The sequence below is a fragment of the Plutella xylostella genome, chromosome 12, assembly GCF_932276165.1.
Source record: "Plutella xylostella chromosome 12, ilPluXylo3.1, whole genome shotgun sequence".
Taxonomy (NCBI): domain Eukaryota; kingdom Metazoa; phylum Arthropoda; class Insecta; order Lepidoptera; family Plutellidae; genus Plutella; species Plutella xylostella.
The window spans coordinates 9541160-9829517 of NC_063992.1; the positions used below are offsets into that span (position 1 = coordinate 9541160).

The window sequence follows — 288358 nt, forward strand, 5'->3', positions numbered from 1 at the left end:
TATTATACGTACCGAGAGTCCTGGGTTCAATCTGCGGCCGCGGCTAATATTTTTTCAAAGGACAAAATTTTATATCCTGTTTATTTGTGTAATGTGAGAAGTAGTCATAACCAACCTACCTTTCAAGCGTGGAAATTATATCGATAGCCCCCGCCGGTCTTGAAGATGTCTTGCACTAGATTATTTACGGAAACGTATGTTACCATTCATTATAATAAAAATATGATACAAAGTACTGAAATTACTATATTAGACCGTTAAGTCCCTATTTATTGGAAGGTCGAGAGATAAACCGCAGCTTAACCTATGACATGTCATTTCGCCTTAATTAATAAACGATAATACTATTGACGTCAATTTATCACGACCAATGATATAATTCGATGCATGATTGTAGAACAGAGATATTGCATGTTTGTAAGATAGTCATCTGGTGGGATGCGGTTAGAACGGACTAGTGTTTTTCATATACTAATGTGTTTTTGCTATAAATAAGTAAACAGCACGTGTTACCCCCTTATTCATAGAGAAGTTAAAGAACGTTTTAACTAATAAACTGTTTTGTCCCTCTCCGACAAAGTACAATTTGTTCTTTGACAGAGAGGGACAAAACAGTTTATTAGTTAAAACGTATTGTATCTTTTCTATGAATAACGGGGATAGATTGTAGGTAGGTAGTTGGTTAGAAAACATTGGAAAATCAATGAATGAACGTAACATAAGGACGGTGGTTTAGTTCGGAATATATATACCTACTTATAAGTATTAAATAAATAAGCAATAAGCGGTTTAAAACAAAACTGTAAGTTTGGAAATCTTCTTCTATCGTGTAAAATGCACTAAGCTAACTTCCTCCAGTGTTTTGCTACTCTTATTGCGAGATCATTGGCCTTCATCAGGTCTCCTTGACTGCATTTTGGGGCATTAGGACACTCTATAAGGTGTGGCGTTGTCTGGAGGCTTCCGCAACTGCATAGAGTGCTGGCATTGGCTGGGAGCATATCCCATCGCCTTAAATTGTCCTTCGTCCGGGCAACGCCAGCCCGGAGGCGGTTTAGAGTTTTCCATACAGACCACTCTTCACCCCCTCCAGCAGGCAGCTCCTCGGCTGGCTGGACAAACTGACGCAAGTGGGAAGTATCGGCTCTCCAGCGGCTCAACCTGAACTCCTGCGCTGTTTCGTTAGTCAACGGTTCGGTTGTGACGAAGCTTCTGCGTGATTGGTGGTGGTGATGGTGCTATTCCAGCGAGCAGGTATAGCTTATCAGTCGGAGTTGGTTTTAAGCAGCCTGTAACCAGCCGACAGGTCTCATTAAGCGCGATGTCCACCTTCCCAGCGTGAGCCGAGTTGTTCCATACTGGGCATGCGTATTCTGCCGCGGAGTAACTTAAGGCTAGGGCTGAGGTTCGTAGGACATGCGGGTGAGCCCCCCAAGTTCTACCGGTCAGGCGACGAAGAATGTTGTTTCTTGCGGCCACTTTCATCTTTGTGTTGGTGCAATGGGCTTTGTAGGTCAAGGATCGATCTAAGGTAATGCCAAGGTATTTAGGGTTCGGGCAGTTCTCGAGCCATTGACTCTCCCATTGCACGTGAAGTGGGCGCGTCGCCTCGCAATTTTTCAGGTGAAAAGCACATAGCTTCGTCTTGCTGGGGTTAGGACGCAATTGGTTGGCCTCATAGTAGGCAGACAGCTCCGCCAGTGCAGATGTCAACCCCTGCTCTACACTCTCGAAGGTCTTGCGCTGACATGCCAATGCGAGGTCATCTGCGAACAGTATATGCTTCATACCTGAGATAATCGGCTGGTCGTTGGTGTAGATGTTAAATAAAAGAGGGGCCAGAACGCTACCTTGTGGTAGCCCATTTTTTTGACGTCGCCATCTACTGTCCTTTCCCTGATGAGTTACGTAAAACCTTCGATTACTCAGCATCTGGGTGGATTTCAACAAGTCCTAAAAAATCTTCATTTCCGTGGACTTTTTTATCTTAAGGTTTTTTATATTAGAAAAACGCTTTTATTAAAGTTTTTGTTCATGTTAGTGTTCTTACTAAATGGGTAGCAGTAAGTAGCAGTAAGTAAGTTAAAAACTTAACGAGATACGGATGATTAAAAATTTCGTGCCACGGCGATGAATCATGCGTTCACGGCAATGAAACAAGCGTCCACGGCAATGAAACAAAGGCCCACGGCAATGAAACAAACTTCCACGGCAATGAAAGAACTGTATACAATGGAAATAAAAGAATCAATCCACTGCATTTTTTAAAAAGACTGTGAGGGAAACGCAAACTTAGACAGGACGTATGTATGGCAGAAATATTTGGATAGATATTGGAACGAAAGAAAGAACGACAGTATGTATAAAAATAAGAATATAGTATGGAATTCTCTAAGTAGCATTGTGGGGTCCGTATTGCGACGTATGAAAGAAAATGTTTCATTTCACACTAATAACGTTCACAAACCTTGATCATAAACCTTACCTATAACATCTATATTTTCATAAGGTATAATATCCAATTTTTATACTGTTCATTTTATGTATCATAGTATATTTTAATTGGTATAATAATATTATGAAATGTACATGTTATCATCATCAGCCTATAATCATCCAATGCTGGACATAGGCCTCTCCCAAGGAGCGGCACAACACTCGGTCCTCGGTCTTCCGAATCCAGCCACTAACGGCTACCTGCCTAAGCTTGCATATTTTGACAGCTATGTTGGTAACCTTAGTCCTCTGACGTATAACCTCTTTTCTGATACCATCCATAAGAGAAACCCTAAGCATAGCTCTCTCCATAGCACGCTGAGTGACTTTAAATCGGTGGACCAGTCGCACCATCAGTGTCCACGTCCCTGCACCATATTTCATAACTGGCAGGGCGCAATGGTTGAAGACTGTTGGATGCGCCTTTCAGCCTCCTTGTCGAAGTTGCTTCTGCCTAGCCGAATAGTCTGCCTCCGGTAGTCATATTATTGCACAACATCGATAGTTGTCTCACGAACGATCACCGGCTCCGGTTTTATGTGAACATTCTACATGACTTTTGTCTTGCCCAAGTACATACGGAGGCCTACACGTTGCAAGCAGCATAAGGCCACTTAGCATCCAGCTGAGTTCCTGCAGAGATGTATGTTCTATTATATTCTATTCTACTATCTGTGGGAGGTGTAAGTACCTGCACCTGGCTCTCTCGAATGGGACCTTTGTGCAATGTGAATATTCTATTCCAAGGTCTAAGCTGCCTTTCTAAGCTTGGACCATTTCCCACCACGCTGGTCCACAGGGGGTGGCTGGGTTCACATATTATCTAGATGTGCTAAATCTATAGGTAGATATGCAGGATTCGTCACGATGTTTTCCTTCACCGTAAAAGCGATAGTATACATTGTATTTAAATTCAAAGGAACACATTGGTACATATCAGCGCCGGAATTCGCACCCGCATCACTGGCGTGGGAAGCGGGCGCTTACCCGACTGAGCTACCACCGATCTTATTTATACATAACGTTCATTATTTATTTATTTATTTATTTATTTATTTATATAAGGCACATCAACAGTACATGTTACAATACACTTATAAAATACAATACATTATAATTGATTCGATTGTTATTATTAATGTAATATTATATATTTCGTTTTTATACATCTCGATACGCATCCGTCTTAATGCACTGCAAAAAGAGGTAATTTGACTAGTCCTGTAGTTAATATGTCAGTGATCGGTATTAACTGTATTACAGGTAAAAGATGGTAAAGATAATATGTTACTTTGCCTAATCATACATACCACGGCGATGAAAACATAAGTCACGGAAATGAATAACCTGGCCACGGAAATGAATAACCTAACCACGGCAATGAATACAAATTATTTTACAGGACATGGCAATGAAATTTTTTTCATTGCTGTGGCTTTTTTTTCATTGCCATAGCAAATATTGGCCACGGAAGCCACGGAAATGAAAGCATGGCGATGAAAACCAAGGCATTAAATATAAATAACTAAAAAAGTATTAATTATTCGAAGAAATAAACACTTTATAAGTTAAATATTTTCAAAAAGCTTTCTTTTGAATGCTTACTCTAGAAGACAAACTTAATTTTATAAAAGTTATATCTATTCACGGCAATGAAAGAAAAAATGTCCAGTCCCCAAAATTTTTACTGATTTTCACTATAGCGCAAAAACGCGGGCACCGATATGTACCTCCTTCCACGTCGAGCAGTTAGGCGTCACTTGTAAGAAACGATTAGCGCACTGAGGGGGGCACCCAAGTTCATAGGTAAAACAATATCCTTGATCATGTTTAGGACACGGCGATGAACAGAAGTTCTGGGACACATGAATTTTCACTTACCGTTCGTTATATTCTTTATATATTTCAATAAATGTATTCCGTGACAATACTTTAACTATTAATGTATCAAATGAAACTAAGTTTAACTATCAATACTCAATATTTTTTCATCAATGAAGAATAATACAAAACGTGGTGACGTGGGGACAGACACGGCAATGAAAGATTTGGAGGTTTAATATTTTTTTTTAAAATATCCATTAATCCTATTAATAAAATATTGCTAATAGTGCTACACATAGATAACTATTTCACTTAACCGGAAAAAAATATTAGAAAATTATAACTTGTTTTTTTAGTACCGATTTCATTGATGCCACGCAATTTTTGGCTGCGGGAAATTCACCCATCTGTTCTATGACACGAGTGAGGTGGTAGTCTTTAGTCAGGTTGTAGATTTTTGTGATCAAGCGGCGATGGCTGACTGTGTAGTATGCTGCCGACAGGTCCACGAGAGCAACCCCTGTGACTTTACCTTCCTCGTAACCGTCTTCTATGTACTGGGTTAATGATAACGCCTGACTTGTACACGAGTTTGGAAATAATATAATGACTTAAGTTTTTTTTACAATACCTAAGAACTTACAATATATTCTGTTCTGGATAGTTCTTATCATTCGACCCATAAATTGTGTTAGTCGTTTCCCGAACATTTGGCTGGGAAACCTGTTCAGTTCGGTTGTAATCAGAAAGATAGGCCCCACGGCTGCGCCTTGACATATTCACTCAGCATTGTTGAACCTAATGATAAAGAGACACTAAACGATAAATAGCCGTTGCTATTACTATTAATATTGCACAGATAAATATTTAAGTAAATTATTGTTACTTATAAACGATACTTTCACCAGCTTCTGGTAAAAGAAAAGCTTCTGGTAAAATTTTAAATCTATAGAAGTAAAAAAAACTAAGACTAAGTACAAAATAGATGGAATCCCCTGAAAGTGGATCAAAAAAAAAAAAAAAAAAATCAAAAATGTATTTATTGTTACAAACAAATCATTAACAAAAATGGCAAGGGCCCTTGTACTAGGTGGTAACCTGTATTACTAGGTACCCCGCTCTTTCACCACGACAATAATTATTTTAAAAGTAGCAGTATATTAAAACAAACACTGTACGCTATTAATTTAAGTTTTAGAATTGTAGGTATATATATTATTATAACTATCCGAGTTGGTTAGTAGTGTAAAGTGTGTGTGTGTGCGTGTGTGCGTGTGTGTGTGTGTGTGTGTGTGTGTGTGTGTGTATGTGTGTGTGGTGTGTATGTGACAATGGGCTAACATTTTAATTAACAAGATTCTCTGTTTCCTTATAGCTAAATTTTAACAATAGATTAGGTAACTTTCTTTTAATTTCGTTAATAGTCAAATGGATGGAACTTGAGTCAAAGGAACAGAAGAAGTGGTAAATGTTGTGGAAGATAAAATCTGAGTCGTTCATACTTCGATCCACTACATGCCTAAAAACCTTTGGTTTTTAACAGTGTGGTACCTCTACTTTTAAATTTCCTTGAGCCTGATAGGAATGGCTTAGTGCACTTTCCTTTCTGTAAAATTGCTATGATATTTAAGATCAATCAGAGACACATGCACACTGAACACAAATGAACATTTACGGTTATTGCTAATGTATCCCTGGCTGGGCTGGTTATTCATGATCAGCCTTTAATCGCCCACTGCTGGACACAGGCCTGTATGAGTTTGGTTTGTCATTTTGAGAGAAAAGTAAATATTTTTGCAGCCCAGCAGTGTATACCTAATTATTGTATAAGTACCTTTTGAGTTTGATAGTCTTGATAGTATCTGTGAATAGAATATTATCTAAGTAGCTATATTCTCTTTTGTTATGTAGGTATGTATTATTTCTCCAATATAGTCTCGCATCCGCAGAATCGGTTGGCAGTCGGCGATCGGTTAGTAAATAAGAAAAAATCAGGTAGTTTTTAAAATTTAATAATCAAACTAAGTACCTTAGCAATTTTACAATTTGTAAAAAATATATTCATATTATTGATAATATCACCATAATTATTACGTAGTCTAGATTATAGTATTGCCTTTATATTTTGAAAATGGATTACTTGATATACTTAGCTACAACTTTTTATTGTAAGTATTTTTTTGTCAAGTACTTATAAAATATCAAAAAGTAACTTTACTTATTAATCTTGCAATTATGCTTATTAGCTTAATCGTAATGTCGAAACTTGTAAAAAACAATTTATACCATTTTCTTACAAATTATCTTAAATCTCTACATATTAAACTAGAAAAAAATAAATAACATACACTTGAGCAACTTAGACTTACCAACACAAATTTGTGTGTACATTTTTCTCTCATAAGAGAAGTATTTAAAAAATATATAAATAAAACTAACGGATAGACTTTACTTTTCATTACAAATATTCCTACCAACTTATGACATAAGTTTTATCCCGATTAATAAAGTCATGATAGCTCCCAGATAAATGATAAAGTATCTAGTTACGAAGAACGCACATTTGTAATTATATTTTTTACACAATTTGTGAACTATCCCCTTGTTCGAGGAAACGTTCCGGTATGGCCAGTACAATATCGAGTTCCTATAAATAATTAAGCACTATGAAAATGTATCCTACTCCTATTCAACGTCTTTTGGCAAGTACATCATAGCAAGAAAATTTGGAACAATATCACAGAAAATATGCAATTCCTTGATCTCACAAACGTTAATACCTAAAAGCCCTTATCCATAATAAATTTAATCTCACCCTGGTGTTTACTAATAATTTGGTAAACTAGATACACATTTCACACCCGATAGATATCGTTAAAGTATAGGAATGTCAATGTTTTTTAATTTGTCTGGGCAAACTTTACCGATTATCACATTAAACCTGTAACTACTTAACTTGCTATGTATTATACCTAAGTGGACTAATTAGTTTCCTCTTCTTATTCTGAGGTTCTATCGCACGGCGTTTAGTTTCCACTTGAGCAGAAGGAAGGCCGCTACCCTCAGAATAACGACAGTGATAGTCAGAGCCATGATGTCGAACCAAAACATGTCGGGAGACATCGCCACCTCCGCTAGGAACTTGGCAGGATACCTGAAAAGTTTAAATTACGTATTAAACCATCGTAAGCCAACAAATTATAAACAGAAATTGTTTCGCGATAAGTCAAATTAAACAAACATCTATAATTTATTGCTGTTTAATAACAAAATAATGGAAAAGTTCGTAATGGTTTATCAAGGTTAAATAAACACAAACTATGTAACTGTAAAGTGCTAATATATAGTCGTCAAAAACTCCTTTATTTTTCATCAATCATCATGAACCAACCCGCACTAGGCCAGCGTGGTGGACTAGGCCTAAAACCCTTCTTCATTCATTGGAAGGAGACCCGTGCCCCAGCAGTGGGGATGTGCCGTGATGATGATCATGAACATTTTTAAAGAGAATCTAGCAGTCCGCTATCAAACCTTAGACCACTCCATATTAATTTTTGAATGGTATTTCTCTAGTCTACCTAAAAGTTAAAAGTTTACCTGTAATGGCAGTATTTCTCCTCATTGCAGTCGAGCGTGGGCCGGTTCCTCCCGTAGATGGCGCCGATGTACCCTTCCAGTCCGTACCTCAGGTACGATATGTACGACCCCCAGTACAGGTAGGGAGGGAGGTCCCGGAGCGTCACCCCGAACCCGGCGAACATCATCATCGGCACTGATAGCGTGGGGCCGAGGAACGTGCCGTTCTGGAATAAATAGATTTGTTAGTTTTGAATGAAGATAGATGCAGCTGAAAGCTGAAAGGGAAAAGTTTGAGGATGAAAATGATCTTTGCACGCCGGTGACAACGCGAGCGCTTGACAGGCGATTCTCAGTTGCTCGCTGACTTCCCTGGCTACGTCGGACGTATAAATTAAATTACAAGGTTGATACGTCACTTTCGTAGGCTCCACTTGCGTCATATAAGTTAGAGGTATACATTGAGTATGAAAGGTCTGGAGACGAAATAGGCAGACGTTCCCCTCTGGCGGGGTGGTAGGCCAGAAAGGCCCACCGATTTATAAAAACTAGTTGCAGTCTCAATTTTCACTAGACTCCAGTCTGGCGAAAGACAGTCTGGAAAAAAATAAGTATGGAACGCGTACGAAAAATAATGGCGAGCACCGCTCACAAAGTACTTTTTACGCTATCATAGACATCTTTGGCTTTTGTCATCTGTCAGTGTCAGTCAGTCAATCGTTTAGTTTGAAAAATAATTTTAAATCATAAATAAATTAAGATTTAACAGTTATTTATATATTATTATTACTGTGGATAAGTGCAGTGTTTGTGTGGAGGTACCTAACTATTAGTGTTGCTTGATATTATTGATAATAATTATGTTTTATAAAACTTGTGAAATATGTGGTTTAAGAGCCGCTAGCCGGTCGTATAGATGGCCAAAAGAGAATTTTCATGGCCAAATTTCCACTGGATGAGGAAAGGTAAGCTACAATTAAAGGCTAAAGCATAGGATTTAGATTATTTATATGTATAAAAAGTTAAAGTCTAATAAAATAACTGGAGGGTCAGCACAACCAACAATAGTGCATGAATGTTTTTTTATCGATATCGATATTTTTATTTATCATTAGTACGCACAGCTCATCAACCAGAACAACTTTTGTCTACTAGTTTTGGAAATTAGCGAAAATCAAATTCGGATCTCCATACAAAAATTACCAGTGACTTTTATTATATTTACTTAAATAATATTTAATTGTTTAATAATAATTATTAAAATGTTGTTTGCAGATGTAAACAGTGGGTTAAGATGACCGGTAAGGAGGATCTGGTTTATGTGCCTATTGAAAAGCTACATCAACTTAAACGAATTTGTGTCAATCATTTTCTACCACAACATTTTAAGAACACAATTGAAAAAAAAAAACAATTCCATGTGTGGGACTTACTGCAGACACTTTATTTTATAATAAATAAATATAATTATATTTTTCCACTTTTATTTTATTTCAACATTATATCATAGCACTTACGTCAACGGAAAATCTCGAGTTTATTTTAACGTTTGTAACATAACGTTGAACCGAGACTTAACGTTGGTGTCATTGTGTATGTGTAACACTGAAATCCTATTGTGTAAAACTGAAATTAAAGTAATACATACACTCGCACTTTTTTTTTTTACTAGTTATCGATAAAAAATATCCATAAGAAGCACATCACTATTTCAGCGGGGCTATGTTGGCAGTTTTGTACGTCATAATTTTTGTTTTGTTGGTACCCTCTGTTAGTACGCGTGAATAAAAAAAAATAATACAAGTATTTTTTTCTTTTTTTTCCCTTGTACTCCCATCTCTTAAAACGTAGTGTTCTTTTCTCTATGCTAGACTCAATCTAGTTGGCAAAGCGTTCGTTTCATAGAAAATGATTTGTTTACATACTAAAATGACAGCTTCAATTCATAGAATATTCGGATTCCGGATTTGATCACAGATTTGGTCATAGTTTATTGTTATTAGCTGTTTCCTAGCAACCAATATCAAAAAAATGCAATAGTGATGTACCGGTATGTATATATGTATTAATCGACTAAAAATGTCATAGTTGGGAAGCGTCCGTAGTCGAATTGGCTTCAGTAATCGTAACTGATCACTGAGGTTAAGCAACAACTGACACGGTCAGCCATTGGTAGGTACAGCATGAGTTACCGATTTCAAATGGTTCTTTTCTGGACGCTTCCGTGCTTCGGACGGGACGTTAAGCCGTGGGTCCCGGTTGCTGCTTCGGCAGCAGTCGTTAAGCCTAGTCAGAGGCCGCCCGAAGGGGCAGCTTGAAAGCATCTGACCGTCGGGTTGCCCACTTACTCGACAACTTCAGTGCATTGTACTCATTCAACGCATTCAAAACGGCGATACGGCTCGCGACCTATCACGTGAGTATAAATGTACAGTGAAAAGCGGGTGACTTCGTTTATTCATCATTCATAATTAAATTTAACTAAGTATAGGTACCTAATTAATTTGAAATTAGTATTTCTAACCCATGTTCTCGAATTCATCGATAACACTTATCGATAATTGTTACATCCATTGGCAAGAAAAATGAAGACACTGTGTTCATTATTAAATGTCACTTCACGTAACACTTATTTCTGGGAATTAAAACTCATAATGATATGTCCCATGAGACATAATCATGGTAAACGGTTAAATTTCCCCCCGCAAAAAATGGCAGACTTTTTTGTATCAAGAAAGATCGCTATGACGCTTCCCGAGGGTAGGTACACCCGAGTCCGCGTTGTTCTATGGAGGTATATAATACAGTTTTGTAAATTGTCAAACTCGCAAACCATCAATGACTGAAGGAACGAATAGGCGGTCTATGGTTGGGAAAAAAGGATGTATAGTATAAGCTACATATGAAGCTGACTGTATAAATACTCACGACAACATTGAAAGCAGCCCCAATCATGAGGCCGAAGCTCTGCGCCACTAGCACGGTGTAGATGGAGATGGCGAAGAACTGCGAGAAGCGGACCACGTCCAGCGGCTGAGAGGACATCGTGTACACGATCACGCTGAATACGGCGCACGAGACAAACTGGAACGAAAGAAAACATTTAATTGAAACACTGACAACAAAAAAAAATTGAAAATGATACAAAAATAACGCCAAAATACACAAAATAATACAATACAAAACAAAGTAAATAGAAACAAATAAAGGTTGCTGTCCAGAGCGTCAGAAAGGAACGCACATATTCAAGAGTTTTGAAAATAGAATCTCATCTATTCAAAGTAAAATTTTACAATTATTTCTTGTTTGTCTACGACTGAGTCACGACAATCTTTAAAGGATATCTGCTAAATTGCTGTTAAATTAAGCACCAATAGTGGCCGGGCTAAAGTTTAAATTTAAAATCAGATCAAACACACATACTTTTTCTCTTCCATTCTACATACTATTCCAAGTACTTACCGAGATTGGAAGATCCACTAATGTTATTGATATGTAATAAGATCCCAACGAATACCATCTGTTGAAGTGTTCTTTGGATAAAATCGACATCTCTGATGGAACTGTAAGGAGAGAAAATACTCATTTATTAATTAATCTGACTACCATTGAAAGGAATATCGAAGGCAATGGCACCAGGTAGACAGAAAATTAAGAAATTACACACAAATTCAAAAACATGGACATAAACACTATAACATTTAAAATAACTTAAAATATAGGCACAGAGAAAGAGCTAAATAACTCACAAGTCAATATAGTCAGCATCATAGGCGACATCATGTGATGCATCAGGATAGCGAACAGAAGGTTGTAGTTCTCCAGCACCCGGGAGCCCTCGTTGCCGGCGTTGATGAAGAGGCTCCCCAGCATGATGCCCACAACCACGTTCACCATCAGACGCAGGTGGGTCATAGTCTGTAAGTGACAGATTTTGAATTAGCAAAATTATTGAACATCGTCGCTTAGCAAACAACAACGCGTAACGTAAGTGATTTTTGCCTTCTTTACAATATAATTGTATGGGTCTAAGCGCGTTTAAAATCTGCATCTAATGGAATTCAAATTAATGTTAAAACCGCTAATTTTCGACGTGCGCGGTTTTGTTTGCTAAGCGATGGTATGAGGATACTAAGTATGTAAAATAGATAAAAATATAATATTATCTACACATTTACTTACAGCATCACGTTTTGCTTTTAAGAATCCTCGTTTAATAAGTACTTTGGTTTGATTTGACTGTGGCGTTTCCTCTTCCCCGTGGTCACCGTCTTGTTCTTTGAGGAAGCTCAGAGGATATTCTTTCCGTAGCGCTTCCATGTTGGGTATGTCAGTATCGTCGAACCAGTCTAATGCCTTGCCGTTTTCTGCTTTGTTTGTTAGCACTTGAATTTTGTCTTCGCCATACTCTCCACATGCCAATTCGATCACTGAAATTGTATAATCATTATGAGATTTAGTAGCGTTCATTAATGGTACATAAACTGTATATAATGTATTTGCAGAGGGTGGCCCTTATTGTTCTATGTTTTCGCAATTTGCAAGTATAAAATTTAGGTATGTAGAAGATATTAGTATTTTAATGAAATTTTTGATCTACACAATTTATTAAGACCTCAAGTAAACAATAAATTACCGTAATCAGCAGGGTTATGATAAATGGGACACGGCACTCCAGCGAGCTCCAAGTACGGCACCAGGTTGGCCGTGGAGCCCTGGTAGAGGCACTGGCCTGCTGCCAGGATGTACACGTGGTCGAAGAGTGCGAACAGCGACGCTGAGGGCTGGTGCACCGTGCACACGATCGTGCGGCCCTGGTGCGCCAGCCGTCGGCAGAGCTGCACCACTGACGCGCAGGATGAACTGTCCAGACCTCTGGAATTTAGAGAAAAAATAATATTAAGGTAAGTACCCAACCAAAATAAACAGGGATTCAGAGATGTTTCTGTACTGGGTTAATCTACTGACTTGATTTTTACATATTGGGTCTTTTATTTCACTTTGCGAGTTTAAGACTACGTGTCGAGCCTTTTTCTACTACTCTACTTTCTATACTACTCTAAAATGCTTTTTAATCGGAGGTTTGTTTGTTGAAAATCAGACAGCCAGCCCACTGTTATGTATACGCACATACGCATTTTCATCCCGAACTTTCAACCGACTTAAATTATCCATCCATTGGATTCCCTAAACTGGGATGAAAGGGAGACTCACGTGGTGGGCTCATCAAGGAACATGATGAGGGGGTTGTTGATGAGCTCCAGTGCGATGGACAGCCGCTTCCTCTGTCCCCCAGACAGCTGCGAGGCGCGCGTGTTCATGTGCTCGTACAGACCCAGGTTCGTGAGGATCTCTTCCGTCTGGAAACAGATGCAGAAGTGTTAGAACTGTAACTTTTAGAAAATATAAGTGGATGAAATGTCTATCTTGTTCTTGTGCACAAACGACAATCGGCAATACTTGCAGATCTGGTAACCCCGCCATAATTCTTGCTATTTTTGTTGTTATACGTCCTCATCTCCTCCTCCATGGACAAATCTTCTCAAAAGCCTCTTCCCTGGACGTCAGGATTGGTATCCATATCGATGGAAAAACCTTATTAAAACCTTCTATCTCTGCTCTGACGTCAGTATTAGTAATCATATTTGAGGGCATACGTACAATCTCGCCCTTCTCGTAGACGTCCTGCGAGGTGGGCAGCTTGAGGTCGGCGGCCAGCGCCATGTTCTCGCCCACCGTGAGCAGCCCCTGCAGCCGGTCATCCTGCTGGATGTAGCACGACATCTTCTTAAACCGCTCTGGAAACATTATTACTATTAAACCCGGAGACCTCTTGCGATGACATAATGGGGAGACCCACGACAGGGTTCAGACAAAGCAGCAGTTTGCACAGCAAATGAACGTGTACATAGGCGAACTTAATGCTAACATCATTTTCTTCCCGATAAACATTAATCAATGGACAAAATAGATATGATATTAGTCGTCGTGAGAGCGTCGTAGTATGTGATGAACACATAATACCTATATACACTCGCGAGCAATGAAAGCTTGGGATGAACAAATTGGGTTTTTATCAACTCATAGACGATGGTTGTATTATATGTAGAACCTCGGAAAAATTTATAAGTAGGTAGCCAATTTCGATTAAAGTACGCTTGTTGACTGATATTGATGCATTTTATTATCTACCGATTTTATAGACTGGAACCTTAAAACCCCCATAAATACATTTTACTCAGGAGATCGTTGGTAGATTAATTTTCCAAGTAAGGAGCGATACAAATAGCACTTGTTTATCTGTTGGCTACTTTATATCACGTTAACCGTGAACTCTACGCTGAAGGAAAAACAATCCTACATATACGAATGAACACTTATAATTATAACAACATACTAAGTGTAATAATAGCAGGGGTGAAGAGATTTGTCTTATAACTACATATTGTAACAACCACGTAATAACGTCAATTGTACTAGATATATCGGTTCATTGCATAAATCAATAAAATTAATTATTACACTCACAATGCAAGTGAATATGTCATTTTGTATATAATCAAATATTAATCTTATTTCAATTTTGTATTTTGAACCTTTACAATCAAGTGTATAAGTACCTAAATGACCGCTGTAATTCATTTATTATCTAATCAAAGTTCTGTATTCACATTGGCTTGTCGATACCATCTACCTATAACATTACTCATAATATCTAGTTCATATATGTTTTGCACAACCCGGATCTCTATTATCAATTTATCGTGAATGCTACTGACTGCATTTAATATTAAATTACTGCATACTGTTTAATCTTCTTCTTAGTTTGTCGGTGAATAAAAAACACATGAGATGGGCTAGGATCTGTCACCGTGATGAAAGGATTAGCCAGTCAGATTTGCCACGTAACTTTTTACTGGGAAGCTCTACAGAGGTAGGCAGGGGCCTCAACGGCTATACTTTGTCAGTTCCTGACATATGCCCGGATATGATGTGACTAATTATATGGGCATAATAATTATTGAACCATATTATGGTTCAAAGGTACCAAGGACGGAAACATTAGAGATCAACTCACCGCCATTTTCTATACATCTATACATATTTTGTCTACATGTAAAACACCTTGAAATAGAAGCGTGAAAGTTCCTTATCATCCGTTTGTTAAATTACCTCGCTAATGCGAGTACAGATAATGATTTAATATCGGAAGTGTAAAAAACCCTGTTAGCCTTGACACGTATCCAGTTAGTCGACTTATACGGTAGTAAACTATATGGTGCTGATCGACTACTGTTATGTGTTATTGCGTAGGTAAGGTAGGTACATGTAGGTCCACCTATAATTATTATAGAAGCGTAACTACTTAATTGTAGTAACATGTGAAGTATTAGGTGAAATTGGCAGGAGTACTAAGTAATCTAAGTATATTCAATGGAATTCACGTCCCTACATTGGGCCAACAGTCTTATCCATAGACACAGTTTTTACCCGACTGCCGAAGGAGGAGGGTAATGTTTTTCGATTGTATGTTTGTATGTATGTATGTATGTATGTATGTATGTATGTTTGTCTGTTTCTTTGTTCCCTATACTTTCCATTAACATTGGGGCTTGTTTTCATCTTTTTAGCGTGCAGTCGGGTTTTTTGTTTGTTTATAATTATATGTTTTATGAATATTTTAGTGTTAGGTATAAGTAGTTTTAAATTTAAGCAGCCAATAGTCTATAGTCTACAATAAGTAATTAAGCTGTGACAGAAATTAACAACCCCATTTTATTCCGTCTATCTCGACGACTTACTCATGTTCCTCCCTCGTCCATTAATGTAGACGGCACCGCCGACGCCGGTGATCCTGTACCCGGACAGCACGTCCAGCAGCGTGGACTTGCCGGCGCCCGAGGGACCCATGATGGCCACCAGCTGCCGCGGCCGCAGCCGCCCGTTCACCCCGTGCAGGATCTGCTTGTAGCCTGGAGACGGGAGAATAATAATTTATTAATGTTATTGAACAAAAATTACAAATTATACCGTGGTCCACCAACCCGCACTATGCCAGCTTGGTGGACTGGGCCTTAAACCTTTCCTTCTTTGGAAGGGGACCTGATTAGTCGTGATGACAGTGATATAACTCAATAGGCGGCCTACAAAAGCTATAGCTTCCAGGCAACCTTTGGTACAAATGAGGAAGGTGTACAAATAAAGGTTAGGTTAGGCTCAGCAAAAAACTGGGATGATGACGGTGGATGCACAGTTTGAATGGGATATCACATTGTTGTGGGCAACGTCTGCGGGCTTGGTGATGAAAGGATTAGTCAGATAGACATGTTAGTTCCTTACTGCCCAGGGTGCGTCGGACATAAATAGGTTGCACGTTGTAGTTGTAGCTGGATTAGGGCTTGTTATTATGGTGAATAGATGTTAGATGCCAAGCTAGATGAATTATTAAGGTAGTTAAAAGGATAAGTCACTCGGGATTACCCGTTTTCTTATAGTGTGATATATAAATATGTAGAATCACACTAGCATGTACAAGGGGTATCTTTACAGGAATCACTAGGATTGATGGCTCGTCAGCTATGCTACAGTTCACCCAGAATTTTAGGGTAGGTCTTCCGCAAACATGTTTCATCATCAATCCGACACCGTAACTACTACTATGGTGTAACATGGTCGACATTTGCTAACTCCTAGATCGATGTTGTGTTTGACCTATTGAAGTTATTTGCGATAGTGCCGTTTCCGCGGTGGTAGAAACGACCCTGTCACATGATAACCTTTGCTGACGTCATAACGTTGTGATAGCGGTGAGAAATACTAGTCTTAATTGCCCCGTAAGACGATCTAAAATGCAACGAAATGGTGTAGTTTTATGTGCTGTTGACTCTGTAGGCGAATAATCACTTGTCTCATTAAAGTGTCATTATAACTATCTATTCATGATCTATTTGCTTGTTCGGTGCTGTCGGTGCATTGTGGCTATGCTACTTGAATGTTTTCGGGAATTCGCTTTATTCAGGGCCAATCAGCGATACCTGAGCAGTTACTACTGGGAGAAACAGTCTCTATTCACCATTCAAGTAGGTCTAGCGAGTGTCATTTGTTTCGAATTCCCTTACTTCGATAGTCTTTTATTTCTTTGTCGAACCCTGTAGGTACCTATGTCCATAACGTGATGGCGTAATCGGATTTCATACTCATAACAAATACCATTTATTAACTTTAATGATCAAAGTAAATATTGCTGTAATTAAGTTTATTGATATGTTAATTGTAACACAATAAATAAGGGTAATCAAAAATTATCAAGATCTACGCAGTAACAAAACAATTAGAAATATTCTTACGTTCTGAATAAATAATTATGTAAGAAGGTAAAGGTATATAGTACTGATTATGCCTAATTCAAAGGTTAGCCTCATATAAGAAGGAAAAATATATAAATTTTATTCTTAAGTATAAGTAACGTAATTGTGTAATTTATTTGCATTTTAGCTGAAAGACAATTTATTGTTGATTGAAAGCAACAAATTGGTATTTTAATCAACAGCGACCCACATTATGTGCTTGCAATAGATAATGACTACTAAGTAGATACATAAATGTATTACAAAACATTTATTTTGTTGACAAAAATTTAGCTTAGTAAGTAAATAATACATAGTATATTACATACAGTGTCCCATATTTGGATTAACTAATCAACTAATTTTAAATACTTTTATTGCTCAGATTACTCAAGCATCCAGTAATAATATAAAATGACGTGGACTCATCATCTTACGACGACCGAATGGTGTAGCTTCTGACTGTGACTGCTATGTCGAAGGTCCCGGGTTCGATTGCAGGCACGGGCAAATTGTTTAAATATTTGTTCTTGGGTGTTATGTGTTAATATTCATTATATCTGTATAGATATCAGCTGTCCGATCCGATACCAATATTACAGGATCTGCCTAGGTTGGGGTCGACTGAGGGTCCACTGTTGGACATAGGCCTTTCTCAACACCTTGCTCATCCAGCTATGCCTTATTTACAGTTGTGCTTTAGTTAAAACAAAAGACAGTGGTCTCACAGAACACAATATTACGGCAGCGTCTTTGTGTCGGAGTCACGTGCACCGGTGTTAATGGACCACATCAACATTTACTCACTCATTTCTTTGTGAAGGTAAAATATTTTATTCCGTGACTCATTTATTTTATAAAGATAATAATAAATATATATTTTGATGTTGTAGTCGACTGATCTCTTTAAAATAAAAACTTATCTATACTTGAAGTACCTGTTCCGAATACCTATGTGAATCGAAATTAATAGTGACATCAAAATTAGAGTTTCACTATGCTTTTTAAGCAATAGTTATCCACATTATTAAAGTGCATAGGATAGTCTTTGATGAAATCGCTCATTTCACGCGTGTTAGCAATAATTAATAGTTACTAAGTGGAATTAAACTTATTAGATTAGTTGGATAACCGCAAGATAAGAGCTGGGTACAAAGACGGACTGTGTGTTTGTTGATAACAATAATGTGTACAGTTAGCAAAAAAGATATGTAGGCCTTCCAACATCCAAGTCTTCTGACGGGTTGGCCGTGATATGAGAAAAAAATATATTAAATTTAATTTAGAGGAGTTCATGTATCGCCGATAAATTAATTAGCTTCATCTATATTTTTATGTTTTATCTTTTCTTAGTTACAACGGTTGTCTGGAAGAGATTCGCTTTTAGCGATAAGACCGCCATTTGTACATTTCTGTTATTTAAGTTAGATTTAAGTTTTTTTATGGTGTGCAAATAAAGTTTATTGTAATTATTGTATCTTCCACTAATGAATCTAAGGATGATACTGTTTGCACTTGGGTGGCATAAATATATCTTGTGCTGACACTGCTGACTGTACCTCGGTATAATTATGTACCTACAAATGTCTCTCACACTAAAGATAAGGATGTGTTGTTTTAAGTTGGCAGTGAGTCCGCTATTTACACGCTTCATTTGATCTTTGTAAGTAAATTATGTACTGTTTCAGCTAGTTATAGTTTTGCAACCTTTTTGCAACTGACGAAATTAAGTACCTTCCTATATTTTTCCTGTTCTCATCTAGTCGGTGACAAATGCAAGAGCTAGATTATAATATAGGGTTTATCACCTCTATGCTCCTTTTGTGGTATCCATTGTTTGGTGTATAGATGGCGGAGACCCTGTATGTATTAATTTGATGTAGTTGCGAGTTTAATGTTCTTCTTCAGTATACCGTATAACTTTACTGGACTATCCCTGTCTTTCGGTCATCCACTGATAAAAAATCTACTAATCTTATACAATAAATTGTAATAATACGCATTTAGGTACAGATGATTCTATAGCTATAAGTATATTGGTATATTACTTACAAATGGTATTGTAAAGCATAATTAATTAAAATTTAATAATGAATCAATATTTATTTTCGGAGAAAGTCGTGCATATAACATTTTCGCGAATACAGGAAAAGATACCACCCAAAGTGAGATAAAGGCCGAGTGACCGAGTTTCGAACAATCATCGTCTGTACAATGAACTTACACCGACATCAATTGTGACGTCACACCGTTGTTACCAAAATAAATGGTTCACACAAAGACAGGCCAAAGTTCAACAAAAATGTAGTGTGGCTTATTGTCACAAGCACACGCAATACCATCTGAGCACTGAGAATAGAATTGTGGAATAGATCATAGAATACTTTCAATCGATTCACAAATGAGGTGAATCATCGGTCATATATTAGGTACTAGCTGTTCCCGCGAGCTTGGCTTCGCCTAAAAAGATTTCCCGTGGAAATTCCGGGATAAAAAGTAACCTAAGTTCTTTTTCGGGGTCTAGACCATATGTATACCCAATTTCATTCAAATCCGTTCTGTAGTTTTGGCGTGAAAGAGTAACAGAGAGACAGACAGACACAGTTACTCTCGCATTTATAATATTAATAATATAGTTAGGACTAGGAAAGGATGTGTCAAAGAACGTTTAATGTTGTATGTTGGGGAAGCTGAGAGTTGGCGGGCCCTCAAGCCCGCTGGACCAACATCTAATAGTGGTTGGATAAAAAAGGCCTCGATACAACTAAATTAGAATATAATTTATTTTTTTATGACGGCGATTTGTTCTTGAAAGGAGCCTCGTCGAGTGACGTATCACCTGCTCCTTCTATGGTGCACCCTGGGCAGTCAACTCAGCTACTGACGCTAATCTCACTGGCCAATAATGACACCACTGTGACAAACCCAAGGTAATGTATATCTGTAGTGTGTGTCATCGATCCCTTAAGAGAAGATATTTATGAGATGACCGTTGGAAGTGGCAATAGTTTTGAATTTTCCGGACCTAGGTATGTAACACATTATTATTACATGACTTATCAATGTTATTGTACATTCCAATATTCTGTGCAAGCGACCACAAATTATAGACAATGCTTTCTACATTAAGTATATAGGGCGCGCTTTATACCTACTAATCCATTTATCTTTTCTACAGCAAGGACACATTGCAACAGATTGTAAATTTCGAACGGCTCTATAACTTATTTTGAAATATCAAAAAGATAACTAAAACTAGATTACGCAGATATACATAATTATAGGTAATTTCTTATTATAAACCTAGTTTTAGGAACTCTCTTTATCATTTTGTCTGTATTTTTGTTTTTGTCTCATCTTAAATTTTTTTGTTCTTGTTGTTTTGTATATGTATTTCCTTAAATCTGTATTATTCTTTTTGTTGATGTTGCTCTGTCTATGTGTTTCGAATAAACGTATCTTTATCTGTATCATTTATTTCAATTTATTTAAGCGCATAGCGGTAACGTTACAGAACAAAAAGTCATAAAGTCACAGTCATAATAATTTTAATAGTCACAAAGTACAAGGATCGTAAGGTACTTTTCAGGCGAATGCAGTGAATATTAAGTACCTCTGCAATAATTAGACAGTTTCTCTAATACCTGGTATGGTAAGCCACCGGATGGGTACAATTAACGTAATTGTTAAAGCCATACCATAATAATCCATAAAAATATGGTCTTACCACAAAAGGTAAACGCGTCTTTAGCTGCGTACACACCGGGCCAACGAACGCCCAACGAACGCCAACGGTTATCCCAACGATGGATATTAACATACATAATACAGGGCAGATTGCAGAAACGAAGGCCAACGAAAAACGTTCGTTGGCGTTCGTTGGCCCGGTGTGTACGCGGCTTTTGCCACAGGCTAGTACAATAACGAGCTATGAAAAAGATCCACTCACAAAATGCCGTCACCAAATGGCCTCAACATTATTGCATGTACTATGGATCTTGTTATCTGAAAATAAATGTTTTATTATTATTATTATTAGGGCTAGCCTTTTACGCTAGCTTTTTCTCGCGAGTGTATTTGATAGCGCCAAGCACGAGCTGTTGAAAAAGGTGTCTCGCCAAAGGAGAAAACAAAAAATCCATTATCAAGGCACGATCAATGGAACCGTTGCAAAATAATTCTCCGCCAGAGTGGTACCTCAGTTCAGTTCACCGTTGTCATCTCGTGATGGCGTGAATCATGGGCGTCGAGTGACTGGGACAAAGTCCAAGTGGAAATGAAAATGGCTGTGCAGTTTTACTGAAACGAGTTCATAATTACTGGCTGGGAGTTCCTTGAGCCTTGAGCCTTTACGCATGTCGAGTCTTGTAACGTCTTCTTATGGAAATTCAACCAATTTCCGAGTACGTTAACGTTATTAACGGGTTGTAGCTGATTATAGCCTCCTCAGTGTGATGAAATAGGGACTAGTGCTGGAGGACAGCCATGCTTTTTCCGATATGTACCTAGGATTTAATAGCTGTATCATTATGTCATTGCCCTAAAGACTATTCTTCAGAACTGAGTAAGATCTCGTAACTGATTTAATTTCAAAAAGTATTGTTTATCACAACGAACGCAAGAAATATGAGTGGGTTTTAATAAGTTTCCAAATAAATTGAGTTAGAAGCTGAACTGTTTACTAACTGCGTGGTTACTAATAAACGCAATTTGATATGGTTGTAGCTGATAGTGTTATTGCTAGTTGCTACCTAAACATATACTACCTAGTAAGTAGGTACTAGTATCAACAACTAGATAAACAACAAGATCAAATTCCACACTGTGCTAACAATTACTCATCTAATGAACATGGGAAATATTTTACAGTGGATTCGTAATTTAATAGCACTTCATATTATACTTTTGATTATTAAGTACCTACATGGTTCGAGTATGTTATATTGTTTAAAACACTTTGAACTTTAAAAATTTTCAATTACCTACCAGCCAAAAAATATTCATACTGAATCTTAAAGTAAAAACGTATCTGCTACTAAACTTTCTCCCAAAATATAACGAAATATACCTACCTATACCAAATAAAATACTTATAAGAGATCGTAGGGTAGACCACCCGCCCACTCGCTCGCCTGTCAAATCTGAACCAACTTGTATGGATTAGAATCATTTGACTTATGTTTGACAGTCGAGCGACGCTGCTTATGCATTGTATTGCTAATGTGTATCTGGTAGTAAGGCAGCTAATAACGAAGGCAGCCATTGATCTCGTTGCCCTAGCGCCTCGGTGCAGGCCCCTGCGGAGTTTGAACCCTGTCCTAGTGCTCGATCGAGCGGAATCCGGTTTCTGATCCTTGACCACCGTGTGTCATACAACTCATACACTGGAAGGTTACTCCAGCTATGCAAAAAAATACGAATGGGCGCCGAAACCCGGACACACACGGACATTAGGTCATATATTAACACATAAATAGTTTGTTTATTTGTTATTAAAAATAATATCTTCAGGGCTCTACCTTGTTCAAACTTTTGAAAATTATGAAATTTTAAGCTTTGCGCTGAAATAAACCTGTAAACCTGAAACAACGTAGTGGCGTGGGCCCACAGAGGATGGCCAAATAACGCTCCAATACTTAGCTTTTCATAAGATAGAATGACCCCCTGCCACACGCAACTTAGCACGTGTCGGTTTTAAATTACGTACCTACATAGTATCATTATTAATTAATAACTAGGGCTTAGAGCATTGTCACCATTGAACCAATGATTATTGTAGTACTACATTGTTAGTATATGTATACGTATATCATATTCGACTAAAATTGTTCCGAAAGTGGTAGATAATATATGTATGTAAGTACTAGCTGTTCCCGCGAGCTTCGCTTCGCCTTTAAAAGTTTTCCCGCGGGAATTCCGGGATAAAAAGGATCCTACGTTCTTTCTCAGGGTCTAGACCATCTGTATACCAAATTTCATTCAAATCCATTCAGTAGTTTTGGCTTGAAAGAGTAACAGACAGACAGACAGACAGTTACTTTCGTATTTATAATATTAGTTAGGATTAGGATGTATAGTAAGCTAAAGCTTGTAGTTCTGAAAATATCTTTGCAGTTTGAAATATCTTTTACTAGGTATGCATTTTCTTTTCAATCTCTACTAACTAAAACTAAGTTCATTTTCCTTATTCTGAATATCTAAGTTTAATCCTTACCTAATGTTCTAGTGAAGAATCTATGTATGCTAGTTTGTTATCTAGTGTTAGCTAAGTTGATCAGAGGTCAGATATGCAGTGACGTAAATAAGGTTACCGAGTTCGATATAATAATTGAACATTAAATCTTGCATTCGCGTGATATGCAGCGGTTTGCACGTTTTCTGCAATAGTTATGAGTTATGTTATGACCGTTGTGATGTGACACTAAGGGCTGATTTTTCAATAGTCAGATAAGTGCTATCTGAGGAATAAAATTGTTGTTGTCACATATGAATGTTTGTTTTAGACAGTGACCGCAACAATTTTATTCTTCAGATAACACTTATCTGACCATTGAAAAATCAGCCCTAAAGAGGATTTAAACTATTACTTAGTCTAGCAGGCTAATCATGAGTTAATCTTAGTCAGTCTTATAAAGTACCTATATACTTACACGTAAAAAAGTTGTCGCCGTGGTAAACCGAATGCATAAGTCAAAAACCGTGTCATACTCACGTTTGATATACAGGCTCAAACAAAGCTGTTAAGAATGACCCCTTGTCAGTTTTGCGACACCCTGTATAGTCATGTGAGGTGCAAGCCGGCTCAAGACTTGCTTGCCTCCGTTCTTCTTATTTCAAAAACCAAGGGCCCTTTTCTAACTGAGAGTTAACCATAAAATTAAGTTGACTTAAAACTTTTGACACCCAGTAGATATTTGCTATCGGGGTAGATTGAAGTGCATTGCTGCACCCAATCCAGAGTTATGTCAGTCATTTAATAGTAGAATTATAAGTACTTCTTTCTTGATTACTTCGCCGTAAAAATAAGTAATAAACAGATTTAACTCTTATCTTACGTCGTTATTTGAAGTTAATTGTGTTTTTAAATTATAACACTTTTTAATTACAATACAGATAACTTTAATAGTAAAAGAAGTGATACTAATGTTTGTAAATATACCACAACCATACAATACAATACAATACCCAACCCATATAAGCTCACTATCGAACATTAAAATGCTCAACTTGTGGCCTAAATTTTACACCTTTGATTGTAAAATAAAGCATTTCAGTTATCACTTTTCATATTTGTTTCAAAAATATTATAAATGCTAACATAACATAACGGTGAAATGGGAAAATTCATTACATCCTCTTGTTTCATCATTATCATCAGCCTATGTCAACCCACTGCATGGTATAGGCCTCCTCCTCTTGTTTCATATTTTACATTAATTGCCAGCATCAAGGACCATGATCATGACTAGCAGTATGTGGTGTGTAAATAAAATCTTTGACGTAAATCTCCTATTAATAATAAATTTTTCTATTGAACTTGAACATTGATACTTGAGTCAAGGTCTTGCGATCCTTGCTACGAACCGCGGTAAAAACATAATTAAAAGTTGAATAACTCAGCAAATGTTGTTCACGTTTCAATAATCCTATTACTAACAAACCAGATATTCTAATAAAAACTACTTTGAGTATAGTCTATTTTATTTATCAGTATGTTTCTTACACACAGCACGTAATATGTAACTAATTTACTGCAGGACATGGGCCTTCTCCGATACTGGAGGATTATTGCTATAATTTCCAATCTCCAGAGAAAAATATTCTGTCTTTAAACAAATACCTGCCTCGGCCGGGGATCTAACTCAGGACCTTCGGCATAGCATATTAAAACATAAATCAAAACCCTTTTTTTAAACTTAATGTCCCATACCTACTAGGTTTTGAAATGGTACAGCCGCAGGACCCCACAAGGAAGCGCCTCATTGTTCCAATCCAATGGCGGAAGTGTGGACCCAGCTTTATAATATCTGACAGTGAATGGTTTCTTTTAAACGCGAGGGGATCGCCGAATACGGACGAGTTTTTGTTATGTCGCTGTAAATACGATAAGTACTACTCGTCCGAATTAACTGTGCACCTGACTGACAAAAGCCAGAGCTCATATTAACTAGCTTTGGCGTACCCAGCTTGACCCCTGGTTCTCGTTGGCCAGGTGCACAGTTAATTTGCAAGAGTAGTACCTATAACTTCAATGGCCCATATATGGAAAGATTCAAGTGAGTAACCATAGATAATCGGAATGATTGAAGCATGCAAAAAGCTAATGACGGGGTTGGATTTTGTAAATGAGCAATTCTTCCTTATTGTGATTGTTAGCGCATTGAAAAATGATGTCAGTATCTATTCAGGGTGTTATCAGTATATTTAAATGAGTGATGCGTGAAGAAGACGACTTTCTTTTATACAGGTGAAATTTTATCATTGGATTTCTGATCAGCAGCTCCATGCAGAGAACAACGTGGACTCTCTATGTAACACCCCATATACGGAACTACTCTCGTTATAAGTACTCTTTTGGGACGATATTTGTTTTGTTAATATAATTATTATCACCAGAATAACGATGATATATTTACAAAAAAAATATAGTCACACAAGAGTACTTATACCTATAACCCATAGAACAACGCGGACTCGATGCCTATAACCCTTCAGATTTTCCAGTTTGTGACAGTGATGGAAATGGTTAAAAAATTTATACATAATACCTACTACAGTATTTATAAGTAATTCAGTATTTATAAGTAAGTAACTAATAGGTTGATGGGTAGATTTTGAGAATGAGTTTAAAACAATATTTATGTGTAATGTGTGTTTGCGTGATTGTATGTTTGTCAATCACATTATCTGACACTGTTGTATGGGAAACAAACTTCGATCGAATGTTTAATTAGAATAATTAGGTTATGTACGATAAGTTGTTCTCTATTTATGTTAGATATAATTATGCCTACGAGAGTTCCTTGATGTTTATAAAAGGTGTTGCAAAAGTTGTAAAGTAAGGCGAAAAGAAATGAGTCAGAGGGTCATTTTGAACAACTGTACCTACTGCGACTTTTTGTTTGTGAAACCATATATATTTTTATTATTTAAATATTGTTGGTATCTTTCGATTCTTGCTTGATGGTGACAAAGGCTAGAACTAGACTAGGCTTTGTCACCTCGATGAAGGACTGTCCAGTCCCATTCAGATAAGCCTGGCGGCGCCGTACGTATACAGAATGTTGTAAATTTTGTAAAGTATACCGAAAGGGGATTACCCCGGGTGTTCCTCCTGAAATTCATACGTAGGTATAAGGTATAGGAGGTTCCGTTAGTTGGTGACGTGATTGCCCTTGTTCTTTTAGCAACAAGGATTACGATTGCTCGCATCTCACTGATAAACCGCCAATCTTATCATTTTATCACTTTGAGGGTTAAGGTTTGTATTTCAAATGTTTATCTTTACTGGAAATATATACCTATATGTAAATATATACTTAAATGCATATTTTTTTGTAACCAATATAAAATTATTTCAATCTATGGTCATAGTTGGAGAAGGACTGTTATAGGTACTCGTCGTACCTAATAATAATATGTTCTAAACTAAAGCGGTGAGCACAAATTTTATGTAGTATCTGCATAATTTTATTACTGAAAGTACAATATTGTATACTGTGAGTGGAGACCGCGACTAGGCAAATGTAGTGTGGGACGCCCTCCGGCTAGATGGGGTGAAACCTGGGAAAGGTGGCTGGTTATGATTTTATGCGAAAAGCTATAGATCGCATCCAGTGGCGTGCTTTAGGAGAGGCCGACGTCCAGCAGTGGACTGCTATAGGCTGATGATGAATATTGTATACTGACAGAGGAAAATAAACTAATGCTTAGTATTCAAATAACAATGAAATTATCAAGTTATACAAGGTACAAATGTACACATTTACTAAACTTCAACTATTTAGACATCATTCATTATCTATTGTTTTTGACCTTTTCAAGTGGTGCCACAAGTCGTGAAACTTCAGAATTATTTGTAATTTATGCTAATATCTCACTTGAAATGGTGAAATTACTATTAGTATGACGACCCTAAAGAGTCTTTTTTATGGCAGAACCCGTCAAAATTTGGACATAGGCCTCTTTCAAAAAGCTTTGAAACCTAAATACGAACTGTTTATCAAAGTTTGCTCCACTTTGTCCTTCAAAGGAAGATGAGGAAGGCCTCATCCAGCCACTACCATGCAGGTATGACATATGATATGATATGATATGATATATCAGCAGTCTACAGCGGCCAGGCCGCCCAACGACTTAAATATTTAAATAGAAACACAGGACTATTTACTCATTAGTCAGTCATTAGTGAGTCTTATTACTAAATCACCGGCTTTGCCACTGTATCGATGTACTGAAGATTGTATTGTTGTTTAATTTATTTTTAACGCTTAGCATTGTTTACATTATCATACCATGTATCTTTTGTTATTGTGTTGTTGTTAACATCTTCTTATACTAACTAGATCTGTCGAATTTCTTACGCTTTTTAGAACATGCTGGGCCAAACCGATATATTTTATTTCTCGATTTCGTACCGTAGGTTTCGAATTTTGTCTATGATTTACTAGGTACATTCGTTTGTTTCTTACATGTCGATTGATAACATTTTAGCGAATGCAGTAACAGTAATAAGTAGTCTAGGCTAGTATATCTGGCTTTTGTTACACATATTTTGAAAACATCGAGGTGCTGTGACACATACGCGACTTCGGAAAAGCCCTTTGTGTCAACCTCACAAAAACCCTTCGCACCCTTCACCTTAATTTTACAAAAGAAAACAAAACTGACCTTTGTTGATGCCGAGCTTCACGGTGCAGGTGACATTAGTGAAGTTCATGTCCACAGGTCCCCGGGAGGGCACCCGGGCGAGGGACTGCGCGGGGGTGGAGGAGGGCGGCGCGGGGGGCGTGGCGGACCCCGAGCCCCCGTCCTGGCTGGCCGGGGCATCCTGGCTGCGGTACTGCACCGCGTCCTTGTCCAGCACTTGTACTCCGGCGAGCATCATGGCGGCGCGTGCGCACGGCCGGGCGGAGCGCGGGAGAATGCCGCTTCAGCTATCAGTCTTTGTCCTACAGTAACTCAACCGCGCCCGCGCAGTCAATTTCTCACCTTATCTTTACTCACCATTAAGAACGGATTCCTTTGGAGTAAGGTTTGTTTGTGGTTGTTGATGAATGACTATTTGTATGCGTAAATAATTGCATCGTTATATTAACAGATTAAAATTGAAATAAATGTGGTAAGTAACGTGCTGACGTAGGCACGTTTACGAGCGAATAATGTAAACTGTTTAACAAGGAAGTTTTGATGACACTTTAAAACAATGGCTTTGTTGCCAAATGGAGGATAAAGATAGTGAAGGAGATGGTTTTATCGCACCGAGTTTGCAATTATTTTCTTGGAGTCCGTGACAGATAAGATAACAGATAAGTACTAGAGTTTGACCAGGATTTGTCACCGTGGTGGAAGGGATTCGTCACTAAGATCAATTATCAGCTGCTGACCACTGACTGTAGGGACCAGGGTACGCTGTTTATAATGTCTTATTTATAAGGTCACTCAGGGAAGCATCCTAAACATAGAATAATACTTATCATGGACTCGAGAGTACCACCATTCTCAATGACCTAAGTTGTCAGTCAGTAAAGCCAAAACATTCGGCGGCAAAAAAAACAGACTTTTCCAATTACCAGGGTGATGCTAAAAGTTTGTACTCGTCTAAATACCTTTTATTTTAATGGTTAACCGACGCGAAGTCCTTTATTGTATATTGATTTAATATTTTTTTATTAAATTATAATAATTATGATATTGAGTCGTCGCGACCTATGAACTTCTTTCGGATTCAATTACCCACTTCGAAATAAATTCTCAGTCACAGAAACAAAACGTGTGAAAATCGACAAACCGGGTTTAGCAGAAGGAACGTTAGCAATTTTTTTTGTTGTAGTCATATTTCCTAATTTTTTAAAAAAAAATTTAAATAATTTTTTTTTTCAATAAATTAATATAATTGTTACTTTTCCTCACAAACTTATTGGTGATGGTTACATTATGTTTAGTAAAACCACATTCCAGAAAAAAAATAACATTCATACCGTATTCTTCATAATTGCGAAGGTTTAGTACCTGAGGTAAAATGACGAGGATTAGGACATCCTAATCACAGCGATGCCGCATCGTGTTCGTGTCACCTTGCTAGAGTTTCATGTCTGAGGTTAGGTTAGGACTAGATACAAGAACTAAATGTTATGAAATAGGCTCAGAATTTTAGTATCAACAAAACATGTAAAACAACAGTCTGGTGCGTACATTAACAACAATATTAACTGATATTTATACAGAGTCTTGTAAAAGTGGTAGAGTAAATGAAAGGACTCTCAATCAGCTCATGAAACTGCAAACATATTGGAAATTGTAAAAAAAAACAAAAATACTTACTTCAATGGTACTACATTATTAAGGCAATTTTTTATGGGTAGCGTGGTCAGTTCATGTCATACTAGTTACCCATAATTAAATCATGACTCATGTTTTGCCCCAATAGGGTGTATTAAAAATGCATGTACAATGTACATTTGCTGTAAAAGCACCATCTAGTTGTAAATACTGCCACTATTTAATCGATACTGTATGTTGTTTTTAAAATCAAATAGAATAGGTATTGTAAGTTAACGGTTACGTCTTTCTTCACTAGATGCCGCTACTTTGTGCAATTAACTACAATAAAGTAAGATGTTTTATTAAGATCTTGAAATATTTTAATCATAAAAGCTTTTCAAGAAGCGAAGTGGTACAGGATCAAATAATGTCTACCTCTGGAAGAATATTTGTGTAGGCTGAAGCCACTTCTACCAGGAACTGGAAGGCGCATCCAACTGCATAAGGGAAGTGCCTAGACAAAATTGAATACTCCTCAGCCATTCCTCAAAGTCTGAAGGGAAAAAAAGTCTTTCACCTGTTCAGAAATTATGGATGCTGACTGACGGTTAGACTAGTTCTCGGGTTAGCTGCACTATGGGAGAGGACTATGCCCAGCAGCTCACGATGACAGGCTGATGATGATGATGATAGAAGTATGGGGAAGTACCCTTCTATGCTGTAATATCACCAATACGATTAAGGTCTTCCCTGCTACCGTACGGTGATAATGATAAAGAAAAAAATATATTTGTGAATAGAATGGATCCCACTAGCTGAATCGTATTTTAATTTTCCAACTATTCCATAAAAGTCATCGTTGACTATCGATGGCATTTACTATGCGGTATTGTATTCTTACATCACTGCAAGAAGTACCCATCTCTCTACTAATTGCTAAAATATGCAGTTAGGCGCACTGAGCAGGGTATTTACCTATTTAACTTTATTATCTGGTTATCTCAAAATATAACCTTACAGCTTGAACTTTATGACGGGTTCGGATTTATCTTAATTCATGCAAGGCAGTGTTTTAGGAATCTTGGCTACTCTTGTAAGCATTACCAATAACAACAATAAGATTCATTGTTTTTGTTCTCACAGTAACTTGACGTTTAATCAAGAAGTATCTTGTGTCGGTAATAGAATAAAATCGTTTTTTGTAGACGAAAAAGTCACGTTAGGACATAATGAGTGGAAAAATTGTTCCTAATGTAAAGAAGGTCGCACTCAGAAAAGTGGTTGATCAAATATTGGCTTCTATGTCTCAAGAGGATCGACTGCGTCAGTCTAAAGTTATTGGGGACAAAGTAAGTAAAAAATATACTTTACATACGTGGATCAAATACCCACACATAATTTACATAATTACGTGCTCGCAGTTCAGTTTTAGTTAATAATATTCCATGTAATTGATATAGTACACTGTGTACCAATATTGTAGATGTAAACATGTAGATACCTAACTACTTACCTGATTCTCAGTTCCATATTATGAGAATGTAATTTTCAACTGACAAGTTAAATTACTCCCTCACTCTCTTGCATACTTAACTAACAAAACAACTTCTTACAACATTTTACAGATACTGAGCCATCCGAAATACAAGGAAGCCAAACGAATTGCTCTTTTCTTAAGTCTACCTTCAGAGGTAAACACTGAGCCGATTCTTCGTGACATTCTGTCTCGTGGGGACGCCGCCTTCGTTCCCCAGTACTCTAAGGGGAAGATGAGGATGTTGAGAGTACTACCGGGTGACCTGGAAGCCATGCCTGAGACCAGCTGGGGTATCAAACAACACGCGAAGGACGTAGTGAGAGAAGACGCCCTTGATAACGGTAACAGCGCCTGGCCGTTTTAGTTTACCAATAGCTTTTGAATGGACAATTGCTGTATTTTTCATTGAAGGCGCTTTCAAATTGCTTCTCAGCATGAAAACAATAAGTACTTACGAACCTTCTATCCATTCCAGGCGGTCTAGATCTAGTCATAGCTCCAGGAGCAGCCTTCACCGCTGCCGGGTGGCGCCTCGGCCACGGGGGGGGCTACTACGACCGCTACTTGGCTGAGCTGAAGAGGCGTCACGCGGAGGGGTCTGGTGCGTTCGTTGACCCCTACATCCTGGCTGTGGGGTTCAAGCAGCAACTGTTTGAAGAAGTGCCTGTGGACGCACAGGATGTGAAGGTGGATGAGGTGGTTACTGCTGACTAATGAATAAGTGAAAAAATATGTTTATCAGATTATGTATTTTTTTAATTAAAAATATTTTGTAAATTTAGTTTTTTTTCCTTTTGTCACATTATAAGTAAGTTAGTTCACAATCATGTTTCTATTTTATTTGCATTATCCTCTTAGTTCTCAAGTAATACTTAACGAAAAAGACTAACTTGCTGAAAACTTTGTTTACATAATAATGATTCAAGTGGGTTTTAGTAGAAATTTACATTTAAGTAAATAATTAGGCACACCGCACCAGGCACTTATACATAAACCTACTCTTATGTATGCACAATTTTTTATTTGAGTGCTCATCTATTATTTAATGTAGGTATAACTACCTCGTAGGTAGAATACTAGCTCGCATAAAAAGGTTACATCATTCTATACACTGTTTTCAGAATTTCCAGATTCGAGAATTTCGTATGCAATATACCAGAATTTCGCATGCAATATTCCACGTAGAAAAGAGTTAAACGCGCGGTCGCTACAAACTCGTAGCACGAGTTGCTACGAGATTTAGGACACGCTCGTAATATAATGATGTGCTGTTTATCATCACCTACGCTCTAAAAGTTAGTGAGAATAGCTTTCTTGCACGTAGAATGCGAAAGAATGCTTGCATGATGATGAATTTCAAGTAAAAGCCTTCTTAAACACAGCAGCTGATGATATTCAGCTATTATTTACCTTGTAATGAAGGTGAGGAAAACCTTTCGTCGTCGATATACGCATAATGTCTGATCCAGACTCACGCTGAGAAGTCTCGGCGAGAGGTTTGTCGAGACTTGTCGCAATCTCGGTGAACCATCCACACTCTCGGTGTGGTCTCACTTGTATTCTTGAAATCCCTTTGTCTCGGCCAAAAGACCGACACCTATCGGAGAACACCCGAGCGAGAGAACGTTTAAAGAAAGCATTTTTTTGTTTTTCATGTTTTACTCTTAATTTCCTCGCATTCATAATGGAAAAGTATTACCTCGTGAAACCCCTTTATTTAGACTAAATAAGTTTTTACCTTTTGGGTAACAAAATGTACTATAAGTACGGTATTTTGACCCTATCATATCTAAACAAAAAGGGGGTACATACAAGTATTAACTTATATTTTTATGACCTTTCCTCAGGGATGAAACGTCTGTGATTTATAAGTATTTTACCAAATGTCATATTGGACACGGACTGATTGTGGTTTTTTGAAGCATCATCACTATTTTTTAAAGTATGATGAAGGTGCAATATTGTTACTATTGCCTGGAGATTCTGATGATGATGATGGGGATTAAAATATGATCAAATTGATCAATTAAAGAGTAGAAGACCGATTACTTTATAAGTTGTATATTATAGTCTCCATTTTATTTAATTACAAAAAGAGAGGAAAAAGAGAAATAACTCGTTTAATTCCTGATGACTTGAAATTAAATATAAATAGCTGGCTAAGTGGTTATCCTTAGAGAACCGGCCGACAGATTCATGATTCAAACGCAAAACGCAACGCAATAAACAGGCGTTAAGAGCACGTTGGACCTTTCCATCTCTGGTTCCGTATTCGAAATATTTTTTATATGTATAGTCAGCTGCATAAGTAGCTATACATTTTTGTACCTAGTCAATCTGAAACCGCCTATCAGTTCATTGAAATATTGACGGTTCGTCAGTTTGACAAGGTACAGAAGTGTATAGATACTTATGCAGCTGACCGTACTAACATGGTATAATTTGATCTTGAGCGTCCCGAAGGTAATTCAATTTCAACGATCATACTGAGTAACTTGAAATTATGCAAACATTGTGATATTAAATAGCAAAAAAATAACTGTTTCTTTGACGACCGAATGGCGTAGTGGTTAGTGACCCTGAGCCGATGGTCCCGGGTTCGATTCCCGGCTGGGGCAGATAGGTATTTGTTTAAACACAGATATTTGTTCTCGGGTCTTGGATGTGCCCGTAAAATGGCAATAGCCCCGCCCCCTATTACATTGGGACTAACATAACACTCTGGCGAAAAGTGGGTGCAGCAATGCACCTCTGCCTACCCCGCAAGGGAGTACATTAGTACAAGGCGTGAGTGCGTGTTTTTTTTGTTTTTTAAGTAAGTTTCGTACCTTCCTGATTTTATACTGAGAAATGTTTTGAATTTCAGTACAACTGAGTGTATACTAATGAAAATTGGACATGGTATCCATTTGTGAACTTTGGGAATTAGACGACTGATAAAAGTGACAAATGAATAAGTATAAAAGTAACTGATGGACTTTTATATTCATTTTTCGTCTTCCCCTTTTGCGTAGCGTGTCGGCGACAAACAAGGGCTGCTCTTGGGTTCGTCACCTTGTGTGGGTGAAAGGATTAGTCAGACGTATAAGGTACAGTTGATATACATACGTCACTCGGGGAAGCTACTTTCGTGCACAACTTTAATATCTACAAGGCAGCTTTTTTTTTTTTTTTTTAAGATTTTATTATCACTCCACAGACTTTATGTCCGTGCCTTTTTGAGAGATCAATATATTGTGAGAGTTTGGTTGTTTTTTATCTTCATCTTTTAACTACTCACTACTCAATGTGGAAGCTTATTATATATATATTTTATCTATATATATATATATATATATATATATATATTATTAATAAAAAAAATTTTTTTTGCACTCCTGGAGGAAAATACAAGGCAGCTTTAATATCTACATATTCCACCACCACCAAAAATCACCATTTAAGAAAAAAGGTTATTGTTTTGTTATCGCAATTTCAGAGTTTGTCTCTCAGTAGAGGTTAGTAGGTTACTGAGTAGTGAGTACCTACCTATGTGTCGGTGACATTTTGTTTTTTTTTTACTGACACAAAAAGTAGAAATTCGTGTGTTTTACGCCAATTTATGTAGCGATGAACTTATCAAACCCCTTATAAGTGCTATGAATAGGCTCATAGTAAGAATATAAACTTAATGAAGTAGTCATTAGATGACAATCAAGTACAATGTTAATTAATAAATAATAATAATTAGCAAAGTGCAGTTTAATAGCTGACAAATGCTAATAATTTTAATTGCCTGAGATTTTATAACGAAAGCAAGGGTAAAACTAACCACAATATAAAAAATAAAAAATGTACATAACAGTAAGAAATATGTTTTTGATAAGTCTGTGTTGTTTGTCTCGTGTGAAATATAAATGTTTTCGATTAGGACAAATGAAAACCTCTCATTCTGTATGCTGTATTTTACGGTAAATCCTAAGATTTAAGAGTAAGTTGACAGGAGTTGGCGAAGTTATTTAAGACATAAACAGTACTCTTAAATCTTAGTATTTACCGTAGTTCGAGCTTTTGCAGTAACATAATAATAATAATATATGTATAGGTACTACTTTCATTAGAATATTTTTCCAATTTTTTGTTTCACAAATAGACCCAAGAGATGGCGCGCTAATCTAGCAGGATAACATCTGTTCTATTTAAATTTATAAAATCCTTCGGTCTGGATGAGTGAGAGTATCCTCCTGTAACTGGCACGGATTGTTCTTTATATGAGGTATAAGCAAAGTTTGTATGGGATAACGTGATTCATATACGTCCAATCGACTTACTTATTTGTATGAAAATTCTTTATCATAATTTATGGATATTGTGTTTTGTATTATAGTGAAATGAATAGCTTAGCGGGGTTAAAAGGGGGAGGAAATTGATGTTAAATATTTTTATGAGTAATTGAGGCACCGATTGCAGCTTGAGGTTTTTATCACCGAAAACCTTTGCTATAGCACTCTATAGACTACTTTAGCATTATCAATTTTTTTTTAATTTTTCTTGAAATAAATAGGTACTTCAAAAGTTTTACAGCTCGAGGATCAAGTTACCTCTTGTGGGTTGTAGGTTACCAAGTGGATAAATCACAAAAGTTAACTTGAAACTTTTCTGAAATATTATCCTGCTCTAGACGTAAACATCGGACGAGAGGGATATCGCAAGGTAAAAATGAAGGAACTAGCATTTTAGTGTCAAATTCTATACATTTAAACCATTGAAAACCGTTAGCCACGTTAACCATTAAAACAAGTTAGCGATAGGGGGCCTGGTCACAAGTTTTTAACTATATTGAGTGTTGTACCGTTGTAACTAGTACCTACCTCAACTGTCCTCAACCAACGACGCCGACGTAAATAAAGACTGTAAGTTCAAGTTCAGGATAAGCATTCATTATTTAGTCATTGCTCAGGTATTTCGGGTAGTCATTTAAATACTCAACCATTAATTAGGTTATCAAAAATGTATACTTATTAAAACTATAGCTAAGTAAGTACGTAGGTACATGTATCATATTTATCTTTATGTTTATACTCGTACTGTATGTGAGTTTGCGAACAGCTAAAGCAACTACGTGGGTAGAACAGTTGTAAGGTTGCCGTAAAGTACTCAATTAATTAACAACTAGTGCGATTGACGAAATATTGAAGCTATCCAAAGCGACACAATGTTTGACTGTTTGTGAAGTGTTGAACTCAAACAGTGTGAACTTGGGGATTGCGGATCAAATTAAATTAAAATGAATGAGTGTCGGTCCGGCGCGGCGGCGTGCGGGGCGCGAGTTCCGCAGTCGCCATCAGTCCTCGGTCGGCAGCTGGCTCGCCCGCTCCCCGGCACCGCTAGCCGCGCGAACGTGCACTCTTACCACAACAATCAATCGAAACGCCATTTAAATAATAATAAAAAATCGATGATAGTGCGCCCTTGGAATTGAAGTGATGCTATAAAAAGTTGTGAACTAAAAGTGTATAAAAATGGCGAGTGCTCTGGCGATGCTGCAGGGGCTGAGGCAGAAGGTGAAGGGGAATGAGTACCAGGACTGCAGGACGCTGCAGGTGGACATGCCGGCGCCCAGCTCAGTGGACGTCGCCTTCGACAACCTCACCTTCAAAGTCTCCGTGGGGTTCAGGACCAAAAGTAAGTAACTGTCGTGACGATGTGCGATGTCTTGCGGGTAAAGTTGAGGTGTGAGTGAAAATATAGATTATTCAGGTCTAGACGTTTAGATAAGACCCGGAAGTCGATGAATTCAAAATTTCGATTTCAAATTTTATAAATCGCAGCTCTCCAAAATTTGCAAATTACGGAGAGAAAATTGACGATTCATTAAAATTTTGTCTTTTTGCCGTAATAACTTTTTTCAATCAGCAATAAACAAGGATTGTGAACCACCTTCTTTATGCGTTATAAGTTATTTGTTAGGTTTTTAAATGCCTAATTCAGTTTTCGCAAGTAAGCACGTTTTTTATAGCAAACAATGCTTTGTAAAATAACGTTTCTTGTATTGAGACGTCACCTTAAATTAAATCAGGAAACAGCAGAATTTATAACAAGATATCTTGAGTCAAGATCTTACCCTACACATCAGGTTATTCAAGTTGGGGTGATCAAAAACCAGAATAGAAGTAGGTAGGTATGTATTTTCCTAGCTGAAGATAACATTTAGATAAAATGTACTAATTACATTAAATACCTAGTTCTGATAAAATGCGTTTCGCAATTTGCGTTCGGAATTATCTTTTTTCATCTGTAGGATTTACTGATCAGTATTTATTATTATGTATTTATATTTTCTTGATTAGATAATAAATGAATTTTTCATGAAATTTTGGGTGCAATTGGTGCAATGCCCTTGGCCGACAATTAAAAGTTTTAGCATTAATTTAAAACATTAAGATAAAATTACACATTTATAAAGGTCAAAAGGCCCGTGTTGTGATATGAATCGGAGCTACATCGAGCAGCATTTTATAAAAGTTTTTATTGACGTTTTGTTATCATTTAAAAACTGGTGAAGTGCTACATTTATTTGTATATGTAATGGAAAAATTGGATCAATGAAATGGTAAATTACCAATATTTTGAAGATATCAATAGCAATTAAAATAGTAGGTACAGATTCATTTATTAAACTAGATATATCAATGAAACAAAATGTAAACATTGGAACATAAGTCATTGGAATTTTTTACCTCCGTGCGTTGGACTATAGACGTTTATGTGTGTGGGGTTAAAAGATGACTGTGCGTGTCTGTTTGTCTGTCAATAGCAGAAAAACAAACAGCTACCGCCTGTGTTGGTTCTGTTACATGCAAACCAGTCGAACAATCTAGGTTGCCAATGTCACAGTACGGGAAAGCTGCAAATCCGTTATTTATGATACATCCACAAGAAAGATAAAATTTGTGAAAGGCATTAAAAGATAAAATATACAACAATTTAGTATCAGCGTTGAAAGTCACGTGTTTTGCATTTGCACAACGTGGACTTATTTACAAAAACTGTTTTTCAACACTTTTAATTGCATGCGAGTCAGTGTGTGGTAAAACATATTTGAAATCGATTACACCGAATGTCATAACCACAAGTTAAACATCTCACCCAACTGTATCAGCGTACCTACTCAAATTGATATTCAAAAGTGGGCTTCTCGAGATGCAAAATAATAAAATTAAATTTCGGTTTATTGATCAAACATTCAAAATTGTTTTTATTACAATTTTGAAGTTGATATTCTAAAATACAATAGGTGGCCTCACCGCTAAAAGATAATGTCTTCCAGGCAACTTTTGTGTAATGGATGACTAAAATAAATTGATGTAGGTATAGATATAGATCATCAGTCATAAAAACCTACATTTCGGACCAAGAATCCAGGTAGCATTGTCATTCTTTGAGGAGTTTCTTTCCTCCTTATATGACAGGGCCTTTGTGAAATGGTGGTAGAGTAATATTATGATAATGGACAAATAATTGTAAAATTTTACGTCCAATAAAGTGATATTCTATTCTATTGACCCCGACTGTACACCTTGATATGAGTCGTTAGAAAAGTACGCAATTAAATGCGAATCGAATATTCTAACTTGAAATTAAATTATAGGTATACCTACTACGTAGTACACAATACTTGAAATCTTATTACAGGTGAATTTCGAAAACAATACCTACATATAAACTCAGGAACATAAGAAAGCTGATAGCCAATAACAATAAAACCTAGTTAGGTACAACAGGCGACTGAATGGCGTAGTGGTTAGTGACCCTGACTACTGAGCCAAAGGTCCCGGGTTCGATCCCCGACTAGGGCAGACACAGATTGTTATATTCTTTAAACACAGATATTTGTTCTCGGGTCTTGGATGTGCCCGTAAAATGGCAATAGGCCCGCTCTCTATTTCATTGGGACTAACATAACTCTGGTGAAAAGTGGGTACAGCAATGCTCCTCTGCCTACCCCGCAAGAGAGTACAAGGTGTGAGTGTTAAATATGTGTTATAATATTAGGTAAAACTTGCGTTAAATTGAAATGACTTTTAACAATTTTTACCTTGATGACATGCCAATAAAATTTAATAGGTGATTTCCCTTTGCCAAGCAAAATCCTTTATTTGTAGATTGATGTAAATTCACTGCACCCAGAAATAAGACCTGTATTTGTTTTGTAGGTATATAATTGTATTATGTACATATACATAAATAATATAACTATGTTTTGTCTGTATTCTTATGAACTTTTCAGTTCATTATACATATTATTTGTTGCGATACTTTGGTTTTAAATTTTTGCATTAGATTTTTTTTGTAGCGATTCTGAATAAGTACTTAAGTACACAAATATTTCTAAATGCATCTTATGTGTGTTATATTTAAAGAAACATTTTGTGTAATCATTAATAAATTCTACTAACAAAATTTTCAACAAATGACGGAGGTCATTTTTAGCACTGATTGTCGTCAACAGTTCCAATGACGATGACGTAATGACGAATATATCGGAAGCATTTTCGTAGATTTTATTGTAATATAATACAACTTTATTTTTATATACTGATTAACATTATAAAAATCGTAAACACGAGTGTTGTGATAAGATAAACCACATGTTTGGTTATCGAATCAGTGTAATATTATTATCTGATCCAATATTTAAAAATATGCGTAAGTACATAAATATAACGTTACACCTATTTATATACCTACTCGTAGTACACAATACTTTTAATGGTCCTACTGCAACATTGCCATAATAGTATTTGCATGTTAGAAATTAAATAAATAAAATTAAACTGAAAACTTTCTTTACGAAACATAATCTTCAGTGAAAGTTCTTCAGGAACCTTAAAAGGTTGACGAAAATTGGACAGCCTTAAAATTCAAATTACGCCATTGACTATTTTAACATTCAAAAAGGGCCAAATACATGATATATTTACCTACCAATAAATAAAAACCCATTTTCCGAAAATCTCTTGTATCCGGTAATTTAACTAATTGTTTATCATTGTACTGTGTTTCAAAATACAATTTATTAATTTATTACATGAGTTGCGCTGTTCATCATACGATACAATTGTATTTAAAAGTAATGACAATCACTGTCACACAAAGTATACATAGTTTGGTCACGTACACCTCACCCATTAGTCTAAATGATACTCATTGAATACATTAGGGTACCTAATTGATAACAATAAGGTGATCAATTACATTTCTCGTTAAGTCGTTTGAATATGCATTTTTCTTACCGCAATCAAAATGGTGATTGAATTTAATAATCATCTTCCAATTTCTCTAACATATTTGACTGTACGGTAGATTTTTATATACGAAAGTAGGGCAGATTTTTTTAATAGTTAGTCCCAAGAATCACTTTTATAACGTCGTAGACGTTTTGGGAAATGACATCAATAAATATTTTTTTTAACAACTTGTTAAAATCCAAATTTTATCATTTATTATAATCGGTCTCTTCTATTCAATTGTTTAAAAGTTCATGTTCAATTCATCGCAGTCGGCTCAAAATAGCGAATGTTGTTCGTGCATTTCGCTCCACATTAGAATCTATCTGCCGCGCATACCGGGCACGCTTCCATCGCTCTCAATACGCTGCAACTCAAATTATATCACTCTTATCAACATTTTGCTAAAAGGTCATTGTCCCGGCAGACAACTTTAGCAATACTGTGCGATTCTAGCCATAGCACGCAACAAAAATGCAACAAAAAACGTTCCCAGTGACACAATACACATTAGGTACAATGAAATGCTTACCTTGACTCAACAATGCTGGTCATTTGTCGACGTCATTGGATTAATTAGGCCGATTGCGTCTTCGCAAAAGCAATTTTTAGCAAGGTAGGTAGGTACTATCAGTTTTTAAATATAAATGACTACTTGCATGTAGTAACTAGGTACTTAGGTATATAAAAAAATATATTTGTATTTGTACACAAAAATTAGGCTACAGTTTTCAGATGCATCGCTCGATTGACATGCGTTTCACCCAGACGACTTTTAGGGTATTTGTGTAGTTAGAACTATATTAATGGTTATTTATTGCGTCAACATCTTCTATTCTAAAGTTAAATAAAACGTATTACTGTCCAATGTCTGCAATAGGTAAATAAATCATGTTACTTGATATAAAAAAACCGGCCAAGTGCGAGTCGGGCTCGCGCACAAAGGGTTCCGTAGCAGCAAATCAAAATTACAGTTAAATCAACCTATCTCAAAAACTATAAGAGATACTTTGATCAAACCAAAAATCGTTGAAAGAGTTAATTAGCATGCATCACCTCTATTTTTTTTAGAATTTTATACCCCGTAGTTATAAAAATAGAGGGGGGGGGACATACTTTTTACGACTTTGAGAGCTGATATCTCAAAAACCGTTCACTTTAAGAAAAATGTTTTTTACAAAACTTTATATCATTTTAAAAGACCTTTCCATTGATACCCCACACGGGTATGTACATCGAAAAAAAAAATTTCATCCCTCAGTTACATGTATGGGGGGCCCCACCCCCAATTCTTTTTTTTACTATTTAGTGTCATATTTTAGTAGCGGTTCATACAACACATATTCCCATCAAATTTCATCACTGTAGTACTTATAGTTTCCGAGTAAATCGGCTGTGACAGACGGACAGACGGACAGACGGACAGACGGACATGACGAAACTATAAGGGTTCCGTTTTTGCCATTTTGGCTACGGAACCCTAAAAAGATCAATTTTGATGAATTTTTCTTTTTCCAATCGAGCAAAACCACCTAAACCTGTATAACTAAGTCGTAATTTGGAATATCCAGTACTCATTAAGAACCCAAATTTAAGAGTAAGAGTTCAAAGTTGCTCAGAACTCTGTAGTCTGTATGATCATCACTACATGACTCACTGTATTCACCGCTAACGCTAGTAACCTACGACTACGACCCTAGGTACATGCAGGTGGGTTGAACAATTTTGTGACAGCTGAAAGGTATTTTTTGGCAGAAAAACCCATATTGTGTAAGTCCTACCGTTATAGGATTTTACGTAGTACCTATTAATTCAGGTCAGGTGAAGCTTTGTTGTTTTTTGTTATTCTTTCAAGACTTCATGTGGTTTCTTTGTCTTTTGTGTTGTCTGTCTGTATGTGACATGCGGGAGTCAATGCACTCGGTGCCATAAACAGGTTCTCGGATGACCGTGGCGAAATGTGGTGGAGGGTCACTCCACCTTGCCATAAACCGACCGATCGAGAGCACTGTCGTGACGTGACACGTTTAAGTGTCCCCGCAGACGGGGCACCGGACACAAACCACAAAACGCCACCACTAGCACATTTCCTGTAATTTTCGTTCATATTATATGGACTCGCCGCACACGGTTGACGCCGGTAGCGGCCACACGCTTCAAATCGTTTCCATACAAAAGCTTCTCGTGGCGGCGTTTGTGGCTGTGGCCGGTGGCCCGTGTGCGGCGACACTAATACAACAAGATAGAGTCGTGGTTAGCGCAGCAGTGCTCCAAAACTTCGTTTTCTCAATTTAAATTCAAATAAATTTAATTTCGTTAGCTAGTGTGTCCCTTCTGGTGCAAAGGAAGAAGGTATGCAAAAAAATATCTACAAACATTCAGACTACCACCAGTACCTACAAACACTGTATTTCGAGTTACGTATGAGTGTACTTAATTAATAATGTTTTAGTAGGCTTTTAGTATAGATAATTTTATATAAATAACAACGGATTCTATAATATTACACACGTACTAATAACCTGCGTAAACAAGAAAACTATTCTCTAATTGACTTGTTTACTAGCTAACTACATATGAGTCAGGTACGCTAGAAAGAATGCTCTATCTACTATAATACCAATTAGGTACTAAGGCATATAGCCGCGTACCAGGGATTCTTTCTAGTTCTAACAAAGATAATTTGAACTTGAATTATAATGTTTGTATCTCATTTCATTCCCTACCTCAGGAGTACTTAGGATCACAGATTCAGACAAGACTACTGGATGAAATAATAAAAAAAACACAAAATAATATAAATATGATAAAGTTACAAATAAGTACTTAATTAGAATTTAACTACAAAACATTAATAGGGTCCGAGTGACAATAAAGCTTAATTTGAAGTACCTATCTAAATATAATAATTATGAACTGAACAAAATACTAATAAAATTTATAAAAACTGATTTTATGCTCTAATAGAAAAGTATAAAATAAAAACATAAGTAAGTGCCTATTCTATTATCTGTGGGGGTGTCAGTACCTGCACCTGGCTCTCTCAAATGGAACCTTTGTGCATATCCCCAAGGTCTAAACTGCCTTCCTAAGCTTGGACCATTTCCCACCACGCTGGTCCACTGCGGGTTGGTGGGTCACATCTTCACATATCTAGATGTGCTAAATCTAGATATGCAGGTTTCCTCACGATGTTTTCCTTCACCGTAAGAGCGATGGTATACATTGTACTTAAATTCAGAAAAGAACTCATTGGTACATGTCAGCGCCGGGATTCGAACCCGCATCTCTGGCGTAAGAAGCGGGCGCTTATGCGACTGAGCTACCACCGCTCTTATAAGTAAGTACCTATCATAGTATGGGTAAGCGTGATTTTGTTTACACCTCTTTATTTATGTAATTCATCGATAAATTAATTCTTTATCTTAGGAAGTAATACCTACCCATTAAGTACCTAAGGCTGGCATACTTACTATAATTTTGATAGATTTTTTTATCTTTTTAAGAGGATTAGTATTACCTACCTGCTTTTAATCCGATAAGTCATTAAATTACAATGAAATTTTCCACACATAAGATTTTACTATTATACTTACACATTATTTTGAACATTACGTACTTACTTAATAATTAATAGAACAATGAAATGTTATTATGCCTTCTAAGTAGTGAATAGCAACAAGAAATAATTAACTTTATATTTTTTATCCTAATAAGAATATTATATTTATAAAAAAGGCAAGCTCGTAAGATGGAGAAATTTAAATATGGTAGCGTGTATTGATTAAATAAGGATTATGAATAGCTAAGTATTTAGACGAGTACTTTATGTAAATCTGTACCTAATATTATAAATTCTTTATTGCACATAAAACAATATTGTACAAAGGCGAACTTAATGCTACTAGGCATTCTCTACCAGTTAACCTTTGGTGATGTCGAGAAAGTGATTTGTAGTGCGATAGGCTGAGAGGAGAGAAGTTTATAAATATAAAAATCAAGACACAGAGATAAACCTATTAAAAGTTATGCTTACCTAATTATACCTAGCCTAGACAAACGGTTGTTTAAAGATAAAAAATCAGACTTCATGTCACAAAGTTATCAATAGTGTATATACCTATAATCATTATTCAATAGTGATTTATCATCGAGCCTGACCTTATAAGGGCAACCATAATCATTCTAACTATTGAATTTCAATATCGTATAGGTAGATACAATATATAGCTGGAAACAATATAATATAAAAAAAAGATAAAGATAAATAGTGCATGGAATAGTGGATTAAAAATATTATAACCGAATATATACCTACTAGTAGATTTATTATCAGGGGTTAATTAAATTTATTAATATTTGTAGGCATAATATCACGTGATGTTACGGTAATGAAAACATCGGATCATACAGAATATCTAGATTTAGCACATTTTTTTGAATTAATCAACCCCACTATCCGTAATACCAGACAGTTACAAATCCTCTCTATCTTCCAGTATACAGGGTGTTGCAAAAAGGGTATACTAAGCCGAAAGGGGGTGGCTAAACTTTTGTTCTACGAGTTTAAGAAATTCGCGAAAAAAAAAAGTTCTCCATATTAAAAAAGTCACGTGACCAACAAAGTTTCTATGGAAAAAAATAGGCTTAGTATACCCTTTTTGCAACACCAAGATTTGCATAATTCGATTAAAAGTATCCGGCTACAAAAATGCATGCGAAATATATCTACTACATACTATTGCATTTCACTGCTGTAGTACACAAATGCACTATTATACCTATTCTCGTGGATTATACTCACTTTGAACTTCATGCGCATTTCAGTGTAATCGATACACTGATAACTACCTCGTGACTCGAGCTAAATCGATCTTATTTATACTCACTTCATAACATAAAAGTCTTCTTGTTATTAAGTTTATTGAACGTGTGTACAGTCAAACTATAAAGTCCTGACATCAGAGAGTGCGATTTTGCTAAGACTTTTTATGATCATCAGTTATTTACTTACTTTTACATACATTTAAAAAATAAAATACTGATTGACTATGGATTTTTAACGGATTTGTCCTTAAATAAATATAACAGACCGATTAACTACGATCTTAAACAATTAGTTAGCATCCACTTCCGTTTTCACGACTTTATAGTTGGATTGTACACTGTTTTTTGTTGTTGTGTATTGTTGCGTCTTAACCGTATTATGTTATTAGTGTGTATTATGTTAGGTGTGAAATTAAACTGAAGATAAGCGGATTAATTTGAAATTCAGGCGGGAGCGATGGCCATTTTATATCAACCTGTGCAGCGATCACAGGATTCGATACTATTTTCGAATCCACACAAACATATGGAAAAAACAAGTGTCGCTTTTGGAACTGACAAATTTGCCTTACATTTTTGACAGTGATAGTTGACAAAAATGTTCTTTTTCCATATTATGTTTGTGTATCCTGTGATCATGCTTCTGAAAATGATTTCTATCAGGCTTGCTACAGTAATATTAGTTTCAGTGAGGTATATTTGAGATCTTATGAAATTTGAAAGTCGTCGTCGCATTAAAAATAAAACTGCAGCATAATACATATAACGCTAGTGCATTATTGCACTTATGCACGCATTCAACCTTAACCCAGTTCTTCATAAAATAACGTAAGTATGTAGGCTTCCTTGCAATATAATGTGAAAGACACAATACGAGATATCTTCATATAAATGCACATGAGAGCTGTATCCACAACTGCCCACGCATAAAAACTATTTTAGTCACTTGTTTTCTTTGAAAAAAAAGGTAAATGTTGATTACCTTAAATTTTTGATACTTATACTATCTTTTCAAGGCCACGATTTATCTTTATTTGTGTTAATAAAGGGCAAATTTGCAAAATACAGATACTCTGTGGAATACATTATTGTTTCTGTCATTGTCTATTTGCCATAATTAAAAGGGATATAATTAAAATAATTAAAACAGGGACCGCAACAAAAATGATTCAAACTGAATAATACAATTAATGAAACTGTTATAATTAATGAAAGTAATAAACATTGCAGAATCTAAATTTTTTACTTTTACTTTGAGATCCACGAAAGAAGTTCCTACGAGTGGCCCTGTTTTAATTATTTTAATTATATCCCTTTTAATTATGGCAAATAGTCAACTGTATCTTTAATACGAGTCCGATCTCACGGTGACAATTCCTAGTCCACTTTGGTGTGTGTCACCAAACGCCATGCAGAAATTTATACACTTATGCCTATGGTATATTTATTGACATGATCGGCGTAAAAATGCCGGAACGGTGGTTCGCCTCTGTTTTATCGACTGCACCACCAAAGTGACGGCTAACAAAAACAAAATATTGAATCAACGAATAACAGCACAGTATCGTGTTTGTGACATTGATAGCAGAATTCACTTAGCGGACACGTGACTACTAATTAACATAGTATTCAATTAATCTTTGAGCTTCAACGTTAAATTATCATCGGTAAGGCCAGCATAAAGATAAGGGACTGTGATACACGTTTCTGTTTCAAACTGTACTTGTAAACTTTTTTTATTTTGTTTACATAGATTAGTTTATCCTGCTAACTGTACTTGGATGTATGTTAGATTTTAAATTGCTATGAAAAGATAAAGCATATAATTATAACGCCCATTGGGTACTTTTATTTCGCATTTCGCACCAATTCTTTTGAATATCACCGTCAGAGTGTGGATTCTTGCATTTGTATTTTGTATTTATTTACCTAATCAAAATAATCTTTAAAAACTAATATTTACAATATCAGCCAAACAACTGAACTGTTATCGGCTGGTAATACTCCCATTTATATTACACTAAACAAGCACCTACTTAAGTTATAATACATGCATATAATAGCAACTTATGTAGGCAATTACAATTTTGTTTACTTACGTTTAAGTAAAAATGCCATTGGTCAGTAAACGTATTCGCCATTTCTCCGGTTAGCACTCGGATAGCGCGTATATCGTTAGATAAATATGGACAAGGTAGAGTGTCAGTGCAAAACCGTTCTCGAAAATTAATAACACCGCACTTCTACAGGGTGTTGCAAAAATGGTATAATGGTATCTTAGCTCGAAACTGAAATCAGAATTTCAAAATTCGCGATAAAAAAAATTAATTTTCCATAGTAAAAAGTCACGTGACCAACAAAGTTTCTATGGAAAATTAAAATTTTTTTTCGCGAATTTTGAAATTCTGATTTCAGTTTCGGGCTTAGATATACCATGCTGCACATGTAGGTTTCGGCTTAGTATACCCTTTTTGCAACACCCTGTATAACTAAGCTCTTATTTTGAATTAGTTCGGTTTGAAGATTTGTGACTTTATTCTTGGTTGTCATTATAACGGTTTCACTGTAAACAAAATGCGGACAGCTTGGCTTTGTTTTTGTATGTGATATACCATCTTGTTTGTATATTGATAATCTAAGCCGGTTAGCGTTTGAATGTCTAGTCCAAGCTGCTCCATGTCGTAAGTCTGAATCGTTAATACTCCTTTTGGTTTTCTTATTAACTTGAAAGGGAAAACTCGTTTGTGGTTGCAAAAATTCAACTTGACTGTGTTGAAACTTAGGTCCTGAGCAATTCATTTTACAACGACAAAAACCTGCTCTGTCCTTCGGGTTCCGTAGGATTTTTAATAAAACCGCTCACATGTAGAAACCAAAAACAAGAAAGTCTACTCAAATCAGTGCAATATTTTTAGGATCATTGCCGTGTGCAGGCAAAGTAAGTAACAAACAAGTATTCAGCTGTTATCATTTTAAAAAAACTTAACTTCTTACAATATTCAAGAATTCGATATTAAAATTTGCATGATGTATGTATGTATAAAAATATTTTTTTTGACAAAGCGATTAAAACACTAAATTGTAAGTAAGTATCTGTCTTTATTTGTAAACAGACATTATAAAGGTACCATTGTACCATTGTATTAATAATAGGTACCGTACGTACTAATAGGTATGTATGAAAAATAATAACACCTTGTAGTTTCCAGTGCGGAACACTACGCAAAGAAACGGATATACTAATTTGTGTATTTTATAACATTGGCATTAGTTTAGTAATCTTTGATTAGTGCTCGCAACTACGCTTTGACTTTCGACACTTCAGAAATAAAGAACCTAACATTTTAAATTACTTAACTGAAGGTAGGAAAACCTTGTGAATTATTAATACTTAGTAAAATCACACATGTGCACTTCCACCTGCCATTGACGTTCCATAAGTAGCTGGAACCTTTTCATTGCTCGTGAGTGTACTAACTGATAGGTCAGGATAGGATCTAACAGTTTTACAATATAAATTTAAACGTAACGTACGCAACAATAATTTCTTATGTTATACTTATCAGCTTTACGTGGCGTGTTCCATCTCCAGCGGATTCTTTGTCAGTTCACGAATGATCACCCTCTTTTGGCTTACTTGCCGAACCTTACCCTTTTTGCAACAACCTGTGTAACTTTTGAGCCTGAAGTTCAAAGTTCAATGAACCAAAGGAATTGAAAGATGTATTTAATTATTTGTTAACCCTAGAGTGCTCGCGCTATGAGCATTTTGCCGCCCTCAGCAATGAATGTTTATTATTTTGTGAACTATGCACTCCTCAAGGTCCAGCGCCTATGTAGCTGATTTCTCGGTCTTCTGCTACATGTTACGTAAATTTGGAGAAATTCAGTGCACAGGTTACGGCAGGACGAGAGAATTGAAGTGAGTGTGTCGCACGCGGCGGCAAAATGCTCACCGCGCGAGCACTCGCGTCAGTAAAATTTTAGTTATTTTTTTTACAATTGTTATGAAATATTGTTAGTTTTTCAGTGTTTTTGGTAATATAATGTAGGTATGTATCTATTTCAGTTTACATTCGATTAACGATATAGCTTTGTTAATTTACTAACGAGTTAATTTTACGAAGAATTTACCTGGAAAAAATAGCTCTGCCCATAACTACACCACGTATAACAATAAAATCTCACATATGGACAGTACATAAGTGTTTTTTATTGGTCCGGTGGTACAAGTCTCCCGTTTTGTACCACCGGACCAACATAAAACACCCTAAAGAAGAGAGGGTACATGCATATAACTATGTCCATATAAGAAAAATAGTAGGTCAAAAAAGGGTGCAATACATGTAGAAAGTTACTGTGCAACGATCACTTTGTGTTCATGTTTCAGGACTGTGTTGCTGAAATAAATGCTGTAGATGACGATAACGTCTAATTTTTTTAAATAATTTTGAGTTTTGTTGATTTTGTGTGGTTTAAGACAAATTTATACCTAAAAGATCAGATTTTTTACCAAAGCATGAACGATAGCTCATATAATGGACAATTATAGTATAAAATCTATAAATATTACTTTTTCTAATACCATATGATTAATTTTATTAAAATTATATACATTTATAAGTTTTCGTAATTATTAAGTGTCCAAAAAATACATTTTAATATGGGCGGCAAAATGCCGCCACGCGATCACTCGCGTCACAAAAAAAGGCGCGACTACTCTAGGGTTAAACAATCTGTATTTTTCTTGACGTCTGATAACTTGATAGGTGGGAAGGTAATTATAAATTAATCCGACCTTCGTCAGACACTGTTTTTTGTTTCCTATAAAAATACGTGAATATTCCCTTAATTGTACGAATAAACCTTGATCTTTCGTTATGTGTATCTTCCGCAATAGTAATTTTTATAGTGATTTTATGTAAGTAGGTATATTTTATTTTTTTTCGAAAATGTTAGTAGGTACTTTCTATAATATAGGGTGTTAATGCTAAGTGCATGTTCTACGAGTATTAGTTTTAATAGCGCAAATTATTATTTTTTAAATCCAGGGTATTAATAAGTTTTTGGTACTTGGATGTACCTATCCGAAAGATAAAAAAAAATACTAAACTTTTTTTACCAACCGGAAGGTAACGTCAATCGGATACTTATAAATAAATAACATGTTTGTAAATTTGACAAAATCCGTCAGGATGTCGTCGCAGTAAAAAAACCATATTGACCTTGCTCAACGAGATAACATTTTTATTGGCATTTTATGATATCTATTATTGAAGAGTTTGAAGACTAAACATTTAGGAAGCTGGTCGAAAATATAAACTTCGACTTTACGGATTTTATATATTGAATACGAGAAACTGATTGTGTTGAATATAGGATAGAACGGGGACTAATAATTAACGCCTAAAATAATCTTACCCAATCGTACCCTACCTATACAGGAGTGGTTTTATCAGTAGACTTCTTAAAGCCAGGTCAATGCTCTCCTCATTATGAGAGAACTGTAAATACTCGAAATAAAAGTTTGTCTGGTAGAGATTGCTTTAAGCAATAAATCCGCCTTTTTTGTACTATTTTATATAAAAGTTGTGAATTTACAATTCACAACATGTTGTCATTAATGGTGCAAAATAAAGAGTATTCTATTCTATAAGAGCTTAAAATTAAAATGGAAGGCATTCAGCCGATTCCACGATCATCTGGGGCAACGAAATCTGACATAGAATTGTCACTATCGGAGAGGTTTAGTACCAATTTCTCCATAGGTTATCTAACCGACCAGGGATTGGTTATCAATTCTACGTCATCTCCATATAAAATTCTTCACAGATGTGTCAAAAGTCAACCACTAATACCTGGTTATGCTCTAACCGACTATGGAGAAATTGGCACTTAGTCGCTTTGCCTCGGATTGTACATTGATTTAAGGAGACCTGAGTTCAGCTGAATGTGTTTATCGTAAAAAATCATAATATTCGGGGAAAAATATATGATTATGTATATTATTAACATGAGAATGTTTGAAGTATAATGTGACTCATCTCTCTCTCTCTCTCTCTCAGCCCTCTGTAGTCCACTGTTGGACATAGGCCTCTCCTAACGATGTGACTCATAATAGCCATAAATCATTATATGAAAATAAATTATTATAATGATAGTAATTTTGTCACTGCTACTACTCGCTGTTATTTCCGCTCTATTAAGACTATAATAGCGATGATTTCCATAATTATACTTAATTGCATTTTTAAAATTGAACTAACTATAACCTACATATATATTATAACCTACATAATTATAATGCATAAATAACAGGTAAATAACATATAAGTCAAGAAAAAATAAACTTTGTCATGTTAACTACGTGTCTATCTCATCTCAACTAGCCTGTACCTATGTACTATAGGTTATAATATGTATACCTACTTCAGTTAATATTTTTTAATTCGTCCGGTTAAAGGCCTTTAACCTTTTGTCAAGGTAATCTGTCAATCACAATGCATTTTGTTGATGTATAATTATTAATTATAAATTATGCTCACGCCTGTTGTATGTGAAAACAGGAAACTGTACTGGAAGTTGGGACTTCCCAAGTTCAAGGGTCATTTCAAGATAGGAGGATGGGTAAGGTAAGGATTGGGTGAATGGAAAGTTTCAGATATTGTGATTTGTTTTCAGATAATTTGTTAGCATAGATATTTGTTGTTGTAGATTATAAACTAGATTAGATTGGTAATTTTAAAAAAATACTTTAATAAACCTAAGCCGTTATTAAAGGTAACATGTGACGTTACCGCAGAAAGTTACGAAATATGTTACTGTAACTTTACTAATTAATACGATATTAAACAGGGTGTTGCAAAAAGGGTATACTGAGCCGAAACCTACATGTGCAGCATGTTATATATCTAAGCCCGAAACTGAAATCAGAATTTGAAAATTCGCGAAAATAAAATATCATTTTCCATAGAAACTTTGTTGGTCACGTGACTTTTTTACTATGGAATATATTTTTTCGCGAATTTCCTAATTCTGATTTCAGTTTCGGGCTTAGATATATAACATGCTGCACATGTAAAATTCGGCTTAGTATACCAATTTTGCAACAACCTGTATACTATATTTTTTAAATAAATAAGCTGAACCCCGAAACTTTAAACAAATCCATTTAATAAGTACTTTTTATTATTGTCTTTATTGAAAAATTAATAAATGTATCCCTCCCCTCATAGATGTACCTAAGTACCTGAAAACAGAATCAGAGGAGACATTTGGCTGCTCCTGAAGATTAGGGGGTACAGTACCCGCTTAAAATAAATATATTTAAGTGTAAATCAACTATAATTATAAAAAATGTATAAAAAAACCTAGACAAACAGCTTCCATCCATTTATATTTCAGGCCTGTACTTACCTACATATTATTATCATTGTAGGTAGTTAGCATACTGTTCTAATTTTAAACAAAGACATTAACATTTAGTGATTTTCCGTGAACTTGCCCGACCAGTCCGATGAATTTTAAATTCTAAAGGACAAAACTATAGCAGGAACTTGCAGCAATGTCCACGGTGGGCAGGGAGAAGTAAATCACAAAGTTTTTTTTTACGCTGCTAGGATAAAAAAGGAAAATGTGTAAGGCTGTGCTACTGCAGTTTTATTTTCTGTAAGTACAGTCTCGGGCTTAAACCTTTTCAAGCTATATTATGTACTTTTGAGTGGGTTCAAGTTTCAGTGATATTGACTTTCCATATATGATTTATTAGATAAAAACTCATCAATAAATAAAGGAAATATCAATACTTTTTAACAAATAATAATAAATAAATAAAATAATAATAATAATTCTTTATTTCGGATATCAAGATCCATATAAAAATGTTGTTCAGTATGACATATAATTATTATTATTATTAAATTCTTTATTGCACAAAGTAAATTGCTACAAAGGCGAACTTAATGCTAGCAGCATTTTCTACCAATTAACCTTTGGTGATGTTGAAAAAGTGATTGGTAGTGCTTAAGGCTTTGAAGAAAGAAGATGGTTTATATTGAGTGCTTAACCGAAATATTAATATCTTAATATATACCTATCTATACAATATAAATATACACATGATACCTAAATAAATACATTACATACATACATAAATACATACATAAAATTACTATCATCATCATCACACAGATAGGGATCAGTTAGGCAGAATGTTCTGCTCTTGGAGGTAGTGGAGACGAACTTTAGATTTAAAAAGATCTATAGACTTAGTTTGTCTTATATCCAGTGGTAACTTGTTCCACAAGCGAACCGCTGTCACAGTAAAAGAATCAGAATACCCTGCCGCATTATGCTCTGGGGTACGAAAGAGAAGATTGCGACTTGACCGTTGAGGACGGTCAGAAAAGTCGAAGAACGTGAAGCGTTCTGTTAGGTAGGATGGGGCACTAGCATTGTAGACTATATTATGAACGAGAGATAGAATATGAGCATTCCTTCGGTGACGGATATTGAGCCACTTGAGTTTGTTACGAAAATCAGAGACATGATCATACTTACGCAGGCCAAAAATATAGCGAATGCATAAGTTGAGCAGACGGTTATAATGTATAACTTACCTTTGGTGAGTTCACTGATAGAGAGACCCTAAATCTTTACCTTTGTACTAAAATGCGTTGAAAGCCGATAAATTAGATCGAGTCATGTAAGGAAACGCCATAATTAAAAAACAGTTGCGGCAGTAATTTAGTTCAATGGAGGAGGTTGTTAATAGCAGTATAGAGAAGGACAACACAATCAATAATGACTTGTCTCGTTGACATGTGAAGTGTCGCGTCGTTTGATTTAGATTGGTGTTCGGAAAACATTGCGAGGAAACTGGCACATCTAGATTCCCGGAAGGCTGTGTTTTCACTCTTTCTTTCAACGAAGTAGGTATTTTTTTTAAAAGAACATGTGAAATTAAATTTTGGCACCGCCTTGGCTTGCCTAGTAAACTATGAATGTGGTATAAATGAAAATGATAATTATAAATATGGTTCAAAAAAGTGGCGTAACACGTGTGTTGTGTAGCTATTATTCTACAAATTATATGCAAGTCAAGCACAGTGTGTGATAGTTTGAGTACACTGTGAAAAATTACGCCAAAAAATATTATTTTTACAAAATATCTGTACAGGTGATAATAAAAAACGTAAAAAAAAAACTATTTCTAACACTTCTATCTGCGATATTTTGCGAAGTCGGCTATTAAAGTTCTAAATAGCAGGTACTTAACTAGTCATGCACTGTACTTCAATTATACTCGAGATTTATTATGTGAGAGCAGTTAATAATTATTGAACTCCATACACGTTATACAACAAGTTAATTTATAGCTTCAACTCAACTGTAGGTACATAATTAACTTATTTAATGGTGCACCTAGCTAATGAATCTAACACTTAATGAAAAAAGAAAATGAATATTTTCCGCGGTTTAATCCCACTTGTTGGATAATTAACTATGGTAAGTAAGCAAAAGTAAGCTAAAATAGCTTAAACAGTATTTACAATATACCTTTCATATTTCATACTTATTTCAGTATTTTTTATATTTTTATACTTTTTCAGTCTTGGGAAACTGTGACGTGATTGTAATGTCCTTAAGTACCTATATGAATAAAATTAGCTTCGCAAGAAAAACATAAAAATTATCAGTTATCGGCACGAGTACATACAAAGTATTGACAATTTAGTTCACTGCTTAGACTAATTTGGTGAGGAGTAAATATAATATAGGCTTCTTCCTTATGGCCTTTGCCCAGCAGTGGGACACTACCCAGGCTACATAAAAAAAAGGCTTCTTCCGCGATATTACTGTTATCTGTCCGTGGATTCTGGAATAAAATGTGATGTTTTAATTGAATGTGATGTAAATTTCCCGTAGTACATGTGCTACATTACAAAAAAATGTTTTGGCGTGAAACACTCACATTTACTAACTTTCGACTATTAGTAACAAGATTATTTGAAAAACGTAATTCTACTAATTTTAAATAAGTAAGTATATAAATAATCACATAATAACTCCAACTACTCTAAGCACAAGCCTTTTATAGAAAACTGCAAGGTTATCGACGGGGATCGCAACTGCGGCCCAATTAACAGCGAACACAGTGTGCTGGTAATGACTCCTCGTTTCTAGTTCAATGTCCAAGATCAACGCTCGAGTGTAGCGCGGAGGTTGCACAGCTGTACACTGTGGACTGTCGGCTATAGAAACAAGTAATTGAATCGTGCAGATGCGGTACAGAAAAGAAACTGACCTAATAGCAAGTTTGTCGGGCCGGGTAGCTATTATTGAACTAAACACTCAGTCCATCCTTTGCCAAAGTGAAGAGCAAATTGTCTAACGCAATTAAGAGTGTGTCTCCGAAATGATAAAAAAATAATTATTATTATTAACTCGCACATTAGAATTTTGAAAAAAACTGATTGACAGTGCGATTAGCTGAGGCGAATCAGTGTTTAGGGCACCTGTATTGTATACACCAGAACTTATTATATTTTACTTGAAATATTTTTCTTCACTTTCAGTCTCCTGAAAAACACAACGCTGAAGGATACATTTCAAATGCAAATATTTCTCATATCGTTCTTTATACCGTTTACTTACATATTTAGTGGAGTGTACTGTATATACATAGACAGGTATTGTATAACGGATGTCGGCCGCGCGAAACGGGTTGTACTGTTGGGGACTTAGAGATTCAATACAAGTAATCTATACCATAGTATGCGCAAGTACAATATATACTGAGTATACATATACATACAGGATATTGAAAATGTGAATAGTAACCCAAAAATCGTGTCTGCAACACGAGGTGAACGACAAAGTTTGTATAGTTAAAGTAATGTTTTATTTATTACCGAATTGAAAAATGAAAATGAAAATGAAAATGAAAAATGAAAATGAAAAAATGTTTATTTAGCCAAAATATTTACACAGGTTATCTTAATAAATGTTATGGATATAATACAGTTATAAATTATAAAAGTTATTTTAATTTATACAATACACAAGTACAATTTCTCCAACTTCTTGAAGAATATTATAATACGCACTTGGTATAGTAGGTACCTGGCATGTATTGTAAGTATAGGCACTATTCCGCCACTGTATCTTAGAAAACACGACTGGTGTTGGTATACAAAACGGTATGGCATATACAATTTATACATACATATACAGATAGATAGGTACACATACAACATATCTTTGCAATTATGCCTGTTACTTGACTAGTTTAGGTACAAGACTAGAACTCAATTCACAGATAAATATATCTGGATATATTTATGCTTTAGTTCAATCCCATGGTTTAGGCATTCTGGACATTAAATCAAAGCCCAAGCCTTTGACTGAGTAATTTTGATCAATTCTAGGAAATATCTAAAAACACTAAAAATACTGGTTGGCACTCATACATTTTCTCAAAACTACATAGTGTTTATACTGATTTGTGCCTTCTATGTACAGACCTTCTCGTTAGAGAAGTACTTACCAATATTCCTTCTTCTTCTTCTTCGATCCCGCTACTCCTCTGAGGAGTCTGGGGCTGACACCAGGCGCTTCCATCCTTCTCTGTCGTGGGCCAGCAAGTTGAGCTCTGGCCACGACTTCGTTGGTACAGACAAATCCTAATTCACCGCTGATAGTTTTGTCACCCACTGCGGAACGTGCTCCTGCTTTTACTCTTCCCCATTATGAATTAGCGTAGCCGTAAAATGAAGTTGTACGAATACAAACCCATAGATGGAAATGAAATCGATTGCTATCATGCTTTTACAGTAAAGTTAGTTAAAAAAAAAAAAACACGTACTCACGCCTTGCACTAATGTACTCCCTTGCGGGGTAGGCAGAGGTGCATTGCTGCACCCACTTTTCGCCAGAGTGTTATGTTAGTCCCAATGTAATAGGGGGCGGGCCTATTGCCATTTTACGGGCACATCCAAGACCCGAGAACAAATATCTGTGTTTAAACAAATATCTGCCCCAGCCGGGAATCGAACCCGGGACCATCGGCTCAGTAGTCAGGGTCACTAACCACTACGCCATTCGGTCGTCTTAAATAGAAATGATTAAAAAGTGCGATGCCAGGGTTGGTACAGGGCAAATTTAATGCTTCTTCTTCTTGGCGTCCTATGACCCCCCCGTGGGGCAAAGGGCAGACACAACGGTTCTCCATCTCTGTCTGTCGACGGCAGCGAGCTTCACCTCGGACCACGTCATCTCCGCGTCCTGCATCTCCGCATCGATTGAACGGCGCCATGTTTGTTTAGGGCGGCCTCGCTTACGCTTGCCCTGCGGATTCCAGTCAAGAGCCTGTCTTGGAATGTGATTTTGGTCTCTACGCAGGGTATGGCCGATCCAACTCCATTTGTGCCGTTTTATTTGCAAACCAACAGGATCTTCGTGGCATCTCTTCCAGAGGTCTACATTCGATATCGTGTTGGGCCAGAAGATCTTCAGGATCTGTCGGAGGCAGCGGTTGATGAATACTTGAAGCTTCTGTGTTAGGGTCTTCGTAGTCTTCCAGGTTTCGCATCCGTATAGCAGTACAGATTTCACGTTGGTGTTGAATATTTTGAGTTTCACTCTACGAGAGAGGTGTTTTGACTGCCATACGGAGCGCAGACACGCAAATGCGCCTTTAGCCTTGTCGATACGGGAGCTGACATCTAAATCAGTGCCACCATCGCCTGCCACAACGCTACCTAGGTAAGTGAACCGTGATACCATCTCCACTTCTTCGGTTCCTACGAGAATCGCGTTATCTTCGTGGTCGCCGGTTCTTAGGTATTTGGTCTTTCCGACATTAATTTTTAGGCCAGCTTTGGCAGACTCCGATTTAAGCACGTCTAGCCTGTTCTGAATGTCAGATTGATGGTTGCTCAGGAGACATAGATCATCCGCATAATCCAGGTCTTGCAGATTACCAACTGGTTCCCAATCTATGCCTTGGTGGACTTGTTCATTGACGCGCAGCATTATCCCATCAACCCAAGTAACATTTCATTCGAGCTTGGGTTGTAAGAAATGCCTTTAGGTTTTATAAGGGTTGTGAAAAGGTTAATGCTTTGCTATCTGGTCATATTGAGTACTTGGGAATGATTAATAAGTCCTAAAACCAATTGTTTATTAATACAACCTTGGAGCTGCTGATAAGAGTTTAAATTAACGTTATTTTAACTTGTGTTTCAAGAGCATATAGTTCTAGGATCTTATAGTTGTCGTAGACTCCTGATTAAGTTCTAGAAAAGCTAGCATTTATGCTAAAGTGAGAGCTTAAGGTTAAATTTTTAACCTCGATACAACTATACAGTTATGGAATGTTGAAATCACTTATAAGTAATTTTTAAAACCTATCTTAAACCTTTAGGCTGATGAGAGTTGTCTAGGCAAACAAATTAGGACTACTTGGTGAAAACCAAAAGCATTAAGCACTGGCTATGAGCTAAAGGCATGATTTAAGTCTTTCAAGAATATTTTAAAGCTTTAGAGGCATCCTCAAAATATGTTTAATGCTTTTAAGTAATTTCTTAACGGCCGCCATATTTTTTCACTGAAATTTAAAATAAAAACTTAGCAAAAAGATACATTTTAATTAATTAGGGGAAAATTCAGTAGCGTGTGCTATATAATTCCAAATATATGTTTTTTTATATAGACAGTTCTTTTATTTCTAATATAACTTTAGACCAAACATAAAATTTTATCTATTTTTTTAATTAAAATATCTTCAAATTTATTATTTACAAAAGGCCCGTTACGTATACAGAACTATTATCCTAAAGTATCACGATAAAGTGCTAGTCGCACAAGTTTTTCATATTTCCTGACTTCAGCCTCACTACTTACTGTATTTTTTATTAATACAACACTTACTAGCTAGCCATTTTGAATCTTGGAAAGTGTCAGGTAATGGCGCCATTTATTATAATTATTATAAAATCTTACACAGAAACATTTTAAAACCCGAGAGTCCTGGAAACGCATTACAAATATCCATCAAATATGTTTCAAGTTATAGTGGAGTTACATCCAAGACTAATTTAGAACTTAAAAGCTGTCTTCCAAGGTTATGTTAACGTTATAATAAGGTTGTGAAGGTAATATTTAGGTTCTGTGTAATTAGATCAAAAGGTTCTGGGTTTGAGCTATAGGTTTTGCTGTAGCTCTCAGAAAGGTTCTAAAACGTGGGCCCTTTTTGCACTCAGGAGGTTAATATAAGGTTAATATAACGTTATTGAGCCTTCTAAGACTTACGAGTTGATTTCCATACAAAGGTTCTAGAACCTTTTCAAAACCTTTCTAAAACCAAAAATGTTACTTGGGAAGGACAACGAGGAAAAGCAAAGGTGACAGAAGACAACCTTGTCGCACTCCCGCAGAAACCTCTATTGGATCTGATATGAGGCCATCGTGACAGACTCTACACGAGTAGTTATGGTACATGGCCTTCACCAGATTAATTATTTTGGTGGGGACACCAACTTCTTCCAGGCGGCTCCAGATGGCGGACCAATGCAATGTGTCAAACGCTTTTTCAAAATCGACGAACAGCGCGTGGATTTCATTTTGGAATTCCGAGGCTTGTTCGAGGATAATACGCAGCGTATTGATTTGGTCCGTACATGATCTTCCTGGTCTGAATCCTGCTTGTTCGTTACGGATGAGTGGCTCCACCGCTTTTGAAAGGCGGTCCAAGATAATTTTACTGAGGACTTTTGAGGGGATTGGTAAAAGTGTTATTCCTCTCCAATTGCAGCACTTGCTTAGGTCACCTTTTTTCGGTACTGTTATTAAAAGTCCAGTTCGCCATTCTTCAGGGATAAGTTCTTGATCCCAGATATCAGACAGCAGAGGGGTAAGCATGTTTACTGCAGATGAAATGTCTGATTTCAGCATTTCTGAAGCTATTAAGTCAGAACCGGGTGCTTTTCCGTCTTTGAGTGTCCTGATCGCGCTATGGATCTCGGTAGCTGAGGGTGGGTCTGTGCTTATATCCAGTTTATTTGATGCTATTGAGGTTTTTTGACATATTCAAAAAATAAAGACTAATGTGCAAAAATCAAACGCCATGAATGCAATGGAAAAATTGTGTCATTATCATTGATAATTTGCCATGACCGTGACTAACAGAAAAATAATAACATGCCTCTCCTAATATACTCCCATCTAACTAATAACTAGTAATTTATTTAACCGTGAAGGAAAATTCAAGTGTCCTGCTAGTAAGAGGATGTATTTACGACATTGTATCTGTACTGCATTGTCGGCATGAGCCATGCTTAAATATTAAAGATCGATATCGTACTGTGATTGGTGGAAATATTTGAGCCACTCGGGTTTCACACCTCGGAGGACGTCGTGTTAAGCAGAACTTAAGTATGGCATGCTGAGTGTGTTAGGCTGAATTATCCGGGGGGACTGAACCATCGGGGTTCCATCAGAGATATGCTATAGACCTGCGATGATGAAAAAGAAATTAGTTTTCAACAGTACTATGGTAAGTACAATGTTGTAGACCAGTTAATAAAATATTATTGGTGCATATGAAACAAATCAGACTCGTGGAGGATACACTTGAATCCTCATTGTTTTATGGCGGAATGTGACAATTGAAGTCAGTAACAGGAAGATAGTTTATCGTGGCTATCGCGCGCCCGTGCTGAGCTCACAGGTCGGTACATAGTGTACCGGTTTGTTCATTATCCGAGGTTAAATCAATTAGAGACCCGTCCGATTTAAATTGTATAATTTTAAATGTACAGGTAGTTAGAATACCTACACGTGATACGGAAACTAAAATCCGAGTACCTTCGTATGTATGTAAGTATAATAATTTATATTTAATTAAACTAGGTTTAATAATAATGACATTATAATTTGCCACTCGGATTCCTTTGTAATGAAACACTGCATTTCGGGACTGACAAAAAAAACAATTATAATTTTTGAATTTCAGTGGCAAATTATGTATGACAGCTGGTCTCAACAATTATTCAACAAATGTCTCCTAATATTATCTGGATTCTGGATAAATATGGAATATATAATAATAATAATAATATCGATCGGTAAAAAACACGTTTATGTTGAAAAATTGCATTTCATTCATTAAAATTAGAAAAACAACAGCTTAAACAATTGATAAGAATTACAAAAGTAGGAAATAGAAAACGAACCATTTCGTTGTAGAAGCCTATTCCATGGTATATTTATGATAACATCTTGCCACTTCTGCCAGTAAGTACCTTATCAAGAATAAACGGGAAAAAGTATCCTTCCCTACCTTTTTTTACTCGATAAATAGAATAATTTTCCTCCGTATCACCGTTTATTGTCGCTGGCAACCTCGTCTCACGTCAGTCATTGCAATGATAACCAACAATTATATTGAACAATGCATTCATTAGTTTCATAATCGTAAATTAAGTACTTTGTTAAAGCATGTACTTTTTTCACACGATTCTAAAGGCAGTGACAAAGCTTGTCTTGTCTTGACTTTTTAACCGACTCTTTAAAAAGGAAAAGGCTCTCAATATACCCGTAAATTAAGTAACTAACGATAAACCATTAAAAAGTATTACTAACAAAACCGTATGGAATTATTGGTGAAAATAAATGATTTAAGTATTATTATTCGTCTCTACCTATGTGTTTTTAGAAAAAACGCTATTGTAAATATTTTATATGATATTTTTTTTCAATTTGCGGCGCTTGTTAGCCTTATGTATTTTTTTTTTTATCAGATTGGAGATATGGCAACGATGTGCTAATTACACGAGAAATGAGGAACGATTATTGTGATCGTATGTCTATATATTGATAAATAATACTAAAACGAAAACTCAAAAACTTATTTACTTACATAGTACTTATTCGAGTAGAGTGTTCCAATTCCTATCACATCCTACAGAACACTTGGGAGGCCTCTTAGTGTAGTATGTAATAGGTATATAATATACCTGAAGAGATGCACAAAATAATAGCCGCACAAAGCTCGCGGGCAAAGATAGTATCTAATATTTTAATTTATTTACTTATGTCCTTGAGAATCACATAATGCATAAAATTAGCCATTTATTTACCTACTCTATTATATGTCATTTATGAACACTGTTGCAATAAAGTTCATTAGCACTTGCTCAATTGCTATTATAATAGCAAGTTAGTAAAATAATATTTTGTTGCATTGCATTACCGGAAATCTGTTCTGGGAATATTAAGTAAACTTTAGTACTATTGCTATGTTATTCATGGACTTCACATTTCAGTGCGATAATGACAATACTGACAATGAGCACCATGATAATAACCATATGTCAAATTCACAAGATGGTGTATAAATGGTTGTTGTCGTAAACTCAGGTACGCTAAGGGGTGGCGAGCATCCAATACCAGCATTAGCTAACTATTGCATTTCAAATCTCTATGGTTCAATATACGGGATTGATAAGTCGATGCATTCCTTTAAGGGTCTGCAAGGGGTAATCGAGGGTTGGCATTGTCATAGAATTATGTAGTAAACGATGCTCTACAACCTTGAAAAAAATCACACAGGTAGCCGAAGAGTCTAGCTAGGTGCTGAATGATTCGAATTCAAGTAAATGATTATGGATAACTGTAAATAAAATTCAGAATATGACGAAAAACCAGAAAATCACACTCCCGTATTGTAACAACTTTGTCGTAATTATTAAGAATTTTCATATGATTTTTATCATATTATAAAGTTAAAGGCTTGGACTAGGCGCTAAATACCTTGTTTTTTAATAAACACACACTTATTTTGTGTAAATTAATCCCAAACTTGAGCAATTTTTTTCCCTCAAATCTTCATACAAATATCTATGGCGGCTTTCTGTGTTATAAAATCATAAACACAAGTGACGTTTGACTCAGTTGGCCGCTGGCCTCCAAAGAAGGGTCACGTCGGTTTAGGCAGCACTGACAGCTCGCGATCTTATCGTGTACAGATACAAAATCACTGCACATTGGTTGTCATTGCACTTTTTCAACTTTTATGACACCAACATAATTTGATTTGAAATTGAGGAAGCATAATTCTTCCAGTATATTCAATACATTAAATTAAATTAGATAGTGTGCAATATTCTCGTGACATTACAGTCTCGTAAAGGTCTGATGGCAGGAATATAGCGAATGGATCTAAGTGATGACAATACGCACGAACATTAGGTTAGGGATCAAAAATACAGTCTCTTGGTGCTGGTTGAGGTATGGTCTCGTGAGGATCTGATGAGGGCAGTAACACGGTGGTGGCTCAATTTTATTTCAAAGATGTTAATAGCTAAAAGCATCGAGTTTAGGCTATTAAGTATGTTTTTCAGAGAGAGAGAAAGAGATTTTATTTTTCCTCTGGATGTGTTAGGTTTACTGGGTTTACTAAGTTCATTCTGTTAATGGCATCAAGTTGTTATGTGTTCATAAGTAATTATTATTTATTGACAAAATGATGTTGGTTCTCCACGAAAATGTAAAAATAAAAATAAAATAAATAAAAATAAATTCGTAACGTAAAATTGTCAATGACGGAATTTCTTCTATAGACAGTAGCCTAGACAGTAGATTTGAAGATAAAGATACATTTATTCGACACATAGACAGCAACAACAAAAAAAATACAGATTTAAAGAAAAGAAACACATACTTATACAAAACAACAAAGAAAAAAAAGGAGTCCTTCGTCAAGTCGCGCGCCTTAGAGTCGCGCGCCACGCGAGTTGGCATCTTCTGTTTTTTTATATCGTCAACTCGCGAGCCCATGTAAAGTACGGTCAGATGCAAACGAATTGAAACTAAAAAATATAGTTAAATATTGTCTCCCTGGCTGTTTAGCATAAGAAGGTACCGACTAGACAGTCGCCATTAAAGAAGATGCTTTGATTTCGGGATAAAGATACAATAAAGCCTCTGTTGGAAGTGCGGAATAAGGCAAAAGGGGATGTGACCTATGACGCATGATACCCAAGTTTGCTATCTCTCTCATGCCGTGCGCAAATTTTACCTGCCATAGCTATGTCCTTGTTTTTGTTGCAAAAACCGTCTTTAAAACTACATTGTTTTAGTGATGTCGTTTTAGTGTTACTCCTAATTCGAAGCAGAGATGTACAGTGCATTACTTACAGCGCAAAAATATTGAAATGTGGCAGTTTTTACTGTTTTTTATGTATTGTGGGGGTAAGCCTATAATAAATTAACTTTACTATATTACCAAGTCTACTTTGCCGTAATATAAACACAGTGTTACGTTTTCGTTGTGTTACCGTTACATTAAATATCGAATTAGCACTAAAATTTAAAACAAATTTCGTTTATTTCATTGGTCAAAGAGACAGACCTAACTGTAAGAATTACTTCCAGGAAGTTCATCGCAAGCAGGTCCATTTAGTAATAAAATTGCACATGAAATCATAACATCCCAGCAAGGAAAGTCGGTACTGCTTCGTGCAGGTTATAAATATAACAAAGACCGAACAAATAAAAATGGTTGGTGTTCGCAGAGAACAGTTTGCCAAGCGAGATTAATTACTGATTTTATTTTAAAGTAAAGTCCTATAAAATACCCTATACATTTTAAGTAGTTACCTTAAGCATAATAAATTATTACTTTTGTGGTTGACTCTACATATTTTCACAGTCGAGCGAGTTGACGACAAAAAAAGTAGGTTAATACGGGAGGGGCAACTTGCGCGTTGCGCGCGAGTCTAAGGCGCGCGACTTGACGAATGACTCAAAAAAAGGATACACATCAAAATAACTGGAAAAAATATAAGCCCCAATTTACTTGTGTGGGACAGGGAGTACCATAATATTTTTTTTGGGGTACTCCCCATCTATGCGAAATATCAGCTTGATATCTTTACCCGTTTCTGAGAAAAAGGGCGGTGACAGACAGTCAGTCAGACAGACGGACAAAGAGATCCTATAACGGTTGCTTTTTTTCTTTTGACGTTCGAAACCCTAAAATTAAGTAAAAATATTATGCTGCTACCAAAAAATGTACTTAAAGGTATTGAAAAAGCGGTATACAGGGTTATTGGTAAGTAGACCTGATCCTTTCAGGAGGTGATAGAGGAAGGCATTTCCAGTCGATTATACCCTATAATGCATTATCCGAAACTTAACCATTTCTAAGATATTTAATATTTAAAGATTTTTTGAATTTTTGCCAAAATTTCATGTTTAAAACCGAAAATAAAAAAACTAGCCATATTTCAATACTTTTTTTGTTTGTTTTGAATTAGTAACATCTTAATAAACTTATTAAAATGATCAAATGTGCATTATTTGACTTAAATTAGACACAATACCTCAAAATAGATAAGCATGTTTAAAAATATTCAAAACCTAAAAATAAATAAGTTAAATTAAAAAAGAATTTCATACGACAATTTTTTGTGCACTTCAGCTTAAAAACATTGTCAACTTATAAGCTTTCAAATGAGATATTTCAATATCAAATCGATTTAGGTATCACCAAGATATGGCCAAAACAATCAGAAAAGGTGGACAAAATTCAACAGAAAAACTAACAAAATTAGCGCAATTTAAAGGTAAAAAGTGTGATAGTTTTCAGTCCTGTTCACTTTAGTATGGAAACCCCTGTTGAGTTTTCTTGACAAGTCCCAATGTTAATGGAAAGTATCGTAGGCGGGGACCAGCAGAGGGTTCACCATTTAGCTGAATGTTACTTAGAAAACGGCCTTGAGTGGCGGTCAAGTTGTTCCCCGCCTGCGATACTTTCCATTAACATTGGGACTTGTTTTCATGTTTTTAGCGTACAGTCGGGTTTTTCGTTTGTTTATAATTGTATTTTTTTATTTGTAACTTTTTAGTTGTTTTTATTTTATGAAATTTTACGTCAGTAGTTCATGATCATTTTTTATTTCAATAATTTTGGTGTTGTTATTTAAATACCTTCAATATGCATATTTTTGTAATGTGAAAATCAAGCCCTTTCATTTGATACCTTACACGGCAAAGTTGAATTATTATTTTTTCGATCATCACGTTATGTCCTCTAGAGGGCGCTATGTACATTTTAATGGAACGTCACATAGCCTATAACCATCGCGCCATCAATACGCTTCTAACAATACCTCATACATCAAAATAGAAACTTTGTTGGACATGTGACTTTTTACCATGGAAAACGAATATTTTTTTTCGCGAATTTGCCAATCTCGTAGAACAAAAGTTGTCCAGAATGACTCCTTGAGTCATCCCCTTTTGGCTTAGTATAGCCCTTTTGCGACACTATGTTTGCTTTGTCGTCGGGGTTCAGTTGGCTGGAGGATGCCCGAAACTTATTATCTACACTTTAATACTTGTAGTTACCTTTCTACAAGTAAATACCACATTTGTTTGAGAAAGCTAATCGGGTTCCGAGTATAGAGTAAAGTGGCACCCCTATTAATTTCTACTCTTTCCTGGTGCCTACCAGTGTAAGTAAGAATTATACTTACTTACCCTAAAATCACCCAAAATGTACTTGAACATAATTGTCAATAACGTTGGCGAGTAAAAGTTTATCGACCCACTGTGCAAACTTACATGTGTGCGTGTCACTGCGTGTGCTGTGTGAAGAGCATTGAAAACCCAAAATTGGCGCGGCACGTCACCCTGTACGGGCCCTTAAATGGATTATAAAGGAAGACATTTCCGGTCGATTGAACCCTGTAATGCCTTATGCGAAACTTTTTTGTTTGCTATAAGTATTATGACACCGAATGTACAAGTCAAATGATTGACACCGAGTGTACTGATGACAAATGACTCTATTGTGCACATGTGTCATGGACGTGAGTAACCGCAATTTTAATTTCTATCGCACAATGGTTAAAGTATAATTTGTGTTTGGGAAACCACAAACAAGTATGTACCGACATCATGACACATTTATATGTAGTGTATCTCTGGCTAGTTTGGTCTCGGATGGCCCTGGGTGAGAATTCCTCAAATTTTATTATTATTATTAAATTCGGCAAGCAATGAAAAATAGTAACTAGGCACCTAAATGAAGTATAGTTTTTAATGATTAGTATCATTCTGTATGTATTTTATGAGTATCAGTTCCTTTCTTAACAGTCACGAGGACAAAAAACAATAAAATAATTAAAATAAGCCTTTTTTATTTAAAAGGTTTGCCAGAGTAATAATTCTGGCATTTTCAAGTCAAACGATTACAAGTCTACGCTTGAGATACGAAGAGTTTGCACTATATATATGTATAAGTACTTAATATAATGGTAGGTAGAGTCGGAGGTACCTAGTTCTAATTTATAAGGAAATTTGTTGAAGTAATTGTCATGTTTGTGTAATAAAGATTTAAATAAATTAATTAATAATTCACGAGTTACCTTCTTCAAGGCATCTATTATTAAAAGTGCCAGGATGTTCTTCAAATTTTTATTTCTCATTGTGAGAATTGTACCTAGACAAATATTTACTGTTGTGTGACTAACTCAGCGATATACCTTATTAGGTACATTTAAAATTAAAGTAAAAAAGACAGACCTTAAATACGGAAAAACCCAGTTTTATTCGATGAAATTCTATGGTAAAAACACATTTGAAATTTGCCAAATGTGACCTACCTACCTACTATAAACTAGCTATAACAGTATCGGCCACCACCTGTTATGTCTAGTTTCCCACACATTCATGGTTGGCTATTTTATCGGATCAATATTCAAATTTAATGTAGTTAATTTAACATTTGTTATGAGATGAGGATTAACAACAATAACATCTGAGTCAAGTTCAATGTTATCTTGTTTGCATTATCACCCGGTTTGTATGTTTGTGCCTATCGGTAGTGGGCGGACTATAAGCGGTAATTGGAAAAAGAAAGTGTTCGTCTTTCTACCTCTACATGAAAAGGTTCCTATTGATGTCTATAGGTATATAGATAGTTATAGCATAGCAGTCATCACTTAAGATATCGTTTAGATGTAGATTCCTATTTCGGGACGTAATTTTTGTGCCAAAAAGTTTGAAGTTTTGATCCAGGATCTGAGCGATTCTATTGAGAACAGTGGACGGCCTTGGTCATCTTTATCAGCCAAATTTTATTGGAACACTATTACCACACTAACACGATGACCCTTCTGCCCCACATCAGGGGGTCACTCTGTACTGACGAAAAACAAACGACCGAGAGCTGTATGCAATCGGCACTTTTAATACAACGAGATAGTCATTGTTTGCGCAGTAGCGCTCCGAAACTTTGTTTTTCGTCATATAGAGTGACCCCCAGTGCATCATACGATCGAGACGGCTCAAGAAATTAAGTACACACTTAATTATAGCGAATGTCATGATTAGTTGGAATCAGAAGTGTATTTTGAAACACTTAAATAAAATTAACTAGTAAAATATGGGTTTTCCACATAGATATAAAATAGAAATAAATGCTCTCTTTTATTATTTCCTAGTTCAGAGCAGTATTTCATCTACCTTTAGCATTAAGAGTTGACCTATTGTTAAAATACTACCTATAGTTATCTGAATAAATATTATTCTTATTCTTATTCTTATATTCATATCTTAAATCATAAATATAAGGTAGATCCTTGAAGAAAAAATGTTAGTTGTATAATCTGCTGGTGTTCCAGTTGAAATAAATAAATAAATAAGAAAACAGTTGGGCATTTATGAAACACACACAATTTCGCATTGCTAAATATGTAACGTTGCCATAAAAAACAACAAGTAGGTAGGTACTTAAGGTTCCTGCGAAATAGTATATTCTCAACGTATACATGTGACGAAGTTTTGTTTGCCTTCTTTACAAATAAGGTTAAGTACCAGATGGTATCGTCACGTACACTCGTTATGCGCAATTTAACAAGTACACTGATCTCGAGATTAGACAAAAGGTCGCAATTTGCGAGAAAAATTAAATGAGGCGTCATGGAAAATTCACTAGATTATACTCAAACAAGATTCATTTAAATAATTTGATATAATTTTTGCATCCACGTGGATTATGGAAATGTAAGGTAACCTATTATAATAGGATAAGTAATAGACAGAAACCGTAGCTCATACATGCACAACTCAAAATCACAAAAGTCGTTCTGTTAATAATTAGAAATATATCCTACAGTTGCAGAGTTGCAAGAAAATAATTTATCTGACTGATTATTTTATGCTCTAATAAACCCAATGAAAACAAAATAAATAATAAATTTGTACCTAGTTCTCGGACGTAAAATTTTACTTTGCAATTCATGACAGTTTACTAGCACTTTTATACCAATACGCTTCAAAATCATCGTCTCTCATATTAAGAACTATGCATATTTTATTGCCTCTTCAGTCTACTTCCATTTTTGACCACTGGAATAGCACAGGAACACCTGTTACTTCTAGTATAGGTTTGATAGTTTTTTTAAAACACAATCTATTTAATGGGTGTTTAAATCAATATTAGACACATTTTTAGGCGTTTGGTAGCAAACTGACAGCATTTAGCATGTGTCTAAGTTTTAATAGTAAGAATCTCAAAAATTATCTTGCAGAAACTATAATGAACCTTTTGACAAATAAAGAAAACCAAATCGTTTTTTGCTATCGTAAATTTCAAAACCCCAACTAGAGGCTCAGCAGAATTTACCATTCAGTTACGTTTAGAAACAAATCCACGAATGACTACTCGACTAGTGGGCAAACTGCGGAACGACATTGCGGATTTGTAAACACAGGATAGTCTGTAATTTTATTGTAATGACCTATGTACTGGCTATGTGCTCATTTTAAAGTACGTTCGACAGTAGTCAGATATGTGGACATCCTATATCCGGTGGTTTCTGCATATTATTATACTGGCCAATGCTAGTGGGAGAGGAATGCGGTGGTAATATAATGGTGTAAAATTACATACTGCAAATATTACAAAATGTCGAAACCAAATGACTTTAATTTTTAAAAACATTAAGGTAATTTTTGAATCGATCAGAATATTTTCGTTTTTGGTTGGTAATTTTCTGATGCGCTGATATTTTAGTTAAGGAGTATTTCGGTATTACTGTCGCTGAGTGTACAGTGAAAGAGTACATAATAAAAATGAATGCAATAGAGCCTTCAAGTTAACTTCGCCGTGTTCTACGACTTTTGAAAATGATAGAAAAGAAATTCATCTAATCAGGGTATCCATAGTAACAGTTTCTTTCAAGAAACTTTTATATTGTGAATTTCGCAATGTGATAGAACAAAAGTTTGGTAGAATGGCCCCCTTTGGCACTCCGTATTAGTTAACAAACAATTCCAACTTTGCATCACCAAGTTTCACACTTGAACCACCAACTAATTACCATTACTAATTCTTAAATTCTTTTCCTTTGCAGCTTCAAAGACAATCTTGAAGGGTGTGTCAGGGCTGTTCAAGTCGGGCCAGCTGACGGCCATCATGGGCCCGTCAGGGGCCGGCAAGTCCTCCCTGATGAATGCACTCACAGGATTTTCGTAAGTTTTTTTAAAACTTTAATGTTAAAAACACGAATTGGCAAGCTGAGCGTGGGGCACCCTGCGGCTCTCTGGACCTTAGACAATTACAAGGACAATAACAATAGGTAAAATCAAAAAATCAAAATCAAAATAATTTATTTGTGAGTCACAGGTTAGGTTAGGATGGATTACAGTATATTATATAATTTCTCCGTGCTCAGCCAACATGGCGTACAAATATTTCAAATTAAGTACATTAAACATGCAAAAACTAAAGATAACACATTCATGTTGTATAAGTACCTACATTTAGTTATATTAATTGGGACTTACTGTGTATCGGATAGGAATTCATTGACGCTGTAATAAGTCTTGTCTAATAAATAGTTTTTAAGTTTGGTTTTAAACATTTGGATGTCCTGTGCGTTTCTAATGTCCTTTGGTAGTTTATTGAAAATAGAGGGTGCCATCCCAAAAACATTTTTACTAAAAAGTGCGGTATTGTGTTTAGGAGTGCTTATCTTATTACCGTAACGTAAGCTTCTAAAGTGCCCGAAAATATTAAAGTTTAATTTGACAAATACAGCCATTTCGAAAATATATATAGAGGGCAATGTTAATATTTTAAATTTTTTAAACAAAGGTTTGCAAGTATCTCTGCTGCAAACTTTCGCAATTGCACGAATACATCTTTTTTGGGCTTTAAAAACTGTTTCCTTGTTTGTTGCATTACCCCAAAATATAATTCCATAACGTAGTATGGAATCCACGTAACCTTTATAGGCAGTAATTACTACATTTTCACTAACTACTTTGGACAAATTGTAAAGTGCATATGAGAATTTGCTTAGTTTAGTACATATGTGATCGAGCTGAGCTTGCCATGTAATTTTTTTGTCAATGTAAAGTCCTAGAAATTTAGTCACGTCAGTTTCATCAATTTTATGGTCATTGTATTTTATGTCAATAGAATTATTATAGATTGTTGTTCAAATGTCATTATTTTAGTTTTATCCAGATTTATTAAAAGATTATTGTTACTAAGCCAATTTATTATGTTCTTCAGTGTTGTATTTATTTCTGTTTCAAAATTTGAATCTGTGTTATCTTTAAATAACACTGTGCTGTCATCAGCGAATAGAACCATGGGGTGATCTGTGACTTGAGGTAGGTCATTTATATAGATAAGAAATAGTAACGGCCCCAATACACTTCCCTGCGGAACGCCAAATCGGTTTTCCTTATCATTTGAGAAGTAAGCTATGTCAGTTTTCGAGTTTAGGCATATTCTGTCAATTCGTGTTTTTTGCTTTCTATTAGTCAGGTATGATTTAATAAGATTTTTTGCCGTACCTCTGATTCCATATTTTTCCAATTTATTTAGTAGTATGTCATGGTTCACGTAGTCAAAAGCTTTTGTTAGATCCATGTAAAGGGCTGTTACATGAATACGCTTATCCATGCTATTTAATATTGTGGCTAAAAATTCATATATTGCCATATTTATAGACTTGTTTTGCCTGAATCCCATTTGCATTGGAGAGAAAATTTTATACTTCTCCATGTAACAGTTTAAACGTTGATATACTACTTTTTCAAAAATTTTAGACAAAATTGGTATCAATGCTATGGGCCTATAATAATTCATATTTTCCCTGTCGGTTCTCTTAAATAGTGGTATAATAATAGATGTTTTAAGTGCATCGGGATATGTCCCTTTATCGATACAGAGATTTATAATGTGGCTTAATATTGGTGCAATAATAGGAGCAACCCGCTTTATTACATCAGTAGTTATTTCATCATAGCCTGTACTTTTTGTATTTTTCAATGAATATATAATTTTGAGAATTTCATCTGGAGTTGTGGGATTTATAAAAAAGGAGTTAGAATTATTATTACTAGTCTTAAATTTATTTGCTTCCTTAGAATTAGTATTAATGTCAGTTTGTGAAATTTGATCTATAAAAAAATTATTGAAAGATTGGGATATGTCGTGTGGGTCAGTAAGTATTTGTCCATTATTATTAATTTTGTAAATATATTCCTTTATATGACTTGACTTAGATTTATTAATGACATTCCATGTAGCCTTGCATTTGTTGTCAAATAATTATTTTGTGACTTTTGGGTTAGTTTTACAATTAATTTTAGTCTGTTACTATACTCTTGGAATTTTATTTTTGACTCTTTAGAGCGGCATTTTCTATACTTCCAAAGAAGCTCTCGTTTTCTCTTAGAGCATTTTTTCAAGCCTTTTGATAACCATTTTGGTTTCTGGCATACTGAGTATTTTACCTTTATTTTTGGGAAACATAAGAAATATAAAAGTTTGAACATATCATAGAATTGTTGAAATGCTTCGTTAGCATTATTTAGTATATAAATTTCATTAAAGATAATAGAATTTAAATAAGATTCAAATTTTAATAAATTTTCCTTACTGTAGTCTCTTTTAACTATATACCAATTATTAAGTGTATATGATTTCTTTACTGGACATGTAAGAATTTGCGCACAGTGATCGGATAGAGCTAGTTCAATAACTTCGCTTTTGCTTCCCCGTATATTATGAAACATGTTATCTAAGCAGGTTCCGCTAGCTAGGCGGGTAGGTTGATTTATCTCTATTCTTAGATTGTAACTTTGTAAAATATGTTTGAACGTATCTGTAATCTTATTTTTATTTAGCATATCGATATTAAAATCCCCGCATAAGATTACTTTTTTATTACTGTTTTGGCAAAGATTGTGCAACATATCATTCAGCTTCTTAAAGAATGACGTATATGCTGTTACTGTATATTTAGTTATTCTATAAACACACACAATGATAATTTTGTGTTCTATAAGTTCGATTGCACAACATTCTATGACATCATCCAAGCTAAATTTAGCTACGTCTACAATTTTTGATTTATGCTTAGCATTAACAAGTATGCACGCTCCTCCATGGCGAGATTTTCTAGAGAAAACTGAAGCTAGTGTGTAATTGGGTACATTTAATACAGTGTAGTCATCTTCAATCATATTATGTTCTGTAATGCATATGACATCCAAGTGTTTACCGCTATTAGCTAATTCATCAATGTGTATAGTTAACTCATCCGATTTACCAATAAGTCCGTCAATATTTTGATGAAGTATATTGACTTGATTATATACGAAAAAAGTCTTTGCTACATTGTGGTTTTGTAAATTCATTTAGATCGTCAGAATAATAAAATTGATAAATGTCATTGGTTGCTTGCAATATATCCTTAAAAACTACCTGCATTCCTATGTCGTAAATTTTTCCAGAATATTTATTATACATGTCAATATTATACGATAGGTTTGCATTGGGATCCATAAGAAATACATGTCTGTTCGATAATACATCTAAATACATTAAGTTATTAAATGTTTCTACTCTCCAGTTGTACATCAATTTATGTTCTCCATATTTATACGTCGGGAGACATATTAAAATGTTAGTGTTCTTAATGGATTGTGTAACCTCTCTCAGGTGTAAGACCAATTCGAAGTAGTTATTCGTGGTCGCAAACTCTTCCTCTCCAAGTAGAATAATACATATGTCTTTTAACGTAAGATTTTTTATTTCGTCTTGTTCCAATTTCTCAAGAAGACCTCTTGTCCCGAGATTAGGATAGAGAAGGTGAGTTAATCTTAAGTTGGAAGGGTATGTTTCTTCAGCTATTTCCATTATTTTATTATGTTTATTGCTACTTAATATAACCATTTTACTCGGAATTGGTTTGGTTTGGATCGGTTTAGGTTTAGCTATATTTTTCCCTTTACTTTTTTTCGCACTTGCCGGGATTGTTTCTGCGGTGCATTTATCTTCTCCTTTCTTGCTAGGCTTTACTATATTTTTCCCTTTACTTTTTTTCAAACTTGCCGGGCTTGTTTTTGTTGCGCATTTTTCCTCTCCTTTCTTAATAACTGTTGTATCAATCATAGGAGTCAAATTTAATTTAGGAGTAATTTCCGATTTTTTTGTTAGTTTTTTCTTCGGAGTAACTAGGTCATTTTTGAGACTGTTCGCAACTTTTTTATATATATTGTTCTCTTTCTGTAAAATTTCGATATTACTTTTAAGTTCAGAGTTTTCTAAGTTTAGATTTGTAATTTCCTCGTGTGCTGCTTTTAAATCACGATTGAGATGTTCAATTTGCAATTTTAAGTCCTTGACAATTTCTGGTATGTGTGGATATCCTTGGTCCAGCAGTGGACGATTGGGGTTGATAAATAAATGCTGTCTCATTCCAACCAGCAATGGATTAGCTTTGATATTACTGCAACTGAGCATATTATGGCGCATTACATAGAGTATTATTCATATGATAATCCATGTGTGAAAACTCTTATCATTGTGATGACCTCATTATATTTACATTTTAGCGTAATATTTTATATCCTTAGACCAGCTGAAGTGAGCAAATAAAGTAAACAAAGCAACCAGACAGCTTTATTAAAATGCAAACATGTTGATTTTTATTTAAAAAAACCTCGGTAATTGTTATTATATGCAGAGCGGTGCTAATTTAGATACAGAAAAATAATTAAATATACTTAGCTTTATTCTAGAAACTGGAGAAAAACCGGCCAAGTGCGAGTCGGGCTCGCGCACAAAGGGTTCCGTAGCAGCAAATCAAAATTACAGTTAAATCAACCTATCTCAAAAACTATAAGAGATAGGTACTTTGATCAAACCAAAAATCGTTGAAAGAGTTAATTAGCATGCATCACCTCTATTTTTTTTAGAATTTTATACCCCGTAGTTATAAAAATAGAGGGGGGGGGACATACTTTTTACGACTTTGAGAGCTGATATCTCAAAAACCGTTCACTTTAAGAAAAATGTTTTTTAAAAAACTTTATATCATTTTAAAAGACCTTTCCATTGATACCCCACACGGGTATGTACATCGAAAAAAAAATTTCATCCCTCAGTTACATGTATGGGGGGCCCCACCCCCAATTCTTTTTTTTACTATTTAGTGTCATATTTTTGTAGCGGTTCATACAACACATATTCCCATCAAATTTCATCACTGTAGTACTTATAGTTTCCGAGTAAATCGGCTGTGACAGACGGACAGACGGACAGACGGACAGACGGACATGACGAAACTATAAGGGTTCCGTTTTTGCCATTTTGGCTACGGAACCCTAAAAACTTGATTTCTGTAGGTAGGTTTTTGTTTTGGCGTTGTCATTTACACCTAAATTCCTCGATGATTTTTTAAATGACAAAACATAATGATACCTACCATAATGAGCCTACCACGTTTGTGCAGTGTCCTTGTCGTATCCACACACAAAAAATGCGACAGTTGGAATCTGACAATACGCATTTTCCAGAACGGCCGGCGTGACCGGCACAATCCGCGCGGGCGACAGCGTGTGCGAGCTGTCGGACACTCGCAACGCTCTCAGCTCCCTCAAGGCCTACATGAAGAAGTCCTGCTACATCCTGCAGGACGACCGACTGAACCCACTCTTCACTGTCGGCGAGCTGATGAAGTTCGCCGCGGATCTCAAGCTCGGCGAGACGCTCACCGAAAAGTATAAGACTACTGTGGTAAGTGTGGAGTTTAGTGAACAAATTAAGAAATAGCTAAGAGTTTATTTTTATTGAGATTGAAAATTATCTATAATACACTCAAGAGCAAAGACTCAGTTCCACTTAACATATTTTTTTAATTAATCATCATCATCAATCAGTAGAGTAATTTGGTACATTACTGGAACTTTTTCATTGCCTGCCCTGCGGATAGTTGAGTGAATGATGGACGGGTCATTAACTCATTAAAATATTATTATTTTAAGGTTTTTTGAGTACCTTAAATTAAGATCCACTGAAAAGTCCATTAGGTCCGGCTTGCTCCAGTCTTGATCTTTGGCCTTAGTGTCAAGGAACTTTGCTGTTTCAAATTTGATGTAATTATTTTTTTGTTTCGTCGTGGACTGATGGCATATTGTGGTTTACAATCCCATGATTTAATAAACATGATTTTATTTTTAGAGAATATTATTTAATTATGTTTGTTTAAGTTTTTCATGTTCTTTATCAAAATTACGTACTAGGTACTTAAGTATTGTTATTTTATCATGTTACCGAATTCAATGTCATCTTTATTGTTATATGGAACAACGAGATCTGATTTTATTGTTATGTTCAAATAACCAAGCGTGAAGAATATGAACTCTGTGTTGACATTTTCATAATAGAAATCCCATGTTGATGACCCTTTCCATGCACCAAAGCTTACGATCGTAATCCCCGATAACACATTCTAAGACAGACAATAAGTAAGAGCTTGTACGCAAAATTGCGTTGCGAAGTCGCATCGTAAAAACCTGCGACAGAAATCAAGCAACCCTGAAAAAAGAAATCAGCCCTGAAAAACAGTCGCAAATTTTTGCGATGCGACGTCGCAACGCAGTTTTGTTTGTGTACAAGCCCTAAGACAAGAGTGCATACTAAACCCAATGTTACAATGATATGTTTTCCATCAGATACGAGAGGTGCTGGACACCCTCGGGCTGGGCGGCACGGAGGGCACTCGCTGCGGGAACCTGTCGGGGGGGCAGCGCAAGCGGCTGTCCATCGCCGTGGAGCTCATCGACAACCCACCCGTCATCTTCCTCGATGAGCCTACCACGTGAGCAGCTTGTTTGTTTGCTTTATTTGACTCTTGAGATGCTCGAGTTGTTTTTATGCGTCATGTATGTAGTTATGGTTTGTAATGTTATGATAGTGATTACAAAACTAAATGTACAGTTGTACAGTGTACATGCATGTCTCCCATCCCAAGTGGCAGACTGAGCCCATAGACCATCGAGTACTGAGAGCATTAACTTGGAATTCCTATTATATTCCTCATTCCTCCTAAAAATTACAAAGATTTTAATAGAGTGTTTTTGTTTACAGGGGTCTAGATAGTTTAACGTCAAGCCAGTGTATAGACATGCTGAAGAATCTTGCCAGGAACGGGCGGACAGTTGTCTGCACAATCCACCAGCCGTCGGCATCGATCTACGCGTTGTTCGACCAAGTGTACATCCTGGCTGAGGGCCTGTGCATTTACAACGGCTCCAGCGACAACACTGTGCCATACCTGGCCTCGGTCGGGCTTCAGTGCCCAGTGTACCACAACCCTGCCGATTATAGTAAGATTCTGACATTTTTAAAAGCTAACTTTTTAAAAATCTATAACGAAGAGAGAGTAGTTAATATTATAACGATCAACAAAAAATTGAAAAAAAATCGTGATGATGATAAGAGTGAAGAACGGTAATTGATTAATAAAATAGAAATGTTTATTGAAAGAGTTAACGTTGTTAAGACGTGTATTATGGACGTAGAAAAAACCTACCTATTTGGAAAATAGTCTACATAATATTATAGGTACATAAACATATAAGTTTACGTAGTAAGTATGTCTAGAGTGTCTGGATTGGATTCAAAAAATCAATCCGTTTATGAATTTTAAGTCTCTTCATGAATTTATTCTTACACATTCGACTTTAAGTATGCACAATTTAAGATCTTTGTCGACAAAATAAAAACCAGTCAAATAAAAGTTTATTCCATATGTCCTTAAAAGGCGAAGGTTTTGCGCCCAAACATTATAGGAAGTCGTAATAATGTTATAAGTGTCCAATAAAGTTTTAATATTTTATCCTCCACATTAATTGATAAAACCTGTCGGATTCAAGACAAATATTTATTTGTTATATTCATATTTTTTATATTTAATTGTTTTATTATCCTTAAATTTTCAAATTATGTTTTGATAATTATAATTATAACACACAAGTTCACACAACCAAAGCAAGTTCATGCATTCAATTTCAATGAAATTGATAACAACAATGTATTAGATTTCTTCTAAAATTCCTTTTTTTTCAGTTCTAGAGGTGGCGAACGGGGAATACGGGAACTTCACGGAAACTCTGGCCAAAGCCTCGGCCAGCCAAGACAACACCCTGAAGACCATCGCACCAGCCATCAACGCCAACAGCAAGACCGACAACAAAGTAGAAGGGTTTCCTTGTGGGAAGACCACCATAGTCATCAGCCCACCTGACGAATTCTACAAGTTCCGAGTATTATTCAAAAGATGCCTCATTCAGCAGTATCGGGATTGGGTGAGTCTATATTTTTATTGAACCAAACTAATATGCAGAGAGGAACATTATAACATTTATAACTGACCTTCCCGAAAGCAGATCTACCAGCTTTTTTAAAGATTTAGTGAAAGGAGGTAAGTATTCGATCGAAAGATGAGAAACTTAAGAAGCATAAAAGCTAAAAAGCATAAATAAACCATAATAACACTCTGTTACTGTTAGTAGAAATGGTAATAAAACATTTGAATCCAAGATCATGACCAATAAGGTATTTGTATTAAAATTTATAACTACCATAAAAATAGTCAATGATAATCATAAACTCAGTCTCGGGTATAATGGTAATGAATAAAAAAAAACCGGCCAAGTGCGAGTCGGGCTCGCGCACAAAGGGTTCCGTAGCAGCAAAATTACAGTTAAATCAACCTATCTCAAAAACTATAAGAGATACTTTGATCAAACCAAAAATCGTTGAAAGAGTTAATTAGCATGCATCACCTCTATTTTTTTTAGAATTTTATACCCCGTAGTTATAAAAATAGAGGGGGGGGGACATACTTTTTACGACTTTGAGAGCTGATATCTCAAAAACCGTTCACTTTAAGAAAAATGTTTTTTAGAAAACTTTATATCATTTTAAAAGACCTTTCCATTGATACCCCACACGGGTATGTACATCGAAAAAAAAAATTTCATCCCTCAGTTACATGTATGGGGGGCCCCACCCCCAATTCTTTTTTTTACTATTTAGTGTCATATTTTTGTAGCGGTTCATACAACACATATTCCCATCAAATTTCATCACTGTAGTACTTATAGTTTCCGAGTAAATTGGCTGTGACAGACGGACAGACGGACAGACGGACAGACGGACATGACGAAACTATAAGGGTTCCGTTTTTGCCATTTTGGCTACGGAACCCTAAAAACTGGCCAAGTGCGTTCAAACTCGCGCACGAAAGGTTCCATACGACTAGAGTCTGATACTCCAAAGCGCGACTTGAGAAAGCGCGGGAAGTTTAGAAAGTCTTATGTGGTATCATCGTCTATTGAAAATAGGTGTAGTGTAAAAATGATTTTGATACTTAGGGCCACTTGCACAAACATTTAAATCTAGATTTAGTGTCAAAAGTCGATTTAAGAAACGTCAATCCATATAAAATTTGACACTAAATCGAGATTTAACACTAAATCTAGATTTAGTATGTTGGTGCAAGTGGTCCTTAGTATTTTTTATCAAATTTAAAACAAAACTTCTAGGTCGGAGTCGGAGTTATCCTGGTTCCAGTCTATCTGTAAAATTATACTGTAGGTAGTTCTTAAATATTTTAAGCCAGACAGACAGAAGGCGAACGACAAAGTGATTGTAAAAGGGTTCCTATTCCTTTTGTAGTACGGAACCCTAATTAATTGTTGACATTTGATTTACAAGTACCTGTACTCGTACATCAAGTTACTAAGTTCTTGACTATAAATACACTCGTTAAAATAACAAGAACAATAATTATTGTAATTTCATAAATGGACATGTTCTCTGTTAAGCGAATCGGGAAGGCATCACTTATATTTATTAAAGTAAATATATGCAAATGTCGTGATATGTTTATTTACCTTTTAGGTTTGAGTAGGTACATACTTTATATTAGGTAGGTGAGTATGTATAGGTATTATTTTAACGTTATACTTACATAGTAGAAGTGCGAAAGTATGCAATATTGACGATTTAGCAAACAAGCTAGATTTGAAGCAAACTCATTATAACTTATTAGTAACGTTATCAGTTCATAACTTATGGAGTTTTCACAGAAAAATGAATATGGTTCCTAGTTCAAATTTATTAGACAAATTATATTTTTTTTTATTAAAACGGTAATTAATTAAAAAAATATCTCTGGTTTAAATATAAAAGTAATATTATTTTATTTCAGTTATTTTAAATACAAATTTTACATCTACAGAAGAACCAAACAAAACTTTACAATAAAAACTAACCTAACTCAACCCACAAATCAAAGGTCTGACGTTTTTTTATGAGTTTGACCTAACCTTCATTAGTGGGTACGGGTTTATGATTCTAACTACTCACGGGAAATTGAATCTAATTATTCACTTATTATTAGATTATGTCATAATAAGTTAAACATGATACTTTTTTAAGTTAAGTGATTTTACCTCGACGGAGCAGCAAAAAAGCTACTTCATAACAGTACCTAGCGCTAATACTTAAAAAAACGCGCATATTCAATTTTTTGTTAGGTCTTGCTGGATAGTCTCACTTAGCTCCCAACATGTTTTTTAGTTTGCAAAGGTCGATGCTCTTCAGGTCTTTTTATTATGTTCTTATCTATCAAAACTTCCATGCCACGACTACAAATACTAGATTTCGTTGTCATGTTGTCATCCATCCACAGACTGCGCACTGTTAGATTTAGATTATGGAGTTTTCTTGACGAATCAAAAATTGCAAAAATTCCTACTTCATGTTTAGTGCAGAGGTGCTCATCATCATGAGCCATAAATTCCTCTCTTAGTTCTCGACGTTTTTAGATCCTCGATGGAATTCCAACATACCTATAGATACTAATCATTTGCTTATTAAGCTTACTCAAAATTATATTATTATGCATTTATTTGGGCTCAATGGTCAGGTTTTCGATTTTTTGCTTTTTGTATAAAACTTGTTTGATTCGAGGTATTAGGTGGGTAACTCAAAATTTAATTACATATCTACTCTCAAATAACCTTGGAATTTCAAACTTGATTTTGACAGGTTTTCCTGTATAAAACCTGAAGTATTTACAAAAAATATATAAATGCGTATAAGTATGACAATATTCTTTTTTTTGCTGTTCTGAGCCCAACTGGCTATGGAAGGCCAACAGGGTGGAACGTTGCACTTTAAAAACGATACAAAACCAAAATTTGTAAGACGCACGGTCACACGTGTGATGCTGTGTTGATGCTTTCTTCAGTTACAGAAACTTCAATGTAGTACTTAGAAAATTGTATCTACCTATTTATTAATTCGAATACGTAGCCTGGAATCTTGCAACTCTATTTTGCTACGTGCGTTCTGGAGAGTTTACTTACAACACGGATTCCACATACATACAGCCAGGACATATTCTACTGCGCAGAGCATGAGCGTACTCCAAGACTGGAGGGTTCTTTACTTTTTATCTCTTTATATTCAAGGTTGTAAAACATCGCTCTTAGCGATAGGACCACTCATTGTTCCTAGTTTATAATTTATAAGATCCAGTAATCGTCATCGTCATTATTTATCCATCGTCTTCTGTTTTCGATGTTCATTTGTTTATTTGCTACTGTCTTCTGTTTTCCGAGCAGTTGAGAATAGTTTACGTGATGTTCATTTGTTTATTATCATCTGTTTCTCCCGCTCTTCTGTTTTTCCAGCAGTTTAAAGTAGTTTCCGTGACGTTCACTTGTTTATAAGCATCTGTTCCTCCTGCAGACGGGTTCATTTGTTTACTAGCATCTCCTTCCTCTTTGTTTTCCAGCAGCTCAGAATAGATTCCGTGATGTTCATTTGTTTACTAGCATCTGTTTCTCCGTTTTAACCAAAGTACTCTGTGGTTTCTCCCTCAGACGGTGACGCACCTGAAGGTGATCCTGCACGTGTTCATCGGCGTGACGCTGGGCCTGCTGTTCCAGGACGCGGGCCACGACGGCTCCAAGACCGTCAACAACCTGGGCTACCTCATCATCTGCTCCGCCTACCTGTGCTACACGTCGCTCATGCCGGCCGTGCTGAGGTGTAAGTTGCAATACATTGACGCAATCATGGAAGTAGAAAAACTTCCATGGACCCAATCTTCAATGTTATAAATACAATTTAGCGCTTACGGAGACTTCTCTTGTGACGTATCACTGTTCCTTATACAAGCTTTAATAAGCTGCTGTACGTGGTGTAAGGTTGGCTAGTCAGATTAGCGTTAGTCACTAATTGGCCAGGGACTGGTTACTTTACTTAATTATAGTCCTGTTACTCCCCTGTGGAGCTTGGGGCTACATAGGTATATTCTTCACCACGCTTCCCTATCTTGAGCCGCCTCCTTCACTTGGGCCCACGATAGAACTGCTCTCTTCATTCACGCCTCCAGATCTGTACGGGTCTACCTGGTCTCTTTCCGAACTCGAAAGAAACTTGAGCATGGTTACAGTCCTTCCTTCTCACTCGGGTTAATAGTTATTATTCTATGCCAGGGTGCGTCGGAAACTAGGAACAGTGATACGTCACTCGAGAAGTCTCGTTAAGTGCACTCTAGTTAATTATTTATAAACAATGTCATAATTGTTGAAGTTATTATTATAGTACTTAACTTAATTAGTCTATTGTTACTCTTTAGTCCCTTGAACAGCATGTTAGGAATACGGGTTAATCTGGTAAAAGATATTACATTATTAAAGTAAACAGTTAGTAAGAAGGTTATGGGCTCAATAATAATTGTATTAGACTTCAATAATATTCACATCTTCTTACAAATCTAAAAAAAAATTAGACGATAATATCGGCATACTTCTTTGTTCGTTCACGGGGCTCAGTAACTTCAATATTGGATTGGAATTTTTTAATAAACAATGGCATTAAATAATTTTCACGTTTCATTTTCAGTTCCCCAAGAGTTGCCGGTGATAAAGAAGGAGAATTTCAACAACTGGTACAACCTGAAGACGTACTACCTGGCCGTGCTCGTCACCGGCATCCCCATGCAGGTAACTACTGCTATTTAGCTATCTTGCTTCATAATAATGTTCACAATATACAATTACATACATTATACAAATGCACGTTCGTTGTAAACCTTGTTTGTCTACCAGTAGTAGAACGCGAGCTCGTGATCGCCTGGTTGACAGAAGAAAAAAAGGCGATCCCTTTACGTTACGCTTGTTCGGTATGTGCTGAGACCCTAGAGGAGCCAGTTGGCCGCCGACGGCATGAGGTGGCAACAGACGATGAAACTACAGATTTTACATTACATTTGACTGAGAGTGACAGAGACACGTCACTGGCTAAAATACAAATCGTGATACTTGCGTTCTTTCTATGCTTAAATAAACACTGGAACTATAATACTTACCTAAACCATTACGGAGTGACCATTTTAGGTACAACGAAACCCCAAAAAACAGGCCACTATAGAAATACAAAGCACATACCGTATCCTTGATGAGAGATTGCATAATATAACAAAACCCATACGTAATCTAGTTGCAAAGAACTAGTTTGTTGGGATTAAGCCAATTCTCACCTTTTCCTTGTCTACTTACCATAGCAACATAACGTATGTTAGCAAGTCAATGAACTTTAATTTATTAATATTTTTTGGTCCGTAAAAGCTATTAATCATGTTTTTAAGCATACAGTTTGGATGGTTTGAGTTAAAGTAGTGTTGTGAAGTTTTTTGTATAATCGGGTCACACCGTTAATGACTTAATACGAACGAGAGATAGTGCTTTACTTTACTAAATAGTAAAGAAGGCTCAATAATAATAAGATAATATATTATGCTGACCTAATTTAATATTCCCCGAATCCGTAGGTAATATTAAATGGAAATCACATGACGTAGATAAAAGTTTTAAGGTGTTTTAGGAACTTGATATTAAGTTATGTGTTTTATAAACCTGTTCTATATTTATAGTTTAACCTATTTGTAGAAGTTTGTGAACTTAGGCATTTATCATTCGATTTTTTATATCCTGTTGACAACCATATTTAATAAATTATTTTCACTGAAAAGGGAAAAATCAAAAGACAAGGAAAATGCTTACTTATTGAATGGTATAAAAACCTCGTCGTTTTGAGGAAAACTATACGTGCTATTAACCATTGTCCATTATACAATTAATCATTTGTTTTACTGTCATGTAACTGTCAAACAATGCGTTACTTGTCAATCTTAGGTCAGGTTTTCTATGACCCACCTACTTGATTACCTATTGAAGATAATTATTTTTTTGTTAAAATGTATCTTTAGAAATGATATCTATAATTTAGCACTTCTATTGTTTTCAAGTCGAAGTAATTGGACCGTGTGAAAATAAGTCTACTTAGCTCTTATTATTAGCTATTGCTATATTTATACGGTGACCCTAGCCATTCCTCTGAACAGCTGCTTTAAGTAGCTAACTTTAGTTGTGTCAGTTCCAATATAAATAATTGATTGAATAAAGTTTGTGAGCCGAAAGGGAGGTACAAAATCATCCAAAAGTCGTAAAACAACAGTTACCTAGTCAGAATTACCCCGAATACCCCCTCAAACACTTCTATCCTTAGATTTGGTACAGTTTTGTGTACTATTTTATATTCATTTTTAAATAGTTTTTTAGAAGGTACTTATAGCTCTGTGAGTTCTGTGACATTTGACTTTCAATAATCTATCACGACTTTACGAGTGCTTGTTTGTCTTCTACTTCCTAACCCGTCACCACTTCCATCCCCAGATCTGGTACAGCTTCGTATACTCCGTCCCGAGCTACGTGCTGACAGGTCAGCCGCTGGAGCTCAGTCGTTTCGCCATGTTCGTGCTGGTCCTGGCAGCCGTGACGGTGCTCGCTGACGCCATCGGCAACGTCATCGGCACCCTGGTTAACCCTATTGTAAGTGTTGCTGTTGGGTTGCACTGGTACCCTGGTTGACCCTATTGGAAGATTTGTTCTAGGGTTGACAAAGTTTTGATGAAGAATTCTAGGCGTTGTGGAATTTATAAAATTACTACATATAAATACACGTCTTATCGTTGAAATTATGTAGAATAAATTGGGTCAAGAATATATGAAGACTGAATTTCACACTAAAATACCTAAATCACATTAGATAAATTCTTGTGAATGAATGGTGTAAGAAATACTATGTGTGTGTGAACATATCAAGACTTAGGAAAGTGATTGACGTGGTTTTCTGTTGAACCAATCATTTTTAGAACTTGAAACGAAGGTTTTACCCAATTCAAAATTATTCCTGTACTACAAAAATAATTAAATAGTTTATGACGTGTCTTTCTAATGGTATTTGTCAGAATTAACGCATTTAATAGCGTTAAAAATATATTTAACCAAGTCTTTGTGGTAACCCTGATCCAGTACTTGTCTAAGCCCTAATCCGATTCTAACCTCACCACCTTCGCTTCCAGAATGAAACGTTCATCTAAAAACTTCTAGTTACGGCACCGTAGCTAAGTGAAGCGGTAGTGAAGCTGCTTCCGAAGCTTGGGGCCGCGGGTTCGAATCCCGCCCAGGACAAAACATCTGTGTGATGAACATTTGTGTTTGCCTTGTTTCTGGTTGTCATTAAATTTATCTATTGTCCGAAATCCATATCACAGGTCCTGCGTAGTTTGGGGTCGGATGGCCGTGTGTGAGATGTCCCCACATTTTTTTTTTAAACTGTAAATTTCTTCTTCCAGAACGGCACGTTCATCGGCGCCATCACGACGTGCGCCATGATCGTGTTCGCCGGCTTCCTAGTGCTGCTCTCACACATGAACCAGGTAATATTATTATTACTTTACTACTTATAGTCCTGTTACTCCCCTGTGAACCAGGTTATAAAGATAAATGTATTTTTTGTAATAAAAAATATTTTTTTTGGCTCACTTGAAAAGTTGCGTTTTTTGAGTTACACCGATTGTCACCGGACCCACAGAAATAGTGTACTCTTTATTGCACAGAAACAGAAAATAAATAGTACAATCGGCGGCCTTTTTATTGTAATGTCAAAATGTGCAAGCTGAAGTGGCAGTGGGCTGGTCATATCTGCCGAAAAACCAACAACCGCTAGGGTAGACAAGTTCTTGAGTGGAGACCACGAACAGGCAATCGCTGCGTGGGACGCCCTCCTGCCCGCTGGACCTACGACCTTAGGCCGGTAGTGGCTGGATGAGGAATGCCTGAGGAGTAGGACTGAGTGTTGCGGGAACTTGGGAGAGGCCTATGTCCAGCAGTGGATGATTCTTGGCTGACGATGAAGATAAATAATACTTATAACCTCCATAGTTATTAATAATCAAAAACTTACCCATATAAATAATACCACAGGTGATGCGCACGGTGTCGTACGTGTCGTTCATGCGGTACAGCTTCGAGGCGCTGGTGCTGTCGCTGTACGCCTTCGGACGCAAGCCGCTCGAGTGCCCCGACGACAAGGAGTACTGTCACTTGTTGTGAGTACTTTGTTTATTTATTTATTAGCTTATTTGCGAGCTTTGCTTCGAATTAAAAATAAATTTGTGTTAATCTAGTGTGTCAGCCATACTTACCAAATTTCATTTAAATCGGTTCAGCCGTTTTGACGTGAAGAAGTAACAAACATACACGCATGCATACATATGCTCTCATACTCACAAACTTTCGCCTTTATAATATTAGTAGGATTTAATCCTTCATTGATACTATTCCGAAGGCAGAAATTCTAACCCTGTCAAAATTTTTGTGGCAAAAATTACATTTACGGGAAACCCATAGATTCGAACATTAAGGTTCTGACAGATCTAAAATTACAATTTGTGCCTTCAGACATCATTGTACACATATAATCATAAGTGTGCAAGAGAATTTATATTTGCACGACAGCTCTCGTTTGATCTTTTTGCGTCAGTATAAACTAACCCTTCAGGTTTGAAACGGATATGATCGTTAATAATGTTTGGCTAGGTTTGGCGTATTTACATACGCATAAGCACACAGACAAAACTAATATTATCCAAATACCAAAAGTAGGTATTAGGTACATTACGTGATTAAACGATTTGTCATCCGGTAGCTGCTTAACTAGTTTTTTGGTACATTATTCAGCATTTATTTATAATATTTACCGATTTACTCCGAGACAACAAAGCACTAGACTCATAAAAACAAGAGTCAGCTTTTAATGCGTCAATTTGTCAATCAAATATTGACACACGCAGATAATCTAAACATTTTAGGCTATTTTAGAAGTATTAAAAAAACATGTATGGAAAGATGATATTGTAATTTTTATTTTTATTTTAAGAATTATTATTTACATAGACACATTTATAAATTCACATTCGCATGTAGTTGTTTGTTGTAGACATTTCCTGGCAATAAGCGAAGATTTTTTGGAATGCTTTTTTCAGATAGCTTTTTTGTCACTGAGTTTCTGAGTAACCTTCATCTTAAGAGAGCCATTTACTGTTTCAGGTACCCGACTTCCATCATCAAAGAGTTCAGTTTCAAGTACGACAACTACTGGCATGACGTCATCATCCTCTTGATAGAAGTGGTCATTGTGAGGATCATCGCATACTTCACCTTAAGTAGAAACGTCAAGAAGTCTTCGTAATCACTAGAGCTCAATTTGTATTTCGTAAGTTATTTAATACGTTTGTGGAGTGGCTCATAATTTGTGAGCGGAGGGCCTAAACTTCGCAGTTACTGAGTGTGGACGGAGCGTGGCCCAGACTATCCAGGTTTAGAGTAGGTTGAGGATTACGTTATGGTAGGAATGAGTATGAAGGTGTAATGTGGCATGGTAATAGTCTAGTTTTTGAAAAAAAGAGATCCAGCTGCCTTTTTGGTTTTTGGGTACCCGCTTCTGTGAGTAAATTTCACATTATACACCTTCAGAAAATTTTACAAATAGGTAGGATTCTGAATGTATTTGAAAAATTTACTCAGTTTATTGGCAAGCCAAAGGTATCAAGTTGTTATTGTTAGTGGACTTGAGCAGTCACAAAGTTAGTCAAAGCAAAGAAAAGAGGATACTTTTAGGGAAATTGGAGATACTAAGACATGAAGGTATACCTATAAACAGTGATAAGGTTTAGTATTAAGTTTAAAATATAGTAGAGTTATTTTATGAAGGTAGTTTTTAATAAGATGGAATGAAAGTACTTACGTTTTAAATGAAAATCAGTACTTAGTTATTACAAAAAAGTGCGCTAGCTGTACATTTCTTAATTGGAGCCTTGTTGAGGTGTTTTTTTTTGTTTTTCGCTCATATTAATGGCAGGCCGATGTGAGTGATCGTGAAATACACAGGTTTCTGCGGCCCACACTTTACCTACAGAATTTTCTGAGTTGCCATTGTTTTTAGGAGTATTTATATATTTTTTTCAAGCGTAAAGTATAATGTCAACCCTGATTCGCCTATTTTATTACCTACTTAAATACTATTAATAAAATCCTCAAATCTTTTGAGAATTATAGCATCTACTTGATATTACAAGTTCTGCCAATTCATGTTGTGCTTCAAATAGGTACTTAATTTAATAAGTTTTAATTTTTGATTCTTGCCGATTTATAATTATGAAGGTTTTAAGTATATTGCTGTAAGTTTGAGTTTCCAATTTAATTTTAATTTAGTGATTCCAGTGCTATTTGGTAAGGTAATCTTACTTCAATACAATATCTTATTTTAACTGCCAACACACATTGCTACACAGAGTAGATATTTAGATTGAGAGTACAAGACATTGACAGTAAATTTTATACAAATTGATATTTCTTGCTTGCTTGTAGTTATAGTGAAAGTGAACTTTAAGTTCATAAATCTGTTTCTGAATCATTAACTTATAACGAGTTCCCGTTTTATTAATAATAATATTCAATTACTTTATTAGAAAAAGAGATTCATCCATGACACAAAGTCAAGATGTTGCCGTATCGTGCCTTTCAACTTAAGACTTTGAATAATTTACCTCTCTAAAGTATCGTATAGGGCGTAGGTTACATCTTATTATTATTTATAGATTTTATACTAAACATTTTTACTTTCGGTAAGCACTATGTTTTCACAGAAAATGCCAAGATTGCCACAAACACTTTGATAGGTAATGCTTCTTTTAGTAAACTTTAATGAATACTTCATATATTCCCCTGTTGAATAGTGTTGTAACTAATTACTACGTGAAACAGTCATCAGAGCCCCTAAAAGGTTTTTACAATTTACGAAAAAGTTTTTTTTTTTGGTTTTTCTTCTATTGTCTGTCAAAAGTTTCATGATAGTTACTGCTAGAGGCGCCGCTTTGTATGCGAGAAAACGGAAACTTTTATATTTTTCGACAAACTATAAAATCTGTACTAGATGTACAGGCCCTTAATAAAGTACTTACTTAACTTTCGTTCTTTCAATTTGTATTCAGAATCAGAACTCAGTTAATTCAAAATGTTCTAGGTACTTTCTAATAGAAAAAGTGGTTTATTAAAAAAAACAGATATCTGGATTGGTCTATCCACTCTTATTGTCCGCATAATGTTAACACTCCTATTAATATTTATGTAAAGTAGGTATATTTTTCATGAATTAATTTTTTCAAGACCACTGAGCTTATTCATGTTTTCAATTTTGTCTGTGATATAAAATATTTTTGTAATATCTAGATAGAAGGAGCTAGTTTCACGAATGATTTTCTGAAAAATATTTCAAATATACTTAATAATAATATTATATAAATAACATACTTACTTTACTGTTCTTGGAAAGTAGGTAGGTAATAGGTAAAGTATATCTAGTTTAAGCACCTTTATTATAAAAATACTTGACCTTTTTTAACATTAATGTGTAAATTTTATTTATTTTGGATTTATGGTAGTCTTAAGAAACGTTGTAAAACAAAATTAAAGTTTCTGATGAATATATTTTGTTTTGTTTACATTTTTAAAAATATTTATTTATGACTGAGTAAATAATAGTAACTTGTTATATTATAGAACCTTAACCCTAACTTGGCTCTTTTCAATTTCATAGAAATTTCTTTCTATTGTCAAAGTAGGAAAGTCAATTCGAAGTTACTTTAGCCATATTCTATTCTCTGTGGGGGTGTAAGTACCTACACTTGGCTCTCTCGAATGGAACCTTTGTGCATATCCCTAAGGTCTAAACTGCCTTCCTAAGCTTGGACCATTTCCCACCACGCTGGTCCAATGCTCACCCGACTGAGCTACCACCGCTCCTACTTTAGCCATAAAAATCAAACAGTTTCCCATGGTATTTCAAAATATTTACCTGTTTATGAGGACTCACACTGTATAAATAATCAATTTTAAATTGCACTGTAGCATCATTAGCTTACAAAAATATGTTTCACCTACATTAGATAGTTATGCTACCATTAATAGCATCAGCAGCCAATATAATATAATCATCTACTGCTCCTGGATCTAGGCCTATCCTTAGGAGCTCCACAACCCGTCAACCGTCTTCGGCCATCTTCATGCAACAACCGACTACCTAAACCTAAACCCTTTTAGCCATAAAGGGTTATGGTTTTTTTGCAGATATCACTTTTTAAATAAGCTTTAACAGGTTTATTTCATACATAAGTTACTTTCTAAAAAGTTTCAAATATTCCAGCAAGATGGCGTTACTTGTTACTTGTATCATGGAATATTTTTATAGGCTGGCTCCGCTTGCTCTACCGTGGGCTGTCATGAGTGATTGTGATTGATTAAGTGGTTAATCCACGTTTAATTAGACAGATCATGTCAGATATAAAACAATAGTATTTAGAGCAGCAAAATGGTGATGAGCCTCCGTTTCTTTACTAACCTTAAAGATCTGGTGAATCTTGGTGATTATTTATACAGAAACCGGATTCTCAGATACTAGGTACTCGATAAAAATTGTATTTTTACGAATAAAAGCCGGTCGCGTCATTCAGAAATTCACGCGAACTTTCGAATGTAATAATTGGGTCAAAATCAAATTATGGTACTTACGTCATTAGGTTCATGGTAGGTAGTTAGTAACTTAGTAATAACGGGTATGTTGAACTTGTGTATAAAATTCATTCATGTAAGCCACAGGTAGGTAATAAAAATATTTTTGCAGCTTCAGTCGGAAATATCTCAAGATAAACGCTGCCGATGTCGTTAAGCAAGTTTGCACAAACTTTGTAAACTGAAAACCTTGAAGAGTTATTGGTACTGATGTTTGAGTTATGGACTTATGATTATGCAGAAGTAAAATTCAATGAAGAGGGGAAATAATACAAGAGTAAAGTTCGGTAATAATTTAATACGTCATAAATAAATTATTAACATAACCAATTATGAATGTCATAATTGATTCTTTCAATAAATAATAGAATAAGTTAAGAATTTTACACTAAAAGCTAAGTTACAAACTAGTACTTTTGGCAACTAATATTCTGTACAGGAAGGACAAGAAAGGATCAACTGTTTAGCCTTTGCAACAATCATAAATAGTAATAACACAATAATAAAAGTAAAATTTAGAAATGTTTTTAACATCATGTGAGTCACATTTGAGAAAATCTACCTAATAAACATGAACTTAAGTCCTGCTCAGTAAGTAAGTCGAGCACAACGCCGTTATTATTATCATCTGTCATACTTAAGTTGAGCTTAACGTGACGTCAGTTTTGAAACCAGTTAAAGTACCTGCTAGTGAGTGTAATAAAATATAAGTTCATTACGTGTACCTATTTATAAGCATTCCTATAATTATTGGATTTCACTTTAGTCGGCTTAAGTCGGGTATCATAGAAATTGCACCACTTTATATCGCTTCATATCATAACATTAGGTATCCTAAGTGAAAGGCTATTTATGGCCTTAGAAAATAAATGATTTTTCACAGCGCAGTATAAAGTTTCTCAAGTAATTTATAGTGTTAAGTCCCTGGATATCAGAGGTACGGTTAGCAATAAAATCAGAGTCCACAGATTTTCACTTTCGAAAGGAAAGGTAAAATTCTTACAAAACAGTTCAAAGTAGGTCTCAAGCCTCGCAGCATTTTTCGTATAAAATATCCATTAATGAATTTAAATATATTAGACATGTTTCTCCCGACAGTTTTACAAAACCCATCAAATTACATTTATGTTATAGTTAAGATCTATATCTCTAGTCTCTACCTACGCGCCTACAGAAACTAGCTCACTCAACCATTAATCTTTATTGATTATAACGTTGCATTTTTATATCGCAATATACGAACTTAACTATTCGCTTGAGAACCAAAATGCTACTGGTGAAAGTACCTACAGCTTTAACCAAAATGTTAGCACCGACAGTCTTAGCGTTAGCTAAGTTTACTGTTACTGGAACTGTCACTTTTAATTGTATTTTTTGTCACAAGAAAGCTACACGACCACAACCACTATTTTGTTGCCAATAAATGGAGCACGGCCCTTATTCTGGATAGCGGAGTTCTGTTATTTATTCTTCGCCAGTTCCGTCAACAAGAACCGTTTTAAAAAACGAATCAAGTTGTACGTTGTCAATAGTGTTAGGTACTCTTTTTTCTGTTCGGAGCAGCAAAGCGTGCTCATGGCCTTGCTCGTTCAGTTACTAGTTATTATTACTCTGTGGTTCAGTTTATCAGAATTAGGCGCCTCTGGTCAGATTGAATGCATTACCTGCAGTCGGCGACTTTCACGCCGCGCGTGCGTCTCGCCTCAATAAAGACCACCGCCGACCGCCACACTTTTTCTCCACATACTAATTATTGAATGATAACAACCAGATATTCGATATGTTTCTGGAATTCGAATGCTAGCTCTGCGTTATATAAAAACAAGCTTATGCAATGTAACGCGTTTCAAATGTTACACGCGATCCGTGACAGATCGATACACAAATTGCAAAGCCTAAAAGCGACCGAGAGATCGCTCTCTCATTCATCATAGAAAACCAATTATTTGTACAGTGATTCATTTCGTTTTAGCACGCGATGTTCATAATTGCTCTACAAATTAGATATTTTACTTTATCTTGTCCTACCTTACTTATAAAGATACTAAAAATAATGTCGACTAGTTAACATATGCGCCATATTCTTCCATGCCGTTGTTGTTGTATCCGTAGTGGACGCTGGCGATGTCCTCTCGTTCTCTTCCCTTCACGGAGTTGTGGTTTTTGAAAGCGTTGAGGATGACGAGGCTGAGGGCCAGCTTGCCCACCATCAGGGACTTGAACAGCATGAACTTGAGCATGCCCAGGAACATGGGGATGATGGCCGACTGGATCAGGAACGGCATGATGAACATCGGCAGGATCCGCTGCAGCAACTTCTTCTGCTTGCCTCGCCCTGGAATTTGAAAAGGGTAATTATTGAGGTTTCTTAACGGGGTGCAAAACCAGAGTGACGTGTCAACTGTAATTTTATACATCCGTCGCATCATAGGTGGTCAGCGACTGACGCTATACTATACACCACGGTGACAAATCCTAAATCAGGTCTAATGTTTTTCACTGACACGCTAAGAAGAAGAAGGTTTTGTAACTGTCTGAGAGGAATTAAGCGGTTTGGACAGACACGAAATGAAAGTTGAATTACAAAACAGAAACTAAACAGCAATCAATTTAATTCAACGATGTTATTTTTTTCCCTATAGCTTCTTCATTAGGCGTTTTATGCTTAGAATGACCTAAAAAATGTATACAATCAGTCATAATCCATTTTGGATGATTAAAGTTTATGACGACATAAAATCATGCTACGAGTATGTTACACAATTGCCACCAACACCATACAACTGCTAAAAACGAACTATCAGACGTTGCACTTAAAATGAGAGAAAGTGTCATTGGGAGATGATGGTGATGCATAAATAAGGGATGATGAAGTAGAGCACTTCAGTAAACATTGTTGAGTGCATTTTGATTGGTAGGTAGATACACAAGTTTCCACTATGCTGGTGGTAATAAAACGCACAGTAATTAAAAAGACATTAAACTAACAACATCGCTGCATGATATCAATTTCATCAATTGCTTTCTTTTACGATGCACGGCTGTGTTATTAAATAGATTAATTTTGTTGATGTTGTTAATCGCATGTATATTAAAATAGATTACTCACCTACCTACTTGTTTTCTATAAATAATTATACTGTTTTATGCGTGAAAGGGTCCTTTTGAGTCTGCATACTTAAATAAATACTAGCTAAACTTACGGTACTTAATTGTCAACCACTAGCAAAGGGTAGTCTTACGAATGCCTAAATTAGCGTCAGTCAGTCCATGCATCGAAGCTCTATGGCCAAAACATACATACATATGTAATTATGTACATACGCACACATACACACGTCAAAATGTTAACAACCGCTCTCTTTTAGTTCGGCAAAATACGTTTTGAACATAATGTAGGTAAATAATAAAACCATTCAATCCATTGTCAGCCCGTATAATGCGTATTTATCAACATACAATGCTTCATCCCGTAACTGCATACACCGATGTTTTTATTTCATTCAATCAAGAATGTATATACTACGAAATTATCATTTTATTAGTAAATTCTATTTTATCAGCTTTATGACCGGTGTGTTAATTGACCTGCATTCAGGCTGTTCACTGAAAGAGTTCACCCTTTGAGCCTTCGGGTTCCCAAATGATGGATGGAATTTTTAATAGCTATTGCATTCGGGCTCAAAAATCACAAAGCGTGTGTAACCATAGAGGGTATTGTATGTACCTATCCATTACTTAGTTACTACGTGTAACTTTGAAACGTCCCCACAATTAACCGGCATAATTATCGTACATTATATACGTATGCACATGAATTATGTAAACATACAGGGTGATCGCTTACGGGGCCAAGCGAAGCCCCGTTTGAGTAGACACGCGTGAGTTACTTCAATGCACTAATAAATAACCTTAGAGACATTTTTGAAAGTAAGTGTAAGCAATCTCGGAATAAAATCGAGTAACTTCAGCAGTCACGTGTAATTTAAATTTTGCTCAGTGAAAGCCCAGAATTATCATCCAAGTAATGATAATCAGGACTATTTTTTATTGGTTATATAACTATAATAATTATAGTAATAAGTGATTTAAACTTAGTAAGTAGCGAGTTAAATTGTTTCACACTTAAGTGACAAAGTATTCTATAAACAAATTTTGATTCATGAATATGGCCTTACTATGAAAATCACTAGGTAAACAGAAAAAGGCTAGTTTAATGACGCCGCGCCGTCAGCAATATTGAATTTGTTAGTGGAACTATATTATTGCTCGTGAGTGAATTTGAAAATCACTGATGCAATAATTGTTATCAAATCCGCGTTTAAAACCACAATATTAATTAAATTAAGTACGCTTTAGAAAAAAAATAAAAATAAAAAAAAAACACGCACTCACGCCTTGTACTAATGTACTCCCTTGCGGGGTAGGCAGAGGTGCATTGCTGCACCCACTTTTCGCTAGAGTGTATGTTAGTCCCAATGTAATACGGGGCGGGCCTATTGCCATTTTACGGGCACATCCAAGACCCGAGAACAAATATCTGTGTTTAAACAAATATCTGCCCCGGCCGGGAATCGAACCCGGGACCATCGGCTCAGTAGTCAGGGTCACTAACCACTACGCCATTCGGTCGTACGCTTTAGACTCTCGTCAAAGCTACGCGGGACGCAGCGACAACGACAGTTTTAATCCTAACTATGCTAATCCTAACTATCCTAATCCTAACTTCCTAACTAATATTATAAATGCGAAAGTAACTGTGTCTGTCTGTCTGTCTGTCTGTTACTCTTTCACGGTAAAACTACTGAATGTATTTGAATGAAATTTGGTATACAGACGGTCTAGACCCTGGGAAAGAACATAGGCTACTTTTTATCCCGGAATTCCCACGGGAAATCTTTTTAAGGCAAAGCGAAGCGAGCGGGAACAGCTATAGTGAATAATATTTTTATCGAGACCCGAGACATGGTGGTCACCGTAGTTCGGTCTCGTACAGAGTATGGAGCGGGCTTAATATTCATGAAAAGAGCCACCCCTAGTGACGTATCAACTGGTCGTTGCACCCTGGGCACGCAGCGCCTGAAACTAATCTGACCGACCAATCTTTTCACCTATGATAAACTCAAGCCTATCTTGTGTTTGTCACCTACACGATGAGAACATGCGGTGCCTATATTGAAATAAAATAGCTTTTTTTATGGCCCTATTATTTTGAAAACTGATAGAACGTTAAATGGAACCGCTGGGAAGATTTATGCAAAACAAAGTCAAAAACTTTCCATCTAAGCTAAGACGAATGGCAGTTTTTTTTAAATAATGAATTTTTAATTTTATAGCTTGCAAAATTGCTACTTAGCTGAGGTTGGTAGGTTATTCTGCAATGCGAATTTAAATTTCATGCTATAATTACATAATTATTACTTACTTTAAAATCTAAAAATAACTTTTAAGCCTGAGGTTAGATTTCACAGTTTTACGGTTAATATAAACCTGTCTTTCAGAGATGGGTAGACTATGGGTCTTAAGTTCCCAAATCACTTTATTAGATACATTCAGAACATGACATAATATTAATTAACAAAACAAAAGCGAACTCACCCTCGTCATGGTCCTTGTTCAGTTCGACTCCGAACGACAGCAGTTTCCCGGTAGCGTTGCTCTCTTTCGGCACTTCGACGTAAAATCCTTCTTGGAGGTGTAACTTTTTCGGTTTGCTCCCAACGTGTTCCAATTTCGAATCCACCGTTTCCGGCGAAGCGGCCGCGAGCGCGGCGAACATGGCGAGGCACAAGACAGTTGCGCGGGCATCCATTCTGGCGTTCACTAAACAAATGCACAGGTGTGCGGCCTTTCTGATGCCGCAACTGGATTAACTGGTGTAGCTATCAGTGGTGGTACCGGCCCGGCACAATGTTGCCACTCGATTATTCGCCATTGCGGTTTTTGGCAGTGAACAGACAAGGACGGAGGACGCTTGACGATGCGGCTGAAGTCACGTCATTGAATCAGCGCGTTTTGGACTCGTGTTGTTGATCCGCGTATTTTGTTTTTAACTCTTTTGCTTTGTTCGTGACGGTCCATTAACAGATGGCAAAGAGTAGATGTCCATCCATCATCTGATGAAGAGCTATGATACTTAGCTCGGATGATGAGTGGTTTAGTACAATTGTACACAGTGAAATGAATGGAATGACGCAGAATAGTTAAATTGTCGGTTATGTTGTCACTCTACGTCTACCTTCACAAGTTTGCGTAAACCAAAAGTTTTCTTTTTAGTAATGAATATCGGTTCATGAGCATTTCTAATGAATTTAAAATAAGGTTGACCCTGCTTGAGAAATAAGCACTAGGACTTTTTCATACTTTGAAATTCCATATAAGAACCTGAAATCGCATATTGCACCACAGTGGGCGCCATCGCATCGCCACCTTAGACATATCGACATAATTATTTAATTTAGGCAAAACGTTTAAAAAAAAACTATCTAATTTCCTATTAATAAACAAAAAAGACACACAAAACATTTTATAGTATTGGCACTATGTGTGAAAAATTAGCGCTGTATGATTTTCTTAACAACATAATTTGTGTCTATCTGAATAACATCATTTATGTAGAGCGGCGACCACTGTATAATAGATAGGGACTCCTCCCACACATGGCCATTTGTTAAATGTAAGTGAAACTTTGTATCCCACGGTAAGAAAATCTTGCAACGTAGATCTTATGTAGTGTTAGGTAATATAAAACGTGCGAATTAACTTCACTAAAGAGGCGACAAAGTTGCACTTTCGCCATTCAGTTGAAACAAAAGTGAAACTGATTATATTCGTCATTATTTATTTCACTATTTGAGAAGTAGAAAATGAAGAAAAAGAGACTATGGCTAGTTATAGTTGCCCCAATGGAATCATTTTATTGGAATAAAGAAAGATTTTGTAAAAAGGATCATTTTATTAGTAAATATTGTGGAAATACAATCTTGAAATCATAAAAAACATATTTTTATGATTTCAAAATGTATTGATACTCTTCACAATAATTTTCTGTAGCTGAAACGGATGATGATATGATAAATTTCCTGCCCCATGTGTTTTCCGCTCTCTACTTACTGAGTGGAATTTTACATTTTATCGATATTCTTGTTAGCAGGTGAATCCACCCTGTATGATTATTATGTAATATCACACACACACGCACTCACGCCTTGTACTAATGTACTCCCTTGCGGGGTAGGCAGAGGTGCATTGCTGCACCCACTTTTCGCCAGAGTGTTATGTTAGTCCCAATGTAATAGGGGGCGGGCCTATTGCCATTTTACGGGCAATATCATCATCTCCATATCACAGAGCTTAATATTAAGAGGGATGATTAAAGAAGCCAAAGGAATGTAACTAATTGGAATTTGTTATCAAACTATTTTGGAATAATACAGGCATCTATTTGAGGATTACAATTTTAGTCTTTTGTTTTTGGAAATTTCTAAGTTTCATCAATAAAACTCAAATAGAATTTTGACGAGCCCTAAGGTCACTGGAATTTTGTAAATAAGACTGGTAATTTTAAGTTTTCAGCAATTTCGGCACTGGAATTGTTTTGAATCTTTTAGTAGGACATTGGTAGAACTGTAACGATATTTACGTAAAAACTATACGGATAAATGCCTGTTTTTTGAAGCATTAGAGAAAAATTATCTTATCCAATATTAAATTAACATAAAACGACCAAACGAATACATCCATACATTATTTATTACGTATAATTATATTACCTAACAATAACTTTCTTACGCACAGACATCCATAGATTAGCGATTAATAAGGAACCAGTTAGAAATCGCAGTTCACTTTTCCCGTGACCCGCATCTAGGAGCCTTGATCTTACGGAACTAAACCTAGCTATACGTTTAGCAGTACACGGTACAGTCAGCAATAAGAGAACTGTCCACCCCCAGCGTATACACTTTCATGTGAAAAAAATTAAGGGTGGGTTGCACCATTTAACTTTAACTATTACAAACGTCAAATCTCTTGGCGATACAGATCAATCTTCAAGAGATTTGACGTCTGTAATAGTTAAAGTTAAATGGTGCAACCCACCCTAAGAGTAAGAGTTAGCTTAAAACCCGATCTGAACCTGACCTTGTGAGGAGGCATATTAGGTCAGTAATTCAGTATCAAAATGGTTTATAGTGGGGGTAATATCTCGTTGACTGTACACGATATACCTACCTGCTATAACTACATAGGTATTTTTGAATGGACCACAGAATGAAAATGTTGCAGAAACGACGACGGTATAATTAATCCGCTATCGAGTAGTACCTATTTAATGTTGCGAATGTTACGATGGACACCTTGATTGGATAAATCTATTAATTTTAGCATGTCAGTGACACACAAGCACGTCTGCGTCAGCTAAGTGCTATGTCCTGAAGCGTGAGCACTGAAACTTTCTCCTGCCATAGTTAAATAATTTGGAGCACGCCTATAAATCAATGCTTCGTCATTTTGGAAAAATTATATGCACGTTTTTCTTATTTGAAGAAAAGTTTCATGAAAAAATGTATACGGTAGCTTAGTTTCCTTACTTCACTATCACTACACTGTAAGCAACAGCGCGCATCAGGCATCCTTTCACCAGAGATGCCAAGAAGCCTGCTTTTTAAACTGGTTTAAATGTGTTACATATACGACCTTTATGTAATATACTTAAGAAAATAATATGTGAGCTAACTTCCTCCTGAAGTTATAAAAAAGGAAGTACGGACTATGTTTACTTATTTACTTATTAAGTAATTAGGATCTGAGGACTGCGGAATTAATTTATAACGGATAAAAACAAACGTATTTCAGAAGCAAAAAGAAAGCTACAGTTTACTAACACCAAAAATATTACTTCAACAACAACAAAATATTGCGTGATTATTTTTTTGTGTGTCCATTGTATAAAAAAGTAAATAAATATCAGCTTATTTTTTCAATAAGTCATGCATGAGCTTTTGTTTGGGGTGGTCGCTTTTATAATAAACTCGAATTATACATCAATATACGGATACTTTACAATAGTAACAGTATAGATAGCCGATTAAGTTAGGGAATGTAACGTATTAGTAAAGTGATAAAAACATTCTAACCCTAATTTGGCGTAAAGTTAGAATGGGCTTAAATTACTTAAATTGGTTTTACCTACGTATTTTCACCATTCCCATAACCGCCTAAGCCTTACATGTGGTAGTTAAACATTTAAATATCTGCCATTAAATTTGAATCCCGTCCTACTATAATGTCATAATTTATAGTTAGTGCTTCCAACTGAGTACTTAGGATTTTACTGCCTCAATTATATGTACCTATATTATACTGTAATGTATAGCTGCAGACGCAATCCTAACTTCCTAACTAATATTATAAATGCGAAAGTAACTGTGTCTGTCTGTCTGTCTGTCTGTCTGTTACTCTTTCACGCCAAAACTACTGAACGGATTTGAATGAAATTTGGTATACATACGGTCTAGACCATGGAAAAGAACATAGGCTACTTTTTATCCCGGAATTCCCATGGGAAAACTTTTTAAGGCGAAGCGAAGCGCGCGGGAACAGCTAGTAATGTCTCGTCTACAGAAAAACAGTGCAAAAGAAATGTCTCGTCAAATATCACTCCACATCAACCACTGAGCTCTTATTTTAAATTATCTCAATTAATAGATTTACCCCCTTATTCATAAGTTACTGGACGGAACAAATTGTTCTTTAACATTAACAAATTGTTCTTTGACAGAGAGTGACAAAACGGTTCAATAACTAAAGCGTCCAGTAACTTTTTTTTTGAATAAGGGGGTTATATTGTAACTATTCCTTGGTACAATGGTTGTCATTAGGTTGAACTTGAAGCGACCTATCAGTAAACAAAAATGCGGAGAGTTTTTAGCTTTGTTTTTGATACTATATCTAGTTTGTATATCGTTAATCTAAGCGTTACACTAATCCGATTCGCCCCAGTATACTATACCTATAGGATAATGCTGTGTTGTGTTCATGTTCGTTCCATTTTGCACATTTATGCGCTATCTATATCCAATCCATTCGTATGTATTACCAAGTACTTACGAGGAAAGCGTTTAAAGCTGCGTACAGACCGGTCCAACGAACGCCCAACGAATATTTATCATACATAATACAGGGCAGACTGCAGCAACGAAGATCAACGAAACCCGTTCGTTGGCGTTCGTTTGGCCGGTCTGTACGCAGCTTAAAGCGAAGAGAAGCTCGCGGCAATTTAATATAGCCTGTTGTTTACGCTGAGAGTAATTGAACCCCATCTTATAAACACTATTGTGTGCGTTGCTCAAGCTAAGCGGGGTATAGCTAGTTTTCAGTAAACTAGAGTGTAGTTTACTGAAAACTGTAGCCATAAAAAAAGTTTTAAAGGGTATTCAGAGCGGTATTTGGCAGTTTTATATAATACTCGTACATTTTAATTTATGGATTTACTGTACGGTCTTTAGTAGCTTCATATTTTTTTTCTTGTCAAAACTCAAAAAAACATTGAGGTTCATAAAAAATATGAGCATTACAGATAGTAATAATTTGTACTTAGGTAGTTAGGTACTAACACTGGCGTAATCGTCTTAGTAATCTATAATCGGATCCGATTTATTTGCACAAGATTTGAATTTGTCACGATTCGTAATCATTTATGTAAACCGATTCTGTCTGTCTTGAGCATCGCTGTACAGTCAGCAAAAGAGATATGTTGTATTATTATTGCTTAAATTTATCTTCATACTAGGTAATTCAAATTCAAATTCAATCTTTATTGACAAAAAGGGGCCGTCTATTAATCACGTGAGGCTCAAAGGGGGGGGTGAGGGGGCACCGAAAATCTCACGAAACATGAAGAGAGGGGAGGGAGGGGTCTCGTTAGACATCACGTGTACTAATTACGTGTAAAATGTAAAATTTTGTCACGTCACGTGTAAAATTTTGAACGGCTAAAAAATTTGAACGATTTAATTTTTCTAGTCAAAAATAGCCTTTACATAGACTTCCAAAAAGATACATGTGATCCAAGGGGGGAGGGGAGGGGTGGTGAGAAAAACGACCTCACGTGATTAATGCACGGCCCCTAAGGTGTTAAAATAAGGGGGAGGGCACAGGAGGACACGGTACATATGTCGCAGGCATCTGGCTTAATCTCCTTTTTTGATTGAACCACTAGCCCGTTCATTGGATGGCGCTATTCAGTTGTATGACTAAAGGACAACTCGTCAAGTCGTTGATTGTAACGTTTGTAACGTTCGACGTCTTGACTGAACGTCATTCAGCGAAGTCGTTGAATGGTATATAGTATAGCAACTTTGTAATGTCTGGTTAGGGTGTAAACAATAACAATAAAAGTACCTTCATATTGTTGTTCATAATTATCCAGTTCTGTCACAATTTTTTTGAAACTATCCGCCCGCGGCGTAATAATAGATAATCCATGTGGTCACACTATTTTAACACAAATAACGCAGTTTCAAGCTAATTTATTTGCAAAAAACTAACAATATAGGTGCTTTTTGTATCAGCTGTTTGCTGTTAGACGCCATATTTGTTTTATTCACCACCTGACTGATTTTAAGTCAGCTAACTAGTTGGACGTTTTGTGACGCTTGTACAATCAACGTTCGGCCTAGTCATACAATTGAGTAGCGCCATCCAATGAACGAGCTAGCGGTTCAATCAAAAAGAAGATTCAACCAGATGCCTGCGACACATATACAAGCTTTTTAAAATTATTATTGTAAACGTATTTTACATCTCCACCAACATTGACGTTTCAAATTAAAGTGTCACCGTAAACATAATATGCAATAATAATAAAATTATGCACTTATATTTTTTGTTGACTGTAGAATTGTAGATACTTAAAAGTTGAATCAAATTTATTTGAGCTTGTTGGGCATATTATTATTTAATTCACTTTATTGTCATTTAGTTAGTGAATTATTCATTCTTCGAGTAAACCAATCTCCAAAATAAGTAACTCAATCCTGTCTTAAGTGCCTACTGAAGGATTAAATTGTTATGACTATACATTTCTTAAATTGACTTATTTCTTTTATAGAAAATCAACCACAAAATAGGTAAAGAATATAGGTACCAAGGTACCTACTATGATTTTTTTCTATCTCATCATCATAAATAGGCAGTTCATATTGTATTAGATAATGTAATTTTATTAATATTACCTAACATCCTATATTGAAAAGAAAGTCCAGTTCTTTTGCATTTTTGGACTGCTTTACAGAACCAGTTGTAGTACGTACCTACCTCTTTAGTATCATTCTATAGGAACAAGTTTGCTTTTGGTTGCTCAACAAGATTGTGACGTAAAATTCAAAATAAATAAAATGTTTGGCTTGTTCAGCGAGAAAAATCCTGAAATCGCAGGGAGACAGATTCTATTCGTCGTCGTATATATTTTTTACTAACTACGCCATAATTATATTAATTATTGCTAAACACGATGGCGTTCAAAGCAAAAAAAAATCGCTACTTAGTCCATTACAAAAAATATGATAAATTTCCACCCTGTCGGTACCTCTACCTATAGTCATATAGACAATAAAAATATACTTTATAAATAGATGGCCTTTACGCGTTATTACGCCTATTTTAAGCGTGTACATAAGTAAAAGTAACTGACGGAACTGTAAAAGTTTAAAATAAAATAATTAACTGGCCGTGAAAGTTAAACGGGTTATAAACTATGTGATGGCACGCAGACACACAACGTGCTCAGTGTTTAATATATTTATTTTTCATGCATAATTTAGTTCAATTTTTAATACTAAATTTTATTTTGTGTGCATAGTGAATAAATATAGCTTTTTGACATTCTCTTTGTTCATAATCTGGAAGCCTTGTTACCTAGGGGAAATGTTCAATGTTTTCTTTAAACAAATGTAATGTTTTGCAAATAATGTCCCAAATTTTATTTTCCATAATATACAACAGTTTCATATATATAAAATCTTTTGCTTTGTTATGCGGTAAGCTGCACAGTGGTAAAACACAATGTCCACAAAAAAGGCACCTGAATGATTCTGTCACAAATAATTTACATACGAGTAAATACGTAAATCAATCAAATCATAAAGAAGCCTTTTCAACCGAGCTTACCATTAAATACAAAAAAAAAACTTAAAACTTAACCTAAGTAGGGGAGACCGGGGACAAAAGTAACAGTTTGTAGTTTCTGTCTGATTTCTCGTTATTAATAACATTTACGATAAAATAAATATAGTCACATAAAACTTTCGTATATAGTCTACAAATATCCATTATTACTTTACTTAATGCATCGCGAATTTTAGCAATTTTAAAGCCTCAAAAAAAAAAGGGAAATCGTTACTTTCGACCCCATCGGCAGGGCGAAAGTAACAAGGCATGGGTCGAAAGTAACAACCCATAAATTCTGCCCAATGTTATAAATACGATTCAAAATAAAGAACAAAAAAATCAATCAAATTATTTAGTTAAGAAAACTTCTTAAAAAACTATCAAAACTAAAAAAAACTTATAACTTATTGACAAAACTAAAAAAAAACTTCTTAAGATAAACTTTAAATGAGATCCATCATTTAAACTGACTAACTGATAAGAAGTTGTTTTATTTGTGCTATAATATACAATATTATGGCACAAATATCCAATCAAAACAACAAAAAATAAAAATTTACAATGTGATATGGCAAACTTACCAAAGTAACATGTTACTTTTGTCCTGCCGCGAGCTGTTACTTTTGTACCCATCCCCATTTTTGAAATATCAGGTGACATAACTTTAAAACAGCACGTGTTATTCGAACACAATTTATATGATGCTAGAGACAATCTTATAATGAATCAATGAGCAAATAGTCATATGATTCTTGGCATATTAATTCTACGTAAACACTAAATGAATAAACACCAAAAAACTTACTTTTGGTGTGTAAAATCACGAAATGCTCACTAACACAAACTTGCACCGCGGCTCGGGTGCGAAAAATGATAGCATGCGCGGGGGGCAGTGCAAGCTGTCAACCAACGGTCGCGAGCGACGTTTCGGCTATTGGGGAAGTCTACAGAGTCTTTGATACTTTCGACCCGCTGTTACTTTTGTCCCCGGTCTCCCCTACTCAATAATTTAATAATCTAAACTATACGAATAAATGCATTTGATTGACTAGCGCATCGACCTATCACCATGCTTTAGACCTAGTTTCACCTTAGTCTGTTTGATCATTAACACCCCTGTTATATAGTTAAGTGTCATCTAATCCCTTGTTTTAATGTAACAGAGTATGGTGAAACTCGGCCTTAGTCGGTGATGACGGCGTCGTTGTCGGACCTGCCCCACGGGGAGAGCAGCGGGCCCGGGGCCGGCCAGGGCGCCGCCACGGCTGGGGCTGGCAGGAACTCGGCACGGGGGTGGAACACCAGGGGCGCTGGCGCCGGCGCTACGGCGAACAGCCTGGATACTGCCTGTGGAATAATGATAAAAAATACTGTAACTTTCAATTTGGTCGAAACATGAATCGAATACATCAAAAAAGTATTTTCTAAATCGGTCCGTAACTGGCAAAGATATTGGTGGGCATAGGTACATAAAAATAATAATATAGGTAGACGATTGATGATCTCCTCCTTTTTTCGAAGTCGGTTAAAAAGACGAACGTGAATTCCTTGACAATTTGAAATTACGTGCATAAAAAACCTATCTGAGCCGGAATCTTATTGTAGATTTAGTATTAAGTATGTTACTTTATTGATTAAAAAACTAAAATATTATTAAGTACGTATTTATTAAAAAATTATACAATTGGAATAATATACCGGGTGGCTTTATCTCTATATTCTTATCAATTTATTCCAGGCAACCTTCTACTTTAGCGAGAAACGTCAAAGGAGCGCGATGCGAATATCTCCCTACCTTTGTGCCGTTTCTCGCGTAGAGTCATTTAAGAGATGAGATTCGGCCCGGCTACAAAACGTGTATGTATGCAGTGATTCTACACACCAACTGAAAGTCACAGAGTGAGCTATTCCATAACCATATAGGTATACTTGGAATCACTCTGAAAGATTGCACACGGAACCAGAGCACCAACACTACCAATGGAACTCTTCCTGCCATTGATACGAAGTAAGCTTAAGTGGTGGTGCACTCTCTGACACATGTCCTAGAACTACTAACCGAAAGTGTAAAAGTATTCTCGAGTTATGATTTATTTATAAATCCTTGGTTGTGCACGAAAAGAGCCTTCACGAGGCGTATCAACTGATCCGACAGACGACCGTTCCCGCTCCACGGGTCCGTTATCGAATAGATAAACGTCACTACATCGCGTATAATACGGCGCTATGATTGGTGGAACCAGAATTAAACGAGTTTATCGACATCGATGATGGACCCGTGCTACGAGGCCTGACTGGCTAATGTTTTCACCAGTCTATCGTGTGTCTTTGACATGCTACGAAGAATAAGAAAATCGCATGTTTGAAAGTTCCCAAAAAAGGAAACTTATGAAACGGGATATCGAATTACCCTTTTAAAATCCAAATCTACCTCATTCTAAACCAACTGTTGGATTAATAATAATAGTTAGATATGTTATGATAGCAAATGCGCTCGTCAACATCACTGAAAACCACAATTAGCATTGGTTCAGTATTTCACGGAACATTCCACATATAAATTAGGTATGTTTAGGTTTTAGATGAAAATGTTTGCAATATGCACTAGTTTACCAATTTGTCCAAACATTCAATAGAAATACAGATATAGATCAACGATTAATTGATCTCCCAAAGATTAATTGAGGCGTAAATCAAATACAGTGGCTCGCATCAATAAGTATCGCAATTTAAAATTCCAACAAATTGCTTCTGCATAATAACTTAGTGCGTCATGTGATTCAAGCTTTCAGCTCACAATAACACTTTTTCAATTTACTCACAAACTCACAATATACATTACCTAAACACCGTTAAAAATCCTTGACAAAGATTTGCATGACTTCAGTACGGGTCGATTATGATAAAATATGGCTAAGAACATATGGGGTAACGTTACCTCTGACCAATAAAAAACAAATAGAAAATTGATTCTGTTGTTTACTACTGCAAACAGATTCACACACACAGAAACACAGCCGCGTTAAACTTACCATCTTTTTGTTGGGTTCTCTTCTTGGTTTACGTCAATATTTTTACAAACTGCTCTACATTCGGTCGTCGTTGTTTCTAAACTTAATTATTATAATGAACGGCCCATCAATCTTCAAGAAAATAATAATATCATAAGAAATTAATTGTTTCAGTTAATCCAGTAACTATTAAACAAAAATTTCCAGATGTTTCCATTTAAGTAAATAATGTTAATAGCTTTTAGAAAGTTAGAAGTAAAAAAAAATCATCACGAAAACGTTAAAGAAACCACAGAGAACAAAATGTGCGTGATAGCTGATCGCATTATTATGTAAGTAACGAGGTATATTATATGTATTTTACTATCCATATATACATTGCTCATGTGTTGATTGATAAGATGATAACATACTAGCACCCATGATAGCTTTATTTAACTGCTATTTATTTACGGCTGCGGAATAAATGATTTAATGTGTTTATTATTGTGCGTTTTCTACATATAAATTATTTATAATAATTACTTATATTATAATGAACGCAAAAAATAGCAAGACAGATAATTCAACGAAACTACGATGATATTTCTCATAAAAATGCGCTATTGACTAAAAATAAATGCCAAATACAACATAAGTTTTGGATTTGCTTTGTAGTTTACATTTCGTTTTAATTCGTACTACAATCGAGTACAATATTAGCAATGTGAATATAAGTAATTGGCTTGCTTTCGATTTCATCCTTGTTCAGTACCTGTTTACCAGTAGGTACCATACGAAATCTACATTGCTTAGTTCTGCAACATAATTACTAAATAAATCATATTCGCATGTTCTCGACTGTACGAATCAGGAATACGAAGAATCCAGAATATCGATGTGGAATCGCTGTAGCCTGTAACTGATGGAATCCAAACATGCGGGAATTTTAGCCGACTGGTCTAGTGCCTATTATGGAAGTATACAATAATACAATATCAATAATAAATATCATTTTCTCGCTATCAATTATGAGAACTAAAATCTGATAGAAACCTGTTGAACAGTGCTGATCCTCCTTAACAATAGATACCCTCTATAGATAAGACATCATAGCAGGGGGTCACTCTATATGGCGAAAAACAAAGTTTTGGAGCGCCGATTAGGTAAGTCTTATATTCTGATTTCACTCGTTAGTTCGATAGTATACAGGGTGTTGCAAAATTGGTATACTAAGCCGAAACCTACATGTGCAGCATGGTATATCTAAGCCCGAAACTGAAATCAGAATTTGGAAATTCGCGAAAAAAAAAATTAATTTTCTATAGTAAAAAGTCACGTGACCAACAAAGTTTCTATGGAAAATGATATTTTTTTTTCGCGAATTTTCAAATTCTGGTTTCAGTTTCAGGCTTATATATACCATGCTATATGTAGGTATGTTATAATAATGTGTAGTTTATTACACAGTATTAAGCATAAAATATAATTATGTAGGTATTAGGTCCTCTACTGGATATACATACTATCATGTTGCAGAGAGCGTTTAAAGTAGTTTAAACGCCATGTTATATCCTCAACCTTCCTCATCCAACCACAGTGTCTGTGTATCGGTACGGCAAGTGTGGGCTGGAGGGCGTCCCACACGCTTCACGCCTGTTCGCGGTACATTAATATTTAAATTAATTCCCCACATCGTATCGGATGCGAGCGTGCTTCGGTTGGTTACAAGATATCCACGTTATTTTAAAACGGACTAGATGGAGTGTCAGTGCAAAAGAAACGTCTCGACTAATTACAATCTACTTCTACCACTGAGCTCTTATTTTGAACTAGCTGTTCCCGCGCGCTTCGCTTCGCCTTAAAAAGTTTTCCCGTGGGAATTCCGGGATAAAAAGTAGCCTATGTTCTGTCCCAGGGTCTAGACCGTATGTATACCAAATTTCATTCAAATCCGTTCAGTAGTTTTGGCGTGAAAGAGTAACAGACAGACAGACAGACAGACAGACAGACAGACAGACACAGTTACTTTCGCATTTAAAATATTATATAGTTAGGATTAGTTCGGTTAGAAAAATTGTGACTTTATTTATTGGTAGATGGTAGGTACAATGGTTGTCATTACGTTGAACTTAAAACGGTTTGACAGAGGGTCTAGTACAGGTTTGTTAGATTGTCGGAAACTATACAAGTTTACGTTTTCTCGCATACAAAGTGGCGCCTCTAGCGGAAACTATCGTGTAACTTTTGACAGAAATGTTTGCAGATGACAGAAGAAAACGTAAACTTTTATAGTTTTCAAAACGTACAGGAAACGAAATGCGAACAGTTTTTTTGCTTTGGTTATTGTATGTGGCATACCATCTTGTTCGTGTATTTAATCTACGCAAGATATACTATGTATTTAAATACAGATGGTAGATGTAGAAATATGTAAAAAGTTTCCGTAATGGCTCCTTTCGATTTCACTCTGAGCGCCGTGAGCGGTGCTATTTTTTATTATTTTCATACTTCGTTCTTTTTTAACTGTTGAGTAAAGTTAACATAAATCAATATCGTGCTAGAATAAAACTCCTAAGTACTTACATACATATGTATAAGTAGTAATTTATAAGGCATTGTTAGCTAAAAAGTTCCACTTAGATAATTGATTAAGAAGTCCATTAAAACAATAACATTACAAATCCTCGCACCTGATTAAAGTTAAGTTTGGTAATAGTTTTGCATTAAAAAGAGGCCACCGGACCCAAAACCTTAATTTTCATAATATCTCAAAAATGTATGGCCAGTCTTGTTTCACAGCATAAAAAACGTTCCTACCTTTACAACTATATTTTCCAAGAAAAGTTGAATCGGTGGGATGTGAACTGAGGCTTTCGGAACTAAAATCCACCACTGGTCACTAGAAAATCCGGTTCAGATAACGTGTGGTGTTACTAGTGCATGTCGTTGTTGTCTGACAAATCAAATATCCATCAGAGCAGATCAGAGCTACTCACAAAATGTCTCATGCCAATTTGATGGACAGAACCAGAGCGTATCAATTTAATAATAATAATGTCTCAACACAGTTACTGACTTGATAGAGCACTCTACATCATAATATATGATGATAGCAACTCCAAAAGCCTAATACAATACAGGTAAGGAGTTTTCTTCTTCGCGTAATTTGGCCCACTGCGGCCAATATCATTGCGATCAGCCATCTGAGGCAGTAGATGTTATAATCCTCAAGTGTGCGTATTCCTAATGCAAATATGCCCGCTGGACCGACGTCCTTAGGCAGGTAGGCGGTAGTGGCTTGATAAGGAAGGCCGAGGACCAAGTGTTGTGGCGCTTGGGAGAGGCCTATGATTATTGGCCGATGATGAGGGTAGTAGTAATATGGGCTATGAAGAAGTGGTTCATACCTGGCTGACGGCCACAATGAGCAGCATGACCCCGATGGCCAGGTTCTTCACGGAGATGACGGCCAGCGCCATGAGGAGCGTGGAGATGACCCCCAGAGTGAACATCACCGGCAGGAAGATGAAGGAGAGCCGCTTGAGCGCGTTGTGCCCGAACGTACGGCCGACGACGGCAACGCTCGACTCTGGAACATTAGAAAGAAAGAAAGAAAGATAATAAGTACATTTATTTTGAACACATATAATTATTTATTACAAGCAGTTCCCGCGCGCTTCGCTTCGCCTTAAAAAGTTTTCCCGTGGGAATACAGGGATAAAAAGCCTAGCCTATATGTTGATCCAGGGTGTCAGCTAACTCCACACCAAATTTCGTTAAAATCGGTTCAGCCATTTTGACATGAAGAAGTATCAAACATACACTCACTCACAAATTTTCGTTTCTATAATATTATTAGTGGGATTTATTCACTAATAAAGTACGGTCTAATAATATTATAAACAGGAAAGATTTTTGTTTGTTAACCTTACTTTTTATCCCGGAAAGTACCTAAGTATGTTAAAATTAAAACACAATCCCAAGAGCTTGGAGGGTGCTGTTGCAAATTCTCCTGAAAGTCACTAGAGTCACGTTTGCTGGTCACAAAACCACTTTAGCAACGCCCCGTCTAACTTAAAAGAATAATATTATTTTATATTAAGGGTGGCTTGCACAACAAAGTTAATCAAAATTAAATCTATGACCTCTTGCTCTGACATTATAGTGTCAGAGCAAGAGAAAAACTATTTAATTTTGATTAACTTTGTTATGCAAGCCACCCTAAGTGTAATACTTGTTTTAGCACATAACAGGAGTAAATTTAAATCAACTAAAGTTAATACAGTCACGGGCAATGAAAAGGTTCCACTGAGAAAAACACTGAATTACTCCTAAACGGAAAAGCTAGCTTTATGACGCCTTCTGCATCATTGAAGTACATTTAACAGAGAATCAGGATATTACCAACTAAAAAAAAAATATTAATCAAATTTTTAATGAAATGTTTGAAAAAATGTTTGGTGTCGGCTTTTTGTGAGTGGAACTATTTCATTGCCGTGAGTGTAACTATCTAAATACTTGTGTAAAATAACAAATCCGCACTATTATTATTCCCGCTAATGTTTCTAATAATATAAAATTACATTACTTCGTTAATGATCGTAATTGTCATTCAAATCGAACATAGAATTTGATATCCAATTAGCAGGACTTCCTATCCCGTTTTATGTTTCGAATTACTGGCCTTATTTGTGGCAGGATTTGTATAAAATAAATTATTTTAAGTAAATAAAATACCTACCTAAATTTGCATGGTTGTGGCTAGATGAGGCTCGGCGAGGATGATCAAGTATTGTATTGTAATATAAGGGCCCAATAGCCCAGCAATGAATGATATTAGATGATGAAATTTATGATAAGAAAATTGTAAGTATATTTATTCTATTCCAACTTTTATGATTCAAGTTTTTGGTCAATAAATAGAAAAAATAAAAATAATAATAATAATAATAATATGTGGGGACATCTTCACACACGGCCATCCGACCCCAAGCTAGGCAGAGCCTGTGTTATGGGTATCGGACAGCTGATATATCTACACAAATACATAGATAGATACATATTAATTATAAATATCAACACCCAAGACCCGAGTACAAATATTTGTCTTTGAACAAATATCTGCCCCAGCCGGGAATCGAACCCGGGACCTTCGGCGTAGCAGTCAGGGCCACTAACCACTACGCCATTCGACCGTCATATATGTTTATGGCTTTAATTTGAATGCCGTTTATTAACAACCATAGTAGTATGGCGTAATTAAGCGAAAAATTAATTAAGTAGTTCATTAGATATTATATGTATGTGACATTAATAATTGCATTCGGCCAAACAATAACGTTAACCATATTATATTACGAGCATAAATAAATAATCAATTTACTGGCCCAAAAACTAATTATTCCGATAGAAAGAAGCGGGCTCTTCTTGCCTTGTCCATAATGTATTTATTACTTGTCTTGTAACCATTTTTACCCTCTTATTTATGTACTATTGTTTTATTCGGTATCAAGCCCAGGGACGCTGTTATTTCGGAAGCTATTTCGAAATTCATGAAAATGAGTTTTGGGCGCCGCAGGGACCTCTGTATATCGGACCTATGACTCTACGGCATATTTGTATTTGTGAACTGAACATTGGAATCATCGAGTAGGAAAATTATTCATAAAACTACGACACATTACAGGAATGACAATATTAGCTAGAGCCCATTTCAATAATTAGCAACCGTGTTGAAAGAAGTCAATTATGGGATGAGCGAGGAGCAAGTCCATAGGATCCCTATCCCTACCCACTCGTGAGCAACAAAGTTGAAAGAGCTTTTCAGAAAATCCCAAAACAACGAACCATCGCTTCCAAAATCCCTGCTCTCGACACTGCCACACTTCACCAGCGCCACAAACGCGGCCACATACAGCACTGTAAACACCAAATTACACATTTTTAAATTAAAAATCGAATTTATTATTTTTTAATTACGATCCACCGTGTCGCCTGCCAGGATATGACTGATGGGCTGGTGGCGTGACAGCCTGGATATAAACTGTCCTGAGGAAGACAATAGGCGGTGAGACCAAACGATTGACGAAAAGAAAGTGGTCAGGATAACGTGACTGCAGGTAGAAACGTATGCCCTGGTTAATTGACACTGTATAAGGACTAATGTTGGACAGTGTCTCCCTGGCGGCACAGTGTGAACAACTGCAGTGGCGGAAGTGTCACACATAGCGCACTCAAGTTGAAGCCAATAATTGAAAACCCAAAACAGAGGTTGACAAATACTTGGGGAAAAATAAGTCAGGCTCTGGAGAGAAACTGTAAAGTTAATCAAAGTTACGAGTAATTAAAGGACAAAAAATAGAGTCTGCTATTCTTTCATGCTCAAATAGAGTTTAGATTTTCATACCTTGGAAACTACCATAGTCTATCCTACGAAACCACAGTTTTTGCTTTAATTTAAATTCTCTTTCTATACTATTTCTATACTACATTACAATACCGACTTATGTATTGGCAAGCTTCTACACTGTCCTTTCTATTGATTAAAGTCTAGTCTGGTGTGCATAAATCTATTCCTGAGCTATGGCGAAAGTCCCGCTACCAAATGTAGCCACCCCGGCCTTTCCACGAGAACTAATGGTTTATAATGAGCATGCTATCGGGTTAGCGAAAATATACAATACTTACCTTCATAATTTGAAACATAAACGAATGTAATAATATAGGTACCTACCTATCTAATAAAAAAACTGAATAAAATAAACTTACGGGCATTGAAAAAGTTCCACCTACCACTGTCGTTGCATATTATTCTATCTATTCTATTCTCTGGGGGGTATGGTGTCTTTTCGTTGCTCGTGAGTAGTTGTGTCGTGAGTGTATAATATATTCATGTACATATTTGAAAGGTTATTTATTATATAACTTTATTATAGTACGACTACTGACTGACTGCATTTTCAATTTTCAAAACATGATACATTGAAATATAATTTATTTCACCATAACATTCAGTCTCCATAGTTCTATTCACGTTTCAACGATCAACATAAACATCATTGCGCTGAATGACTAGAATTCTTTGATTGAATTAATAAGCCAATGGAGGCATTAACTGAATTTCAGCGTTGGCCAAACAATATATTGGCTGAAAGCTCGGGCTCGAATTTAATTAAGGCAGGTACGTATACATTATTTACAAAGTTTATTATTTATTAATATTGTGTTCAACGACCGAATGGTACTTACATCAGTGCTTTAAATATTATGCAGTATTGGAGCCCTGTCCACTCGGTATGACATCTATACTCGTACAAGGAACAGGGCCTTACGATAAGTCTAGTAAGTAATATAGATAATGGTAATATAATTATGTCAATTTCCGTTTTAATCAGCCGTTACTCGTTGTAATCCTATTACATACGCTGTCTATTGATAGATAGATAGATAGAATATTCTTTATTTGTACACACACACATAAAAGAAACTTACATAACTTAAATACTATAAACTATGTACAAAAATGGCGGTCTTATCGCTTAAAGCGATTTTTTCAAGACAACCTTAGGGTGGAAGGATATTTTGATTAAAGAGGGGTCAATGTGTACTAAAGAAAATTAAAGGAAAAATTAAAATAATTATTTAGTTATTATTATTATATAAGTCCCTACAAACTAAGTCTTTAAACTTACATGTATTTATACTTATATACCTAAAATAATGATATATATTTTATGTATTTAGGAAGTTATTTGAAGTCCAAGGACGTACTGTCGATGTCGTGGCGGTCCTTGGGAGAGACCTACATAATTATCAAAATCACATGAAATAAAAAGTTCGACCTGCCATTGACGTTCAATAATTATGTCACTAGAACTTTTTCATTTGCTCTTGAGTGAATTATGTCTAGTAGTGGTCGGCTCATGATCATGATGATATTTATGAGTATAATTTTATACAGTACAAGTTCACGCTACGCCACGCTCCAGATTGATAAAGCTGTATGGGGTACACTACAGAATTTCGAATAACTTTTTTACGAATATGAAAATAACGATTTTCATAATTACGAATTTCATAGTTCCGAATAATTCACAATCCCGAATTTTAAGTTTCCGAATAGCGAAAATCACGAATAGTATAATAAACGAAATTTCATACCACAGATTAATTAAAATGACGAAAGTCATATTTCCGAATATTATTATTTCGATGTTTCAAAAGTGCGATTATTTATTATATCGAATTGTTAAAATTACGAATTCCGAATTTTTAATATTCCGAAAATACAAATTCCCGAATGTTTTTAGTGAACAAGAAATAGTCATATATTAGGAATTGTACGAGTATGGTTATTAACAGCATAATCCGTATACAAACAATATTTTTTAAGCTGTATTATATGAAACGCTCCGCTCCGCTTCGCTGCGCTCCGCTTTGTTTTTCGATATCTATGTGCACCTAACACGCTCCTCCTCGCTTTGCTCGTCGTCGCACCTATCTTTAGGTTTGGGTCCTAAGCTTTTTAAGGTTAACCACCGTAAAAATCCGAGCAATTGTATTATATTATATTTATATTATATTGGCTTTGTTCTGTAACTTAACAACAAATACAACAAATATTTTACTGTATAACAAAAATTTTACTCTATATTTGAAACGCTCCGCTCCGCTTCGCTGCGCTCCGCTTTGTTTTTCGATATCTATGTGCACCTAACACGCTCCTCCTCGCTTTGCTCGTCGTCGCACCTATCTTTAGGTTTGGGTCCTAAACTTTTTAAGGTTAACCACTGTAAAAATCCGACCAATTGTATTATATTATATTTATATTATATTGGCTTTGTTCTGTAACTTAACAACAAATACTACAAATATTTTACTGTATAACAAAAATTTTACTCTATATTTGAAACGCTCCGCTCCGCTTCGCTGCGCTCCGCTTTGTTTTTCGATATCTATGTGCACCTAACACGCTCCTCCTCGCTTTGCTCGTCGTCGCACCTATCTTTTGGTTTTGGTTCTGAAGTTTTAAAGACGTTTATGTATTTTTGTCAAATGTAATCAATTTAGTAAAATTAATAATGAAATTATCTTAATTTAAATTAATAATGTAATAAAAATAGAGTAAGTACTGATATTAATTGGTTAAATTAATAAATAATGTATACTTAGTTATAGAAATGTAATCAATTTAGTAAAGTTAATAATTAATAATGCATCATAGTGAATTTAATATAATTGATAAAATTTTGATATAGAATGTTAAATTGTAAAATGTAAAACTATATAAAATTAATAATTAAGTCACTTTAGTTTGGAAATAAATGGCATATTATATGATGAATTTTTGTCAAAATCACGAATTATCATATTTCCGATCGGGATTTTAATTTTTCGTGATTTTAATAAATAGGTATTTTATTTTTCGTATATTAAAGTATTCGTATTTTTTAACGTTCGTATATTTAACAATCGTAATAACAATATTCGTGATTATAATATTCGAAATTATAATTATCGTAATTTTTATAATTCGATATTTTAAAAAATCGGTATTGCAATATTTCGTAAATTACATATTCGGTGTTATCAAATTCGGAAAAAAGTTTTTCGGAATATTTGGGTGTTCCCAGCTGTATGTGCAATTAGTAGTCACATCGTGTAAGGAGAAATTCGTTCACGTCGCGTCAGACGTGACTACCGTCGTCTTCCTCACGTCGCGTCGCGTCGGTCAATGTCGCCTACTGCGGGGTCACTCTATTTAACGAAAAACTAAGATTCTATTGTATTCTGAGAGGAGGCGAAGTTCCTGTACGTGGCTCTCTCGAGTGGAACCTTTGTACATATCCCCTTGATTTCAGCTCATCCAGCCTATAGCTCCCGAGAAAACTGGAGGATGTTGTAATAGCTGAGTGAGATAGGCGAAAAACTAAGATTCGGAGCGATGCTGCGCGAGCTACGACTCTATCGCGTTGTATTAAACGTGCCGATAGCACGAAAGCTCTCGTTCGTTCGTTTTTCGTCAGTATAGATAACCCTCCTGTGACACCGGTCCAGTGGAATAAGAACGTTTCCTGTTCACGATTTGTGTGTCTTTTTATTTGGAAAACGAAATTTCCGCTACACAATAAGACTCATTATTGTTAGTGAATTAAGCATCGGATTGGAAATGAAAGTTTCTACTAATAGTAAGCACAAATACCTTTTATCTATACTTAGATATTTAAAACTACACAACGGACTTTGATGCCGCTTTTTAATTGATAGAGTAATTTAGGAGTACCGTTTAATTAATACTACGAATTTAACGCGTGTGAATTCGCGGACAAAAGCTATTTCAAATTAAAACATTCACGGCACTCAGAACCTTCAACAAAAGTTCTCATTTTCAAGTCTTATGTTGCAAAAGCATATAGTAATATTAGTAAGAAATCCGAATAGGGGTGACTGACTATTCCTCTTTTGCACTACCCTGTATTATTATTTTCCGTCACCGCTAGCCTCAAATCCGTTAGAATTGTATGTAAATAAGCGTGTGTATATTTCGTGTAAACAACGCATTATCCGCAGCTACTCCGCTCCGTTAAAACCGTAATATTTCCCCTATTTACTTACTCGAAACAAACACAGCATAATTCTCATTCATTATAATATCATGATGCGACAAAGATGAAAAGTAATTATGTAAGTACATGTAGGTATTATCATTGTTTTGATTGTGTAACGTTCATAGAAGAAAGCTTATTATTCTACATCTACAATGTTGTGGGAAAATTATAGTCAACTAGCTGTTCCCGCGCGCTTCGCTTCGCCTTAAAAAGTTTTCCCGTGGGAATTCCGGGATAAAAAGTAGCCTATGTTCTTTCCCAGGGTCTAGACCGTATGTATACCAAATTTCATTCAAATCCGTTCAGTAGTTTTGGTGTGAAAGAGTAACAGACAGACAGACAGACACAGTTACTTTCGCATTTATAATATTAGTTAGGATTAGTTAGGATTAGGATTTAATTTGCATAAATTAAAACAGTAATATTTTTTGCTGGTTCGTTTTTTCTGCGAAAACCAATGTCTAATGATCAGGAGTACATAGTGTGGGATTTTATCAGTGACATGCCGTGGCCAGGTAATTCCTGGTTATACTCAGTAACTTTCATTTTGGGACCAACTCTAGAATCATGAAATACTTGACGACCGAATGGCGTAGTGGTTAGTGACCTGACTACTGAGCCGATGGTCCCGGGTTCGATTCCCGGCTGGGGCAGATATTTGTTTAAAGACAGATATTTGTACTCGGGTCTTGGGTGTTGATATTTATATTTAGTATCTATCTATCTATGTATTTGTGTAGATATATCAGCTGTCCGACACCCATAACACAGGTTCTGCCTAGCTTGGGGTCGGATGGCCGTGTGTGAGATGTCCCCACATATTTATTTATTATTTATTTATTTATTTATTTACTTATGAGTCTATACGAGTCAGACTTGCACTTGGCCGGTTTTTAGGGTTCCGTAGTGCAGAAAATTAACAATAAACGGAACCTTCATGCTATGGATTCATTGATACTAAAATGGCTACACAAATACAAAAAGATTTGCATTCAACAAAGACGACCAATAAAAACAAAAGCCAAACTAAAAAAAACAAAAGACAAACCTATACAAATTCTGTACCCGTGCAAGCGATTTACGTAAGAACATTCTAACGCATTAGACGCTACAATTCTAATAGGCATCGCATCTCGGTCGCACGCGGGTACGGATACGTCAGCTTTCGATCGCGCGTGCCCTACCATAGCGCGTGAGGCGCGCAGTGCGCCGGCGGCGCGGGCAGTAGCACGTCAGCAATGCTCGCGTTGGTCGCGCTCGCCGCCTGCACCGGCCTCGCGCATGCGCACGACAACTCCTCGAGTTTCTCCCGCGACGCGCTCGACCGCACACTTTCTTTCGTGTTCGGCGAGCAGGACGCAAGATGGCGGCGCGCCGCGTCCTGCGCCCGCGCACTTGGACCCGCCAAATGTTTGAACGCGTTCAGCGTTTGGCGCGCGGATAATGCTGTGGAGGCGTACAAGAGCTACGGGGGGTACCGGGGGGCGGTGGTGGATGAGCTGGCTAAGTTCCCGTGGGAGGAGTACGCGAACGTGACGGAGGAGGCGCTGGGGGAGGACCTGTCGGAGGCAGCAGCCCGGCTGCTGCAGCTGCGGCCGCTGCGCACCAGCCTGCTGCCCGGGTACCGCCTGCAGCTCAATGTGAAGAATGACGCACTCAACGTCGATGTTTACAAAAGTAAGAGACAAATTATTTGATATAGGAAACAGCTAGGAAGAAAATTGTGTCACGAAAGAAATGCACACTGAAAAGCCTTTGAATCACATTTTGATAAATATTTGTGAAATATTATGTACATTGTAATTGATTGTAATGTTTTATTATTGTATTTGAAAGTCAAAAAACATCAACTTTATGTTTATACACTATAGAAAAAAACCTACACTTTTAAAAAAAAATGCTTATAGGTACGATACGAATGCAATAGCATACACAATATGACTAAACTCAACTGAAACACAGTCTCGTAATATGTTATTCCAACTCAGACTTCCCATTGTTCGGTGGATGTTGAAGCTTTGTGAAGCAAAACTTTAACATATTGCACAGATGGATCCTCTTAGTCCATTCTGTGGGTCTAATCTGTCTGTTTTATCCACATTGTACATACCTAGCGACCTATTCATTTTCTCATTCAATCCTTTAGAATGTAATTTTACACATTTTCGTTTGTTAAATAGGATTGAAAGAGGAAAGGATTTCCGTGTGGATAAAACAGACAGATTAGACCCTCTGTTTTAGAGGGTTACCCCCTTATTCATAGAAAAGTTACAATACGTTTTAACTAATAAACTGTTTTGTCCCTTTCTGTCAAAGAACAAATTGTTCTTTGTCGGAGAGGGACAAAACAGTTTATTAGTTAAAACGTTTTGTAACTTCTCTATGAATAAGGGGGCTAGTCTATATTGACGAAAAACGAACGAACGAGAGTTGTGTCGTGCAATCGGAACGTTTAATACAACAAGATAGAGTCGTGGCTCGCGCAGCAGCGCTCCAAAATAGTTTTTCATAATATAGAGTGACCCTTCTGTTTGGCGTTCACGCTCGTTTGGTTCATGAAAGCTACAAGATTGTATACCTATGTAAATCCATAAACGGTTACACACAGTCGGATTTAATCCGAAATCGAATTGATGAATTCTCGTCAATAGGCTCACATGTTGCAGAACCAAATCTGTTTCGCAAAGAGATAGTAGAGTAGTAGGTAGATAGAGTTTCATACTGTATGTTGACTGGCATATCAAATTAATTTTATAAGCTGATACCGTTTAGTTAGTATCGTATCGTGTTTAACACTGGCGAAGTCAAACGTAGTGTGAATAATTTCACATAAGTACTTAATTAAGTTCGATTAATAAGTATATTATTCTGCAACAGTTTATCAGTAGGTACTCCTCATAGGTAGGTTCTATTTTTTATTACATCGGGTTGGTATGGATCTTTAAATTCACATGTCACATATAGTCATACGATAAGTATAAAAAACATGACAATTAATGTACTTACCTAAATGTCAAAATTAAAATAATTTAGATCAGTATTAAAATAATAAAGAACGACCCTTAAAACTTTACAACTGTAGCCATTTTAAAGTAGGTACAATTCTAAACTAAAAACTTCGTTGCACTGCAAGACCCTGGTACACGGATTATACTATTTAAACTTGTAACACCCCTCTTATTTGGTCTGAGTTTAAGCACGTATGGTCATTATTATATGACGTGAGTCGAAGCCTCAACTTTCGCTGAAGTGAACTTGAAGTGAAGAGCCGGTTCTTTTTGTTCTTTGTCGTTACGCTTTTGACCGATTTTAATCTTCGCCGACGGTTTTAGTATTGTGAATTTTACTGTGAATTGGCGGCTTATTGATATCATCTCGATCCATGCTTTGGCTAAGCAATAAATCGATTGTTAATCCTTATTTTATCAGTACCTACAGTACCAGTATTACATGTATCAACAAATTACGTTAGTGTAAAAGAGAGAAAGTTTTAAAATGCTACGAATAAAAATAAAAAAATCTTAAAACCGAGCGATTAATCTGATGAAATTATAGTGAAACAAATATATTTTAGATCTTCGCAAGTTCCCCAAAATGACAATTTTATTCTCAAGTGGAGATCATCATACAAATAAAAGGTGTAATACTTAGTTCACAAAGCGTTCTTGCTATCCCAGGTTCGATTCCAGGCGGACAAATTGTTACATTTTGCCTCTAAGCTCTGTAAAGACATATGGCAAATGTCTCTTGATAAAAAAATAACAATTAAATCAGGTAGAGTGTTAATTTTCAGAACCATGCAATCAAAACTGTGTCCGTCAAAATCCTTATTACTTACGTTGAAGTTTTCCTCCAACTGAAAATAAACCACACCTTCACCTCAATTCCAGATGACGAGGAGGTCGAAGCTCGCGGAACTATGAAAAAACTCCGTAAGAAGTTCTACGCCATCGTCCCGCTGCTGCTGATCCCGGGGCTGGTGATGTCGGCCGTGCTGCCCTTCGTGCTGCCAGCGCTCAAGATGAGCGTGCTCGGCGCCGGCATGCTCAACCAGATGGCGCTCACCGGCGCCATCTTCACCCTCCTACGCAACAACGCCTTCAGCGACTACTACGAGAAAAAGGTCATCTACGTAAACAAAGGCTACCAGAACGAGAAGAAGCACCGCCCTGTGCACATTGAGGAGGAGATACACTCTCATACTGTTGATGACGGGTTCTATGAGGAAGACGGGGCGTGGCACCACGGCCCTGAGATCACAGAGTATGCTGCGTCACACGACTTCCCGGTCGTGGCCGAGCCCCCGGCCAATGCTGATTGGATCAATCAGTACTACGGGGGCGAGGGGTTCAGCCATATTGAAAACCATCCCGTAGATAGGGAGTACGATACCAAAAGGAAAAGAAAGACGAAGCTCAGGTCTGCGTATCGCGACTAGGATATGTAGCTATTTATTGTTGCATGGACATGAAGAGAAGAGAACAACGAACGGAGCTGTGTGTGCTGATACTCAAGCAAAATAGTAAGCTTGGTACAGCAATACTGAAAACATGGACGATACGCAAAAATATACCAAACGCATTATCCTGTATGTTGTGCATTATGCAGAGGTACAGTTTCATTGAGAGCACTCCGTTCGTTGTCTTTTCTACTTAAGTTATTTAGAGTAGGTAATTTAATTTATTTGTCTCGTCTTGCCAGACTTTATTTATTGACTACTTTTAAGGAATTTGTAAATAAATATTTTAAAAAGAATTTATGAGCATATTAGCTGTGTTCAGTGATTTTTTTTACAGATCATCGACCGACTCGTGTTCGCGCCCTTTGTTGGAAAGTCCTAAAGTTTTAATATGAAAATAAGTATAAGTATTAGGTACCTACTTATTGATATTTGCAGCATCTAGTGGCCTTGAAAATAGTGTACAATCACTAATTAATTTATTAGCAAATTAGTTTCTCTTATAGGATAGGTAATGAGAGCTTAAAATGCTGAAGTCACACCCAGTTTGTTAGACTAGTTACTAATTATTATTCTGTGGTTAGACTACCTATACAAGTACCTACACAGGATGGAAATTCATGGTCCAAAACTCCAAACCGAGGCTGATAAGGACACTGTGTAATTAATTGTTCTATAGTATGTGCCTGTACCGCCATAAACAAAATAATCGCTTTTCAAAAAGCAACCAGGGACTTACCAACGTCGCAATAAAACAGATATGTTCAGAATTTGTACAAAACCTTATATTTTTCTAAAACTTAAGTAATAACTATTTTATAAAATTAAAAATATCTACTACTTATTCATTATAAAATTTTATGGTTACGTTTTTATTTTCACCATGTGGGGAAGACTTTATTCACAACACAATTAACAATTACAATTAAGATAAAATGATCAAAAATAAATTAAGTAAGTACCCAATAACCGAAGTTACCATATACAAGTATGCTTATATGTATATATAGGCAGGTATTTTTCTATTACCTAGGTATTGGTAGTAAATTACATAATCAGAAATGATGTTCGGTACTACAAGGTGTACCGTTGCTTAAATAATGTAGACAAGACACTTTTAAAAAAATATACATATATTATTAAGTATATATTAAGTATATTATGTAGAGTAATGGAAAAAAATTAACAATCTATCAAATCTTAATATACATATTAATCAGCAATAACTTCATCAATCAAATTTTCTTACGTTGTAGTCTTCAAAGTGAGTAGCCGCGAGTGTATTTGATTCTCTTCTTCTGCCCATCGAATATTTGAGTCCGCATTAAATTAAGAGTTCCCGGAATACACCATATTTGAAGATTAAATTACCCCATAAATTATTCCCTTTTTCAGTTAATACCTGTAATAGCGCTCAGGTTTCATGTTTAAGTGGGCATTTATTCTTAAATTTACCCCGTATTTTATGTAATATATACAATTTATATAAAAATTTATTAAACAATGTTGGTCAGGTAATTGCTACATGCGGTTCGTTCAAAATACAAGTTTGAAAATGGTCAATAAAGTTTTAATAGTAATACTATGATGTTACGTTACTAGAGCACTACACTTTCTCGATACCCAATTAGGTAAGTATGTATTCGACGAAATGAACAATGTATGGAAGTTAGACACTTACAAATAATAATTAAGTATACTTAACGGGTTTGCATACATCTATTAATGTTGAACTGCATAGACGAAATTAGTACTGCAAATCGGGTAATTTTTATAAGATTACAAAGTGCAGTCAAGTGACTGTGATCTATATGTATGTATGGATGTATGGTTATGACCACGTTATGACAATGAAATACATCTATGAATCTGCGATTTTTAAAGTGTCAGCTTTCTGAACATATTGGCCGTGTAGGCAAAATAATATAAAGTATAGGCAAAACCTACCAAATAATTCCTCACACAAACTTCACTGGATCTCACAAACCGCTACAACATTTCCATTCGCACCATACATTCACAACAATCTATTTAAACGCCTACAAAGTGGAATTTCACCAAACGCTAACGTATTTAGTCGCCGCCGGTCAAACGTCCATCAGTACAAAATGTATTAAAAATTTGATTTCAATACAACTTTAAATACTTTAGGGCTGATTTTTCAATAGCGCAGTTATCTGAGGAATGATTCTGATGCTGCTGCGTCTGAATGTTTGTATTAGACAGTGACAATTTATTCCTCAGTAAACATTTATCTGACTGTTGAAAAATCAGACCAGTCTTTCGTAAAAGTATCCATCGACGTTTGACACGAGACACAGATGTAACATTCGGTGAAAGGCCACCTAAAATCTGTACCAAAATCAGTCGGATTTCTTATGCGATATTTCGACGAACTGCCTGTCCTCAACCGTCATGTCCTGGTCGTCCCATCCCCAGATGGGGTTGTCCGGGTGGTGATGTTCCTCGGAGTGGGAGGCCTGCTGGCTGGTGGGGTGGGTTCCGTCGCCGGTCCGGTTCACTCGCCTCCGGATCATGTCTTCTGAGACTGTCTTCAGGTCGTACGCCCAACCTGGGGATGAATGGGAAATGTGTTGATCAAAGTGGTTTTGAAGGAAAGGTAATCGGTAGCTGGGAGTTGGCTGGCCATTAAAAAGCGACGGCTTTGACCCAAGTAGCCAAGTAATCCGAAGCTGTGTAGTCTACACAGTGTAGGTGGTGTGCCTTGCGGAATACGTATAGCAGGTTCACATATCTGATGGTGGCAACTTGATGGTTAAGGTTGATCGAAAGCGATCGTAATACCGATTAGGTACTTTCTAGATGTAGGTAATAGTAATACTAATATATTTATTGCAACTATGTAACAACCATCAAATAAGGTATAAATTATTTAGCTGTTTAATATAAGGAGGAACATAAGTATTTTACGCATAATACGAGTACAGTTCCAGAAACATTTTGTTACTTGTCTCAGTTTAAATGTAATTTTGTTACTCAGTACTCAGTACTTTATAGCCTACATGAGATGTTGATGTTTGTGTATACAAATAAACTAAGTCTCGTCTCAACTGTATGCTGCTTGCCTGCTGTTCACGTCATAACCGGCATACGAGCGTAGTCGACGACGATGCCACCGCAATCTCAAGCTGGGTCCACAATTGTAGCATTTGCGTGTATCATGTCATATCATATACAGGGTGTTGCAAAAGTGGTATAGTAATACTAAATAGTTTACTCGCAAGTTGCACCCAGACTGACGATAATGTAATACGGTGGGACAAGAAATGTAGCGTACAGTATGGTAGTTTCACAGTTGTTGCATTTCCGTGTATAAAATTTCAGGGTTTAGATTTTTTTAACGGTTACGTTTAACGTTTACGTTTAAAAAAAATCTAAACCCTGAAATTTAATACACGGAAATGCAACAAATGTGAAACTACCTTAGTGTACGCTACATTTCATAGCTCACCGTATATTACATTATCGTCAGTCTGGTTGCAACGGGCAACTTAACTTTGCAGCTTATTTGTCTCTCAATTGTACCTACTCATGGCTCTACTTTCATTTGTCATGAACTCATGAATTTAACATTTAGAAAATTCCAGAAGGCTATTTAGAGGTTTATATGTATTTTTTGAAGAGTAAAGCACATCATAACTTAATATACCTTAGTAACACCTAATAATTTAAAGCTGATAGTAAGATTATCTTAGAATATGGCATGTAAGTAGATACAATTTAAAAGATAAAAGGTATAAATTGTATTTTAATTTCTTTCTCGGAATCTAAGAGGTATTTTGTTTGGTTTTCAGCATGAGTTGCTCTGACTCAAAAGATAATCGCATCTTCATAAAATGCTTTTTAAACTGAAACAAGAAGCTACAAAGATTATCTTTGTGCTAAGATAACTTTCTTAGGCACTTTTTCTCGTATGATTTTTATTGCTGGATATTTTTTATATTTTTTAATAAGTAGGTTGGTACATTATAATATGTAGACAAAAGTTTGTGAGTGACGTGTGTTACTCTATCACAGAAAAATAAAAGATTTTTTATAAGTCCTTAGATATTCTCGTTGGATTTGTAATTTATAATAATTTATATTGCAGAGGTAGGGAGAATTATGTAAACCATCAATGCATTATATTCATTAACTATATTCTGACAATCGCTCTCAGCACAAGCTTGCTTGTGTTGGAGTCCACCATCCCGCCTGGGACCGCGTGGGAACTAGGCCTAAACCATTCTTTCATTGGAAGGAGACCCGTGCTGATGGGTTGCGAATGTTGTGATGATGTTGATTGTATACGTACCATATTTAGCGGCAATATCGATGACGGCGGTGGACAGGTTGGTGCTGTAGTTGCCCAATTCCGCCGCTTTGTAGTCCCACGGGAACACGTGGTGGTAGTTGTGCCAGCCCTCGCCCATAGCCAGGATGCCCACCGTCTTGTTGTCTGTTGCTCCGATGTATCTGGGAATGAGGTTTTATGATGGATTAGGGGTGAGGAAATCAAGACTATACAATCGTCGTGCCTCGCATTTCAATATACTCTTATGGAAGGTCAAACGGAGGTAGGTATATGACGTATATGACGTTGAGATGCGACGAGTGCTTGAGTACGCGCGAAACGTCAACACGTCGCGATTATCTCGCATGTGGAGTGAGAGAAAGAGATACAGGTTGTTAAAAAAAGGGTATAGTAAGCCTGAAGAAAAGCTTTCTAAATAACTTTAAAAAATCAACGATTTTTTAAATTTCGTTTTGTTAACTGTTTCGCTTGGTCACGAGATCATAGAATAGAATAGAATAGAATAGAATACTCTTTATTTTGCACCATTAAAGAAAATATTACAATTCACAACTTATATATAAAATAGCACAAAAAAGGCGGCCTTATTGCTTAAAGCAATCTCTACCAGACAACCTTTGGATGGAAGAGACAATTTTAACATAATTAATCATTTCATAATTGATCATTTTAGCTATGAGAAGATTTTTTCTTGATATTCCTAAAGTCGCAAAAAGGACATCGGCCATCATCTAATTCTTTACATTTTCCATTGTTTTGAATTAAAAAAAACTACAGATTATTAAATCTGGATGGTAACACTATGGTTTAAAAGTATTTTGGTTTATGTTAGCGTCTTTAAAAAAGCGGGGCAAATTGCCATACATAACGTCCAATGTTACTTGTTTATAATGGCAGAATCACCCCCATTCGGCTTAGTAGGTACACCCTACTTTGAAACATTCTCTAGATAGAAGACAACCAAAAAAATAACCGAGTACTTTTATTTTAAATTCGTTGATATGAGGAAAGTCATAAAAGAAAACAGTAAATATGCTTTCAAATTTACTGGAGTAATAAAGAATTCAACAGCATTCTTTCCTTATTTATGAAAGAGTTTCCTAAATAATTCGAATTTCCTCTTTCCTACTACCAGCACCTAAAGATATTAAACGGAGCGTATTTAGACTGGCAATCCGTACCTACCTATTATCATGTCAAATGTTTTTTTGGATGTATATACTTAATACTTAACCTAACTATCAAGTAAACTTTGCTCAGAAAGTCTCTCTAAAGTTTCTATGGATATTTTGAGTATGGTTTTTAGCGGGAATTTGGACATTCTGAATTTATTTTCGGACACACGTAGGTTTTGGCTTAGTATACCCTTTTTGCAACATCCTGTATAATCTATGCCAAGTCACAAATAAACAACAACAACTTACTTATCATACGGCCGGTTGCCGTAAATATGCGCAGCGGAGTTGACGAGCCAGGTGAAGTTGAGCGACATGGTGTACCGCCAGATGGACGCCACGTACCACGAGGTCCAGGGGTCCTCGCCCCACAGGTACACCGGCAGGCACGCCGGGATGATGAAGCAGAGCACTGGCATCACCACCAGGTAGGTTCTGGGGAGGTGGAACGAATTAAGGATAGTAATAGAGACTTTTGAAGAGGCATTACTGGATCATCATCATATTCACTACCCATCACTGCTGGGGCATGGGCCGCACGGGTCTCCTTCCAATGAAGAAAGGGTTTTAGGCCTAGTCCACCACGCTGGCCTAGTGCGGGTTGGTGGACTCCAATACAAGCAAGCTTGTGCTAAGAGAGTTGTCGGGTAAGTGGATAGATACTTTAAATTAAGTCTATGTATATAAGATAAACAAGGAAAGGACATTGATTATTGACAGGCATTGAAGTAGGTACACTTTTATTTTTTGGTCCTTTTAGGGCAGAGTGGTCCACTGGGCCGCGGAAGTGTGACGGTTGCCATTGACACGAAAAGAAGAAGAAGGGCAGAATTTAAACGGGGATACATCTTGGGTTATGAGATTTATATAAAGTGAGACTCACTTCTTCTGCAGCATAACAATGGGGTCCTTCTCCAGATCGGACATATCTATAGAGGCTCCTTTCTCGAACACGTCCTTGTGTTTGCGCACCATCAGCCAGCCGATGTGCGAGAAGAAGAACCCCCGCTTCGCGTTGTGAGGATCGGCGTCTGTTTCTGTGAACTTGTGGTGGACTCTGGAAGGGGGGGGCAGTGGGTGAAATAACATTGATACATGCATATGCTCACGACTGTAATCCCCAAAGGGGCGTAGATAAAGGTCACTATATCGCAATTCCAGATAAATAAGGCGCTGTGGTGTAACGAGTTTATCGCCGTCGATAACGAACCCGTGTAGCGGCCGCAGGAAGTTTTTTGAAGGAAGGTCGTTGATAATTATGCTACCTATATACTCTGAAGTCAGCTTATAATAATTGATTGATGGCTTAGCTAACACAATACGAGTAAATTGATTAATGACTTAGCTAGACCGTAAGACAAACTTTTCTTTAAATTAATAAAAAAAATGGACCATAGAGGTAGTTTCTTAATTCATGAAAGTGAAAATAATAGGCAACAGTTTGAAATATGGGTAGTATAATAATTATAGTACGTAAACGTAGGTATTACTATGTAAAGAGATCTAGGTAACAACTATGAATATTTTTTTTTATAGTGGACTAGACTTCAATGCTAAACTGATATTAGTACCTAGGTGAAAGTGAAAGGTCTAAGTGATTTTAATTATATTTATCTAAAATGAAAGTTTGCAAATGTAATGAGCAATAAATTTAATTGAGTTGCACTTGCACATCTCTGCATTAAAATAACATTAGACTTATATAATATTTTCTATCGTTAAACATTTTCTAAATTTCTCTTTTGCCAATGAATCTAATGCTCATAGTCATAAAGCTCGCAAATTATGAATTCTGTGCTGCCTTACGAATCACATTGCATTTATAAATATATCATGAAAGTAAAGGCTAACCTGTAGTCTCTATCCCCCTCGTAGAGGTGTTCTCGTCACGCCTATGGCCGACAGGGTTGTGAATACTAGCGTTCATAAATATATCACTAATACAATGACGTACCTGTGGTCTCGAACAACTTTTGTTGAATGATTTTTTTTTTTGCGAATTTCAAAAACTCGTAGAACAAAAGTTGTTCAGAATGACCCACTGAGTCACCCCCTTTCGGCTTAGTATACCCTTTTTGCAACACCCTGTATATCACTAAAAGACGTAGGTACCTGTGGTCTCTAACCCACTCGTAGATGTGGTTCTGGAAGGCCATGGTCTGCGCGAGGGCGAGGATGAGCCGCAGCGGCCATCGCGCCTTGTACGCGCGATGCGCCCACAGGCGGTGCGCGCCCGCCGTCACGCCCATGGCCGACAGGATCGTGAATACTAGCGCTGGAAGGAGTGGAGAAATGACTATGGATTATTCTACTTTATTTTTTATTTGTTGCTTCTTTTATTGAATATTTTTCTTTATTATTTATTCTTTATGGAAATTCTTATGGGTTGTGGTTTTTTCAATGGAATAGGTGCATAGAGAAGAGGAGAAGCTCTATTTTAATTTAAGCAAAACGTTCGACAGTTATAAAGATTATTCATAAAATGTACGTTAATTTAATACACTTGTGAGCAAATGAATCGAAAATTTCAGTGACGTAAGACCAAATTACTCCTAAAAGTAAAAGGTTAGCTTAATGACTACGTCTGCAATGAATATAACTAGCTAATATTCTTCATGGACCTCTTTCAGAAGAGATTTTTTGCCAATTTACCAGAAGAGAATCGCACTATGTATCTGGCGTCAACAGCTTCTAATTTGTACTAGAGTGACAAAGGTCGGACATTATGGGTTATTAATTTAAGTAACATGAATGTAAGTAGTAATGGTAACGTTAGGCACAAAATTACATCCAACGTAAGATTGTGAACATTATGTCGATTGCACATGTCCAAGAACCTCAGGCCGAATCTTAGAACATTAGTATTTTTTTTCAATCTGCCTCGCTTGTAAGCCAATAGGTCTTACCGAATATCGGCGTCCATATTCTGACATTTCCAGTGAAGATGAGGTAGAACCCGTACAGGCAGCCGGCGTGCAGGTAGATGAAGGCGAAAACGTTGCGCCACACTATCTGCCACCTGGAATCATGAAACGCAGGTATTAAACACCCTGTAGGTAAGTGCCGTCGATGAAATGTGTGCTAGCCTGATTTTATAACCCTGAATAGGTCATGACTATTTCAGATTTTTCATTGGAATATCTTCCTTAACTCAGAACTCATCATGCTTAGTAAATAAAATACAAATCATCCCCCTTATTCATAGAAAAGTTAGAGAACGTTTTAACTGTTGAAGTGTTTCGTCCGTTTCGTCACTCTGTCAAAGAACAATTAATTCTTTGACTGACAACTATAATATTATACAGTACGTTTCGAGCAGTAAGGTGCAGAGAAACCTGACCCCCCTCAGAACCATTGTTACTATGACAGGGGGTCAGGTTTCTCTGCACCTGACCGTACCTACTAACTTTGATTTAAAAAAATAAATTTATTTTGTTGCATGTATTTGAAGCCTCTCCATCCAACGTATTCCATAAACATAACACCAAAAATGAATATTCACAGTAGGTCGGTAAATACCTACCGTAAAGCGAGTAAGTTTACACTTCCATCAAAGTCTAGGCACATTATATACGAAAGGATTTTTTTAAATGTATGCAAGTAGCATTTCAATGCATTCTGCTTCTCTCAAAGGTTTTGGAAAGTTACCGATACTATTCTAAATCTAAAGTATACCCACCCGTAACGTAATCTAATGAAAATCCCTCTGTTAGGAGTAGGCCTCCGGCATCCAGGCAGAGTAACCTACATTATTATTTATTCATGTACTGCTTGCTACTACACCAAATTTACGGGTGAGCTGCTATATTTCATTTTGACCGGAGGTTTTCAATAAAAGTCATGGTTCAATGTTCCCCCTTGCCTCACAATTAGTGTTTCCTTTGATAGACTAATATCGATTGTCTATCGGTAGTTAAAGAAATCACCATAGTATCGATATCGTCGATACTGGTCGGGTAATAGTCAAAACTTCAGAAGGAAGGAAGTCGCTAAAAGTCTCATAAGTTTTGAACGGCTAATCCGATTTTGATAAAATATAGGCTAAGAACACTCATTGCCTGTCATGATTAAAAAAAAAACGGATCGAAAATCCGTTCAGTCATTTGGGAGCTACACTACCACTGACAGACAGACACACCCAGATATACAGACACGTTAAACTTATAACACCCCTCTTTTAACATATTAAATATTACCTACATAAAATAATTATAACAACTTACTCGTAATCACGTCTCTTCGTGTCATTGCTGTAGGAACTGAGCCTCGGTCGGTCGTCTTCTACAGTTTTGCTCATCATTGTGTCAGCCAATAGGAGAGTCGAGCCAGACATATTCGGCGCCATGATTGGCTACTGAAACAAGAGAAAGAACACTTTAAAATATAATATAGGTATTATTATTAGTCCTAAAAACTGGACAAGAAACCCAGGTTTTCCAATGTGAAATCGTGAAAATTAAAACAGCTGTTTAATTGGTTGAATTTTTGCGGTGTCAGTAGGTACTCAAATTGACCTGCTGCTCACTGATTAAATTCCACATCGTCGGTATAATCATTAGTTTTTATTTTTTTATTCTACAGTAATAACGCCTTCTATAGGTGAAGCTGAAAGATGTCTTGATGAGGTCTAAAACAAATATTTAAAAAAAATTATTTTAACTGTACAACATACGTTTGCCGACAAAACGTAAAAGTGCAAACAATCACAGCACCTAACGTAAATATTGTACAATGTACAGTACCTACATTGTACATGGGCGGTCAAAGCCAAAGAAAGTACTAAAAGTGGAAGACACTTTCACCAATTTCTACATTGTCACTTGAAAATACAAGTACCTATGTCAGTATGCCATGACAAAATAAAGTTAAGGCGAAGTGTAAGCTCTGGGTATAGGGAGGTATAGGTTCTGAAAATTGTAATTAGCATGAAGAGGGTGTGAAACGTGGTAGTGTTGAGAAAACGATTACAAACAGAAGAAATTATATATTTTTTTCAATTGGCAGCGTATTTGAGCTTACACTTCACCTTGATGCTAAAGTGTGTTTATACATTGCCCCAGGCTTTGCAAGCGCCTCGTCTAAAAGCTCCTAGCGTTTCCACACGCTTGTTGGTTGCGCTTGTAGGACACGGTAAAGCTGTGTCTCCCGCAGGGTACAGAAAAGCATATCTACATTAATATTATTATTATTATTATGTTGTATCTTTACCATCACGGGACCATGGGGTCCCGGGCATTTGGAAGGCGTGCATGGGGCCGAAGCCAACATGTAGAGGCCCGTTTGACAACATTAATCTATATGAAATGTGACACCAACCGACGATTTTCCCTGTGTAAACTATAGAGTAAACCCAAGGAAAACCCCCGGTTAGTGCAGGACTATTGTAGGATATGGAGAAAACTAATACAGGGTTATGGAAGGGAGTGCTAAATGGACTGGGTAACTGGGACTATGGAAGGACTATGGCCCCTGCCTGACCTATATGTTTCACACACGGATAAAAAGGCAGGGGGTGACTCGCACACACAGTAAATGGGCCCCCCAAAACAGTCACTAGCACATTACAGTGGCGTAGCAACAAGGGGGCAACATGGCATGAGGTGCTAGGATGGAGAGGTATTCCACGGCTCTCAGGACAATCGCGTTATCGGTCAAGATCCCTACAAGCACCTTACTGGGTAATACATCCTTCCTCGAGCATTGCTGCTCTAGCGGTACACCACTCAAGCCAGCCAATGAAGGCAAGCAAGAGGTGGGAGATCCTGTTCCTCGTCAGTGTTCACTCTGGACAACCAATAAAGGCAAGCCAGAGATGAGTAACAGGGGTTCTCCCCGGCATCGGGTGGGTGGGGTCGCTAATGCCCAACAGCTCGCCACAAGCTGCCCTGCCGCATTATTATTATTATTATTTAATCCTTTATTGCACAAATATAAAAATAAGTGTACAAAGGGTGGACTTAATGCTACAAGCATTTTCTACCAGTCAACCCACAGGAGGTGCAAGAAAATTTTATTATAAGGTAATATGTAATATTCTAGGACAATACAACGACGGTAAGGTTATTAAGGACAGGAACTTGTATCGCTTGTGTACTAACCTCGGCTAACGTCTAAACGATCAATAGAGCTATACAGTAAGGAATGTGGAAAGCTTTCAATCATACCTACCCCTTTGGCACTTAAATAATATATAGTAGAGGGAACTGCCTTAGAACAGCAAGTAGATTGAAAAAGAGAAACCTATGTAGTCTACACTCTGGGCTAGAGTGAAACCTATCAAGGCTCTGGAGGGTTTTTGAGTTAGCTACAGAAATATGTTGCTGGGTTGCTTATTGGTGTTTATTTATCCAGAAGAAACAAAACGACACTCGTAAGATCTGGGTTAGCGCGATGACTTAGCTTTTTGAATAAACACGAGATACTTAATTCTCCACATCAAAATTTTTGATACGAAACTACCTAGAAGGAAAAACTAGCCCTAACATTATTATTTATTGTCATGGGTGACATTTTTGTACTCATAAAATATACTTTATATAGCTGTAGCTCGAGTAGAGTATATTTTATAGTATAGGTGGTGTACATCAAAATGAATTTTCACAAAGTATCTAGCTACTCTATCTAGGTAGTCTTACGGTCACTTTCACCGCGGTTGCCGAGTGGCAACCATCAACCATCAACCATCTCGCTAGTATTAATGAACTCAATGGCATTGACCGTATTTAGTCTAGCTCGCAGATCAGACTACCTAGCTAGATACCTAGGTATACGAAATCATGACGCGTATGGTAGTATTTAAATACTTTACGTCAACATCAAGAAAAGGCAACACAAAATCCACGGTTAAAATTATTAATGGAAAAAAACAGAAAGCCCGGATAAAAGCTGTAAATAAATATTTGCTTGTATATTTTCCGTGACATGGATGGCCTACTCCATTTGATATTTTTCCAATACATTATTAAATAATAATATAGTAAGTTTACCTCTATAAAGATATAAGATGTTCACCCGTTGGAATCATGTCAAATGCTTTTCCGATGGCTATCATTTCTCTGTAACCACATCCATTTTCATTTCATTTTACTTTCGCTTAGCGAGGCGTTTCTTGCTGGGTCGGTGGCGGGTGACGATCGTAATGTCAATGGCTTGCTCTTAATTCTCAGCCGTTGAGAAACTCTTGAGATCTAGGTACGTATATAATCATAAGTACATTTATTCCAGGCATCGGCAGGATTTTTGACTTCATAAGAAAGGCCGAGTCTGAAGGCACAACATTTTATTTTTAGTACCTATACTTACTACTAGTACCTATTACTACTACAGTACCGTCAGAACTTAAATTTTAAATGTGCTTTTTTAAGCCTTATTTTGAACAAAATATTTTACCTTTTAACGTTACGTGAATATTGCTACCCAAAAAATGCAGGAAATCTCGGCAAGAAGTAAGTAAAAAATATCTTCTTGATAAAGTTAAATTAAGTATATTTTTTTGGCTTATGAGCCTAAACTTAATCCGATGGGAGGTGGCCGAGTTTAATGAATATTTTTTTGCAGGCAATAGTACCTACCAACTTTATATTTGCTGAATGCTGAAATAGTAGAGCCGTTTGTTTGCGGAGATTTATTGGGATTTACCAAAATAATTTGGTTCTAGACGGGAGTTGAAAAAAAGGCATGATATTAGGTTGACATGACATTCTTGCTGTGCAAAACTTGATTTAAGGGCCCGTACAGGGTGACGTGCCGCGCCAATTTTGGGTTTTCAATGCTCTTCACACAGCACACGCAGTGACACGCACACATGTAAGTTTGCACAGTGGGTCGATAAACTTTTACTCGCCAACTTTATTGACAATTATGTTCAAGTACATTTTGGGTGATTTTAGGGTAAGTAAGTATAATTCTTACTTACACTGGTAGGCACCAGGAAAGAGTAGAAATTAATAGAGGTGCCACTTTACTCTATACTCGGAACCCGATTAGCTTTCTCAAACAAATATGGTATTTACTTGTAGAAAGGTAACTAAAAGTATTAAAGTGTAGATAATAAGTTTCGGGCATCCTCCAGCCAACTGAACCCCGACGACAAAGCAAAGTAAATACATAGTGTCGCAAAAGGGCTATACTAAGCCAAAAGGGGATGACTCAAGGGGTCATTCTGAACAACTTTTGTTCTACGAGATTTGCAAATTCGCGAAAAAAAATATTCGTTTTCCATGGTAAAAAGTCACATGTCCAACAAAGTTTCTATGAAAAAGGTATTTTTTTTGTTAATTTCCAAAACTCGTAGAGCAAAAGTTCAGAATGACCCCCTGTCTTACTCCTTTTTACCCGACTGCCGAAGGAGGAGGGTAATGTTTTTTGATTGTATGTATGTATATATGTATGTTTGTCTGTTTCTTTGTTCCCTCCTGTAGCCTAAACGGCTTGATAGATTTTGATGTATGAGGTATTGTTAGAAGCGTATTGATGGCGCGATGGCTATAGGCTATGTGACGTTCCATTAAAATGTACATAGCGCCCTCTTGAGGACATAACGTGATGATCGAAAAAATAATAATTCAACTTTGCCGTGTAAGGTATCAAATGAAAGGACTTGATTTTCACATTACAAAAATATGCATATTGAAGGTATTTAAATAACAACACCAAAATTATTGAAATAAAAAATGATCATGAACTACCTACCGACCTAAAATTTCATAAAATAAAAACAACTAAAAAGTTACAAATAAAAAAATACAATTATAAAAAACTAAAAACCTGACTGTACGCTAAAAACATGAAAACGAGTCCCAATGTTAATGGAAAGTATCGCAGGCGGGGACCAACTTGACCGCCACTCAAGGCCGTTTTCTAAGTAACATTCAGCTAAATGGTGAACCCTCTGCTGGTATAATTTGTTTATATACCGCTTTTTCAATACCTGTAAGTACATTTTTTGGCAGCATAATATTTTAACTTAATTTTAGGGTTTCGAACGTCAAAAGAAAAAAAGCAACCGTTATAGGATCTCTTTGTTGTCCGTCTGTCTGACTGACTGTCTGTCACCGCCCTTTTTCTCAGAAACGGGTAAAGATATCAAGCTTATATTTCGCATAGATGGGGAGTACCCCAAAAAAAATATTATGGTACTCCCTGTCCCACACAAGTAAATTGGGGCTTATATTTTTTCCAGTTATTTTGATGTGTATCCTTTTTTTTTCTTAGTTGTTTTGTATAAGTATGTGTTTCTTTTCTTTAAATCTGTATTTTTTTTGTTGTTGCTGTCTATGTGTCGAAAAAATGTATCTTTATCTTCAAATCACGCCATCTATCGTTTGTTTTTTTTGTGGCTACTGTCTATAGAAGAAATTCCGTCATTGACAATTTTACGTTACGAATTTTTTTTTATTTTTTTTATTTATTTTTTTACATTTTCGTGGAGAATCAACAGCATTTTGTTAATAAATAATTATTACTTATGAACACATAACAACTTGATGCCATTAACAGAATGAACTAAGTAAACCCAGTAAACCTAACACATCCAGAGGAAAAACAAAATCTCTTTCTCTCTCTCTGAAAAACATACTTAATAGCCCAAACTCGATGCTTTTAGCTATTAACATCTTTGAAATAAAATTGAGCCACCACCGTGTTACTGCCCTCATCAGATCCTCACGAGACCATACCTCAACCAGCACCAAGAGACTGTATTTTTGATCCCTAACCTAATGTTCGTGCGTATTGTCATCACTTAGATCCATTCGCTATATTCCTGCTCCTCATCAGACCTTTACGAGACTGTAATATCACGAGAATATTGCACACTATCTAATTTAATTTAATGTATTGAATATACTGGAAGAATTATGCTTCCTCAATTTCAAATCAAATTATGTTGGTGTCATAAAAGTTGAAAAAGTGCAATGATAACCAATGTGCAGTGATTTTGTATCTGTACACGATAAGATCGCGAGCTGTCAGTGCTGCCTAAACCGACGTGACCCTTCTTTGGAGGCCAGCGGCCAACTGAGTCAAACGTCACTAGTGTTTATGATTTTATAACACAGAAAGCCGCCATAGATATTTGTATGAAGATTTGAGGGAAAAAAATTGCTCAAGTTTGGGATTAATTTACACAAAATAAGTGTGTGTTTATTAAAAAACAAGGTATTTAGCGCCTAGTCCAAGCCTTTAACTTTATAATATGATAAAAATCATATGAAAATTCTTTATAATTACGACACAGTTGTTACAATACGGGAGTGTGATTGACTGGTTTTTCTTGATATTCTGAAATTAATTTACAGTTATCCATAATCATTTACTTAAATTCGAATGATTCAGCACCTAGCTAGACTCTTCAACTACCTGTGTGATTTTTTTCAAGGCTGTAGAGCATCATTTACTACATAATTCTATGACAATGCCAACCCTCGATTCCCTATTGCAGACCCTTAACGTTTCTATTTCTTATAGTTTACATAGGGACTCGTGACGTTCACTGTTGTCATGAAAAAAAATTGGTTTCGATTCCCGGCTGGGCAGGCATACATTCTAGAGTCTTGATTGTTTTCAAAAGGTAACACTGAGGGCATATTGATCTTCTACCACTACATAATCTACTTACTTTTATAGGATGTTGCAAAAAAAAAAAAAGTCGATTTTTTGTCACTAATTTTCAAAACTCTTAGTAACAAAAGTTGTTTAGAAGAACCCCTTGAGTCACCTCCTCTCGGCTTAGTATACCCTTTCTGCAACACCCTGTAGAATGCTTGTATTGTGTATTGAAACTGTAACTTGCTGGAAACAAAGTTATTAACCGTTGAGAATTTACTATTTAAAGTTAGTATTCACACTTCATTTCCAAATATTATTGCTTACTCGTCCTAGAAACGCAGTCGTAAACTTATTTCCATGCACACAAAGCGACAGTTTAGTTTCTCAATGTTCTTATAGCAATAAAACTCCTATTCTCTATAGAAAATTTAAATATTAGCCTTTATTTTATTTTCAATTCGCAGTACGATTAAGGCAAGTAAAACAAAATTCTGAATAATATAGAGCTCAAAGAGTCCTTTATGAAAATATTTAAACCCGTTTGAAAAGTTTTAGTACAGTAATAAATTCTATTAACCACTACTCGGAATATTACAAGATAAATAAACTGACCAACGATGTTTATTTTAACTGGGATATTACGGTTAGTTTTAAAATATAACACGGCTTGATAAACAGTAATGTATCAACGTTACTATATAAGAGAATAATGCAGGCAATACGATGCTAAGCTCCAATTTCACAATAGTCGGTTAGATCGTAACCAGGGAAAGGTTGATCAATTATACGTCATCTCCATATTAAATTCTTGACGGATGTGTCAAAAGTCAACCAATAATCCCTGGTTATGGTCTAACCCACTATCGAGAAATTGGCACTAAGTCAGCTAATATTTGTTATCCTTAGCAATGGAACAATTTGAAATATGTAAACGCAGGTTGTTGCGGTTCACTACAACACAAAAATTCGACAAGTAGTGCTAAGAAAATATACACAAATAGTTTCGATACTTTAAGCAAACTTAAAAACCACATTGCGATTAGTGTGATAACGACTGCGGAATAATTGCTAGGTTAATTATCTGCAAAAAGATACGAAAACTTATCGTTACGAAAAAAAGCGAAGCGTTCATTTACTGTAATACGCTTCTAACTAGTGATTTATTACAGTGACTAACACTTTTTCGAACAGTTCTGCTAAAATGTGAACTTAGAAGTAGGTACTCTTAATTGATGTAAAAATATATATTTTATCACAGTACTTTAAATTATGAACTGGAAAACTGATGATCTGGAGATCATTAGGTATCAAGCGAAGGTTGCTGGGTTGTTTTCTCAATTTTTCGCGTATTTTCCTAGCAATTAATTTAGTTTTCCCTTTTTGTTTTTTGCCCGAATATGGTGGTTCTACGTAAAATCAAGGACTATAAACATTAAGTACTATTTAAATAAAATAAAAATTTAATAGACATTAATAAAGACCATGTCCTTTATCTACCTATAGACTATTAGTTTACAGAAGAACCCTTCGCGTGTTGCGTGTATCGTCTTTTTTTTTTTGTAAAACGGCAGATTATAAATGCAAATTTTCACGAATAAAATTATGGTTGTAATTTTTCCACCCATACGCTGTGGCTGACGATAATAATTGTTTTTCCCGCGCCTCGTCCTACATTGAAGTCAACTTTTTTTCTTTTGTTTCGTCAAGGGTCACCGTGCTTCGGCCATTCGCTTTTTAAATCTATCGAATGTTCATGAACTAACGACTAAATAATGAGTGGGGTGCGTGTGCACAGTTACTCGTCATGAAGACATGGCGGATTGATTTCGACATTGTATGCGCTGTTATCTTTTCCCATAACCGAAATACATAAGTAACCAAAACCAAGAATTATGCAGATAAAAATTGTTTTTGGCATGTACCTATGGAAATTCGCAGAAATTTTAAATTCCAATGTTAAAACTTTTTACTATAGGTATACCCATATAAGGTTCTCAGAATTAGTTGGAAAACTATTTTCACGGATCAAAACCGTATGGTCGGACTAAAATCCGAATTCGTGCTGGCGGTGGTTTGCGGTTAGGCTTCCATTCATTGTTGCTTGCCTCAGCCTTCACGTAGAGATGAGCCCTTACATCATCACACCAGCTCATCCGCTCAATCTAGAACCTAGGACACCTAGGTCACCTATCCTAATGTCATAAACGGTACGGTAGGCGGCTCGCTAACAATTATCTTAGTAATACATTCGTGTAGTGGTTATAGTAAGTATGTAAGTATACTAAAGCGAAGGTTTCGGCTAGGTGATTCCGTAGCATCGCTAATAACATTGCCAAATATCTAAATCGTCGGATCAGATTGGTGTTTGTTCTCGGGTGATTGACGATATAAACATAATAATTGAATAATTTGTTCATATTTCTTATTTACATGGCTAATTTTAAGGTTAGATTTAAGTAAGTTAAAATTTCATATATAATGTACACCGTTCCTGAATAAATATACATTACTGTACAATCAAAGTGTATAACATCAATGCACTTTCCACCTCTACCGATCGTTCTTAAAGTTTCTTTTTAAAGCAGGCGATGTATAAATAAACTAAACAATAGATACTGGACACCTACCTCGATGACTGGCACTTTTCAATGTAGGTCTCTGACCTAAAGACATTGGAGATCCCGAGTGGAGAGGAAAAAATGAGGTCTTTCTCTTCTAAGTACAGTGGGCTTAAGAACTTGCTATGCCAAAGTCAAAGTGAAATGTTTTTATTCATCGTATAAAAATAAAAATTTCGCGGGACTTAATAATTATCGATCTCTTATTCAGTTTTCTTAGACTGTAAAATAAAAGGGTACTGTGCACTTAGGTACTGTGAGGACTTTCTAGAATAACTCCTCAAAGCTATAAATAATTATATTAGAAGTTGTAAGTTTGTAGATATAATTGACGGATAAACGTGAAACATTAAATAATTACCTACACTTTGACGTTATCACCATCAGGTGGTAATCGCCCAATGCTGGACATAGGCCTCTCCCAAGGAGCGCTACAACTTTTTTCCTCGGCCTTCCTCATCTAGTCATAACACCTGACCTGACGGGCCGGAGGGCATCCCACGCTATGCTTGCCTGTTCGTGGTCACCACAGGAGACATCTTCGGCAGATAAGTCCGGCGCACTGCTACTTCAGCTTGCATAATTTAAGAAAATAATACATTTACTTTAATTATCTTATACCTAAATGACTTCATTTCTTATAAGATTCTTCATAGAAACCCCAAGTAACTAACTCTATCCATGGCCCTCTAACAATAAGTGTCTACTACTACTTTCGACATCACCGGCAGAATGCACTGATTGAAGAACTTTGTTTTCAGACTTTGAGGAATGGCATAAACTACCTATGGAAGTAAATAAATCTTCCAATTACAATTTTAATTATTAAAAGAGAGAAAAATAAATGGCTATTCGAAGAAAGCATTCTAACCTAAAAATACTGATTAATGATTGATGATAGCTTAGTACTGACTGACATGAAGAAATAATGAGGCTGACTGTACAATGTAAAAGTTTCGCTCTTTACAATAGCAATCAGATATTAAGATACGAATCATGATATTTACAGCTATCTTAATAACGTGAAATAGGTTTGTATGTGTATCTAATAACTAACCATTTGAAGCAAAAAAAAGTTACGTCTATCTACCCGTGCAGGTACTTACATAAATTATTTTGTTACTTCAAATGCTAAATAATTGGTAAGCTATATAAATTGTCTAAAATTTGTATTTTCAGAATAATTATTTCGTCTTTACAAGATGACGGATAAGATTAAAATGCCGTTAGAAAATCGGACCTCTACTCTAAACGTAAACTTAAGCCTACTTCATAAACAAATTCGGCCATAATATAGCTGCGATACTAATTTAAATCCAATTCTGAGAATTGAAAATTGATAAACTGTAAATGTATGAATATTGAGTCCTAGAGGTACATTAAACAATTTTCAGCATCAATATTTCCTGTAATAATGCCTAACGCTTTGTGAAATCATGCGATTTCGAGTTTAAGCACGCGCTTGTATTTGGATGATATTGCAATATGTACGTCAGTATAACAGACAGTTATGTTGGTAAACTATCCGGTAGGTATTTGTGTTTTATGAAAAATATAGAAGGCGAAAATATGAACAAACTACTACAAGTTTAATATTTAAACTACGTTTCCGTACAAATTTTGCACTCCATAAATGCAGATATTTACTTACGCTGATATTTTGCACTCAATAACTAGAGGTAAAACGTGACAACGATCTGTATAGACTACAGGTATATTTTACTTACGATAAACAATATCAGCAAAAACCCGCTGAAAACTTCACGCTACCACGTAAAAGTACAAATCCATGAAAAACTCTCACCATAAACACCAGTTCAATTATCAATCCAAGTTCACACACACGACACTGTTAACGCGATACAAAGTGAAAAGTATCAAGATTGTTTCTGAGCAGGTGACGAGGGCGCAAGTATCAAGAATTCCGAGAGATCGTTTGTCACTAGCTGTCGGTGAAAGAATGAGTCGCCCGCGCTCCGTTCGATGCTTTTGCTTGCAGGCGGGTGCGCTGGTGGCTCATACTTATAGGCTTTTCTTCGTTGTACTTTCCCCTACTTTTTTGACCCTGCAATGACATATATTTTACAGTGTTTATAATTGCTATGGCGGAGATGAGCGCAGGTGTTTGAGATGCTCACTGTACCCACTTGAAGTATGAAATGTGAATATGAAAGTTTGCGTAGCATTTATTTGTGGATATTTTGTTAAGTGGTTTATTTATTTTTGCGTTTTCTGATTATTATTTGGCTATTTTATATTGGAATTATATATTGGTTGTTTTACTGACTTTACGGACACCACGGGTCTGAAAACTCTTAAGTTGGCACGTAGTATTGTGATGTCTTGGGGTTTACTGACGTGACCGATTTAGATTTTTATTTTATATAAAACCTTCCTTAGGTTTAAAGGAGAATACATAAATATGTCATACGATAAAGAACATGTATGTTTGGAAAAATTCGCACAAAAATACATAGCATTCGCATAAAATTAATGTACTTACCTAATTAAAATAATGGTAATCACATCGAGAATCACACAAAATTTGTTGATCACGTGTTTCACGTGACTTTTTAGTACTTAGTATTTTTTTCACCAAACGAAGTCCTAGTACAAAACAATGTCCTTTCTTTTACAAAAACCTGTAGAAAATTTCATACTTCACAAACAATAACAAACAGAGCAAACAGATTGTAATAAAATAACTTATTTGAAAACGTTCAGAAATGTACTTCTATTTAATTTGGATACCTCATAAATATACGAGTTTCTTATTTCTGCTTATTTAACAACATAAAAATATGACAAAGTTATATTATAAATTCCATATTTTATGAGTTCGACAAAATAACAATAATACTCGTAATAAAACCTCCCCGAGGCGAATCTGGGCTCAAAGTTCCGTTCTTCTCGTTTATAAGACAAAGGTCCCTTTCCGAACTAAAACAGTTTGTAAACACGTGCAAACGCGACGGTACTGTATTTAAATATTTTCAGGTTTCAAAATTGGCCGAATAATAGAATTAAATACACTAATAGAATTAAATACACATTAAAAAACTACATATTTAGTATTGTTTGCCTTGCCCTTATCATCAGCGAATTACCATTAAATTGGTCATCGTTTAAATGACACCCTACTTTTTCTTAGGGGGCGATTGACTCCCTGAGTGACCCCATTTCGGTTTACCCTGTGTATTATCATAAAATACTGATATAAAAACCAGATTAGATCCGCAAATCGTTATCTAGATCATCGTTAATGTGTCTATCAGAAACATATATTATCCACAGTAATCCAATTTACATGTAGTAATAGGTAAAGAGATACGTTTCTAGTTCGTCCCTCGAGTTATCTAGATAATAATATACTAATTATCAACAAACTGGAAATTACCAAATGAAATGAGTAGAGGGAGTGGGTTATATTTTGTTTTCAATAATAAGACAATCGCACTAATCACAATCCCAAATTGAAAAAAATATTTTTAGTTTTTTTAAACTCTCTTCTGTAGGTTTACTAGCTACTCACTAGGTATTTGGTGATAAAGAGATTTACCTAGCAGTTTAAGTATAACTTTCTTTTTGAACAGAAGTTATGGTATTTTCAACTGGCGGCACTATATATATTCGTTATTGCAGTGCTGGGCCTCGCATTACGCATAGTCTGAAATTTTACATTAGTAAGTACGATAAAAAATACTCTTATCCCAATTTATTTTCTGGACGAGTTATTTTTTCATGGAAATTTCATGAAAATTGAGAATTTAATGTAGTTATGTCTATACTGATTGGTAAACGTGTGACACGTGATGTCACCGGCGATATTGTGAGTTCATCAAATTATTCGACGCCTGAGTCGACAAACGTGATATTCAAGAACATGTCCGATAATCCGTGGTTATCAGCGACAGATACAGAGTGCCATTGTTTTACATCAATTTGATTGTTTATTTTTAATATTACCCTAATGTTACCTATTATTACTATACAGGTGTAGCATATACGGCTTATAAAGTAAGACTCAGAGAATCATTCTGACTTTTGATCTAGGGCTTGAAACTTTGTTTGTCACGCAGTTTTTTTACGCGAAGATAAAAAAACTGTTACGAGTAATCAATGAAAAGTAGTACAGGTATATACAGGATTTTAAACTCTTCATCCATCAAAGTAAAGAAAATTTTGTAAAATGAGCAAAGCAGGAACGACGTATATCATTCTAAGAATTCAAAACCATTTTCCCATTAAATTGCAAACCTGAAACCGTAACCCAATATGCAAGCTTCGGTTTTTTTTCAATAACATCGGCATCGTCTGAAAAGACCTCCAACTGAATGTGATGTTTGTCGTTTTAAAAAGTGAAAAAGACTTGCAAGAATTTGTTTACAGAGAGCGGTGTATTGTTCAATAAACAGCAACTTGCCGGGTGCCGGCTCGCGAACAATGCCCAATGGCCATGGCAGTGTGTTTACAAGCAGTGCTGTATCTGCAATATGCCGCCGCCGCAGCCGTACCACCACCGAACATCAACGATCACTTGATCAACAATCCTTAGGCCGCGTCCACGACCCCTGCGGATCATATTATTACTATAGATGTCATCATCATCACGACCCATCACGTCCCCACTGCTGGGGCACGGGTCTCCTTCCGATGAAGGCTTAGTCCACGCTGGCCTAGTGCGGGTTGGTAGACCCCAACACAAGCAAGCTTGTGCTGAGAGAGTTGTCGGGTAAGTGGGCAACCCGACTATCAGATGTTTTCAAGCTGTCCGAAGGCCTCGACTGCCGAAGCAGCAACCGGGACCCACGGCTTAACGTGCCGTCCGAAGCACGGAAGCTTCCAGAAAAGAACCACTTTAAATCGGTTACCCATCCAATGGCTGACCGTGCCAGTTGTTGCTTAACCTCAGTGATCAGTTACGATCACAACTACGAACACGACTACGGACGCTTCTACATATATACAGTAGTAAGTAGTAAATACAGCATAACTGAACATGAATGTTTTTTTTAAAAATAGTAATATAAAGTACTTATGTTCAGTGATACAGCTGAGACAAAATACTGCCTAAGTATTACTCAGTCGAAGGCCCGAGAACATTTATTTGCCGGGAACAAATAATGCAAATACAACTACTTACAGCTTTTGGGAGACTAAGATGACGACTTAAGAGAATTTGCCTTTTATGCATTTAGGTATTTAAATACACATTCAGTTTATTTTAGAAAAAGGTAAACCTGAGCACTAACTATAGGGGTATAAAAATTAAACAAGCTTATACATAGAGTCCAAGAGCCAACGAGCATGTGCTAAACGCGTGTCTAGTACCTGAGGTTCCTTCCTTCATGAAAATATTTTTAGTAATAGTTTTCATGATGGAAACTCATAATTCAACGATAAAAACTGATTGTTACAATAATTTATAATATTTCAGTTGAAGTTTGCCATAATATGCTCGATTGCTAGTGTCGTTTCTTATCATTTCGTTTCTCGATCGGCCTATTTTTGCAAAATATTCATTTGAGTGGAATACAGAGTAAGAGGTGAGACCGATAATCTATTATTCTAGTAAAGCTTGTCTTGCTTATATCTACTATACTTAGTAAAGCTTGAATAGCTAAAAAAAATATGAAAAGATCGGTTTTCCGCGCTGCCCGTTTTCTAAGAGGAAAGATATATTAAGTAGGTACATGTCTTATCTGTATTGCAATGCTCTGCTCAATGACATTTGTTTCCAAGAACTATGAAGGTGCTTAGTACAAGTACTGTAAGTGACCACCATAGTATAGTTATAGAGACGGAGGTGGCGAAAATATGCACACTTGTCGTTCAAACGTGACATTGCGTATACTACATCCATATACAGGGTGTTGCATAGGAGTTCGGCTACACGAGTGCTTCAGTAAACAGAACGCAATGTGCGTGACCTTACATGGTTACTAGCTGTTGTCCGCGAGCTTTTGCTTCGAGCCAAAAAATATATTCTGACAATGAACGTCTGTATTTTATAAATTTGAGTGAATATTATCATTATTCATACAGGCAAACTATTGATATCAGTATACTTACTGCATGACAGAACAACGCGTACTTGGCAGTACTGAGTAAATTTAATGATACAGAGGAAAACTTTGTGTGTAAGTGAGTATGTTGGTAATATCCCAAAAATTACAAGAGCTAATCATTGAACTTATTAGTTCAATGGGCATTACAGATTTCACTATCAAAACATATTAATAAAACATATTATTAATAGTACAGTATAGGTCAGCCTAGAGTATCGGTCTATACTTCCATGGAAAATAAATATTAGTTCGCGAATATTGCTAAGTAGGTAGTGGAAAATAAGTTTCTCAGAACTACCACGTTCTTTCAGCTTATAATATGTACCATCCTGAATATCCTGAGAATCCTGACCCGATAAACCAAATGATTTGCCATTGAGGAAAATTGTCTTATTCCTTCTTATTCTATTCTTATCCCCAATAACATTGAATAAAATCCACAAACGATAAAAAAACCACTGGTAAGTACAACAAAATTGTTTACATAATTATCTACCTATCGCTTTTATCTACATACATAATATGCTCACCACTGTAATCCCCGAAGGGGTACCCGCTAGGGCATGCAATACCACAATACCACAATACCGGTATTGCGTAATACCGGGATCCCGGACAAAATCCTCGCTTTTTTCAATACCGGTATTGAAAGTTAATACCGGTATTGAAGTAATACCGGAATCGGTAATTTTTTAGGTTATAAATCAAGCGATTAAGATATAGTTAGCCTTGTGCTCCTATATACTATGAAAGTTCACTTGATTACAACCGTTACATGCGGTTTTTGGCCTTTGGAAACCTACTTGTTGTCCATGCGTTCTAAAATATTAACTCCAATACTCAATTCTCGTAAAGAATATTACATAATACAGGATTTGATTTCTTTTTCTTGTTGTATTTTGCCCGACGCAACCTTTAAACAAAATATATGCCATTTTTAACAAGGAAGTCTAATACCGGTATTAATACCTGGATCCCGGTATTGAGTTCTGATACCGGAACTCAATACCGGTATTGAAAATATTACCGGTATTGCATGCCCTAGTACCCACTTTTCGCCGTACACCGTGCTTTGTACTCGCGGGCCATAACGCCCTTTTTTAATTGTTTTTTTTAATAATGTACTCAGGGTACACATCTACAATATAGATGTGCTGGTTTCCTCACGATGTTTTCCTTCACCGTAAGAGTACATGGTATTTCTAAAGTTTTGGTGTTCCTTATTTCTGAAGAATTCCTAGGTGCATTCATTTTATATCTACGTAATCTCGTATAACTCGAGTAATCCCTGGCTAACATGTGACGTGGAAAATTATCTATCTTCGCCCTCTACAGCGTCTGACTCTCCGGCTAGTGAGAGTAAACACGCGTTGGAAAGCAGCTTTCGCTAGACTTTGACCGACAAAATGGTCTCTAGAATGAATAGAAGACATGTACCGTTGCTTGAGCATAAAGTATGGAGCACGTTGGTACAGCATTGTGGCTTGGCAACCATTGTAGCCGAATGGAGGTTTTTGGCCTTGATGAGTTGAAGTGTGAGCTTTTACTGTTATTGGAAATAGGTAATGCGTCGCTAGAATGGCATTTATGGGCAGTGATGAAGATAGCTTCAATATAATCACTTATAAGTAAGTAAATAAAAAAAAATAGTCATTGTCTCTTGTAATTAAACGTGAAGTAGGTAAGGTGCTATAGCGGCTTATACTATAAATATAAAGAGTACGTTAACTTTCCCATGATTTTCCACGCTCATTAGCCGAAAACATTGTCTAAGAGTACCAACAGGTGGTAATTAGCATCATGTCATGTTCTAATCACGGGCCGCCGTTTCATGTGGATAAGATGCTTATCGCGAATACTATTATGTTGGCATCAATGCCTCGCTATTAAGATGGTAATCATCCTCAAGAAGCCATCACGAGTAGATCAACGGGCTTTAATGCTATTTGACGACCGAATAGTGTAGTGGTTAGTGACCCTGACTGCTATGCCTAAGGTCCGGGTTCGATTCCTGACCGGGGCAGATATTCGTTTAAAGATACTTACATATCTATTCTCGGGTTTTGGGTATATTATGTATAGGTAAATCAGCTATCCAATACCCATATTACAGGATCTGTCTAGCTTGGGGTCGGATGGCCGTGTGTGAGATGTCTGTCCCCACATAATTATCATCAATATTAGATCGTAAGTTGTATGGGTTATACCACCTGCCAAGCGTGGAGATGATGGCAATAACCCTCCAGGATTTGAAGAGGCCAATGTCCTATACAGTTTCAGGGAAATTGAAATTGTGTTCTTGATAGTCATAAACTCTACCACTATTCCACGAAAGCTCTGTCACTATGGAGAAAAATGGCAAAAATAAATCCTTCCTCGTAAGAGTACGGGGTATAATATTGTAGGTAGGTACTTAAATTCGTTGGGTGTGTAACTGTGTACCTATTAGCCAGGATTTAGAAAAAAACAAACGGCTCTCGGCTAAGGGGACGATATTTAATTATTATTCAATACGCCGCCACAAAACCTTATGTAAAGATAAAATCTTATGTAACTTTTTCACTTCATTTGTCCGTAAAATATAATTTATTGGATCTAAAATAAGTAAGTGATACGATACGTTTTTACTAACACGGGAATACTTAAAATTGTGGATAGAAAGCTATCGAAGAGCTTATTGTTAGTTAAAGATTTAAAACCTATGTATGCACTCGTACAATGTAAATTCTAACTTACAGTGAAAACAATAAAACCTACTTTGCAGCCTTACACGAGGTGTTAATGTTAAATTGTTAACTGACAGAATGTTAAATTGCCATAAACCATTTAATGAAGATTACAATGAAGAACATTAGAATGTGAAGGGCTAGGTAGTAGGTACCCATGAACTTTGACAAGACGAAAGTCATGTTCAATTAAATTAATTAGACCGGAGCTGCTTCGGAATGATCAAGGTTAACTGGAAGAGAATGCTTTTAGCATTAAGTTCGCCTATGTACAAATTTATTTATGTGCAATAAAGAATTTAATAATAATGATCGAAGTTGTGCAGGGATATTATACCTACTGACCTATTTATTTGACTAGGCAGAAGCAACTTATACATAATATTATACAATACGAAGGCGCAAAATCCAAGTGACTAAATTCGCACTAAACGTGCAAAGCCTTTGAATCCTAACTAATGTTAAGTATAAATGCAAAAGTATCTGTGTCTGACTGTCTGTCTGTCTGTTACTCTTTCACGCCAAAACTACTAAACGGATTTGAATGAAATTTGGTATACATATGGTCTAGACCCTGACAAAGAACATATGATTCTTTTTATCCCGGAATTCCCACGGGAAAACTTTTTAAGGCGAAGCGAAGCTCGCGGGAACACCTAGTATTTTATAAAATGAACTTTCACAACTATTTCAATTTAAAACTGTAAACAAAATTTTGAACACCCTGTTTTGAAAACGCTAGGTAGGTACCTACTGTAATCCGATAGCGTTTTAAAAACTATTTAGTCTGTAAAACTTCTAGATATTTCGGTATTCAGAAAGTTTAACGATAGTTCAGTTATTTAGTAGTAGTAGTAGTATAACTTTATTGTACATAAAACACTTAAAATAACATTTTATTATCATTAATACTTATTTAAAACATTAAGGAACAATAGGATGGATTCTGAAGGCGACATTTTAAATTCAGTCCTATTCAAATACTAAGCTTAATTTCAGTGAAAATTCAATTGCTCTTATTTATTTATTTGCTCTTCCCATTTATTTGTCGAAAATTAACGTCACCCTTTTGTCTGCAATAAGTTAATAATATCATTAAGTACAGTGCTCCAAAATGGACAACATTTCAAAAAACTAAAGCTGCTATAAATTGAAAACCATTTTGAGATTTAGCTCTAAAGGCCACAAAAAAAATGTTTTTGTATTTTTTGGATGTATCATTTTCGAGAAAATCATAAAATAGTAAAAAAGTGCTGATGACGTCATGCATCAGGTGCGATGTATTTTGATGATCAAAGACTATAGATTTAAAAACAAAGTAACTGTCACTTTCATTTTTGATTGACGTTGACGTTTTATCGTGACGTTGTTGTTTATTTGGGTCATTTTCATTAATTCTGTTCTGACACTTTCTGACTATTTCTTTTATTTATTATTAAGAGATGACCTCTATATAATATGTCCCAGAGCATGCCACTGCCTACACAGCTGAAAAAATGCTTCTGCTTATTTTTTTACATGATAAGTACCTACCTACTTTCCATCATCAGAAATATCAAGGTCATTTGAAAATGACCCATTTGTTGGTTGGCATGTAAACAAAGTTTAAATGTCACTTGTCAGTGTCATTTATGTTTTTTTTCGAGACTCAGGCAATAGACAAAAATAAAAATTGAGCCTAATATGTGACGTCACTTCCGGTTTTAAAATAATTAACTTTAAAGTTAAAATTAAGATGCAAAAATTTATGTATATACAAAATAAAAAAATACGGGTCCACTAATTTTCTATAAACTTTCCGAATAACTAATAAAAATATAGGGTAAAGAAAATGAAATGTTGTCCATTGATAATGCGCATAGAAATCTTTGACATATCGGTTGTTTTCGATTATGTGACACATGATATTGACTCCTATTTCTTTCGAACAAGGTGCAAAATGCAATTGTTTTTTTAAGGCTCTTACGATTTAATGATTCGGGTGTGAAGATCTGCATGTGCATTATTAATTTTGGACAAGTGTACCTATATTGGCGCTTCACTTCGGCCCTTTGCTCCCCAGCGGAGATTGGGAATAAGTAAGTAAGTACTTATATTTAGAATCAGAATTAGAATCGGAATTTATTTAATAAAAAGAGATAAGGTACAACACCAATAACAGTGGTCTCCACACTAGGCTAAATGCCTGTATAGTGGTGACCCGCCGAAGATATTATGAAAAAACTATTTATTACATAGCGTGTGGGTTGCATTTTCTGTTTTTAAACTAATTCATAGTAATATACTACTTACCTATATAAAACAGTTTTGGATTAAAATGATTTTTATTATAAATAAGTGCTATGACTTTTATAAATATAATTATTTGCGAGGCTACGCATTTAGGATTTGGGAGTTTGTTTATAGAAAGTTGGACAGTCGGGTAAATTGAACTGGGTTGTTGCATGATAAAATTCAACTCTAGTAAAAACAACTTAAGTAAGTAGTTACATTAAATTTAATATTTAAGGCTAATATAATATTATCCAGTCATAAGACGAGGGGCGTACTCGTTGTAGCAGTTGTTATGTACAGTTTTTAAGTAGCATAAAGTTGAAGGAATGCAATCGTTGCTATATCTTAAGGTAACGGCGCTTAAAGGTAAGCATCCGTCCTTCTACATTTTGGGGCCGTCCATTAATCACGTGAGGCTCATAGGGGGTTACGGAAAACATCTAATCAAAATCATTAAATATCAGGAGGGGGGAGGGGGGTATTAATTTTATTTATTTTTTTGTCAAAAAGCGTTATTTAGTTATTTCTGAACCCAAATAATATTTTACTTGAAAATATACACGATTTGTGCGTACTAATCGCGTATACTTTCAAGTTGGGATTTACTGAATCTTTCTTAAAATATACATTGCTATTACGCACGTTGCTTGATTGACGTACTTGTCGCATATAATTTATACCTACTTGCTGATTCTGATTTACTTAACTATTTCGGTAAATGTACAAGACTACAATTTACTTGTTCTGCCTGTCATACCTATAGATATATTGTTAATGTTAAAAATGAACAATTGATATTTATAGCAATCATACTTGCAAGTAAGAATACCTTGTTATTTATATTTTATTATTATTATATCTTATTATTTATATGATTTAAGAGTAATACCTACTACACTTACAAGTAGGTACTTAATAAAAAAGTTCCAACTAAAAACGTAAATTTTGATCAAATTCTTAATTAAATGTTTTAAAGGGTCATTTGGTGTTGACTTTTTGCTACTTGGACTTATTCATTGCTCGTGAGTGTACGGGGTATTATCCTACAGACCTATTACAGACATATTTTTCATCAAGTTTTGAATTCACCGTAATTTTCTTTTATAAATTGTTCTACACCCTCTTCTGAGATCATTTTTACTATTTACAACAGTTCTACAGTTTAATTTAAATTAAATTACTTTTTAACTGTACGATGTTAACAAAAACCACGTTGCAAAAACAATGCCAAGTGCGGAATGATGATGCAATGTTTAGAAAGCAATAGACTTATTACTATTTCGCATGAAAGAAAGAGAGAGCAACAATTCAAAAGAGCTACCTGGTAACTAATCACGTATAGTTTCAAGTGCTCGCATTGCCGCTTGGCACTTGAAAATATACACGATTGTACGCAGTGGTATCTGCTGCAGTATATTTTCAAGCCATAATTTTGGCCCAACTTACTTGAAAATATACGCGATTATATTCATATTCATATTCATTTATTGATAAATAAGCATTACAGGTCATTAGAATTAACATTAAATTAAATTAATTATCACAATATTATAGTATTAATAATTTCAAATAATTATGTTTAAATGAATACATCGTCCAATCGTCATACACATTGTTAGTAGACACACTAATAATAGGTATGTTAATTAAAATATATATTATTTTAAAGTTATAAAAGTAAGTAGGTACCTATCTTAATATTTAATACAACATATTATATACATCACTCATGAGTCTAAGAATTCTTGCACAGAGTAGTACGCGTTTTTTAATAGGTGATTCTTAACCATACTGAGGAAGCTAGTAACTCTCCTGATTTCTTTTATATTATCAGGAAGTTTGTTAAAAATCTGGGGACCCATTACATGTATTGACTTCCCAGTTTTAGATAGGCGGCATTCAGCAGACCTTAGGTCGTTAGGTCTTCGTGAGGCAAATCTACGATCCCCTGAAGTAAAGTCTGGGAACTCAGTGGGGTTGCGCTTTACATATTTTAGGACTTCTAAAATATAAAGGCACGGCACTGTCAGGATGTGCATGCCGATGAACAGCGGTCGCGCCGGCGCGTCGGCCGGGGCTCCGGCCACGCGGCGAACCGCTCGCTTCTGCATTATAAATGGCTTATTGCAGTCTGCGGACAGGCCCCATAGGTCTATGCCATAAGTGAGCAAAGAATGGAAATAACCATAATAGGCAGTCAACATATGCTCTTTAGTTAAGGTCGCTGAAAGCCTTGACAGGGCATAGTATGCACTACCGAGCTTGGAGCATACGGCGTCTATATGTTGACCCCACTGCAGCGCCGAGTCGACGGTGAAGCCCACGAAGCGCACGGCGGCGGCGAGCGGCAGCGGCACTCCGTCCACCACGAGCGCGGGCGCGGCCGTGTCGCCGCACGACGGCCCACGCAGGGAGAATCTTAGTACTTGGGTTTTCTCCAAATTTAGTTGCATCCCATTTGCTGAGAACCATCCAGTGAGACTGTGAATGACTGATTCCAGGTTCGTGGTCAGCTCCAGGTCATCCTTACCATCCACAATCGCACAGATATCGTCGGCGTACATCAGAAATGTGGCGCGTTCCGAAATTCCCGGCAAATCGTTCATCAGGATGACAAATAGATGATTAGTGCGTAATGGCCTTGTATACTTTCAAGAACCTAAATCATGGCACCATTTTAATTTGAAAATATACGCGAGCAGTCCCAACCTCTACGTTCTGGCCTTGTATAGTTTCAAAACACGCTTCTCAGAGTTGTTCATTTAAAGTTACTCACCCTTTTATTAGCCCAAAAACAAAATACCACTTACCATTATACCATATAATTATGTAGGTAAGTAGTATATGAGCGTGAGCAATTAATTTAATTAGTTCTAATGATCTTTTTATTTTAATGAAATAAAATAGTTATTTATGGATGGAGCAACAAAACAAAGCAAAATATACCTAATTTTTATCGATGTAGGTATGCGAGTACGTATTAAACAAACAAATTATTATTTGAAGGTATGGTTAAATTTACAGAAACTAATCAAAATGTGTGACAAAATGACGTAAGTACAAATAAAAACTTAAGTTTAAATACGAGTAGTGCGCGCGAGGTAAGTCTGCGCGCGACTAATGTGAGAAATATAATTGCTTTCCAATCATAAATACTTAAATAGGAGATGAAGAAAAATCTAACGATCCAACGATTGAAATAATTTAAAAGTAAAAATATAAATAATATCTAATATGAAATTAAAACCGAATTGATAATTTTAACCGACTACCTAGGACCCCCAATTCAGTTGTCTATAGAGATGTCCCATGCAGCTGCTATGCTGTGATTATTTGGAAGAAATCAATTCTGAATGGTATTCTGTGTGGACCAATGTATAAATGTATATGATTGGTGGATATATGTAACGCTTCCATAGCTAGCATAGCACATATCTGGTGGAAAAGAAACATAGGCAATGCTGCTTGGGGACAGTTTTTTTTATCCGACAAAAATCGCTATATTCGGAGAAACCCAGAATTTTTTCCGTAATATTCAATAACCCTTAAAACCTACTTGATATTCTTCCTGAAATTTCACTACTTCACTAACGTTATGTGTAATACCAGATTGTCATAAAGTAGCTAATTCATTATCGTGTGTGCTATCGACAAATGTAGATAAGAAGTTAGTTTTCAGCTGGTGACTAGGTGTTAGCCAGTATGTTATATGGGCATATTGCACCTATGTATAGGTGGGTCGGACTGTCGTTATGACATCATAATGAAATACATGATGTCACCGAGTAGTTATTACTCATCGTAAATATTGGATATCACAGTTACCTACTTCAAAATCTACTACCGATTGTACTATTATTTAGTAGTAGCTGTTCCCGCGCGCTTCGCTTCTCCTTAAAAAGTTTTCCCGTGGGAATTCCGGGATAAAAAGTAGCCTATGTTCTTTCGCAGGGTCTAGACTATCTGTATACCAAATTTCATTCAAACCCGTTCAGTAGTTTTGGCGTGAAAGAGTAACAGACAAACAGACAGACAGACACAGTTACTTTTGCATTTATAATATTGTATAGTTAGGATTAGGATTAGGATGTTACTTCATGTTACCCAACTCACTAGCTATTATAAAATGTGGTCATTTAAAAAAACAGAAACTGTATTTTTTCTAGATTGGTATCTTTATAATCGGTATAGGTAGGTACATACTGTGTATTCAATGTGGACTGAAACGAATATACTGCGGTTATAATATAGGTTTTTGTAGCACAAATACAGACTCGCTCAGATAAGGCTCTATTTACACAAATGTCGGTTAATACTGCGGCTTAGCTGACTCGAACGAAACCGTTCCAAGGACACTTCGTAAGAAGAAGTATTCGTAACACTTTTTGTATCGTATTTGTGTATTGCGTGGACTGTAGGTTTGGCTCGCTGGTCTTCTTCATTAAAACCAACGTTTCACAGTGAGATAGTATTTATTTTATCACAACAACAAGAGTACCGTACAGCAGTTTTATTGTAACAGCATAGGATACGGAAGTGAGCAACAATAATTAAAAATAAACTTATGTTGCCATCAACAGTATTTAACTCTTAGAAAGCATAAAATAAGAGCCATTCGATTATTTTCTATTCAGAGTATTGTAAAAAGGGTAAGGGATGTTTCTGAACACTTTTGTTCTACATCTATTGGTCATGGTCACATGACTTTTTACTTTTGTTTTATATGGATATAGTATTAGAATATAATATTCTTTTTCCACAATTTCAGTAAGTAGTAGGACAAAAGTTGTTCAGAATAACCCTGAGTCATCCCCTTTCTGCTTACTCGATACCACTTTGGCAACAACCTGTAACCTTTAAGTATTCGATTATGATTCTTGTATTGTGCACCATAGGAATTATTATCGAAGTCCGTTAGTTCGTTTAATTTTCCTGATTGTGAAGGAAAACCACACAACTATGTTACATTAGAAAATTCAATGCATATTGTATTTTAAATGGCGTGTTATTCTGATAAAATTATAATGATATGTTGTAACTTCGCCCATTCGACTGATAAAAATCCAAATTGATACGTAATATTCTAGGAATATGTAACACACGTGTAAGTTGAGGTGCAGTCCATATGTCACTCGGCTAGTGCACCGAGTGCCTTTTTAAAGGAGTGCCTTTCAGGGGAATTTTGACAAACTGGTATTCGAGAAGTCTTAAGTCCGATACTATTACTGAAATTCGACAAAACTTTCGACATTTGAAGGGGGGGCCTCCTTACCATAAAAAACCTAGATAATTATGCTAACCGCCGTAAAACGCCTTATAAATGGGGTGCGTATTGCGACGTATAAAAACGAAATGTATAATTTCACATTAATAACGTTCACAACATATAATGAACGTTACGTATAACAACAAAATCTATATTTTCATAAGGTATAAGATTCAATTGGTATAACGTACATTTTATATAATATCAAAATATATAATACTTACGAGGACTAATATCAATTCGTATAACATACATTACGTATATCGTTTAAAATATATACTATCATCTAGTATAAAGTTCATAAAACATACTAACATACAATAACATAATCTGTGTTTAATTACACACACCGTCAAACCCCTTAGCACCAAAGCCTAAAGATAGGTGCGACGACGAGCAAAGCGAGGAGGAGCGTGTTAGGTGCACATGTTCGTCGAAACCAAAGCGGAGCGCAGCGAAGCGGAGCGGAGCGTCTCCCCACATAGCGTCAATAATAATAATAATGTCAAAACCCCTAGTACCAAAACCTAAAGATAGGTGCGACGACGAGCAAAGCGAGGAGGAGCGTGTTAGGTGCACATGTTCGTCGAAACCAAAGCGGAGCGCAGCGAAGCGGAGCGGAGCGTCTCCCAACATAGCGTCAATAATAATAATAATGCCAAAACCCCTAGTACCAAAACCTAAAGATAGGTGCGACGACGAGCAAAGCGAGGAGGAGCGTGTTAGGTGCACATGTTCGTCGAAACCAAAGCGGAGCGCAGCGAAGCGGAGCGGAGCGTTCCCCCCACATAACATCAATAATAATGAAAATACGATACGACAATCTTTTATACTTTTTGTGCATTATACATTATGATAATTATATCCGTTGTAGAATATATGTTATAAACGTTATATATTATAAACGTTATGCATTTTAATCGTTATATCAATTGAAATTATACTTTTTGAACGTTATTCTTTACGAAATTATGTATTTAGTAATTATGCCTTTCGTTTGTTATGCACAGTGATCGTTATACTTAATAAATTTATATCATATGGGCGTATACCTTGTGAATGTTATACCATTCGTTATTATACCTCGTATTACTTACCCTTATAAATGAGTACAGTTTTGATTTGAACTCACATTAACAAGTATTTTTTTATGGTCAAACAGGCAGGATATCCTCAAAGTACCTAAAGTTTTGTCAGAGTTCAGTAGTGTCGGACTTAAGACTTGTCGAATACTTAGAGTTATGTAGAAATTCAGTTTTTGATCCACTCTTTTGGATGGGTCCCGAATCCCGATGGACCTTATGTGGTGCATTTTTACATACACAACATATTATGTATCTAAGACTCTGTACCTATACAGGATGGAAAAAGGGAATGGGTCATGGAAGACACCTTAAAACAATAAATGAATGTTTCCTTTCAGTGAAATAAGATTATCTACAGGATTTAAGGTAAGTACTTCCCCTCCATGGCCCATTCGTATTTTCCACACTGTATCATTATGTGAGTAGATTTTAGTAGCATCACGATCAAGAGTTTAAAAGATTCTTGGACAGAACAGGCTTTAGCTAGGTCGGATTATAAAATTTTGTCACTGGTCACAATGTAATGTTACGTATTTAATTATAATAATGTAGGTAATTTTTTTCATGATTATCACAAAGTCAGAAATACCTACTGTCTATGTAAATAAGTAATTTATACATGAATCTGGCGTGGGCCGGCACTTCGACTGACTGCCGCCATCGACAGCGTGACGCATCACTGAACGCGACATACATGAGCCGAATGTAACTTTGGGATTATTCTCAAGATAACTAATTTTTTTTTGGTTATATAAGCATTATTTTTAAAGTTTTTCTCATGTTTATCATTTACTGTTCTGATGATAGGCGATGAAATTACAAAATTTACATCCCGTTCAAACGTATTAATTAATTAATTAATTCGTGTAAGTAAATTATTTTTATGAGGTAGAACATGAATATTATGTTGTATGTAACGTAGACAATAGATACCACCATACAATGTTACACTTCATTGTTTACTATGCACATATTTTAACATGCAAATAGCATAAATTTGTTCACACAATTGTCCTTATCACTACGCCAAAAAAACCTTGAAATGTCCATACGTATTAATTCAATTGGAAAATAAACTTATCAACTAGGTACGAATAAACACGTTAAATGATGAATATACACACATTATATAAAATCATAATTCTGAAACGATATAGATATCTTCAGACTGATCTTAAGATGCTACCGTCATGGTGCGCGGTGTTAATAGACGCTAGTATCACGGTGTGGTGTTTGTTTGGGCGTCCCCTACCCCATGGCTCGCCTCAGTCCGTGGTATAGTTCGCTAGTGACTAGTGTACCACACAACGTCGCGCGCTCAGCTTGCCGCGCCGCAACCGCTGACCTACAAACCGACAGAATTTGTGAATAACATAACCGATCCCGGTTTTCCGTGCAACAACAAATCGTGAACCGACGGAATAAGGTCTAGTGAAGTGGTTGTGTGGTTTTGATCGTTATCACAGTGGAATGTTATGGTGGACGGAGACCTTTCTAACTTAGATTCAAGATTGTTTGTGTGATGTTTTGATGCCCACCTGTTGGAGTTTTGATAGGATGATTCATATTCGCATCGTCATTTCATAGATTCGCCGGTGTTATCGATTTTATTGCAATCCACGTGATAGAATGATAAACAAACAGATGTTTTGAAGTCATCGCGTTGTCAGTTAGTCAAAATACGGTAACTACCACACCATTATTTTATTATTTGTTGTGATATTACCAATTATGTATAACAATACCTAAAACATAAAAAAGTATTTTGTTTAGTATAAGAGACTCCGATCCCACAGGCAAACTGTATACAAACAGTTTTGTGGGACTCATTGTAAAACTACAACTAATATGTAAGCTTAATAAATAAAATAAATAATAAATTGCCCCACTGTAACGAGAAAAAAAATACGAGTAAAAGTTACTGTCATATCTATCAAATACATAACTACATAACAGATTAAAGAGGTTCATAATAAGATGAAAATTAAATCTTTAATTGGTATTTTTATAGGTAATGTGATAACATTATGCTTTGATTGCTTTCAGTAGGTACCTAAGCGCATTGCATGTGACGCTAGCTATTAAGTGCCTACCTTCTGGTAGTACATTCTTAACTGTTATTATACAATATATACCTACGTAGGTTCATACAGATGAAGAGTTCCTGGAAAAATATGAAACAATTAAGTACTTGCATATTTCCTTGAAGGTTGAGTCACAAAATTCAGGTGTTTATTTCATAATAGTATTATCTAATGAATAACTTTGATAATAAATAACATTAGAGTGGAGCACACCTGCTCACCTACCTCGTTTCTGAAAATCACAGATAAAAATATTAAAACTACGATTTTTCCCGACAGTCACGGATGTTTTATAGTTCAATGATAACGATTTAGAGAAAAAGAAAGAAAACTTTGTCTTTGTAGAAAACATTATTCTTTCCTGTAAAAAATTTAAGTTTTTGAAGTTAAGTCCGTTCCATATTTCGGATTTCTCACCGGTAAAGCAATACACATACCACCCACAATATATTGCCTAACACTTCCTACATTCTCCAAAACATACCATGAGTTTAAAAGACAACTTGAATATTTTATAATAATCTATGTCTTACGCAACGTCTTAGTTAAAACCAATTCATATTTGATCATGTGGCTGGATAGATTAACTGAGATTAACCCATATAATATTCTAATCATTAAAAGAATACGGGGACCTAATTAAATTAAGGTGGAAAAAACTTATCTATTAAAAATGATGCACTGTTAAATTTACTTCAATATTGCAGACAACGTCAGTAAGGCCTTGGTTTTCTATTTACGCCGTAGGTCGCGTCCAGCGTCACGCCGTAGGCCGCGTCACAATGCTCACTATAGAAATGTACTGATGCGGTCTCCCTCACACGCCGACGTTGGCGCGTAGACGTAGTGAGAATCGTGACGCGGCCTACGGCGTGACGCTGGACGCGACCTACGGCGTAAATAGGAGACCCGGGCCTCAGCTAGCCTTTACCGTTTAGGAGTAATTTGGTGCTATCCTTACTGGACCTTTTTCATTGCTCGTCAGTGTATTTTGGAGGAGTCGACGCAGCAAACAACAACTTCAGAAAAGTACACTCACGGGCAATGAAAACGTTCCACTCACAAAATTCCTACAAAATTCGACACCAAACAAACCTATTTTTTTTCTATATTTAATTTAAAATTTTAATAAAATATCTACGTTTTAAGTATAAATAATATCCTGATGCGCTGTTAAATGTACTTACTTTACTTAAATATTTCAGACAGCGTCGTTAAGTTAGCTTTTTTCCGTATAGGAGTAGGTATAATTTGATGATTTTTGCAATGGAACTTTTTCATTGCCCGTGAGTGTAGCCAACCATTGCCACTGCCGAGCCGCTGTTTCTATTTCTTAAACTTTAGCTATGGCTACTGCTAAAGTTGCATCATCTGTGCTCGGAAAACTTTCCATTACTTGGTGTCAAGGTCGGTCAACATTTTCTATGGTGTTGTATTTAGGTTGGTAGTGGAATAAACGTAACACTGTAGAATTAACAATCAGTGTACCTTTCGCGAACTTGTTTTGTCAACTATTTTTGGATTAAAAATGTATGAAATTTGACACTAATTATACATTATTTTTAAACGTTATTTCGTTTTAACTTCGTGATAGGGCCCCAGTTTGTTATTCCGTGCGAAATAAGATCCAAAAGAGATTATGTATTTAGGTGGTGTCTATTGTAATGTCTGTGTTATTGTCATGTAAGTAATGCTAATGACATTTGACAAACGGAACTTAAAATTTTGCTTATACAAGGAACTTTTACTTGTTTAGTTGGTGTATACTGAAACCTTGGTTGAGTCCTTTAGACTAAAATTACCGGTATCCTGAAAACCCGTCTGCAACAAAAAATAGGTCTACAGATACATGGTGAAAAATTATCTTTTCTTGGCCTACAACGGTAAGTATCACCTATATTTTCGGCAAAGTAGGTTAAATTTAATTCGAATGCATCTATGTAGGTGTGCCTACAATTACACAATTATCTTACACGGAAAACGCAGGCGAAGGAACGAAGGAACCAAAGCAACCGAGAAAATTACTGAACGCATAAGTTATTACTCGTCAAGGTCTTATTTTAATGACATCTTCAATCTACTTGGAGATGACTTCATGCATATTATATTATTTTCGTTGTCACTTGGCAGAAAATAACCAGCATGAAAATAGAGTGAGGTAATAAAATGAGCATTAAACAATAGGTATAGGGGAGCTAAATTCTCAATCGCACGCCCTTCAAGTCAAGTGTTAGAATTCATTGTAAAATGTGGTAAAGTACTACACTCACAGGCAAAGAAAATGACGCCTTCTACAACATTGAAGTACCTACATTTAGAGCATCAGGATATTACCAACTAAAAATTGTAATATTTTGTCCGAATTTAAAATTAAATATGTTTGAAAAAATAGGGGTCGTTTGGTGTCGGCATTTTGTGAGTGGAACTTTTTCATTGCCCGTGAGTGTAGTTTATGACACGCCACACGCCACTGACATGACAACCGTCTTTATAGGCGGATCGTTGAGAATTGCCTTCCTTGGTGTAATTTTTCCAACTACAGTAAGGCCCTGTTTCACAATGTCTGGTTAGTTGTTGGTCAAAAAAATAATAACAGAGTGACAGCATGTAATTTATCTTACAGGTAGCCACTAACCAGACAATGTGAAACAGGGCCTAAGTACAGACCTATCAAGTCGTGTGTAAAAGTCAATTGAAAATTTGACATTATATGTTTTGGATTATGGCACATAATTATAATTCACTAGCCTGTATTTGCTGCGTGTAACCAGTCAATTTGTCACACAAAGTCAGGTTAAACCTATGATTATAATGCATTAGTACTGGTATAAAATATCATTTGTTACTTTTTCATTTGAAATTCAATAGTCGTTGTCCAAATTAACGTTTACCGCAAGCAAACATTTTTTCCTTAATTAATTTACCGGTAACCTTTATCGGGTTTGACCTAAAACTAACAGCACGAAAACTAGTAGATAATGTAAAATTTAAACAACCGAGAATCGAAATGCCACGACGCGTCGATCAATGACGCCATTCTGGGAACTACAGGGATAAGTAATCTCACCGTCGAGTTTTTTAAACTTATATTAACAACAATATATACGACCAATATGTTATTTAGAAGACAAAAACTGTTTTGCATTTGGTTTACTGTCAAACCGTTTTAAGTTCAACCTAATGACAACCATTGCCACAAACTTATCTGTTCCGGTGAGAGCGAACTAAATTGATCTATATCTCATTACTTACTAATGAATTGTATATTATAAAAGATTAGATGGGTTTATTGACACCGCAAGAGCGAATTTACAATACGAGCAAACATAAAATCTTATAGAATTATGAAATATTAGACATTTATGTGAGCTGTCACCGGAACAGATAAGTTTGTGGCACTATACCAATGGATGTTTTTGTCTTGTTTTTGTTTATTTATTTGACACACCACATCGCCCGGTTCCAGTTACTTAGAATATCCTAACTGTTCAGTAGGTAGAGTTCATGAACCTGCCTTAGTCGGTCACTAATAAAATTGTACCTGTCTACCGGGTTAGATAAGAATTTTGCTCTATATTATACTGGTTATATCCCATTGTTCTCGCGGTTCCAGTGTTAGAACATAAGGTTTTACGGCGCAGAGCACATTCGAGATATACAGGGTGCTGCAAAAAGGTTATACTAAGCCGAAACGAGCATGTCCAGCATCACCAACTAAGTTTCTATGGAAAAAGTTTTTTTTTTTTCACGAATTTTGAAATTCTGATTTCAGTTTTGGGCTTTAGATATAACATGCTGCACATGCTGGTTCCGACTTCGTATTCCCTGTTTGCAACACCCTGTATCATTATGTAGAAGGTACGAAGTAAGTTGGTACTTTAACTAAATTCATAATTATTTGTCGCTCAACGTTAACAGTAAAAAAAATGGTTGTTCAGAATGAGTCATACACAACACACACACCATTCGGCTTACTATAGGTACTAAGCTTCTGAATGTTACAAAAGTGGTAGTTTTAAAAAGATTTGGTCAACGAATTTTTAAAATTGGCTTCTCCGTAGAAGCTCTTAGTTCACGTGACTTTTTATATGAGTAGTAGATTTAATTTACACGAATTTTCAAAAGAAGTAGAATACCAGCTGATTCGGCTTACTGTAACTATACGACTTTTGCATCACCTTGTAGAAGTTTTAATTAGTTTACTTAAATATTTAAGCTAGTGGAAAACAATTAACGTTAGGTATGTGATTAATAATTATATCTACATCACCTATCGTATACTTACATAGGTATTTAATGGTAAATTAGCAATGTGACTAATGTCATATTCATGTCATATAATACTGCATTGCATGTCACAGTTCATGTTATTGACCACTCACTGACACAAAACACTGCCAGGCCAGTATCTGTATGTCAGTGTGTGTAAGTCATTTTTAGTACAAGACTACATAGATACCTACATAATGCTAACGTCTGTAATCCCTAAAGGGGTAGTCAGAGGTGTCTGCAATCAGTATTGTGACAAGAAAACGCAGACAGGAGGGTTACACTAGATTTAGAAATAAACGAACGAGAGTTGTCATAAAATCAGTATTTTTTTAACAAGTTAGCGTCACCGGCCCCAAAACCGCAGTGGTCAGGAATGGCACACTTTCTTATACTATATAAGTAGGTACACGTGACCCCACAAATCCACACATTCCGGTCTCGGGCATTCGCTATGATATAGCATGAAAACTCGCTAACGCCCGCTTAGGGCCCGAGCACAACATTGCGTGGCGACGTCACATCGTAAATATCTGCGACTGTTTTGACAGTTTTCAGGGCAAATGCTTGATTACTGACGCAGGTTTTTGCGATGCGACCTCGCTACGCAGTTTTGTGTCCGGGACCTTACTCCGAGCCTTACTTTTTCTAGATAAAGTGACCCCCCAGGCCATAATAATTATTAATATGGCCAAGTCCAAGCTCGTGCCCGTGCCCTACTTCATGGAGCGGTAATGGCGCACAAACAGGGTCAATTTGTTCGATCCCGCACGTTTGCGTCTTCGAGAGATGCCTCCATTTCTATTAATGTCAATAGTCATAACATTCTTCGCTCATCTGGCTAAGTCTTTGTTTTTAAAGATGGCTCAGGAGTTGGATCGATCCTTGACCTACAAAGCCCATTGCACCAACACAAAGATGAAAGTGGCCGCAAGAAACAACATTCTTCGTCGCCTGACCGGTAGAACTTGGGGGGCTCACCCGCATGTCCTACGAACCTCAGCCCTAGCCTTAAGTTACTCCGCGGCAGAATACGCATGCCCAGTATGGAACAACTCGGCTCACGCTGGGAAGGTGGACATCGCGCTTAATGAGACCTGTCGGCTGGTTACAGGCTGCTTAAAACCAACTCCGACTGATAAGCTATACCTGCTCGCTGGAATAGCACCGCCAGCGGTTCGCAGACAGGCCGCTGCGGCCAAAGAGCGCTGGAAACAACTGAACGACTTGCGCCATCCTCTGTATGGTCATGTTCCAGTGCAGCAGCGCCTTAAATCACGCAGAAGCTTCGTCACAACCGAACCGCTGACTAACGAGACAGCGCAGGAGTTCAGGTTGAGCCGCTGGAGAGCCGATACTTCCCACTTGCGTCAGTTTGTCCAGCCAGCCGAGGAGCTGCCTGCTGGAGGGGGTGAAGAGTGGTCTGTATGGAAAACTCTAAACCGCCTCCGGGCTGGCGTTGCCCGGACGAAGGACAATTTAAGGCGATGGGATATGCTCCCAGCCAATGCCAGCACTCTATGCAGTTGCGGAAGCCTCCAGACAACGTCACACCTTATAGTGTGTCCTAATGCCCCAAAATGCAGTCAAGGAGACCTGATGAAGGCCAATGATCTCGCAATAAGAGTAGCAAAACACTGGAGGAAGCTAGCTTAGTGCATTTTACACGATAGAAGAAGGCTCAGGAGTTTCTTACTGCCGTTCTTCCCCTAAGACAGAAAGAGCCCCCCCTTATCCGAACGGAGAGCAGTTGTAAAAATTGGCGTTCATCAGAAAATTTCATATTTATACGATTAATAAAAATATTCGACTTTGACTTTGAAAGAGGGGTTTACACTTTACACTGGTGCTGGTGACTAAAGATAGGTAATCGTCCACCTTTCGGCATGGTACGCAACGGACGCATCCCATTCAGTATTCTCTGTATAGAAATTCACATAAGTGCGTCCACTTCATATGCATTGCCGACGCCGTTCTTATATAAATTAAATATTACAAATTCATACTTAGGTACCTCATTCCTTATTGAGTCTACTAGTGAAATGTAGGCCGGAAATCGTATTCCTAAAAAGGTAATCTTAGTTATTTACTATTTACCTACCGAAGCAGATAAGAAAAGCGTAGGCGGAGTAAACACAGATTGATATTAGTTACAGTTCGAACCACGTAAGTTGACCAATGCGCAGCATACAGCATACACAACTTTGTAGGTCTCTGAGGAGCGGCAGAAAATTCAGTCGGTATTATGAGTGAGGACAAAAAGCCTCTTTTGGTATCATTCGTTTTTAAATATACATAGCGTATTATACCTTTTTACTATTTTGATCATCTTTCATTATACAACGTGTACGGTGGCCTGCGCCTAAAAGTAATCAGGCGAATTGGAAACAGTAATGCCATCTAGTAACCAGCTTGTAAATATAAGTTACGGGGCGGTGGCGGTAATAATAACAGCATAATGATAGCATATTTCGAGAGCGCTATCATGGTCGGTGATAGTCTGAGTGGTTAAGCATTCATGAATTGATGCGGCGGCATGAGGTCCCTGTGTTCAAGTCCTCCACTAAATAGTAAAACTATTGGTTTTTATTTTTAAATGCCTTTTAACATTCTTGATATCAGTAGTAAGCACCGATAAGTAATATTTAGAAGCCAAAGCGATTTATAAAACGTTGAGTGGAACGCAAGTGTTGTATTGTCTCAAAGAACTTTGGGATTCATGATCACATATACTTAATATATTATAATAATAATATATAGTTCTACCCTCAATCTTATGAGAACAACTCAATAAATAAAAAGAAGCAAGTTTTAGTTAGTCGTCCGCTACATTGCACCTGACTGCTACTAACTATTGTAGATTATTGATCCCATCAAGTGTGTTATTGATTAACAATCAATTTAAATTTAGTTTTTTAAATACTAACAAACCCTTAATCGAATTAAAAAATTAAAAAAAGAAAGTAAAGGAAACTTCTATCATATTATGATCTTTAAAGTCACAAAAAACAATAACAGGATGCGAAGTAAGTATCAACAAATTCGTAATAACTCATGCGGCACCGCCGCGCCACGCCTTAACAACTACACCACAGTCACTATGACGAAATTGTAAGAAATTAACTACCTAATATACACAGTAGTAAAAACAGCGAATACAAACAATATCGTACTGCTCAAACACTCTTACTTATAGAACAACAACATGCACTTATCAAAACACACGTCCAATACGTTGTAGTTACAAGGTTTTTACTAGATGGCATCACTGTGAGGACCGTGCCTGCATACTTTTAGGCGCAGGCCACTGTACATAGTGTACACCTGCGATTACTCATAAAGATTATATTAATGTCTCCGTTTACGGAGAAAATAGTATGGAGTCATACCTACAATACTTTTATCATTACCAATTGATAAAATTTCATTGAAAACAAGCAGACGTTAGTGTCTGCTCTTTTGTGGCTGCCGTGCCGAAGATTCTGGATTTGATTCCCGACCAGTTGCTACATTTTACAGCAGTCTAATGTATCTTTTACCAAGGCAAGGGGCAACGATATCCTACATAAATCAGAGTTTCCGAATTTTTACTCCACTATTGTGCACTCTTGGTTCAATATAATGTATTCCTATCCTAGTACGGCTTCAACCTTCGTATGAAAACCACGCAACCACATCAGATCTAATACGTGTAACGCAATATCAACAAATTTCAGACTCCAATACCTTAGTAAGAACCAAAGATGTCGCCAGGCCAGCAGTGCGTTACGGCCTGCGACGTTTCAATAAAAAATGGACTCCCTTACTCTGGATATAAAGATGAAAATCAGAACAATAGCCCAGTGACTAAAAAGGCCAGTGATGAAGAAGTGAATCCAAAGGAATTTGACATTTCAGTGTATGAGGCTCTCGACTTTAAGGCCCAGATTCGGTGGCCTGATCTCATAGTGCAAGTGTTGTTACATCTAGTGTCTTTGTGTGGACTGTACCTGATTATCACGAATAGTGTGCGCTTTTACACAACACTTTTCGGTAAGTCGTTTTTCTATAATTATTATACACTCACGGGCAATGAAATAGTTCCAGTGAGAAAAGCACCAAATTACTCCTTAATGGCGCCTTCTGGAACATTGAAGTACTTGCATAAAACAGAGCATCAGGATATTACCAACTAAAAAAGTTAATATTTTGTTTTAATTTCAAATTAAATGTTTGAAAAAATTAGGGTCGATTGGTGTCAGCATTTTGTGACTGGAACTTTATCGTTGCCCGTGAGTAAGTAATTACACTTAAGGCTAAAAGTTTTTATATAAGTACAGGTAGGTAATTATTTAGTAAGCTGAAAGGGGGAAAGCTGAAATCAGTAGGCAAAACAACTTTAGCATGGACTCAATTTCCATACAAACTTACATTATTTCATAGTATGGACTTAAGAGTTTTTGCCACTTTCAAAGTTTCAAAGAACAAGTTTTGTTCAGAATGGCGAGTTGGTTCACCATTTTTTGGATGCGCGGTGTAGAATAGCAGTCACGTAAGAACCACTATAATAAAGTTTAGGAAAAAAAGAAGAATTAAAAAGTGTAAGTACTTAGTACAGTACCTACTTACTTATTTTTGAAGCCCAGTGTAGTTCTCTTGGTAGCAAATTAGCAATACTTACCAATGATTATACGAATTAGGTAAGTACTTACCTAATTGAGTATCGTTTTGGATGCGCTGATTTGGCAGAAATGTATGGCATCTACGAGATTATAGGTCGTTAACGCTGTCAAGCATTGAATGAAATCCAGATAATCCAAACAAGGTATCCTACCTACTTACTTCTTTATATTAAATAACTACTTAGTTAATTTAATTACTTAATGTAAAAAAAAAATGTTCGCATGTGAGAAATTACGTTCCTAAGTGGGTAAGTAGGAACCTACAAAAATAAACACCTTACTCTCTTCATTACCAATGGTTGAACAAAGTTGAAGTGTTGGGAAGTTGTTATGAACTTATTGAACATAGGTATTGCTCGCTCACTGCTTGTTGCGTTTGACTTTTCCGACGCCGACGAACAAATAAATAAAAATTGCCCCCCTTTTAAAACGAAGACTAAATATTGTTCTAGTTTAGTTTATTAGAAATCTCGACTATAACGGGTTCCAAAGCAGAACTATATTTAGTTTACGTTTTATAATAAGCATGTGGTCTGACAAGCGGATCGTGAGACAAATGTACGAACGATGGGAATGTTATTGTTTTGATTACCTACTTATTAAATTATTTTAACACCGCATTTTTCTACATTGATGATTCTAAACTTATTAAGCAAATATGATATACCTAGATAGGTAGATACTTAAGCAAGTTTATCAGAAGTATAAAAGATTGTGTTTTCTGACTATCTATAATATACCTAGGCGCATAGGTACTTATGCAGGGTTAAAACCACATAAGATTTTAAAATAAGCCGTAAAAAACACATCGATGCGGCGCGGCGGCGGGGCGGTGGCGATGTCTGAATGGTCTATATACCTAAAGTTAACATAATAATGAAAGAAAAGATATACTTAATAAAGAAATATATACTTATAATATTTTTTATTTCACAACACGGATTAACTGTACTCACAAGTTAAATAAAAAGGCATTACTAACCGCCTTAAAAAAAGGTATAGCAATAACTTCCATTGAGGAGTTCTTAGAGGCACATAAACAGGCACCGTCCAGAGGTAGGGTACCCACGTTGTCGTGGCAGTGAAGTAGTTAAAAACAATTTTGTTACCCATCGTTAGATCTATAGAAGATTTCAATAAAAAATCTTAAAGATCTATTCTCTTCAGAGTGTGCGAATCACATATTAATTCGAGAGGCGGTGCGCTGGAGTTTGTACCTATGCGTTTTATTAGTTTCAAACGTTACCGACAGGGGCGCTGATCAAGATGTCGTACAAATTGCTACACTGCTAACAAACAAATGACTTAAACCTTTACGCAGTTGGGTTTGAGGTAGCGTTGTTGAACAGTTCAGTGTAGAACTGCACCATTTCATTGGTGGACGCGTCTGCCTGAAGCGACGACAACTTGTAGCTGTCGCTGACGACGTCCTGGTATCGGAAGAGGAAGCGGCTCACGGGAGGCCACGCCAGGGTCGAGGCGGCTGGGGCACTGGGGAGTTATTTGTAAAAATAAATAATATCACAAATAAATTTTAACAGATGTAGGTACTACAAATACATATTCAAGGCAAGATCGCAAATAGGTACGTCCCATGGGAGAAAATAAATCATTTATCTACCTTTATGAAAATGAATCCTTACTTTGCTAAATTATTTAACAGTAAAACGTACGTACGTAGCGTTAAAATCATTGATTCGCCAAAAATATGAATGTGAAATTCGGTAAAATGCATAAATAAGCTGTAAGCCTTATGTTTTTTCACTTTGGCTCAAAAAGTGAAAAGATTTTAGTTGCATTCATGCTCATATTTCATTTTTATACCTAGGCTACGTATTAATTATGTATACATACAAATGTGTATGTATAGCTCCATAATAAGTAAGTTAAAAAATTCAACGCACCTGTTTTTCATAAAGTTGACAAGGATGTCTACAGTCCAGTCCTGCATCACGCGGTCAAAACTTCTTTCAAACACCTCCTCGGGAAAGCTAACATTGCTGTTTGGTTTAAACACGGTCGTCAAATCCTCTATATGACCAGCTTCTTCTATATCAAATCCTAGACTTTCTAGAATTCTGTTTTCTGCTCTGTAAGCAAACTGGTACAGGAATGATTCGGCTCCACCTAGCTGGGCACGCCTCTGCGCCGTGTAGATCGCAGGATATTTGAAGAGAGAATCAGAACAGAAATTCACAAACTCATCCAATGTCGCATTGGGGCCAGTAAAGTATCTATCCTTCACAACCACGGCTAGCTCAGCTTTGTTCGTCGCAGTTTGAAGCACTGAAGGCAGTGCCAAATCAGAATTAGCATCCAGCTTTCCCGGTAAATCGGTTTCATTAATACGCGCTTTCAATGACCCGCATTCTAATTCAGTGAAGCTAATCAGAAGTGGGATTTCTTGACCGCGTCCGGCCGCTATGAGTTGGTCGGGATCCATGTCTATGACTCGTGTCACTCCTTCGTGAATAGATTCTACGACAGGGGCAAAGGGTGGTAGGCCTGTCTGCTCTTGTATTTGCCTGGTGGCCTCTATGTACTGGTTGGTGTCGGCTGCCAGGAGCTGTTGGTAGATGGCGTCTGGGTCTGTGGCGTTGATGCCCATGAGGGTGAGGAAGCTGGTGGCGACGGTGGCCGCGAACTCTGGCTCGTAGTTGTAAAAGCTTCGGACAGCAGAGCCGCTCATTAAGATTGCTCTGTAAATAATTTAAAATATTTTATTGTAATTTAGCTTTGCCCAGCACCCTATGGGTTCGTAAAGAAAAGACACTCTATGGGATTAACTAATGGTGTTGCGCTAAGGTATCTAAAGATATTTGCGATAAGTAGGTATAAAAATTAACGAACGGGTACTATTACTATGTATTTTATATGATACATTTAATATATCAGGGGTGACTCGCAAGCAAACCACACACTTTTCGCTGTACATTAATTGTACTCACGAGATAGATCGCAAATGTATTATAATATTGTTATGTATATATGTACCTACTTACTTTTGAAACAAACTTCTATCCTGAGTGAGGGGTGAGAGAGTCAGCAGGTGGACGCAGGCTGCGCCGGCACTCTGACCGAAGATTGTGACGTCATTAATGTCGCCTCCGAATCTCTTCCCGTTCTTCTGCACCCACCGGAGAAGATACAGCTGATCGCGAAGGCCATTGTTTCCAGGCACTGATGACGTGTTCAAAGACAAGAAACCAAGTGCCCCCAATCTAAAAAAAAGGCAAATAATATTGAGAAAGGTCCTTGGTGACTAACAATTCAGCTAGGCAGATTAGCATTCGTGGTAAATCTAGGGATTAGCACAAGTCACCTAGTGCTGATAATAGGTAATTTGCAGATAAATAGAGTATCTACCTACTTATTTATATTCATAAACCTTCACAGCTCTAATAATGCACAAATAATATATTAGGTATATTAGATGTCTTCATTTTAAAACGGTGATGCATGAAAATTGCTACATAAAAAAAAATACAAATAAATAAAAAAAAATGAAAGGATACCTCCTCAAGTGACACATCAGCTGTCGCTTACGTCCACAGGACACTGGGCAGTCAGCGATTGACAACTTATGTGACTGGCTAATCCCTTTTCACATGCTTTTCACCGCTAAGAAGATGAAGTCTTCAAACCCGCTTTAAAACGGACTGACTTTAAATAGAGCAGCAATACAAGACACATACCTGTAGTTGAACGTGACGACCACGACATCCCTAGTCAAGAAGTATTCTGGTCCATGGATGTCAGAGTCTCCAGACCCCACGGCGAATCCTCCTCCGTGGATGTACACTAGGATTGGCAACCTCTTCTTCCTTGGGATTTTACCTCCCGCTAGTGGGACGTAGACATTGACATTCAAGCAATCCTCGGCGATCCCTTTCGGTTCCATCAAAGGTCCGTAAATTATTATGGACTGAGGGCAAATGGAACCCTCTGACGAAGCGTCTAAGTAGTCATCCCACGACTTAGCTTTTCTAGGTTTCTGTGAAATAAATTAATGGTTCTGCTGGCAATTATTATATAAGTACCTATTGTAAAGTAATATCATGCTTCTCTACTAACACACTTACGTAATTTCAAAATTCTGAGACGGTAAATTAGGTTCTTAAAATGGGTTCCAAGAAAATCTTGTAAGTATTAGGTAGGTAATGAAATAAAAAAAAGTTTAAGTACAATACTTTGTATCTCAATTCGCCAAGCGGTGGTCTGGCATACGGCACTCCTCGGAAACTTCCAAATGTGGTGTTCTTATAATGCCTGACCTCTCCACAAACCAAACCGCTATTTGTTTTCACAGGTAAGCCATTGTCGCAGGTTTTCTTAAATTCTCTGTTGCTGTAATCTGAAGCTGAAGACCCTGTAGTAATTATGGGACAGTTAGCCAACTTTTCTTAGGTGTAAAGCAATCGGATTTAGCAATAGTCACTTAGCCCAGGGAACCTAGGTGGGATAATACTGGATTATGCCAGTTAACATTGAACCTGACTATAGGACAATATAATAAGTATTAGTATCTAATTATAAATTTATTTCTATTATAATTACTTACCAGCAATAAAGAGGATGATAGATGCAAACCAGAGTACAGCCGCCATTCTTATATAATTTAATTTAATTATGTATGTAAGTATAATAAAAATTTAATAACGCGAAAGTATTACAATGTTACAGTCATTATGAAATAACTTTTATGATGAGAAGTATACACAGACACAGGCCTAGTAATTATTAATCGATGACTGTAGATAGTAGATTAAATATAGTATCGCTAAATTTGTGCGCTATCATACCAGATAAAGAAATTGTAAAATAACTTTTATTATTCTTAATCTAAAAACCTTTCATTAGTTCAAATGTGTACTAAATGAACTAAACACGATTAATGTGATCGACTTATCTTGTAATCAATGTCATAATTAGTCAATTATGTAATTATCGAGGTATATAGGCTTATAGACAAAAATGCGTTGCGACGTCGCATCGCAAAAATCTGCGACTGTTTTACAGTTTTTCAGGGCATATGCTTGATTACTGTCGCAGGTTTTTACGATGCGACGTCGCAACGCAGTTTTGTTTACAAGCCCTAATCATCGGTTTTAACTAAATTAAATGTTACATTCATGGCTACACTACTAATCAATCATAATTATAAGTACGTAATAATCATACTTACCTAAGTATGTAAATTTACCTATTTATTTGGCTGATATGCCAAAGTTCTGGGTATATGTATACATTGGAAAAGATCGCGTTTAGGCGACAAGTCCGCCCTGGTATACTAGTTTAATTTAATCTTTTACTGTAAACTTACAGTAAAACAGTAGTACTTGTACCTATGTATTTTGTATACAATAAATTGTAAAAAAAAATACTTACGTAAACGTATCGTGATAATATTATCACCACGATTCCTACTTGAGATTTACCCCCGAACCTTCGGAATCGAGCCCCTGGTTATGATAAATGGAACAGGTGCTCATATAATAGGTACCTGATTTTCATGTCCAAGTCGCAATGGTCACGTGATGTTCACGTGACTATAAAAGTGCACCCACACAATCCACCACGTGCTAACATTTTCCCTCTGCAATATTGGCATGCTAGTGCTCAACTTTGCGTAAACTGGAAACAAGTCCTACACAGGCAAAAAGGATAAAATATTCTAATGACTGCCGTATTCATTTATAATGTCAGTAGCAATAGCAAAACAATAAGATGTTCATCTAATTCATTTCAGAAATCTGAAGTTACGTGAAAATCTCTTCTAGCCTCAGATTTTTTATTGTACATCGTTTCGAATAATGAGTAAAGCAACGAAAATAATACTTTTAGAACACACTGTATAATTTATAATAATTTTCCTTGTTACAGCTTTAGCAACAATCTACACATCAGGGTTCGGTATAACGGCGGGGGTCCACAGGCTGTGGTCACACCGCGCGTACAAGGCCAACACGCCGCTCCGTGTGATACTAGCCTTACTATTCACTATTACGGGTCAGGTGAGTTGCACCATTAGCAGATACAGTCGTACTTTTATATTATGCCTTAATGATAATTATTTATTGATCTCTAGGCTAGGTGAAAATACCCTTTGAAGATTAAATAGGTCATCTGGGAAACGCCTAACAAGTCACTTTAAAAGACACAACCTCTCTTACTACACTCGTGAGCTACGAAAAAGTTCTAGTTACGTATGAAACGGGAATGGCAAACGGAACTTTTTCATTCGTCATCACGCCACGGCACGGGTCTCCTTCCAATGAAGGAAGTGGGGCTTTAGGCCTAGTCCACCACGCTGGGTTACTAGCAAGTGTGAGTTACTTTTTCATTACTCGCGAGTACATTTCCTCCTGTCTTCTTCCAGAGAGACATCTACACATGGGCACTCGACCACCGCGTGCACCACAAGTACTCGGAGACCTGCGCAGACCCACACGACGTGAGACGCGGCTTCTGGTTCGCGCACGTGGGCTGGCTGGTGCTGACGCCGCACCCCGCTGTGGAAGATCGCCGCCGCGCGCTCCGGGAGGTGTCTAAGGACCTGGATAGCGATCCGGTGGTGTACTGGCAGAAGATGTACGTCTTTTGGTCACTAAGACATACTTATGTGTGTGAAGTATCCACGATTCGGTGGTCTCTTGGTAGAAGATGTAGGTCTTTTAGTATCTAAGTCATATATCGCGCGGCTTCTGGTTCGCGCACGTGGGCTGGCTGGTGCTGACGCCGCACCCCGCCGTGGAGGACCGGCGCCGCGCGCTCCGGGAGGTGTCTAAGGATCTGGATAGCGATCCGGTGGTGTATTGGCAGAAGATGTAGGTCTTTTAGTTTGCTTATTAGACATACATGTGTGTCCACAGACCTGGACACTGGACAATGATCCGGTTCCAGTGGTTTAACTACTAGCAGAAAATGTACCTAGGTCTTTTGGTATCTAAGATATTCTATGTGTGGAAGTGTCCATAAACCTGGACGGTGATGAAGTGGTCTATTGGCAGATGATGTATCAATGTAATGGCAATACTTTTGGTATCTAAGACATATAACATATGTGTGGAAAGACTTGTGTCCATAGCTTTGGACACTGGACCTTTCTCCGGTGACTACTGGCAGAAGATGTAGGTCCTTTGGTATCTAAGACATATAACATATGTTGGAAAGACTTGTGTCCATAGCTTTGGACACTGGACCTTTCTCCGGTGACTACTGGCAGAAGATGTAGGTCCTTTGGTATCTAAGACATTGGTGTGTGGAAGTATATACAGACCTGGATAGTGATCCGGTGGTCTATTGGCGGAAGATGTAGTTGGTCTTTTAGTTTACTTATAAGACATATACTGTGTGGAAGTGTCCACAGACCTGGACACCGGACATGGATCCAGTGGTTTACCGACAGAAGATGTACTTAGGTGTTTTTGTATCTGAGTCATATAGCCGAACGAGTGAACAGGCAGGCAGGTTTCTAACGGGTTTACTCTTTAATGTGTGCCTCCGACCGATTCCCCGATAGCAGCTTCGCATACCTCAAGTACTGATAAACTAATTTCGTTCATCACAATACTATTCTCATTCATACCTCATTGTTCCAGACTATTCATCCCGCTGTTCGGTATCCTGAACGTGGCCCTTCCCATCTGGATCCCGGTGCACTGCTGGGGCGAGTCGGTGGTGAACGCCTTCATCGTCAGCTTCGTGCTTCGGTTCACTGCCACCCTCAACATAGCATATTCTGTCAACAGCTTCGCACATCTGTGGGGAAACAAGCCTTATGACAAGTGAGTGCAGTGGTTATGATCTTATGATTGTTGAAATCTCGTTGAAATGTACGAGCCGTTTTTTGAACCGTGGTCAACTTTAACCATTAAGTACTCAAGTCACGTGTAAAGCATCGAACAGCTACATACGAATTTTGTTGGTTTTAACTAATGGTTGGCATTTTTGACCAATGCTGGTTGAGTTAACTGCGAACCTTAACTCGTTTATTACAAACCGACTATTATACTCACCAGGTTTTATTGTTTTGATATATTTTGAAAAAATCCTTGTACACATACATAGTATAAGTTTGTCCGGAACGACCTCCTGAGTCCCCTCCTTCCGTACTTCTTTTACAAGAACCTGTAAACAAACGCACACAAAACAACTCAGAACCCCTCACCTGTTCCAGGTTCATCTCTCCCGTGGAGAACCAGGTGGTGTCGCTGGCGGCGCTGGGCGAGGGCTGGCACAACTACCACCACGTGTTCCCGTGGGACTACCGCACCTCGGAGTTGGGGAGAGTGAATATCTCTACCAACTTCATCGACGCCTTCGCTAAGATCGGCTGGGCTTACGACCGTGAGTTTTTTTTTTGGTATTTTGTTTTTTTGCGCCAGTTTTCACTGCTAGTGTCAAGCAAGATTATGAGTGAAAACTGAGTAAACTACAGATGTAAAAGTCTAATTTTATTTATTTGATGATAAAAAAACTGATGTATACGCAATTTTTTTACAAGCTTGGTACTCTTGGCTCTTTTTGTCTTAGGTGCCTATACATTAAGTATAAGTTATTAAGCCTATACATTAACCCCCTTATTCATAGAAAAGTTACAATACGTTTTAACTAATAAACTGTTTTGTCCCTCTCTGTCAAAGAACAAATTGTTCTTTGTTGGAGAGGGACAAAACAGTTTATTAGTTAAAACGTTTTGTAACTTCTCTATGAATAAGGGGGTATGTATTCAACACCCAAAACGTTAATTAAGGCAACACTGTATGTAGAATACATAGTATACTCTTTGTAATTTCTCACACTTTTCTTGTTCATTCATTTAGCCCTACCAGTTAAAGAAAAACATATGTTACCCTGTGCAAAGTTAGCAGTAAAGTAATTGGGCGCCCATAGAACGATTTGTGCGAGTAATTTGATTCTAATTTACCCTTCGCTATCGTGGTGGAAGGATTAATTAATTAGTTGGATTTAATCAGTGTTTGGAGTGATCAGTGGCTGCTGGCTATGTACAAGGTGTCTCACAGCGATGCTACACGTAGAAAAAGTAGATTAAATACTTAAAATAGGAGAGCAGAAGTAGGACATAGGACACACTTTACTGGAAGGTGCCTTAACAATGCAAGCTGAATTAATAGAATTTAGAAGTTACCTTTAAAGCTACATCATTATTTTTTTTATATATAGCATGAGCGCTATGACGTTTGATTGACAGATCCTTTTACCAGTTGAATTCATAAAGTGGGATTTTCCATGAAAACGAACCACAGACCAACTACAAATAGACTGGCAATCGCCATGTGCACTATTATCTTTCTCACTCAAACCATAGATGTTGCCGACAAAAAAATAAAACCTAAATATGGGGAAATTTAACTTATCATAATAGCAAAAACAAAACTTGAGTATATCGTCGGTTGATAGGAAAAAGACACTAAAGGCAAATTTTTCAATAGCCAGATAAAAGTTTTGCTGGGAAATAATTTTGATGCTGTTGCGTCTCAATGTTTCTCAATGTTTGTATTACCCAGATAACATTTATCTGAATATTGAAAAATCAGCCTTAGTGAGTTTTTCCTGTCAACCGACGATATAAGAAAAAAAACTTTACTCATACTTATTTGATTTCAATATAATTATTTTATATACAGAAACTGAGTGGATTGTATGATTCATTGTCTTCGTCCAATCGAAACAATCCTCTTCAAAATGTGCCGAACACAATTTTTGTATGTTTCTTTGGTTCCCAATTTGTGCGACCGGTAATGTCTATCCATTTTCTTGATAATTTTTTTTCTGTCGGAAACCTATGAAGCAGAGATAAATGGATGAGCATGAGCATTATAATCGTGGGCCAAATATGTGATGGGGTTTTTTTAAAGGAAACACGTATTTCGTATCAATACAATAAACTTTATATTATACAGAAGAAATCACACATAGAAGAAAAAAACGAAACGAACGTTTCCTCACAATGAGAGGCACCTCATTCGAAAGAGGAGAATGACTTCTACAAAATACAATCTTCACAAAAACCGAATTCGTGCGCCCCATTTGTAAACCCAACTCGAGTCCGTTACAATTTCTAGTATTTTCTTTGCATACTATAATATTTGTGGGTAAAATAAATTTTCAATAACTTGCAACACCATGTGATTTGTTATGATATGGTACCTCGTAATTTTTACTTAAAACTGATACTAAAAGACCTTACAGTATTAAAATTAGTATCGTTTTATATTAAAATCGAGCCAATAGATAGTACTATGATGAATGTAAGCTTGTTAAACTTGATAGTATCTACTTACATGTGAAAATATATCTCATCCATCATTCCATCGTGTTTTCGTTCAATATGCTCAATACAACCGAACAAAATCCACCCACCCATGTCACACACTCGTTAAGTGATGATAATAGTCTAATAAACTTAATAAACACCCACAAATCACTAGCAAATTAACAATAAATAACTTTTAGAAATTCTTTGTTGTAACTGTCAGCCTTTGTTTGTCATAGTATTCATTGTTTGGCAAAGAGAACTGCCAAAACTGACGTAAACAGGCGCCAGAGCAAAAAGGACAAAAAACCCTGTACAGCTTAACGTTTCTCTCTTACGCTTGATGTAGCTAAGCGTCTCTTTTTCGCAATGTCAGAACTGTCACGATTATACCCCTGTGAAACGAACGAATAAAAAATAAAATGTATGGATTTGACAGCTGTCATTGGTCTCGTACTATATTTTACAAGGTACAGAACAAATAGAAGCTCTCGTTTCAGTATAGTGGTCTGTCTTCAGTATTTAACTTCCCTTTCATGTAATACCGCTGTGGCTGTGACACACCCTATACAATAAACGCCTCGAGGCATCTTTGACCTCTACATCGGTATTTGTCTATGCGTCCATGTGAAACGTTAGGGCATCTATATAGATTAGGGCTGCAAAAATGTATACTTTTAATTTATCTTTTTCTCATGGCTAAACCAACTCGATGTTTTGATCAACTTTGAAATCCATGATTGCAATTCACGCTTTTAGCAAAGTAAGTATGGAAATATAAAAAAATATAAACTGCGTAACAGCTGATTTTTCGTCGCGCTATTAGTATAATTTCCTCGCGATTTTTTATTACAATGCGTTCGGTGCGCCGACAAACAAAATATGCGACTAAAATCACGCAACAAAAAAAACGCAGCGCGCGCAAAGCTTAAACCTTTGGCTCTCAAGAAAAATAAAATGACTCAATCCCAATACCATTGTAGGTAGAACCGTATTATTGTACTTAAATCTTAATATTTGTCTTTACAGTGAAGGCAGCGTCATCCGCCATGATCACGGACCGCATGAGGCGGTGCGGTGACGAGTCCCACCACCAGGAGGAACCGGACCCTGAGGACAAAACCAAATAGATTATACTTTGATAATAGTGTGTCCTTTCAACTAGAGAATGCTATCCTACTTATGCCTAGTTTCACCATAGTCTGTTAGATCATAAACACCCCGTTACATTGTAATGTCATCAATAAAATTATAGAAACGTCATCTCCATATTAAATTCTTGACAAATGTGTCAAAAGACAAAAACTAATCCCTTGTTATGATCTAGCAGAGTATGGTCAAACTAGTACTTAAGATAATAGTGTGTCATTTCAAAGTAGAGATTTATGTTACAAAAACGTAAACGTTTGTAAGTATGGTTGAGTGAATGTTTTTTACGCTTTCACGGACAAACAACTGTTTTTTTTTAATCAATTAGTTATTTAGTAAGCATAATACTTAATTATTATTAGGGTGATACCCTGGATTAACACATTTATGATAGGTACTTTTTACTTATCACGAAATTCTTAGGGAAAATACCCAATAGGCGAAGCGATGCTCATGGGAAAACCTTGTATTTAAACCGTGGATAATGTTTAAAAAGATGAGTTATAGTCAGAGTTGACTAAACAAGTAAGCCAGTTTTACTTAAGTGTACCATATTATTTGCAAAAAATAGTACAAAAATAGTCAAGCTATGATAGTTATAATATGTTATATTTAAACCAAATATTATATGCCCAAACAAATGCATCCGTGAAATCTATGTACAATAAATATAATTATACTTATGTCAGTTTCAGAGTGATAGTCATTGTTAAAATAATGCATTGTATAGTTTCAGTAAAGTCTATGTGCCTGAGGATGTTTTAGGCACGGCTTTGAGTCTCAACTGTATATCTTTATGTCATGAACCTAAATCTAGGTCACTAAGAGCCAGTTTCTCACTTCAGTAAAACCTAAGCATGAACTTAAGTCCACTGTACGACAATGTATCAAAGCACTGCATTCCACTCAAGATTTGTGGTTGGCTAAAATTGTCTTTGATTAAATATATGAGGTTCATGCTTAGGTAGATAAGGGGTACTTAGCTAGAATTTGGCTACATTGAGCCTTACTCAACTTATATCATAATCATAAAACCTCTTTCACCTGTCGCCTTTCAGTGCAGAATATCGGTTCTACAGGGTGTTGCAAAAAGGGTATACTAAGCCGAAACCTACATGTGCAGCATGGTACCTATATCTAAGCCCGAAACTGAAATCAGAATTTCAAAATTCGCGAAAAAAAAAACATTCTCCATAGTAAAATGTCACGTGACCAACAAAGTTTCTATGGACAATGTTTTTTTTCAGGAATTTTGTAATTCTGGTTTCAGTTTCGGTTTTAGTTACCCTTTTTGCAACACCCTGTAGAACCGATATTCTCGATATACTTGGTAGCGATAGTTGTGTGAGGCTAAGCACAGACTAAGATTTTTTATAGCACGATATTTTTCCCAGAATTAATATAACGTTAGATAAAATCTCGGAGAAAATGAGTTTACAGTGCTATTTTAAAATCATGTCGCAAATAGTAACATAGTGTGCGCTTAGCCTTACTTGATCTATTAATATTCTCTACTAATATTCTTTAAAAGCTTTATAGCTTATCTGTTAAAACGGACATAGTTTGTATAGATCTGACAGCTGTTTGACAGATAAGCGATGCTGCAATGAAAACGATCCGTTGGCATTCTTTCCTTAATCATCAAGATCATCGACCCATCACGTCCCCACTGCTGGGGCACGGGTCTACTTCCAATGAACGAAGGCCGAGTCCACCACGCTGGCCTAGTGCGGGTTGGTGGACAGTTGGTGGATCTTTCCTTAATATTACATTTTAAATTAACTTAGGTAGGTAAAATCAACATACATTTTCAGTTATTACTTTCATCGATTACCTACCACTATGCACAAGAACCACTGTATTTTGTGCAAGAATATGCAAACTGTTACTTGTGTTGAGTAAAATATATGAAGTAGGTACCTAGCTAAGCTAGCTAGCTAGCTAGACAGTGGAATTATAAACATAAGTAATATATTTTACTGATATTAATAAATAAATTATGTCTATCTTAAATTCAATTTTAATGCTTGTGTGTTAAGCCTAATTTACACTAAACTTCAATAAGTACAGAAGCATAATATATTTGTTTGACAGTTAGGTAAGTGACAACTACACTTTAGTCATGGAACAGTGATAATCTTTGAAAATAAACATAAAAATAGGGCCAGGACACTTGAAAATTGGCAAATGTACTGTACTTATTGCAGATTAAATAGCTGGAAACCTTACATAAAGTACAATGTTATAACAGGTTATTTATAATCTATCGTATCTTTGAGCAAGTGTTTGCAACGCTTTATATTGTTATCTTTAGGGCCTGTTACACAATGATGTCGATAATGAAGGTAGAAATTCTAATTTTAGAGCTGTCAAAACTTTAATTTCTTTAATTAAAATTAGACTCTATGAGTGTTACTGTAAATGTCATTTTTAGCCAACAAATTTTTTAGTTTGACTGCGTTAAAATTTGAATTTCAGCCTTCAGAATAGCTGCCAATGTCTGGTCAATGGCTACCTGTGGGATAAAAGATGATGTCACTGTCAAAGACATAATGACAGAGTGTGACAGAATGTATTTTTACCGACAGGTAGCCATTATCCAGACATTGTGAAACAGGCCCTTATTATTTTTTATGAGTTATTGTTGAGCAAAAACAGTACAAATTAGTACATACTTACTAGTTTTTTCCCTACATGTATGTACACATTTCCGTCTGTAAGCTGTACTTAGTTAAATCTGCACTTTTATAGTTTTCAGTGCATTAAGTAGACAATTGTTGTTATCATTTCGTTTTTGTACATTCTTACTTAAAGTATAACTACGAACAAGAATAATAATACCTATATTTTAAGCTGTTTTAATAAAAAAATACATTATTTACGTTTTTTTTTATTTGTTATCAATAGGCCCTTTGCTCTCCAGCGGAGATTGGGAATAAGTTAGTATAAGTAAGTATCAATAGTTATAATATGATTTATCCCGTGAGGTGCGATTAGCCAACAACTGTTTGGTCGTGTAAACAAATAAAGACCTAGGTAAAAAATAATAAAAGATAGTTCTCTTTTGTTGAATAGGTACTCCATCCGACCTGTTGTTTGTACTGTACCCCTGTAGGTATAATGCCTTGGACTTAGGAGATGCCTATGTCCAGCTACCGTGCCACAACCGACACATTAGCAATATCAACCCATAAGCAGCGTCGCTCATCTGTCAAACATCTGTCAGATCCATACGTCAGATTGTTAATTGGTAATGTTCGGTTTTGGTAACCCCACAGGGTAGCCAGCCACCGACATCTCTAGATGAATATACATACTTACAAAGTTTAAAAAATACATGCAATCATCACTAATTTGTGAGTCATAGAAAATAAAATGGCACGATTCAAATACAAAGCTTAAAGCATCGTGGTTTATCATACAACTTAGCATACAGGTGTGAGACCACCAAGCAAAAAGGAAAGTTACGTATGTACTTCTCAAGTTCTATACTGTGCGCATACTGCGATTTTTTAGACAGCGATATTTTTGTCGGAGAAATAAAACAACATACTACTTCCTACTATTATTATTATAAAAGCGAAAGTTTGTGTGTATGTTTGTTACTTCTTCACGTCAAAACGGCTGAACCGAAGTGTTAGCGGACACCCTTGATTAACACCAAGGCTTTTTATCGCGGAAATCCCACGGGAAAACTTTTTAAGGTGAAATAAAGCTCCTGGGAGCAGCTAGTAGTTTATAAGTCGGTGTGCTAAGGAATGGTTGAGATAACTAGGGTTAAAAACCGGCCCTTAGGCTAATGCTTCTTTACACGTGACTTGACCAATGTTTAGAGTTGACCACGGACCAAAAAACCGGCCCTTAGTAAGCGCGGGCCCTTAGAGCTGGCATAATTTTCAGGTAGGTAATGTACCAGTCACGCACTTGCGTTCGAAGTTAATAATCTCCAAAACTTGATAGCTAAGGTCAACCGGGGCCATTGCGCCACAATACTTTGACTTTCATATTCATTTGATCATAACAAACAGACTATACGCCCTATTAAGCTATAACTTGTGATACATATTAGGAAATTTTATCTAGTTTTATAGTTTGTTGCAATTTTGTAGAATTTTAAATATCTTCTACGTGTAAACGACGTTTCTACAAAAAATGGCATTTTTAGGCGCAATAACCCCTAGTGGGGCTAATGCCTCTTTCACTAGTTTTGTGTGCTTGGAAGTGGTTTTTACAAGTTTAAGTAGATATAATTTATAGAATTACTATTAACGTAGCTAATTATTAGCTTGTAAACTAAATACTGCGCTTAGTTAAGAAGAATCAGTTGATCAAAATTTTTTGGGGCTATGGCGCCTACGTAGCCTAATTTCTTGTAGTGGCATTTACCCCATCCAAGATTCCAGGGGTGCTCAACATTTTATTTATGAAAACTTTATTGGACTTAAAAAAAGTATAAATACTTACGTGACAAATTAAAATACAGTATAGAAGCATACAAGGGCATATTTTTTATAATTTGCAGTCAATCCACAACTTTAAATTAGTAAGTATACCATTTTTAGAGTATGACGGAATTTTAATCATTACAAAACTATTTAGTGTTTTAAAAACAAGTGGGATCATTCTGTTAATATGACTATTTTTTTATTTATTATATGATTATTTTCTATATACCGTGTTAAAAACATTATAATGTCGACACCAAATGACGCAATTTTTTTTAAAAAATTTTATCTTATTATATATTCAAATTATTTACGTTTTAGTTGGATTACCAATCTAAGAATGTTAATTCTGATACGCCATTAAATGTTCTTCAATATTGCAGAAGGCGTCATTAACCTAGTATTTTTCGTTTAGGATTAATTTGGTGCTAAATGTCACTGGAACTTTTTCATTGCTCGTGAGCGTATTAAATACATTTATCATAACATAAAATGTTTAGAACCTCTGAAAATGGGGCTATTGCGCCGCAATAGAGGCAATAACCCCATCAGCCCAGAGGCATTTACCCCAAAATAAAAGCCAAACCTACAATTTTGTAATAACATATTGTGTCCGAATCTTACGTTATTTCAATAAAATAATCAAAACAATATGTAAAGCAACAAAACAATAACAGTATTTACAGTTAGGAAACATAGATTCTTTTAAAAAAACACACATTTGGAACGATTCAAAAAAACGTGTCAGGAAACCTGAGGTGGCCGAAAGAGGTGAAAAAATTAAAATGGCAGAGTTGTTAAGAAAATTAACGCAGATACGACATCTATTGGTCAGAGGTAAAAGTTTCAGTTACAAAGATAGATAGCAGATGACTCCAGTAATTCTAAAGTATGTGGTTCGGAAGATAAATGGATTCGAGGCATTAGCCCCGTAGGCGACTTGGCCCCGGTTGACCTTACCTCTTGTATATTTACCTATTATTATACAAGGAAACTTTAGATAGTTGTTGTTAGCAACTTATGGCTGGCTTAAGGGCGGTTGTAAATGTTGTAATTGCTTTGACAACAATGATTCAGGAGGGTAGAGAAATAATGAAGATACCACATCAAAGTCAGTGAAGGGCAAGTCTATCAGTGTTACAACTAATGAAAAGAATTCCAAGTTACTAGACTGGCTAGAAAAACATTTCAGGTACAACAGTACAGGCTAGACCTAGTTTAGGTGGAATTAAAAATGTAAAAAAACACATCCCTAGATAACCGAAGTACCTATATTGAGCACTGTTAAAACACCAATAACTTACCCAAGTTTTGCATGCTAACCTAATTTAATAGTTTAAGTAACTTCTTAATGTACCTATGTTTTTACTGACTTGTGTATTTGTAAAATGTGTGTGTTACATATAAATTATAAATGGGTTAGGTACATAAATATATTTTGTATTTGTATTTTGTATTACTTCCTCGCTATCTTCTCGCAATTAACTTGCAATCCAAAAATAATTTAAGTGTATTAGATTAGACACTTACTTATTATTATTAGGTATTTGTTATTTATTGCACAATTTACAAAATAAAGAATGTGCAATCAGGTGAACTTAATGCTAAAGGGATTTTCTACCATTCAACCTGCCATGCTTATTTTACAAATTGTTTTTACCCTATAAATAGTTACAATGCTTACACCGATGATTTTTATGAATCTTTGCAGTCCTCACGTTCTAATTTTTAGCACAGTTTTAACCCATTAATCTAGATCTAGATAATAGTTTGTACCTACGGTAAATTATGCACACGGTGCGCAAACGATACTCATAATATTATTGACTAAAAGGTGATGGAAGCAGAAAATTTACGGTTCCCGACCGTGGCATACTTTAACTATTACTAAGGGCAAGGTCCCATTGGTGCGCAGCGTCGTCGCATGCAGCGGCAACGTCGTCATCGCTGCCACACTATGCCACATTTTTTATGACCGTTCCTTTGCGACGACCACGGCGCGGCGACGGCGACGACGACGTGGCGCCATACAGCGCAATGCAACAATGGGGCCTTACCTTATTTTTGTTAATACTTAGTCATTTTGTTGTTAATTGGTCTTGGTTGTGTCGATATTATTTGTGATATGAACATTTTCTTGTATACTAAGTAAATGAACACATACAAATCGGACTCATGACCTTTTTAATATTCCACTAAATTTGTACATAAATGAATGAAATAAACTCCACTATTAAATGCATTAATAAACATAAGTTACAACTGCAACGACACATTTCTTATTCGCCATGTTAAATTGTTAATATTAAATAAATACCCATATTTTCCCAACTGCTGAATTTAGTTAAAAAAAATGGAAACAAAAATAAATAAATCGAATCCATTGTGACACTGGATGGGAAAAATAAAAGTTACTACATATAATTATATTGAAAAAAATATACGAGCCTTGTTTTGGTTTTCAAACTTATGTAAGTACCCGCCTGAATAATAAGTTAAAAGTACAGATGAATGTCTAATCTTATAACAGTCTTTATTTTCTGAGGGGTAATAAACGCCACCTGGTCAGTTTGGATAAGTTCGCACCTGACCATAGATACGATAGAGTCCATCGTCCTAATTATGGCAGAGTCTTGGACATCAGCAAAAAAAATGGCAACATGCGAGAATGAGTCGCGTATAAAGGGTTCCGTACCAAAAATAGTACGACATAACAAGTTTAACAAGATAGCGTCATTCTCAATAGTTAAGAATCGTCGTATATTTTTTAATTATAGGTTTCTTACATGAATACTAATTTAATGATTGATTCTATCCATTTAATACAGGTACTAAAACCCTGTAATTTTCTAATGTTTCTCCATTTATAATTATTACGCCAATCGTTAGGTATAAGATATCGTAGTCCAAAGGTTTCCGCAACCGCAGAGAATGCCGGCATTGTTTGGAAGCATATCCCACCGCCACAGATTATCCTAACTCTGTTAAAGTTCCACCACCATAAGATGTAGTGAGAAAAGTTAAAAAAATTTAATGTTGTTTTTGGTATCCTTGAGATACGGAACCCTAAAATATGCGTGTTTCATTGGAAATGCTACCAGTTGCTGCAGGTGCTGTACCGAGAAGATCAAACGGACGTTGTTTATATCGTGACATGGTTATGTATACTCGGATAGATTAATAATTAACTTCTTATCCAAGAATATGGCATTAAAATTAAAAAATATTCTTTAATTATAGGGTTCCGCTTATCTGGCATAATCTTTATAGACCAAAACTCATTTCGCATAACTCGTATGGTCTAAACTTTTTTGGCCGAACCATCACTTTGCCAAGACTTATGTGGCATAAGGCTCGTTTCGTCTAAAACTCTTTAGGCACAATCTTTAAACACCTAAGTTTCGTTTGCTCAAATTTATGTTCGTCTATACCTATGTATAATCTTGTTTATCCTAATGTTATCTTAATAAATAATATATTAAGTATGTAGTAAATGTACAAATTGTGGTATTTTTCTCCTACATCCCGAAAATCACGATATTGTATGATAAAAAAATCGAAAGTTAACGACCAATATAATTATTACATACCCCATTAGATCGAAACCTAAAAATAGGTGCGACGACGAGCAAAGCGAGGAGGAGCGTGTTAGGTGCACATGTTCATCAAAACCAAAGCGGAGCGCAGCGAAGCGGAGCGGAGCGTTTTCCAAACAGCGGACACAATATAAGGCACCAGTTTGCGCTATGTAGGGAGACGCTCCGTCAAAGTTAAAGCCAAACAAATATTATTACTTTGTATAAACCTATGCCATAGCATTATTAGGCTATTCAAGATTTGGCCATACCATTATTAGGCTAAACAATGTTATGCGAAATAACTTTTTACTAAACGAGATTTATGCCATACGATTTTCGGCGTAACGAGACTTTGACCAAACGTTACTATGCAATACGAGATTAGGCAAAAAAATCTTATGCCATAAAAGGTAGAACCTTAATTATAATATTTGATGCTTAAAAATGTTTCTGAGGTCAATAAGATGTGTAAGTTACACGCAAGCGAATTTTGATATTCTGATTTCAGTTTCGGGCTTAGATGTACCATGCTGCACATGTAGGTTTCGGCTTAGTATACCCTTTTTGCAACACCCTGTATAGTATCTAGATTTAGCCGTCCAAGATAATTAATAAGTTTGTGAACCCACTAACACAGTGGACCATGCAGCATGGGGATGGGGAAATGGTTCAATCTTCGGAAGGTTTGATTAAGTTTGCGTAAAGATAACACGTGAGTCAGCTAGAAACAGGAACTAAACATAGAGAGTATGAGATACACACATTAGTAAATTGAATTATAATAGAAACATACTCACCTAATGCCGTAGCAAAAAATTCCTACAAATTTTACGTAGGTACTTAATTCAAAGAAAAGTGAGAAAGAGGACAAAAATAAACCAACTGAAGAACAAAATAATTACTTACCAAAAATAAACGAACATCATCGTGTCAAACAAAGCAGATAAAAGAAATTACCTGCCGAGGAAGAAACTACACCGACAAAAGTGGCCTTTAAAACCTGAGTCGGTTTGGGTTTTATCCCATAATTGGGCACAATGCACAATTACCTACGGATCCCACATGTAAATGGCGAACAAAAATGAAAAATTTGGAGTAAACATGTCCTTATACGGTTTAAAGGGTTACCGATTGCAAAGAAGATGAAAGTTTTTATTGTGTGTCTAGTAGTGGGTAGTGTACTTCTGCCAAAGAAAATTAGTTAGTCTCTCATTGTATTCCCACGTAAATAAAATACATTTACAGAAAACTAAGACTTTTTTCACCTGATAAAGATACTTACAGTAGAATAGATGCTAATTTAATACCAAAGTATCTAAAGAGTATTTTGAAAAAGAAATAAATACAAAATGGTACAATATGGGCTTCTTTTATATTTTGCGAAACGACTTTAATGAAATTCTCGAACAATACCTATTGACTCTGCAAAAAGTGAAACAACCAACAATGTTTGACGTATTTTTTAAAACAACAGAGTTTTAGTTTTTTATATTAATAAAAAAAATCGGAGATATTTTGTTCTTTCGTTCTTTGTTAGTTAATTTTGTATCACGTGATGGTGTAAGAAAAAGTTTCAGTGGCATTTGGAACGTTAATGGCAGGTGGATCTTTTTCATTGCTTGTAAGTGGATAATATGTTTGATACCTCTAGGTACGTAGGAACCACGCACGCGAGTTCAATATGAACATGGAACAAGCACCTAACTTTACCATTTATGTAAAGCGAGAGTATTTCGCTCAAGTTGTACTAGTTAGAACAGCTGATATCGACACACCATGAATGAACCGAAACAAAGTGTCTAATACAAAAATACTTGGCATACCCGACCCAACTTGCGGCTTCAAGGTATTCGGTTCGGTTAGGCTCGAAATTCCCTCAGTTTGACATAGCTTACGTTATTCGGGCATTCTGTTAGGGCTAGGCCCCGTTGGTGCGTAACGTCGCGTCGTCCCGAAGAAACTGTTGTCCAAACGTCCTAAAAACGTATAGCAGCGCGTCGCTACGACGACGACAACGCAACGCACCAATGGGCCTCGGCCTTATACGGTATGAAAAGGCAGCATTTTACAAAGGTTAACTTTGCTTTTTTAATTGGCAGTATTGATCAACTCTGTCAATTGACGGCACCTGTTGAGAATTTTAGGTTATGGAATTTTGTTCTGTGACTTTGGTAGATGGCGTTGGTTTTGGATTGATGATATACAAATACAATATTACCTACTAATTTCATACCAATGATACAAAAGTACATGGTCCTGAGTTGGTACGCAGCTGTAAATGTTCTCAGCTTCCATCTAGTTAAACGGATATCGGATGCCGAAGTATCTCAATACTTTACTACGCCAGTTCAGTGATGGTGGTCGTTCCGATCGCACGCGGCCGCGACGAGTGTAGAACTCGCTTTACGTCGAACGAGTGCTGCCGATCGTGAAAAATAAGGTCTACAGTTGTTTTCGAGTGCTCTCCGGATTGACCAAAGTGTGAATAGTGCTGTTTTGGATTTGATACCCGAAAACTTTGACGCATGTTTTAGATCGGTAAGTTTGTTTGTTTATTTTTAAGTACGTTTATTTATACATGGGGAAATAAAAAAAAATAGAAAATATAAGTAAGTACCTAAACATAATTTAATCAAGTATTCTACTTTTTATTTAAATATGCAATAAGTACTATTTAAAGTACTTAGGTACTTTTGCAACAACAAAAACTGATTTGGGAATCATTTGGTTAACTAAAAAATTACAAAAAGATAGCGATATTATTATGCATAAGCAATCTCTACAATGACAACCTTTGGATGGTAGAGATGCAATTTATTCTGTCTATCACAATAACGTTTATTTTAACACCTCAAATCAAGCATGCCATATTGTCACTTTAATTACTTAACATATGTATATTATTGATAACTCTACATAGGATTTTTATGCTAAATTTGATATTGCAGCAATCAAACAGGTCTGGACATTGTTGTAGTTTTAGTAGGTATTTAGATGACATACCTACTTTGATAAAATTACATAACAAACTGGTTTACTATAGAAATGTTTGAGATGCGGATCTTTTAATTTAAATACAAGTTTACTGGCGATATGTACAGGTATAATAATATTGTTGATATACACTGGGCTTCGTATAAGTATCACTCTTTAAACTTGCAATAACTCTACTTGTATAACTAGATAAGATACGATCTCCGCTCTCCGAATAAAAAAAGAACTCGAAAAACAAAATATTCTTAATGATTTCAAATAATATTATTGAGTATGGAATGCAGCTCAATTGCCTTTGAATACTTGCGTCCCTGGAACTTTACCCCTAAAGCCACTATTCAACGGTAATTCAGGTGCATTCCATACTCAAGTTCTGCTTAACCTGACGATTTCAGGGAACCGTTTCAGAGCTGTCCTAGACTCTCCACATAGGAGTAAAGTCTTGCTAAAGCTCGAGCGCCAAATAATTTAGGTACTAAAGCGATTTAATTTCCTGTACTCTCACTTTTCTGAAAAACATTGTATGTATGTAATTTTTATATTAAAACTATATGAACACAATATTTGTAGGTACCTATGCCTTCGTCATCTATTCATTAAGTCGTTCCTCCACCGAAAGGTTGCCTGAAAGAGATCAATTCTACATGAACTTATAATTAGATTTTCGGTTGGATAGTTATCGTGTCATAAAAACCACCCTCATATACAAAATCCACTCATATATACTTTATTTACTTTACGCTACAGCAATAAACTCTTAAAACTAAAAAAAGTAACTACTACCGTTATTAAAGTAACTTGTACAAGAACGAAGCATGGAATTTGACATTTGACATTATTTATACCTACAAGGTGTTGCAAAAGTATATATTATATAGTGCCACAAACTTATCTGTTCCGGTGACAGCGAACTAAATTGATCCATATCTCATTACTTACTAATGAATTGTATATTTTAAAACATTAGATGGATTTATTAACACCGCAAGAGCGAAATAACAATACGAGCAAACTTAAAATCTTATAGAATGAAGAAATATTAGAGATTTATTTGAGCTGTCACCGGAACAGATAAGTTTGTGGCACTATAGCAAGCTGAAAGGACTCATGACTTTTGGAAATGATCCAAAACGTACTTTTGAACTTTCTGTACAAACCTAAGATAGCTATTATGTATGTAGGTACAGGAAACGTCCTACCTTCATCTCTTAATTGGCTTTTTGGATGTTGGATCGTTGCTATTACTTCAATCTCGCATTCCACATAAAAACATAGAAATGAAAAAAGTATGTAAAAAGTAATATGTACCTACCTAGGTACCTAGTGTGCTGAAGGGTTTCCATCTTAGATATCCTGTCTGGAAATCTTAGGATGTCAACTAACGAACAACATTCAATGTTTTCTTAGATCAATGATAAAATTATAATCCATTTCTCATAAATAAACATGTTTTGAGTAATTAGATATAGTTGCTAATACAAGCTACATTAAACAAAAAATGTGGATAGATATTATAACATTTCTTACATAAAATTGATATAAAACATGTTTTATAGCTACCGTGACAACATGTGCGGACGACATCGTGAAACGAACATCAACAATATCCGCAACTAGTCAATAGGTATGTATAATGTATTAATAGGTTATTAAATACAGGGTGTAAGAAAAATGGTGATAACATTTATGAATAGAGCTTGAAGAGGTTTTTACATACTTTAGAGTAAAACTGACCTGAAAGTTTCATTATAACTTTAAATCAGTGAGCTTGAAATACGACATATATCGTAAGGAAACTGCTTCTGTACCCCGAGGTGGTTCTTAATTAGATTTTTAATGTTTGCCAAATATAGCCGCCATCAGCCCTCCCATTACATTATAGCCTAAGTCAGACACTTGGTTGCAGGAGGGTCAATCCATCTATCCGGGGGAAGTTTCAAGCCAGGACTGTATCTCGTTGTACGTACGTGCCGATTGCACGAAAGCTCTCGTTTGTTAGTTTTTCATCAGTATGGAGTAACCCTCCAGAGCTTGTTAATCGTATCGGATCGTATCCGTGCCCCCCAGTGGGGCAGAGGGCGAACACGACATGCCTCCATCCTTGTCTATCGACAGCAGCAATCTTTAAGGGGTTATATAATTAGTTTCCATCATCGCTTTTTTGAGCACCGGCCAGTAAATCACAAAACAACTGGAAATGAATGAAAAGTTGAAATAGAAATAGAAAAAAAGTTAGATAAGTACTTCTTTCTATTTCTGACACACCCAGTTATATCTAGTCAATTGATGGACTGTTATTGTATCATCCTCTTTTAATATTAGAATATCATTATACAACGGTCATTTCAGCGTAGCTTCATCGAATACTATATTAGTCTGCGGTCCCAGTAGACAACTCTTTGCGGCACTGAGTGGGCTGCAAATTCGCAGTATACTGATAATCAACTTAGCTTGACTTCCAATGCTACGTAGCAAAACTATGAATTCCATTGAAGTATAATGACAAGACGTACATATGCGAAAGCGATACGCCTGAATTTCGCCAGTCCGATTCTTCAGCAGGTCAGACTGCTGCAGATTAATCATTGATTAGAGAATTAATTAATGAATCGAAGTTAATTTCCGGCACAAGCCACTGCCTCCCGTTCGATAGATGTATAGTTGTATACCTACTGTTTAATTACTCTGTGGTTTTGAATTCCGGGCAGTGAGATCATTTGCAATAATACGGACAAACCATAGATTAAACCTGATATCTAAATTTACTCTGAGGAACAATACATTGTACTGCTTAATGAATGATTACCTACTGAGGATAAAAATATAATATACGTGTACTGAAGGCCTAGCAAGAAGCGCGTGACAAGACGTTATAAAAGAAAACTAAATAGAGATAAAAATAAAAGCTTCACATCGCGCGGCTTCGAAAAACTAATGCGACGGAAACCTTTTGCCACGTCTTGTGCGTGTCTTGCGCCCCGTGCTAGGCCTTCTGATAGCAGTAACTATAGTGCAACGCATAAATCGTTCAAAAAGCCTGTAAGAAATAAAAGAAGAAAGGTAGAAGGAAAAGTCGGACTGATTATGTGGCCTGCAAAAAGTCTGACGTAGTGTAGTGAGTAAGCCGGCAGTGTTATAAGCTTTATCTCTATATTTATGTTTCTTTTTGTCTTAGGGTGAATTCGTCCAAACATCACGTTACACGAGAATAACTATACCGGAATTAAAATTATACGCGAGTAAATATCTAGGATAAGTACATTTGCATTCTACCAAGTTATACCATGATTAAATTGAATGAACGAGGAACGAAACTGTAATGCAACTAAAATAAAAATAGCTGCGTTTCAAAGCATGCAAAAGAAATGACATGCCAACTTAGTTTGAATGGATTATAAAAGTATGAAATTGTTTATGTTTTAATATTTTATTCGCTGTTGTTATTCTGAGACTTTGCCTTTTAACGTACTTTTGTTTATGTTTTGACAGATGTGTTTATATGTCATTATGACGGTTTTCTAATCAGCTGATGTGCTGCCGCCATTACAAAATTACTCTCGGATAAGCTCGTTACACGGTCAATTTTGGCGGTATAACATTTTATTCTTGGGATAAGCTAGTTATCTTGGTTTCAGGTTTGGTAGAATGCAAAATCTGCTTACTCGCGAGTAACTGGTACTTTACTCGTAAGTAAATAGTTACTCGACGTTGGCCGAATCCGCCCTTAGGCGTTGATCGAGGATGTGCTTGGACATGTTGCATCAAAATCGATTCAGCCATTCAATACTTCATGCGCTCATTAGTTATTTATTCACGATAAATTCTCCCTCGTCGTTTGTTCTATAATGCTATCTAAATCTAGCAACATTGGTCAGTGTATTATCTAATTTATGTCTCCAAACGATTATCTCTCGAGATCCTACTCGAGTTATGAGTCGAGACCTCGGTCGCCTCGAGCTGGGATCGAGATTGCATTCTTGAGTCCCTTGTGTCCATGCTCTGCGAACTATACATACAGGGTGGGAGAATTAGTCGGGCCCTAGAGGGAAATAGCCTTAAATGGATAGTTACTTGTTACTTACTTACAATGGATACTTATGCTGGCTAATTAAACTTGAAAAAGACATTCCTTTGTTTTTCATTAAGTAAACAAACTGGATTTAATGTTTTTCTATGGCACTCGGTCCCGAGGATTGAAGATGGCAACACCCTGTATTGTGTACATAGGTTAGCCTATTATATCTTTGAGGAAGATAACATTCTTTTGTCCATCTCTATCTTAGACACTGTATGTGTACTGTAGCACTTAATGTGTACGTAGATTGTGTACAGGACAGACACACATTATTTTAAGTATATCTTTCGCTTCAATTAACTTGAAACCTCTTGATTTTTAGTGTGCAATGAATCAATCATTTAATGCAACAGATGTTTTCAACACACTACAGTGCACCTTATTGACAAAATATGTAAGGCCATGTCCGCACAGCGTATATTTCGCCGCGCGAATTATATTCCGCGACCAAAGTTCGCCTGTTCACATCACGAATAAAATTTCGCGCGATTTATGTCACTTCTATGCAGCCTTGCGATTCTGTAAAATCAGACATCTCACTTCGATCTTCATTCTCCCTTCACCTTTCACTTTACGTTCGAACAGTTATCACATTATATGTCATCTCATACATTATTTGTCAAAATCTCGAAATTCGATGTGTCTACGGAAATTACAGAATGCCAATTTGAAAACTCACTCCGGATTCAGAATCGAATTTTGACAATTAGCTTTATAGAATCGCACGGCAGATCCCGGCTGAAATGAACCTGTAATTATTTTTTCCCTATTTTTGGTAGTGTGGATTCTCCTATAGTATTCAATGTGTTACAGAATTGCGAAAAAAATAATCGCGCGGAGAAATATTCGCGGTGCGGACAGGGCCTAAATGTTCCTATGGCCCCACCATTTTGCGAGTGGAACTTTTTTATTGCTCGCGAGTGTTAGTGATTTTAGCACTCGTAATCGAAAGTCATGGCAGGGCGATATCGCCGTCCAACTACACAACATGTTGTCTGTCTGTGTGCGTGTCTTCATCGATATTGACTATTTATTTTAAAAAATAAGTTTAGTATTAGTTTAAACCTTTGTAAACTAGTATGTAATAAGTAAATAGGTAGGTAAGTAGCTACAAAATAAATTGAAAAGTATTCTTACAGTTAAAATTAAAAGAATATTGTTTTTGAAATTGTAAGTGTTCTGGGTAATATTATTCTTGGCTGGAAAAGCATCTACGTCAATGAAACATTTTATTTATGATTTATAGGAAAATTTAGAATTATTTACCTAAGAAACGATATAAAAATTAAATAGTAAATATACTGTATGAGCATCTATTTTAAGCATAATGTTATAAATATAAATGAGTTATTGTAATGTTCATTGTACATAATAAGTTTTCAGTTTCAAAGTATTTAGAAATGATAGATAGAATACAAACTTATTCCTTATTAAATTTGTACATTAAAAAATATTAAAATGAAAAGAAGGTACACATTAGGGAACGTATGTAGTGACGAGTCATAATGTATCAACAAATAGCAGTATAATGTCCACCTGTGAACGATTGATTGACTGATGTGATGATTATGATTAGTCATAAATTATCATTTTGCATTCAGTGCGGCCATCCTGAAGTTTTTTACACTAGCTGTTCCCGCGCGCTTCGCTTCGCCTTAAAAAGTTTTTCCGTGGGAATACCGGGATAAAAAATAGCCTATGTTCTTTCCCAGGGCCTAGACCGTATGTATACCAAATTTCATTCAGATCCGTTCTGTAGTTTTGGCGTGAAAGAGTAACGGACAGACAGACAGACACAGTTACTTTCGCATTTATAATATTAGTTAGGATACCTAAATAACAATATTTTGCAGATTTTAGAACCTCGAAATTCAACCATGGCACAAAATACTCGACGAACCGTCCCGAAAAAAACTTGTTCGGAGCAATCAAGATTGAATCTTGACTCAGACTTGTTAAGAATCTTTAAAGGGATAAAGATAAATGCATCAATTTGAAGCATGAATGAAGAAGTGCGCGTGTATAAACCAGCCAGGCCGGTTCCGACAATTACTGCATATTGCATATGATTAATATTAATATAGGTCGTCAATAATAATACAATACCTCCATATTATAATACCTATAATTGGCGATGGTATTCATCAAGCTGCAATGCCTGCAATGATCGTAGCTGTAGTTTTTTAGTGATCCATGTCGGAAGGATAATTTTTTTTAAATTTAAGTTGAATAATAAGCATTGACTTATATAAATAAATCATTGATAATAAGGCTTTTTTTAACCTCGGGATAGTTATGTAACTGTTATTAATATAGATAAGAATCATTAGCTTTAACTGCACTCGGTCGCGAGGGTATATTTATTTTTAGCAGCGAGACATAATATCAAGCAGCCAATTATCACCTAAAAATCGACTATACTAAAAGGCATCTATTGAAAAATAAGCTCTATTATAATTTTCTCACAATGACATGCCATTGACAATATCGTCAAAGTCTGTTTGGGTCTATCTGGTGTCATGGTTTCCAAGAATATTATGATCGATACATCGTCAATATATTTATTTACGCTCTGTATCATTGTACAATGTACATGGTGTATGTATTTTGAAGATGAATATCTAAGATCTTACTACAAGTATTGCATGGAATGCATCGAAATCCTGACCATCATTACTTCAAATACTGGATAGTAAAAAAGGAGATAACTCATGCGATCATTCTCAAAAGATAATTTTGTTTCTCCATAGAAACTTTGTTTGTCGCTTCACTTTTTACTATGCAAAGTAGATTATTATACGAATTTCCAAACGTCGCAAATTTTTTTTGTTAAGAATTATGGTTTTTAATCACCATAGCCGCGTCTATCAGACTCATAGATCAGACTGCACATGGATCAACCTGGTCGTCTATGGTCGCATTTTAGGTAGCATCATAGTACCAAAAAAACTAGAACCACTTGCGTAGACCAGTTCTTGAGTGGACATTTCAAACAGGTGTAGTAGGAACAGGAACGCGGAGCGTGGGACGCCCTGCGGCCACCTGGACACAGCTGAAGTTCAAGGACATACTATGTATTTCCAATATTCTCTATGTGTACAAAAGTCGCCAATATCGTCATAAAATTTTGAAAGTGAAAATCAATCATCGTAAAAATCACTATCATGAATATAGAGTACATATTTATTTCATAAAGGCTTACCATGGTATTTATCGGTTTTACAGTCGGGTCGCAAATTATTTCGTTTGTTGGTATGTTTTCAAAATACACTCGCGAGAAATAAAAAAAAGTTCCACACACAAATAACGACACTGCACTCGGCACCAGTTTTTAAAAACTTTTGATTTTATATTATCTGAAAACAATATATACGTTTTTAATTTGGTAATATTCTGGTGCCGTGTTAAATGTATTTCAATCATGCAGACGGCGGCGCGGCGAAATCATCAAACTTTTTCCGTTTAGGAGTATCTAAAGGCCCCACTAGTGCGTTGCGTCGCAACGACGTCACTGCATACATTTTTGGTACTTTTGGACCATCGTTTCTTTGGAGCGACGCGACACAACGCGCTCACACTTATTTGGTGTACTATGCACTTATATGGTATATTATACAAGGTAGGTTACTTAAAGTTATAAGTTTCACTAACTTTAAAGAAGGCAAACATTATTATCTATTGTAGGTACCAACCAAACTTTTAAACATAATAATATTGTATCAACTCAACGTAGAGGCGTTGTTAGGTATTATTAATAACTATGTAGGTACTCAAAGTATTTTTTAAATAACAGTAATTACGGTGACATAATTATATGACATGGCACTACAATGACAACATACACTGTCGTGTGCTAGTATAAAATTAATAAGTGTCAGTGTCATACATACATTTACATACATAAATACATACAATACAACTAGTATTATTGTATAAATGAGAGCCATCTAGGTATATAGTTAATTAGGAACTTGCGAGCTACAAGTTTTTGCGATCAACTTAAGTGAGAAAATTGTCATTTTATTTTTTATAGTACCTACTTAACAATTTTAAGTTGTTTCCATACCGTGTCATAGCGTAAGGACACAACAGGTATTACGTAGAAATTTAGTGAAATTGTAAATACAAAGTATCTAGTAACAACATTTAAAAGATAAAAAAGATTTTTCTGGGAAAATATTATTTCAAACTCCTTAAACTTAAGTATAGTAGCTTTTGAGAATTACGCCGCTTCGGGCGAGTTCAGAATCTCTGAAATAAATATAAATAATATCCTAAGTACTAAATAGAAGCTTTAGAAATTTTTGAACACAGGTTTTTAGATTACACTGATAATTTATTCTTTTTAACATGGAAAGGCCTGCTAGTTCTAAAAACCAGCCACAAATTCACTATATTATATACTTAACAACATACAAACAATAACAAACAAACACTCACACCTTGTACTAATGTACTCCCTTGCGGGGTAGGCAGAGGTGCATTGCTGGTGCATCGCAATTACAACAAAACAACATAATTGTATACAGGGTGTTGCAAAAAGGGTATACTAAGCCGAAACCTACATGTGCAGCATGGTATATCTAAGCCCGAAACTGAAATCAGAATTTGAAAATTCGCGAAAAAAAAAATTCATTTTCCATAGAAACTTTGTTAGTCACGTGACTTTTTACTATGGAAAATAAAAAAAAAAATTCGCGAATTTCCAAATTCTGATTTTAGTTTTGGGCTTAATGCCGGCGGGTTAACATAGTTCAAAATGAGGCCGGCGGGTTGAGCCGGCGGCCTGAGCCGCCGGGTCAGCGGCTTTGGTGTGTAGAGGCTAGATATACCATGCTGCACATGTAGGTTTCGGCTTAGTATACCAATTTTGCAACACCCTGTATAATCAGATATAGATAAATCTAGGTACTACTACCTACAAATTTTTCCACTGCACAGTCAAAGCGATAGTCCATTGCAATTCTGATTGAATTTGTCGCTGTATAACTTTTCCCTATTGCGTCGATATCTGCCGTAAATTGGTCCTAGCAACCACCCACCGCATGACAATATCTTGGCCCAGATATTGAGAGTCCAGAATATTTTGCACTAGTGTAAAATTTCAATTTACCTACTGCATCCTCTTGCCGATACAAGGTTTCTGAACTTTGAATTGATTCAATTTTGCGAAAACATTTTTGAATGAAACTCGATTTAAACGACTTTATTCACATAAGTTAATAACTTAACTGACGACCGAATGGCGTAGTGGTTAGTGACCCTGACTACTGAGCCGATGGTCCCGGGTTCGATTCCCGGGTGGGGCAGATATTTGTTTAAACACAGATATTTGCTCTCGGGTCTTGGATGTGCCCGTAAAATGGCAATAGGCCCGCCCCCTATTACATTGGGACTAACATACACTCTGGCGAAAAGTGGGTGCAGCAATGCACCTCTGCCTACCCCGCAAGGGAGTACATTAGTACAAGGCGTGAGTGCGTGTTTTTTTTTTTTTTTTAATAACTGGTGCAGGATGCTTATCATATATTATGTTTCAGAGAAAAGTTTTGAGTCAATTACTGAAAATTGTATGATTGTCAGCTTTTAATAATATATCCAAGCCTCTTTGGGGTACAAGAGGTAACCTTCACTATTAATTGGGCAAAAGCATACCGTACCCGCGTATGCCATCACATATTAGAAATCAATAATATCTGTCTAATCCGACTTCAATTCTAAGAAAACCAAGTCAAACGGTGTCCCTTTTTAACCAACCAACTAGAGCTAGGGAATTGGGTACAGTCGCATAATATGATCTAATTTTATAATGAATTTAGCTTTTAGTTTATCTCCTCACTGGTTTGGAAGTCTCGGAGCGCTATATCGACTCTATATTATAGTCTTAATCGTTAGATTTATGTAGTGACCCTCCTGGGCCGATGACATAATTAGTCTATAGCATGATGTGATGATGCACACGTGAAGTCTTAGGTTGGCTCATGCATGTTTTACCAACTTCAGAAGCCATATGAGTTGACCGCTTTGAATAAAATTTGCTTTCAATGAGTAGTTGATGTTGTGTCACTGTCGAAGCGAATGCTCGATGACATAGGAAGCAATCCAGTTACTGCCATCTGCATTTAGGCCCTGTCCGCATAGTGAATATTTCGCCGCGCGAAATTAATTCGCGCGAATTATACTCCGCACGCAAAGTTCGCCTATTCACACCGCGAATAAAATTTTGCGCGATTTTTGTCACTTCTATGCAGATCCGGCTGAGATTTTTCGGGCGAATTTTTTTCCGCGCGAATTTTTCGTGTGATTTTTGTTCCGCTAGTGCGGATACTTCTATACTATTCAATGTGTTACAGAATTGCGAAAAAAAATATTGTGCAAATATTCGCGGTACGGACAGGGCCTTATCTTCCAATACATTTATAATTTGTGTATTGTCAAACTAACTCTATTTCAATTTTTATTAAAAAAGGATGTTTGTGAAGTTTGACAAAAGACCAAAGTACCAAGGTACCATAGCTACTAATGAATCTGAGTGTATATTCCACGCAATTCAGAGTCTCCAAAGCGATATTATTGTAAACAATAAACAGTGACCAAATGTCTATAATCTGTAGCTGAATACAATAATTTTATATTAGTAGAATACTTACCTAACAATGGATTCAATGAAATAAAATAATCCTACCTACTGATTTAAAAGCCTCAACAATCCATTCTGCCAGTAGAACAATAACACCAAAATGTTACGGAAAAACCATTGAATTTGTCAGACCATTGTTATTGGCACCTAAAATAACTTCTATTTAATAAATGTTATGTTTCAAAGTTTTTATTTATTTAATAATATTGGTGTACGTTAGGGTCATACATCGATACCTATACATAATAAATAATATTATTATGCTTTGTTGCCAAAAAACACTTGTTTTATTACTCTTCAAATGAACGTCTCTCATTTTATGGTAGAAACTTAATACATTAATCATAATATACTTAATATCATACTTCATCAACATCAGCCAATAATCATCCACTGTTGGACATAGGCCTCTCCCAAGGAGCGCCACAACACTCGGTCCTCGGCCTTCCTCATCTTACTTATACGTTTAGATAATTACCTACCAACGTCTAAATAATTATAAGGAATTTAAGTTAGTCAGGCAGATCTGTCGGAGATCCCTGCGTATATTGCTATGGCTAGCTATTGATTATCAATAATGTCTTGTATCGATGAGGCCTCGATGACGAAATTTGCATTTCATAAGACAAGCCTGAAGAGCGGTACCGCACAGGCAATAATAACCATTATTTAGGTACTAGGAATACATAGATTCAACGACACCTTGGCCATCGAGTGATACCTACCTATACAATGTGTTGTTTTTCGAACCCGACAAACTTTAAGGGTTTATTCTACGAGTGATTTCATCGAGAAACCACCCCCATATGTGGGGTCAAATCTCAATATTCTAGAAATGGCGGCCATTTTAAAGTTTTAGTTTTAGACTCCCATATGGGTGTTTTTTCTCGATGAAATTACTCGTGGAATCTACTCTTAAAGTTTGTCGGGTTCGAAAAACAACACATGTAGGTATATCTTTCTATTAGCAAATTTATAACTTATAATAGCATAAGGTAACACCAGATATAAAATCCATCTTCTCATGAAATAAAATGTCTTTTCATTAGACTTATAATAATCATCATCATCACCGATGGCTAAAAATACAAGGAATACATACGTTATTACTAGACGTAACCTTCAGAGGTTTTACACCATTGTAGTTTTCAAGCGTGTAAGTAAACTCGATACGTCACTTTGATTTCAAAGTCCGTTTAACAATTGGTATCGGGTCGTTCACTGAAATGCTCGAAACGACAATATCAACTCTCAAACGTGACTTTAATTTCATAGTCCGTTTGACAGTTGGTATCGACCATTCGACCTTTGACACTAGTCTGAAACCGCCCTTATGTAGGTAATGTGCTGCAGTGTGATCACCAGAGGGCCTATCACGGGCTAGCGTGGCAATTCGCTAGCGGCGTTGTACGATACTACACAAACATTTATGGAAAAAAACAGCGCAAAGTAGTCACTTTTGGGACTAACAAATTTCACCTTACATTTCACTGTGACTACTGACGATACGAAACGTTAATGGAGGTTTGAAAATCCGGTGATCGAGGCTTAGTGCTGTCGACTTAAGTCGATAGGAAAATCACTGGAATTTCTATGCGTTTTATGTGTTTCTAACTTTACCGATAGGGGCGCCGATCAAGATGTCATACAAATTAGGTACTATCGAATTACGCTAGCGACTTGAGCTGACTGACTTATTCGCTCGTTGCCAGCACGGATATTTGGCATATTATTGAGACTCGTGTAGTGACATGTCGAATATTCGACTTGTAACGTGCTCAATACATAGGCGAATAATATTCATGAGTTTCATGACAGTCAGCGCCTTATGGGATCGGGTTTGAGGTCGCTGGTGAATTGGCTTCACGAAGTGTTCAAAAGCAGCTTACTAATATTTAGATAGTACTTAGCTAACTTAATACACTCACGGGCAATGCCACTCCCAAAATGCCGACATCAAACAACCCCAAAAGTTTTTATAAAATATTACCTACCGTTTTTAGTTGGTTATATCCTGATGCTCTGTTAAATGTACAATAATAATGTTGCAGAAGGCGTCATTAAGCTACCTTTTCTGTTAAGGAGTAATTTGGTGATTTTCTCAGTGGAGCCTTCTCATTGCCTGTGAGTGTAGTAGTAAGTAGGTACTTAGCTACGTAAATAGTAGAAGTGTAGTAGGTCACAATAGTAACATCCTTTGTTTGAGAGGTTTGTAAACAGAAACCGGGCAACAAGAGAATCCTTTCAAACGGATGAAGATGGCTGTGCCCCATGCAGTCTCTCACCGTAACGAAAGCAATTCTATGAAAAATAGCTGTTCCCGGGAGCTTTGATTCGCCTTCAAATGTTTTGGCGTGAAGGACGTTCTCCCAGCCCTACATAAGATTGTTTTGTTCGATCCCAATCACGAATAGCATATAAACTTCAAATTGACTCTACATTTTAGTTCTATATGTATTTGTAAGTGAAAAAGTAAGGGGTTGTTTTATGGTTTTTTCTTGAAAATAATTATCCGACTTTTTTTTGCGCCGGGAAAACCCTCTGGACATTAACGAAAATATAAAAAAAACATGATATAGCTTTTGACTCTTTAAAATAGGTTTAAAATTAACGTTGTGATATACGAAATTCAACTTTTTCATTCACGTAAAGAGTCTAAACTCGTGTGTTTCAAAGTTAATTTTAACCTTGTTGTAAATTTAAAATACGGTCTATGAATTTAAGGGTCATTCACATAAAAATAAGACACAAATTACAGAACTTATTCTAACATACTTACCTATATAATTATGTACAAACCTTATAATTAAAAGCATAATACTTAGATAGAATAATCAGTCTATGCTAAAAGCATTTCATTCTATAAGTAGATATATTTAGTATTTTAGTACTAAAGTACTAGGCACCTATCTACCTATTTTGCATACACCACAGGTTATTTACAGGTCAGTTACAGGTTCATAATAATGTTACCAAAAGCTATAAGTAAGTATGTACTTATAAATATTTATGTAGGTATAATGTATGTGAATACTCATCAATAGATCTATTCATGAGGTAGTCAATTATTTACCTTATAGGATATAATATTATATTTCCGCGTAATGAATGTTTTTTGACTTATTGCAACAGTTTTTCTGTCAATCACTCATCTTTAGACACCCGATAAATAACTTCCGACACCATGGCAAACTCATTACTGATTATACAGGGTACACGTTTATCAGTGAACGTGATTAAAATAGGTATGTAGGTTGGTACCTATCATTATAATTTCTTAATAATTATAGTTCTATACATTTTGGTACAGTGAGTTTTTATCTTTAGTATGGATGTTGTTTTTTTTGTTGCATTGACCTTAAAGGTAATCGTTTACCTAACGGTATCGTACGTATCGGACCAAACAGATTTTCGTAAATTTTAGGAGAAACGGCTTCGGAATTGCCACACTGTGGATGTACTTTGCTTTGTGTGTGTTTCTATACTAATAACACTGAATGCGATGCGTCCGTTGCGTACGATGCCAAAAGGTGGGCGCTTACCTTAAAACGGTTGTCAATGTCAGTGATAAAATTCTTCCCAGCATATATACCGACATCACTGATGAACCTATCTATATCCTATAGGACCTATAGTTAAATCCGTAATGGGTATTTAATCAGGATAGATAGGCGAATATCGATGTAGGCGAGGCTTAACCGCGTGTTAAATTGATTGTTAATGATGTGTTGTATAAAGTTGTTTATTCAATGAACTCGGTCATGTTCACATGTCTTGTATTTAATTGCATTCTTTCGAGACAATACTTTTATCTTGTAAACTAGTTTTTTTTTCTAGATGGCATATTATTATGGTTAATTTTGAATTAGTTAAAGCTATAAAGGAAATACTGTAAAGTTTAGTGTTTTCCAACACTACATCACAACACCTAAATTTAATAACAATTCTACACTCACGGGCAATGAAAAAGTTCCACTCCCAAAATGATGACACCAGAGGACCTAATTTTTAAAAAATATTTAATTAAAAAATTAACAAAATATTACCGTTTTTAGTTGGTAATATCCTGATGCTCTATTAAATGTCCTCTAATGTTGCAGAAGGTGTCATTAAGCTAGCCTTTTACGTTTACGGGTATGTAATTTGGTGTTTTTTTTCAGTGGAACTTTTTCATTGCCTGTGGTGAGTGTATAAAACCCGATTTATTTACAAACCGTCGTCTTTGTATTTTTAAATTTTAGTTTAATGTGGATTTATTGTCCGTAAATTGAAAATCCGACCGGGTGCTGTTGTTGTAGGAATACCTAGAAATGGAACGCGCATTTTACAGAACATAATAAAAACCGGCCAAGTGCGAGTCGGGCTCGCGCACAAAGGGTTCCGTAGCAGCAAATATAATATTACAGTTAAATCAACCTATCTCAAAAACTATAAGAGATACTTTGATCAAACCAAAAATCGTTGAAAGAGTTAATTAGCATGCATCACCTCTATTTTTTTTAGAATTTTATACCCCGTAGTTATAAAAATAGAGGGGGGGGGACATACTTTTTACGACTTTGAGAGCTGATATCTCAAAAACCGTTCACTTAAAGAAAAATGTTTTTTAGAAAACTTTATATCATTTTAAAAGACCTTTCCATTGATACCCCACACGGGTATGTACATCGAAAAAAAAAAATTCATCCCTCAGTTACATGTATGGGGGGCCCCACCCCCAATTCTTTTTTTTACTATTTAGTGTCATATTTTTGTAGCGGTTCATACAACACATATTCCCATCAAATTTCATCACTGTAGTACTTATAGTTTCCGAGTAAATCGGCTGTGACAGACGGACAGACGGACAGACGGACAGACGGACATGACGAAACTATAAGGGTTCCGTTTTTGCCATTTTGGCTACGGAACCCTAAAAAAGCCCCACTAACTGAAACGGAATAAGGAACAGAAGGGTAACTCCAGCTTCACGAGAAATAAACGACAACTGTTGTGTAAATAACGTTTAATACAACGAAACACAATCGTGGTTAGCGCAGCAGGGGAAGGGTAGCGAACTATTGAGAATTTATAAATAAATAAAAAAATATGTGGGGACATCTCACACACGGCCATCCGACCCCAAGCTAGACAGAGCCTGTGGTATGGGTATCGGACAGCTGATATATCTACACAAATACATAGATAGATACATTCTAAATATAAATATCAACACCCAAGACCCGTGTACAAATATCTGTCTTTAAACTGCCCCAGCCGTGACAATTATTGTTCGTTTGTTCGTCTATAATGTCATTGTATACAGGTTGTTGCGAAAAGGGTATACGAAGCCGAAACCTACATGTGCAGCATGGTATATCTAAGCCCGAAACTGAAATCAGAATTTCAAAATTCGTGAAAAAAAAATCATTTTCCATAGAAACTTAGTTGGTCCCGTGACTTTTTTAGTATGAAGAATGATTTTTTTTTCGTAGAGTGACCCACCAGCTTACCGAAACTTTATTTTTAGCCAGCTAAAGTGACCTCTGAGAAGAGTACCTACATAATTCTCGCTTGAAATGAACGGCATAATCTGTAGCTTCAATTTACCGAGAGCTATCATGCAATCGGTATGTTTAAATTGTCTTGGCCTTGGTTTTTGTAAGCTAAAGTAACCCCTCAGTAACACCGATATATTTTCTTACTAGTAGTGGTATAAAAATAAACATTATTATTATGTAGAGAAGAGTACTCTGAAAATACATCTGGCGGTGGGATCCGAGGTGGTCATAAACATTAAATTTATACTGTATAAAAAAGCAGGATGTGGTAACGTTAGGTGATTCTAGAAATCATCGTAGACGCAACGTTGAATTTCAATGTGAAAACTCTGACTCTTGAGACTCTTTCATAATCTAATAATTACTCGTATAATCAGCTATCAGAAGCACTAATATTTTCCGCCCTATTCGAGTATTACTTACACAAACGATCAATTCAATTAAAATAACATCTATTATTTTGTCGACAATAATTTTTAGGTTATTTGCAGGATTGCGAATAATATAATGCATGAAGCGATATACCTAGACACTTCGTTCGTTAATAAGTGTTAGAAAGTTTAAATATATACATAATTATAAACAAACAAAAAACCCGACTGCACGCTAAAAATATGAAAATTAGCCCCGTTGTTAATGGAAAAAATCGCAGGCGGGGACTAGTAGAGGGTTTACTATTTAGCTGAATGTTACTTAGATAGGTGTACTTTGTGTGGCGGTCAAGTTGGCGGTCAACAATGGGGCTTGTTTTCATATTTTTAGCGTGCAGTCGGGTTTTTTGTTTGTTTATAATTATATTTTTTTATTTGTAACTTTTTAGTTGCTTTTATTTTATGAAATTTTACGGTAAGTAGAAGTCGGGTTTTAGTATAATATGAACATTTTTTATTTCAATAATTTTGTTGTTGTGATTTAAATACCTACAATATGCATATTTTGTAATGTGCTTATCAAACCCTTTCATTTGATACCTCACACGGCATAGTTGGCAAAATAATATTTTTTCGATCATCACTTTATGTCCTCTAGAGGGCGCTACATACATTTTAATATAACGTCACATAGCCTATAACCATCGCGCAATCAATACACTTCTAACGATACAAAGTAGCCTAAACGGCTTGATATATTTTGATGAATGAGTCATCAAAATATATCAAGCCGTTTAGGCTACAGGAGGGAACAAAGAAACAGACAAACATACATACATACATACAATCGAAAAACATTACCCTTCTGCTTCGGCAGTCGGGTAAAAATATGCAGCATGATATTTTTTTGATTTATTTTTATTAATTAAGTACATTAGTGCGGCGCTTTCCACTTCAACTAGTAAACTTCCCTCCCACTTGTTAAAAGTTCGAAATAGCTGTATATATATCCTCCTAGCCGTATTCGGCCATGGCGACTGCGTTCAAACTCCGTGTTTTATAGTTGCTGAGGGTTCCGCTGGTGTGCCCTCAAGTAACTTATATAGCCAATCTTGGCTTGGAACGTTCGTGCACACTGGGCACACGTTAAGACACCGTTTACATAATTATAGTTTATGGCCGCTGGTGGTCGGGCCTTTAATTCGTCCCGTTTCGTATCGAGATCGAGTATCCTCTTGTCTTCAAAGTCGTTTGTCTTGACTTGGATTATTTGTCTCCACAGTGGACGATTTTGTGCCTGACTTTCCCATTGAGAGGTTTCGATATTGCACCTCTTCATGTGCCTCTTTTGGACATCTTTGTATCTTAGGAACTGGCCGCCTTGTTTCCGCTTGCCGTCCTGAAGCTCAGAGTAAAAGATGCGTTTGGCAATTCTCTCTTCACTCATCCGGGAGACATGTCCGCTCCATCTTAACTGTCGTCGCATAAGGTAAGCCTCTATTCCGCTGACCTTGGCTCGTCTCAGCACCTCCGTGTTGCGAACATAGTCCGACCACTTGATGTTCATAATCTGTCGTAGGCATCTAAGATGGAATTGGTCCAGCATACGGATGTGTTTTCGGTATGGGCACCACGTCTCTGACGAGTATAAAAGGTTTGGGAGGACGATCGCCATGTAGACGGACACTTTTGTTTTGAGCTTGATGTCGTGTGAGCGGAAGACCTTGCTGCGGAGTTTGCCGAAGGCTGCAGAAGCGGCACCTATCCTCCCATTCAATTCAAAGTCAAGGTCGCACTTCGATGTAATTGTGCTCCCCAAGTATTTGAACTTGTCCACTTGCCTAAGGACACTATCTCCGAGTTTAATAGAGAACGTTTGGCCGTCGATTGTATTGGCCATTACTTCGGTTTTATTTACACTAATTTTAAGACCAAACTTCTTACAGGACTCGTCGAGATTTGTCATCAAGCTTTGTATTCCTCCTGGGGTATCCGCCACAAAACATAAGTCGTCAGCGTACATAATGTCTGTTATGGTGGCGTATGACACTTTTGTGTGAGCCTTTAATCTTGCTATGTTGAAAAGCGAGCCATCTGTGCGGAAGCGGATTCTTACACCTTCTGAACTATTATGCAACGCGTCACGCACGACAACCGCAAAATACAACGCAAACAGAGTGGGCGCGAGAACACAGCCCTGCTTTACGCCACAGCTTACAGGGAAGATCTCCGTTTGTTCGCCATTGACGGAGACACAGCATTCCATGTCGTCATGTAGTAAGCGCGTGAGGCGGACAAATTTTGGTGTGCATCCCACTTTTTCCAGGACCATCCAGAGGGCTTCGCGGGGTACGCTGTCAAATGCTTTCTCTAGGTCAACAAAACAGAGATATAGATTCTGACCCTGTTCTCTGCTTTTTTCCTGTATTTGACGAACGGAGAATATGGCCTCACAGGTACCCCGATCTGGCCGAAATCCAAATTGGGTTTCCGGCAGGATATTCTCTGACAGGCTACTGAGACGGTTTAATAGCGCTCGGGCAAACACTTTCCCAGGAGCAGATAAAAGTGATATGCCGCGGTATGAATTGCAATCCGAACGGTCGCCTTTGTTTTTATACAGCGAGCAGATGCGAGAGACTTTAAAGTCTGCTGGTACTCGTTCTTCGTGCCACATACGTAGGAACAGCATCCACAATTTTGTGTGCAGCTCATCACCTCCATATTTAAGTAGTTCTCCTGGTATACCATCGATTCCGGACGCTTTCTTGTTCTTCTGCTGCTTAAGAGCAGCGACAACTTCTGCTAAAGTGAGCGGTTCGTCTAAGTCGTTAGCTGTTGGCAGTGCAGGTATTGAGCTGATATGTTGCATGTTCGCAGATCGGTCCACATTGAGCAATAGGTTGAAGTGCTCGGCCCAGCGCTTCAGAACATCTTCTTTGCTTTTTAGTAACTGGCTGCCATCAAGTGACTTTAGAGGTACGCTACAACGATATGTATTGCCAATCAGTTTTCGTAGTTCCTCGTAGAAAGCGCCAAGTTGGTTTGTGTTGGCAAGCCACTGCATGTGCTTGCTTTTTTTTTTTTTTTTTTCTTGCCACCACGTATCCTTGGTTTCACGAGTCAGTCTTCGCAACTCCGTACCACTTCGTTTTATCTCATCTGCCATGGTACACCTTTGACTTTTATGAAGTTGGAGTTGTTGACGCAAAAGAGCCCGGTGTTTTTTGATTGCCTCTGTTAGAGTCTCCTCATTTTCATCAAACCACTCCTCATTTCTTCGGGGTTTTAAGCCCAAGACTTCAGTGCCTGCTTTTAGAACGCTGGAGGAGAGAATATTCCAGTTGGCTTGTAGGTCACCGTCTTCAACATCAAGCGCACTCAAAGCGCTGTTCACAGCGTGGACGTACTTCTGAGATGTTTCCCTGCTGTCTAGGTGTTGTAGGTTCAGGCTTACGTTTTTAACTTTATCAGCTCTACGAGGCGGATGTAGGCGCAGTCGCAGCTTTGTAATTACGAGCCGATGGTCCGTCCAACAGTTAGCGCCACGCATGACACGCGTGATATGCACTTGAGATACATCCCGCTGGCGGACCAATGCATAGTCAATAAGATGCCAATGTTTAGATCGCGGGTGCATCCAGGTGGTTTTGTATTGAGTTGGAAGTCTGAACATTGTGTTAGTTATGGCGAGTTCAAATTGGGAGCACAAGCTGAGAAGAAGTTGGCCATTGCTATTCATGTTGCCGATTCCATGTCTACCAAGAACTTTTGGCCATGCTTCATGGTCTTTCCCTACTCGCGCGTTGAAGTCGCCCAGAAGTAAAACTTGCTCTGTAGGACGTATCTGTGTGAGTACTTGAGTTACTTCTTCGTAAAATTTGTTTTTTACATCATCACCATTGTCCAAAGTTGACGCGTATATGCTTATCACATTTAGGTAGTTGTCATTGCTAAGGTGTAGCCGCAACGTAGTAACACGGTCCGAGATGTGTACAGGACATTCTTCAAGATTCTTTGCAATGCGATTTTTGATTGCAAATCCCACACCAGATCGCCTGGGCTCTGAGGCGGCAGTGCCTTTCCAATAGAACGTATAACCGCCGCCATTCTCTACCAGTTCCCCTTCCTCTGCGAGATGAGTTTCGCTGATGGCAGCTATGTCGATATCATAACGACTTAGCTCCCGGGCAACTAGAGCGGTTTTTCGCTCAGGGCATTAACTGGTAGCACGATCCAAGAGAGTTCGGACATTCCAAGCGCCAAAGATCATCGTCTGAGTTTTTATGTTTTTTATGTTTTTGTTGCGTTTTCGACCACGAAATAAAAGATGCAGTGGCAGCCGTGGTTACTACCACCCTAAGGGTTTGGAGCAAGCATTTTTTTGGGACACCTTTTCTAGTCCCCTCCTCGGCTGAGCGAGGGAAGCAGTGCCACCCTAAACAGGGCTGCTTCGTCACTCAAAGTGCTGCCGAATCCACACTGTTGCTCCAATGCAGTGAAGAAGCGACCACTCTCTTTGAATCGCCTATGTGCAGACACAAGCCAAAGCCCAGTCAGCATCACGACCAAACCTCTCTGCCAGTGTCCATCGCCATGGGTCTTTTGGTCTTCTCGGAGTCAATTTATCGGAAGCAGTCAAGTACGCAGGATATATTATAGTGCACAAGCGGGCGCGCAACCACAGGTGCACTCCCTCGTCCTTCCTCTTCTATGCCTGATGGAACGGAAACCGCTACGACCAGAGAAGAGGTGGATGCAGTGTCTGCCGATAGCTGCTGTAGACCTCTGCTATCGCCTTTGGCCTTCCACCATGCCTTTGCTAGTCCGCTGACTCCGCCAAATGCCCTTGCTTATCAGCTCTGGTTTGCCTTCGTCACCGGAGAAGTCTTCATGCACTGCGTAGGAGGTATCTACGTTCAGGCCTCCCCGCCGAAGCGTGGAGGCTCCCCTCAACCAGGTTTAGCCCACGAGCCGACGTGGTTTACCGTGGTGTGGCCGCTGCGTGCACGACAGCTTCTTGGAGCCACTGGTGAGAGATTTGTGGAACGCCTGTGGACCAGTGTGGCATACACCCTCCGGATGGAGGGCCGGCTGTAGAGACCTGAAAGGTACTACCACTAGACGCACCACTACACCACAAATAGAAATAGCTGTAATGTTGTATTGTAACTTAAGCTCCTTTACTCAGCACTGTCCCAGAACTAGTTTCTGGAACAAACACCACAAACAGTCTGAGTAAGTAATACATCATAGCCTACATGCAAGAGCTTTGTAAACAAGACTACGCGTTTACAAATGAAATTCAGTACTATTTAGTGCAATTTCGAGATGAGCAAATCTCGTCTTATAATATTTTTCTGTTCAACTATGGCCTCATACGTACATAAGTTTTTTTAAATTTATTTGATGCCCGTTAAAAAACATTAAGCTAGAATTAATTAATTGCACTGATAATTAATGTTCACAGGCCAACGCTTCTTTCAATTAAGCGGAGCTCGCTTTCGTTGTTTCAAGTTGAAGTTGATGCTTGATGCGCAATAAAATGGCGTCAACGACGACTTTTAACGCTTTGGAAACTCGTGGATTTCAATTTGAAATAGTGTTTGGTTTGAATTGCTTCCATAAATAAATAATAAATAAATATGTGGGAACATCTCACTCACGGCCATCCGACCCCAAACGAGGCAGAACCTGTGTTATGGATGTCGGACAGCTGATATATCTACACAAATACATAGATAGATAGATACTAAATATAAATACACCCAAGACCCGAGTACAAATATCTGTCTTTAGCAAATATCTGCCCCAGCCGGGATTCGAACCCGGGACCTTCGGCATAGCAGTCAGGGCCACTATAACCACTACGCCTTCGACCTTCCATAGACAAGAGGTTTACTATTCTGTAGTTTGTCATTGTTATGAAGGAACGTGCTACAATGCAAAGTTATGGCCTTAAACGGCTTATGTGGTAAGTCGTAACCCTTTCTATTTACTGTTGGAGTACTGTAGTCTGTATCACAAGCCTCAGTGGTCTAGTTGTAAAAGCTCTAAATTGAAAACCCAAAGGTCCCATGTTTGAACCCTGAGTAGGATCATCCATTTGTGTTTCTAAAATGTGGTTCCAATTTTGTTTACCTTATAGAAGGCTGATCAACAGAATAGAAAATTTGGTAAATTTTTGGTGAAAGTTTTTATTATTATAGTAGGGGCATCACTGAAATAGCTGCAAAAAAGTAAATTGAGTCCTAATGATTACATTAAGAATCACAATAAATGTTTTCGTACTGAATAAAACGGTGAGCCCCCACCGCGGGGGCGTCCCACGCCGGGGGAATACATTAGATATAACCTTTGTGAAGTAACTGATAAAACAAGGTACTTAATTACAATAAATATTTTTGCAAGTACAGGAAAAATCGTCTTCCACATCGGGGGCGTCTCCGGGGGCACACATCACAGACATAATACATAATTTAATACAACCCCAAAGGTTAACTGGCAGAGAGTAAACTTGGCTTTATCTTCACTTTGTACCAAGAACTGCTTGGTGGTTCCGAATTCATCGTAGGCTTATCGTTGAGACTATTAAACCTCAATGTCAAAATATAAATCAAAGTCATGTTTTCACATTCATTGTCTTCGCATAGTAACTACTTTATACGATGCGTTAAAGAAAATTGAAAACGTTACCAACGTTAAAAATCACCAACATTTAGCACTTAAAGTCCGCATTTTTGCATTTACATGCACGAATATATTAAATTAAGCGTAACCCGTTAAAATTAGCGTGTAAAATAAATTATTATGTTAAAATTACAAAAACAAAAGTTATTTTTAAACTTAAAGCAAAGAAAAGCACCTACTTATTTTCTTTTGCGTACCCTATTATAAAACCTTAAAACATGGATGATGAATTTCATCAGACTGTAATTTCGCATTTTAAAAGAAAGGTCTCCAGTGACCGTGAATGACCTGAAAAATACTTTGCCATTGGTATACTTACCTACGCAAAGTAAGGCTATATATAGGTACTTACGCTAATGCACTCACGGGCAATGAAAAAGTTCCAGTGAGAAAAGCACCAAATTATTCCAAAACGGAAAATATAGCTTAATGATGGCTTATAATGACGCCTTCTGCGACATATTCAATATTGAAGTACATTTAACGGAGCATCAGAATAGTAACAACTAAAACATTGATATTGTGTTAAAATTGGGTCTTTTGGTGTCGCCATTTTGTGAGTGGAACTTTTTCATTGCCCGTGAGTGTATTATCAAAATTATAATTGAGAAAATAAACATGAGTAAAATTATGTATAAGGTCAACCGGGGCCAAGTCGCCTACGGGGCTAATGCCTCGAATCCATTTATCTTCCGAACCTCATACTTTAGAACTACTGGAGTCATCTGCTATCTATCTTTGGAACTCAAACTTTTACCACTGACCAATAGATGTCGTATCCGAAGCAATTTTCTTAAATAATTTGCCATTTTAATTTTTTCACCTCTTTTGGCCACCTCCGGTTTCCTGACACGTTTTTTTGAATCGTTCCAAATGTGTGTTTGTTTAAAAGAATCTATGTTTCCTAACTGTAAATACTGTTATTGTTTTGTTGCTTTACATATTGTTTTCATTATTTTATTGAAATAACGTAAGATTCGGACACAATATGCAATTAAAAATGTATAGGTTTAGCTTTTTTTTTGGGGTAAATGCCTCTGGGCTCATGGGGTTATTGCCTCTATTGCGGCGCAATAGCCCCATTTCCAGAGGTTCTAAACATTTTATGTTATGATGAATGTATTTTATACACTCACGAGCAATGAAAAAGTTCCAGAGACATTAGCACCAAATTACTCCTAAACGAAAAATACTAGGTTAATGACGCCTTCTGCAATATTAAAGAAAATTTAACAGCGTATCAGAATTAACACTCTTAGATTGGTAATCCAACTAAAACGTAAATAATTTGAATATGATTTAAACTAAATGTTTTAAAAAATTTGCGTCATTTGGTGTCGACATTATAAGGTTGACACGGTATATAGAAAATAATCACATAATAAATAAAAAATAGTCATATTAACTGAATGATCCCACTTGTTTTTAAAACTTTAAATAGTTTTGTAATGATTTAAAATCCGTCAGACTCTAAAAATGGTATACTTACTAATTTAAAGTTGTGGTTTAATTGCAAATTATAAAAAATATGCCCTTGTATGCTTTTATACTTTATTTGTATTTGTCATGTAAGTATTCATACTTTTTTAAGTCCAATAAAGTATTCATAAATAAAATGTTGAGCACCCCTGGAATCTTGGATGGGGTAAATGCCACTACAAGAAATTAGGGTGTGTAGGCGCCATAGCCCCGAAAATTTTTGATCAACTAATTCTCCTTAACTAAGCGCAGTATTTAGTTTACAAGCTAATAATTAGCTACGTTAAAAGTAAATCTATACATTATATCTACTTAAACTTGTAAAAAGCCCTTCCAAGCACACAAAACTAGTGAAAGAGGCATTAGCCCCACTAGGGGTTATTGCGCCTAAAAATCCCATTTTTTGTAGAAACGTCGTTTACAAGTAGAAGATATTTAAAATTTTACAAAATTGCATCAACATATGAAACTAGATAAAATTTCCTAATATGTATCACAAGTTATAGCTTAATAGGGCGTATAGTCTGTTTGTTATGTTCAAATGAATATGAAAGTCAAAGTATTGTGGCGCAATGGCCCCGGTTGACCTTAATTATAAAAAAAATCATCCGAATTTCACAGTTTGTTTAAGTATGACCAAAAAACTGTGATTTTCAGATGTGGGTAGGTACATAAGGCTTCGCTATGAGTCTTCCTAACATTAAAAATATTCCAACCTAAGTACGTGTATACAGGGTATGTACTATGTACGAGTTCGTACAAAGCCACTTTTATCGTCTTTGATTAAAATTTGACTTTGAAATTGAAAGGTTGAAGTTAAGGATGCCCAACGAATAATTTATGCTGAATAAGATTTTATAAAGAGTGTTCGTTGATAAAATAAACCGCTTACTAGGTACTTTCCTACTTAATTAATTTCATCAAAAATACTCCAAACCATCATTTTATTATGGATAACATGTATTTACCTACATAAGGGCATTTTAGGCACATGAGACATGTTTTTATCTGTGTACCTAGTTACCTTGGTTTTAACCTAATCTTACCCCACAATCTAACCCAACCTAACTATTGAAAAAGTAAGTATAAAAGAGGCTTTCAAACTTTTCGGTTGGATTAAGTTATGTTACTGTAAACCTTGATCGGCCCATCAGTGACTGTGTAATAGGTACTTACTTACTTGGCTTACAAAATAACATGTTCACAAAAATTTAACTATTTGTCTTTCCTTCGATAACAAATAAATACATAAATATGTGGGGACATCTCTCACACGGTCATCCGACACCAAGCTAGGCAGAGCCTGTGTTATGGGTATCGGACAGCTACATAATATAATAATACCCGTTAATAACTACTATTTTTTTGTGTTTGTTTAATTATTTTCTATAGTTAGAATTATCACAATAAATCTGATTTATTTATTTATTATTTATTGGAGAATCAACAGCATGCTCTTACTTATAATAACTTAAAATAGCTATTTAATATATTATTAGACATGCCAGTAACAGATTCCCACAGATAGAAACAAAGTTACAATAAAACAGGTAAAAAACTAAGCTAGTTACAGACTAACAACGCCAAGCGCCACTACATACTAGATACATAACATTAACAATATTAAATAAACTAATAATAGAAAACTTATACCTAATTGTTTTTTTTATAAATACAATAAAAAAGGATATTTTCAATAGTTATGTGAGAACTAGTACAGTGTTAATAAATTATTCGTCACATAGGTATTATTAATAGAAGATTCAAATGGAAAAACCAGATCTAATTACAGACAGGATTACTTTAGTAATTATTTTTTATTTATTAACCCACTTTGAAGGGCATAAACAGGAAAACCATCAATATCCATACATTTAATGTAATAATATGTATGCACGTATTATATAGGTAAAAATTTATATTGCTTTGTATGTATTTAACTATTATTAAAGCTCTATTGCTCATAAATTAATTAGTACTTAATGCTAACAGCCTATTTAACATAGGACATAACTTTGCACTGATGTAGGCATTGAATAAATGTTTTTTTTTCTGTGTAGGTACTTAAATAATATTATGTTTGATGCGGGTTAGAGTCCTAACCGATTTGGTGATAACGACGACGAAGGTAGTACCAACTGGTAATTAACCCTTTGACTGTCAATTGCACCTCACAGCACTGGTACGTACCTACGCAATATTGCGTAGTCGGCATTAAATATGTTAAAGTAGTTTGGATATCCATAAAGGTCCCATTTGAGTGCAACAGGTGTTGGAACTATCTCCCCCACAGAGAAAATGATTACCTATATAGAGCTGCTACACACGCGAGCAATGAAAAAGTTCTAGTGAGAAGAGCTGGGAGTTTGAGGGCTACACTACCACAGATACACACACACTAATATACAGACAGGTAAAATTTATACACCCCTCTTTTTCGGTCAAGGGTTAAAATAGCGAAGTGAAACACGGGGGCGATACTAGTGTTGTTGCACAGGAAATGATAATAACAAGAATGTGTGTCTAGATTCTAGACTCTAATAGCGTAGATTGTGGTCGAGATAATGATTAAGCAGATTCTGTGTGGAGTAAACATTCTAGTACACTGGCAAACAAAAGTTTTTGCTGCGTTAGGGCGCTTGTACACGCTAAGAAAAAACTGGGCCTACCCCAGAATTTGTGTCGTAAATAATTAAATATAAATAACTGTATATATGTGTGTGTTAGTGTGTGTGTCTGTGTGTGTGTGGAACAGAGAAAATTATTGTCTTCTACATGAAGAGTTTGTCTTGTCTGCCGCAGGTACGGCAAATTTTCTTACCGTGTAGAAGGGCCCTTATGGTATAATAAAATGTCGATTGTAGCAGTGGTATCGAAATGGATTCAGGCCCAGAGTCGCGAGCACAAGTTTCGAACTTCCGTTTCCGTTGCGTATCTTCAACTGTCACTGTCAAAAAGTAAGGCAAAGTTAGTTCCAAAAGTGATATTTGTTTTTTCCATATGTTAGGTCAAATTTCACCAAACGCTAAACGTATTTAGTAGCCTGTCATACGCCTGTCAGTTAGTACAAAATGTATTTAAAATTTGATTTAAATGCGTTTGGCGTTTGGTAAAAGTGACCTTTCGTGTAGATTCGAAAATAGTATCGAATCTGGTGCTCGCTGCAAAGTTTTTCACTCGAGTAGATTTAGGTACCTACCTAAGTATAAACTTATATAATTATACAGCGCTGCAATTCATACCCAAGTTGCTTGAAGTTTTCAGGAGTGTAAATTAAAGTTAAGGGTATACTCATTTTATAAAAATTACTTAAATTTAATTGCCTACAAGCTGCTTATTTTATATTTTATTATCCTAACTAATATTATAAATGCGAAAGTAACTGTGTCTGTCTGTCTGTCTGTTACTCTTTCACGCCAAAACTACTGAACGGATTTGAATGAAATTTGGTATACATATGGTCTGGACCCTGCGAATGAACATAGGCTACTTTTTATCCCGAAATTCCCACGGGAAAACTTTTTAAGGCGAAGCGAAGCTCGCGGGAACAGCTAGTATTTCATAACTTCACAAGGAAGGAAAATTCTGCATTTGACTGTACAGTAATACTCAAGGTATTATTATATTACATTTAATTTACTTAGGTAGGTACTAAAGCGAAGTAATCATAAAAGTACATTAAGATAATTTTATTGGCACGTGCTTAGACATTCTCATAGTATGGAACATACTCACGACTGTTATTCCCGAAGGGGTAGTCATAGTTAGTAGTCACCCGTTTCTCTCAGTACATTTTGTACTCATATCATAGGGCGCACAGTCGTTCCGTTTTGGAATGAGTACAATAAACTTATTCAGTCGTCGAAATATAATAGGCCCGTCTGGACAGCTACACAAATTTGGTATTTACTCTTGATTTACTTGATGAAATACATAAAAAGACATATAATCTGGCTTATCTTTTAACGGCTGAAAGAAAAAAGAACTTTTGAAGCACCAAAAGTTACTTATTGTTAAGATTTTTTAAGATTTAGATTTGACACCAGCTGTCATCCCATACATTTTCGAACTGTCCAAAAGGGCCTATTATATTTCGACGACTGTAAGTATCTAGAATGTTTCCTCATGCTGACTGTGTTCCTTCACCGATTCAAATGCTACTAGGGCTGCCATCCTGAACACAGACGCCAGACGGTATCATGTGTGGTGCTGTCCATCTCAGCTAAGGCTGAGAGCATTAAGCAATGAAAATTATACTAGACAAAACGTTTTTTTAAAAAGATTACTAGAGGAGTGTTTTTTCTCTAATTCTTCTCCTCAATGACCGAGCCTTGTGAATTGATGTTCAACAATTTCAATCAACATTATAGAGTCCCCCGCAAGAATATATATAGCGACTTATCAGTCTTATCACAGGAGACATGTTATGGAGAACCGTCCATAGAAACATTTTTTATCCTAATAGCAAAGATCGTTAATTTATTTATATCTAGGAGATACGTTAGGTACTTACTTACTTACTTACTTACTTACTTACTCCGCTGGCTCAGCGACCCAAAGTGAGTCTTGGCCTCCGATACAAGAGATCGCCACTTCTGACGGTCCAGTGCAGTCTCCCGCCAGTCAACGACTTGTAACTCGCGCAGGTCCGCCTCCACCGCGTCACCGCGTACGTTAGGTACCTTGTGTATTAATTCTTACAATGAAGGACTATCAGGAAGAGACAAAATAGCATCGCTGTTATCCGGTCAATTAACTATGTGGCTGTTGCAATAAATGTCCCCAATTAAAATGATATCAGTGATACTGACAGCAGACAGCCGTCACAATAGCGAACCTATCTGAAACTGATGATGATAATAGCAGTCATTACTGTAACAACCTGTTAGCCCCATTCTCTGACCGACCACGGGGGGTGTATGAAACCCTTAATAGTATTTAATTGCGACGGCCGACTGGTGTAGTGGTTAGTGACCCTGACTGCTAAGCCGAAGGTCCCAGGTTCTTTAAAGACAGATATTTGTACTCGGGTCTTGGGTGTTGATATTTATATTTAATATGTATCTATCTATGCATTTGTGTTGATATATCAGCTGTCCGATACCCATAACACAGGCTCTGCCTAGCTTGGGGTCGGATAGCCATGTGTGAGATGTCACCACATATTTATTTTATTATTTATTTATTTAATTGTAACATCAATAGCTTCGTGAATAAGGCGTATTCCGACGAGAACTTAAGGTTACTCACCAACATATTTTGTAAAATATCTTAATAGGTAATATCGATTTACCATTTCATACTGGATAGTGCATTGATTTTTGTAGAAAAGACTTCTTTGGTATTTTAATCCACAACTGACTATACTGTATAGTATATAGTATATATATACTCGTACATATTTATAGTATTCACTCATCACGGTTATCAATTTAGTCCGGCTATGCCTCTTGTTACGAAACAGTAAGCCAAGCAAACTATTAGAAGCTTAATACAGTTAAGCTTCTAATAGTTTGGCTATCCTTAAATATGTGCCCATTCATTTACATGAACTGTACTTATATTAAAAAATTATTAATAGGGCCTGATATATGACGAAAAACTAAGTTTTGGGAGCGCTGCTGCACGAGCCTGCACTCTGTCTCGTTGTATTAAACGTGCCGATTGCACGACGGCTCTCGTTCGTTTGTTTTTCGTCAGTATAGAGTAACCCTCCGCCTCCAGCTCCCTAGTAACAAACTCCACCCTTCACGTACGTGGCTGATGTGAACGACCAGATGCATTTGGATTGCTTTCATATTATCATAAACACATAAATGTCATTTATAAATATGCTTTTCCGATAAGATACGAATAAAACTTCTAGCTCCATACATGTTATTATTTTCGGCAGGCTTTTATGCGTCACACATACGTAAATGAATTTTATATACTCATGGAATATTTTTATTGTGGGTGAAATTTTGTGCTACCATCATTATTAGGCGCTAGGGTCCACTCCGACCCGGACGGTGTGAACGGACCCTTATTCGCCAGTGACAAAGCATTTAGTGTATGTCTGATACTAGTTATTTTGTTTTATTTATTGGAGAACAAACAGAGGCAAACACATAGTAAGATTTCTATAAATAAAATAAAATTATCTAGGTAAATTTACCTCCTAGGACATTCTCACTAAGAAATCTATTACAAACAAGAACTCTATAACATTTAAAAAATAATAGAAAAAACTTTTTAAAGAAATAAAAACGATTTTAAACTAACATGCAAAGAAATAAATATCCCTAGTTATTTACAAGAACTTAGGCTAGTTGCCCATACCTACTAGGGTGATAGTATTTTCAACACACTCTACAACCACACGGTAGAGTTTGTAGGTACACCTAATTAATATACTCGTCTGCAATATTGAAGTAGGTAGGTAAATTTACTATACCATAATATTGTATGTAACTTATAGGTATATATTTATTATATACAAGTAAGTATATTCTAGTGTTTATAGGTATTTTAAACAAATTGACTTTTTCCTCTCAGTCTTTCGCACTACCTATAACTTTCTCCACAACACCCAAGGTTAGCTGGAAGAGAATGCTGTTAGCATTAAGTTCGCCTATGTACATATTTTTTAGTATCGTGCAATAAAGTATTTAATAATAATAATAATTAGGTACCACCTATATGTATAAAATATTAGATTCATATTTTAAATTTAATATAAAAATTGTCCATTTGCAAATGGACTATTTTTTATATTTGGCGTCGGCATTTTGAGAGATGAACTTTTTCATCGCTCGTGAGTGTATTAGGTTTATTTGGTTTTTCGCATCCATCTGTACCAAGGTGATTTGACCCGAGACTGTCTAAATTTAAAGAAAAATATTTTTCACCTACACAATGGCGTCTGGCGTACCGTACCTAAAGTAGTATAAATATGATCCTTGACCCAGGCAGTCGGTGCTCAACGTAATTTAAATACAATAAGAGTTAACTAATAACAATGATTGAAAACAAAATTAACGCGAACCGACCTTTGCCTACTAGTTCAAAAACAATTGGTACCAAAAACTTGCATGTCGCCGATTTCACGGTAATTTTGAAAAAATAATCATTTAGGTGTAAATAATTTAGTAAGTAGGTTTAGCGCAAATTTTTCAATAGTCGGATAAAGGTTATCTGGAGAAAAATTGTTGCTGTCACTGTCGAATACAAACATTCAGACGCGACACTAATTATTCCTCAGATAACTTTTATCTGGCTATTGAAAAATCAGCCCTTAGTGATAATACTTAAAACCTTACCTTAACATATTGTTTAATTTGGTAAAGTATCTAAGACTTTTCACCAAATTTTGCACTGTAGATTATTAAAGATTATTTTTATCACTAGTTAACAGTTAACTTGTTTTTTGATGTGGGTGTTTTGGTGCTCTTTGGGAACCACACATCTGATACTAATCAGGTAAAATCCTCTATAAAAGATCAAAGAATCGAAATAAAAATCGAATGAATCGCAGGTTGAGGTTAGAGATGGAATTAGCAAACATCGATTGTTCAATGAGTTTGTTTAGTATTCGCTAAAACGTAGGTTTGTGTAACAAGTCTGGAATTTATTTACTTTATCTCTGTTTATTGTACGATCAAGATGATAGGTGATCGAAGCTTTCAGTATTCATTTGGCCATTTACTGTGTAGTTGAACACTTTGAAGTTTTTATACATTGGAATATTTTCTGTTAGATTCCGCATTGCATTCCGCATCTGATACTCAAGTAGGTATAATGATGTATCTACTGGTGCAAATAATATTTAATATAATATTTGCTTTCGGAAGGAATTGAATAAGGTAGTATTATACAGACATTATTATAAACAGAGTGGAAAATAAGTCGCGATTCATTTTACTAATAGGACACATTTCTTTATTTATATCACACTAGGTGTTCCCGCGCGCTTCGCTTCGCCTTAAAAAGTTTTCCCGTGGGAATTCCGGGATAAAAAGTAGCCTATGTTCTTTCCCAGGGTCTAGACCGCATGTATACCAAATTTCATTCAAATCCGTTCAGTAGTTTTGGCGTGAAAGAGTAACAGACAGACAGACAGACAGACAGACAGACACAGTTACTTTCGCATTTATAATATTAGTTAGGATTCAACACTCGCAGGTTTCCTTACGATTTCTTCCTTCAAGCAAATTGTATAATTTATAGGTACTTACTTCTAAAGAATCAATTAGTAAAGGCTAGGATTTAAAAGAACGGCCGCTCGAATGTGAGGACGAGATCTTATCCGTTACCACCACCGCTCTATAGTAAGAACACGGATAAGTACTTTATAATTATATAAATATAAATACTTATATAAATATAAATTTATAAACACTCTCATTTTCATTCAGATACGGTCAGCAATGTCGAAGCCTCTAGCACATTGGTACTCAACCTGTTTTATATAAGGGCCACAAACACGTTTAAGTCATGGTGTCGCGGGCCGCAAGCAAATTTTTTTAAGCTATTTTAATGCGATATAAACTATCGAATAATAATATAAAAAAACACATGCATATATACTACTCTGTGTAAAAATCGGGATTAGATCAATAAAACAAAAAATTATCGTTATTCATCCATATTTATTTTATCACCCTCAAAGTACATGCTCCTTCACAAACGATATACGATATACGCCATCACAATTTTTTTTAAAGCCTCTGTTTCCAGAGTTGTGTTTAGTACTCTCGCGTCTTCTATCGATTGTTAGTTAAAGTCATGTTGACTGTTTTCTTTGACTATCGTGGTGTTGTGCACTCGGAATTCTTGCCAGAAAGTCAAACGGTAGGGAAATTATATTATTTGGGGGTTATGTAGAATATAATATACAGCAAATTCGACAAAGATGTGTGGGAAAAAAATCGAGAAAAGATTTTGCACCACGATATTGCGCCTTTCGCACAAGGATCATAATTGTGAATGAATTTGCAAACATTCAACAAATACCATCGAGCATCCACCATATAAACCAGATATGGCTGCAGCTCACGGCTCTAGCTTCTTTTTTTTTCCTAAACTCAAATTACCACTTCGAGGCACTGTTTTCAATCGATAGAAGAGAATAAGGAAAAAAAAATGTTGATTGGATAATTCGTTGGCGTAGGTATGTGTATCGTTTCTGAAGGAGCAAACTTTGAAGGTGATAAAATAAATTTGGATGAATAACAATCATTTTTTGTTTTATGGATATAATCCCGATACTTTTTACACAGAATGTATATTCTCTATTATCTCTCATGGCACGCGGGCCACTGATAAAGGACCGCGGGCCACATGCGGCCCGCGGACCGCAGTTTGAGTATAGCTGCTCTAGCACCTACTTACGGGTTTTTCAAATTACGAAAACCAAAAAGTTTTTGGTTTTCTTCTGTCATCCTCTAGTACGGGTTTTGTTATAAATGAAAACGAAAAAAGTTTACGTTTGCTCCTGTTATCTGCAAACATTATCTGTCAAAACATTCATGATAGTTTTCATTAGAGGCGCCACTTAGTATGCGAGAAAACGTAAACTTTTATAGTTTTCGACTAACTATCAAACCTGTACTAGACCTCATACTTATCTGTCAAAAGTTTCATGGTAGTTTATCTAGAGGCGCCTCTTTGTATTCAGGAAATCATACCTGTTCTAAGTGTGCAGAATGCAATTTCTTGCACTGCTGGGTTGTATATTTGTAAAGGTGGGCACCGAACCGTACGTAGCAGTTTAGTGGTACTTACGAACCCTTTCAAACACATGTGAAATTATTACCTACGAAGATTTAATTAAAGACTAGAAGAAATAAATAATTTGATAATACTGTTTTCCTTTCTCACGACAGTATTGATAACGTCGCGTGCCACTAGTGCAGATGATTAACAATAATGAAGGTCTCAGAGCCTTCAGTAGAGATAATGCACTACACTAGTTGTCTTCTGGACGCTTCCGTGCTTCGGTCGGAACGTTACGCCGTGGGTCCCGGTCTCGTCAGAGGCCTTAGGGCAGCTTGAAAACATCTGACAGTCGGGTTGTCCACTCCCGACAACTCTCTCAGCACAAGCTTGCTTGTGTTGGGGTCCACCAACCCGCACTAGGCCCGCGTGGTGGCTTAAGAGGAGAGTATAGCACTGGCTCCAATAAAGAGAGAAAACGTTTTACTACTTCTAAATATTAGATTTTTCATTTCATTCCATGATTATTATAGGCACCTCATATAACGTAATTTGTGTGAGTCAAGCCGTTTGTTGAACAATAACAATGTATTTTTTTTAAAGCAAAACCTATAGACCTATTTATTATATATGCTGAAGCGATAGACATTATAGATTGGTTGATACTGCGTGGCGTGTCAGTGCATAGTTGACTGTATTTTTTGTCTCTTCGCACTCGTATCACAATGTAAGTTCCTACTTATATGGGAAAAGCTAGTAAAATATAAGTCAATGGGGAAAATTAAATGATTTTGCTGACGATAGATATAGAGTATATTTTATTATTTTTCTCCGCGACTTTGGCCATTTATTTAAAAACTAAATTGATAATATTTTTGATTGCTTCCCTGTACCTACCTAACTATGGTAGCGATTCTTAAGACATTTTTTCCCAAAAAAATATAATTTCAGAACTTAAAATGTCTGCCTCTGCTACACGCTGCCGCTACACGGATTTGTTATCGACGTAGATAAACAGCACTATATCGCGATTGCTATAAACATGGCGCTGTGATTGGTAGAACGTGCATTAAACGATTTTATCGACGTCCATTTTTCCCAATTATGTTTGTATAACTATGTGTATAATTTAAATTTCAGGTCAAGTGGCGCCAACATGCTTATGCTATAGCATTGCAGTTAGTTGTTACAATATTATGTATAAGTATGAATAACACTGAAATGACATGTCATGAGATCCAACAGACCTTGATGAGCGGACAAGGTTGAAAATGATTCTAGTAATTATTGTACCTTTATGTGTTTTCACGATCTAAAAATAGGGAGACAAGACAGCACAGAGCCATATTTAATACACTTATGTGTTTATCTACTTACGTTCGCGTTCTTATCAATACTCACTACAAACTACAAACTCAAAAATATTTTTATGTAAGTATTGAACGGAAAAAATACGTGCTCAGAATATTATGATAAATTTTATTTAGCGCATGGAATTTTCCTACCTGAGGAAAAAGAGGAATCTCCATCATTATTACAAAGATCAACTAATATTTATAGATACATTTATATTGTAAAGGGCGTTAGTAGGGCTGGCTAGCGCCATTAATGGGAAAAAAACATAATCGTTTATTCCAAAAATAAGACGGACAGAAAAAACTTAAGTAAATCTGTTTATCTTGTTAAAACCAATTTTTAGAACCAACCTCCAACTACCTAGTAACATATCTAGAGTCTACAAGTTTATTTTTAAAAATAATAAAAACGGCCTTTCCTGGCATAAATGAAGTTAACTAATATATTAACGTAACGTTGTAACGTCCTTAAATAGCCCTCATGTGGGAGAGTGCTACGATTTTTTTAATCCTCTTAGAGCGGTTTCAGACTAGCCTACGCGTAGGTATTTACATAAAATACCTATGAGCGTATAAGCTCGTTTTTGTAAGCTTGTTTGTTTTGAAACACGCTAAGTTTTTTTTGGTCTGCTTGGTTGCTTTGCGATGCGAGATTTGACTAGCGACTGGTTTTGTGAGGGTGGTGGAAGTGGGGTGTTATTTGTTGAAACGTTTCTTTTGCGCTGACACTCCACCTTGTTGGTATATTGTAAATCTAAGGCTATAGCAGTTTTTCGGTTATTTACTTTACCATATTATTCTGGTTCTAAACATCTTTGAGAATGACCTACATAGCATTTTTTTTTATATCTACGTATTAATACTGGGAAATTGATCTCGGCAGAATTAGTGTATCTGAAGACTGCGCCAAATGAATATAAAATGTACAGTCGACAAAAAAGATACCGCCACCTACCTCCCATCCCCTCTCCATCATCTAAACTGACGCATCATAGAAGTTACAGATAAAACTGTTTTCGCTGAGAGGGTTTAAGTACTTAACTATTTTGTCGACTGTACCTGCAAGAATCCTGATCATTAGGTGCTATTACTTACCGACTGCCTGGAGCAATTCTAACATTTCCTCGAAATCAGAACTTATTTTTGTTATTGTTAGGTAGGTATTGCTGATCAATAGGGTTCCGGATTTAATAAAACAATCAAAATTTAGGAAAACTTACACCACAAGTTTATTGTTTTTAAGAATCAAAGACTAAGCTGAGGAGAGTTATTAGACCCGATTAGAGTCTAGTTACTACTGATATAATTATTGAGAAAACCAACCGGCAATAATCACAATACAATACAGTATACTTTATTTACACCAAACAAAATATTTACATCACAAGAACTTAATAAAAACCGTTTACCTAATTAAATAAAACTGTATAAAAAGGCGACCTTATTGCCAATAGAACTATTCGAGCGGTCCCTGTGTATGGTAGGATCTCTTCTTTTAAATCTATATAATAATATAATAAATACTTCCCTAATTAAAAGTTATTCATTTGAAAATCCTATTTACTACAATAATACTCATAACCGCAACTACCTACCTATTAAAATCAAACTATAATAATTAAATAACAAGCTAAATGACTCTTGTAATTACCTACTTCTTCCATTAGATCACAATTAATGTGCACCATTATAATATAATTGTAGGTATTCCTTTTCTTTCCTTGACTCTTTTTATTCCCGACAGTAGTAATGCGCTTCAGAGAATAACTTAACTATGCTTAAAAGGTATTGTTTAGTTTAGTTGTGCATAGTAATTTATATCTAGCGCATATTGTCGTTATTCAGGGCTTCGCGACATTTTTAAATCTATACCGATCTAGCTTTTCCAGTTCCCAGTGGGAATTCTGCTATAAAAAGAAGCCAAATAGGACTCTGGAAGCGGTGGTAGCTCAGTCGGGTTAGCGCCCGCTTCTCACGCAAGAGATGCGGGTTCGAATCCCGGCGCTGACATGTAACAATGAGATATTTTAATTTAAGTACAATGTATACCATCGCTCTTACGGTGAAGGAAACAATCGTGAGGAAACCTGCATATCTAGATTTAGCACATCTAGATATGTGAACCCACCAACCCGCAGTGGACCAGCGTGGTGGGAAATGGTCCAAGCTTAGGAAGGCAGTTTAGACCTTGGGGATATGCACAAAGGTTCCATTCGAGAGAGCCAGGTGCAGGTACTTACACCCCCACAGAGAATAGAATAGAATAGGACTCTTGGATTCTAGAATTTTGTAGAACCCGGTTTTTGCAAACGGTTCTGAATAAATTTATTCATTACCAACAGTATACATGCTTACAGCAACATAATAAATATTATTTCCGCCTTATCATATTTTATATTTACTAACATTGTAGTTAAAAGTGATAAAAAAGTACTAAAACTAAAACCCGACTACTAGTAAAATTGCTACTAAAACGTCTGGAACCATAAAATTTGATCGTGAATATCGTGATTATGATGTTCACAATGATCGACATAGGTAGTTAGCGATACTTAGCAATTAAAAAAAAAACAAAACTCACCCATGCGATTGGTTGCATAGCTCTCAAATTCGAAATTAAAGATATAAAAATAATATGCTCTACTTAAAACTTGCGCCTTCAGAATCGCGACTAACGTCTATCTTTCCCTGAATAAGACACCACATACCTTCATGTCTACCAAAACTGGACCTGCAAGACAGGGTGATATTTTTTTCTCCAGCCTATCCCTTAATTGGTATAAGCAACGCATTATTAATTATGGGATCTTAATTATAAAGGGACGACCATACGTGTAATTGCTAGCCAAGCTTGCGTTGCTAATTGCAAATAATGATATAAGTAAAGGGAGAACCATAAGTCCCAATATGACTTTATGGTTCGGTAACTGAAGAGCTTAGATGCGTGTAGTTATCATTTGATTTAGAAACGGAAATATAGTTTTATATTGATAATCTTCAAAAAAATTACAATCGTATTTCGTCGGGACTCTTTCTTGACGAAATAAGAAGTGTATGAGAAGTACACTCTACTACAGGATGTTTCAAATGGGTAAGCCAAAAGGGGGTGACTGAAAGGGTCATTCTGAACATGTATTGAACATTCAAAAAAATAAATATTTTCTTGAATTTTCAAAACTTGTTCCTTTTCCATACTTATAAACTTTGTTGGTCACGTGAATTTTTACTATGGAGCGACGGCGTTTAAGGATTGTTAATTGCTAATGTTCGGTGGTGGTAACCCCATAGCTCTTAGAAACGTAATCTCAGATAGGCAGACACGGTCAGGGGTTCCCAATAATTAGATACTATGTGTAGCTACATGTCTAATATGTCTATACACGGAGTCGTAAAGATCGAGCCTATGCGTCAACGCAATAAAAATACGGCCATTTGATTTTATAACGTCGCATATTTTGACTCTCGCCTTGCCAATACATTAAATTTTGATCTATATTATTATGCTTACCTATTAATAAAAATAATTAAAAAACATAGTGAAAACTCCAGGGATATCTATTTAATATTCTAACAGCTGTTATATTTGACACGTCACTTGACTAAGCTCCAATTACTTAAGAATTATTTTTGCAGCACTAAACGTAACAATACTTGTAAACCAAAATTTGTTCAGAATGACCCCGTGAGTCACCATCTTTCGGCTTAGTACTAAGCAACTTTTTGCAAACACCCTGTAGTTATGACTATTGTATATAGCTAGTTATTTCATACAAATATCGGTGACACACCACATCATATTCATTGAGCGAGTCCCAAAGGCATTTTCTTTATAGTCCATAAAAAGGTTGACACCCATCCACGCACACATTAACCTAGAAAGTTGAGATAAGAGGGTACAGTGGAGCAGTAAGGACTAAAACATCACATGTTTTTAATTCTTGTGGAATAAGAGCCATTTCAACTGTTAATGTCTCATGTATTTAATATCTACGGTATGTCTTCTATCTCTAAGAAACCTGACTCCTCTCAGAGTGACAATGTGTTTGCAGTGCGCTGTAGAACATAAGAGTATAATGGGCATCTAATGTCCCTTTTTTTTCTTGCGGTGTATATTGCATAAAGCGGTATTGTCAGCATGGATTGAAAATCTAATGTAGAATACCAGTCAGAACGATATACGTGACATACCTACAAGTTATTGAAAGCAGGCCTATTATTTATTTATTTATTTATTATATTTGCCTAACACTCGAGATTTATTTTTAAAAGAAATATATTAATATATATTTCAATATATATTAATATATTTTGGACGACCGAATGGCGTAGTGGTTAGTGACCCTGACTACTGAGCCGAAGGTCCCGGGTTCGATTCCCGGCTGGGGCAGATATTTGTTCAAACACAGATATTTGTTCTCGGGTCTTGGATGTGCCCGTAAAATGGCAATAGGCCCACCCCCTACTCGTATTACATTGGGACTAACATAACACTCTGGCGAAAAATGGGTGCAGCAATGCACCTCTGCCTACCCCGCAAGGGAGTACATTAGTACAAGGCGTGAGTGTGTGTTTTTTTTATATATTTCAATATAATAGTTTTATAATAAACAACAATTAAATAACAGTTTTATAATTATAAATCTACTTAATATAGTTTCTATTTTTCATTAAACTAACCACGGTACTTACGGTAATTACTCTAAGGAAATGATTAATTGAGCTCCAAACCTAATTTGATCTTGATTTTAAGAAGCTCTTTTCTTGTTTTTATTACCATAATTAAAATTGTTTATTAAATTTGCCTTCTAATTCGTTTGAAAGGATCCTCTGTAGTGTTTACTTCAGTGCGATTAATTATATTGAACAATTTAATTCTTGGACTTAAATAGTTTAATTGAATGGACTTCCTTTGGATCGAGTGTTTTTGTTTATATTGTGCCATTATTCAATACGAAGTCAAACATTCTATGTCTATTTAATTACATGTATAAGACTTTTCCTCAAATTATTTAAAGTAACAAGTAAGAACCTTTTCCGCTTTGTTTCCCTTCACCTTTAAATGTTTTCATGTCGGAATCCCGGACGAAGAGTACCTTGTTGGATTGTGTTTAATGTAATGCATAAAAATATAACTTTACGGGATGTTCATTGTTCACCATTAGAGACAGTTGAACACATTCTGTTAGCTTTTCCATTTAGGTACTATACAGAAACGAGATAATTTATTCTAGGACCAACAGAGCGCCTATCTCAGTTATTGCAACACCCAGGCTGCTACTCCAGTTTGCAGCTGAGACTTAGATTAACAATATACGAACATTGTTAATCTAAGAGCTGAGCTGAAAATGGGGTATTGTACGGTCAGTAAAAGATATATGATATATGTGTAACACCCCAGCACAATCAGTTTGATTCTGAGACTTATCGGTGGAAGATAAATTAATCAAATAATATTAGATCAATACAGGTTGTTTGGTTTGCGTAAATGATCGCAACTTACACTCGAGACACTGTTCGTATCCTGTTACATTATAAGATTACTGGAAAAAGTTAGTAACATTATTATAGCTCATTATTTTTACTTACCTCGTTCCAGATAGGTAGGCACTCATCGATGTCTTATTCAATATAGCGAAGCGATCATACAAAGCCAATTTGTATACCATTATACTCTTACAAATGGATTTGGGTGGTAGATATTGTGTTTGTTATTACAATTCGAATACAAATGAGACAAACACTTTTATTAAGGTTGTATGAATGAATGAATATTTCAGTGGAGTGAGCGAGATTGAAACGACATAAACACGCTTAGTGAAATGAGATGGAAGGCATCTACTATGCAGATTGTTTCTACGGATTACTTCTGTTGTAGATGCTAACTTACATGAATTTTATATATTTTAAATTTTATAAACATTTTACATATCCTATTTTATAGTATCCTTAATTTCATACTGATAAGGTCTTCTGGTAGAAATTACCGCAGTAATAAGATCGTAATTTTTACCATTTAATTACTATGTTGTAAATTAAAAAAATCGCTTGCATACTATTTGTAATGTTTTGTACCTATATTTAACTTGATACAAATAAGCCGATTTAATAAATAATGAACATTTATCCGACTTTTAAGCTCATTCAAAAAGCTTATAAATTAATCTACTTCTAAAGATTTAAGCCATTTTACAATAAATTATCTATGATAATATTGAATTATTGTTATTGTTATTGTTATTGTTATTCATCATCATCATCATCAGCCTATAGCAGTCCACTGCTGACGTAGGCCTCGTTATTGTTATTAGTTGCACGAAATATTAAAACCCCTAATATCAATTTAGTTACATCATGATCATAGCCAACATTATCGTGAGGTGGGACTAATCATTCCACAATTGTTACAGACGTCCACACCCGCCCACGATCAAGATGTGATGCTACGACTCACCGCTGAGACTCACGAAGATGCTCGCGACCACATAGATGAGGATGCCGGACAACTACACCCTGAGCGATGTGTTGTTCAACCGCAGCGTCGGGGACCTGGCCCCCGCGGCCCCCGTGGACCCCGCCCTGGTCTTCGGGCCCCAGCGGGACTCCCTCCTCATCGTCATCCCCATCACCATCATGTACACCGCCATCTTCGTGATGGGCCTGCTCGGCAACGTGTTCACCTGCATCGTCATCATCCGGAACAAGTCCATGCACACGGCCACCAACTACTACTTATTCAGCCTCGCGATATCCGACCTGCTGCTGTTAGTCAGCGGGATGCCGCAAGAGATGTACTCGATCTGGTACAAGTGGCCGTACGTGTTCGGGTCTGCGTTTTGCCTGATGCGCGGGCTGGCGGCGGAGACGTCGACCAACGCGAGCATACTGACCATCACGCTGTTCACGGTGGAGCGGTACCTGGCCATCTGCCACCCCTTCCAGTCTCACAAGATGTCGAAACTGTCGAGGGCCACCAAGCACGTGGTGCTGCTGTGGGTGGTGTCCTTGACGCTGGCCCTGCCGCAAGCCCTGCAGTTCGGCATCCGGACGCATATCGGTGTAGTCATGTGTTTGCAGACCAGAGTGATAATCGAACACTCGTTTGAGATCTCAACGTTCGTTTTCTTCCTGACTCCAATAGTGGTGATAACGGTGCTTTATTTTCTAATCGGGTTGCGGCTAAACGAGACGAATAGGGGGAGAGTGCACAAAGACTTTGAGAGCGGAGAAGTGAGGAGCATGAACAAGATGAGCAAGAGACACAGCCAGTCCACGCGCCGCGTCGTCAAGATGCTGGGTGAGTTGACGCATCTTTCTTCTCCGTAGAATATTAAAATCACAGCTCTGCGACCGCTACATGGGATCGTTATCGACGTCGATAAACTCGTTTAATGCGCGTTTCCACCCATCACAGCGTCGTAGGTATTCGAATTCGAATCACGATATAGTGACGTTTATCTACGTCGATAACTGCTGTATTTATTACTTTGGAGATATGTATTGTACGAGTATAATGGAAGTTTCATTTACGGGAAAGCTTCGATTACCATGACTAATTCATATCTAGTTGAGAGGTTAGAAATGAGCTAATTTGATTATAACCATTTCCGATGCTTCAGCTAAAAATAGTTGGTCAAAATGTTCCGCTTCCCTACTTGAATAAACATTTGTGTTATTTCATATTTCTCTCTATGATATTTATTAATAAATGTTGCTGGAACTAAACCAAGTGACCAAATTAAACGGTGACTTTGAAATACAACATAATTATATATTTTCACATATAAATATTTATTCAAGTGAAGTTGAAATAGCTGGTCAAAACTACTTTTAGTTCTTGTGTGAATATAAAGGGCTCTGTAAAAAAATCTGAGTCTGTGTGGTTCTATGCCTGTGTTTATAGTGATGTAAAATTTTACATCCCATAATTTTCTAGTACTTACTACACTATTTTACAATTACTTCCTTGATAATAACGTGCTACTGACTAAATATTTTTTATGTGACAATATATATAATTATAAACCTGTCTGTTTGTCGCTCTTACGGTGAAGGAAAACATCGTGAGGAAACCTGCATATCTATTATTGCATATTATTATTATCTAGATATGTGAACCCACCAACCCGCACTGGAGATATGTGAACCCACCAACCCGCATTGGACCAGTGTCGTGGGAAATGGTCCAAGCTTAGGAAGGCAGTTTAGACCTTGGTGATATGCACAAAGGTTCCACTCGAGAGAGCCAGGTGCAGGTACTTAAAAACCCCCACAGAGAATAGAATAGAAACCTGTCTGTTGCCTTAGCCCGGTACAGGGTGACGTGCCGCGCCAAATTTGGGTTTTCAATGCTCTTCACACAGCACACGCAGTGACACGCACACATGTAAGTTTGCACAGTGGGTCATAAACTTTTACTCACCAACTTTATTGACAATTATTTTCAAGTAGTGATTTGAGGGTAAGTAGGTATAATTTTTAATTACACTGGTAAGCACCAGGAAAGAGTAGAAATTAATAGGGGTGCCACTTTTCTCCATACTCGGAACCGCGTGTTTTGAAACTATACAAGGCCAGAACGCACCCATAGTGTACTAGCACTGTATAGTTTCAAGTGAAAAAAAATATTATTTTACTTGAAAATATACACTGTTTGTGCGTACTAATCGCGTATACTTTCAAGTTGGGATTTACTGAATCGTTCTTGAAAATATACATTGCTATTACGCACATTGCTTGATTGGCGTACTTGTCGCATATAATTTATACATGCTGATTCTGATTTACTTAACTATTTCGGTACATGTACATGACTACAATTTACTTGTTCTGCCTGTCATACCTATAGAAAGTTAATAAATAAAGATTAACAAACTCTAATTTAATTGATATTATAACCAACTAAAAACGTAAATTTTGATCAAATTCTAAATGAAATGTTTTTAAAATTGGGGTCATTTGGTGTTGACATTTTGCAACTTGGACTTATTGATTGTTCGTGAGTGTATTAGGTACCCTATAAAACCTATTAGAGACATATTTTTCATCAAGTTTTTCATCAAGCCTACCCTGTCTATCTATGGGTATTAAATATAAAAACCTACTAGTTGGTAACTAATCACGTATAGTTTCAAGTGCTCCCATTGCCGCTTGGCACTTGAAAATATACACAATTAGTACGCAGTGGTAACGGCTGCAGTATATTTTCAAGCCATAATTTTGGCCCAACTTACTTGAAAATATACGCTATTAGTGCGTAATGGCCTTGTATACTTTCAAGTAAATCATGGCACCATTTTAATTTGAAACTATACGTGAGCAGTCCCACCCTCTGCGTTCTGGCCTTGTATAGTTTCAAAACACGCCTCGGAACCCGATTACCTTTCTAAACAAATGTAGTATTTACTTACTTGTAGAAAGGTAACTACAGGTATTAAAGTGTAGATACTAAGGGTATACTAAGCCGAAAGGGGATGACTCAAGGGGTCATTCTGAACAACTTTTGTTCTACGAGTTTTGCAAATTCGCGAAAAAAAATATTCGTTTTCCATGGTAAAAAGTCACGTGTCATCAAAGTTTCTATGAAAAAGGTTTTTTTTGGTAATTTTTAAAACTCGTAGAACAAAAGTTCAGAATGAACCCCTGTCTCACTTGTTTTTACCCGACTGCCGAAGGAGGAGTGTAATATTATTCGATTGTATGTATGTATGTTTGTAAGTATATTTTTTGGTAGCCGAATAATAGGTATTTTATTTTATTTTTAGGGTTTCGTACCACAAAAGGTAAAAAGCAACAGACCTCTTTGTTGTCCGTCTGTCTGACTGACTGTCTGTCACCGCCCTTTTTCTCAGAAACGGGTAAAGATATCAAGCTGATATTTTGCATAGATATGGGGAGTACCCCAAAAATATTGGGGTACTCCCTCTCCCATACAAGTAAATTGGGGCTGATATTTTTTCCGGTTATTTTGATGGTGTAGGTAGGGTATCGTTGAACAGGTCTTTTAATATAATAGGTATAAAAAAGGTTAAAATATTATTATTTTGCATTTACCCTTAAATTTGGGGACCACACCATAGACAAATCCTAAATAAAAAATGATTTCAATAGATGGCGTGTTTTTATGTTGGGTAACTCAGAATAAGAAGTGATGATATCTCAGAATAATAATGGTCAATGGTGCTATTCCGCTGAGCACTGAAACCGGTGGGACACAAGTGAAAAGTGGTCATGGAAATGCACTAGGGTAGACCCTGCTCCTAGAACAAGGCATGAGTTTGTGATTTGTGTGCGAGGATGGAAACTTTGAATATTTTCTTGTTTTTTTTATTATTGATGCAATAACATATAGTATTTTTTCTGAGTTACCAACCGAAGTCACCCCGTGACAGGGTGACTAACTGACTAGATAGGTACTTCTGCAAATTACACCATCTATCGTTGGTTTTTTTAGTACCTACTGTCTAGAGAAGAAATTCCGTCATTGTCAATTTTACGTTACGAATGAATTTAGTAAACCCAGTAAACCTAACTAATCCAGAGGAAACCTAAAATATCTTTCTGTCTCTCTGAAAAACATACTTAATAGCTCAAACTCGATGCTTTTAGCTATTAACATCTTTGAAATAAAATTCAGTCACCACCTTGTTACTGCCCTCATCAGATCCTCACGAGACCATACCTCAACCAGCACCATGAGACTGTGTTTTTGAATCCTAATCTAATGTTCCTACGTTTTGTCATCACTTAGATCCATTCGCTATATTCCAGCTCCTCATCGGTACTTTACGAGACTGTAATGTCACGCGAGAACATTGCCCACTATCTAATTCAATTTAATGTATTGAATATAGTGTAAGAATTATGCTTCCTCAATTTCAAATCAAATTATGTTGGTGTCATAAAAGTTGAAAAAGTGCAATGACAACCAATGTGCAGTGATTTTGTATCTGTACACGAAAAGATCGCGAGCTGTCAGTGCTGCCTAAACCGACGTGACCCTTCTTTGGAGGCCAGCAGCCGACTGAGTCAAACGTCGCTTGTGTTTATGATTTTATAACACACAAAGCCGCCATAGATATTTGTATGAAGATTTGAGGGAAAAAAATTGCTCAAGTTTATTATTAATTTACACAAAATAGGTGTGTGTTTATTTAAAAACAAGGTATTTAGCGCCTAGTCCAAGCATTTATCTTTATAATTTGATAAGAATCATGTGAAAATTCTTTATAATTACGACACAGTTGTTACAATACGGGAGTATCATTTCCTGGTTTTTCGTGATATTCTGAATTTAATTTACAGTTATCCATAATCATTTACTTAAATTCGAATGATTCAGCACCTAGCTAGACTCTTCGGCTACCTGTGTGATTTTTTTCAAGGCTGTAGAGCATCATTTACTACATAATTCTATGACAATGCCAACCCTCGATTCCCTATTGCAGACCCTTAATAGTGCGATAAAAGCACATGTATTTCATGTGGCTGTAGTTTTCAAATCAATGCAAAATTAACTAAACTGTTTAAAACCAAGTTGCGTCATTAGTGTTATTACAGTGTTGCGAGCAACAGCTTCAGCTTACAATACAATAAGAAGGTTAATGTACAGAAATGTTGATTTATAATAATTGTCGTTTTCAGAAACGATTTTAAACAGTGCTAATCTTGTGCTATCTAATCTATCATTTAAATATTTGATCTCTGTACATTGACTTATAATTATATTATTACTAGCGTTAATTATTGTCTCTGTAGCTTTCAGCGCAGCAGTCCTAATAATGTTGTCAATGTCAACCATCAGTCTAGAATCGACATGATTATTGTGAATTGTGACGTGACATAATTAAAAGATAACTGTTATTTATTAAAACTTAAAATAGGCTGATAGACGTAATACGCCTACCTTTTGAAAGAGGCATGTGCGAAAAGAGTATACATTGTGATAGGACTGCATATATTATAATTTTTGCCTTTTATTTAATCAATAAAGTACAGACCTATATTCTATTCTATAAGTGCGGAAAGTGAGCAATGACGATAAGTAGGTTGTATAGATGAAATACTGCATCGTAGACTATTCCTGACCGTAATTTTGAAGGAAGCAACAGAGGGAGCGTGTCCTATTTCCTCGGCAAGATAATTCCAAGTTCCAATGACTGCTTTCGCTGTGAAAGAGTTACCGTAAAAGTCAGTCTACAATTAACTATGTCACGTTTCAAGAGGATAGATAAGTGAAATTCACGTCAGATTAGACAAATTAAAAAAGATATTGCGACGCGCACTGCGATTTTCAAAGTGTAAAGATTTGTAGGTCAAAAGGCGGTGGTCAATTTGAACTTTATTGCTTTTTAACGCCGGGGAAATTCCTTCACGGGCAAAAAAATATAGGTGAAGCGTAGCTAGTGGAAACAGCTTGTATTAGAAGCAGAAGTCAATAACTATTACGCTTCGCTATACTTCTCGGCTCACAGACTACGAGAGAAATTCAAAACAGTTTTCGTAGTGCTGCGAAGCAAATTATAATGTTGGGCAGAATATGTAATTATGAAAGCTTCTACTGTATAATTAGTGGCAGCGCTGCAGTGCTAGTAACAGAATACACTATGCCTTATTGAGAGTGGTGCAAAATCTGCGTAAACAATATTGCGTATACTTACCTATATACCTAGTTACCTACATAGTTTACCTCATCGGGGAGACAAACTTGTTAATAATAATAATGTCCTCTAAGTCGAATTTCGACCACGGTGACCAATCTCACTTGAGATCAGCCATCGGAGCTGGGCTACAGCATTATACTGCCCAAAGCTATTAAATATTTCAGCACCTGATATGTTCCGCAGAAGATGACTTTATGCTCTATAGAACCTATGGCATATAGTGTATTTTTTCTTACTTGTCGTAGATTTTGAGCAATCTTGGAGTGTCTTTTTATTTGAATTAATTTAAAACTAAGTTATAAAATAAAACATAATGACAAATGAAATACTTACAAGCAAAAATGATTTATTTCGTAAGTAAACTATTTATTTTGGCCGTAGTTTATTTGTTTAATAGCATTTTAATTTAAAAGACACACAAAAATTGTTTACCTTTTTCGCCAAATAAGAATGAACACAGTATAAGTAGTTAAAACATCTTTTTTGAGGTGTCATACATATCATCTTTCACACACCATACACTATCACTATACCTTTTTTTTAGAAACATCTCTTATCTCTAATAAATGTGTTCTCTCAAAGAATTCTGTCAAAGGGTGTTTTTAACATCGTTTATCGTTTAGCGGGAATGCACACTTTTTTCCCGCGTCCCGCGTGCATATTCCACGCGTTACAATGAATACTTGTATTGTATGAAAAGAACACTTGAGCATGTCAAGTGTGATAAAATCTGCACGATGTTAGATACACCCAAAGGACTAAATTCTCAAAATTTAAAACAAACAACTTGCAAAAAACAATACCAAGAAGACACTATCTATTCCAAGTGAAAGAACTTGCATTTAATTTTATTGACAGCTTCCCAGTGCTATAAATAGTAAGTTTCCGTAGCAATAACATAACGGCTATATTTACAGTTTACTGGATTTAATTTTACTAGCCAAAGGTTGGCCAAAGGCTAAAAATAAAAGTGATATAGTTAGTAATCCGATAAGGAAAAAGTCACGTGAGCAACAAAGTTTCTATGAAAATCAATAATCGCACTGTACCTATATTTTCATGACTTCATAGGAGGACTGTACTTTGTTACTTAATTAAAGTTGTTCAAAATGACATGTACCGGTCCGCTTCTGCTGTACTGAAGCACTTTTACAGAGCTTCTAATACGTATCTCGACCCTGAATTTACTAGTCTCCTGTCCTTCTACCGTATCCTTATACGCTGTCCTTCAAGACAAGCGCTCCACAGGGGGTCACTCTATGTACGAGTATATGACGAAAAACTATGTTTCGTCGCGGTGCTGCGCGAGCCCCGACTCGTTGTATAAAGGCTGATTCACACACTGTTTAGTGCGAGTGCGAGTAGTCTGTGAGGAGCCGTACATTGCTGAGTATGTATGGCAGATTCAAAAGTTTTGCAAATACACCATACTTACAACAAGCCCAGCAATGTACGTCTACTAAACACTCGTACCAAACAGTGTGTGAATCAGCCTTAACGTGCCGATTGCATGACATTTCTCGTTCCTTCGCTCTCGATGTCATCAGATATAGAGTAACCCTCCAGTACTCTCAGTATATAATACCTACTGCACGGATGCACGTAACACGAGCCTCCCCGAGTGACGTATCAAATGCACTTTATTACGTCCGGCGCCCCCGGGCAGTCGGCAAGTGAGGTTAATCTGACTGGACAATTATTTCACCACGGTGTCCAGCACTAGCAATTAAAAGCTATAAGTAGCGTCGCTCGCTTGTCAAATCTGACGTAACTTGTATGGATCTGACAGATTTTTGGCGCTGCTTATTGTTAATTGACAACATTTCAAATAAAATGCTCACTGATTTTATTTTATTTTCGACGAGATATCACAAATTTAGATGACCCGTATTTTTTTATTTCTTCATATTTCTATGTTTTAATATATATTTTTAATTTCAAAGTTCAAAATATTTATAGTATGAGTGACGTCACGTCGAGGCTTTGGATAAAAATATTTCTGTTGCCTGCCTAACCTAAAAAAAAAAGTTGGATGACATTAACTTGACATGAACAAGGACCAATAAACTTCAACTTCAACTTTATTTTGTGGCAAGGACCAATCACGAACTTCCGTCATTGACAAGGACACATAAAAGTGACAGACATTTGAGTGATGTTTGTCATTGTCATTGTCAAAGTGACATAACATGTTTTTTTTTGTTCTTGTTTTAGAAGTAAAAGCGCGTTTAATTATTATGCCACATCGTGATGTCACGAATGATAATTTAGATTTTTATGTTTTTCTCTGAAATAAATCAATAGAAAAATCGGAAACATTTTTTTTGTGAATATTAGAGCCATGTCTCTAAATGGTTTTCGAATTTCAACTGTATAAAATTTTGAAATGTTGTCAATTATTAAGAAAAAAGGAACGGGTCGAATGTGGCTGGAACGCGTGTTTTGAAACTATACAAGGCCAGAACGCAGAGGTTGGGACTGCTCGCGTATATTTTCAAATTAAAATGGTGCCATGATTTACTTGAAAGTATACAAGGCCATTACGCACTAATCGCGTATATTTTCAAGTAAGTTGGGCCAAAATTATGACTTGAAAATATACTGCAGCAGTTACCACTGCGTACTAATCGTGGTACACTCACGAGCAATGAGTAAGTCCAAGTAGCAAAAAATCAACACAAAATGACCCCAATTAAAAAAATATATATTAGAATTTGATCAAAATTTACGTTTTTAGTTGGTTACAATAATATTTTGATGCGCTGTTAAATGTAAGTACTTTAATATTGCCGACGGCGTCATTAAGCTAGTCTTTTCCGTTCAAGAGCTATCGTCACTGGAACTTTTACATTGCTTGTGAGTGCAGTAGGTATTACTCTTAATAGTCTTAATCCATATAAATAATAAGATATTAGTATTCTTACTTGCAAGTATGATTGCTATGAATATCAATTTATCAATCAAATAAGAGCTTGTTCATCTTTATTTACTAACATTCTATAGGTATGACAGGCAGAACAAGTAAATTGTAGTCATGTACATTTACCGAAATAGTTAAGTAAATCAGAATCCGCATGTAGGTATACATTATATGCGACAAGTACGCCAATCAAGCAATTTGCGTAATAGCAATGTATATTTTCAAGAACGATTCAGAAAATCCCAACTTGAAAGTATACGCGATTAGTACGCACAAATCGTGTATATTTTCAAGTAAAATAATATATTTTTTCACTTGAAACTATACAGTGCTAGTACACTATGGGTGCGTTCTGGCCTTGTATAGTTTCAAAACACGCGGCTGGAACCGGTGGTAGCACGGTATATAGCAGTTCTAGTGTTAGTTACCGCCATGATAAGAAGAAGTATAATACTTTACTATTACTGTAGATACACAAGGATGTCCGTCTGTCTGTGCACATTTATTAGCGTAGTCCGGATCGCTAAAGAGATCTGCTAAATTAATTCAAAATTAATTTACGAGCTTCTTTGAAACTTTCTAGCGCAAATTAGATTTTTCATTTGTTGGATTTTTCAGTAAAATAGGACAACTGAAGCAGCATCTGTATCCAATCGCCTATTGAAACTTCTGTACCATTATAAACTTATAAATAGTGGTAGGAAAATTCAGATATTTGTTAGTTGTATGTTTTCATTTCATTTTCAACTTAAAAATACATTTACTATTCTTACTTACTTTATTACAAATGTCCAGATTTCGGATTCTTACATCACACTGTAAAAGTATTTCTATAATACCCTGGTATATTATATTTATACCTAGTTCGAGTGAAATGTCCCCCGGCCATCGCGACATCAAAGCTGCAGCGTGCAAACGATCGCTCTGTAGTTGCAGCCAGCCACCCAGTGTTGCCGCAACGGAGTTCTCAAAACGCACATTTCCAGCGCTGAAAACGTACATTTAGGGTTAAAACCGTACATGAGCATTTTTTTCACTAAAATCACTTAATTTAGCTTTTCTTTCTTTCGCACCTGCTCTTCAGCAGAAGCGCTATATATTATTGGAATTTTTGTCGCGAGAAACGTACCTACCTATATTTTATTAGCGCATAATAAAAAGTGTTACAATTTCCTAAAACCTTCAAAGGTAGGTGAGTAGTCAACCATTTAGCCAGCAGTGGGGGGGGGGGGGGGACACTTGAGTCCAACAAAAATAGCACTTGGAAGCTTAATATTTCGTAAACCAATCACTAAATCAATAAATTCCTAGTTATAATATTTTTGAAAGACCTATTCAACGATACCCCACACCATCGAAACAACGGGGAAAAAAGTCATCCACACTTTAAGTGTATGGGAGGTAAGTACCGTAAAAAAAAGTATTTCAATATTTTATTTTACTACTTTGTCGGGGCCGTAAATTGGTATATCTATGCGAAATATCACACAAACAAACACGCTCTCACGCCTTGTACTAATGTACTCCCTTGCGGGGTAGGCAGAGGTGCATTGCTGCATTGCGAAATATCAGATTGATATATTTACACGTTTCTAGAAAAAGGGTGGTGACAGACAGACAGACGAACAACAAAGTGATCCTATAAGGGTTCCTTTTATCCTTTTGAGGTACGGAACCGTAAAAATCCAGCAGCTTTATGATAATTATACTCATTCTAATAAAATTTTCCTTGGTTGAGAAATCGCACAAGAAAATCAAAATCGTAATTGTGGTTTAACATTAATTAGATACTTAGGTACATAATCTAAAAATTCGCGCTCGCGCCACACCTTATACCGCACTTCCTTTAAGATCCTATATTATGTTTAGTGCTTGCGCGGTTTGACTCTTGTACTTTACGTTCCGTTTCATACAGCGGCCATAATTTACTATCATTTTTTGGCGGCGGTTTCAAAAAAGGTACGTAAAATAGTTCATAAACGAAAATTTTACACATGATATTGGATGTTAAGTTCAAAAGGTACATAACACGGACCGATTACACATTACACATGGGAGGCTAAAATAGTACGTAAAATGTGTAAAATGTACGCTAACGGCAACACTGCAGCCACCCGCACCGATACGGCAAATTGTCTTCGTCTTAGCCCGAGGGAAGCTAACAACCGGACCACGAATGACTAATTAAACATTCTTCATTTTAATTTCTAATAAATGACTCCAAATATTAAAAAATAAAGATAAGTAGGTACCTAATGAAAAACCATTACAAAAATCGATTTTCACCAGGTATTTCTCTAATACCAGTAAGATGAAAATGTAAAACACTAAACATTTTTCCCTGCAAATGTATTATTAAAATGTAAAAACTCCAATTCGAATATTCTCCTTTCAGTTGCGGTGGTCGTGGCGTTTTTCATCTGTTGGGCGCCATTCCACGCGCAGCGCCTGGTGGCGATTTACGGAACTAACGAGAACCATTTGGCGCGGTCGCCCAACCTCCTCTTCGTGTATTCAATCCTGACGTATACTTCTGGAGTGTTCTACTACGTGTCGACGTGCATCAACCCGATCCTGTACCACATCATGTGCAGCAAATTCCGCGTCGCTTTCAAGGTAAATTGTGTTTTACTCTGTTCACAAGTTTCTATTAGGTGTAAGCTAGTATTTGTAAGGATTTAAGTTTCGTGGCTCGCGCGAATGGAACGTTTTTACGGGGTGGGGTTTTATCCGTGACACTATACCTACTGTTAACTGGTAACTCTACCCGTCTTACTGAATAACGTTTACTAAAGTGTAGCTACAAGTATAAAATCGCAAAAAAACTAGTTAAATATAGGTATAGGTATAGGTATAGGTTAAATATAATATAGGTACTTTACCAGATTGATATTTTATTGCCAACTTGGTCTCATAATGATACTCGTAGTTCCTCAGTATGATCACTAAATTCAACTGGCTACAGGAGGGTCACTGATAAATTCCACGTAAGCTGTGCTAACTGAAAGCGGGAAATGGCGTGCCGCGTGTCTGATTTGATTTCACACAAAGCGCAGTCCAGTGCATCAAGTTGGTGTGTCATGATAGTCATGTTCATGTAATGTAACTCGTGGACACAAATTTGCCCAACTAACTTTGCCTTTAACTCGTATTCATTTCAACATGTTTTTCTGATATATAATCTAAACTACTTGTCATAAAACTGTTTTCAAAATTAGTTTTTTTATGTTGAGAGAATATTTAATAATTACTTTAGGTGCCTAATTAGTTTAGTTCCAAACGAAGAGGCACGTGGCCCACGCATGACCTTTTAAATAAAGTTTCTGCATAAACATCAGGCCAGAAGCAAATTTTCATATACCTAGGTACTTATTAATATACGGAAATTAAACCCGGCGCACTTGTAAAACAAGGAGCGTGCAGTAAACCCCAAAACACGTGACAGAAACTGACAAATCGAAAGCCATAAAAAAGTTTGCAGGCTTTTTTATGACTTTCGATTTGTCAGTTTTGGCCTCGAATCACTCTCGAATAAATCAATTTGGGATTAAAAATTATGTATTAGAGTGTTGAAGACTGAACATGAATTAATAACACCTGACAGAATTGAATAATTCCATCAGCCTTTTCCGAAAAAAAATGTATTAAAAATTAAAGTTTGCCGTCTCGTGTTGCAAATGCGTGGGCCCAGACTGCACAAGGATATTTTAATGGCGCAGGCTCTTCTTTTCAGAACACGGTGGTGTGGTGTTGCCGCGTGTGCGGGGCGCGCGGGGCGCGGGGGGCTGGCGCGCCGCTGGTGTTCGCTCGGGTGCCCACGTCCAGCGGAGGGTCCGTCCACTCAGGTCAGTTCCACTACTGTAGGGTACTAGTTGCAATGGGCAAGGTAGAGGAGAAAAGACGCGTCAGCAGAAGGAGGAAGTTGTGGCAACATAAGAGAACGGACGGAAGTGGCCAGAGGAGAACAGCTGATGCGCTTGGCGAAGAATACAGAGGAATATGCAGAGCTGACCGCCAACCTCCAGTATTGGAGAAAAATAAGAAGGGTACTATTCCATGTATCGTGGGCAATGGGCATACGACTGTCGATAGCAAAGATGATTTCCTGCGTGAGCAGTACCTGAGTGTAGTGTATTTGCGATTATGTTAGTAGCGTATTGAAATCTTTGTTCATATTGTCTTATGGTCAAATAAGATCCCATTGGTCTATTACTAGCTAGATGTGCTAAAAACAGACAGATCTGCCTGTAAGGAGACAGTAAAAGGGAAGGGAAGAAAGACTGGGAGGATACCTGAATGCATTTTTAGTTCCTCACTCGCTAATAAGTAGGTACTTAATCATTTTAATTACTTACTCAATGACTTTAACCTCCAAAATGTATCTGTCACAGGTAATATCCCTGCTAGAAACGAGACGACCAGCTTCCGTCAAAAGGCACCAGATGTCGCTAGTCGTCCGCCCCAGTCAGAGTCCGGGAAACTCGCTTACAAAACCAAGCCGGGGCCCGAAGACCCGGCCACCGTGCAGGACTGCGGCGGAGCCAACTACTGCCGACACAAGTACAGAACTAGGGAGGCTATTGCTAGATGGGAGGCCGAGAATAAACTCAATATGAAGATAGCTAACGCAGCTGCCTCGCATGCGCCCTTCTGGACGACGCTCTCTTGCTCGCGGTACAACGGGAACGGGTCCATGTCTAAGACTCAGTCCTCTGTCTGTGACACCATCAGTAACAGTAGCCTGAAGGAGTCCAGGACTGAAGACCTGGATGACGAGCTCACGTCGTACCTGAAGGAAATCACGGAGCGCGTGCAACAATGCGAGCGGGAATACACCTGAAGGACTTTTCAGTTCATGACGGTTTCTACACAAACTGGGATGAAATAACAGGGATATCTAGTCTTTATGCACCCAACACAATGTCTTGTGGCTAATATGGGTATTTACAAATAAGTATAGGGTACGAAAGTTGAGGATTCATGCTAGTGATTCCAAATATGTGCCTCGTGGTGAGAAGCGTAGGTAGTTAATTGTTGTTAAATTAATTTGTAGAGTATTGTAGTCAGTGAAATAAGAACCTAATTAATTATGTCATTTGGAACCAAAGGATCTTTCTTTTGTTTCTTAGATCTATTCATTCATGAAAGTTTTTTTTGCCTTGTCTAATTAGTTATTGAGATACATAGGTACCTTCTGCAATACCGATTTTCAATAAATTTTATAGGATTTTCCCGTATATATTTTCCGGCACAAAATTAATTAAGTATGTAGAAGTTTTTTCATGGAAGTATTTAATAGGGAATTTTAACTTTTCACTGTTATTTAAAATATTGGATTCCTAATTATTGACGGGAATAATTAAAATCTACTTTTACATAAAATTTATAAAAAATAAATTTCAGCTCTATTATTTGAAATGATGTTTGTCAGTACTTAAGTATATTTTTATGATAAAATTAAATGAAATCGGTATTTTTAGTAGTACTATGAACGCTGACGTCCTTCGCTATTGTTTTATCCCTTGTGGAGAGGTAGAAGAGCATATAGCTACCCTCATAATATATTATATAATAATTATGAATCACTAGTTTTCTTTTGGGACACCCTGTTTATTAATATTAATTTTAATTTATGTGTACTGTTAAAATAGCTAGTCCTCATTGATGTTAAATTATTTAAATGTTTCAATTAATATAGCTAATACACTTAAAGGTTATATTAAATATTTATTTCGTTTATTGAAAAAATCGTATTTCGTTTAAAGTTTGAAAAGCATTTCCCTAATTTTTGGAAATAGGGTAATTACTAGTAAAAAAGAAAAGTAATATTTTTTATAATATTTGGAAATATGCCAAAGTAAATAAAGGGTGCTGGTGTAAAATAAGTGAAAACAGACAGATTTTAAGAGGTAAGCACACTTTTAAAATTAAAGACTACTTAATTTAGCATTTTGTAAAGAAATTGTTATTTACGTATAATATAATACCTACTGTAAATAAATAAGTTACTTACTTACATAAGTGCTTAACAACTTCTTGTAAGTACACAAATAAGTACATGTGATTTTCTGAAAAACAAATCTAAGCTATGACAACGATTTTAAACTAGGTATGGGTATAAGTAGGTACTTAATTAATAATTTAATGTTGTACATTATGTATGTACCTAGAATATTTTACGAGCCAAATATAAACCAATTCGATTAGTTTTGAATGTTTTGATGTTAAAATTAGAAACAATTAAGGAAATATATTGTACATTCTAATATTGTGTAATGAAAAAAAAACCTGTTCAAATTTGTCGAAGCAAATTTGTAATTAAATTATACTTATACATGAACCTAAAATATAGTACAGTAAGGGGCAGATAAACCTGACCCCCTCAGAAGCATTGTTAGTATGAGAAGGGGTTCAGGTTTCTCTACTCCTGACCGTACCTAGTGTAGTACTATAATATTTTCCTGTAAAAGAAAATTTAACAGTATTTTAAGAGTTAAAGATATTTTTGAAAAATAATACACTGCCGGGCAATGAAAAAGTTCCACTCACAAAATTCCGACAACAAAAGACCCAAATTTTTTCAAAGATTTTATTTAAAGTTGGAACAAAATATTACTGATTTTAGTTGGTAATATCCTGATGCTCTGTTAAATGTACTTCAATGTTGCAGAAGACGGCATTAAGCTAGCCTTTTCCGTTTAGAAGTATTTTGGTGCATTTCTCAGTGGAACCTTTTCATTGCCCGTGAGTGTAAATTTAGTAAGTATATGCAGTGCTAAGTTACAATGTCTGGACCGGGATACTACCCCTATCAAGATAAACGTCTATTAGATATAATAAGTGTACAAACTTTAATTTTTAAAATATTTTGTAAAGTTTCACACCTGAGAACGTGAACTTAAACAAAACTTGAGCAGGGAATGAATCGCTGGCGTGTTTCTCAAGTGAGAAACTTGGTATAAGATTTTATAAATTAATACAATGTACCTACCTATCACTTCAGACCTATTCATTGTTCAAATTGTACTCTCATACCTACCTATCTAAGATATAAATCAGTTCATACAAATATTATATATTTTTTTTCTTTTTTGATCTTCTTGTCAGTGTCACCACTTTGATGTTCGTGATTTGCTTTAGAATATAAATGGCATTCAAAAATGTAAGTTCTTCTACTTCTACTACTACATTTTTCTACTTAGACCTACATTATGACGGTCGAATGGCGTAGTGGTTAGTGGCCCTGACTGCTATGCCGAAGGTCCCGGGTTCGATTCCCGGCTGGCGCAGATATTTGTTTAAAGACAGATATTTGTACTCGGGTCTTGGGTGTTAATATTTATGTTTGGTATCTATCTATATATGTATTTGTGTAGATATATCAGCTGTCCGACACCCATAACAAAGGGGTTCTGCCTAGCTTGGGGTCGGATGGCCGTGTGTGAGTTGTCTCCACATATTTATTTATTTATTATTTATTTATTTTAATTTTAATGAGATCGAGGTAAATTTTCTGTTAATTTAAATCTAAACCCTGAGAATTTATAATTCAAATACAGAGGGTTTAAGGGTTTTTTCCACCGTATGAAAATCAAATTATACATAATATATCTGTGGTCGTTGATTGAATGCCGCTATTCAATTGTAAAATTTAATTTGGTGCCAATTGTTTATATTTTTCAACCAAATACAAACATATACCTACCTATTAATTTCTTAGACTCTTTTGAAATTTATTTGTGTAGGCAAAGAGAAGCAAGGCTGGGTATACAGGGTGTCCCCGGTTATAGTATCCACAAAATAGTCATATACTAAACTAAACTATAAATTCTAAACCAAACTGAGCGAAAAATAAAAAATTCGCGAAAACACTACTAACTAAAAGCTTACGCCAACGGTCTCCAACCAAGGAAACACGTTACGTGAATTATCTTCTGGAAGTACACTTTAACGAGCAGCACACTGTATATATGAATAATGCGTGTTATTTATTGTTATGCATTGCGGTGATCCGGCGATATTGCGGCGGTGGCATGCATAGAGAATCACCGGCTGGATTGCACGAGGCTACCCGGGCCCCGGTTGAACGGCGAAGGGTCCGTTCACACGGACCGATCTCCTCTTCGAGCCGGTGTGAACGGATCCTTAGCATAAGCCTAAGTTATATATACAATAGGAAGGTTTTTTTTCAATGTAGGTAGGTAAGTACTTCCCGTTGCCAGGACAAAATATCCGGTATGCTGAATTTTTATTATGCGACCATTTTATGGACAGTAAGGCTGCCTGTCCACCAGAGAGGAGCGGGCTAGCAGCGTGGTGTGCGAAGTAAAAATTAAAAAAAATATTGCTCTTCGCTCTAGTGGACAGGCAGCCGTAGTGACTGACGCTACTCAGTATGGCTATTTCTTTCACCACAATGCCAAACAACCTCTAGTGTTTGTCACCGATACGATATATGAAGAAAAAGAACACCCAGAATAGAGAGATAGATACCAAAAACATAATAGACAACGTACAGTATAAGGCAGATAAATCTGACCCCTCTCAGAAGCATTGTTACTATGAGAGGGGGGTCAGGTTTCTCTGCACATGACCGTACGTTGTCTAGGCTTAAGATGTGGAAACTGTGGTGACGTATAATTTTTGGCTGCTTGTTCCCCAATGGATGTAAGGACTATTATTATTATTATTAAATTATTTATTGCACAAAGTAAATTGGTACAAAGGCGAACTTAATGCTAGCAGCATTTTCTACCAGTTAACTAAGGACTAAGGAGTACTTAAATAACTAAGTATATACTAAGTAAGGCGCCAGTCGACCCTTTCCGTCCTGCTGTTAAATGAGCTTTATTACTTCCAGTTAAAATAAATTACCAAGGGTTGCTTTACGTAGCTTAGTGTAGTCTAAAAAGTTAGCCAAATTGGTGCCGATAACTCACTTAGACCCCAGGTGGAGTAGAAAATATAGTTGTTGATATAAATAATTAGATCCGTAATTTTATTTAGATGCTAAACTAAAGAGACTAAAGGATGAAATGAACATACAGTGAAACTATTAATTCATGAAATTAATGTTTGAGGAACTAAAATTTTCAGGAGCCTGGCACCATTAGAAAAGAAACATAAAAGTCATAACAATTGTTTATGGCAGTTGGCGGTTGGTTGTTTTTTCAATTTTCTTATTAATTATTAGGATAATCTAGATAAAAACAACTATTTACGCTTGTTTGCAATTAGGAAGAAGAAGAAAAATATTCGTAGTCAAGCTAGGGAAGTTATTTATCGAGTTTATATACAATGTTTAGCGGAACATGAAGCTGGACACATTTTGTCAAATTTGGAGGATATTTACGCTCGTACAGCGTCTATGACGGGTATGTAACATTGTACAAATTGTAATAATTCATTTTTTATCAGTACAAACGCTTCATTTATCGAAAAACCTAGGTTCAGAGCCCAAGTCGAACATTGTTTACATACCGCTGGTTGTAGGTCACTAGTCACTTATAACTCTCTTCTCTCATGGTTGCAATGTACTTATGCCGGTTTTAAATAAATCTCAGTGAATCTATAAAAGTTTGTTTGCTTTCCACCAAAATATCCAACATGGTAGCAGAGCGTGGTTGGTAAAAGTGGAAAGTACTTTTATTTTTCAGATTAAAATTTCAGAATTAAAATTTCCGAAATTACCACAAATACATAACCTCAATCATAATGACGACTTCATCAAACGGTTCCTATACGGTGGAAAAATTAAAAGGAACTGAAAATTATTCCACTTGGAAGTTTTCAATGAAGATGGTGCTCATTCATGAAGAATTGTGGGAATATGTGGAAAAGGAAACAAGTGATGACAAAAAGGGCAGTAAGGCATTGGCGCGAATTGCTTTATCAGTGCAACCATCTGTTATTCCGTACATACGAACAGCTAAAAGTGCCTACGAAGCTTGGAACAACTTGAAAGATACGTACGAAGGCAAAGGTCTGTGCAGAAAACTAGGCTTACTCAGGAGTTTGTTTGGAACAAAACTTGCAGACAGCAATTCCATGGATGGCTACTTAAACAAAATTAAAGAAGTTGCACATCAGTTAAGTGAAATTGAATCCCCATTGGATGATGAATTCATCGCTGTCATTATATTGAGTGGCCTTACTTCCGACTATGATCCATTGATTATGGCTATCGAAAATTCAGGCCAAAAATTGACAACGGAACATGTATCTGCCAAATTACTACAGGAGACACAGAGAAGGGAGGATAAAGAAGATGGAGTGACTGCCCTCGTCACTCGGAAACAAATAAAGTGCTTCAGGTGCAAACGTCCAGGGCATTACTCACGTAACTGCACAGAAAAGAAGGCTTATCATGAAAAACAGACAACAAAGCATGAAAAACCTAAGTCGAAGGCTCTCGTCACAGCCTTGTCTGTGAAAGTTCACAGCAATGTGTGGTATATAGACTCAGGAGCCACTAACCATATGTGCAACAGTCGCGACATGATGGTGAGCTGCAATCCAAATAAAACTGTGGATGTGAGCGTGGCAAATGGTGAGAGGTTATCAACAGCTGGACTTGGTGAAGTTGAAATTAAATTAAAAGACTGTGTAAGAACAATAAGTGAAACTTACTATGTACCTAACTTAAGTACCAACCTATTGTCTGTTAGTGCGATGACGCGCAAGGGCTATGAAGTCACATTTAATCGTAATTCTTGTACAATTCGTGATGGTAATGAAGTTCTAGCTACTGGAACTCAGGTGAACGGTGTGTATCAACTTGACACTGTGTCGGACAACGCCAGTACTGCTGCTGGCAATGTAGCAAAGGTGGAGGAGTGCAAACTAGTGGCGGCAACAGCAGCTGCCTCGACACCCCAGGAGTTGTGGCACAGACGTCTTGGGCATCTGAATGCGAGAAGTATGAATCTTCTCCGTAAAGGTATGGCCGTAGGTGTTAATTATAAAGATACAGATTATAAACACTGTATACCGTGTATTGAGGGAAAACAGAGTAGACAACCATTCCCTAAACGCTCATTTAGTAGGGCAAGTGATGTCTTAGAACTGGTTCATACAGACCTGTGTGGGCCAATGCAGGTTCCATCTCTAAGTGGTTCCAAGTACACATTGAGTTTCATAGACGACTACACAAGGAAGCAGTATACTTACTTTCTGAAGTCTAAAGATGAGACTTTTAGGTATTTTCAGGAATTTAAACAGCTTGTGGAAAATGAAACTGGGAAGAAAATAAAGGTACTTAGGAGTGATAGAGGGGGAGAATATATGAGTTCTATTTTTCAGGAATTTCTCAAAGCCAATGGTATCAAGCATCAAAAGACTATACCGGATTCTCCACAGCAGAATGGTGTTGCAGAACGAGCCAACAGAACCATTATGGAGAAGGTGCGATGCATGCTGATGGATGCCGGATTGGGGATGAAATTCTGGGCCGAAGCGGTGAACACAGCCGTCTACCTAAAGAATAGAAGCCCGACTAAGGCTGTTCTTGGTGCGACCCCGGAGGAAAAATGGAGCAAGAAAAAGGTAAATCTGAACAATTTAAAAGTATTTGGATGCATTGCCTATGTGATGGTAAAGAATAGAAAGAAGTTAGATCAAAAGAGCAAACCGTACATATTTATGGGGTATAGTGAAGAATCAAAAGGATACCGGCTTATTGATCCAACTAATCCTAGAGATATTAAGCATTCTCGAGATGTTGTATTCTTGGAGGATAAGTTCTATGTTAAAGACATGTCGCATGATGATACTGTAGATCAACAATTATTTGTTGATATTAACTTGAATGAAAATGTAATTCCTCAATCGGAATCATCCACTGTAGATACTGATATATCTGACGACAGACAATCACAGAATATAAACAGAATCAGCACAATTACACTTGATGATTCCGAGAGTGAGGACAGCACAAATGAAGGGCCAGATGATCGCTTGGACACTACTTACGTTCCAGGGAGAGAATCGCTAGCTGAAGCCGAACTGACTTCAGACTCCAGCTATGATGATGTTGCTGAGTCTCCGCTTCGAGCCAACTTTGTCAGACTGGCTGACCATGATCCTGATGAACCGCAGACAGCAACTGAGGCATTGAATGGACCAGAAGCAGATGGTTGGCGTAAAGCGATGAAAGATGAGTATGATTCATTTATTAAGAATAAATGCTGGACTCTGACAGAACGAGACCCTGAACATAAACCTGTAAAATGTAAATGGGTATATAAGAAAAAGTATGGCCTGAATGGAGAGTTACTTAAATTTAAAGCTCGCTTAGTAGCTAAAGGTTATTCTCAACAATATGGTATAGATTACCAAGAAACATTCTCACCTGTCGTGAGATACTCGACAATTCGAATGCTGCTTGCATTGTCAGCAGAATACAACATGTCCATTGATCATCTTGATGTGAAGACCGCTTTTCTCAATGGGGAACTAGAGGAAACAGTCTACATGGAACAGCCGGAGGGTTTTGAAGTACCGGGGAGTGAAAACATGGTCTACAAGCTAAACAAAGCAGTGTACGGCCTAAAACAAGCTTCCAAATCCTGGTATGATAAAATCACTAAGGTATTATGTGATAAATTGGACTTCAGCCGTTTATCTTCGGAACCATGTGTATACTTCAAATATGACAAGAATGACAGTCGATCAATGATGATCATAGCTCTGTATGTGGACGATTTAATTGTGTTTACATCTCCAGAATTCCAAGGAAAGGAGGAAATAAAACGTAAATTGCAGAATGAATTTGATATCACAGATCTAGGGCCAGCCCAACACATCCTCGGAATGAAACTATCTAGAAAAGGTAATAATATTTCACTTGATCAGTCAAACTACATAGAAAAATTACTGAAGAAATACCGAATGGAGGAATGTAAGCCTGTGGGTACGCCCATGGAGACTGGTTTAAAATTAACCAAGGAGAGTCAAAGTAATGATACCTATGATTACAGAGGTTTGATTGGCTCACTGATGTATGTAGCTGTTAGTACGAGACCGGACATCAGTCATGCAGTGAGTTACCTCAGCCAATTCAACAACTGCTTTGGAGAAAGTCATTGGAAGGCCGCTAAAAGGATTTTAAGGTATTTAAAGGGAACTATCAATTTAGGTCTTACATTCTATAAAAGCGGGTTGGATATAACTGCTTACGCTGATGCAGACTGGGCATCAGATAATCATGATCGCAGGTCGTATACTGGGTATGTGTTCTGTATAGGTGACTCAATAGTATCTTGGGAAAGTCGCAAACAGCGCACTGTTGCTCTGTCAAGCACGGAGGCGGAGTACATGGCGTTGTCCGACACATGTAAAGAGTCTTTATTTATAAGGAAATTTATGTTAGAAATGTTTGGTATCACGCCTAAAATATGTATATTTAATGATAACCAATCTGCTATAAAACTGTGTAAAAACTTTATGTTTCACTCTAGAACCAAACATATAGACATACGTCACCATTTTATTAAAGAAATTGTTAACAATGGTATTGTGCAAGTGAGATATTTGTCAACAAATGATATGTTAGCTGATGTTTTAACTAAAGCACTTTGTAAGGAGAAACATTGCAAATTTGTGAACTTAATGTTAAAATAACTGTATTTCAAACTTGTAGTTGTTGGTTTTCTAGTATAAAATGTTTTAATATGTTGTGTTAACATGGGTCAGATTCATGCATTTAGTGTTCATGAAAAACTGTTCAGTAGTCATTTAATTTAAAATAAGACTGTTAGGATTAACTTATTTTGTTATGTACTTGTGTAACACTTATGTAAGAGTTAGTTTAACTGTATAAGTACATAGTAGGTATTTTATATAGTGCATTTTATTTATGGTTGATGTGAAAGGTCTAAACTCATGTTAAATAGTTATGTATGTGTTTAAGGGCCAGTGTTGGAGTTTAGTTATTTGCTTGTAATGTAACGTACTTAGTAAACACATTCCTAACTGTCATACGTCAAATGTCATCTTTCACTTTGACAAGCTGTCAATCACTTATAACTCTCTTCTCTCATGGTTGCAATGTACTTATGCCGGTTTTAAATAAATCTCAGTGAATCTATAAAAGTTTGTTTGCTTTCCACCAAAATATCCAACAGGTTTAAGTTGAGTCAAACCATAACATTTTGATACTTGAAGTTATATTTTTTGTTTACTTACTAAATTCTCATTCTGTAACTCTGTATTTCTTAACTTAAGGGTAGTTTCAAATAAGCATTTTTTATTTTTTTTTATAGGAGTATCGGACAGTACCGTCTGGCATATTGCAAAAGATGGCTCTATAATGGAATATTTCTAACTCCTGGAAGAAACAGAACAGGCCGTCTAAAAAGAGAAAATTGATGATTTTACTATGTGTGCCCTTCGTCAACAAATCCGGATATTTTACAGTTGTAATAACGTTATCTAAATAAATATTTATTGGTTTTACTATTTGCCTTGATATTAACACCTTCTAGCTTGAATAATGAGCTTTTTTGTGGATGGTAAGTTGTTTTTAAATACAGAAATAGGGTAGGTAGTCACAGGAAAAATTTCAAGTATCAAAGTCAGTTTTGTTTCGCTATATAGGGTTGCTACATGAAAGATAGCTGCGCCCTCATTTAATTTCAGGACTTTATAGTTTCACTGTAAATACCTATTCATGGGTAGGACATTTTACTAAAAGGTTTGTTTTTATTTTAAGAACTATACAAATAACATACAAATAATTAGGGCAAATGATGTTGAAAATCTAACACTCAAGATTAGTAGTAGTAGTAGTAGTATAACTTTATTGTACATAAAACACTTAAAATAACATTTAAGACATAAAATCTATAATACAATAAGGGCGGCCTTATCGCTGTAATCTCTTCCAGGCAACCCTACGAGCTAAGAGAGACAATTTTGAATATAAATGAGGAAGTTGTACAAAAATATAAACACTAAAGAGGAAGGAAATTAATACCTACCTACTTATTTTATTAATAAATACTTAATACATGATTAGGTACTATAGGTACTTACATACGTTTGAATTACCTAGATTTGAATCAATAAAATTGTTTCACTGTCACTATTACAATATACCTACTAATACCTAGTACACTTCCCTGGAAAGGAAATCTCTGATCTGCATCAAGCAAGTACTATCAGAGAATCGGCCAATGGCCTAACCTAAAGTTGCTCGCCCCTTTACTATTAGCAAATACACAAGTTGCGACGCGCACAGAATATAATTTTAAAATTTCTCTGCTAAAATAGATTTCCCTGATAGTACTTGAGCCAACATAGTAATAAATCAGGAACATGATATGCTATTAACTGCAATATCCACACGCTTTTCATTAGCAAGTCAAAATTCAGGGGTTACTCTATATTATGAAAAACTATGTTTCGACTAAGTACTTACTACTACGACTCTATCATGTTGTATTAAACGTGCCGAATGAACGAAAGCTCTCATTAGTTACATTTTCGTCAGTATAGAGTAACCCTCCAGGGCTTTGCCAAACTTTGCTTCCAGATGGGTTGTTGATATGAAGTGGATTGGTGATTTCCTCGAAAGCAAATAGGGAATACGAAGAACCAATCAAGATACAGGTTGAAGTTTGCATACAGCCCCTTTGATGTCCAAACACCGACATTATTAGACGAAGATAGAAATAGAGTAGGTACTTAGTAATTTTCAAGATATTTTCAATACCCAGATTAAAATCCCTTTAAGCTTTCACGAGGTACGTTCAGTAGTTTAGTTTTCGCTGTGCATTGATTCTCAGTCATCGATTCATACGAATTTTATAATTTTAGATGAACTAGTATGGGTACCTCACTGATAAAACTCCACTCTGTATAGCATGTCAATAAGCGTCTTGCAAAGTATAAATCCACAACGAAAAAAAGTTTAGTTGAAAAGCAAAGCAAAATTTTCAACAATTTAAAAAGTATGCGAATTAAAAACCGGCCAGTTAAATTAAAAAAGAAACGAGGTTGGTCAAGCCGCTTGGCTTACAAAAAAGGTCCCACAGACAAAGTCCCACCGCTTACATTGATGTTCCTGTAAATCGTATAATTAAAGTGGGTATCCAAGTACCTATCGTGTGCCCTAACCACGGGGTCACGCATAAATTACAGCCGTCCACGGACAATACTGCACTATCACTCACTTTGTGCCTGTGTTGGGGACCGCTACTTCATTTTGTCACTTTTGCTGTCAATTTTTAGGTAAGTTTTTTTTTTATATTTTTACGTGTAGACATAGAGTTCTTTTTTGCAAACTGTAGATTAATTCTTGGAACTCTACTACTCTGGCGTGTTTTTTACGCTACGATTAGGCATAGCATGGATTCTTGGATATCTGAATTCGAAGCTATATAGGTACAGAATTTATAAATAGTGAGACCTGACATATTTTACGAATTAAACATTATTAGCTGCAATACTGGGGGTGCTTTGGACGGCACTTTAAGCTGTGGGTCCCGGTTGATATTTCGGCAGCAGTCGTAAAGCCTAGTCAGAGGCCTTCGGGCAGCTTGAAAACATCTGACAGTCGGGTTGCCCACTTACCCGACAACTCTCTCAGCACAAGCTTGCTTGTGTTGGGGTCCACCAACCCGCACTGGGCCCGGATGGTGGACTGGACCTTAACCCTTCTTTCATTGTGCCCAAGGTTGACTATGATGAATACTAGAGGTAGGTAATTAGTAATTACGATGTTAAAGTGCACATGCTTCGTACACAGGAGTGCATTGCTGCACTTATATTTGGCCAATGTTATGTTGGTCCTAATTAACCCATTATCGAGACGGACGAACCGCCTGAAAGTGGGGTAAGGCCCAGCTTCTTACGACGACTTGCGAGTTCAAATCTAGGCCATGTTATGTATGTACAATCTACTACAAATAAACCTGACCCCTCTGTGACAGTGGTCAGACTGTGCAAATAGCAATGAGCTCTTAGGAATATACCAACGCTTTTAAAGGAAAATATGGTGAGTAAACCTGCACATCTACCCACGCCTTATGTGCCAAGAACACCAAAATATGACATTTTAAATTTTATTTTTGTATCTTTTCCTATTCAATTTTCCTATGAGATCTAAAAATAATACCAAGCGAAATCCTAATACACCAGAATAATCCTCTAGGCTCGCAATATTCGTGGTATGAAAAGTATGAAAACTGAGCGCGTTAAAACGATACACGACACGAGGCTAGTGTTGTCACTCGATAGACTATCGATAGCAGGAAGAATTCAGTCGAGGAAATTCTATAGTCTATCGATTATATAATTATATAGTCTATCGATTGTGTTGATATATATATGCTGGTAATCAACACAATAGCGATACTATAATAATGATACTATCGAATGTATAATAAATATGTAATAGTACTACCGATAGTACAAACTATCGATAGTATTTTTTAACATCTACGATAGGCTTATCGATTAGGTACTTACATGCTGATGGGGTCTAATTAGCAATATATTGCTCGTTCGTTAATCTACTGTACTGAGAGGCAGTTCACAGTATTATTAGCATATAGGATATCTTACCTAGTTTAAATACCTATTTATATTTATGAAAGTAAGTACCTACTTACTTAATTTCTGTTTTAGTGTTACATTTTTATTGTAAACTTGTCTATCGAATTGGCTTAGCTGTAAAGGTAGACTAAGGGCGTCTTGCATAACAAAGTTAAATAAAATTAAATCTATGACCTCTTGCTCTGAAAGTATAATGACAGAGCAAGAGACAAACTATTTAATTTTATTTAACTTCGTTGTGCAAGACGCCCTAAGTTATTGAAATAAAATAAAATAAATCTGCCAACACTAAACAAGGCTACATACTGGGATGATGTTCGCTGTTATTGTAACGAAAAGATAAGTTTCACTACTAACGCAAGAACAACGAGATGCGAATATGCTGCGCGATATTGTTTTAAAATCGGGAAGGATTTCCTCAATAGCAAGTACTTGTACGTACATGAACGTACTACATACACATACACCACCACACATTCAATTTGTTGAATATCGTAGTTTTCCACCATATTGAAAAAGACTAAATTCCGATATTGCTGCACTTAATTAAATCGTATCGTATTTTGAAATACAATATATCGATACTACCTATCAATGTTTTAAAATAACAAGCTCCGGTTTTATTTCGGCCGTGTGTCGGCCGATAGCTAAGGTCGTCCTAATACAGGCTTTAGGGCCCGTGGTTGATACTTATATTAAGCATAGACGCATGAGCATGAACGCACTTAGGTATTAGATGCGTTTTCTATATTATTGGACTGTGCTTATTTTGCTATAAGTACAAACGGAGATACGTATACAAGCAACGGGACGCGTAGTAACTCTTCATATTGAGAATACTAATCAACGTTAAAAACCCCCGACATTCAACACTAAAAGTCGCATAACTTTTGAACTGCTGAATCGATTTCACGAAACATGGCTCAGAATACTCAGGGCATCATTACCTACGCTACGACCCTAAAAAACAAAATTATAATCGGTTTAGCCGTTCGGGAGCTACGTTACCACAGACAGAAATACACACATAAGTTAACACGTTAAATAGCCCCTCTTTTTTCCTGAAACCCAGTTTAAAGGCGAGTATAGACTACTTACTACATTTACTTACTTTGTAACAGAACAACGAGCCGCCCTCTAAAATGTTCTAGTGTATCATCCTTTTACGAACTTTTTATCATGCTTTTGCCAGTATTGTACCATTCGTAAAAACGTTACATTACACAGAAATGCTCGTCAAAATTTTGTAATATATATACCCACCTTAACACTACCACAGGTGCACAAATGGTGAAGATCTCCGAGGCGCGGGACGCCCCCGCGCTGTCGCGCGCGCGGGACGCCGACTGGCCGGCCGTGCTGTTCTTCATCCACATCCATCTGCTCTCGCTGTATGGGGTCTGGCTGCTGCTGTTCGAAGTCAAGCTCATGACTGTATTGCTTTGTGAGTTTTTTTTTTATTTTGCACTGAAGGACACCAAGAAACATAAGTACATTTATTTGATTTCATTGTTCAGACATTCCCAACTAATTGATTTGAATACAGTAGAAGGAGCCTCTAGACTAGTCTAGACATTTATATCAAACAGGTTGGCATTTTATTAGCACTTAGCAAGTTCATTGACAAAATTCCATAAAATATAAACTTTGTATTAGAATATATTTTTATAGATAAGAGGTAAGTAAGTTGGTACGCACGCAATAGTAAATGGAAAAATATTAGATCGGTAGCGGCAAGACCTTGTTAGGGCCTGCCACCTTAAATTGAACCCAATCCATCGTCATCTTGTAGTAGGTACAGCGGAGGACTAGTCAATCGAGACTTCGGATTACTATTTAACCGACTTGAAAAAAGGAGGTCCTTAAGAAGGAGGTTCTTGATTCGCGCGTCAAATAGCTATAAGTACCTATTTCGGTAAATACAGCGATCGTTTCCAGACAACCTTTGAATATCGAAACGACAAAAAATATCAAACCTCAAATTGTCAAAGGGTGTCACTCACTGTACAAGTTCAGTTAATCTAGATTTCCACGTCAGGCCATTTTTAAATCCCCAATCTCTAAAGTAAGGTCTCAGGACATTTTTCTTCGTGCCCGGTGGATTCCAAACAACATGAAACGAAATTCCTTTGCATCGTCGGCGTCGTGAAAAATTTCAGCCAGTTCGGGTGATGTGTTTGTCGTGTACACTGTGTAGACGTAGCACTGGCACGTTGCATCGTGCCCTCTATTCTCTATGGTAACACCTCTATTCTCTATGGTTTTTAGTAATAAAGCGCCAAGTCGAATTATACGGTCGGTTGTTTCATTGCAATTAATAATTAATCTATATTATAAATATCTATCACTGTCGAACGAGGATCATCTACTCACGTGTTGCAAAAACGGATAACAATGGCGTTTTTGGGTAATTTGGCTACCTTCGACCACAAATCGTGCGAGTGGGACATTTTCAAAGGACGCTTGGTACAATTTGTGAAAGTTAACAAAGTGGAAGAAGACTGTAAAAGTGCCATTCTCATAACGCATCTTTCCGATGAATCATACCGTCTAGTTCGAAATCTTGCTTATCCAAGCGATGTGGATAAGTTAAGCTACGAGGAATTGGTGGCTTTACTCGACGCTCACTTCAAGCCTAGACAATGTACCTTCGTGGACATCGCTAAGTTTCACGGGGCGACTCGAACTGCAGGCGAAAGCTTAGGGGACTGGGCGGCGCGACTCAGAGGTCTAGCAAGCTATTGTGACTTCGGCGCAGCCCTGGAGACGAACCTCAGGGACCGTTTCGTCCTCGGCCTGGGCTCAGGTCCCGAACGCGACAAATTGTTTGAGCAAAATCCAGCAGGATTAACATTTGCTCGGGCATTGGAGTTGGCGCAGCAAGCGGAGTGTACAAGGGAGGCGAAACAATTTGATAAATTGGTCATCAAGGAAGAACCAATATACCGTGCTGCGTTTGATGCTAAGTCTCAGCGCGATGGTGGCCCGCGTCGCGGCGGCGGCGGCGGCGGCTACGGCGGCGGCGGCGGCGGCTCGAGCCGCTCTGGCGGCGGAGGCGCGGGAGACAGCGGCAGCGGCGGCGCCCCGGGCTCAGAGACCCAGTGCAGGGTGTGTGGTATGAAGAACCACTCAGAAGATACGTGCCGTTTTAAAAATTACAAGTGCCAAAAGTGTAGATCTAAGGGCCATTTAAGAAAAGTGTGTACTAACAAAAACTCAAGAATAAACAATATTGAGGATGACGATAATAACTCGGGGTGTGAGGAATGCCAGAACTTTAATATAAGGTATGTGACAAATAAACCGCTTACTTTAGACTTGATAGTAGGACAACAGAATGTTACTATGGAACTCGACTCTGGTTCAGGCTCAACTGTAATTTCAGATAGTTTCTATAAGAGTAACTTCTCATTGTATAAACTGCTGCCTTGTAACATAAAAATGTGTCTATATACCGGGCATAAAATTTCTCCCCTGGGCTATTTCGAAACGAATGTTACATACAATGGTCAGACAAAACCGATTAGGATATTTGTAGTGGAAAATGGCGGGCCGCCATTACTGGGTCGAAATTTCATGTCCGCATTTAACTTAGTGTTAACTACAAATTTAAATAAAATTTACAATGATGGTGAGGTAGGCACGCTGTTGGAACAATACCCTGAATTGTGGCGCGATGAGTTAGGTACTTTCAATAAATTTAAAGTTGACCTTCGATTGAAAGATAATGCCGTATCTAAGTTTTTCAAGCCACGCACGGTACCATTCGCTTTAAAAGATAAAGTTGAAGCGGAACTTGATAGGTTAGTGAGTTTAGGTATTTTAGTGCCCGTCAACCACTCCAACTACGCGACTCCTGTTGTGCCGGTACTGAAGGAAAACGGACAGGTCAAGATAGCCGGGGACTACTCGGTTACCTTGAACAAAGACCTCTTAGTCGATAAGTATCCACTACCGCGCATTGAAGAAGTGTTCGCAAAACTAGGAGGTGGAGAAAAGTACACAAAATTAGACCTAAAAAACGCGTACAGTCAATATGTTCTAAATGAACCATCGCAGGAGCTCACAACTATTAATACTAGCAAAGGTTTATTTAAATACACCCGTATGGTGTACGGCCTAGCCAGCGCGCCGGCTATTTTTCAGAAATCGATGGAGACAGTCCTATCCGGGATAGAAGGCGTTAGTTGCTGGTACGATGACATTTGCATCACGGGGCCTAATAAAGCCACTCACTTGGCCAGACTACGGGAGGTATTGCATAGGTTGAATAACTCGGGTCTTCGTTTGCAAAAAGATAAGTGCGAATTTTTCAAAGATAGCGTAACCTACCTAGGCTATGTTATAGATAAAAATGGATTACAAACTTGCCCTAAAAAGGTCGAGGCTATTTTAAAGGCTCCGGAGCCCAAAAATGTCACAGAGGTCAAGCGTTTTCTAGGCGTTGTAAATTATTACAGGAATTTTATTCCAAACGCGTCGGCTGTAATGAGTCCACTTCACGAGCTGTTGAAGGCGGGCGCGGCGTGGCAGTGGGGCGCGCGGCAGAGGCAGGCCGTGGCGGCCGTGCGGCGCGAGCTGGCGTCCGAGCGCGTGCTGGCGCACTTCGACCCCGCGGCGCAGCTGGTGCTGGCGGTGGACGCGGGCCCGCACGGGCTGGGCGCCGTGCTGCTGCAGCGCGCGCAGGATGGCTCCGAGCGACCTTTAGCTTACGGTTCGCGGTCTCTCAATGCCAGCGAACGAAATTATAGCCAGATTCAAAAGGAGGCTACGGCTATTATCTTCGGTGTAAAAAGGTTCCATCAGTACCTTTACGGACGCAGCGACCCGTTTATTTTACAAACCGATCATAGGCCTTTAGTGTCAATTTTTAATAAAAATTCGGGCATATCGGTAACCACGGCGTTACGTTTACAGAGATATGCGATTATTTTGTCGGCCTATAACTACGTCATTCAGTATACGTCGAGTGCAAATAACGTAGTAGCGGATTTTTTTTCGCGAGCCCCGGTTTCAGAAACGGTTTCTGATAGTGACGGAGAGTTTGACATGTACACCTCTTTGAAATTCCTGGACGAAAGTACACCGGCTGTGTTGTTAAACGATATTAGAAGGGCCACCGATAATGATGAAGTCTTGAAAATTGTCATTAAATACATGCAACACGGATGGCCGCGTTCAGTACATTGTCAGTCTGTCCTACCTTACTTTAGATGTAAAGCAGACTTACAATACGAAAAGGGATACTTATTGAGAGGTCATAAAGTCATTATTCCCTCATCGTTACGAGAACGAATGTTAGTGGAGCTTCATAGCACTCATCTAGGTGTAGTTAAGATGAAGTGTAATGCTCGTGCCCGGATGTGGTGGCCGGGGATCGACGCCGACATCGAGCGCTGCGTCGGCGCGTGCGGCACGTGCGTGAGCGTGCGCGCCGCACCCCCGCGCGAGCCCCCCGCGCCCTGGCCGCGCCCCGCCGGCCCCTGGCAGCGCGTGCACATCGACTACATGTCGTTAGGACAGAGTGTGTACCTCGTGGTGGTGGATAGCTACTCGAAATGGGTAGAATGTTTGCTCATGAATAATGGCACTTCTACGAGCGCGCTGATTTCGAAGCTGAAATATTTATTTTCGGTTTTTGGCATTTGTAATACGCTGGTTTCAGATAATGATGCCAAAATTAACTCGTCACAATTCAGGGAATTTTGTTCCAATAACGGTATCAAATATATGACGTCACCAATATACCATCCAGCCAGTAATGGGCAAGCTGAGAATGCTGTTAGAATGTGTAAAAAAATGATTAAATGCGCTATTGGTGAAAATCTACCGCAGAAAATTATTTCTGAAAGGTTGTTGGATTATTTATTTGTGTATAGAAATACAGAACACTGTTCTACAGGCGAGCCTCCGGCAAAATTAATGTTTGGTAGAAATTTACGTTCCCGGCTAGACTTAATACTACCCAAAGAGGACAAGTCATGTGTATATGAACAACCTATTTCAAAAAGGAAATTTAATGAAGGTGATGTAGTTTGGGTACGTTGGTACAGTTCGAGAAAAGGGGTTTGGAAAAAGGGGATTGTTAAAGAAATTTTAGGTAATAGAATGTACAGTGTGTATATAATAGATTATAATGAAGTATGTGTAAGACATATAGATCAGCTATTTAAGAGTGTAGCTAGCTGTGACTTAGATGTAAGTCAACCTTCATCATCGCCAGGGAGCTCGGTCACTGCTAATAGATCCGCCCAGTATCAATCAGTTTCCATGCCGTTGGCCTTCCCATCCCCAACAGTGCACACCGAGGCTCCTGTGCCGAGCGCGGTCGCAGGCGACCCGCCCGTGGAACAAATAGTGGAGGAGGAGGGGCATGTGGAGTGTTGTGAGCGAGGGATTTCGGATCCGAACACCTCAGATCATCCTGATCCGCTGTTAACACCTCCACTTCAGACTGATCGGCCGTTAACACCTACATCGCCACCTCGTATGTGTTTACGGCCCAGAAATCAAAATGTTAGTTATAAGTTTTAGCATAAGTCTTATTTTTAATTGTATTTTTATTTTCTTAATGTTTGTTAACAGGTTTCAAAATTAGTGTGGAGGAGTGATGTGTTTGTCGTGTACACTGTGTAGACGTAGCACTGGCACGTTGCATCGTGCCCTCTATTCTCTATGGTAACACCTCTATTCTCTATGGTTTTTAGTAATAAAGCGCCAAGTCGAATTATACGGTCGGTTGTTTCATTGCAATTAATAATTAATCTATATTATAAATATCTATCATCGGGCCTATTCAAATTGGATCAAAGAGTTTTTATTTGTAGAAAAAATCTAATAGATGTTATCTGGCAAAAAACTCGATCTTAGTAAAGTTATTAGGTACTCCCAATTCGAGGTTTACATTCATTTATTCTCAGAATAGTCAGAAAATTCAGGACATTCAGGAGCGTTGCTTGACAAACTAGTTGAGAGAAACTCATTAACTTTATCCATATAAATTACTTACCGAGCTGTGAGTCCCATTCATATGAGATTTTTGGGTTACTATTACATAATGTTATTATTAGATATGAATATACATAGTTATATGAACTAGACGTACACACATATGAACGTAAGGTAGTTTGATTAACGTAACTTGAACAAATGTTATTGTTATTCGTTTACTGTATGTAGGGTGGCTCAAAAGTGATGTAAGTAGTATGCGGATAGGGTGGCTATGGCTCGTAGTCATTCTGAACAAATTAATAGTTTTATACTGATTTTGGAAATTGGTAGATTTTTTTGCTTCTCTATAGAAATTTTGTTCCAGCTGTAATCCTCACGTTTTACTTTACTTTACTTACTCTCCATAGTAAAAAAACTCCATAGTGGAAAACGATATTTTTTTCACGAATTTAGACATTTTGTTTTTAATTTCGGGTTTAGATTTACATGAGTGCAGCATGGTGCACTGGTTTCGTTATAATACACTCTTTTTGCAACACCCTGTATATATTTCGTCCCCAATGATTTCAAAAGGAAGAATGCGCCCGTCAGAACGTTTTGCCTAAACAAAATGTCACCCGCGCGCTGGCCCTAATTCAAACAAATTATCTCAGATGTATGAAAAAAGATTTTAGGACAGCGCGGGGGCGCCATTTTCTTGAGCGGTTCAATCTGTCCAATGTCCTTACGCTAGATATAGGTATATAAGTTAATGTTCTTTCCTAAATCCACCTGAAAGTGACACTCAGCTTCTTCTTCTTCCAGTGGTGACGCTGACGTCGTTCGGCCTGCTGGGCGTGACCACCGGCGCGCACCGGCTCTGGGCGCACCGCACGTACAAGGCCAGCACGGGGCTGCGCATAGCACTGATGATCTGCCAGACCTTGGCTGGACAGGTAACAGTTTGTATCGTATTGCGGGGGGGCAGATATCTGCGAGGCAACGTGTACTCATATTAATATGACTGTGAAGAATTAATAATTGAACAAACGATAAAACTCCTCTAAAAGTCGCATAACTTTTGAACGGCTAAGCAGATTTTAATAAAATTTGGCCAAGTAACACTAACGTAACCTTTAACCTATGACAAAAAAGCAAATCTAAAATCGGCTCAGCCGTTTGGGAGCTACAGTATCACAGTCAGATACCATTAATTTATAACAACCGTTTTTTCGTGAGGGTTAAATGTATAGGTCAGGTAAGTACATCATTAGTTTAATGACTGTTATTTCACACTTGAGAACGTGCTGTTTGCTGTATTAGCGTGGTAGAAGCTAATATTGTTTAGGTAAGAACCTAATTGATTTTAAAGTGATGATTTAGCCTATATAAAACGTAAGCGTTGACACTTTCTCTTTGACCTTATTAAATAATAAATTTAGTGTTTTATTCCTATTCATGTTCGGATCGGTATCTATTTGTACTAAAGCCATAGCAAGCAGCAATTTTATTTGATAAATTGTAGGTATATGATTCGAATGTTTTTCAATGAATGGAGCATCGCAAATTATTTCGGATGTTTCTTGGAACCACCTTATTGTAATACATTTTACGTAAACTTGAATAGACTCAACGAAATAATCTACATATATACCTAATAGGTACGTCAGCTTTTTGATTTCCCAAATAAAACGAAGTTAAAATTCATTTCATTTAAATCATTTTCATTTCTGACTGAATGAGGCCTTGACTGGCTAAAACTTTCACGACAAACCCGTGCGGCCGCTACACGGGTTCGTTATCGACGTCGATAAACTCTTTTAATACTCTTTCCACCAATGATAGCACCGCATTTATAGCAAATCGCGATATAGTCGCGTTTATCTACTTCGGTAACAAACTCGTGTAGCCGCAGCAGCTAAAGTGTTTGCCACCGACAACGTTCTAACTAGTAGAATAAGCCTCAGTTTCACCATACTCTGTTAGACCATAACAAGGGATTAGTCGTTGACTTTTGACACATATGTCAAGAATTTAATATGGCGATGACGTATAATGGATGAAATTCTAATGTAACAGGGGTGTTAATGATCTAACAGACTATGGTGAAACTAGGCCTAAAATGTAGCCTGATCACACAAAGTTGTCAATCATCCCCAGGGTTCGATCTACGAGTGGGTGCGCTACCACCGCCTCCACCACGCTCACTTCGGCACCGACAGCGACCCTTACAACTACAAGCAAGGCTTCCTCCACGCCCACATGATGACGAGGCTGCGGCAGCTGAGCCCGCACCAGCAGCGGCTGATGGAGGAAGTGGATGTGGGAGATCTGGAGGCGGACTGGGTCGTTATGTTCCAGAAGAAGTGAGTTTTTAGATGGCAACTGTAGTTTGTAAGGACAGCGTGATGTTTTTTAGGATAGTTTGGTTCGAAGCATTCTAGCTTCAGTGATCGTAACTGAATACTAAGGTGGTCTAGACCTACAACTACAAGCAGGGCTTCCTGCACGCCCACATGATGACGAGGCTGCGGCAGCTGAGCCGCACCAGCAGCGGCTGATGGAGGAAGTAGATGTGGCGGATTTGGAGGCGGATTGGGTCGTTATATTCCAGAAGAAGTGAGTTTTTAGGGTTGCCGACCAAGATTCTTTATGTGACGAAGAGATTAAACTTAGTAATACTTATTGGAATAACGCTTGTAACAGATAGCGGTAAGCGCGGTGACGAATAGCGGTAAGCTCGAGAATAACGCTTGTAACAGAGAATTAATAAGTAGGTACATGCTAGGATTTGAACGACTGAACGATTCTCGAGTGATTGGACGAGGTCTTATCCATTACGCCACCACGACAGCTGCTCTATTTAATATACATCACTGTAACGGTAACTTCTTCACCTCTAACCCCGACTAAATTCCCCAAGGTTCTACTGGCTGCTCTACGGCATAGTGTTCCTGCTGTTACCCCTCAACGCGCCATTGGAGTACTGGGACGACTCGGTGCTGAGCAGCGTGTTCGTGATTGGCTTCCTGCGCTACCTCGTGGTGCTGCACGCCGCCTGGTTGGTCGAGAGCGGGATCTGCGTGTGGGGGCTCAAGCCGGGAGAGAAGTAAGGGTTTTTTTCTTACTACATGATAAAATTATGTTTCTTTATTACGCTGTATAGTCAAGATCACACGCATGCCAATTGCTATATAGGTAATTGCTATATACTTTCATCAACAAACAAAAAATACAAAACGAAAACTTAAAAGTAAATATCACTAAAAGGTGGTCGTATTGCTTATAGTAATCTCTACCAGACAACCTTTAGATGTGATGGAAGGATATTATAATATACCTACTACTTACATCACATAATGGAATTACTTATTATTACATACTTAAGTTTAGTTAGAGTGATATAATAATATGTTGCTTCGAAGCCTCATTACTAAAAGCTCCTTTCAGCCGCGACGGCATGGAATCTTTATCGACGAAGCTAAATGTCAACATATCGCGATTTACGTGAAAAAACAGCAATGCGATTGATGGGACGCACTTCATAAGAGTTTATTTAGGTACCTAGTTAGATTATAAAAAACAAATCCCACAAGAAACTGAAAAGTAGAGAATACTTACGAAATATAAAAAGAGGGTTTTTTAAATTGTTTCATTATTTAAACCCCAACACCAACAAAAGAAACATTATTAAAAGCCGACCACTAAACAACAGGCTTCTTTCACTAAAAGTTATTAAACAAGAAAATTTAATACTCTCGTTATAATAATGTTCAGAGCAAATAGATGTGGGTTTTTCAGCGGGCGACTTCAGTATTAAAACTTTAAATGTTTGAACTTTGAAGGAGTAATTATTATAATTTATGAATGGCAGAATAAGTAACAAAACATCTGTACCTACGACCTTCTCGTTAGAGAAGTACGTATGTTCTTTGCCTATGACAATAGAGTACGAATGTGACCCCATTTTCCAACTCGTCACGACCCTTTGTTCGCAAAATATTAAATTCGTAGGTGTTATACACAATAAACATCTACCAAATAGCAATAAACTTCAAGATTTATTAATATGGTTGTCCGTAAGATATAGCGCCAAGCGATAGCCAAATCAAACCTATCTGAGCACCGTGAGCACGATAGTAAATATTCATATACAGGGTGTAATTTTGTCAGTGTACTCTTTCAGTCTCTTTTCCTTCGTTCAACAAATCTTTTTCTTCTTTTTTAGTTGGTCTCACAGTGAAATTTTCTCATTATTTCGGGTAGATTAACGTGAGTTACACTGAACAAATTCCACCCTATTTATACATAGTTGTGAATCTACCAGCCTTGAGCTATACATCGAAAATCCATTTAGTACTTTTTGTTTTTAGTTCTTTCTTAATTATTTAGTTTTTTTTTTACATACCTTTTTACCATCTGTATTCAAATTCAAATTCAAATTCAAATTCAAAAGGTATTTATTGCCACTAAATGCACACCGAAATACAATAATACAAAATTAAATTAGGTTACTTAACTAATTAGTAATCTAGGCATATAGTGACAAAAGGAACAGTCTCAGACATGTTGCGAGTTGTGTAACAACAACACAACGCTGGTTTTCAGACTGCCCCTAATACTTAACTAATCTTAATTAAACTTAACTAAACTTAAAAGCTACTGGGTTTTTACTTTTTAATTAGAGTGGAGATCATGCATCAAAGAAACGATTAATGTTGTATAGTAATATAGTGTGTGTGTATTGGTACTGGTGGTATTGGTACTAAACAATATTCAATACCATTCATTTATAAAACCAGAAAAATAACTGTGTTCGAATCAAAGATAAACTATTATATTTATTGTGTTCTATGTATATTATTATCATTCATTATATATATTACCAGAAAAAAAAACATTTATAGATAAGTAAAATCTTGCTGTTGCTTCATTAGTAAGAAAGAACGTAATTTAGTTTTGAATGTGTTTGGGGATTTTATTTGTCTTAAGGGCGGAGGCAAATCATTCCATATTTTAGATGCTGCGTAACTGAAACTTCCTTTATATCCGACAGTTTTATGTACAGGTATTTTTAGTTTATTATTAAATCTGTTTCTTGTGTTATATAACAGAATATCACTTTTCCAAATAATTTTTTCGTAAAGATATTCCGGTACTTGCTTATGCACAACTTTATGCAATAGATTCGCCAAATGTAAATGACGTCGTGCTGTCATTTTAAGAATACCTTTTTCATTGAGGAATGGTGTAATATGTGCTCGCCTGGGTATTGTAAAACAGAAGCGGGCGCATGCATTTTGCACGCGTTGGATAGCTCGCTCTGTCTTAGAAAATAGTCTTGGCCCATACACGACATCCCCGAAATTGAACAGCGATAAAACTAGGGTTTCCGTTAGTGTAACTCGGACTTCCTCGGATAGAAATTCTCGATATCCATATAGTACTTTGAGTCTATAAAAAGCATTTCTAATCTTAGAGTTTACATGATCTATGAATCTTAATTCACTGTCCATAATTAGACCCAAGTTTCTAGCGGATTTTACCATATCTATATTTTTGTTATCAATTTTGAGAATAGGTATTTGTTTTGTGATTGCGCCAGATTGGTGTTTGGTACCTAGAACTAAAAATTTGGATTTTTCAGGATTAATTACGAGAGAATTATCTTTTGACCAACTTGTTATCACGTTGAGATCTTCATTTATTTTTTGTATATTTTCATCTATATGTAGCGGGGGAAAAGAGCGGTATATTTGGGTGTCGTCCGCGTATAGGTGCACTTTACAATTTTTAAGATGTTTAGGCAGATCAGCAGTATATATAATAAACAAAAGCGGACTTAAAATAGAACCCTGAGGACAGCCACGTGGTATGTCAAGGATTCTTGACTGTTTCATGTTTCCGTTCTCATCAACAGTTTCAACGTATTGTTGTCTATCATTTAAATATGACTGAAACCACGAGCAAGCTGTCTGTGATATACCGTAGTACCTCAGTTTTGCTAAAAGTAACTGCGTATTAAGGCAGTCAAATGCTCGGGAGAAATCTAGCAGCACAAGAATACTACCTTGGCCCTTATCCGAAGCTGTCAGAATGTCATCAGTGACGTGAGCCAGTGATGTGTCTGTTCCTCGTCCGCTGCGAAAGCCAGATTGCAAGATGGGAAGTATTTTCTCTTTCTCTAAATACTTAGTTAGCTGCACACTAACCACTCTTTCAATAATTTTTGAAAGTACTGGTAGTAAACTGATAGCTCTTAGGTCTTTGACCTGCTCCACTACGTTAGTTTTTGGCAAAGGTTTTACCTTAGCTAACTTCCACGATTTGGGAACGGTAGTTGTCTCTAAAGACTTATTAATTATTGATGTTATTATTGGCAATGTACAAGGGAGAGTCCTGCGTATCATTTCTATAGATATTGTGTCAAATCCATAAGCGTTTGTACTAATTGAGTGAATGATTTTATTTACCAATTCCTCCGACATAGTAATTGAAAAAAGCAGCTCTTTCTTTTTTCAAAGAGCTATTAACTAAGTTTTTTAGTTCTCTATAATATTGACGGTGGGTATCTAATTTAGTCTTATTAGCTCGCTTCAGTGCTTCATCCCGGTGTACCATCATTATCTTAATGACGTCTGTTATCCATGGATGTTGCTTCTGAGAGACGCGAATTCGTTTCAGTGGCGCATGTTTATCAAATAGGAGTATTACAATGTATCTCCTGTAGGTAGAAAATTATTTAAGCACTAAGTCCGGCTTTTACACATTTATATGCCATATTTGTGCAATATAGAGGTAAATAAAAATAAATAAATAATGAATAGGTACTGTGTTGAGTCTGAAACCGCTCTGACAAGGTTTAAGGGTGTTTCAATAGGGTGCGGATTTCATCACGCACGCGGGAATGCCCCGCATGCATGACCCACTCGCAAGTGTTATTTTCATACAACTGTTTATTGTACAATGCGTGGAATACGCACGCGGGACGCGGGAAAATAGCGTGCGATCCCGCATGTTTTATGAAATCCGCACGCTATTAAAAACACCCTAAAAGTATCCTTATTCATAATTTTGACTGCACCGGCAGGTACCCCGCGGACTCCAACATGGTGTTCATCCTGGCCAAGACCTTCTGGCCCCACTACCACTACCTGGTGCCACAGGACTACAAGTCTGGCGAATATGGGACTTATGGTGAGCTGTTAACTATCATAATATTAGCAGTTCCCGCGAACTAGCTTCGCTTCGCCTTAAACCTTTCCTGTGGGAATACCGCGATCAAAAAGTAGCCTATGTGTTAATCCGTGGTGTCAGCTAACTCCATACCAAATTTAGTTAAAATCGGTTCAGGTGTTTGGACGTGAAGAAGAAACAAACATACACATATACTCCCAAACTTTCCAATTTATAATATTAGTAGGATTAGATCGAGCGTATTCACTGTACGCCAAAGGAATTGGTAAATTGCCTACATCATAATTGATGCATCAGCCTGTAATTGTCCACTACTGGACAAACACTTCCAAGAAGTGCCACAATTTAATACACTGTTCTCGGCTTTCCTTGTCAAATTATCTACTACGGTCTTTCTATCTAAGGTTCCCGGTCCAGCGGGCTGGAGGTTGTCCCACGCTACGTTTGAATGTTCGTGATCTCTGCTCTACCTTAACAGTCATCCTTTACTCGGAAGAAGTGACTTCTCACTGGGCCCACTGCCAATTCTAGACCAACTAACACAATTTAGTAGGCGTACATTGAAGCGGTTGTTGCATAAATGTTGAATCTATCATGCATAGCAATATATAACAATGCACTACCAATCTCTCAAGACAGTGAAAAGTAAACCCTGCATTGACTTATATATTACTAGCATGAAGACAGGGCAACCGCTCCAGAAAATGGCACCCTAAAATCTCATATTTATATGTATAAGTCCATCTATCATAATTAGTTTCAATTGCGACCAGGGCGCTGATAACATTTTATTTAGACAAAATGTTCTGACGGGCGCAGCCTTCCTTATGACACCCTGTATTTTTTTAATCTTCTATTTCCTACCCTCAGACTGCGGCTGCTCAACAGCCTTCATCCGCGTGTGGGCGGCCCTAGGCCTGGCCACAGACCTCCAGACCGTGGACACCGCCACGGCGCAACGAGCCCTGGCCGAGGCCGCCCGAACACACGCGTCCGTGTCCAAGACCTTGGAGAAACAGATCAAGAAGCAACGCTTGCCTGAAGGGCACTATTTGAAAAGATGAGTGAAATTGTGTGGTTGTGCTTGCGAGCAGTGAAGAAGTTCCAATGATGATTGAACCAAATAACTCCTAAACGGAAAAGGCTAGCTTAATAACGCCGCTTGCAATATTAAAGTACATTAAACTAAAACGTAAATAATTGTGTTCGATACGAAACTGATATCAAGTGGAACTTTTTCATTGCTCGCGAGTATATTTTAGTAGGTATTTTATCATAGTAAGTATTTTAAATAGTTAGGTGTAAAATTTATGTTTGCATACTTTGTATTTTAGATCAGTTTAAGAGTATAATGAAAATGACAATAAAAGGGAAAATGCGAGTCAGACTCGTAAAAATGAGATTTTATTTATTCTCCTCTCCTTTCAGTATTTGTTTCAGTTTATTTACTTACTTTCATTCTATACACTACTTACCTGATTTTATTACATTGCATAAGTGAACACAACCAAACTCAAACTATCTACACCTATCATCTGTCTGAAAAAATACTTACTGTAAAAAAATATTCTAAAAACTAACTACCATTTTTTTTTCGCGAATTTTCAATAGTCTAGAATGACCTCCTATGAGAATCCCGTTTGGTTTGGTATACCATTTTCGTAATACTTTGCATACAAAATTGCATCTAATATAATACCTATACGTTTACTTTACACATGTGTAAGTTTCAAAAGTTTATTTCCAGCGAGAAAATTGCGTTTCCCTGCGGAGCGTTGCTCGTTCAATCAAATGACACAAGACCGCAGTTGGCTGATGGAAACGATTCCAATCTATTCTATTCTATGCGGGGGAGAGGGGGTCGGGGGGGGGTCGCATGCACCTGAACCCCCGATTATAAACGATACCATATGCTCTGGAATACGGAAACTTTTTCGTTTACTTACGTAAACTCACAAACCCTTAACCCATGCATACAATTTCCTAATAAGATTATAGTGGAAGTTATATTCGAATTCAAAATAAACGATTGAAATTGAAAATGTTAAATTAGGTATACTTACGTTGTATTTTATGGACTTTACTGCACTAAGACGTCTGCACTTCACCGTCTTTGAAGAAACAAAATTCTAATTGGACCTGGGACTGTGGCAACGAGAGCCGGGAAAAAGTAAATTATGTAACTACTTCTTACTTCTTTATAAATAGTTTATACAAACTACTTTCTCACTCACTCATTATAATTATTATCAATTCAAACAAATTTGTAACAATACTTAGAGATACTACGCGTTCCTAATTACCAGTAAATCTAATTATAGATTATTCAATCTTATTAAAACAACAGGTTTTTTCACGAAAACACTATTTATTTCTTACTAGGATAGGATACTGTAACTGTTGCCGGAAATCCGTCATTGTATACAATTCCTATGAATTTTAGTTTGTATTGTAATAAATTCCTATAAACTTCGTGAAATGTGTGATATAAATTAGGTACTTATATTAGACTCAGTTCCTAGGAAATTAAAATACATTTCCTAAACAGTAATTGCAGAAATGTAGGTAAAGATGTCTAGGTGCGATGACAAGCAAAACTTTAAGATTTACTGAACAGTGATAGTCGACAAGAAAAATTTTAGAGCTTGTGTGTGCAACCTACAATGATGCCTGAAATAAAGGTTTATTATTATTATTATTATTACCATTTACAATACAATACACTACAATAAACTTTATTTACACACCATAAAAAAACTTAAATCTAACTTAAATAACAGTGATGCACAAATGCCGGTCTTATCGCTAAAAGCGATCTCGTCCGGACAACCGTTGTAAGAAAAGAACTAAACATAAAAAGGGCATTTATTTGTACTTACAAATAAACTATATTTACTTATCGACAAGCGTTCACCATTCGGCATCGCACGCAACGGACGGATCGCTTTCAGTATTATTTTTGTGCACAGAAATTCATACAACTGCGTTCACTTCATCGGCATTGCCGACGCCGTTTTTCCATACATTAATAACAATCCGTTTGGTCCGATACTTACGATACCGATAGCCATAGGTGGATGCTTACCTTTAGAATTATTGATTCTTCTATCTTCCAATTTATATTTTATGTGACCTAGGATCCATTTTCTATTTATCTGGGAGTGAGTCTTGAACTTTTAAATTGAATGTTTGAATAGATAAGAGGTTTGCAGACCAAGAATAATTACAATAGTAAGTAGGTACCTATTTGTTGTCCAACGGCTGAATTGCTTATTTAATTCCGAGACTTGGTTTGGTAACGAGTTCGAGGAATTAAATAAGCAATTATACCGACGTAAACACTGTGCTTTTCATCCCGACTGCAAAGTACGAAAATTTTTTTTTGTTTGATTATTTTGTTTTTAAAAGTTTAGATAAGTAAGTAGGTAGTAGGTACTTATATATTTTAAATTCCGAAAAACACGGTTTTTGAAATCATGTTGGTACCCACTTACTTACCTATAATAGTTTAAATAAAAATGGAGATAGGGAATGATATACATACATAATTAAAATTATGTATATGCTCACGACTGTAATCCTCGAAGCGGTAGTCAGAGGTGACTCAAGCGAAGCGAGGACTGATCATGTGAACTATCGTAGGTAGTAATGAGTACTTACTGTCAAGAATGTGATAGGTACCTAGCTCAGACCAACTACAAAGTACCTACGGATGAAAAGAGCTCTATTTCTCTCTCTTCAGGCAGTTTTCACCTACTTTCCGAGTGAGTGATGAAAAACAATAAGTAAATATGATAATACTTCAGTGAATAAGTGCTTTCATTTTAAGGTAAGATTTAATCACGGATCTCTGAATTTCCAGGCGATTTTTCCAACAATATTCTCCCAAACCTGTAAATGAAATGAGTTTTTTATTAATAGTAATTATCTTCAAACAATGGGAAAGGGTACGCCTCCCGTGCTACGCAATACGAGTCTCAAAGAAACAATACGATCTATTATACAGGGTGTTGCAAAAGTGGTAAGTATATCAATGGAGGCATTCTAAACCACTCGTTCCATGAATGGGAATTCGTTAAAAATATCACCATAGTAGAAAGTCAGGTGACTGTAAAAGTTTAATTATCGAAATTATGTAGAAGAAAACTTTGTCAATACTTTGAAAGTTGAAGCTACAACAAAAAAAAATGTAATTACTCCGTGAATCACCCCGTTTCGGCTTACCCTTTTGTAACATCCTGTATAAGGAATAGGTCACGCAGGGGTCTTCTTTCGTACTCTCAAATATTATGATGTATTTACGTAACTAAGCAACAACGCACCGAAAGAAAATCGTCTCAGGCTGTTTTTAACAGCATGCGGATTTCATAACGCGCGCGGGATTACACGCCTTTTTCCCGCATCTCGCGTGCATATTCCGAGTTACAATGAATACTTGTACGAGTACGAACGCGTGCGTGATCAAATCCGCAAGCTGTTAAAAACATCCTCAATACGCACCAAGCAACAGAGCGGCAACAAGCCCCATAGCCAGCAGTATGAGAGCGGAGCGCACGTCAGCGGCCCGGGCGGAGGCGAAGCCGGCGGGCAGCTCGCAGCGCGGCATGGGGGGCGCCAGCGCCGCGCCCAGCCGCGCCAGCGCGCCCCCGCTGCGCAGCTGGAGGAGGCTGCGACAGGAAGAGAATAGAATAGATAGCCGACAACATGTATTTACAATAATATAGGGGTGTTGGGCCCGTTTCACATCACAAATATTATGCTCACGACTGTAATCCCCGAAGGGGTAGTCAGAGGTTCGGGTAAGTGGGCAAGGCTCGAAGGCCTTTCTGACTAGGCTTAACGACTGCTGAAGCAGCAACCGGCTTAACGTGCCGTTCGAAGACCAGTGTGAAGTTGGCAGCCTAAAGTTAGCAGCCTAAGTGTAGGCGACCAAATTAAGTAGGTTACGATTTGTACCACACACATTATTCAAAATTAAGGCTAATTTCATATTACTAATAAATACAAATGTATAAAATAATGAAAATTTAAAACATCTAATGACAAAACCGCAAAATAAAAAGCAAAATAAATTTAAAAAAATCTATTCTCCATAAGTGGTTGACATTTCAACCACGAAGGAGTCGGAAAGCCACGACCAGACCTAGTTTAAATCGAAGGCTGGTTAAGTACCAACACCTGAAAGAAGTTTCATGAACATTGAATGAGGGTTACAGGTGTCAGTAAGAAGAAGAATGCTGAAATCTGGGGAAAAAATACATATTTCACTAAGTGTTTTAAAATTTTCAGCTGAAAATGCTGATAAGACCACAACGTCTGCTGGTTTTTATGATCGGCACTGATGATTGCTGAAAATCATTTTCAGGATTTTCAGCTCACATGAGTACTTCTCCAGTTATAGGTAAATAGTAGTGATGCCACGAATAGTGATTTGGCCGAATACCGAATACCGAATATTCGGCCGAAGCTCTCAGCCGAATACCGAATATTCGGCCACCGAATATTCGGCAGGTGATCCAGATTAATTCAATAAGTTGAAGTTTTATTTAAAGAGTGTTCCTCTTAAACTTACGGCAGATTCGTACAACCGTTGGTCAACCAACTCAAATCAGTAGCCAAACCTTATATATTTTGTTAAAAAATACCTGTGTTTCAGTAGCAGGTACTGTATATTTTATGAAGAAAAGCGCAATCGTCTCTTACGAACAAATGCCGAAAAATTTGTCTTTATTTATCACAATTTGCCTTTAATTAATTATAAATATTAAAAACACTGATGTTGTTTTCAGGTGATCGCAATAAATGATTGTTTGATAGTTTAATGTTTCGATTAAATTGTTTTTTTATTCCCTTTTTTAATATATTTGCTAGTTTTCTAAGTATTCGGTATTCGGCCGAATACTACTTACTATTCGGCCGAATACCGAATACTGGAAAAACTGGCCGAATAGGCCGAATACCGAATACTTGCCGAATATTCGTGGCATCTCTAGTAAATAGGTATTTAGCGGCCTAAGTCGAAATATCACTTTTATACCCTCAGATACCCTAGAAGCAGGTGGAAAGCCACGACCAGACCTAGTCTAAATCGAAGGTTGGTTAAGTACCAACAGCTGAAAGAAGTTTCATCAACATTGAAAGAGGATTACAGGTGCCTGTAGGAAGAAGAATGCTGAATTCTGGGGAAAAAATAGACATTTCCTAAAGTTTATTGAGATTTTAGGTGGAAATCCTCATGAATCCCCTAGAAGCAGTTGGAAAGCCACGACCAGACCAAATTTAAATCAAAGGTTGGTTAATTACCAACATCTGAAAGAAGTTTCATCAACATTGAAAGAGGATTACAGGTTCCTGTAAGAAGATGAATGCTGAATTCCGGGAAAAAAAATACACATTTCCTAAAGTTTATTGAGATTTTAGATGGAAAGCCTCATGGATCCCCTAGAAGTAGTTGGAAAGCCAAGACCAGACCTAATTTAAATCAAAGGCTGGTTAAGTACCAACAGCTGAAAGAAGTTTCATCGACATTGAAAGAGGATTACAGGTGTCAGTAAGAAGAAGAATGCTAAAATCTGGGGAAAAAATACATATTTCCCAAAGTGTTTTAAAATTTTCAGCTGAAAATGCTGATAAGACCACAACGTCTGCTGGTTTTTTTGATCGGCACTGAAGATTGCAGAAAATCATTTTCAGGATTTTCAGCTCACATGAGTACTTCTCCAGTTATAGGTAAATAGGTATTTAGCGGCCTTAGTCGAAATATCACTTTTATACCCTCAGATACCCTAGAAGCAGGTGGAAAGCCACGACTAGACCTAGTCTAAATCGAAGGTTGGTTAAGTACCAACAGCTGGAAGAAAATTCATCAACATTGAAAGAGGATTACAGGTGTCAGTAAGAGGAAGAATGCTGAATTCTGGGGAAAAAATACATATTTCACAAAGTTTTTTAAAATTTTCAGCTGAAAATGTTGATAAGACCAATACGTTTGCTGGTTTATATGATCGGCACTGATGATAACTGAAAACCATTTTCAGGATTTTCAGCTCACATGAGTACCTCTTCAGTTATAGGTAAATAGGTATTTAGCGGCCTAAGTCGAAATATTACACTCATACCCTCAGATACCCAAGAAGCAGGTGGAAAGCCACGACCAGACCTAGATTAAATCGAAGGTTGGTTAGGTACCAATAGCTGAAAGAAGTTTCATCAACATTGAAAGAGGATTACAGGTGCCTGTAGGAAGAAGAATGCTGAATTCTGGGGAAAAAATAGACATTTCCTAAAGTTTATTGAGATTTTAGGTGGAAATCCTCATAAATCCCCTAGAAGCAGTTGGAAAGCCACGACCAGACCAAATTTAAATCAAAGGTTGGTTAATAACCAACATCTGAAAGAAGTTTCATCAACATTGAAAGAGGATTACAGGTTCCTGTAAGAAGATGAATGCTGAATTCCAGGAAAAAAAATACACATTTCCTAAAGTTTATTGAGATTTTAGATGGAAAGCCTCATGGATCCCCTAGAAGTAGTTGGAAAGCCAAGACCAGACTTAATTTAAATCAAAGGCTGGTTAAGTACCAACAGCTGAAAGAAGTTTCATCGACATTGAAAGAGGATTACAGGTGTCAGTAAGAAGAAGAATGCTAAAATCTGGGGAAAAAATACATATTTCCCAAAGTGTTTTAAAATTTTCAGCTGAAAATGCTGATAAGACCACAACGTCTGCTGGTTTTTTTGATCGGCACTGAAGATTGCTGAAAATCATTTTCAGGATTTTCAGCTCACATGAGTACCTCTCCAGTTATAGGTAAATAGGTATTTAGCGGCCTAAGTCGAAATATCACTTTTATACCCTCAGATACCCTAGAAGCAGGTGGAAAGCCACGACCAGACCTAGTCTAAATCGAAGGTTGGTTAAGTACCAACAGGTGAAAGAAAATTCATCAACATTGAAAGAGGATTACAGGTGTCAGTAAGAGAAAGAATGCTGAATTCTGGGGAAAAAATACATATTTCACAAAGTTTTTTAAAATTTTCAGCTGAAAATGCTGATAAGACCACAACGTTTGCTAGTTTTTATGATCGACACTGATGATTGCTGAAAACCATTTTTAGGATTTTCAGCTCACATGAGTACCTCTCCAGTTATAGGTAAATAGGTATTTAGCGGCCTTAGTAGAAATATCACTTTTATACCCTCAGATACCCAAGAAGCAGGTCGAAAGCCACAACCAGACCTAGTTTAAATCGAAGGTTGTTTAAATACCAACAGCTGAAAGAAGTTTCATCAACATTGAAAGAGGATTACAGGTGCCTATAAGAAGAAGAATGCTGAATTATTTGATTAGCAGCAATCATCAGTGCCGATCATAAAAACCAGCAGACGTTGTGGTCTTATCAGCACTTTCAGCTGAAAATTTTAAAAAACTGTGAAATATGTATTTTTTCCCCAGATTTCAGCATTCTTCTTCTTACTGACACCTGTAATTCTCTATCAATGTCGATGAAACTTCTTTCAGCTGTTGGTACTTAACCAGCCTTTGATTTAAACTAGGTCTGGTCGTGGCTTTCTAACTACTTCTAGGGGATCCATGAGGCTTTCCATCTAAAATCTCAATAAACTATAGGAAATGTGTATTTTTTCCCAAGAATTCAGCATTCTTCTTCCTACAGGCACCTGTAATCCTCTTTCAATGTTGATGAAACTTCTTTCAACTATTGGTACTTAACCAACCTTCGATTTTATCTAAGTCTGGTCGTGGCTTTCCACCTGCTCCTTGGGTATCTGAGGGTATGAGTGTTATATTTCGACTTAGGCCGCTAAATACCTATTTACCTATAACTGAAGAGGTACTCATGTGAGCTAAAAATCCTGAAAATGGTTTTCAGTAATCATCAGTGCCGATCATATAAACCAGCAAACGTACTGGTCTTATCAACATTTTCAGCTGAAAATTTAAAAAAACTTTGTGAAATATGTATTTTTTCCCAAGAATTCAGCATTCTTCCTCTTACTGACACCTGTAATCCTCTTTCAATGTTGATGAATTTTCTTTCAGCTGTTGGTACTTAACCAACCTTCGATTTAGACTAGGTCTGGTCGTGGCTTTCCACCTGCTTCTTGGGTATCTGAGGGTATGAGTGTAATATTTCGACTTAGGCCGCTAAATACCTATTTACCTATAACTGGAGAGGTACTCATGTGAGCTGAAAATCCTGAAAATGATTTTCAGCAATCATCAGTGCCGATCAAAAAAACCCGCAGACGTTGTGGTCTTATCAGCATTTTCAGCTGAAAATTTTAAAACACTTTGGGAAATATGTATTTTTTCCCCAGATTTTAGCATTCTTCTTCTTACTGACACCTGTAATCCTCTTTTAATGTCGATGAAACTTCTTTCAGCTGTCGGTACTTAACAAGCCTTTGATTTTAATTAGGTCTGGTTGTGGCTTTCCAATTACTTCTAGGGGATCCATGAGGCTTTCCATCTTAAATCTCAATAAACTTTAGGAAATGTGTAGTTTTTTCCCGGAATTCAGCATTCATCTTCTTACAGGAACCTGTAATCCTCTTTCAATGTTGATGAAACTTCTTTCAGATGTTGGTTATTAACCAACCTTTGATTTAAATTTGGTCTGGTCGTGGCTTTCCAACTGCTTCTAGGGGATTCATGAGGATTTCCACCTATAATCTCAATAAACTTTGGGAAATGTCTATTTTTTCCCCAGAATTCAGCATTCTTCTTCTTATAGGCACCTGTAATCCTCTTTCAATGTTGATGAATTTTCATTCAGCTGTTGGTACTTAACCAACCTTCGATTTAGACTAGGTCTGGTCGTGGCTTTCCACCTGCTTCTAGGGTATCTGAGGATATAAAAGTGATATTTCGACTTAGGCCGCTAAATACCTCTTTACCTATAACTGGAGAGGTACTCATGTGAGCTGAAAATCCTGAAAATAGTTTTCAGCAATCATCAGTGCCGATCATAAAAACCAGCAGACGTTGTGGTCTTATCAGCATTTTCAGCTGAAAATTTTAAAACACTTTGTGAAATATGTATTTTTTCCCCATATTTCAGCATTCTTCTTCTTACTGACACCTGTAATCCACTTTCAATGTTCATGAAACTTCTTTCAGGTGTTGGTACTTAGCCAGCCTTCGATTTAAACTAGGTCTGGTCGTGGCTTTCCGACTCCTTCGTGGTTGAAACGTCATCCACTTATGGAGAATAGATTTTTTAAAATTTAGTTTGCTTTTTATTTTGCGGTTTTGTCATTCGATGTTTTAAATTTTAATTATTTTATACATTTGTATTTATTAGTAATATGAAATTAGCCTTAATTTTGAATAATGTGTGTGGTACAAATCGTATCCTACTTAATTCGGTCGCCTACACTTAGTCTGCTAACTTTAGGCTGCCAACTTCACACTGGTCGTCCGAAGCACGGAAGAGTCCAGAAAAGAGCCACTTGAAATCCGTCCGACCGTGCCAGTTGTTGATTAACCTTATGCAGTGATCAGTTACGATCACTGAAGCCAGCTCGACTATGGACGCTTCGCCCGTTTCACAATGTCTAGATAATAGCTACCTGTGGGATAAAATACCCGCATTTTAGACTGTGACAGCGTATATTTTATCCCACAGTTAGTCATTGTGCAGATATTGTGAAACAGGTCATTAGGACAGTTGAATGAACATGAACGAACGTACTGATGGTGAGCCAGGGTGTGTCACACTTCTACTTCTATTATTTTATCGGCATTAACATATCTAATAAAAGTTTATTATTGCCTTAAACCCCACGAGTAATCTGGAATTTTCGCGGAACCACTGAGCGCCACTCGCACGAATTTTAATGTTCTGAACACAAATCAGAAACCGCTAAACACGTACAAACCACTGGTGAAAAATTGCTGAAACTCTGCGGCCCGAGGGGCAAATAAATACTTTAACGACACTAAGTAGGTACTTACCTGACTGACTTACCTACAACTTGTAGGTACGTAGGTCTACTTAGTGTCGTCCTACAAGGCGAGAGCGTGACAATGACAAGGTAAGACTTTTATAAACATTCACTTGCAGTAATTTAATCCGTACTTAACGAGCGTCGTTGTGATTTGCTTAAGTAACGTGTTTACTGTTTGTGCACAATAAAGTTCAATTCTATTCCGATAACACAACAAGAAATAAATCAGACGTAGGTAAGTCGAGATATATTCAATTCATTTCCTTTAGGTAAATAGACCTTATTTACTTAATCCATAAACAGGAGCTTACATATGATTATTTTTTCATCATCATGGTTAATTTTTTCGAGGTCTACTTATTTAATAATTTCTGAGAAGTACCTACTTCAAATTAAAATAAAACAGCACCAATAAATTATATAATAACGTATAGTTATGTAGAATACATTGCTGATCCATTGCTGATCCCGTCATTACCAGCCGTCGTCACGCCATCTAGCCGGAAGGCCATTAAGACTAGGAAGAAGAAAATAACCTCAGTGCTCAGCAGTACTTACCTGACGAGGGTGGGCCGGGCGTAGGGCGAGTGTCTGGGCAGGGGGAAGGCGAGGTGCGCGCGGGTGGAGGGCACGGGCAGCTCGCGGAGGGCGCAGCGTCCGCGCGCCTGGCTCAGCGACCGCAGGGTTGATCTACGAGAGGACAATAAGGATGACAGGTGGAATGTTCTGACCAATAACGAGCAGACCCATGTCGTTAGAAAGCTGGTTTCATTAATATAATTTGTTATTATGGGGGCTAGTCTCAATTCATTGTGGGGAAAATGTTATAGTTCCTTAAATTATAATTATCGGTCCATTAAATTTTAATAAGCAGTTGATTTTAATAATAGCATAAAAGAGTGTGCTCGCCAAGTTTAACTTGTATACATAAACACCCTGACTTGCCAGTATGCACACGAATATAACATTGGGCAGGATCCTTTCAGGAATCCCAAAAAAATAATTATACTATGCATAAACAAAGAGCTTCTCGCCCTCTTTCAGCTGACCTGGCTGCCCGTTGCCCAGCGAAGAACGCATAGTCCTGTGCCGCGGCGCGCGCCAGCCCCTCCTCGGCTGAGGACACCAGGTTCTCCGCGTCCGAGTAGCCGCGGATGTAGAACGTGTTTAGAACAGCGTCTTTAGTTGACTGAGGACAAGAGGACGTTCAAAGTTACTTATAGCCACAGATTTAAAGTAGGTACAAGCAGAAATTAAGCAGAAATTAGGATCCATTTTCAAGAGTCACTTGTTCTTTGGGAGAAAACATACACATTGAGGCCGTTTGTCCACCGCACGCCGTCACCGTCACAACACCGAGAATGAGATTTTTTCAGGGCGAGATTATATGACTTGACAGTGACGGACGGTGGACAACTGGATACGCGGCTAAGTAAAATCGTATGTATCGCTACTTCGGCGCCGTCATCTCGTTCTCGGTGACGTGACGGTGACGGCGGCGGTGGACAAACGCTCTGAGTCAAACATCCGTGAGCATAAACACTCATGCAAGCCTCTTCTTCTCTTCTTATATAAACCTCCAAAAATTGTTAACATCACTCTCACCATAAGGTACATCTGATCAGCCCCGTTCCTGATATAGCCGATCTTGAAGTTGGTAGAATAGAGCACGGCGGCGGCGGTGTCCACACTGGCGACCCGCACCGACAGCACGGAGGTGATGAAGGCTGCGTAGGAGTTGTAGGTGACCACCGCGAACAGGAGGCACACCACCAGCAGCGC

General features: G+C 36.7%; 12 protein-coding genes and 1 long non-coding RNA gene across 16 annotated transcripts in view; 7 read left to right on the plus strand and 6 right to left on the minus strand.

The window, feature by feature from the left end:
• Window positions 1–6316: 6316 nt before the first annotated feature.
• On the minus strand, window positions 6317–28392 carry LOC105384686 (ATP-binding cassette sub-family G member 1). The gene is made up of 11 exons (XM_048624498.1): window positions 28134–28392; window positions 15699–15869; window positions 13558–13694; window positions 13111–13256; window positions 12533–12771; window positions 12079–12326; window positions 11646–11814; window positions 11359–11459; window positions 10825–10980; window positions 7918–8123; window positions 6317–7474 (listed from the first exon to the last, which is right to left on the minus strand). Exons 1-11 carry the CDS (start codon window positions 28348–28350, stop codon window positions 7333–7335), a joined length of 1932 nt encoding a protein of 643 aa, XP_048480455.1. The 5' UTR covers window positions 28351–28392; the 3' UTR covers window positions 6317–7332.
• On the plus strand, window positions 8358–9372 carry LOC125489253. Its single transcript, XR_007266835.1, has 2 exons — window positions 8358–8861; window positions 9172–9372. It is a non-coding gene; the product is annotated as an uncharacterized LOC125489253 (long non-coding RNA).
• A 2396-nt stretch (window positions 28393–30788) lies between the features above and the next one.
• LOC105384685 (5-formyltetrahydrofolate cyclo-ligase) lies at window positions 30789–32044 on the plus strand. The gene is made up of 3 exons (XM_011554959.3): window positions 30789–31075; window positions 31352–31604; window positions 31739–32044. Exons 1-3 carry the CDS (start codon window positions 30956–30958, stop codon window positions 31975–31977), a joined length of 612 nt encoding a protein of 203 aa, XP_011553261.3. The 5' UTR covers window positions 30789–30955; the 3' UTR covers window positions 31978–32044.
• Window positions 32045–36554: 4510 nt separating this feature from the next.
• LOC105390390 (ATP-binding cassette sub-family G member 1) lies at window positions 36555–90651 on the plus strand. Its single transcript, XM_048624327.1, has 12 exons — window positions 36555–36927; window positions 70787–70904; window positions 76254–76473; window positions 77412–77557; window positions 77827–78065; window positions 78808–79046; window positions 82638–82806; window positions 83665–83765; window positions 85497–85652; window positions 86459–86542; window positions 87090–87214; window positions 88215–90651. Exons 1-12 carry the CDS (start codon window positions 36765–36767, stop codon window positions 88354–88356), a joined length of 1902 nt encoding a protein of 633 aa, XP_048480284.1. The 5' UTR covers window positions 36555–36764; the 3' UTR covers window positions 88357–90651.
• A 1360-nt stretch (window positions 90652–92011) lies between these two features.
• Window positions 92012–97586, minus strand: LOC105390389. Its single transcript, XM_011561688.3, has 2 exons — window positions 97332–97586; window positions 92012–94068 (listed from the first exon to the last, which is right to left on the minus strand). Exons 1-2 carry the CDS (start codon window positions 97543–97545, stop codon window positions 93794–93796), a joined length of 489 nt encoding a protein of 162 aa, XP_011559990.3. The 5' UTR covers window positions 97546–97586; the 3' UTR covers window positions 92012–93793.
• An 8458-nt stretch (window positions 97587–106044) lies between these two features.
• On the minus strand, window positions 106045–113917 carry LOC125489284 (protein apnoia). The gene is made up of 3 exons (XM_048624701.1): window positions 113744–113917; window positions 111304–111485; window positions 106045–106250 (listed from the first exon to the last, which is right to left on the minus strand). Exons 1-3 carry the CDS (start codon window positions 113835–113837, stop codon window positions 106086–106088), a joined length of 441 nt encoding a protein of 146 aa, XP_048480658.1. The 5' UTR covers window positions 113838–113917; the 3' UTR covers window positions 106045–106085.
• A 5785-nt stretch (window positions 113918–119702) lies between these two features.
• Window positions 119703–123270, plus strand: LOC105390400. The gene is made up of 2 exons (XM_011561702.3): window positions 119703–120180; window positions 122394–123270. Exons 1-2 carry the CDS (start codon window positions 119742–119744, stop codon window positions 122939–122941), a joined length of 987 nt encoding a protein of 328 aa, XP_011560004.3. The 5' UTR covers window positions 119703–119741; the 3' UTR covers window positions 122942–123270.
• Window positions 123271–124627: 1357 nt separating this feature from the next.
• Window positions 124628–143621, minus strand: LOC105397502 (acyl-CoA Delta-9 desaturase). Of its 3 annotated transcripts, none has more exons than XM_048624702.1 (8): window positions 143423–143621; window positions 132676–132803; window positions 131359–131471; window positions 130565–130727; window positions 129336–129509; window positions 128702–128887; window positions 127278–127438; window positions 124628–125534 (listed from the first exon to the last, which is right to left on the minus strand). In XM_048624702.1, the coding sequence occupies exons 1-8, from the start codon at window positions 143423–143425 to the stop codon at window positions 125326–125328; spliced, it is 1137 nt and encodes a 378-aa protein (XP_048480659.1). In that variant the 5' UTR covers window positions 143426–143621; the 3' UTR covers window positions 124628–125325. The 3 variants fall into 3 exon arrangements, with proteins under 3 accessions (XP_048480659.1, XP_048480661.1, XP_048480660.1); XM_048624704.1 differs by having other exon boundaries at window positions 132676–132806; window positions 143423–143620; XM_048624703.1 differs by having other exon boundaries at window positions 132676–132806; window positions 143346–143620.
• A 16709-nt stretch (window positions 143622–160330) lies between these two features.
• LOC105390386 (acyl-CoA Delta-9 desaturase) lies at window positions 160331–182189 on the plus strand. Its single transcript, XM_048624402.1, has 7 exons — window positions 160331–160463; window positions 169107–169422; window positions 175935–176065; window positions 176431–176642; window positions 177653–177838; window positions 178231–178400; window positions 181360–182189. The coding sequence occupies exons 2-7, from the start codon at window positions 169134–169136 to the stop codon at window positions 181458–181460; spliced, it is 1089 nt and encodes a 362-aa protein (XP_048480359.1). The 5' UTR covers window positions 160331–160463; window positions 169107–169133; the 3' UTR covers window positions 181461–182189.
• On the minus strand, window positions 170943–174787 carry LOC125489226 (juvenile hormone esterase-like). The gene is made up of 6 exons (XM_048624401.1): window positions 174613–174787; window positions 174242–174420; window positions 173747–174045; window positions 173054–173272; window positions 171956–172750; window positions 170943–171542 (listed from the first exon to the last, which is right to left on the minus strand). The coding sequence occupies exons 1-6, from the start codon at window positions 174656–174658 to the stop codon at window positions 171365–171367; spliced, it is 1716 nt and encodes a 571-aa protein (XP_048480358.1). The 5' UTR covers window positions 174659–174787; the 3' UTR covers window positions 170943–171364.
• A 9637-nt stretch (window positions 182190–191826) lies between the features above and the next one.
• Window positions 191827–250433, plus strand: LOC105390384 (pyrokinin-1 receptor). 2 transcript variants are annotated; one of them, XM_011561681.3, is made up of 5 exons: window positions 191827–192040; window positions 234750–235636; window positions 246317–246537; window positions 247655–247766; window positions 248313–250433. In XM_011561681.3, exons 2-5 carry the CDS (start codon window positions 234829–234831, stop codon window positions 248759–248761), a joined length of 1590 nt encoding a protein of 529 aa, XP_011559983.3. In that variant the 5' UTR covers window positions 191827–192040; window positions 234750–234828; the 3' UTR covers window positions 248762–250433. The 2 variants fall into 2 exon arrangements, with proteins under 2 accessions (XP_011559983.3, XP_011559984.3); XM_011561682.3 differs by having other exon boundaries at window positions 247641–247766; window positions 248313–248676.
• Window positions 250434–262749: 12316 nt separating this feature from the next.
• Window positions 262750–276757, plus strand: LOC105390382 (acyl-CoA Delta-9 desaturase). Its single transcript, XM_048624505.1, has 6 exons — window positions 262750–262921; window positions 269233–269363; window positions 270568–270773; window positions 271331–271516; window positions 275498–275604; window positions 276475–276757. Exons 1-6 carry the CDS (start codon window positions 262765–262767, stop codon window positions 276666–276668), a joined length of 981 nt encoding a protein of 326 aa, XP_048480462.1. The 5' UTR covers window positions 262750–262764; the 3' UTR covers window positions 276669–276757.
• A 2649-nt stretch (window positions 276758–279406) lies between these two features.
• LOC105390399 overlaps window positions 279407–288358 on the minus strand; it is a 26946-nt gene continuing 17994 nt past the window's right edge. The window contains exons 8-12 of the mRNA XM_048624469.1: window positions 288182–288358; window positions 287626–287765; window positions 287135–287266; window positions 280105–280271; window positions 279407–279495 (exon numbers count right to left, since the gene is read on the minus strand). The exon at window positions 288182–288358 is cut by the window's right edge and continues 35 nt beyond it. Of these exons, the coding sequence (XP_048480426.1) occupies window positions 279407–279495; window positions 280105–280271; window positions 287135–287266; window positions 287626–287765; window positions 288182–288358 (705 nt within the window). The remainder of the gene's footprint in view (window positions 279496–280104; window positions 280272–287134; window positions 287267–287625; window positions 287766–288181) is intronic.

What these genes read in the sequence shown, in the direction of transcription:
- LOC125489284 (XM_048624701.1), bottom strand. Translation starts at nt 113,837, where the DNA reads ATGTGTAATTTGGTGTTTACAGTGCTGTATGTGGCCGCGTTTGTGGCG. An exon ending in CAGGGATTTTGGAAGCGATG is followed by an intron (nt 111,486 to 113,743) that starts GTTCGTTGTTTT and finishes CTAATGTTCCAG; the next exon opens with AGTCGAGCGTTGCCGTCGTC. An exon ending in TCATTGTGGCCGTCAGCCAG is followed by an intron (nt 106,251 to 111,303) that starts GTATGAACCACT and finishes ATTATTCCACAG; the next exon opens with GCAGTATCCAGGCTGTTCGC.
- LOC105390386 (XM_048624402.1), top strand. Translation starts at nt 169,134, where the DNA reads ATGTCGCCAGGCCAGCAGTGCGTTACGGCCTGCGACGTTTCAATAAAA. An exon ending in GGAAACAAGCCTTATGACAA is followed by an intron (nt 177,839 to 178,230) that starts GTGAGTGCAGTG and finishes CACCTGTTCCAG; the next exon opens with GTTCATCTCTCCCGTGGAGA. An exon ending in GATCGGCTGGGCTTACGACC is followed by an intron (nt 178,401 to 181,359) that starts GTGAGTTTTTTT and finishes TTGTCTTTACAG; the next exon opens with TGAAGGCAGCGTCATCCGCC.
- LOC105390389 (XM_011561688.3), bottom strand. Translation starts at nt 97,545, where the DNA reads ATGGATGCCCGCGCAACTGTCTTGTGCCTCGCCATGTTCGCCGCGCTC. An exon ending in GAACAAGGACCATGACGAGG is followed by an intron (nt 94,069 to 97,331) that starts GTGAGTTCGCTT and finishes TTCAAATTCCAG; the next exon opens with GGCGAGGCAAGCAGAAGAAG.
- LOC105384686 (XM_048624498.1), bottom strand. Translation starts at nt 28,350, where the DNA reads ATGATGCTCGCCGGAGTACAAGTGCTGGACAAGGACGCGGTGCAGTAC. An exon ending in TCATAACCCTGCTGATTACG is followed by an intron (nt 12,327 to 12,532) that starts GTAATTTATTGT and finishes ATACAATTTCAG; the next exon opens with TGATCGAATTGGCATGTGGA. An exon ending in TAAAAGCAAAACGTGATGCT is followed by an intron (nt 11,815 to 12,078) that starts GTAAGTAAATGT and finishes TGTCACTTACAG; the next exon opens with ACTATGACCCACCTGCGTCT.
- LOC105390384 (XM_011561681.3), top strand. Translation starts at nt 234,829, where the DNA reads ATGAGGATGCCGGACAACTACACCCTGAGCGATGTGTTGTTCAACCGC. An exon ending in CCGCGTCGTCAAGATGCTGG is followed by an intron (nt 235,637 to 246,316) that starts GTGAGTTGACGC and finishes TTCTCCTTTCAG; the next exon opens with TTGCGGTGGTCGTGGCGTTT. An exon ending in CGGAGGGTCCGTCCACTCAG is followed by an intron (nt 247,767 to 248,312) that starts GTCAGTTCCACT and finishes TATCTGTCACAG; the next exon opens with GTAATATCCCTGCTAGAAAC.
- LOC105390390 (XM_048624327.1), top strand. Translation starts at nt 36,765, where the DNA reads ATGGCGAGTGCTCTGGCGATGCTGCAGGGGCTGAGGCAGAAGGTGAAG. An exon ending in AATGCACTCACAGGATTTTC is followed by an intron (nt 70,905 to 76,253) that starts GTAAGTTTTTTT and finishes CGCATTTTCCAG; the next exon opens with AACGGCCGGCGTGACCGGCA. An exon ending in AAAAGTATAAGACTACTGTG is followed by an intron (nt 76,474 to 77,411) that starts GTAAGTGTGGAG and finishes GTTTTCCATCAG; the next exon opens with ATACGAGAGGTGCTGGACAC.
- LOC105384685 (XM_011554959.3), top strand. Translation starts at nt 30,956, where the DNA reads ATGAGTGGAAAAATTGTTCCTAATGTAAAGAAGGTCGCACTCAGAAAA. An exon ending in CTAAAGTTATTGGGGACAAA is followed by an intron (nt 31,076 to 31,351) that starts GTAAGTAAAAAA and finishes AACATTTTACAG; the next exon opens with ATACTGAGCCATCCGAAATA. An exon ending in AGAAGACGCCCTTGATAACG is followed by an intron (nt 31,605 to 31,738) that starts GTAACAGCGCCT and finishes TATCCATTCCAG; the next exon opens with GCGGTCTAGATCTAGTCATA.
- LOC105390382 (XM_048624505.1), top strand. Translation starts at nt 262,765, where the DNA reads ATGGTGAAGATCTCCGAGGCGCGGGACGCCCCCGCGCTGTCGCGCGCG. An exon ending in GCCAGACCTTGGCTGGACAG is followed by an intron (nt 269,364 to 270,567) that starts GTAACAGTTTGT and finishes AATCATCCCCAG; the next exon opens with GGTTCGATCTACGAGTGGGT. An exon ending in GGGCTCAAGCCGGGAGAGAA is followed by an intron (nt 271,517 to 275,497) that starts GTAAGGGTTTTT and finishes CTGCACCGGCAG; the next exon opens with GTACCCCGCGGACTCCAACA.
- LOC105390400 (XM_011561702.3), top strand. Translation starts at nt 119,742, where the DNA reads ATGCTCGCGTTGGTCGCGCTCGCCGCCTGCACCGGCCTCGCGCATGCG. An exon ending in CAACGTCGATGTTTACAAAA is followed by an intron (nt 120,181 to 122,393) that starts GTAAGAGACAAA and finishes CCTCAATTCCAG; the next exon opens with ATGACGAGGAGGTCGAAGCT.
- LOC125489226 (XM_048624401.1), bottom strand. Translation starts at nt 174,658, where the DNA reads ATGGCGGCTGTACTCTGGTTTGCATCTATCATCCTCTTTATTGCTG. An exon ending in TATCATCCTCTTTATTGCTG is followed by an intron (nt 174,421 to 174,612) that starts GTAAGTAATTAT and finishes TAATTACTACAG; the next exon opens with GGTCTTCAGCTTCAGATTAC. An exon ending in GATAGAAGTTTGTTTCAAAA is followed by an intron (nt 172,751 to 173,053) that starts GTAAGTAGGTAC and finishes AATTATTTACAG; the next exon opens with AGCAATCTTAATGAGCGGCT.
- LOC105397502 (XM_048624702.1), bottom strand. An exon ending in AATATGGACGCCGATATTCG is followed by an intron (nt 130,728 to 131,358) that starts GTAAGACCTATT and finishes CACTCCTTCCAG; the next exon opens with CGCTAGTATTCACGATCCTG. An exon ending in GAGTGGGTTAGAGACCACAG is followed by an intron (nt 129,510 to 130,564) that starts GTACCTACGTCT and finishes CCCCCCTTCCAG; the next exon opens with AGTCCACCACAAGTTCACAG.